At 35.7% G+C, this 288,358-nt stretch overlaps 2 pseudogenes; both read right to left on the bottom strand.

Moving 5' to 3' along the window:
* Nucleotides 1–134,886: 134,886 nt before the first annotated feature.
* On the bottom strand, nt 134,887–235,330 carry LOC112313075 (ralA-binding protein 1 pseudogene; annotated as a pseudogene).
* On the bottom strand, nt 184,853–184,925 carry LOC128780344 (U4 spliceosomal RNA; annotated as a pseudogene).
* Nucleotides 235,331–288,358: the final 53,028 nt, after the last annotated feature.

Here is a 288,358-nt window from a genome sequence, read left to right as displayed (position 1 = left end):
ACCTCTGTTTGCCAGTCTATACTCCCACTTCTGCATTTTGACTGAAGACTCTAGTAGCTAAAGTCAAATTATAGGATAATTTAGCTGGGAGGATTCTGGGACTGCTAAAGTGCCAAAAAACTGTAGGACCTAGCCAAGATACAGGCAGGATGCTGGAAAGTATATACGGCATTGGATCTGAGGATGCTAGATCAGGGACGGCAGATATAAAGTTATATAAGGGAGAGTTTCTTAATGTGGAAATAGCCCCCAATCACATAGAATTTAACAGTTTGATGACGATTCTGGGAGATGGTGTTAATGTACTACTGGGTGGCTTGTGAGGGGCTGGAAAAGGTTTGCCTTCCCTGAATAAAGAGGAATTTAGAAATACTCTGGAAAACAGTGGGGAAAAAGTAAAATGCTGACAAACGTGGACAGTTAAGTGAATATAGTACATAGATCTTTTGCTACTATGGCAACCCTGAATACAATTCATTAAGCAAGGTGTGTTAATGAGGGGTGCTCCAGCACTGTAAATGTCTGTGATAGCTATCCTCTGTAGGCCAGAAATGACTTTAAAGGGTGATACGACTTGACTGAAAAGAGGGTGATAGAATGTCAAATTAATAGAGGCCACATGGCAGAGCTTCATTGTCAGGAGGATGATGAGTGAAATTACTGAATTATGTGTCAAAGTCAGCGTGGAAGCTGGTCACCAGACCAACTATCACTATGGTGATTGTTAATGGACACAATGCTTCTGAGAAAAAGCTGTATGGGCAGTCAACAATGATGCTGCCTGATTTATAAAACAAAACAAAACAAAAGAGAATCCATGGTGGTTGAGCAGGGAGTCTAGAGAAGTAGCCCTAACAAAGACCCAGCTTTGAGTCAGTTTACAGACCAAGAATCCACAGACCAAATGGGAGACTGGGTTTCTAGCACCCCGTAATATCAAATGAAATATGTAAAGTAATTACTTCCTCAGTCTTTTCCCTTGCAGAAAAGTGATTTTCAACAAGTGTGCAGCAAGAATTTTTAAAACATGCAGTAGCTGACTCTTTAGTCAGAGGCTCTGATCTCTTTTCCCTTAGACTGTAAAAAAAAAAAAAAAAAAAAAAAACAACAGCAGCCAACACAATAGCTGTCTGGTGTGAATGAATATTTTTGGTCAGGTTAGCAAAAATATATATTTTTGGCGGGCTGCAGAACTTTAGTAATTAGCTTATGTGTGTGCCATGAGATGAAAAAGGTTGAAAATCACTGCACTAAAGAATCTATGAATATTTCCTCGGCAATCATGCTCTGGGAGAATGTGGCAGTGAGATAATTGAGGAAGATAATGAATAGATAATAAATAGACCTGGCCCAGGTTCATATCACTCTGGTTCCAGCAGGTTCTCAGATACACCTACCTGTTAGTAATTTCCCAAGTCTCCAAACATGTAATCCAGATACACATTTTTACTTGTTAGTATAATCCTCTCTATGTTCTGGTTACTACTGTATGTAACAATAACCCCAAAGTTTAGTGGCTTAAAGTAAACATTATTTTATCTCTTGTTTTGTGGTTCAGGAATTCGGGAAGAGCTTGGTTGGCTTTAGGGCTTCTCATGCTGCTGCAGTCATGCGTTCGCTAAGGCTTCAGTCATCTGGATACTCAGCCGGACTAGACAGATACCCAAGATGGCTCTCTCCTCTGGATAGTGGCTGATGCTGGCTGTTGGGAAAGAGCCCAGCTGAGGCTGTCATCCACAGCAGTGCATACAGATTCTCTATCATGCTGTTCTCTGTGGATTGGATCCTTACACGGCAGATACTTTCTCCCACGCAGTATTCCATAGGGAGCAGGTAAATAGTACATGATCTCCTCTGCCCTGGTCCGAAAGACACATAGCATCACTTTCACTGCATCCTGTTGGTCAAATCACTCACAAACTACCACTATTTAAAAGAGAGACCATTGAAGGAGTATGAAAGAATTTAGAAGCTATGTATTAAAGTTATCATACTCTCCCATTGATTCATGTGTGGTAAAAGTTATAATGGGAAAGGCCAAAGGAGGTTCCTGGAACAGTCCCTTCAATAACTGGTCAAGGTAGTAAATCAAACTCTAGAGTCACGTCCTGGAAAGAATGGCAGAGATAAGTGTCACCCTTGGAGTCTTAAAGGATACAGAAATGATAGTCTCTCTTATGTTCCTACTTAATTTATTAGTGTACTCCCTACAAAAGCCAGATGAATCCTGGTTTTACAATGAACTATCAGAAATTAAACTAAGGTGTAGACCCAGTTGCTCTATTTGTGGTGAAAGCTGAAAGATAACCAGGTTGTGATATATAGTTACAATCTGAAGAAAACTCTCTTTTTCATTCTATCAGGATGATGGATCAGAGCCAGTTGATGTTCACGTGGAATGAATAACAGTTCATATCTGTGATCCCGCTCTAGTGTGTGCTATCTCACTGTACTCAAAGGAACCAGGAGCCTATGGATGTTCTGTAGATTACCATAAGATTGGCATTGTGCTATTTAGACTTGATGAGTGAGAAGTGGCATGTTGGCAACTTTGGTAAAAATTATGTCGTCAAGAAAGCAGGAGTTTAAAAACTATGAAGATTGAGAAGATACCCATATTAGTGAAGTGTTTATGGCTCCCGTGGACTGGAATATGCCAAAATACACCATCCATAGTCAAGGACAAATTATTGCAGCTGTACCTCTCATCACTCAGGAGGAAGTGCAGCCCTGTTTGGCCTAGTGGGGTTATGGAGACGGTGTTATTCTACACTTGGGAATGCTGCTATAACTCATTTAGTTGGTGACACAGAAGCTGGCTTTGAATAAGGAGCCATGAAAGGAAGAACTTGTAGCAGGTCCAAGCTATAGTAGAATCTACAGTCCCAGAGGCTTGCGCCATATAACTTAGCAGACTGAAACAATGACCCTCAGGCCAAATCTAGCCAACTCTGTGTTTTCGTAAATAAAGTTTTGTTGGAACACAGCATGTCCATTTGTTTAGACGTCGTCTAGGACTGCTTTCAGACACTGCAATGGCAGGGTTGAGTAGAGGCAGCCCTTGCTTGGCATGGCTCCCACGTGTACGAATCTGTTACCACCTTTTAGTTACATAACACCAAACATGTGGTTCAAGTTTCACTTATCGTGGTTTATTAATTGCAATTACATAAAGCACAACATTTGCTGCTAGCACTTCAGTCCCCAAATTACTATGTAAATAACAGATGTATTTTATAATCGGTGACCAATCAGCAAATGATCCCTGAGCATGAACTATTCAGTTCACACACAGATGGAAAAGGAGGTTATTGTGTTGCCTCACTGTTTTCTGGTGATAAATTGACATGACATTTTAAAAAATGAATAATTGAAAAAAGAGACTTGGCCCGAGAAGATGAAGGTGCATCCAAGAAACAAAATGTAATAATGCTGGAAGTGAAATCTGAGTGCAGCATAAATAGAGCTAGAGAAGTAATAGCTGACCATGAAAATGTTAACACTGCTGCTACTAAAAAGACTAGACATACAGCCAGAGGAATATGATGAAGGAGAAGTTATCGATGCTGTGAGTAAAGTGGTTGTGATGAGAAAGATGAATATGTCTCAGAGGAAGTGACGCTGGCAAAATCTTCACAATAAGGAAAGTCTTGGAGATATTTCATGACATCGAAAGAGCAAAGGATAAAATGTTGGAAGCTGTTGCAAACTTACAAAAAAACGTGGCAATTCACCAAGGTACAGAAAAGATGCCCACTCCATATATTGTGTTATACATCCAGAAGAAAGCAAGCATTGTTCGAACTAGTCCTAAAGTTTTTAATCGATCTTTTTGTGTGTGTGTGTGAGATAAGTGTTAATTCACATGTATTGCCACCTCTAGAGACAGCTAAACTGGCATTCAACTGTAAGGCAAAATTAAGACTGTTTAAGGGCTGAATTTCATCTTCCTCAAATTCGTATGTTGAAGTCCTCGTCCCTAGTATGTCAGAATATAACAGTATTTGAACACAGTCCCTTTAAAAGTAAAATGAGGTCATGTGGTTGGGACATAATCCAGCATGACTGGTGTCCTTATAAGAAGAGGTGATTAGGACAACAGACACACATGGGGAAATAAGTACCTTATGAAAACATTTGGAGAATATGGCCATCTATGAGAGGGTACTCAAAAAATTATTTATAAAAAATTGTGTGTTTATTCTTACATGTTTAAACTTCAGTCAACTTTAAAGTACTCTCCATGTGATGCAACACACCTATCCAGAGACATTTTTTTTCACTGCTCAAAACAGTTTTTGAACTCATTGATTTTGATGCTTTTTAGTGCTTCTGCCATTTTTTGTTTCACCTCTTCTGCACTGGCAAAACATTTCCCTTTGAGAACTTTTCATCTGTGGAAACAAAAAAAATTCACTTGGGGTGAGATTGGATAAATAGGGAGGGTGGGGCAGGAGGGTCATACTGTTTTTGGTCAAAAACTGCTGAAAACTCAGCATGGTGTGGGAAGGTACTCTGGTAGATCACCTGCCATGAAATGCAAAAATGCATTGAACAAGTCTTCAAAAACTTCACTGGAGCTAAAGACAGCCTGTCACAACAGTGCTAGGTGGTACACTAATACAGATGTTTTTCCAGAACACTAAGGTAGGAGGGGAATCCTGTACTACAAGGGGCCCACCCTGCAGAAGATAATTCCATTTTGGGGGTCAACCCCTTGTACAAGCCAAGGAGAGAGGCTTCAAAAGAAACCAACCCTGCTGACACCTTGATCTTAGACTTTTACCCTCTATAATGGTGAGAAAATAACTTTTTTTGTTGTTTAAGCCAAAAAAAATAATAATGCAGAGAAATCCCACGTGCCCTTTATGAAATTATAGTATCTTCCAAAACTATAGTACACTATCACAACCAGGACGAAAAACTTTATACAAAGAAATAAATCATTTTTATTTCCAATGTATTCAGTGTTTGTAATCACACTCTACTAAAAATATTAGTTTTAATCTTTTCTTTACTTACCTACATATTTGCAATTGACTATTTAATGACTGGACAAAAATTTTAATGTTTATGAACAAATCATAATTTTACTCATTAATAAAAATTTCTTTGAATGCTTTGAACTTGCATAGGCAAGTTAAAAAGATAATTTTTCTGATCTTTTTTCTATCTACTGCACAAAAAAAGAATGTATTGAAGTTGTGACAGAGCCTGTATGATGCACAGAACCTAAATTATTTACTATCAGGCTCCTCACAAAAAGTTTGTCAACCCTTGGTCAATGGTGTTGGTAGGCTCCTTATATTCTGAAATACTCCTATCTGCTAGGTTTTATAATTTGACAGGATTCCCAACTTTTTGCAGAAATTCTATAGGAACAGCCCAGAAAGCCCCAGCTTGAATAATAAGCAACTACTTGAAGTTAAAGGTATTTGATGCCATAAAACGTCTACCATTAGAAAACGTTATAGCATTTCATTAAAACAGGGTGAATTCTATTGAATGGTTGAATGAATTCCATCTCTTCCTGCCCCACACACCTAATCCAGAATATGTCTGGACATATTTTGTTTTTGCTCTTTCCATCATGGGGGGTTGGGTAAGATTTGAATTGCCTGGTTCTGAGACTTCAGGACAGTTCTCAAAGACTTACTTTGTTGTTAATCTGTCCAGTTTAATTAAAGCAATTTCCATTTTACTTGTATAAATGTTCTGAGATCAAAAGGTTTATGTTTTCCTGTTTTTTCCTCTACAACTTTAACACAGACATCATTTTATAGTCTTAACATAGTATGGTACTGCAAGTAATTTTAAAAGTAGGAGAATTCACTTCTCAGAGCAGATTTTTTTATTAGCTCTTTTTGTGTTTTTAGGGATAGTTAATTTTATGCAAATTTACATTATTTTTGAATTTTAAAGAATATCACAAGTAATGACATTGTATTAAATAGTTTTTCTAGGTTTAAAAATGGAAATTAGAGTTGTGGAAGGCCAGGAGAGACTGAGTTTTGTCTCACCATCTGTGTGCTCCCTTCTGTGAATGATAATTTATTGTCATTATCAAAATCTCAGTGCTGGAAAAAGCATAGAATACAAATTCATCAGAAGAAAGTGTTATTTAGGCAACCCTTCTTGAACAATATGAATATTGAGTATGGCCTGCAAGAAAATGATGAAGATGAAGAGAAGAGATTCTGCCAAAACACTTTTCATACCCTTAAAAGCCCTACTGAGACTTTTAGTTTTATTTATTTCCACCTTGTTATGTGACTTTGGGCAAAGTACTTAACACCTTTAATCAGCAGTTTTCTCATCAGTAACACGGAGGAATGTTAGTATTTACCTCAAACGTTATCTTGAGAATAAAAAGAAATATTGCTTGTGAAATGCTTAAGACAAGGCTTGGCAAAAAGTGCTCTGGTAGTTATTATAGCCTATGAATGAGGTCTGAGTTCAGCCAGCAGTCAGTTTAAAAAGGAAAGCTAAATATAATATGATGCGATAAATATTACAGAGACCATTTGATGTAGTAAGCAGTTAGGAGCCACTTTGCCTATTGACCATAAGCTGCTTTCTGAAATAGCCAGGTGAATTACCTCTCATCTTGAGCTTTTTATCAAATCGGTGCCTGCATTTTCTAATAATGAAAAAAATGTCAGGCACAGAATAAAAGAGGAAAACTGTAGATTGGGAAGTAAAGTCGGTAAGAAAAAGTGTGATCATAGATGAAAACCAAGGGACTCGCACACTCTCTGTGTGGTATAATTTCAGGCAATGTTAGCAAAGGAGGTCCTGAAAGAAAAAATTTCTCCTTTTTTTTTAAACCAGATCACCAGTGCTTATAAATACAAGCTCTTTCCCCATCTTAGCAGAATTATCATTAGGTCAGAAATTTGACTTGCCTTGCCCTCGAGACCCTCACTGTGTCAATTGGCTAATGTCTAAAATGTAGGAGGTTGAAAAGAATGAATAACTATCAGGTACCAGGGTTTGAGATGCATCAATCAGCATAAAATAAAATAAAAAAAACAAGTATGGTGTTTAAAAATATTCTGCTTAATTAATTAATTTTTTGGCTCAAGATGAAAAAGAAAAACATCATTTTGAATAATATTTTGCTATGGGAAACATTAAAAATTAGGATTTGACTGCTTTTTTCACTTTTCAATATATTTAATTCTCTTATATCTTCTTTGTCTTCTTACATCAGTGATCACTATGTTCTCTGTAGGTTTTCTCTCCTGACCTATAGTCCCAAACTGCCTCTATGCAAGAAGCCTAGGCAATCGGAGGGCTGACCTCACTGTTTTTCTGCACTGAAGCGTTCCCATTCTGTGCTTCTTGTTGCCCAATATCAGGAAAAAAAATCTTTTAATGTTTTAATTTGATTCAATTTTTCTTGTTGTTTGCAGCAGGAGCATAAATACTTTTATTTTATCTCTATCTAAAGTGAAAATTAATAGCTATTTTTAAATGCACAAAAATGTATTTAAAATAATTGAGAACCTGTCTTATCAGAATATTATTTCTTTTTAACATTCTTTTATTGGTAACGCCATTACAGATATCCCCATCCCTTCCTGTTTTTGCCCACCTCCACCCAGACCCGCCCCACCTCCTTCCCTCTGGCCATCACTGCGCTGTGTCTGTGTCTTTGTGTATGCATAGGCGTTCTTGGCTAGTCCCTTCACCTCCTTTTATCCAGTTCCTCCTTCCTCCCTCCCCTCTTACAACTGTCAATCTGTTCCATGTATCCATGCCTCTGTTTCTGTTTTGTTTTTCAGTTAATTTTGTTCATTAGATTCCACATATAGGTAAGATCATGTGGTATTTGTCTTTTTCTGACTGGCTTATTTCACTTAGGTTAATAATCTGGTCCATCCATGCTGTCACAAAAGGTAAAATTTTCTTCATTTTCACAGTTGTGCGGTGTTCCATTGTGTAAATGTACCATGGCCACTCATCTACTGACGGGCACTTGGGCTGTTTCCAGATCTTGGCTATTGTAACTGACACTGCAATGATTATAGACATGCATGTTTTTTCAAATTAGTGTTTCAGGATTCCTAGGATATATTCCAAGAAGTGGGATCACTGGGTCAAAAGGCAGTTCCATTTTCAATTTTTTGAGAAAACTCCATACTGTTTTCCACAGTGGCTGAACCAGTCTTCATTCCCAAAGGTATACTAGGATTCCTTTTTCTTCCCATCTTCACCACCGCTTGTATCCTAGAAAAAAAACATAGGTAGTAAAATCTCAGGCATCTGCCTTAGAAATATTTTTGCCAATATATATCCTAGGGCAAGGGAAACAAAGAAAAAGTAAACAAATGGGCCTACACCAAACTAAAAAGTATGTTGATGGTTTTTACAGCAGAGGAAACCATCACAACATGAAAAGGGGGCCCACTGTATGGGAGAACATAAGGAATGAATTTCCAAAATATATAAAGGACTTATACAACTCAACACCAGGAAGATAAATGGTCCAATTAAAAATGGTCAAAGAGGACATTTCTCCAAAGAGGACATACAGATAGATGGCCAAGAGTCATATGAAAGAAATGCTCAACATCAGTTATCATCAGACAGATGCAAATTAAAACCACACTGAGATGTCACCTCATACCTTCCAGAATGGTTACCATCAATAGTTATCTTTTGATTGATGTTTTCATATCAGCCAGACTCTAGAGTCAGATATTGTTTTTAAGAAGCTCCGAATTCTTATTAATTGATGCAGAGAATGTAGAAAAAATGTGCCCCAGAAAACTCTGACAACTTTGAGTAGAGAACCATAAAAATACGTACAAAGTTGAAAAATAGGTTGGTAAACATTTTTTAAATTGCATGGATAATTTATGAGCTTGTTACTTGGCAAAGTTTTAAATCATATATTAAGAAGGACTTTCTTGAGAATAGATATTGTTAAGAAATAATGTAAGTTAGTAAAGTAAGTTGTTACAATGTTATTTTTCCTCTAGAAATCTTTACACTAAGGGAAAAAGAAAAACCCTTTTGCTCCATAAATTTTAAAATAAGTTCTCTGGAAGAATAAGGCTGAACAGGATAACTGACTTTTTTCAGGTCTGTTTTTGTAATAATATGCTTCTCACTCACTCACGTAAGAATGCTTAATCAGCTAGTTTCTCTTTTCCCTGAGTAGCCCTTACTGTGCCTCCCTCATGGAATAATCCAGTCAGAGTCTGCATTCTGCGAGTGAGGAACCATGACACGTATTTTACCCATCCTTTTTGTGCCCAGGATCGCTTGTTCATCAAGGTCTTCTTAATAAGAATAAAAAAAGCATTTAGATAATACAAAATTGTAGTACATATATTATATATGATTCAAACTCATCTCTGTTTACCTGCACTCTATTTTTAAGCAGTCATGTTTTGCATCTTTTCTCACCTTTTTAAACAAAATATGATTTAATATGTGTGATATCAGTTACTCATTTGTGAACACCAAGAGCTGTACATATTCTCACAGGAACTATGTAAAGTTCTTCACTCCTTCCCATATGTCGAAGATTGCCGAAATTTGATTTCTGGATAAAAGTTAAATTACTTCTAGATGAATGCCTGTATATCAGTTTTTTTAATCAGAGGAACTAAAAATGATATTAAAATAATATTCATTAATGCATGTGTTCAATAAAGATTTAGACTGTTTATTGTGCTTCGGAGACTATACGTCTGAGTACATAACAATAAATACACATGAATTGTAAGTACTGAGGTGTGGTTAACATTAACACACTTGTTCCTTGGATTCAATTGTTCATAATGGGTCAACTGCATGATGTTTAATTGTGATGGCAAAATTGAATTTTTAGTCAAGAACTCTTTATCGCCCTATTTATTCTCCTAATTCTAAGTATAAATTACTGAAGTGCAGTCTTAGATAGCTTTGAGAAATAAATTGAAGTAGTAACAGAATATAGTTTTATCAATATGATTTTAAAGTTTAGCAAGATTAGTCCAACTGCAGCAGAAATGAAGCCCCATTTCCATTTTCATAAAGTTCTAACTTTACTCTGGCTCCTTGGATAGTGCGTTGTGTCCTAACCTCACTCCTTCAGTAATGTTAGTGAATGAAGGTGGTTTTTACACCTAGAGGAAAAGGGAAGAGTGGGGAGAAAAATCCTTCCACAGACCCTTACAGCTGTGATCTGATTTATGGGAGCTCCCCCCAAAATATCTTGATAGAGCATTTCTCTAAGTAGCTTCACAGAATTATTTATGGTTCTGTGAGGATGCCAGATTGCCTCATTTTGAGGCAATTAAGACAGGAATTCAGGCAGCCTTTATTTGCATCTTTAGGAAAAAAGAATTCATTAGCACAAGGCCAGGGAATCACTGAGGCCGGGAGAAGCTACCTTGAATAATAATCCTGGAAGCCAGTAAAACTAGCAAGCAGAGCCGGTGGCATCTGTTAGAGCAGTCTTTATGTAGATGGGCACTGGAACAGCAGCTGAGTCTGTTAGGAAGATAACTAATATATTTTTTTATGAGGCAGACTGAAATGAGACTCCAGAGAGAGCGGCGGAAAAGACTGATCAAAGAGAGTAAAACTGGTGACAAGAAGATTGGAAAGTAGATTTCTCTGTAGAACATGTAAATCGTGGGCAAGCCTGTGCATGAAGGCAGACTAAACTCCCAAAATCCACATTTTGCCAGAAGTCAGCTTAATGAATTATCAGTATGAATACTTAAATTCTTTACTATTTTACCACATATGGAAGAAGGTCAAGGTTGACTAGAAAGAAAATATGTCTTTGTCAGGAGGTTCAAGATCACATTAGGACATATCTGCACAGAGATTTGGAATAAAGAAAGGCAAGAAAAATGCTTTCTAATATCCCACTTTGTATTTTTTAATTAGCAGTTCTTGGTCTCTGCGCTAGCAATTAACATACAGATTGACCCACTCCCACTGTTGACATGGACAACAATATTCCCATGTATAGAAATGAAGATTTATCTAATATTAGGTGAACTATCACCACTTTAATTTAAAAGTCAAGGGCCACAGGTTCCTGTAGGAATGGATGTGTTTAGAGGGAAAGGGAAACATACCATTTTTCTCATCTTGTAAAAATTTCCTCTGTTCTTGGCCTAGATACTTCTTCTTATACCCAATTCCACAAACAAACTATTCCAAAATCTGTTATGCCAGGTACTACAAATGCAAAGATATTAAAAATTTGGTCTTCCTCCAAGAACTCATGAATGAGGGAATGCAGACAGTAAGAGTTGTGTTTGATAAGTACAATGTAGGTCTTAGCTTTCTCTGCCACAGTATAGAGGTGAAATACGAGGTAATAACATCTCATGTCCTTTGCTTGCCATCAGTTAGAATACATGCCAGAAGAATCAGAATGCTAGAATTTTTCATCTATTCAGTCCTCATAGTCTGAATAAAATTACAGTAAAATTAATCCTAAAAGATGTAGTTTATTTCTATCCACATTTGGGGAAAATACAACAACTTACTGAGCTATTTCTTCTAAAGACTATAACTAGATTTAATTAGGGATATTTATCTATATCTCACCTACTGTACCAGGTTCATTTCATGCTGTTCAATTTCTATTTACATAAAATTAATCTACCACCAACAGCAAAACACTTGATTGGAGTTGTTACTTTGACTTGAATAGGATTTTAAATATAGTTTTTATGGTATTTTCATGGACCTTTAAGATTCTAATAATAAGTATATCAGTAAAGAATATGTACAATTTTAGTTTCTGTATTTTGAAACAATATAAGCTGTGTATATACATACATATATATGCATACATACATATAGATTTGTGTAGGCACAATATGTAGTACAAATATGTTTATACTGCGTATATGCACATGCACACACACACATGGATACATATTCATGTATGATAGAAAGCTGACTTTAAAAGCTAATGGAGTTATTGGCTAACTTCTATCCTTTTGATTCATTAGAAATGCATGCTTTTATACAGTTACACTGTTCCTGTGAAACTCTATAGAAAAATCATGTAAAATCTTACATGTATAATTTTTACAAATATAATGTTGACAAAACTAATGTATCTGTTAGGCTGGAGTTGCTCAAGAAACTGGACAGACACAGCGAGCTAAGGCGAGCAGGGTTAATTAGTGTGGAATAAGAGGCGAAGTGGAGCCAAGCGAGGGAGGTTGGGACTCGTTCAGTTGTTCTTAGGTCAGGGTTTTTAAGCGAAGGGTATCAGAGTTTAATTGGCTACAGCTGGTTGCTGGGTGCAGGCTCAAGTTAAAGCTGCATCCTGTTATGCAGCCTGCTAGGCCAACCCCAGACCCTAACCTTCATCTGTTTTTCCTGGGTAGGGTCTGCAGGCCACTTCCCATGATGCCTTTTTCTCACCTGGTGATTTTCATTCCTCCTAGGCCTGCCTAGGTCTGTCGGTATCCTACTATAATTGTGAGATGGCCAAGTTATTCCATATGTTTTCATCAACTTTTGCTTCATGTGTTTTGAAGTTAGGCTGATAGATGTATAAAAATTATTATACTTTGAGAGTCTTTGAGTGACTATACTTCTCAGCAACTCTTGAAGTTTATAATTCTTGAAGTCTAGTTGAGGCTGCATAACTGCCATTGGCCCATAGAATAGGGCCCAAAGTGATGTATACCTCTCCCAGATATGACCCACAAGGAAAGTCTACATGACTATTTCTGTTCTGTCTCTTTGTTCATCACAATGTCGAGGAGGAAGAGGGCCCTTGTACAAAGTTGCAGAAGATGGAAGAGGAAAAAATGGGAGGATCTTGGATGCCCGAGTCATCATGTGGAACCCTACCATTTAATATCATTTGGGCTGTGACTTAAATGAAAAATAAATATTTATTGTCTTATACCTAGTGTGATTAATCTCACATGTTTATCAATATAAATGGTTTCCCTTATCAATGTTTGCATCAATTATGACTTCCAAATATCTGGTAGTTGTAAGTCAATTTATTTAAAGGTGAGTAGAAATTTTATACTAGTTGTCACTATTTAATGAAGTTTAGTTTGTCTCAATAAATAGTTGATATAATCAAAGGATAACAATTATTTGCCTAGCATTTTAGAGTTCAGAAAACATTTTCTTCCATTTGGTCTCTTTGGGTTTTTACAACAGTGTCATGTTTCAATTATTTGTACAGATAAAGACAAAATTCAAAAAAGTTAGAAACTTAACGCAAAGTTATAGCATGTCATTTGGAATGCAGCTGGTAGAGCTAACAAATCAAACTCAGGAACTTCAGCTGCTAAATACTACAAACTTGAATTGATTTAATTGCAGAGCAACTGTATTTTCTGAAAACATATATAAAAGGTAAATCTAGCTTTGTGGATAACAAATACATTTTTGAAATAACAGTTATTCGAGAAAAATAACATTCAAATCTCATCATTCACTGTGGCTATGTTCTAAGAAGTTGCCACAAACATCGAATTAACAAACACTAAATCATTGCAAGCCTTGGCCACAATTTTGTACACATCACCTTGTTTTATGAGTGTTTTGTTTGAAGACACACATTTAATGCATATTGTTGATTCATTAACATTGAACTCACAATCAATAGCACTATCGCTCATTCCTGAACAAAGCTTATCTAACATGTATTTTTTCAATAAGGCACATCAAAGGCTTTTGTCATTTGGGAAAGTAGACAGCGCTTCACAACTCTGCTTGGGAACAATTTTAAAGAGCAACTACCCCAACAGAAAGCACAACAAACACAAAAACCAGCACATTAAACCACCACAAACCCACACTTGTTTATAGTCTAAAAGCTGATACAAAATGGCAAACTGTCTCCTTATTTGATCTTAATTGGGAAAGTGCATGTTGCTGAATCATATTTCTAACCTCTGTACATATGCATGTCTTCAAATTACTGTGAATGTATCATGAATATTGACTTGGGTTTACAGGTGAATTTTAGTCAGTGGGAAAATTGTAAGCAATTAAGAAATTTGAATTTGAATTCAGAAACTTAAATATTCTTTACATTTCTGTATTGCATGCCACCACTATTATACTTTTCTACTAGTTCTCTAGAGCTAGTTCTATAACATTCTATTAGAAAAGACAAAAACTCAAACAAACAAACAAAGAAAAAACACACCAATACTCTTTTTCTTAATGGTAGGCAATGATACACTACCACAATATTATTACTTCCCTTTTATTCTTTGACTCTCGCCCAAATAAGATCTATTTATTTCCATAAAGCTTAACATTTCTCATCTACATCAACTTCCCACTTGATTATATTTCCTTGGATAACATAGTGCTTTTTTGTAAAAACAAATTGTATTTCTATGTTTCAGATCTGAGATCTAATCCCCTCAGTATCAATACATTTTATACTTGTATACCTAGAAATATGTAATCCTAATTTGGTTTCCCCATTTTCTTACCTGAGCTGCACCGTGAAAAATAAAGTGCAATTATTTTGCTGTTAATTTTTTCCTATAACATACATGAACTGTCGCCCTTCCCTCCTCCTCCTCCTTTCTTTCCCATCAACCCCCTCCTCCTCCTCTCCACCCTCCTACTCCCTTCTTCCCCTTCCTTTCCCCTCCTTCCTCCCATTCCTCCTCCTCAAAATTTTCTGAGAATTGTGTTTTCCTCCAACTCATCATTCATAGTCTTTATACAGTCTATTACAAAACAGCACCAACAGCACTCATAACTATTTGATATTCTACAGTTTGTGTAAGTATAAACCCCCCTCCTGATTCTCTTTGGCAGAACTCTCTCATTCATTCAACCTTGCCCTTAATACCAGTGCTGGAGATGTCAAAACATTGTTTAAACTCATTTGAGTACAATGGGAAGTCAACTTTTTTCTAACATTTAAATTATTGTTGATATACAGTATTATATTCGTTTCAGATGTGCAACCTATTGATTAGACATTTATACACTTTACAAAGTGACCACCTTGGTGACCCTAGTACCCATCTGACACCACAAATAGTTATTACAATATTATTGACTGTATTCCTTATGCTCTACTTTACACCCCCATGACTATTCTGTAACTACCAATTTGTATTTCTAAATCCCTTCCCCTTTTTCAGCCATCCCTGCAACCCCTTTCCCATCTGGCAACTGTCAAAACCTTCTATCTATGAGCTGTTTTTTTCTGCTTGATTGTTTGTTTTAAGCTTTCAGTTGCTACACGTTGCTTTGTGGTTTCAAAGTGCAGTTGCTTCCTATTAGTCAAGTTTAAATTTCCCAGTGAACCGTAGACCCTTTTCTTATCTGTCCCAATTTTAAAGCATCTCTCATAGTATTGTTGTTTAGATTTATTTTTTTACAAATAGGTGCACATTTTTCTATATTTGTATTGAAATTAGCTCTTTATTTCCACTGCTCTAACAGAAAACCTCTGTGAATGTGCATCCTCTAAATTTGGAATTAACCTTGAGTTATTATCTGAGAGAGTATTTATGTAAGGGAATTGAAACATATATTTACTTTCTGTTCTAAGACACTGGACCTCCAAAAGAACCTGCTATCCTGCCACCCAGGCGTGGTAACCTAGAGCACTTTGCGCGTTACCCTCCTCAGCTACCACACCGCACAGTCATTTGATCTCGTTTCTCCAAATGGGATTTATTCTAGTAATAACTGAAGGCCTTTTAATTGATGTTTATATAAATTTTCAATCAGTTTGACCTCTTATGATTACTTCTGTAGCACAGAAAGAGATTATGAACATTGGTGAAGTTTGTTCTGTAAAACCTCTCAGGTTATTTACCAATGCTCTCGCATTTAAAACTTGCAAATTGTTCTGGCACGTGTGGGCAACTAAATACATTAGTATGTTATAGTTTTGTGTCATTAGAAGAAATAGAGGCTTTTGAAATATCATCTTGTTAATCAGTTGATCTTTTCCGCTCAATAATTAGACCTTTCAATTTACTTCGGAAATTACTGGAAATGGCATTTTCAGGTAATATAAAGTAAAATTCATTTAATGAAAAAATGACATTTGAAAATAATAGATTTTTTAATAATGAATTCAATTCTCTCACCACTCTTCATGGCTAATTCATTGCTACCCTTATTTAAAACTTTGATATTCTAACATTTAATGGTTTAAAATTGAAATAATTAGAAAGAACATGATAATGATTAATTAGAATATGAACAGCACTATGCCTAAAGCACAAATAATGAGTGATAAATGTATTTAATTCGTTAATCTTTGGAATTATATTGTTATTTGGGAATTGCAATTATTATTTTCAATAGCAATTTTGTTCATACAATGACATTTTGAAATGGAAATATAGCTCGAGACATCCAGATTTGTTCAAATATGTTAAAATCTCACTCTGCCCTTTTACACACACACACACACACACATACTTTGAATTTGAAGCTGAGAGTTTTGTTTATAAAATGAAACATTTGGGGTTACATTAAAATATGTATCTCATCTCATTTTAAAATTTATTAGACAGCAGGCTTATTCGTTTTGGGCCACTTGGTTGGCATTGGTGGGGTTACCCAATGAAAATTCTGGAATATATTTAACTAAATTAAACTTTTCTGGCTATTTACTTACCCTCTCACCAAATGACTTTAGGCTAAGGTTGAATCTCTACCAGCCACATTACATACTTATGTAGAGAGACACTTTAGTAATTTTACAATGCCTGGGGATACTAAAAAATTGGGGGTGAATTATTAGTTATTAATGATGATGATTGGGGTATTACATGTGGGTTGTGATAATTATTTGGTCATTAATTCATCTTAAAGTGTCTTAATTAGACAGATTTCTATTAGTTCCTGGCCAAAAACAAATTCCTTGGAAGAACTAACTTCATAAATTCTTCAAGCACCTCAGTTACTGCTTTACTCTCCACCTTTCTCATACGATGTCTCCATCTGCATTTAACTCTCTATCTGCAGCCAAGGTCATAACATGCCACTGAAATGATCTGTCCTAGAAAACAAAGTGAGACCCCCAAACTCTAGACAATTTGATGTGCATAGAAAAAAAAGACCATTTATAAAATTTCTATAGCACATTATGAGAGTTCATAAGAACATTTGCTAAAACCTCTTTTAAAAATATGTGCAAATATATTACAACTTGAATATAAGCTTCACAAATACCATAAGATTAATTTTAGTTTGTCTAGATATGAATCTCAAAATTAAAAGTGTTTTCTGATTGGCTAGTTAATATAGGATTTTATACCCTGTTCCATTTTTTTTTACTTTGAAACAATTATTTTATTTCTTTTCTTTTTTCTATTGTTCAAGTACAGTTGTCTCTATTTTCCCCCATCACTCTCCCCCACTCAAGCCTTCACCACCTCCTGCCCTCGATCCTACCCGCCATTGGTTTTGTACATGTGTTCTTTGTACATGTTCCTGAAAACCCTTCCCTCTTTCCCCCCATTATCCCCTCCCACCTCCCCTCTGGTTACTATCAGTTTGTTCTTAATTTCAATGTCTCAGGTTATAATTTGTGTGCTTGTTTGCTTTGTTGATTGGGTTCTACTTATGGTGAGATTATATAGTATCACAATACCTGATATAAAACTGATTACAAAACCACTGTAATCAAAACAGCCTGGTACTGGCATAAGAACAGACACATGGACCAGTGGAACAGAATAGAGGGCCCAGAAATAAACCCATGTCTCTATGGTGAATTAATATTCAACAAAGGGGGCAGAAGCATAAAATGGAGTAAAAATGGAGTAAAAATATACAACATATGGTGTTAGGAGATCTGGACAGCTGCATGCAAAGAAATGAAACTCAACCACCAACTTACACCATACACAAAAATAAACTCAAGATGGATGAAAGACTTAAATATAAGTCATGACACCATAAAAGTTCTAGAGGAGAACATAGGGAGGAAAATCTCAGATATTCCATGCAGCGATATTTTTACTGATGTGTCTTCTAGAGCAAGGGGCATAAGGGAAATAATAAACAAATGGGACTTCATCAAAATAAAACACTTTTGCATGGCTAAAGAAAACCTCAGCAAAATGAAAAGGGAACCAACCATATGGGAAAATATATTTGCAAATGATACCTCAGACAAGGGTTTTATCTACAAAATATATAAAAAACTCACATGACTCCACACCAGGAAGACAAACAACCCAATTAATAATGGGCACAGGACCCGAGCAGACACTTCTCCAAGGAGGATATATGAAGAGCCCAGAGACATATGAAAAGATGCTCAACATCACTAGCCTTTAGAAAGGTAAAAATTAAAACCACAATGAGATGCCACTTCACACTGGTCGGAATGGCTATCATAACCAAATCAACAAACAAGTGCTAGTCAGGTTGTGGAGAAAAGGGAACCCTAGTGCACTGTTGGTGGGAATGCAGACTGGTACAGGCACTGTGGAAAACAGTATGGAATTTCATCAGAAAACTAAAACTGGAACTGCCATTTGACCCAACAATTATATTGCTGGGATTATACCCTAAGAATCTTGAAACACCAATTCAAAAGAACCTGTGCACCCAATGTTCATAGCAGCACAATTTACAATAGCCAAGTGCTGGAAGCAACCTAAATGCCCATCAGTAAATGAGTGGATCAAAAACTGTGGTACATTTACACAATGGAATACTATATATCAGAAAGAAAGAAGGAGCCCCTACCCTTTGTGACAGCATGGATGGAACTAGAGAGCATTATGCTAAATGAAATAAGCCAGGCGGTGAAAGACAAATATCTTATATCCTGTTTAAGATACAGGGTATCTTAATTTTGCCTAAATTCCTTAAGGAATTAAGAAAAAAATCCTTATAGACACAGTAGACAGAGACAACTGTATGGTGATTATCAGAGAGAAAAGGGGTGGGGAGGTAGAAGAAGGTAAAGGAGGGATAAAGGTGACAGAAGAAGACTTGACTTTGGGTGATGAACACACAAAACCTTATACAGATGACACATATATAGCATTCTGCATTATCACAAATTTGAGGTGTACATACATAGTGTGAAATTTTGAAGGCATGGAATATCGGAGATAACCTACAGGGTGGGGCAAAAGTAGGTTTACATTGTTCATCTGGAAAATAACACAATAGTTAATAAATAGTAATACAAGAACAAACTGTTTCAAGTACTCACAACTGCAATCCTACTCCCCCCCCCCGTCTGTGTAACACACTGTCCATCCAGTCCAACTGTTGTAATAAACAAAGGAAGTCAGATTGACAACTTGTCAGACAGGCTTATTTCACATCTCAGCAACAAGCCCTGATTTAGAGGTCTAAAAATTAGCAGTATATCAGAGAAGTTCTGGAAAGCAAAAAGTCATCAACAATTTATATAAATATAAATGTAATCCATTAATAAAATTAATGATATCTACTGGAAAAATTGAAATTGTCTAAAATAATTCAAGAATCAAGAAAAAAATATGGATGCCATAATAACCATAGAAAAAAATGAAAATGGACTTTAAGTTTTGTACCAAAATATACATTAGCTTCCAAAGTTTATGTAGCTAAGTTTAAAAAAAAAACTTTAAGAAACAGAAAATTCCCATGTTATATAAAATCTTCCAGAAAAACAAAGGAGGCTTGTTCATTATAAGGCATGTGCAACTTGAGCTCAATGAGTCAAAACCAAATCATCACCTTTCTCTGTAGTTTATCAACAATAAGTAAAAATTCACATTGTATACTTACCCACAAACACTTGGTGTTATCACATTTATTTATTTATAAAGATTTTATTTATTTATTTTTAGACAGAGGGAAATGGAGAGAGAGAGAGGGAAGGAAACATCAATGTTTGGTTGTCTCTCATGCATCTCCTACTGGGGACCTGGCCCTTAATGAAGGCATGTGCCCTAATTGGGAATCGAACCAGAAACCCTTTGGTTTGTAGGCCAGCACTCAATCCACTGAGCCACACCAACCAAGGCTATCACATTTATTTTTTATAAAAATAATGTAAATGTTATTTAAGAAAGTAGATTAGATTTTTAGTTCACAAACATTCACCTCTTTTCAGCCTAACATCCATGAAAAAAGTAAATTCCCCACTCTGTTCATTTGGGGCAGGGCCATATGATCTGTTTTGAGCAGAATGTGAATGTAAGTGAAAGTATGTCAATCCTTAAGAAAAAATCCTGTATTTCCACTCATCTGTCCAGGAGCTTCTATTTCCTCCATGATAAGTGATGTTCCAAGTAACTACTGTAACTCAACCAAAGCCCACATTGGTACACGTGAATCAGACCGGAAATCAATGGCAGCCTTTAAGCAGAACTAACTAAGCCACCTCTTAGACACATGAAATAAATCCATATTATGTAAAATGTCCCTATTAATAAAAATATATGACAAATAATATGAATAGATATACCACAAAAGACAAAATATAACCACACATAATAAAGATGTTCCACTTTGTTAAGGAAATGCAGAAAAAAGTCAGGGAAATTGTAATGAAAATATCAAATAACACAGCATTTTTCTCTTACCAAGTTGGTGAAATTGATAGCTTGATTACATACTGTACTTGTAAGGATATGGGAAATAGAGTAATGTATACATTTGTTGGAAATATTAATTATTGCAGCCTTTTTTGGAATACAATATCTCAGTATTTGTTAACATAAAAATGCACACACATGGAGCCCAGGGTGTTCACTTCTGGGAATCTATCTTAGAAAAATGCATGGAGAGTCATGCAGAACTCTAGTCAGTAGCCGTATGGTGAGAACACAAACAGAACTTTCTGCCACTTTGTTAAACAATGTGAGAAGAAGCAAAATAACTTTCTCCCGGAAGATAAGACTTAGGACCAACTACAGTACCTTTCTTATAAAAAATTGCAGATTTCAATGTGGGTTAGACTCCCAGGTCAACATAAAAAGGGAAGAGCATTAGAGAAGAAATACATGAAGGTCAAATGAAATATTTTATTTCACTTATTCTTAATTGAGCTAGCAGATAAAAAATGACTCAAAATAATAAGCAACACTGTACTGTGTGATTATAGCTTATAGGTAAGTGATATGAATGATAGCAGTATTGTCAGGGATGGAAAAGGTAGAATAGGGAATACTCTTATAAGGTATCTGTACAGCCCACCAAGTAGTATATAATGTTATCTGAACCTGAGTAAGATGTGAGTGTATATTGCAAACTCAAGAGTAACTACTCAAAATTTTTGTAAGAAGTATAATTGATATGCCAAGAAAGGAGACAAAATGGAATAATATAAAATGCATAACTGAAAACAGACGAGGCAAAAGAGAGAAGACAAAACAAAAAGAAAAAAGAAACAAAAGAAAATGAATAGAAAACAATAACAAGATGGATATTATCCAAATATATCAAAATCACTTTAAATGTCTAAATGCATAAAGGCCAGAGATTATCATAAAGAATAAAAACCAACACCCAAGTGTATATTGTGTACAACAAACCTATTTAAAAGACAAAATAATTTGAAGACTAAAGGGATGGTGAAACATATATCATGCTAACACTAATTGAATGAAATATACTATAGTCATTTTAGACAAAGCAGCCTGCAGAACAAGGGAACTTATCAGTGGTTTCCAGACACTCAAAAGGAGAAGCGGAAGGATGAATAGGTGGGGCACAATTTTGGGGGCTGCGACACTATTCTGTGTTATACTGTAATGTGGATACACGACACCATGTATTTGTCAAAGCTCACAAAATCACACAACACAAACAGTGAACCCTAAAATAAACTATGGACCTTAATCGATAATAGTGTAATGATACTGGTTTATTAATTATCACAATGCAAGGTGTTAACCGTAAGGACATTTTATGGGGGAGGCAAAGGCATATATATGTGAGCTCTCTATACCTCAGACTGCAAACAACCCTCTTCATCTGCCCCAGTGTCTGTATATGCAATACATGAGACCCCTTTCAATTTCACAGTAAAGTTTGGGAAAATGGTTTTCTGGAACCTGCTGGACTCCCCTCCCCTAACCCAACTGATCTGCCCTGGTTGATGGGTACCTGTTTACCTTTGAAGTGAAACCCTCTGTAGGGTTCTCAGTGGTCAGTTGTGGCCCACAGGACACTGGCACTCGGAGGCAGAGCTGTGAGGGCTGCTACCTGTCACTGCATTCACCTTCCAGGTGGTCCCAGAACATCTGTGTGCTGTTCTGCTGTGATTTCTGAAAGCCTGAGACACGTTCCAGTTCTCTGTGCAGTCCCTGGAAGGTCCTGGTATGTGTTGTGGTGGTGGTGTTTTTGATAGTAAAACATGACCTGCTTTAAGGTTTGTGAAGACACTATGCAGACAGTGTTCTGCCCATGAGGAAGTCTGTGAAAGATGTAGTGAGAATATTGAACCAGTGACATAAGCCAATGACTCTGCCAGACCACATGGGGTGGAGGCCAGTCCTCCCACGTAACAAATATTGTGCTTGTTGGTACTGAATGCACACCTGAGCAGGTTACCCCTTCAGGACTTGCTTGACTCTCTGGAAAAGCATGGAAGAGCCAGTCTGCTAACCTTGCCCAGCCGGCTGATGAAAAACCCATCTCAAAAGCATCAGACATCAATGGAGAACAACAGAAGAAAATAAATGGTTTCAATGAAAAACAGTCTTTTTTTTTTTAGAAAATCCACAACTGTTCCATGAAGAAATTATGAGATGCAGGCAGAGAGACCAGGAAAAGGAGTAGAAACAGAGGCCAGAGCAGTCAAATGCACAACAGAGAGATTCAGCCATTTAATATAATTGGCTAAACACCTGCAGCAGACCATCCCTCTGCCTGATTTCCTTAGAGATCACTTAGGTCACATGAAGTGGCAGGTCAAACAAGACAGTAAAGCAGAAAATGGCAATCACCCTGTCCATTGGTCACAAGTTGATCGGAAGGGTGTCCCCAGGTAACATCACTAAGTAGCCAGACAATCGTGGGAAGAAAAGCAAATGAAGAGAGAATTTACAGCAGAGATAATCTATCTCCAAATGAAGAAACATCTTTGAAGTGTGAAAATTGAAACCTAGAAAGTAAGATTCAGCAGCCGAAACTAAACCTTCAAAATCTGCCTGAACTACAGGAAATTGAGAAAAACCGTTTGAGGAGGAAATGTGCTGCTTACAAATGGAAAAACAACTTTTCAATGTGTCCAGGTACAGGAACTCCACAAAGCAGGTTTGCAACCTGTACAGGTAGGTGGCAGAAGACATGGTCAAGGAATTAGAAAGAAGCACTTCCTTCTATAGAAAGGTGACCGACCACCTTCTAGGTGAAAGGGCTCAAGTAAATTGGAACTCCGCTATGCTGACTAAGAGAAAGCTCCATGAGTTAGGGAAAGAAAATAATCTCAACAGGCAAATACTGGCCAAGATCAAGTCCCAATTCCAGCCTTTCCCAGGTGGCCCTTTTGCTCCAAAAATGCCAGGGTATTCCCTGGGTCATCAGGCCCTTTAAGTATGTTTTAGGAGAAATTACAAATCTCATATATGCAAGTCAGTATATGCAAATGTTTTTCAAAAGGATCTCATTAATCCAAAAACTATTCATTTCTGGGGAAAGGAATGGGATTTCAGATTATTGAAATAGATTGTATCTTTTAAAAAATTTTCATATTTATGCAGTAATTGGTTTTTTCTTACAAAAATGTTTTCCATTAATTTTTTAACATTTTGGTGTTGAGAAACAGTATGTATACTACATGGTATTTTTAAAATGTATATAAAATGCTTGCCTTTTTAATCTAAAACTTCCTAATTGTTTATAAATGAATATACAAAATACTTTCAAATACTCCTTATTTATAATTTTTAAATAGTTATATCAGGAAGAAGATCAGCAGCTGTTTTTACTGAAGTACTGAGCAACTTTAATTCATGAAGTGAAGAGCAATTCTTTAACCAATGAAAATGTCAGAAGCAGTTTAGGCAGGCAAAATTTCATTCTGCCTGGATGGTTACATTACGTGTTGCTTCATTTAATTTTTGGCAAATTGATCCATTTTGCTTTAGTGAATACATTTCTAGAAATCATAGGGTATTTTATAAAAACTGAGAAGGAAATGTTTTTCTCAATAAAACTAAGCAGCATATTTTATGGGGTCTTAGAACAAGGAAAAATACATTTCAATCATTAAGCTTTGAGGGTTAAAATAGAACTCTTTACTGTTTAGTCCAACATCATTATGAATAACAGCTATCCACAAAGGCAGTCAATGGCTTTTTGTGTAATTTGTTTTTAAAATGGTTATTCATGGCTTTAGAAATTCCGAATTTCATTTATAACCTTATTTTACTTTTTAATAAATGTAATGCCATGAAACACCTCTGCAAAGACAGATAAGTTTAAGAAAAACAATACAGATTAGAGAATACCAATTACTATATTTAGTTCTGCTAATTACTGACTCTAATGTCAGATGAACAATTTTTCAAGTTTTATTGAGATACAATGACATACAAGATTATATTAGTTTAGGGTATACAACATAATGATTTGATACATGTATATATTAAGAAATGCTTCGCAAAATAAGTTCAGGTGACATCTATCACCTCTCTGGTTACATATTTTTTTTTGTAACGAGAACTTTTCAGATCTGCTCTCTTAATAACATTCAAAAATCAGTACTATATCGCTAACTACAGTCAACATGCTGTACATTACACCCCAAGAAATTATAACCGAAAGTTTATACCATCGACTTCCTTCGCCCATTTCCCTCACACTCCACCCAACTCTGACCACCACCAATTTGTTTTCCGTTTCTATGAGTTCAGATGCTGCACATCAGTGTGATCATACAGTATTCGTCTTTCTCTGTGTTCCTTATTCACGTCGTATAACGTCCCCGAAGTCCCTCCATGTTGTTCCAGATGACAATATTTCATTCTTTTTAATGGTTTAATACTATCCTACTGCGGATATGTACAGCAGTACTTTTTTAAAAAATCAATTAATTCATCAATGGGCACTTAAGCTGTTTCCATATTTTGGCTACTGCAAATAATACTGCAGGGAATGAGGTGGTGCCCATAACTCTTCAGTTTACTGCATTTTCTTTTCTTCAAATAAATACCCCAAGGTGAAATTTCTGGATCACGTGATAGTTTTATTCGTAACTTTTTGAGCAACTACCATACTGTAATGCACAGTGGCTGTACCACTTTACATTCCAACCAACAATGCACAAGGATTCCTTTTCTTCACTTCCTTGCCAACTCATTATTTTCTTAATGTTTTGTCATTTTGGTACTATCCATTCTAACAGGTGTGAGGTGATACTTTATTGTGGTTTGACTTTCATTTTCCTGATCATTAATGATGTTGAGTATCTTTTCAGGTACCTGTTGCCCATCTGTATTTCTTCTTTGGAAAAACGTCAGTTCAGATCTTCTGCCCATTTTTAGTAATTTTTTTTTGCTATTGGGTTATATGAGTTCTTTATATATTTGGGGTACTAACTTATATCAGATATTTGATTTGCACATATTTTCTACAATCAGTAGACTGCCTTTTCACTTGGATGATGTTTTCTTTTTATGTGCAGAAGTAAGTATTTAGTTTGATAGTCTCCCTTGCTTAATTTTGCTGTTGCTGGAATTCAAAAAATAATTGCCAAGACCCACGTCAAGGACCTTATTGGATATATTTTCTACTAAGAGTTTTCTGGCTTTAGTTCTTATGTTAGTCTTTAATCTATTTTGAGTTAATGAATGAGTTTGTTTGCATTTCATTTTTGTTTTTTAGATTCCATACATAAATGAAATCATATATTTGCCTTTTCTGATATATTTCTTGAGTTAGTGAATTTTACATGATCTTTTAATGTATTGTTGAATTTTGTTTGCTAAGTGTTGTTGAGGATTTTTGCGTCTATGTTCATCAAGGATATTGGCCTATAATTTTTCGTGGCATGTTTGTCTGTTTTGATATCAAGGTAGTGCTGACTTCATAAAATGAGTTTGGAAGAATTTCCTCCTCTTTTAATTTTTGGAGGAGCTTAAGAAGAATTTGTGTTCATTTTTCTTTGAAAGTTTGCTGGAATTCACCAGTGAAGCTGTCTAGCTCTGGACTTGTGCTTGTTGGGATGTTTTTGATTAGTGATTTCATCTCCTTACTAGGAATTGATCCAATCAGATTTTCTACTTCATTATGATTCAGTCTTGATAGGTTGTGTATTTCTAGGAATTTATTCATTTATTCTAGGTTGTATAATTTGTTGACATGCAGTTGTTCATGATAATCTTTTATGATCCTTTCTATTTTTTGGTACAGTTATATCATCTCTGTCATTTTTGATATTATTTATATGAGTCTTCTCTATTCTTTTCTAGGTGAGTCTAGCTAAAGGTCTGTCAGTTTTGTTTATTGTTTCAAAGAATTAGCACTTAGTTTTATTAATCTTCTGTATTGTTATTCTCTATTTCATTTAATTCTGCTCTACCTTTGTTATTTTCTTTCTTCTTCTAACTTTGGGCTTTGTTCTTCTTTTTCTAGTTCCCTGAGATGAAAAGTTAGGGTTTTCATTAGAGACTTGTCTTATTTCTTGAGGTAGACATTTATCACTATGAACTTCCCTCTTAAAACTGCTTTTGCTGCACCCCACAAATTTTACACCTTTTTACCTTCTGCGTGCATGACAAATTCTCAATGTTCTAATTATTTTTAATACATCTGTCTTTTAACTTTCATAGTACATTTTTACCTGATTTACCTACCACCATTATAAAATTCAAGTATTCTGAATTTAATTATATCTTTGTTTTTACCCATGAGATTTATGCTTTCATATGTCTTTCTGTAACTAGAGTTCTTTTGTTGCAGTTTAAAGAATTCTCTTTAACATTTCATATACGACTGGTCTAGTGGTGATGGATTCTGTCAGCCTTTGTATAGAAAAACTTTCTCCTTCAGTTGTGAATAACAGCTTTGCCACATGGAGTATTTTAGGTTTTTGCTGTTTTGTTGTTGTTTTAACTTTCCCTTCAGCATTTTGAACATAACAATGTCATTTCCTTTCAGCCTGAAAAGTTTCTGTTGAAAAGCAGCCAGAAGTCTTATGAAGGTTTCTTTTTATGTAACAAGCTATTTTTTTTTCTCTTAATGCTTTCAAGATTGTCTCCTTACCTTGAACTTTAGGGGATTTAATTAAAATATATCTTCCTGTGAGTCTCCTTAGGTTCATCTTATTGGAAACTTTCTGGGCTTTCTGAATCTGGATGTCTATTTTTTTTTTCTCCAGACAAGGGGAGTGTTCCAGTGTCCAGCTATTATTTCTTCAAATAAGCTTTCCATCTTTTTTCATCCCTCTTCTCTGTCTGGTAACCTATAATGCAAACATTGGTCTGCCTGATGGCATCCAATAAGTCCTTAAGCTATCTTAGTTCCCCATTCTTTCTTCTTTTTGACTCTCTGATTTAATGAGTTCCACTGTCCTGCCTTTGTGTTTTGTGTGTTTTGTTTTTATTTTTATTGAATTTATTGCAGTGACATTGGTTCATAAAATCATAGAGTTTTCAGGTGTATGATTCTATAATATATTATCTGTATATTGCACTGTTTTCAACGCCCAAGTCACATCTCCTCCATCACCATTTATCCCTCTTTTACCCTTTTATATCTGCCCCAACTCCCTTGCCTTCTGGTAATCATCATACTGTGTTTTATGTCTATGAGGATTTTTCCCTTTGTTTCACCTCCTCACCTTTTTGACCCAGTCCCCCAATTACCCTCTCCTCTGACAACTGTCTGTCTGTTATCTGCAGCTATGAGTCTGTTTCTTGTTTCTTTGTTAGCTATTTTGTTCATTAGATTCCACACTTAAGTGCCATGATATGGTGCTTATCTTTCTCTGACTGGCTTATCTCACTTAGCATAATGTTCTCCAGGTCCAACTGTGTTGTCACAGAAGGTAATATTTCTTTTCTTTTTATGGCCAAGTAGTATTCCATTGCGTACATGTACCGCAGTTTTTTCATCCACTCATCTACTGATACCCACTGTACTTTGATTCATTGACTCTTTGTTTCACTTATCTAATCTGCTATTGCTTTGATTGTATTTTCTACTTATTATATTTCCAGCTTTGTGATTTCTATTTAGTACTTTTATATACTTTCTATCTTTTTATTGAATTCTTACTTTGTTGCTGCATTGTTCTAACTTTAGCGAGCATCTTTCTGACAACTATCTTGAACTCTTTATCTGATAAATCACTTATCCCTGCTTTATAATTATCTGTTTCTAGAGCTTAAGCTTGTTTTATTTGAAACATATTCCTCTTTTATTCCCCTTGACTGTATTTATTTCTATGCATTAGATAAAACAACTACTTCTCTCAATCTTGATGTCGTGGTTTTGTGTAGGAGATAAATCCCACTGTGTTGTCTTGCTTTACCTCCTCGTTGTCTCTTACATTTTGTGACTGTCTTTATTTTCAGAGGCTCCCAGTGGTTGAGGGTCAGTCAAGACCTGCTTTTTTATGGGTATTTTCTCCTTTGTGTAGTGGTTACTCAGATAGTTTCTGAAACTCCTTCAGAGGGAATTTCTCCCTCTGTAGCTGTACAATGGATGTCCTTGGAAAAAGATGAGTTGAGGTGTTGCCCATGTCATCATTTTAGACAAATACTCTGTGATTAATAATGTTGTTTATGTGCATTTCTGTTCCTTCATCTCCATATAAACTTTAGTCCCTCTTCTCTTTTTCCCTCCCAGAAATATATAATAATGCTTATTATGTACTAGGTTCCAGGTGCTAGATTCTGGGAAAGGAAAAATGTAATACCAGCTCTCTGCTATTTACTTCTTAAGACTGAAACAGATGTTTTAATTGGTTGTAACAGAATACCTCAACTGACGATTATCAAAGAAGTGTGATCAAACTACTGTAAGTGGCCAGAGAAGAAAAAGACCTGGCACAGTCAAGGTAGTTTTCAATAGAAATGCACAATTTATCTGAATATGAAGAATGGGTAGTTTGCTGGGCATAATAGTGAAACAAAATGATGCTTGATGCATAGGAAAATGAATGTACAAAAGCGTGAGGTTGAGAAAGTTGATCATTGGGGGTTTGTTGAGACCAAAATAAAATAAAACTGTAGGAAGGTTAAAACAGTAGCTAACGATGAGGCTGAAGAGGTAAATAGAGCTAGGATATGAAGGGCCTTATGTACTTTACAAGCAGTTTGAACTTACCCTGGAAACAATTGAATCACTAGAATATCTTGGAAAAATCATATGAATTATTTTTTTCTCTGAAGAATTGTTATATACCAGACAACAATGTGAATGAATGCAAATGATATCAAATGCAGACAGATTTCAAAGAAACTGAGAGGTGTAAAACGAGCCCATGGAATACAGAGTTAATCACACGCCTAAAGTCTGAATACAAAGGTAATACTATATGTGGACTTTTCACAAAATGCAGAAAAACTAAAGAAAGAAAATAGACATATCTTTAATCTCACAACATAGATATTGGTAATTAACATTTTAGTGTATTTATTTTAGATTGTTTTCTCTAAACACATGTGCATTCTAAAACCAAAAATCATGACATCTATGTAGAGACCTTTATGTGATGCACCATCAATTAGTCCTTAATTAGAAAGGTAGGGATTTTTACCATTTCAAAAATGTTGCAGGCCCTTCTCCATTGAGAGATCGGCCACCTTTCCTCCCCAAGCAGATCATGTCTTGGTAACTTATTCTCATCTGTGGCAGACTGGGGGGCTTAGCGGGTAAAGCTCCCCCACACTCTTCCCTCAACTCAACTTCAGCATCCCCTCAGTCACCAACTTCTGCTGATATCATTTTCTAGATATTTCTCAAATTACCACCTGCTCTCCAACTTAACCTGCACAGCCCTGGTTTTCAGTTTTTCACACAAATTGCATGGCCTCATAATTTACCCTCTAGCAATATAAGGCTCCATAAAATCTTTGCCCAATTTTGTTAAATTTGTTTTTGGGATAATTTACAGTTCCCTGTCCTGCCCAGGTCACCCTCCAACTTCCCTGACCTCCTGACCCTTTTACGCTCCACCTAGGCACAACCCCTCCAGGAAACCACCCCTTCTCCATCCACCTGCTCCATGAGACCAGGGCATCTTGGTCATACCTCTATCACTTTACCTCTCTCTCTCTCTCTACTGTAATTACCTGACTACATGTCTCTTAGTATTTGCCTGTAAGCTTGCTAGGGACAGAAAACACACCCTTCATACACCTTCTATCTCCAGCCCTTAGAATTTTGCCTGGCACATAATGAAACTCATTTTTTTTTTTACATCTCTGCCTCCAACTACAGGTGATTTGTCTATTGTAGCCCATGTAACTCATGACTGCATAAACAGAGACACTCAATCTCTTGAGGTTAAATATCTTCTAGTCGGGTAGTCTTTGCTTAGTGATTTACTTTAGTGTTTAACTATAAATCTTATACATATATAGGTGTACATATTATTATTATTAACTAACATCACTCTTTAAATTCAATCACTTATTCATCATGTACTAATTGCTTTCTTTATGCTGAACACTGTAAGTGCCAACAATCCAAAACAAAACACCCAGTCTTTGCCTCCATGATGAAAAAAAAATGTTGCAGTAAGTGTGTTTGTGCCTAGGCACCTGTGCCTTTGCTGATTACTTAGAAGAAACCACGAGATGTACAATTTCTGAGCAAATGATAATATATATTTTAAAAATCTATTTTCTTTATATTTCTACCAGCAGCTTTTTACACAGTGACAATGAATATTTTTATTTTTCATGAGAATAAGCAAATATGATATCTTTCTATTTAATTTGAATTCCTTTGATTACTTATGAGATGAAGTAAGTTAAGTTCTTTCAGGGCTATTGTAATTTTCCTGTTCTGTCAATTTTTTCAATTGGGATATTTATAGATTTATATTTGATTTAAAAAAGCTCTAGGACTTTACTGTTTAGGCAAAGTAGAGATAACAATCAGAATTAGTTATTCAACCATAGAGAAGCTGTAGAGGCAGCTCAGAAATTCAAAATGTGTGAAAAACAGGAACACAGCTAGTCTTCAGGTAAAGAGAAATGTGTGTAAATATTTCATGAAAGACTAATAGTTATGCAAGCTTACAAAAAGGATGCAAAATGAACTTAAGGCATGAATAACTGGCTGTTTTCAGGGTTTCAGATGAATGAAGCAATGAAATCAAAAGCCTTTGTCCATGGACATAGAAAACAGGGCGGAGAATGGGTGTGAGAGCAGGGGATCAGCCAGGCAGGGGAGAGCAATGGGAGGAAATTGGGACAACTGTAATAGAACAACAATAACAAAATACAAAGACATTCCTTTGTGTTTGAGAGAAGCTGACTGCACCCAAGTGTGGAGGGCAGCTAGTTAGCAATGTTTTCTATTAAAGTGTATGTGAGAGTAAACAGCAAAATGCCAAACTGCAACACCTTAAAAAAACTGCTAATAAGTATTTGCAACCTACTAAACTCCAAAAGTGATGAAGGAAACTAGTCAAGGTAAAATTGCACAGGATTTACTCATGTTTACACTGAATATCAGTCCCTTAAAATGCAGGCAACTAGCTCCACAAAACATGAAGAGCCTTTCCTGAAATGTGCATAAACAATTTTCTGACATGTTTATGGAAAATACAATAAAATATATTCAGTTGAGCAACTGCTATCACAGTCAAGATTTAGAAAATTTCCATTACACCATAAGCTCCCCTGTTCCTCCCTTGTTCTGTCACTATGAATTAACTTAACTTTCTCTAAAATTTTATATAAGTAGAACCATAAAGGTTGTGCTTGGAAACTTTTGCTTAATACAATGTTTTTGAGATTCATCTAAGACTTCAAGCACAATTTGTTGAAAAGACTATTGTTTTCCTATTGAATTATTGGTGACTTTTTAAAAATTAAATTGATCATGTATGTATAAATCTATTTCTGAAAATTTCATTAATATAAACTTTATGTGAATGCCAGAGAGAAAGAAGGAGCTTATACCCTTTGCAATGGCATGGATGGAACTGGAGAGCATTATGCTAAGTGAAATAAGCCAAGCGGTGAGGGACAAATACCATATGATCTTACCTTTAACTGGAACATAATCAACAAAAGAAAAAGAGCAAACAAAATATAACCAGAGACATTGAAATTAAGAACAATGTAACAATAGCCAGAGGGGAATGGGGAGGGTATAGTGGGGAGAGGGGTCTATAGGAGCTACTATAAGGGACACAAGGACAAAATCAATGGGGGAGGTGGAGGTGGGAAAGGAAGGTGGGACTGGCTGGGGTGGGATGGAGGGATGGGGAGAAAATGCAGACAATTGTAACTGAATAAAAATTTTAAAAATTTTAAAAATAAAAACTTTATGTGAATGCCACTTTCTCCATTATTATAGCTTTATAAATATTGTAAATTTAGATAGCATAATCTTTCAACTCTGTTCTTTTATTTAAAAAAAATTGGACTATTTATGTTCTTTTATTTCTTTAAATATTTTAGAATCTTCTGGTCAAACTCATTGGGAAAAATATGCATTATAGGTGATGATTAGGATTTCATTGAATTTATATATAAATTTAATGAATAATCTTACTTTGTGTTTAATAAACCTATTTACACAAATTTTAAGGTCATCTTTAAATATTTAATATGTTTATATTTCACTTTTCAATTTTTACTGATTATACATAGAAATAACATTGAGTCCTCTCTAGACTACCCTACAGTCTGGAAAGTGCTTATACAAAGGTTGCCCAGATTATTGTTGGGCTCAACTCTTCTGCGTGCCTCCTCTCAGGTATGACCACGTGGGGCTGACTATGGACCAATGTCTAAGAGTGTTTTGTATTTTCTTTCAGCGTTTACTGTGCAATGGCAAGTTTAGGCCCAGTTATTGCATCACAGCCAAAACAGAATTCTTTGATATCTTTATTTAAAATATAATGTAGTTTTAGAGAAGGAAAGAGACACCTGTGCTCATTGGTCCTGGGAATTGCGGCTGTGGTAGGACGAAGCAGATACTGGCAGATCAATAGGAGTAGTGCAGTGTAAAAGGCATGTGTTTTTCATACATTTTCCTGATGAGTTAAAAACTACCAAATTCTCCAAATCAGAATATAAATAATTACCTCCCATACAATCAAACAGGTATGGAACTCCTACAGGAATTCCATCTTTCAATAGTTACAAAACCCTGAGACTGCACTAAGGATTTACAGTTCAACTTCTACTTGTACTTCCACTTGTACTTCAGCACAAGATCTAAAAGGATGTGAGTAATAAAAGGAGGGAGGAGGGCAAAGGAAGTATACCAAAGTTTATGGCTTTGCTAGACTTTTCTGTAATATTTAGCAATTAAAAAACAAAAGCAAATTTTTCAGGGACCAATGACTAATTGCAGTATAGAGAATAGTAGTGTTGCATAAGATATGCAAGGACAAAAAAACCTGTTGAGCATATTTTTTATTTGAGAAAACACAAAATAATTTCATAAGACATCTGTATGTTTAAGATAAAATTCAAGAAATCTTAGCAAAGCAGAATGACATATGACAAAATAGAGATTTTTGGTAATTAAGATAGAGAAAATGAAACATAAATTTTAAGAAATAAAATCAAGTGTAGGAGAAGAATTTGAGAGTTTTCCCAACACTAAGAAGAACTGAAAGATTATGACAAGGAATAGATGAACATTATGAAAAATGAACACAAATGATTCATGAGTAGTTTACTTAAAAATATGTGTAACATATATATGACATCAGGATAGAAATATTAATTGAACATTTGGAATGTGAGAGCGTACCTAAGGTGAAAGTAATTCCAATCTGTGAGTTTATTAATTAAAATATAGCCTGGCAAAATTCTTGAAATGCATGGATTAAGAAAATTCTTAAGGATATTCAGGTAGGAAAAAAAGTTTACTTACAAAGAACTAACATCAGGTTAACTTCAAACTTTTTCTGTATCACTAACTCCAGAAGATATTGATATATCAAAGGAGTTTTGAGGGGAAACATTACCACCAAAACTCTGTAACTGTTATGTTTGAAGGAAGAAAGAAGAAAATTTTCAGGTACACATGGCTCAACAGTGTAATCATCATGTTTTTATAAGGAGGGAAAAACCTCCACAGACATATTCTTATTTGAAATAATGCAGCAGTTAAAAGAAGGAATTCTTATATTTTATGGTAGTATAGATAGAACTGGAGACTATTATGCTAAGTGAAATAAGCCAGTCGATGAAAGAAACATACCATATGATCTCACTTATAATTGGAATCTAATGAAAAAAATAAACTAATGAATACATTAGAATGAGAGACCCAGAAACATGGAATAGACTGACAGCTATAAGCGTTGGGGTGGGGGACTGTGGGGACTGGTTGAAAGAGGGTGAAGAGATTAGACAAAGAACATAGTTATATATGCATGACCTCTGGACATGAACATCAGTGTGGGGAGGGGGACAAGGGGAGAAAAACTGAGATGACTGTAATAGCATAGACAATACAATTAAAAATGATTGAGTATGTAAATTTGATAAAGCAAATATACTAAATACCTTTAATAAATAAAACATTTTAATTTTTGTCAACAAATAAGATTTCAAGAAATTCTGTTGCAGGTTCCTAAGATTTGGGGTTATTTACCTTTACCACAATTTTAAGAACTTTTTCACCGTAGACACAAAGTAAAAGATTTAACGGGAAGTGTACAACTCAATGTTCAAATGTCTTTTGTCATCTATTAGGTGTTTACACTAGCAGAATTAAAACACTCTTCTGTGTTAATGGCTTCTTTATCCATGACATGAAAATTAAAATAGTCAACACCTTCTGTACAAGAAGTTCTAAGGATCACATGCATTAAAAGCTATATAGTGTTGAAACATTGCTTATGTTTAGGAATTGCTGTTAATATTGTGATGTAAAGAAATTCAGGAGGAGAGAAATTTGAAACAGTGAAGTTCTCTCAGGTATGAAGACATGAAAACTATTTGATTTGGGGCTGACTGGGTTGTTTTCTCAAACAAACCAACAAAATCAATCCTTACTTCCTTGTGTGGTAAGATTATCTTCCATATGTCAGCAATGCTACCCGGTTTCTTTTTAAGTAACCTACCATCCCCGAACTGCCCTTTTGCCCCTCCCCTTGGCAGTAACTTCCTCATTACAATTCTCTACAATGCAAAGACCGTGAGAAATAATTTACATGGAATGTATCATATTAGACACCAGTAACTCTGATTTTATTCAGAATACAACCCCCCTACAAATCTGTTTTGCTTTTAGACAGAGATCTAGATAACACACAGCAAAATAAAAGCTTTCTCTTAAGTAATTAAATGTTTTTGTTCAATTATCTGATTTAGCTATAAACCACTTTGAAAAGAAATTATTCTGCAATGCACACAGAAGAAATACCCCAAATGTGGCTAATAAATCAATCAATTGTTGAATAAATGTATTTTCAAAGAGAAACACTCAACTTTGTTATCCTCTCAGAACAAGATAATGCCTATTCTCATTGATTAATCAATACTAATTGCAAAATAATTATTATTCATATTTTTAAAACTGTCTTATATTACAGCAAGGCAAATATGCGCAATAAGATATTACGGTTGGGAAAAAAGAGATATTGCAAAATTAGGATGAATTAATAGTAACGTAATATAACCAAGTAAAGGAGAAGATTTCATTTTTTCCTGTACCAATTTGACGATATATACAAAAGTACACAATACGTCAGCTGAAACTTGATTATTTCAAAAATATTTTAGGAAGCATAAAAAACAGGGCTATTTTCCATTAAAATTACATTACAAAAAATAGCAGGTAATATTTACAATAGACATTTTATGCAAAATCTACCCATTCTGAGTCTCACATCAGGGGAAAGTTAAGGGTTAAAGACAAAATAAATCTTAGGGATATATGAAGCACATTTTACAAATAACAAAAATATCTATATATTTTCAAGTGGAGAAATCAAAGCATCAGTGCCTTGAATTTAGAGCAGTATATTAGTTTAAAACTGCTTTATTTCTGAAGGGATATTTTTATAATATAGTACCAGGAGACTGAAATAGTCATGACAATGTGCGTCTTAAAATTCTTTCCAAACAAAGGTACATTTGAAGGGTTACAGGTCCTACTGTGAGGAGAGGAGAGGAATGACAGAGTCATTCTAGTTTCTGCTTGTTTTTTTTTTTAACTTTGTAAATTGTTGTTCAAGTACAGTTGTCTCTGTTTTCTCCCCACCACACTCCCCCAGCCCAGCCATCCCCACTTCCCACCCTTGATCCTACCCCACTTTGGTTTTGTCCGTGTGTCCTTTATAAATGTTCCTGACAACCCTTCCCCCTTTCCCCCCATTATCCCCTCCCACCTCCCCTCTGGTTGGAAGAGTCTAATAGTCTAAACTATTAATTCCTAGAAAGCTAACATTATTATTAGTTTTATCACTGATATCTCTCACAGAATTTATTTTATATATTGGCTCAATAATCACTGGATAGATGGGCTGAAGTACATGTTTGGAGTAAGCAGATTGTGAGCGAAAACTGAGCACCTGAAAATTCTTCTCTACCTGTAAAGGGTAGAAACTTTAGTTTGTGAACAAATTTCAGATTATCTGTAAAAGTTTTTAAGGTTGGTTCTCACCTATATGATGATAGGTAAACATTTGTGGTCATTTAATTCTAGATGGAGTTATAACTGTAGCTATATATGATTTGCAGGTAACAGAGTTATTTAGTTTTGCTTTGTTTCAGAAGAAAAATTATTCTGTTGCTGAAATTTACTTAAAGCATTAAAGTTATAAAAGTTCATGAAATCCAAAGTAGCTTTATAATATGTGAAAAAGATTTCATCGGAGTTTTCATAAATGTTGAGTCTTATTTATCTATTTACTCAGTCAACAAAGTTCTTATCAACCTACCATATGCTGGGCTCTGTTCATATAAGATACAATAAAAGCAATTATTCTCTCCTCTAGGTACTCACATTTAATTTCAAGTACTTATATAGCAAAATAATTATAGGAAGCTGATACTTGCTATATTAATATTTGGGATGGAGGTATTATAACCTATGGAGAATGTATCAAATTTTGCCAAAACAGACCAGCAAAGGCTCCTGCTGCAGAGGAGACAATCTTTAAACTAAGCCCTTGACCAGAAGGAATTGGTGTTCTCCAGATAGACAACTGGAGAATAAGAAGTCCAGCCAAGAGTGGGGTTTAGGACTAATTGCTCTGTTCTTGTGGTGGAAATAGCATGATTCCTGGCAATGAATAAGAAATTTGGCTTTTCTGGAACACAAGACAAATGGGGGAAAGGAGAACAAGACTGAGCAAATGCAGACAGGAGCTCAACAGAACAGATTGTTGGAAGACTTTGGATGACATGTTTGTGAATTTTACTTGATGCTGGTACAATAAAAAGGCAATCAGTGCTTTTATGTGTGAGAATAATATGGTCATATCTCTGTTTCAGAAAGACTACACAGCACAAGTGTGACCAGATCATATGGAATAAGACAGAAGGCAGAGAGCCTTGTTGTAAAGCTCTTACAACTGTCTAGATGAGGAATGCTGAGGGCTGAATCTAGGCAGGGTAGACATAGGGTTAATTTGAACTGCTGCTGCTGTTCTCAACTGAAATCTGAATATTTTGTCCACTTGCTTCTGACCCTCAAAGTTTCTGTTGAAAAATTAACTGACAATGTTACAGGAGCTCTATTGTAGGTAACTAACTGCTTTTCTCTTGCTGCTTTTAAGATTTTATGCTTGTCTTTAACCTTTAGCATTTTAATTATTATGAATCTTGGTATGGACCCCTTCTGGTTCATCTTGTTTGGGGCTCTACACTTCCTAGACTTGTATGCATATTTCCTTCTCCACATTAGGGAAGATTTCTGTCTTTATATTTTCAAATAGGTTTTTGTTTTCCTGCTCTGTCTCTTTTCTTCTTCTTCTGACACCTCTACAATAAAAATGTCGGTACCCTTGCAATTGTCCCTGAGGCTCCTTAATTATCTTCATAATTTTTGGATTTTTTTTCTGTTTTGATTGAGGGTTTTTTTTTTCATTATATTCCAAATTGCTCATTTGATTTCTTGGCTTCACCTACTCTACTGTTGGTTCCCTGTAATATATTCTTTATTTCATTTAGTGTATTCTTCATTTCTAACTTGCTTTTTTTTTTAATGGTGTTCATATCCCTTGTTATGCTGTTGTAATTCTTACTAAGTTCCTTGTAACCAGGGTCTTGAACCCTGTATCTGGTAGTTTGCTGTCCTCTAATTTATACAGTTCTTTTTCTGGAGATGTCTCCTGCTCTTTCATTTAGGAACTGTTTACCTCCCTCCCCATTTTGGCTGCCTCCCTTGATTGTTTCTATGTATTAGGTAGATCTGCCACATCTCCTGGTCTTGGTAGAGTGCCTTATGTAGTAAGTGTCCTGTAGAGCCCAGTGACATAGCTCCTCCAGTCCCCTGCACCAGACACGACAGATGTGCCTCTTATGTGGTCTTTGTATACCCTCCTATTGTAGTTGAGCCTGGATTGCAGTTGGCACATCACTGGGAGGTATTGACCCCCAGGCTGACTGGCTGCAAGGACTGGCTGTGACTACAGTGGAGGATCAGCTGTGCAGGGACCATCCCACACAACAGGATTTCAGTGGGGCTTTGTTGCCCATTGAGTTACCCCCTTTGAGTGTGTTACATGTGGTTAGATTGTAACCCAGCATGGTCTGAAGATGTCCACCAGGTGTACTGGCTCTAGGGCCTCCCAGAAGGTTCAGACCAAAGTCATCCACCACCTGTACCCTGCCAAGGGCCACCTTTTATGAGCTACAGTGTGATCTGCAGATGCTTTTGCTTATGCTTGGCTTGGAGGTGCCTGGAAGAAGCCAAGCTGTGAACCAAAGCTGACTTCCACTTGTATCAGGATGATACCACTGAGCAAGAGATATGCAGTATGCAGAGGCCAGATGCTGCTTGTTTGAGAGATTTTAGGAAAGTCCAGAGCATAAGCCAAAAGAAATAGTTTGTATGGAAAAGCCACTGGAAATGGCTTGGGTCTTCCCAAATTTGGTGACAGCAAGGTCTCAGGGAGTCACCAGGGTGAGGTGGACATCATTAGCTAGGTTAATGGAGACCTGGATAATGCATCCACCTACTACCTTTGTGGGGTAGGGCTCAGTAAAGAAACAATTGCCTCTGCCACAAACTTCTGTCTGGGAGAAAGCTGCCATCAAGACCTCCTTCTAAAGTCAGACAGTTCACTCCTCCTTTTATGTCCCTGGCACCTTTCAAGCAAGCTCAGAGCAAGTGAGTCTCAGTAATTCTATGTGCAGTGTCTTTTAAGGGGAACAGCAGGGACTCTGGCACCTTCTATCACACTCAGCCACAATTCCTGATGGTTTTTATAGTCAAAAATTGTAGGGATTTCTCATCTCAACACTGGAACCCTGGACTGGGGATTCTTGTGTGGGACTGGGACCCTTCACTCCTCAGCTGTGATCTGTCTCCCTAGTTCTATCCGCCACATGTCAGTATGAAACCATCTGTTGTGTGTCTCCGCCCCTCCTACCAGTCTAGCTGTGGCTTCTTTTTTATCCTTAGTTATAGGACTTCTGTTCAGCTAAATTTTCCGTGGTTCTGAATGATGGTTGTTCTGTAACTTCATTGTAATTTTGATGTGGTTGTGAGAGGTTTTGAGTACTGCATTTACCAACACAGCCATCTCGACTGGCACTGCTTGCTCTTTTTTTTTCTCCTTAAATTATACCTAAAGTTTCTGATAATTTTTCTTTAAAATTTTTGTAACTCTTAATTTTTCCCATCTGCCCACCATAAATTCTAAATCTTAAATTATTTATAGTTTAGGCCTTTTATCATTTTACAAAGCACAATAAGAATTTTTATCTAAAAATGTGTTTACTTGGCTCAGTCAACTAGTTTTCACGCTGCCCCCATTGCTGGTAAAACACTATTTTTGGTATTTAGCATTATAGCCTGTCCTTAAAACTTAGAAAGAGAAAAGTCTCTCAATTTATCACTTGTTCTGATTTTAAAATTGCTATCAGTAACACTACATCCTATTAGATTCAGTGCTATCTAATGATTCATTTCCTCATTTTATAACTTGACTGCATGTCATTTTTATTAATGGAGATTCAAGGTATCCTAATTATAATAAGACAGACAGAAATCTTATTTTGCTTGAAGTGAGATTATAAAAGTGTATTAATGTATATTAATTAACACTGCTTATTGTGAAATAGTCGGTACATTCTAATGAATGCCAATGGTGGCTGATGGGCATTATAGATTCTTTTTAAGATTCTACAGAAATGGTCTAAACATTTCTGCAAAACTTGTATTTTCTAAGAATTTGTTCTTGGCTAAATATATACTTCTCTGATCAATCGACTCTATAGCCCATAGTATAGAATTTTGGTTTCAAATACACAATGTCATCTTTCTATTACTTTTTCATTATTTAATATAAATGTGATCATGGATAAGGTATATAAGAAATAGTACAAGAAAAGAAAACATGTTTTGTTCACTCTAAAGACTTAAAATAAGAAAGAAATAATGTGATATTCCACAATAAATATTCCACTGTGATTATGTAATCACAATTCAAAATAATAGTAGAAAAGGAAGGGAGAGAAGTGTACAAGTAGAACTGAGGACAGGGCTAAGGGAATTATGAAACAATATGTATTTTCTTAGACTCTGGCACCAGGATTATATTAATGATTTTTAAGCTAGTTTTGTTATTATAGTTTTTATTGGGAAATTTTATTTCTTTAGAGAAACATTTGAAAATATTTAAATAATAGGTATTTCATTAGGGTTGATATGTAGTTAGGGTCGGATATTTACAATATAAGTCCAAAGTAATGTATTTTAACTTAATTACTTTATCAATAAATATTTTGCTTCTATTACATATAGTAACCCAAATACATACCTTCTGTGTCTTAATACAGCAAATTAGGAATTATTATTTATTATTTTCCTGAGTATTTAAATATAGTTCCCGTAACTTAAGTTTAAAAGTGTATACTTTCTTTTTAGTGGATGTTTTTAAATGTTTTAATTTTTTTATAAACTGGATCTTTTAGGAAATACATATTTCCCATTGTTTTATTTTTCAATCTCTGCAACATTTCCATGTTGCTTGTGTTATTGCAAACCTAGAGTTGAATGTCTAGAAAGACACTCTGCTTAAGTAGTTTTTTCAACAAATTCTTGTTATTGCAGACATTTGTTCTTCTCAGTTAAATGTTAGTGTCATTTTACATGGTTTCTTTCACTAACACCTTTTTCCAAGATACTGTTGGAATTTGAATTGGCCTATAATTTTGTATATGTTATATAATTTTACAATTTCAAAAACTATATTTGTTAAAAAATTGTGGTATTTGTGAGCTTTAAACATATTTATCTATACAAAGTGATTACAAGTTATTCTTTAACTCCTTTTTATCTTTTGCAGTACCAGTGTTACAATAAGCTTACCTGAAGAGTACATGTGAGAGTTCCTATCCGTGCATTTCCTGAAACCTAATTTCCTACATTCTGTGAGTTCAAAGCATACAAGTATTTTTTTCAAATTTCCAAACTACTTATTTAATTATATATTTTATGAGATAAACTTTCTATTTTGAATTGGTGAATATGCTAGAATGTTTGTCAGGTGTTAACTCCTCAAACATAGAAACCTTATTAGTTTGCACAACCTCTAAACTAAGCTGAGAACTACATATTTTTTCTCATTGCTTTAGTACTTTTCCAATGTGGAGTTCTTGAGGGTTCTGAATCAATATTAGCCATGTTTCCTTGCAACAGACTTGATTCTTCTCTGAAAGAACGCTTCTCAGGGTAGGTGGGAGGGAAGATGTTTTCGGATGCCAATGAAAGACAAGATGGGATTTTTTCTGCAATTAAAAAAATGTATACACATATGCTTATTTAAAAAGAAAACAAACTGAGGTTTGTGACTTGTTCATTTGTTTGTTTTTGAAAAAAGATTTAGGGATAATAGAAGTTCTTCAGAGTAAAGGCATAATTCACCATAAAATAATATAACTGTATATATATTTCCACTTTAAAATATGTAATTAGTAAATGATTATTTTCATTTGGAACTTTCTTACAGGCATTCATCGCACCACACACAAGAGATTTAGACAAGTCAGTAAATGTAAATGAGTAGATTAGCTTAGCATAGACCACAAACCATAGTCTTTTGGAGTAAAACAGGTCTGCTTTTTGGATATAATTCTGCCATTTATATGCCTGTAACTTTGAACCACTTACCTTAAACCTGTAATTCATACTTTTCTTATCTTTAAAATGTAGTTAACAGGAGCATCTACCAAATTAAATTATTGGAGTATACAAAACAGATTTTAAGTCATTGAACAATGCCTGACAGTAAAAGCTCAAAAACAGTAATTAAAAGTGAGCTGACATAAAGTTATGTATCTTTTCTCATAAAGTTAAAATTTCAACACAGACATAAATTTGAGTATTAAGTATTCAATATAAAACTCAACTGACCACAAGATAGTTTAAGTGGAAAATGTCCAGAGAATGCTGCCTCATTCATCAAAAGTAATGTCTTCTACAACAGGAACAAAAACACCCATGCCATTAGTTAAATATCCATTTTGCAATTTAAACTTCAAGAAACATTTTAGAGGCATACAGTACTTGTTGATTTGACTTAAGATAAAGATGATTCTTTTCTCTACACCTTAATTTCTAAGAATGCCTGTTCTTGTGCTTTGGTGAGTTGAAGGAACTTTGACAGTTAAGGACAGAAGCACAAATATTTAAGACAAAAAATTTGCTGATAATTGCAAACTCTATTAAATCTTTAATTAACAGGCACTAGGAAAATGAATGAGCACATCTGAGATTTTAATGTAACTGCCATTTCAATCAGTCTGTGAACTGGGTCCAAGATTAGTCTGTCATGTGTACTGTGAAGATGTATGTTTGTGGTCTGAAACCCATGACTGTATCCCACTCTTCTTATCTCAGGAACAACCCAATTGAACTGTGCAATTAAAAGGGATCTCTCTGGACGGCTACGTGCAAAAAAATGAAACTTGACCACAAACGTACACCATACACAAAAATAAACTCAAGATGGATAAAAAACTTAAATATACGTTGTGACAACATAAAAGTCCTAGAATAGAACAGAGGCAGAAAAATTTCAGATATTCCACGCAGCAATATTTTCACTGATATGTCCCCTAGAACAAAGGATATAAAGGGAAGAATAAACAAATGGGATTATATCAAATTAAAAAGTTTCTGCACAGCTAAGGAAAATATTAACAAAATGAAAAGGGAACTAATTATATGGGAAAATATATTTGCCAATGATACCTCAGACAAGGGATGATCTCCAAATTATATAAAGTACTCACACAACTCCACTCCAGGAAGATAAAAGATCCAATTAAAAATGGGCAAAGGACCTGAACAGACCATTCTCCAAGGAGGACATACAGAGGGCCCAGAGATATATGAAAGGATGTTCAGCATCACTAGCCATCAGAGAGGTGTAAATTAAAACCACAATGAAATACCACTCCACACCAGTCAGAATGGTCATCATAAACAAATCAACAAACAAGTTCTGAGGAGGTTGTGGAGAAATGGGGCCCTAGTACATTGTTGGTGGGAAGGCAGACTGGTGCAGCCTCTGTGGAAAACAGTATGGAATTTCCTCAAAAAAACTAAAAATGGAACTGCCTTTTGACCCAGCAATTCCACTGCTGGGATTGTATACTAAGAACCCTGAAACACCAATTCAAAAGAACCTGTGCACCCCAATGTTCATAGCAGCACAATTTACAATAGCCAAGTGCTGGAAGCAGCCTAAGTGTCCATCAGTAAATGAATGAATCAAAAAACTGTGGTACATTTACATAATAGAATACTATGCAGCAGAAAGAAGGAAGGAGCTCCTACCTTTCCCAACAGCATGGATGGATCTGGAGAGCATTATGCTAAGTGAAATAAGACAGGCAGTGAGGGACAAATACCATATGATCTTACCAATATGTGAAACCTAGTCAACAAAACAAGCCAGGAAAATAGAACCAGAGACATGGAGATAAAGAACAAACTGACAGTGACCAGAGGGCATGGGGAGGGGATAATGGGGGAAAGGAGGGGAAGGGTCAAGTCAGGGAACATGTATAAAGGACCCATGGACAAAGACAGCAGGAGGAAAGATTGAAAGTAGAAGGTGGAAGATGGGTAGGGCAGGGGAGAGAAATAGGGGAAACATGGAGACAACTATAATGGAACAACCATAAAAAAATAAATGTACATTTAAAATGGTGGGGGGGCATGCAGCTATGTAAATTACAATAAAGTTTTAACCATAATCACTAGAGAAATGAAATGAAAAAGGTCAAACTACATACCCACTTTTTAAAAATATTACATTCCACAGATGTAAGATTACTTTGTCAAATTGCTATAATTGTTTCACTGTCTGTCCTTAGGTCCCTGTGGACACCCAACAGTTCACAGAATGACACTCACCTGCAGACCACACAGATTCAGAATATTTTGTCATTAAATAGTGAGTGTCACTTTCAACTGAATGATTATGGCAATGTTAATGGTGTATGAAGATTTCTCTGTAATGTGAGAAAAGCACTTCCTCATATCTGCTGATAAGTTAATTGATTTGTGGGGTTACTTTATGACAACTCCTGTACTAATTCTACAGGTAACAGAACAGTATCCAGATATTAATAGAATAGAACAACACTTAAAGATAATAAATTACTAATCATATCTATGAGCAACTCTTTAAAAAAAGTGATCTCCTAGTTTTACAGGGATAATTGTAGATCTTGAAATAAGCATTGATCATTTTATGCCATAATAGCTAAACCTAAAAAATATATATAATTTGGAATTTAACAAATACTTGTTGAGTGGCTGAATGCTTATAAATATTTTGATTCAGTCCTGGCTGGGTAGCTCAGTTAGTTGGAGCATTGTCCTGATGCACTTAGGTCCCTACTCAGGGCACATACAAGAATCAACCAGTGAATACATGAAGGGGTTTGACATAGAGTTCAGACAAGCGTTACGGCAAGATGGTATGATGTATAACATAGGGCTTAGAGTTAACAATACAGCATTGAGTACTTCAAAATTTGTTCAGGTAAGATTTCATGTTGAGTTTTCTTACCAGAGAAAAAATTAGCAAAAGGACACGAAAAACTTCTGGAAGTGATGGGCATATTTATTACCTTGATTGTGGTTATGGTATCATGAGTACATTCCTATATCCAAGCTGATCAAATTGTATACATTGAGTATGTATAGAATTCTTTGTGTATATCAAACATACCTAAATAAAACTGTACAAAAATGTATTCCTTTACTCTTGGTGGGAATACAACAACAAATTATTACTAGATAGTTAGATACGAATACAATATATTTTCAAAATTATTAAATATAACTGTAGTAAAGCCAAAAGACATTTTAAAAGTATATATAACAATCCTATATATTTCAATTGAATATTGGGTATGGGTTCTTGTCTAAGTCACTTTAGCTACTATAGCAAAACATCATAAATTGGATGGTTTATAAACAATAAATTTCTATTTCTTACAGTTCTGTCAGCTGGGAAGTCCAAGATCAAGACATCAGCAGATTCAGTCTGGTAAGGGCTCCTTCTTGTACACTATTATTTTTCCTATCACCTTATGTGTCAGAGGGAATAAAGGATCTTGTTGGGGCCTATTTTACAAGGGCACTAATCCCATTCATAAGGACTCTACCCTCTCGACATTTCACCCTCTACAAGTCCCACCTCCAAACACCATCACATTGGCAAGTAGATTTCACCCTATAGATTTTGGAAGGACATAAGCATTCAATCTATAACAGGCCTATCTTTTCCTAAAATCTTCAATCAATGAATCATCCTTTTGTATTTTTGGATGGAAAATAACAGAGGTGAAAAGGGACAACCTCACATGGTCTTCTATATAGAAATGTATTATAATAAAGTTATTACCTGCCGTGGAGTGAAATAGATTTCTCTCTCCTGTAAATAGGTTATGCATTACTTTGCTTGATGGCAAAAGAGGCAAATTGAATTTTTCTTCTAAATTTTCTTTTTCCCCTGGTAATTTTTAAATACCAGGTCATGTTCATATCTCACTGGATAAACAGTAAAATAACTACTCTTTTACCTTAAATATAGGTTTTAGAAATTTCTAATTGTTAGTACAATTAACCAGTTCAGTCTTTTATGTAAGAACAGATTTAATTTTTTAAGGGGGTGAATAAACATGAAAGTTTTGACATTGATGTGTGTATTAATCATTCTTTTTAAAAGTTTTGTATTTCCGAAGCTTTGATATTTGGGCCTTGCAAACCTTAGAGAGACTGTCTCTCCCAGAGATAGCCAGTCCCTAGAATAGTGAAAGACTAACCCACAAGATCAGCTATATATGCAGACTAACCAACCCTGACCCCATACTCCTCCCACATTCTTTATCAGACTTTCACAGGGCTCTTGCACTCTGGGCCACTATTTCCCTGCTCCTACTTACCCATAACCTGGTACCAGTTAATCAAAGAGAGCTGATACACCCCAGAGCACACTGAAAGCATCCAAACTAGCCAATTCTAAGCCTGCTTACCCTGCCTTGCCCTTTCCTTCCTGTGGAAACCAAAAAAGGCTCTTTCCCATGCTTTCCTCCTGGTCCCTCTGTGTCCTTACTGACCTTGGTGTTTCCCCTTCTGGCTCCTGCATGGTGTCACATGCCACCTCCTCTTTGAAACTGTGTGTGAAAACCTATCTTCAGTGGTAATTGTCTCCTGATCTGTTGGCCTCACATTACTAAAAAATATAAAATAAAATCTGAATTTTAAGACAATGAGTACAAAATACTTGTACTATTAAGAAAACAGATATACCTTCCCATTTCTAAGCCTGGTGTGACTTTCTATTCATACATGATAGTAAAGTGAAAAAAATTAATAGTTTCATGTCTTCTACCACCCACCAAACGACTAGGATCCCTCCTACCAGTGAGTTAGTTTATACATGCAGCAGAGTTAGAAGCAGCATGATGGAATTACCACCTCAGAGTCCCTCAATACGTAACTTTTTTCAGGGTCTTTCCTTAAGAAGTAAAGGTTGTTTCACTTTCATCCATAAGGAAACTTTGTTGAGCTGCACAGGACAAGTGAGTATGTGTTTATATATAAGGATGCTGGAATTCAACACTGTTGCTATAAAAATAACACACACAAAAACAACTCATAGACTTCACACCCGCCACAATTCTTTGACATTAAAGCAAACGTATTGTGTTTCAATTTTACTTTACTATTCTAAAAATCACTGTCTTTCCCTATCCAAGCCTACAACCTTTCCATTTTTAAAGCTGTATTTGAACCAACCATTTTCGGGTGCAGATTTCTAACAGAATGCAGGGGCAAAAGTGATTTTCTCACTTCTCAATGCCCCTTCACGTTGACTAGCAGGACAAAGTAGACAATGAAACTCAATACAGTAGACATCACAGGTTAGACTAAGGGTTATTTATTATCTTTTCGATAGGTTTAAGTTCAAGATTTGATTGACACTGGACAGTTGCTGGCACTGATGGATATAAAAAGCATCCATCAGTCATTTTAAGTACTTTTATAGTCATCATTTGTCTTTATCATTATCAACTATGCTCTGCATGGCCACCTGTTTCTGCATAGTTAGTTAAATTAAAAAACTGCATGTGGTTGAGTGGATCAATATCATTGACTTATCAAGTAATATTGATATGTCCATAATGAGTTCATAAATGTTTAAAGACTAATATGTAAGTATGAGGAAAGTAATTTCCCCTCATCAGTACTTTGACTAAATAGCACAGTAATCATCAAACAACCACCAATTGCTAGTGACTTGAAAACTGCCCCTTACTTGGACTGCTTTCATCTTAATGATTAATCAATTATTTAACCAGCTTATTTCAATTTACTCAATTTCTCTTGTTCTAATCCCCCCCTTTCCATAGGACATCAGGTTGTCTTCATGTTCCTCCAAACTGCTGCGATAGCTTTCTGTCTGGTCACTCTGCCTAAGGTCTCATCCCATTCATTATTAGGGCCTGATACATCATCCGTCAGCATGCTTCCAGAGGGGCAGGCTAACGTGGAGTGAGAAGCAACATTTTTTGTGCTAAATATTCTTCAGGGGTTGTTATTAATAAATGGGCACTGTAGCGACTTTCTAACATAGCACAAAGGACCTCTCAAATCTACTGCTTGCATACATTTTAGTCAATATGGTCGAACTTTATTAGACTGCTACGGAAATGTCAGCATCGCATACTCACATATTTTGTGTAGATCATTTTTTATTTCAAATGCCTTTTGATTAACTTATCATTGACTCACAGACCTCATAACATTCTCTATGACTTTTCGAGGCACACATAAGCATTCTCTATAGTTCCGTTGCTAACTGTGCATACCAGATTGTATTATTGTCATTTTTTCTTATAGTGGCTTATATGTTTGCCTCTCTAGTACATTTCAATGTTTTTGCATATAGGGAAAATAATTTTTCATATATATGTGTGTTAGACACCGACTCATGTGTATACTGTGTTCTTAATTTACATAACCACCCATTTTAAATAGCTGAATAAATAAAGTGAATATAGAGCCCCTAAGGATCATAATGGATGGACAATGCTGGATAAAAGTTTTCATCTCTTTAAGTCTGATAAACTGCTATCTAGATAAATGTTAAGATATTACATTTTTTAACTTCTTAGTTCTTAAAAGGCAGAAACAATGTGTTAGCAGTTGACTCCTTCAAAACACTCCCCACCCCCCCAAAAAACAACTGTTTAAGTAAAGCTATGTTCACCAGATTTAACGCAGTCAGGGAGAACTCTACTTCGAGTCTTGTAGTATGTCAGAAGGGAGGTCACGGGAAGATAGTCACAGTGTTTTCGGTCCTGAACTGGCTGCGTGACTTTAGGCTTGTCTTGCAAGGTGTGAAACTGGAATTAGCATAATGGCTTCAGATTGGTATGCGCACAGAAATGAAGGTCTTGAAGCACTTCTTTTAAAATTTTATTTCTTTCTGTATTTTTAAAAATTTATTTATTTTCATTTATTCTTAATTTTTTGTCATTCAGTGCAGTGGTCTCCATTTTACCCCCACCATTACCCTCACCCCAGCAATTTCCACTCCCCGCCCCTTGATCCCACCCTTCTTTGGTTTTGTCCATGTGTCCTTTGTATGTGTTCCTGAAAACCCCTCCTCCTTTTCTGGTTACTGTCAGTATGTTCTTAATTTCACAGTCTCTGGTTCTATTTTACTTGATTGTTTGTTTGTTTTATTGATTAGGTTCCACTTATAGGTGAGATCATATGGTATTTGTCTTCCACTATGGAAAACAGTATTGAAGCACTCCTTGATGAGGAAGTTGTTTGCCTTTAGAAGCAATTTGCTTAGCTGTTTTACAGTCTCATCTTCTAGAAGCAAGTGTTCTAGAGAAAGCACTAGGCCATTTTTGCTTAGTTCCAGTATTGCCTCACACACATACAGGAGTGTACAACATTGTTCAAGGAAAGAAATTACTTTGATTTTGATGATCAATTACTTTCTATGATTTGTATCCTTAATGTCTATCTCAGTACTTGGCACATGGAAAGATTTATATATTTTACGTGTTTAACTTGTTCTAACTTGAAGACTGGAAAGCATGGGAATTTTACCTAAATCACAACATTTTTAATGAAGGTAGGATTGGCATAAAGTAGAGGTCTAAAGTAAAAGGCCATTGTCTATAAAACCCATCAATTATTGTGTTTATCTTCCCCGTGATCCCTCCTACATCCCCCCATCTTTCTCATTTATTTTTAGCCCCCCTCTGCACCACACCCATAACTTCACCTGTCATTTGTGTGTGTGTTCTACTCAACTTATAAAGAGGCTAAGACCCAATTTAGTTGTATATTTTCAATAAAATTTAAAATGATATGCTTTCATTGTAAAATTTTCAGAAATTAAAAAAATATAATATAAAATTGCCAGAAACTTCCTTTTCACTGTTTATCTATTAATATACACATTCCTAAAGTGCATCTTGCACACATACACAGACAGGCCCTTGACTACTTGGAGCCATCGGAAATATTCTCGTGTCCATCATCATAAAAAATCTTAGAAATTTTGTAATGTTCATAGTAATTACTTAACCATTATATTGTGCATTGCTTTTACAAACACAAAACGTAATCCAATAAAATTCAAGAAAGAAATATTGTGGATTTACCCATGTGAAAGATAATGTTGTTATATCCCAAAGAGTTAACATAAATATTTCTTTCTTTTAAATATTAATAAAACAGAGACTTATCTAACAGGAAAGTCATCTACTTATATAATTGAAAGAAAAGCTAAAGAGAAGTAAATTGTTGTATAAGGTATGTGTTGTAAGAGCTCAGAGGAGGGGAAATGTACTTCTGAGGAAGGTCTATTTCAGATTTTGATTTTGAACACCTTTCATATCTTTAGCCTTGCTTCCTTCATCATTTATCTCTTATAAATTAAACCACATGGAAGGTATTTTCCTTTCTGGATGTACTTAAAAACTCTTAAATGTTACCTCTTGTCTTTGCTAGGGGACCATAAGTAGTGTTTCAGACTTAGAAGACACTTAGGGAGTTGATTTCAGGAGATAAAGAAATGCTACTCTTACCTAAAGGTTGACATGTAATTTTTTTTCCTTAATGGCTCTTCTTCAGGCTACTAGATAACTTTGATGAGTCTAACTAATAAGAATTTGTAACTGATCATTCAAATGGAGTCTGACTCATTTTCAATCTTCTGGCTGCCATGGTACCCAGTTCCGGCTCTCTTCCCATTAAATGCAGATCAGCAAAATATGTAACTTGATACCTACTACCTCAAATGTTTGTTGGCACTTACAACAATTATGTCATATGCATTAAACAGCCAGTGAGGATGGGGCTGAGTTTGCCTTTATGTGGCAAATGTTTGAAGTCGTGCATATTTTGTGTGGAAACCACTTAGTTTTATGAGACCTAGAAAATGAGACACAACAAAGATATCGTTGAATTACACAGGTTGAGAAGAGTCAAGCAAGACCCATTTACATTTTGGTTAGTAGAGCACACGCCTCTGGTTGCTTTTCCCCACCTAGGTGTACCTAGAGGTGGAATTAAATACCTTTGATGTCTGAATAACACTAACTTTTAAAAATGTATTTGGAAATGTCTGTACATAGAACAAGCAGACATAACTGAATTATATTCTAATGCCGCACATGGCATTTAGAGTGTGTCAAATTCTCTTTTGTTTAGTGACAGTAGATAAGGATAGCCAATTTTTAAACAACCGTGAGGGTTTAATTTCTTCCTTAAATATTTAACATCTGTATACCTTATAAAAATCATTGCCCTGACTGGTGTAGCTCAATGGATTGAATGTTGGCCTGTGAACCAAAGGGTCACCGGTTCAATTCCCAGTCAGGGCACATGTCTGAGTTATACGCCAGGTCCCCAGTAGGGGGCATTCAAGAGGCAACTACACATTGATGTTTCTCTCCCTCTCTTTCTCCCTCCCTTCCCTTCTGTCTAAAAATAAGTACAATATTTAAAAAATTATTTAATTTTTTCATGTGTTATTTTTATGGTCTGTGACAGGAGAGAATTACCTGCTTCATGGTGTTATTAGAAGGGCTAAATAAATAATATATTGCATGTAGTAAATGCTTAATCAATATCACAGTGATAACTGAATATTGTGATTTGGTAATCAGAATACTATTGGTGATTTTTAGAGAGAAATTCAGAGGGATGCTATTGAGAAGAAGCAGGTTTCTAGGGGTTATAGAAGAGTCTGTAGTGAGAATATGGAGAGAGCAACTATAAACCAATATTCAGGAAATTTAATATTTAAGGAAATATGTAAGATTGAATGAGTAAAAATAGATAGATAAAAACTGGTTAAAAAGGTCATTTATATATATATAAATATATGTATATATTTCATATATATGTATATATATTTCATATATATTTCATATATATTTCAAATATATATATATATATATTTCATATATGTATATATGAAATATATATATATATTTCACTATATATATATAGTGAAAAGTGATTACAAAATTTTCGACATATCTTTCCATTAGGAGGTTCAATTGATGTCCCCACCCTTGAATCTGGATTTTGACTCCTACAACCAATAGAAGGTGGTGGAAGTGAGAGTCTATAGCTCTTAAGGCTAGGTCATAAAAAGTGTTTCAGCCTCAGCATGGGTCTCTCTTTTTTTATAGAATTTACTGGGATGACATTGGTTAATAAAATTATGTAGGTTTCAGGTGTACAATTCTATAATAATCATCTGTTTATTCTACTGTGTGTTCATCACCCCAGATCAAGTCTCCTTCCATCACTCTTTATTCTCCCTTCACCTTCTTCTACCACCCCCCACCTCCCTTTCCCCCTGTTAATAACCATACTTTTGCCTGTGTCTATGAATGTTTTCTTTGTTTTTGCTTAGTCCCTTAACCTTTTTAACTCAGCCCTACAACCCCCTTCCCCTGTGACAGCTGTCAGTGTCTATGAGTCATTTTCTATTTGTTTGTTAGTTTATCTGTTCATTAGATTCCACACATGAGTGAAATCATAGAGTATTTGTATTTATCTGGCTGACTTACTCCCTTTAGTATAATGCTGTCCAGGTCCATCCATGCTATCACAAAGGGTAAGATTTCTTTCCTTTTTATGGCTAAGTAGTATTCCACTGTACAAAAAAAGCCACAGCTTTTTTTCTACTCACAAACCATTCACCTCATTCTCTCATTTTAACATCTCATTCTCTAGACGCCCATTCTCAGATCCCATCTATGGAGTGAGAAGCCTATGTCCATGTGGCGATAACAAGTGTACGTGTCACAGTCAAAAGTTTTAACTGAGCCCAGGCTTGGAGTCATGCCAGGGACCAGTTGTGGCCTCACAAAAGCTGCCAAAATGATTTTAGCCTTTAGAGTTTTGAGCTACCTTTAGGCATCAGGAATTCTTCGCTGAGGTCTAGGACATCCTTGAGAATACACAAGTCATCTGTGCCCCATCCGAATTCCTGACTCATGAAGTCCAAGAGCCAAATAAAATGGTTATTGTTTTGGCTACTAATCTGGGGTAGTACTATTTAGTAAACAGCTATAGATATCTAGAAGAAAACACTTATTAAATCATGAAGAAATGTACCATAATTTTTTGATCTCATCTTTAACTGGAACATAATCAACAAAAGAAAAAAGCAAGCAAAATATAACCAGAGACATTGAAATTAAGAACATTGTAACAATAGCCACAGGAGAGTGGGGAGGGGAGAGTGGGGAGAGGGGTCTACAGGAGCTACTATAAAGGACACAAGGACAAAATCAAGGGAGAGGGTAGAGGTGGGGGAGGGAGGTGGGACTGGCTGGGGTGGGGTGGAGGGAAGGGGAGAAAATGCAGACAATTGTAACTGAATAAAAATAAATTAATTAGTTAAAAATAATTTAAAAAATAAATAAATAAAATAAATAAATAAATAAATCATGAAGAAATGTGAGCTTTTTTGTATATCAAGAAGAAAAGAAAAGTTGTAAGAAAAAAAATGATAATTGACAAGGACAGGAAAACAACAAGTTTCTACAGTCAACCAGAATGGTGGAAAAAACTGAAAAGAAAAAAAAAGTTGTCAGTTGGGTCTCTTGAGTTCTATAGATGGCTGTCAAAATAATTCAAGACAAATCTGTGATCAGTAAGAGTAGAAAAAATTATGCAACCACTAGTACTTTTTTTTCATTTTTTATTGTTGTTCAAGTACAGTTGTCTCCATTTCCTCCCCCAACCACACTCCCCTGCCCAGGCCATGGTAATCAAAACAGCCTGGTACTGGCATAAGAACAGACTCATAGACCAATGGAACAGAAGGCCCAGCCATAAATTCAAGGTTCATGGTCACTTAACATTCGCCAAAGGGGGCAGGAGCATAAAATGGGGTAAAAATAACCTCTTCAACAAATGGTGTTGGGAGATCTGGACAGCTACATGCAAAAAAAAATGAAACTCGACCACCACCAACTCACACCATACACAAAAATAAACTCAAGATGGATAAAAGATTTAAATATAAGTCACAACAGCATAAAGTCCTAGAGGAGAACACAGGGAGGAAAATCTCAGCTATTTTGCACAGCAATATTTTCACCAACATGTTCCCTAGAGCAAGGGACATAAAAGAAAGAATAAACAAGTGGGGCTTCAGCAAGTACGTATTGAGTGCTTAGTGTTCCATGTACAAATTGCACAGACACACGGTTGTTTTTCAAATTTTGTCACCCACTTTAATATTCTTTTTTATAAAGATTTTGTGTATGGCCATACTCTCCTGAACATGCCCAATCTCGCCTATAAAGATTTTATTTATTTAGTTTTAGAGAGAGTGGGAAGGAGAAAGAGAGGGAGAGAAACATCAATGTGTGGTCGCCTCTCACACGTTCTGAGCACTGGGGACCTGACCTACAATCCAAACATGTATCTTGACTGGGAATTGAACCAGTCACCCCTTGGTTCACAGGCCAGCACTCAATCCACTGAGCCACACCAGCCAGAACTTTAATAACATTTATTGCCATGTTCTAACATTACCTTGACAAACCTTTGCACGTTTGGAAAATCTTCTCAAATAAGGCTTTTCTAATATCTTAGAATTGCTATTCAAGATATTGTTGCATTTGATTTTTGTAAAATTACAGGTAATGATGCCTGACTCATCATCCACTCATAGCTCCTTCCTCATAGACAGAATTAAATTGGATCGCTGGTGGTTTACAAAGAATATTTGAGAAATGTGGCAAAATCTTGCAGTCAACCATCTGTTCAAGGAGCTGTTTCTTTTCATAGAAAATATAAAGCATATCATCAGTTGAGATTCTTGATTTCTTGCCATAGGAGAATGAGCTGTGTCCAGCAAGATACAGACACCACTTGCTCTTCTAATACATTCTCTAAGTCAATAAACGCAGCAAGGGTAATGGAACACTTTAAAGTATCTTCTAAACACTAAACCAAACTCATTTGCCACTTTTTCTTACATGTGATTCTATAAAGACATGACTGAGGACTTGTTTGTATGGCTAATAATATAAATTAATAATTAAAACTTCTAAGTATTTCTTTCCATGGTGTTTTCTTGTAATGGATGATAACTTCACAGTTCAATAAATATCTCAAGGTGTTAGGACAAGCACAATATTCAATCTAATATGTATATATGTCAAATATGTCATCATATTTTTCTCATTTCTGATATCTTATTTCTGATATACAGAGTCCACTGTTTTCTTAACTGTAAGTATAAAAAAATTCTTTGAGGATCTTTTCTTTGACTACTTTCTTTAAAATTATTATGTTGAAAGTCTCAATTCTTTCCACAATTCTGATCAGTCTTATCTTTCTCTTAATGCCGAAAAGATTAATATAGTATAGCATTCCCAAACTTGTGTCTAGCAGTCTGTATATCAATGTGGCTTAGAGTCACATTTTGTTTATTCCCTGCAGTTACTTAATTTTATTAAGTTAGTTTCCTTATCAATAATTTAAAAATGGAGACAGTCTAAATCTGTAGCTTGTTTTAGAGAAGTGGGGTCTGCACGGGAAGGACACCCAGTGTGTTGAGGCTGAGGGGTAGCTGCCTCCTTCAGAAAGGCTTGTGCTGCCTTCCTCATGACTTCATTGCTTTGACCACAGCCTGCTACTGACGTAGTCTCAGGGACCATTTGAGTTCTCCAGCTCTGTTCTAATTGACATCTTGAGAAAGGAAGATACAAACCTGCATTTCCAGCCAGCAGTAGAGCAGCTTCATCCCAAATGTCTTGCATTGATTCTTACACATAAAACTTTCCTAGGCTGGTCTGGTGAAAACAAGGCTGGAAGCTATGTACTTTTTTTTATTATTTCATTTCTTTTTCTTGTCTCATTGGCACTGATTAATAGTAAGAACCAGTCTTCTGAGATAACAAGGCTGGAAGTTAGGTACTTTTTTCCCCCCATTTCTTTTCCCTGCCTCATTGGCACTGATTAATAGTGAGAACCGGTCTTACAGATTCAGCTTCTATAATATACTCCCTCTGCCAGCCCCTCATTACCTCTTCTCTAGGAATATTAGAGACCCTAAGTGATCTTCCCATAAGAATTAATCCTATGTATACCATTAAATTCATCTTCTAATTGTATAACTTTAATCATACCTTGCTCAGAAAACTTTCTGTAATTTTAAGTCACCTACAAATTAAAAAGAAATTCCTCAGCTTAATATTACAGGCATTCAAAACAGGGACCAATGTATTCTTTTGCAATAATAGCATTTTAGAACAGGAGTGACTTTAATGATTACCTAGTTCACTCCCTTAATATGTAGCTGAGAAAACTAGTTCTCATCCATAATTCAATATATAGTTGGCTGAGCAAAAATCAAAACTTAGCTCTCCAGAAAACGTTTCCAGGGCTACTTCTACACTCATCAACCAAAGAGCTTGTTCTAGCCAAAAGAATGGTTCCTGGCCTCTATTGCATTCATTGCTACCAACTTCTGTACCAGTGCTGCTGAGATGATCTCCAAGGTAACTTCCTCCTCAGAGGCTTTGCCCGTCACTTACCCTTACTCATAAAGCAAAATATATCCATATTTTAAAAGTACATTATAGACCATAATTTGAAGACATTCACCATATTCTCTGTTACATTTCAGCAGGCAACTTATATCTGATCTTTTTAAAGCACCTTGAAGGAAGACATTGCATTCTTGTAGCAACAAGCACAGTGTCTTAAACCTAACAGCTTGAATTGCTATTGAATCCCAGCCCAGCCTCTTTTCTCCCTCCCAACTTTACCTACGTCCAAGGATGTCTGTTATGATTTAGTAATTAGGAACTTTTTCCCCTGTGCCAGATGCTTCTCTTCCAAATGGTTCCCATAGATTTATTTCTTTCATATTTGCAAATGCCAGGGATTATACTTTCTTTTTTTAGCACATAACTAATTTTAAAACAAAGTTTCTCTTTTTACCTTTAAAATTTTAGAGCTCTGGCTGGTATAGCTCAGATGGTTGGACCATCGTCCCATGGACTGAAGGGCTGCAAATTTGATTATCAGTCAGGGCACGTACCCAGGTTGTGGGTTCCAACCCTGGTGGGGGCAAATAGGAGAGGTGGCTGGTTGATGTTTCTCTCTCACATTGATGTTTCTCTCTCTCTCTCTTTTTCTCTCCCCCCTCTCTCTAAGAACAATGAAAAAATGTCTTTGGGTGAGGATTAAATAATTAAATAAATAAATAAATAAATAAATTTTAGATGAGGATCATTAACTGCTCGTGTTGTCAGTACCCATTAGTGATTTGCAGACATTTATAAAACGTCATCACATGTTTGAAAGGCTATACCTGATATGAATTGAGATTCAGCTGCATAGCCTCTAATCTCTGAAAGTCTCCCAGGGTTGTGCTTGTGGAATATCTTTACTATTCCTCTGATACCTGCTACTACACCCTAAGAAATGATCAATTTAGTAGTTACTTAGCTTAATATCTATTACTAAGTAATTTTAATTTTACCAAACTGTTCATCATACCGGTTATAGCTCCATGCTGTGTTGTGAAATTTAATCAAATATTAATTTGAATTCGGGTCAGAACATTTCTAGTTACCTCCTCATAATTAAGCTCTCACTTCAAAAAGAATTGATAAAAAAAATGAATGTACTTATGTCTAGAATTGCCTGTCTGCTAATTCTTTGTCTTTTTGAAAAATAAAATGATTAATGCTAAATATAATAATTATCTGTTGTGTTTTTAGATAAATAGTTGAGGGGATTTTATATTTTAATTTGTGATGACTAAGATTGACACAAATTAATCCCTTTCAAACTTTAACTTATACTGTCTTCTTGATATATATACACAAACCTTATTAGATAATTTGATTTAAAATTAAAATCGTCACAACTACCCATGTACTTAACATTTAAAATACTTAACTGTGAACATGTTTTATAAATACAAGTAAACATTATAAAACATTTAAATGATTGCTTGTTTTCTTCATGGTTTCTGTATCATATTTGCATTGCTTGCCAACATGAGGCCTTTTAAAATATACTTTTTACATTCGAGAAACCTGCCTCTCCTCTCTATCAGCTCTCATAAACCTGTAAGAGGCAGGGGTTGAGAGCTGCAAGCAGTGAGCACAATGCCATGGACCTAACAAAGGCTCAAGGAATATTTTTTGAATTCTTATTGAACCCCAATCCCTACATTTCTTTTATTTCAATTTTATTTTCTTCTGAAGTTTCCTATTATGCATAAATGTCTAAATGAATAAATAATTTCTACTTAGAATAAAAGAATAAATGTACAGAATAATTGTGCAATTTTAGTTCTTAGGAATATTCAGTTCTTAGGCTAAATTAATCAAATGCATTGTAACACAAATGTTCGGTGTTCTACATGACCTTAATTGAACAGACATCAATCATGTGCTTACATGGTAGCAGCACAATGGGCTTAAGGGGTCCAAAGATGAGTAAAACATAGTCCTTGCCTTGAGGAGCTCACAATATACTGGGAAAACAGATATGCATTATGAGTTATATGTATAGCAGGCCACGGTAACGCAGTGTGGGGCTAGACTGTGTAGACCTATGTAGGCAAGGGACTATCCCGCCGACAAGATAGGTTCAGAAAGCATGAGTAGCTGTTCACTTGGAGAGGAAAAAATAGAAGAAACATTTTTCAACACAGGAAATATTGGAGATGGGGAGATCTATAAGAAGGAAAAGTAATGAGAAGTTTGGCATGACTACAATAAAAGATTGAGTGGAATTAAGAGTTGAGAGAATGACAAGTCATAAAAACATAAAGTCGTTTGAAACAAAACTTTTAGTATCAGATAGGCAACAAAGACCCACTGAGCATTTTGAACATGGGTAATGTTGATGAATGATTACATGGGTAATCATGATTCTGTGTGCTCCAGAGTCAACACAGTGTTTGCATTGGAGAGGAAGACAGATGTTGGTTAAAAGAATGCTGTAATAGTCTCATCAAGAGATGATGAGAACTCGAACCAGGGGGGATTCATAATATTTGATTTATTTGTTTTAGATTAGAAATAACAACAACTGAACATATATAAAACAACAACATATATAAAATTATTCAAATACCACTCAAATTGTTTTTATATAACAGAGATTTCTGTTTACCTATGTATAAGAACTTTTTCATATAATCATTAATATTTTCAATAGGTACTATACATCCAATAACCATATGCCAGTAAATGAGCAGAGAGTCTGAAAGACAAGTAAATGAGTCAGGTGTTACTGCAGAGAACACATCCACACCTACTTCCACGTGGAAATATTTGTTTTGATACTTCCCAGGTACACTAACAGGCACACTGAATGGCAGTCCATGTAACCCTGCTGTCTGCCAAATTGTAAGGGTGTCATGTCCAGTCTCCCTCCTTCTCACTGTGATGAGTTAATAGTGAGGTTTCTTAATTCTACAGCTCTAGTTTTCTAAAATGACCCACTGTTCATGTGCTTCTATATAAAGTGAGTGAGCTGGAGAAGTTTGAGTCCACTTTTGCTATGATCCTTCATGTTGTTCATTTAATGTAGGCATCAAAAATAACTTACTTTCCCAGTGTCTATCTGGTACTTTTGTTTAATACCAGTATCCACTCCTGGCTAATAATAACCCCAGAGAGCAAGTAAAACAATTACTGATACAGCGGACAATATGACATCGAATAACAAGTGCGAGAATGTTACACATTTTAACTATGTACATCTGCGTGAAGACTTTAATAACTTCACAAATCAAAACCAGATTTTTAGTGTGCATGGTGTCATTGACAAAGAATACATCCAGTTTTAATTTTTAATATTTAGGTAGCCAATCAATAATAATATTTCTTGCAAAGACAGTGGTAATAGATATAAGACATGTTTTCTTTGTTGGAGTTGCTTAAAATGTGGTCAAGAAACAGTGAAGGATATATATCTAAACTTTAATTTCTAATTTTATTATTTAAATATTATTATTAATAACTAACTTGATATTAACAATAATAGATTTCAATATAAAAGTATATATATTCCCAGCACTCTGGAAATTGCCCTTGGCTAAGGAGAGCTGCCTTACCCAAGGCACTCCCTTCCCAGGGGCATCCTAGATCTAATGACTGCTTGGTGTGAGACTCAGGTCTGTCTATGAAACATGGCAAAGCTCTGAAAGACTACCCAGACTTCAAGGATCCTTATGAGTCTGGCGAAGACCAGACTATATTATATTATGAGACCAGATTGTATATATAATCAAGTGATTCATTCAGCATGAGAAGGTATGACTGGGACATCTCTGACCATCAATATCTGCAGCACAGGGCCAAAATACAAGGTGAAATAATAATGAAAGAATTGCAAAAGTATTTCCAAATTAACTTACAAGTAGTAAAATCAGTGTGGCTCAGTTGGATGGGCTTCATCCCACAAAGCAAGAGATTGCCATTTCAATATCGATCAGGGCACATGCCTGGGTTGTGGGCCTAGTCCCTGGTTGGGGGCATGAGAGAGGCAACCAATCGGTGTTCCTGTCACACATCAGTGCTTCTCTCCCTCTCTTGTACCCTACCTTCTCCTCTCTCTAAAATAAGTTTATGAAATCTTTAAAAAAAGTATAAAAAAAAAAAGGAATGACTCACACAAGATAAATAAGATGAGACTGTTCCAGTTTGACTCAGAGTTGCACTCAGTGTGAAGTGCAGCAACAGATAGCTAAATATATTCATGTTAGAGAAAAAAATCGGCAGCCAGTATTATTTCTTTGGGGGGAGTAGGTGATACCGATAGAATGACCATCTGGGAGCCAAATCTCTGCATGGAGACATTTATCAGTGGAACAGAAGGACTTCAGCTCTGCAATCTGGTTACTGTATTTGTGGAAAAAGCAGCATTTAAAAACTTAGACAGCTTTTCTATTTCATGGATCTTTTTTACTTAAGAAAAATAACTCTGATCAATATGTTACTCCACAAATTTGCTGCATCCTATGTGTCCTATGTTCATCTCTGCGATGAACTGGCTTGATTAGATGTCAGCAGATTAATCTTGGAAGAAGGAAGATGTCAGGGGGTAAAATATATTACCACAGTATCATTCCTCTTCTTGCTCACACGGCACGCACTGCATTATGCCTACCTCCTTTTCTCACAATACCCACCCTGCCACAGCTACTTTCCTTCCCGACCCTTCCCCAACCAGATGGTCCTACTATTGCTTGCAAATGCTTTCAATATGTTCCTGCTCATCTTCGGGTGTGGAGGATGGTTTGTCTTGGTTTCACTTTATTCAATACATTCGGGAACTCAGGTTAACCTTCACAACTAATTTTCCATGACAAAATCAGGCATGGAAAATTAAATAAGCAAACATTGTGTGAGAAACTTTCAATAAGTTAAACTTTTAGGGTTTTAATCGAAGAAAAAGTTAAGCTTAACAGTGTATTTTTTACAGTAAATATATAGTCGCAAAGGCAATATTATATTGGTGTAAGTATAGATCAATGGAACAGAGAACAGGAACAGACCCACATAAATATTGCCAGCTGATTTTTTTTTACAAAGGTCAAAGGCAACTCAATAAAGAAGGAATAGACTTTTTTAAACAAATGATGCTGGAACAAAGCAATGTTTGTGAGCAGGGTAATGAAACAAACCTGGGTCTCTTAAGTCACCTTCATTATTCGCTTCCCATATAAGGGAATAACATATAAACCAATTAATACAGATCTGGGAATTCTTGATTATATTGTCTAGATTTAGTCTACATTGATTTGTAAGTTTCTTTCTATGTTATCTAGCTTTAGATATCTTTAAAGGTGATTCTCATCTCAGAGAGAGAGACCAGGGCTTAAGGTCAATCTTACAATGCTTGCTGTGTTCTGAATTGGCATTAACTTTAAGGAACAATTTATCTTGTGAGTTTCTAGCCAGCCAACCTAAAGGGAAGTGGGTCCGAAAGAAGAATGTGGGCAGAGTGCATGAAGGGCCATCCGTGGGAGAAAAACAAAGGTCGAGTAAATATTGTTAGTTTCAAGTAACCATGTGGAAGAATCTAACAAAAGAAAGTTTTAAATTTTTACATATTAACTTGTTTTCTTCAACGGAAATTTTAATGATGCCATGTTGTGTCACCCAAGAAAGATTTGAGGCTGTGAAACAAATTAAAACTTTATTTGAGGTATTAAATGATTTGAATCTGAGAGATGTAGATTAAAGTAGCAACTCCCAACTGTGCTCTGGAGAGAACGACGAGAACAACACAAGGCAGGGTTTATGAGGCAACCGACACGAAACTTAATTATTTCATGCAAATGCAGGGTTGCTGGCGCCGTTAACAAGGACCGGTTAGTTCTAACATGCAAATGAGGGAGGCAAAAAACTACAGCGAAGGAAGTGCGTGTCCATACAGTGCTTGTCGTTCCAGGATGTTCATGACTCAGCCTTCAGCTGGGTTGAGCGGCAGCTCAGCAACTTAACAGCAGCTCTGAGAACGGAGGCAGGAGATGTGCACAGGCTGCGCTTTCCCAGTGGCCTCCTGACTCTGTTTGAAGCGACTCCCTAAGCCATGCTTATCCCATTTTTTTCAATTATCAGTTGTTATCCAAAATCATTTAATTATTTTTGAAGCTTCTTCAACTCAAATTAAAAAGAAAAAAATGGAGATCACTAGATGTTTGGGATTTTGCTCCTCCTGTTTTATCTTAACATGTCTTAAACGAACAATTTTATGGGTGTTGAAAGTTCCCCAAAATGGCTACTCTTTAAATTATGTTTGGTAAACTTAGATAGGTTTTGAAGCAATAGAAATTAGAACCAAAATGTAAATATATTCTTTTAAAAAGCTAGGATTCAATCTGGAGGAGATACAGATTTAAAGTGAGAAGAAACCCATGAATAGACGGCAATGGCTAAGCGGATGTGTTGCTGGTGCGCTTCGCGGCCCAGGCTCACTCTCACGGTTGGCTGTCTGCAACTGCAGACCCAACAAATGTTTTAAATGGAAGATCAAAGCCAGACTTTGTCCTGCAAAGACTGCCCACTGCGTCAAGGGAGAACATTACGTTGAGAGTGTAGGTGGTGTCTCAGGGTGGGGCAGTCAGTGAATGTATCCACAGGGTTTTAGGTCTGGGCTAAAATGGCTTAAGAGGGACCTTTGTAGGCGTTGAGTTAACTCAGGTGGGAAAACACGTGATGTGATATTTCGGTATTACACTACTCGGGATTGAGAGGCTTGAACGAGCCCTAAAATGTACACTGGTGTTTGAAACCAAGTTGTTTGATCAGGTGAGCACTACATTGTCCTGAGAGAAGTTTCTGTGTGTGTGTGTGTGTGTGTGAAGGAGCATACTATTTGTCCTGATAAACTGGTTTACAGTAGTTTCCTAAACAAACAGTTAAGCCTTGTCAATACAGATGGTCTGAATTTCCAGTCTTAATAGGTAAAATTAAACTATGTAAACAAGGGGATCTCAACCCTCATATTTATTGGGAAAAAAGGCAAAGCAAAGGGAAACCATATACTTTGAAGGCCCAGTTCACAATCCAGTTATCTGCTTTCTGAGTATCTAATATTCCACAGACTCATTAATATTTTGAGGTGATATACATATATTCTTGCATTTTAATCAATATTAATATAATTATGCATTTAAAGACTCTAAGCCAGTACCTGTTATATAGAAGTTCCACATTGAAACAAATTTCTGGGACTTCCGGTCAAAACTGGCATAGGTAAACTCCTCTCTTTGTACAATCGCACCAAAATTAAAACTAAGATACAGAACAACCATCACTCAGAACCATCAGAAATCAAGGTGAATGGAAGTCTGATAACTATGGGATTAAAAACAACCTCCCCCCCCCAAAAAAAAAAGTCTCTCCAGACTGGTAGGAAGGTGGAAATGCAGAACAGGCATGGTGAATTTTTATTCACCATGTGTGGTGAATAAAAATTCTGGAGGGACATCTTGGGAGCAACGGTCCCAGCCCCACATCAGGCTTTCCAAACTAGGGTTCCAGTACCAGAGAGATAAATCCCCATAACCTCTGGCTGCAAATAACAGTGGGGATTGAATCAGTTGGAGAAACTACTGGTATCCAAAGCAGTTCCCCTTAAAGAAACCAAACATGGACTTACTCAGATACACTGCCTCTGAGCTCTTGCAACAGGGTAGCATCTTGAAAGGCACCACTGGCATACAGGGAGGAGCTGAAGTGTCTGGCAACAAGGTGAGTGCTGGGGAACAGCTTTTCCCAGACAGAAAGGCAGGGAGAGGCTGTTGTCACTGTTCTGAACCTTTTTCCAACAGATAAACAGAGCCAACAGGCTGGTGCCATATCTGAGACTCCATCAACCTGGCTAACACTGTTTGCCTCACCCTGGAGATCCCCTGAGACTCTGTCCCACCCATTTATGGGCCTGCCCAGACTGTTAACCATGAATTTTCCATATGAATGCTCGGTCTTGGCTCATGTTTCACAACTTCCAAAATCCTCTCAAACAAGCAACTGATAGGCTCAGTGAGCCCCCAGCTCCCATCCTCTGGCTAAAGCTCTAGGCCTGGCACTAGCAGCAGCTAGCCTAGATTCACAGATTTACATCGCCTAGGACTCTCCAAGGCCAGCACAAGTAGCAGCCATCTAAGACTGCTTTATATATAGCTCAGACTGGTTGGGCCCAGGAAGAAGAGAAGAGCACAGGTGGGGGCTGAACTTACCCTGAACCACCTGGGAAGCCTCAGAGCCTGTACACCCAGTGGACAGCTACAGACCACTTCGGATCATCACCACCTTGCCCCTGCATGGAGGGTGGAGTTGGGTGGTCAGTGGTCACAGCTAGCCCTGGCAGCTGGCTGGCCTGGGTAAACCCTTCCCAATGATCTGCCAACAGCAGTTGAGGCTCAACTACAAGAGGAGGGTGTACTCAGCCCACACAAAGGATGTACCTCAAGTACCAAGCTTGGGTGATGGGAAGGCTGTGCCACTGGACCCTACAGGATACCTACTACATTAAGCCACACTACCAAGACATAGAGTCAAAGCAGCTCTACCTAACACATAAAAAAATACAGAGAAGCTGCCAAAATGGGCAGACAAAAAAACATGGCCCAAATGAAAGAACAGATCAAAACTCCAGAAAAAGAACTAAATAAAATGTAGGTAAGCAATCTATCAGATGCAGAGTTTAAGACGCTGGTTATAAGAATGCTCAAGGACTTTAGTGAGGACCTCCACAGCATAAAGAAGATCCAGTCAGAAATAAAGGTGCATTAATTGAAATAAAAAACAATTTACAGGGAAACGATGGTAGAATGGGTGAAGCTGAGAATCAAATCAATGATTTGGAACATAAGGAAACAAAAAAAACACCAATCAGAAAAACAAGAAGGAAAAAGAATCCAAGAAAATAAGGGTAGTTTATAAACAGCCTCTGGAACAACTTCCAGTATTCCAACATTTGCTTCATAGGGGTGCCAGAAGGAGAAGAGAAAGAGCAAGAAATTGGAAATCTATTTGGAAAAATAATAGAAGAAAACTCCCCTGATTAGTGAAGGAAACTAGGTTACTCAGCCCACTGTGCCCGTATTTGGCACCCTGCAACTTCTGGATTTTCTCAAAACTAAAATCATCTTTGAAAGGGAAGAGATTTTAGACCGTTCATGAGATTCAAGAAAATGTGATCAGGCAGGTGATGGTGATTCTAACAAAGGATTTTGCAGAGTGTTTTGAGCAGTGGCAGAGACACTGGGAGAGTTTTTTTTCTCTGCCTTCTTGCGGTTTCTGTATAGCTCATGTATTTATTTCTTTTACATTTAGATGTCTGATCCCTTTGAGGCTTTTGTGGCTGAGGTGTTTGAAATGTGGTTCCTATTTATATTATTTATGATTTTTCAAACTGTTGATCAGTTTTCCTAACACTTTTTCTTAGTGTTTTTACTCCCTCATTGATGTGAGATATAACCTTCTTTATATTACTAAAATTTTCATACATGCTGAATTCTATTTTTCAACTTTCCTGTATTTTTCCCTTGGCCTGAATATTCATGTGTCAATTTCATACTTCTTTGTTTTTGAGGATTTAAAGTATGTTTTATTACCAGGTAGGTCTAATTTCCCCTCACTGTTGTCTTTTTTAAGGTATTCCTAGCTTTTCCTGAATGTTTGTCACATTTATACTTACTTATATATAATTTATCTACCTTCAAATATCAGTCTCTTATTGGATTTTTTTAACTTGGGGTAAATTGATATTTTTATAATGGCCTGTCATCATGTATAAAAACATATTTAAATGTACTTTTGTGTTTTTTCAAATGTTTTGAAAGATTTCATATTTTAGATTTCTCTAATATCATATTAAGTATTCAATCCTTTTTTCTATAATAGTGGAATTTTTTTTCATTACATCTTTTAACTGGCCATTCTTTGTACATATGAAAGCTACTGATTTTAATTTTTATATCTTTTACATTCTTGAATTATTTTGTCCTTATGTTAGTTTTGACATTTATTTTCTGAGTGTATCTAGTTCATCAACCCAATTGCCTGCAAATGAAAGTAATGTTCAATGGAGGTTATTATGCCTCTAATGTTTTTCTTTTTTTTTAGTTGCATTGAATGATGTATTCAACAAAATGCTAAATTAAAATGGAGTTAGTAGGCATTCTTATACTGACTAGAGGAATGGCTTTACTTAGTAGAGTATTCCTCCATTTAGTAAAATGTGGATTTGAGGGCTGAAGGTTGTGTGTGTAAGTTTTTATATTATTATTTTATTAAAATAAAGAATGGGTGTTGATCTTTTTTATCAAGATCCTTTGCAGTATAAGCTCATATAGAGACATCCCCCCCTTTTCTCTCTTTTAAATATAACTTTTTATTTCAAAATGTTTTAAGACTCACAAAATGTTGCAAAAAAGAGAATTTCTATATTTACTCCACACAGATAATATATTATGTAACTATAGTACAATGTCAAAATCAGGGATTGACAATGACATATTCCTAGTAATTCAAAGAGAGATGGTATTCAAACTTTCCCAAATTGCATGTGTACTCTTTTTGGGGAGGGATTTCACATGCTATAAAATTATACTGCATGCATAACTTTGAGTAACTATCATCACATTTGGTATATGGAAGGATTTCATCATCACTCAGACACTCCATTTTGTTATCCCTGGTTAGTTATACCTTCCTTTCAATCCTTACCTCCAAAACAATTTATCTATTCTCATTACTATAATCTTGTTTTATAAATAGAATCATGTAACATATAAACCTTTGAGTTAAGTTTTATTTCTTTCACTCAGTATGTTCTTTTGAGATCTACCCAAGTTTTTGCATGTATCAATAGTTTGTTGCTTTTTGTTGCTGAATAGTATTCACAATATGACTATACCACGATCTGTTTAATCATTAAGCTATTGAAGGACATCTAGTTTGTTTGCCTTGGGAGGTATTGCCCTGGGCACATCCCTGTGTAGATTTTAGTGTGACTATACGGTATTATTTCCCTAAGATAAACATTCAGGAATGTGTTTGCTAGATCATACAGTAAGTATATATTTAACTTTATACGAAACTTCCAAACACTTTTCCAGCATCACTGTAACATTTTATATCCCCTGTAATATATAAGATACAGAGTTGCTCTGCATTTGTAGTAGTAATCTGTATTATGTCTTTTTGTAAATTAGCCATTGGAATCTATTTATATGTGTGTGTATGCACATATATATATTTCACCTTACATTATACTTTCGTTTCTCTAATGGCTAATGATGTTGAACATTTTTATGTCTATGCTTGCTATCCACATATCTTCTATGGGTGTAGCGTCTTTCTTACTATTGAATCTGAAGAGTTCATTATATGTGCAATCTAAAGAACAATATAAATGAATAAACAAAACAGAAAGTGGCTGATAGATACAGAGTAGAGTTTGAGGGTTGAGAGGGTAGGTGTGTTGAGAGACTGGGTGAAAAGTTGAAGGGATCAAAAATACAGATTGGCAGTTACAAAATAGCCATGGGAATGTAAAGCACAAATAAGGAATATAGTCAGTAATATTGTAGTAACTATGTATGGTGCCAGTTGGGTACTAGAAATATCGGGGGGAACAATTTATAAAATATATCATCGTCTAACCTTTGTGCTGTATATCTAAAACTAATACAAAATGATACTGATTGTAAATTGTAACTGAAACAAATTTAAATATGTTTGACATTAAAAAATCAGTCCAGTCCTGGCTGGTATGGCTCGATTGGAGCATCATCCCATACACCGAAAGACTGGGGGTTCGGTTCCTGGTTGGGGCCCATATGGGAGGCAACCAATCAATGTTTCTCCCTCACATTGATGTTCTCTCTCTCTCTCTCCCCTGTCTCTCTCCCCTTTCTCTCTCTCTAAAATCAATAAACATTAAAAAAAACACTTTATTATATATTCTGAATACAAGTCTTTTAATTTTTTTCAAAAATAACAAAATGATAAAAAATTTTTGCATTTGAAAATGGGAGACACATATTAAAACTTCAAGTATTTATTAGATTAGACAATTAATTTTGAAGACTTGGACCTCTACGTATATGCCTTAGATACCTGCAGATTTCTACATAATAAACTTAGGGAGAAATTGTATTTAGAAAGGAAAGAAAAACTATTTTTAAAAGAAACTTTGAAAAAGAATGGAAGTGCTCAATAACCAGATGCTATTATTACACGTTGATGAAAAAAAGAGTGGTTATCATTGTTTTTAATTCTATGTAAAGTGTAATAGTAGTAAAATTGCAGGTTAACATTTCCTCTTGATTAGAATTTACGTTCAGCTGAAACAAAGATTACAGATGAGAAATGTGAGGATGGTCTGCTTCATACCCGGAGACCTATCACAGTCTCTACTCAGTGAGTACTGTGGCTTAGACTCGTCTCCAGCATGGGCACTGGACTACAAGAGATAGCAGTAGAAACTGGCAATCCTCTCAAAGCTTGGGCTCCACAGTCCAAGAATATCCTTTCTGCTGCTTTCTCTTGATCAACGGCAGCAAGATCCAAAGAGAAGAGAAAGTACAGCTCTTGAAGCGAGGAAAGACATTTGCTTACGAGAGTGAAGTGGCAGCCACTGTTGGAGACTATTACATAGACATTTTTCTTGTCCTAGAAAAGTGGCTATAAGTTTCCTAAGGGATGAAACCTTGCTTTTTAGTTCTTTCTAGTCTCCAAAGTTCTTGCTGTAGTATTAATAAATAATATTTGATTGCTGTTTAGTTTCTAACAGTGTTTAATTAATCTTTCCGACTGAATATTATGATGCATTCTGTCAGAAACAACATTTCAAAGGATGGCACATACCTTACTGACATGTACAGCCACCGTATTTTAATATGAATTGTATAGTTTCCACATGGAGAGATATGTGTCTTTGAAAGATAATACTGTCAACATCGAACTTATTTAACTGCTATTACAAATTTTAGTTAATTTGAAGGTACTGGAATTTCTATTTTTTACTATGTTCAGATTTTATTTTACATGAAAAGTTTAAAAGAAAACAAAGTTCAGGAAAAAATAGACAAAACCAGAATATAGACTCTTTGTTCTAATATCCATTTGAATTTAATTCCTGGAAAGGTACAAGTAGAAAAAGTTATGCCCACAAAGATAAGATCACCTACATCCATTAAAAAATAATGTCTAATAAATAATATTGTATGATAATTTTCATATACCAAAGTGTCCTAAGAAATTTTACTTCTACTGTAAGTTTATGCCATATTAACATAACTAGTGCTGGTTCAGGTTTGTTGAATTGTATAAATAATGTTCAACTGAACAAGGTTGAATGTTTTAAGTTACAGTATATGTTTTTATTTTTCTTTTTACCTTTGCATAAAGAAATATATATAAAGGTATATATGTTTGTATATAACTTTATACCTTCTGTCCTAACAAATACTGCAGTTTTAGACATAATGGATACTTAATAAAACTCAGTATTATTGATTAAATAACAATATTTATTACATTTGACTTATTAAATACAATTTTGACAAGCCAAAGCCAAATTAAATTATAATGAATATTTTAAATCCTATTTAGATGAACACATTTTTTTAATCTTTAAAAAATCAATTACTTAACCTTGGTTCCTCCTTTTTGGGGATGGGTGCTAAAATTGGCATTTCATTTGTACACTTTTTAAAGGAAGTTCATATTTAAAATCACCATATTCTATACATTTTTGTAACATCAGCAGTCCAGGAAACTAAATTACCTAATAGAAAATGTATTTAATTATAAGGAAGATAGTAGTTCAAATTATGATTTTTGATTCTGCATTTAACAATTAAAAGATAATAGATAATTTACCTTTTCTGCTTCTTAGTTTTCTCATTTTTTCCAATGAACACAATGCATTGTTTAAAGTATAAAATCAAATGGCGTGTATAAATAATACAAATTTAAATTTTTATTTTTCTTCTTTAAAGATTAATAATATTTCTTCATCTTTTTAACTACAGAACTTACAATATGACCTTATAAACATCAGAGGATTCTCAAGAGTTTAGCAATTGAGTAAAATAATGTAAATGGAAGAAAAAACTGCTTTTTTAAATGTATAGTGATGGAGGTCAATTGCATACAGACTTAAAAAGAACGACATCTGTAGAATATTTAGAAGAGTTTTCATGAGGACTTGTAATATTCTCACATTCTGTCTCTTCTAAAAGGAAGTAACTCAGTGTTATTTCTGACAAGTTGTGATTCAGCAAGTCCCATATATATTCTCTCAGATTCCATTTCTCCATTTGTCTAATTGGGTTATTAATACTTTACCTATGTAACTGCTGTGAAGGTCAAAATAAATACTACAAGTAAAAATCCATTGTAAAACATTAATTTATATTAATTAAGAAATTGATTTCAAGAGGGTGAAATTTTAGTCTGACTTGTTTGAGTAGAGAAAATTTTTTTTCTCACAGTTGAGACAATAGTAGTTAGCTAAAATTCAATCCTTACCCCTTTTACAGCAAGTAAACTTTTTCAAATTATTATCTTTTCAGATAAAGTAAATTTCCAGCACTATGCCCTCCTCAAGATATAAAAATTCATAATATGACAGAATATGCTTGGAATCTGGTTAGAAAGACTTGCTTCTAGCTTTGCTGTGGAACATATATCTTTTAAATCACTGAGATTTTGTTTGCCTTTGTCAGATTCTGTTCATCAACTTCATTTCATCTTTTGTTAGCCAAATGTAGTATTATATTTCCTGTAAGAACCAGGAGACAAAGCATCTAGGTCATCCTTTCTTATGGTAACTTTTAAAAAATATCTCCCCCATGTAAAAATTCCTCTGATAATATGATAACAGCTATGCAATGCAATGGTATTTTGGCCAGTTGTCTCAGTAGATGGGAACAGTGTGGAACCTGTGTCTCCCTGTGTGTAAGCGAGAGAGGCTCTCATTTATTGTAATAGCATAATTAGGTGATTGTTTTATTGATGCATTTTATATTTTTATTACCTTCAGAAAGTGACACTGACAGTAGCAAATGCTTGTGGCTGAAATGTATAAGCAGGTGTGAGTAGCATGTGTATCAATTTGGTCAAAAATATACTCAGCCTCACACAGTGTGCAATTCAAAAATCTTCACAGAAGTATGATTTTTCAAACACAGTGGAACTTTCTATTGTATTCAAGCTATACACTTTTCAAAATTCCATTTCCAAAAGATTATATATATATATATATATATATATATATATATATATATAAAGTAGATGACCATAAAGTCAATTATTTTTCTTCAGAAACATTGCTATAAGTAGTCCTTTTTATCAAAAATTTGTTCCTAGAGTAGTTATAAGCTAACAATGTGTCATCAGTTAAAACACCAAATGTTGGAAATATAGAATTACTTGAATATGAGGCACATAGCTCATAATCATAGTGTTTCAAAGTTTCAGGTATTCACAATCCAATCTCCTAATTTTCACATGAGGGAGTGGGAACCCAGTTTAATTATTTGCCCAATATTAACTATCTAGTTGGTATTAAATATGACTAGATTTTAAACCCTACACTCCCAGACTAATTATATTGTAATTACTTTAGACCAAACTCCATTACAAAAAATAAAAAAAAAATGAAGTTATTAACAAGTGAATAGTTTGTCTAAAGTGAGATCATGGCCGACAGCTGTTCCTTTAGATCTTGCATCTACACAGCCCCGATACTTTAGAGAAATCTCATCCACCACTAGATTATGAGACTCCTCTTGCAGGAAGTATGTACCAATTGCCAGATGTCAACAGAATGCCTCAAACATGGAAATCAACCATTTTCTTATTCCAGATTTTGTTAGACAAGGAGGTGAGGGATAAGGGTTACATGCCTATTTCTCATTGTAATGGAAATGATAAAAAGTTTGCAAAACTAACTTTGTGTTGTTTTTGTGACTCATTTATTCAACAAATATTTATGGAATACTCATATAAGACAGGACTTGTTTTAACCCTAGGATAAATAATTAGAAAAAGTCATGACTACTTATTGAATGTTACTATACTTCCAGGAAAAGGTCATCCGAAGACAGTGTATACTGAGTCCATAAGGTACTAGTTTTCAGAGATGAGTGTGGAAAGTTTCTAGTTACTGTGGATCTGCATCTTACCATATAATTCTATAACATTCAAAGAGGGAGATACAGAGGAAGGTTTTAGTTTACATGATAGTAAGAAATAGTCCTTCAGAAACAGTGGTATTCATAAATTTAATTACTCTACCAAAGACCATGAACAGATATGGAGATTATAGGTATTTTGGTGTTTAGTCTCTATGGAGGTACTTCAGTTGCTTTTCTCCATACAGTCTTTGGAGTGAAAAATTAAGGTTGTTTGGTTATTTGGTTGGTTGAAGTGGACTTTAGAGATTACATTTGAAGGTTAAAATGTTAAGTTCATACTCTAAATGCTGGGACAGTTAGCTTCTTATGATTAGAGATATCCTGGACCCAAAATGTGAACATTATGAGTACTACAGGAGACAAGGTAGGATACTAGAATTCAGAAGTCTCACTCTAGACTCACCATTTAGAAAATGTTAAAAAGAAAACCTTAATACAGATCATTGGATAGGCCATACTAATTATATGTCCAGATTTATGCTATTCAATTAAATTCACAGGCTCTCCTAACTTGGTAAAATTTGAATTTCCAGTGGTAGGAGGTTTTGACTGTAAGGTCACATTATCCAGTGAACAAGTCACTAGTTGAGTGAAAAGGTCTCTTAAGGGAAAAGAAAGTATGTGGGTTGACTACTAAGTACAGATGTGTTGAGGGTGGTATATTTTAAGAATGAATGAATGGCAACTATATCCATTGGTAAAATGTTTTCAGGCATATCTGAAAACTAAATTTCTTCATTTGGAAAATGGTAGTAATAACTATTTTCATGGAGTTGTGAGAACACAAATATAAGGCTTCTGTTTCTAAAAGCAAATATCACAATTCATGCAACAGAGTAACATTTAATACATGGTGATTATTTTCTTTCTTTTCCATCTAAAAAGCTCATATGTAATTATCTGGTTGTATGTATAAACTGAGATCCATTTTTTGCCATTTAATTCAGAAAACATCTGTGGAGTATATGAATATCTTTAATCAAGTAAGCTTACACATAAAAAGGACCTTATTTCCAAGACTGAAAGTGGTTATTAACATAAGGAAGTATCAATCATTAACACAGTCAGATAAGGAAAATTTAACTGGGACCAATCTATGGGGACTTCCTGGGTGGCCAGAGTTTTCTGATTGCTCTGAGTCTTGACAGAGCTGAAGGTGCCATTTGTTGCTAATCTGCGTTCCAAGACAGTGCTTCCAGGGAGTGCAGAATAAATATCTGACAGTAATTAACCTGTGTCTGAAAAAAGAAGTCCTTTGAATTTTGGTAAAAAATAATAGATAAATGAGTCAATTTAATAACAAGGAGTATATATATTTCTTCTGGGTTGTCTAATTTGTTAGTATATAACTGTTCATAGTGGTCTCTTATATTTCTTTGTATATCTGTGGTATCAGTTGCAACTTCTCTCTCATTTCTGTTTTTATTTATTTGAGTCTCTCTCAGAGAATTGGATAAAAGTTTCTAAATTTTATTACCTTTTCAATAAACCAGTTCTAAATTTTATTAATCATTTACATTGTCTTTTTAGTCTCTATTTATTTTGGTTCTGATCTTTATTATTTCATTTATCTTACTAACTTAAGTTGTATTTCATTTTCTTTTTCTTTCGATATAAAGTTATAGTGTTTAAGATATTTTTGTTTTTATTTATTGAAGTAGGCTTATAATACTATGAGCTCTCCTCTTAGAATAACTTTTGCTGCATCCCATGTATTTTGTTATGTTACATTTTTTAGTTTTTGTTTTTCTCTATTTTTGAATTCTTCTTTGATTTTTTTGATGGCCCAGTGACTGAGCCAGAACAATATGGTTTTAATGAAGAATTCTACCAAATACTAAAAGAAGAACAAAGTTGGAGGAATCATGCTACCTAATACGAAACTATACTATTCGGCCATAGTGATCAAAATATTACAGTACTGGGGAAAAAACAGACATATAAATCAATGGAACAGAATAGAAATCCAATAAATAAACCCACAATGTTAGAATAAATTAATATTCAACGAAGGAAGCAAGCACACACCACAGGCTAAAGATAGTTTATTCAATAAGTGGTGTTGGGAAAATTGGACAGATACATGCAGAAAAATGAAACTAGATCACTTTCTTACATCATACACAAGAATAAGTTCAAAATGGATTAAAGACTTAAATGTGGACCCAAAACAATAAAAATCATGGAAGAAAAATATAGGCAACAAAATATTGGATATTGTTCATAGCAATATTTTATCAGATATATCTCCCCAGGCAAGAGAAGCAAAAGAAAAAAAATAACAAATGGGACTACATCAAACTAAAAAAAAAATTTGCACTGCAAAGAAAACATCAACAAAATAAAAAGACAACCGATAGAATGGGAGAACATATTCACCAATACATCTGATAAGAGGTTAATATACAACATTTGTAAAGAAGTTACAAAACTCAATATCAAAAAAACAAACAACCTAATTAAAAAATGGACAAAGGATCTAAATAGACACTTCTCTAAAGAGAACATACAGATGGCCAATAGACATGTGAAAAGATACTCAAAAATCACTAATCATCAGAGAAATGAAAACTGAAACCACAATAAAATATCATCCCACACCTGTCAGAATGGCTGTCATCAGTAAGTCAACAAACAAGTGCTGGCGAGGATATAGAGAAAGGGGGACAGTTTTGTTCTCTTGGAGGGAATGCAGACTGGTGCAAGAACTGTGAAAGGCAGTATGGAGGAACCTCAATTAAAAATAGATCTACTTTTTGACCCAGTGATCTCATGTCTGGGAATATATCTGAAGAAACCCAAAACACTACTTTGAAAGAACATATCACCCTTATGTTCATTGCAATGTTATTACTATTGTGAAGATTTGAAAGTATCCCAAGTGTCCATCAGTACACGAGTGGATAAAACAACCCAGGGACATTTACACAATGGAGTAACAATGGAATACTACTCTCCTGTTAAAAAGAAGAAAATTGTACCTTTTGTGACAGTATGGATGAACCTGGAGAACATTATGCTAAGTGAAATAAGCCAGTAGAGAAAGACAAATACCGTGTGATTTCACGTACATGTGGAATCTAGTGAATGAACTGAACTAGTAAGTAAAATAGAGACAGACTCATAGAAAGAGAGCAGGATGACAGCTAAGGGTTGTGGGGGGAGGTTAGAGGGTAGAAGGATGGAGCACGAAGGAGCAAGGACTCATGGACATGAACAACAGTGTGGTGATTGTGGGTGGAAAAGGATATAAGGGGACTAAATGATAATGAAAAAATACAATAATTTTTAAAAAATCATTGATAAATGCACTTGGGGAATTCACTATTTTAAAAGAAAACTTAAAAGTAATGATTTCGATATTGAATATCATATTGTAATTTTACAACTATTAAGTTTCAATATTCACAATTAGACCTAATTCTAGTTTTTGTAAATTTATAGGACATAGTGAAAACATAGTCTTTAATTTGGAAAAGATATGAACTATTTTCAATTAAGTCAAAAACTCTTCTAAAGGGAGAGATGATCTTTAGGTTTATAAGATTTCCATTCCTATACTTTCCCAGGAAATTTTTCTTATACTAAATTTTTTGGGGAACTTTGAAGACAATTAATCTAATTATAGAAATAAAAAAGGAAAATATTGACCATAAACAATTATGAAAATAACAAGATTGAAAAATAGAGTATAAATTGTTGTAGCATTTTTAAATGACAATTCGATTTATTTATCAACATTTGAAATTTGCATACTCTGTTTTAGCAATTTCACTAGTGAAGGAATACTCACACATGTAAAAAGGGAAATTGCTACATTTTTATAACATTTAAAATTGAATATAGTTTTGCATAAATTATGAATTAATCCTATAATAAATATTGTATATGACACAAAGTTACCTGTGAGCATTTATTATAATTATAATAGTAATTACCATTTCTGAGATTTGTGTTGAATACTTTCATTTTTCCTCCAGATCTTCTCTCCACCCATCTTCATCCTGCTTGCTCTGGACTTCACAGGGTAATCCCTATGGACTACAACCACACATTTCCTACTTGACTGATGCTTCTATTTGGCGCCCACCAGTAAATAATCAGAAAACTAAATAAAATAAGGTTGGGATATTTTTAAAAATATTTATTTATTTTTAGAGAGAGGGTAAGGGAAAGAGAAAGAGAAACATCAATTTATGGTTGCCTCTCACACTCCCCCTACTGGGGACCTGGCCCAAAATCCAGTCATGTGCCCTGACTGGGAATCCAACCCGCGGTGCCTTGATTCCCAGACCAGCACTCAATCCACTGAGCCACACCAGCCAGGGCAGGTTGGAATATTTTATTACTATGACCCTCTCCATGCCAAGTCACAAGAGGTAGGATGTTTCTTTCTAATAAAAGCCCCAGGTACAGTTAGTGACCATCTCTAATTTCTAGTAACTATTCCTATTTTTCATTTCTTCAGGCCTAGAAATGGTAGGTAGAAGCTTTTTGCTTCTGTGACCCACTAGGTTCTGCACTACGTCTTAAGCCCCATTCACACCTTTGTAAGTAGTCCTTATCATTAACTCTCTTCAAAGTACCCAAGCTGAGTGAACGGTGGATTATTGTCAGTACCCTTTCTCACATTATCCTTAACTAGTTTATTTCTTTCATTGCTGGAATGGCTCTCATTTTATTTTCAGGCTTCTCCTTTTTTTCATCACAGCTTTTTGCTCGGAGAAACTAACCCCTTTCCTCAACATAATGATCAATCCTGATTACTCTTTAAGCCAGAAAAGACCGGCATTTGTGGTGCCTGTCACATACCAAACCCAATAAGCAGAGACAGGGATTGAATCTTTATAGGTGCTTTATTCAGATGGCCAGTGATCTGAGAAGACAGCAAGTTTATACCCTAATGGACCATCTTACATTTCCTTCTAAGCCAGCCTTTTTATAACAGAGAATAATGTGTGCTGAGGGGTTTTGAAATTCAGAGAAAATTAGATTTAAAAAAAATGTACTCTTCTTGCCCTGGGCAGTTAGCTGTTCCCTGGGGCAGGTGGTCATCTGTCTCCCTGAGACACAATGGCCTGAATGCATCCACTTGTTCCACAGGCAGTAATCTTTAGTAGTGCCCCAGGAGGTCAGCTGTCTCTCCCTGGAGCCAAGATGGGCCTTATCTGTAGTTTCTGAAACAATAGCTTGAACATATGCATTACTTACTAAGCTTATAACTATTTACCTCAAACTAGAATATCCAACTCTTGAGTCCCCTAGCACTCTGAGTTAAACATGGCACTTCTACTCATTGTGGCAGCAATTGTTTAGGAGCGGTTATTAGTAAATGAAGACAGGTGTAATGAAGGGCTTCTAGGAAATGTTCTCATGAACTTAAAAAAGAAAACACGGGGGAAGGGTTGTCAAAGAACATGTATAAAGGACCATGGACAAAGACAACTGGGTAGGGGGAGGAGGATTGAGTGTGGGGGGGGCAAGTAGAGCAGGGGGAGAGTTATGGGGGGAAAATGGGGACAACTATAACTGAACAACAACAACAAAAAAACACACAGGAAGGGGCAATTTTCTGGTGGGCACTGTCAAGCCAGGTTGTGCTGCCTGGAGCTGACTTGGTGGCTACACCATTGTGCGGCATAGCCCAGCAGTCAGCTAAGAAGAACTTGAGCCCTGGCTGACGTGGCTCAGTTGGTGGGGCATCATTCCGCAGACTGAAAGGTCCCGTGCCTGAGTCAAAGGTTTGGTTCTGGTCGTGGAGCGTACAGGAGGCAACTGATCATAGTTTCTCTCTCACATCGATGTTTCTCTCCCTCTCTTTCCCTCTCTCTGAAATCAAGAAAAGAAACAACAAATTTTAAACTACCAAAAAAAAAAAAAAAAGCTGAGCCTTTAAAGGATGAGAGTTGACAGATCTATCCATCATATGGTTACCTTTCCTTGTGTATCCTCTTCTTGTAACTGTCAGTATTTATCTAGATATTGGTAAAGGGAAGGGAGTGAAGAGAGTTAGATATTAGTTTAATAAACTGCGAAAGAGCCTGTTTGCTTCAACAGGAAGCTACAGCTGTTCACATTCCAGGGGATCATAGCATTGCTTTGCCAAGCAGATTAACATTTCACCCTTCCCTGTTCCAGTACTGAATTGTTGGGAGTGGGAGGCACAGAGAGAACTGTTGGACAATACAGGCCTGTCAGTCTCACTACGGAGTGTAAACCCATCCAAAGACCACAAATCCTTGAGAAGTTGATTGGTTCTTTTGAAAAAACCAACTGGTCTGTCCAAAGCCCACACTAATGTAATCCAGGGAAACAAAATGTGCCCCCCACCCTCTCTTTCTCCTTTCTTTCTTTTTTTCCAGATGACCTGCACTGTCATGGTGCGCTCAACTGTTCCCTCCATGGCCAAGTGGCCCTAGCAGCCACATGACCCACAGCCATGCAGGCTTCACACCCAGGCTCCAGGAGGGAGCCTGAATGCAGCAGCACAACAATGGACTGGAGATGAAAACACATGCTAAGCTAGCTGGATGCTTGCCTGGACTGGACATTACTATGAAGCAAAAACTCTGGACACTGGCTCCAATTGCCAAGATAAGGAAGCAGCCCAAGTGTCCACCAGTGCAAGTGAATAAAACAACTATGGGACATTCATAGGATGGAATGCTACTTGAACACAAAAAGAAGAAAATATTACCCTTTGCGAAATTGGGTGGAGCAAAGTATGGAAGGACCAGGAGAACATTATGCTAAGTGAAATAAGCCAGTAGAGAAAGACAAATACCATGTGATTTCACTTATATGTGGAATCTAATGAATAAACTGAACTAAGAAGCAAAATAGAGACAGACTCACAGAAAGAGAGCTGGCTGACAGCTGCAGGTTGGGGGGAGGGCTGGGGGTGGAGGGGTTGAGCAACAAGGAAAAAGGACTCATGAACATGGACAGCAGTGTGGGGATTGCAGGGAGGAACGGGTTATAAGGGCACTCAGTGATAATGGGAAAAAATCTTTCAGAAAAAATATAATAATAAATAAAGTAAAACATCTAGTCTAACCTAGTGACAAAGCTTCCATATTTAATTAAACTTAAATATGTTTTCAAGACAATCTGAGCTTGCCTTATGTTTATAAACCTTCATTGAAAAAGGAAAATCTTTAGGTCTTCTTCACTTTTTACTGCCTTGTTATTCTACTGCTCCTTCTCATGCTGCCCTGACTCCTTTATAAATGGAAGGGACAGAAGAGGGGAAGAAAAATCTGAATTTAATGAAAGAGTATAATGAAAGTTGACATGGGCCTTTTGTGTATTATATCAACAAATGCTCACTCAGTTTCCCAAGGGATTTTTTATATGTTTTGGTGAGTTTTCTCTAGTAAGGTATTCAGGCTAAAGCTCTTCTAAGGTCAATACCTTCTCTTTCTAATAATTATCTATTAGCACATCCACTGAATTCCTGAGTTGCTTCCCTCTATAGGAGTCGTCTCATGCTGTATGCACTTAACAAGGAACCCATTGACAATTATCCATGTCTTTCTTCCTTTAATAGGATACACATTTGGCAAATACATACCTTTGTCTCACCTCAGTGTGTGTAGTAAACCTATATCTCTCTGTAGTCCCTCTTTCTCAAGCAATTCTAATCAGATCTTAAAATCTCAAACTTCTAAGCAATCCATATTCTCAAACTCCGAAGGACAAAGGCCAGGTTCTGCAATGCTCACCTCAAATTCTGCCATATTAGCTTATCGCTTACTTTTAAGTATACAAAAGAATGGTAAGAATACATTAGGTTGGAAAATAGGAATTTCTGTAGAGGAAGGTTTGGTGTACTGTGACATGTTTCCTGTTCTGTCTTGAGCAAAGTAGATGGAACAGAACCTGCCACCTGACTGAAAACAGTCAATCCTTTAGCTTGATATACCCACATACTTTGTAAATGGCCTAATAGCTGAGTTTGGAATGTGTTGTTACATGGCACTCAGATGCCTCAGCTTTGAAACAGCTGAGACTTGAGTCCTCAGTTAAAAGTTTAAGACCCCAAATATTCTATTTTTACATTTTACCCCATGTGATGGATATATGTGTGCATAGAAAAAAGAGTCAGTGAATATCCAAAGATGTTAATAGAGATTGATTTTGGAAAAGGAAAGGATATGTGATTGAAGTATATGAAAGCAAGAGGGCATGTTTAGTATTTACAATATGTACTTCTCTTTTGTTCAGATTTTAAAAACTAGTATTCCTATAACATTTATGTACCCGAAAACAACAAACTTTAAAATATAATAGAGAGGTGAGGGCAACTGAGACTTAGAAACCAATACTATTAGAAAATCCATTAGATCATAAAATGTACAACAACAGGATTTTTTTTTTCTTACCACAGAATCCTCGGACTGAAGACATCTCACTGCATGGAGAGGTTTAATAAGTACGTACTAAATGTAGAAAAAGAAGGAAAGTTACATACATGGAGCTCCCGATTGTGGAGTCAGCATGTACCCTGTCCTAAGCCACTGGAGAGCAACTGTAAGACCAGCTGGACGAAGAAACAGGGCATACCCCAGCCCATGCCCCGAGGTACTAGAATAGGGGCGATAACCATATTTTCCACCCAACCTTATGAGAGTCATGTAAAAATGAGGCTGGCTCTCTTGAAAAGTAAAGATGAACACCTGAGCTTGTGCCATATGGCCACAGTTAATCTGTAGTTTTCTGGAAGCTTACATAGCTAATGGGGCAGATCTCTGACTAGGCACTCCTATAGTAAAAGGAAAAATCTAAATACCTAAGGCTGTGCAGGTAGATTTGACTACAGCAGTATTAACAGAAACTTTTCTAGCTCCTTTTGAAATAAATACAAAATATACCAGAAAGCATTGATCATACAAGATACTTCTATTTATGAAAGTGTCAGTGTACATAAGAATATAACCCTGCAGTAATTTTAAACCACATAAAACTAACCTACTAATTACCAAAAATGTTAAACACAATATTGATTATATTTGTGTTTGTTATCATAGCATTTAGGACATTCAGGAATATTTGCACACTATGTGATTTTACAGAAGACCAGAAAAGATTGCATGATTTCACTGCAAGCTGAGATATTTAAAATCCTTCTTCTGAAAACTTATTTGAATAATAGTCATTGTAGCAATATAGATGTTTAGACACAATGCTAAGGATTATAATTGTGATGGATTTGAGAAAACAGTTATTTCCCACTATGTGTGTCTCTTGACCATAGCCTTTACATCGCCATTTCTCTATTCTATCCTCCACAAATTTAAAGGCAGCATGAAAAGGGAGTCATGGTTTGTGTGTCCTAAAAGAGCGCAAGCACAACCAAGACTATCGAATAAAGGCAGAAGAGAACAGTCTTCATCCTTTGCTATGATTTAGTCGGGGAGGAAGGATATACCATGAGCTAAGCAGCCTCAGATTTTCACACTTGCCTTTGGAGCCCTTCATTGATCATTGCTGTGGGGTCACTGACTATGTGGGGCAGTGCTATCGAAACCAACACAGAGCAACCAAAAACCTGAAAAGTGAGGGATAGCTGTTAATTAGACAGTGCTGAATGACCTGTGTCGTGAAATCTTGGGACTGCCATACCGTGAGAAGAAATAGCCTGCGCACTAGAGACAGCAAAGGATGTCTGCAAAGAATGATTTTCAAAAGGTTGAGACTTGATTGTTGCCTCAACATTTCTTGCACAGCACAGAGGTTTATCATTCATCTACCATTGTCACAAAAATAACAAGGCATTCCAGACTTCCTACTGAGCGTTACAGATGTTTGCAAAGCATTTATATGGCTCTTAAAGGTAAATGTGTTCCACCTGACTTACATAAACACTATCAGGATGAATACATCCTTCTCAGCCATTTGTATTTTTTTCAATGTCTTTGTGCTTGCAGATATTACCTCTGAAATGTAAATGGAACTTCCTTGTTCTCTTACTGTGACACAGACTCTCAATTCTAATATTGAAACAAAATAGAATTATTGTGCAGTGCAGTCGAGGTCCCTTCTTTGATATCATATTATAAAGAATACTTTGTGTGCTAAAAATCTGACACAGAACTTTCAGAGATATAAGGAACAATGCAGACTGATTTAATGTTGACACTCCCAGACAGTTTTAATAGGATTTTTAGGAATAACGTCTTACATAACCACATAGAAACAGAGTGTTTCAATTCTAGTCTTTTATCATCAGCAGGAAACAAGAAAATAGTGCTTCCTCTGCTACAGAAAAATTTGCTGGTGATTACGCTTTTATAGTTGAGCTCCTTGGATGATTTTCTTCACTTGTAAAGAAAGTGGTAGCAACCATCTCATATTTTAACAGAAGAAGTAGAAGGAAATAGATCCATTTGCATTACATTGCATTGCACTGGGTCCTGAAAGAGCCTCCTCAATCTTCAGAGATTTTGTTTACAAAGATACTTTCTATATGCTTGGCAATAACTTTAGTGGCTTTCTGGTTTACAAGCCTTCAACAAATATGAGATCGATAATGTTCGAGGCAAACAATGATGATGCTGCTCTAGAGAAAACCTTTCCCTTCCCCCTGCCAGTGAATATTTTTAAATGGATGAAGCTCCAATTATATTATAAAGCTTAATGCTAAGAGGGATATGATTTTGCTAATTAAGTTTGAGTGGCCAAAAAAGAAGAGCAAGGTGTTGCTTTCTTGAAAAATGTAGACATCCAAGAATTTCAAAACATCCTGCAGGAAATGAAGACAGAATCGATAAAATCTAAGTTCTATGACTTCCAAAAGGTAGAAAAATTACATTATTTGAAATTCTTGTTTTCAACCAGAGTGGGATCTAGCCTAAATGTGGGAATTAAGATTGATATTACAAATACTACATTCCTTTGGTTGATAAAGAAATGCTTAACAGAAATGAACATGCACATTATTTTAATGAGGATGCGCTCAAAGTTGATAGTAATGATAGCAACAGCAATATTGACCACTATCATAAAATACTGAGGGTTTATTATGTTCCATATACTGCAAGTGATGTTTTACATACACCTCATTAATATCCAGGGCAACTGAATGAAGTATTTTTATCTTAAATTTATAGACAATTTAAAGTGACAGTTCAAAGATCACATACAGCTAGTACATGGTAAAGTTCAAATTCAAATACTAGTCCGTCTGATTCCATAGCTTCACCTGTTGGCCATTATTTTAATTGCATAATACTGAACAATACACCACCCCAAACACAGGGGTATAAAGCAACAATTCCTTACTAACATTATTGTTCATGGTTCTGGGGCTGACGGGGCAAAAGTAAGTATTTTTCTGTGGGTCGCTCGTATGACTGCACTCAGACAGTGGCTAAGGCTGGTGTTGGCACAAAAGATTTCTCAAACATAAATGCCCTGCTATTGTCCAGGGCATTTGCACATGATGTCTTCCTGCAGCTTGGGCTTTATCAGAGCAGAGCAGCAGGGTTACATTTATCAGAGTAAGTGCCTCAGAATAAGAATGTAGAGAAAGCTTTATTGTCTTTTCCAAACTAGCTTTCAAACTCAAGCAGCATCATTTCTGCAGAACTCTCTATATTATTTTTTTAAATTTTTTATTATTGTTCAGTTACAGTTGACACCATTTCCCCCATTACTCTCCCCTGTCCCACCCACCCCCTCTCATATTCAATCTTCTCTCCATTGTTTTGTCCGTTATACTTGTTCCTTGACTTGACCCTTCCTCTTTTTTACCCTGTTCTCCCATTCCTCCTCCCATCTGGTTACTGTTGGATTGTTCTTTATTTCCATATCTCTGGTTCTATTTTGTTTTGTTGATTAGGTTCCACTTATAAGTGGGATCATATGGCATTTGTCTTTCACCACCTGGCTTATTTCACCTAGCATAGTACTCTCTATTCCATCCATGCTATCAGGAAGGGTAGGAGCTCCTTCTTTCTTTCTGCTGCATAGTGTTCCATTGTGTAAAAGTGCCACAGATTTTTGACACACTCATTTACTGATGGGCACCTAGGATGTTTCCAGCACTTGGCTATTGTAAATAATGCTGCCATGGACATTGGGGTGCATTCGTTAGGTTTTTTTGAATTGGTGTTTCAGGATCCTTAGGGTATAATCCCAGAAGTGGACTTGTCAGGTCAAAAGGCAGTTGCATTTTCAGTTTTTTGAGGAAATTTCATACTGTTTTCCACAGTGGCTGTGTAACAGGGTGTAGCCAAGGGGGGGTTCCCAAACTGGGATTTTCAATGGGGTCCAGAACTCAGGGTCCACGAAATATTAAAAAATATATATATATAGGATGTCCTTACCCCAACAAGTCTGAGCTGGGGAATGGGACATATGGAGCAGGGCCATTGAGAGTTGTTTTGAATAGCAACAGTTTTGCCGATAACCTCTGAACAGTCCTTTAACATATCTATAACTTTTAACTGGTTTCATAGATATGTTAAACAACTGTAGCCCTACTTTGAGCCAGGGGAATGGGAGTGACTTCCACCCAAGATGTAACTGGGAGACAACTAACTCCCCCTGGTTACAGAGCCCGTGTAAGAGCTTGGAGAGGATTGGCTCCACACCACAGGGCCACACCTGCCCGAACTTACTATGGCAGCCCAGTAAAGCTGGAAGAATAGGGAATGCTGGCAGCTGTGGCCAATTGTGGGAGGAGTTGGAAATGGTGCTGCAGAAGAAGATTGGCGCTGGGATTTAAACTCAAGCACAGCAGCCATGCAGTGTCTTTTTGGGACCACACAGCTTGAGCAGAGAAGGACCAGGGACTTCTATTTCTTTTTCTGAGATATGGTACCCCAGACTGGGCAGAGGGGGAAGGAAGGACTGTGCGTTTGTGGGTATTCTAAAGGACTTTGGGACCTCAATGAAGACATTAAGTCATTACTCTTAAGTTTGTATAACTCTTTACATAAATAATCCCTTTCCTTTTCACCAATCTCTGGCATGGAGAGACATCTTTCCCTGGTGGCAGGCAAGATGAATGTAGTACGGGGTGGGGGACCCTCAGAGCACAAGGGTGGGCCCATTCGGTAATAATTTATCATTCACACCCCACCCCCGGTCTGTTCTGTAACAGCTGCACCAGTCTGCATTCCCACCAACAGTGCATTAGGGTTTCCTTTTCTCCACATCTTCATCAGCACCTGTTGTTTGTTGATTTGCTAATGATGGCCATTCTGACCAGTGTGAGGTGGTGTCTCATTGTGGTTTTAATTTGTATCTCTCTGATGGCTAGTGATGTTGAACATCCTTTCAGTGCCTATAGGCCCTCTGTATGTCCTCCTTGGAGAAGTATCCGGTCCTTTGCCCATTTTTTTTTTCATTGGATTGTTTGTCTTCCTGGAGTGGAGTTGTGTAAGTTCTTTCTATATTTTAGAGATTATACCCTTCTCTGAAGTATCATTAGCAAATCTGTTTTCTCATATGGTCCGTTCCCTTTTCATTTTGATGATGGTTTCTTTAGCCATGCAGAAGCTTTATAATTTGACGTAGTCCCATTAATTTATTCTTTCCTTTATATCCCTTGCTCTAGGGGACATAGTGGTAAAAATATTGCTGCTTGGGATATTTGGAAATTTCATGCCTATGTTCTCCTCTATGATGTTTGTGGTGTCATGACTTGTATTTAAGTCTTTTAACCATCTTGAAATTATTTTTGTGTGTGGTGTAAGTTTGTGGTCTAGTTTCATTTTTTTTTGCATGTACTAGTCCAGTTCTCCCACCACCATTTATTGAAAAGGCTACTTTTCCTCCATCTTATGCTCCTGCCCTCTTTGTCAAATATTAATTTACCATGCAGACATGGATATATATCTGAGATCTCTATTCTGTTCCATTGATCTATGTGTCTGTTCTTATGCCAGTACTAGACTCTTTTGATTACAGCAGCCTTGTAATTTAATTTGATATCAGGTATTGTGATCCCTCCTACTTTGTTATTCTTTCTCAAAATTCCTGAGGCTATTTGGGGTCATTTTCAGTTCCATGTACATTTCTAAAATATTTGTTCTATACCTGTGAAATATGCCATTGGTATTACAATAAGGATTGCAATGAATTTATAAGTTGCTTTGGGTAGTATGGACATTCTGATAATGTTAATTCTTCCAATCCATGGACATGGTATATGCTTCCATTTATTTTTGTCTTTCTTAATTTCTTTCTTCAGTATTCTGTGGTTTTCTATTCTTATGTGCTTTATTTTTCATTGCTATAGTAAATGGGATTTTTTCCTGTTTCTGATGTTTCATTGTTGGTGTAAAAAATGCCTTTGATTTCTGAATACTGACTTTGTATCCTGCTGTTTTGCCAAATTTACTTATTAGGTGGACTCATTTTTTTGGTGGAGTTATTGGGTTTTCTATGTACATTATCATGTCATCTGCAAACAGGGACAACTTTACTTCCTCTTTTATAATTTGGATGCCTTTTATTTCCTTTTTTTGTCTGATCACTGAGGCTAGAACTTCCAGTACTATGTTGAATAGGAGTGGTGAAAGCAGACACCCTTGTCTTGTTCTTGATCTTAGTGGGAGAGCTTTTAGTTTTTGCCTGTTGAGTATGATGTTGGCTATAGGTTTCTCATATATGGCCTTTAATATTTTGAGGTATACTCACTCTACTCCCAAGGGATGCACATGTCTTTGGGAAAAATGTTTCCAAATTGTTTTGGTTACATTTTCTTCTCCAGTGCACATAGAATATTCTCAGTGGTAGACCATATATTGGGATAGAGACCTAGCCTCAACAAATGTAAGAAGTTTGAAATCATACCAAGCATATTGTCTGACCACAATGCTTTGAAATTAGAAATCAACTGCAAAAAAGAAGTAAAAAAGCCCACAAATAAGTGGAGATTAAACAACATGCTACTAAAAAATGACTATGTCAAAGAAGAAATAAAAGGTGAGGTCAAAAGTTAATATAGAGACAAATGAGAATGATAATATGACATATTTAAATTTGGGGGATGCAACAAAAGTAAAAATAAGAGGGAGGTTTATGTCATTACAGACCTATCTCAAAAAACAAGAAAAATCTCAAGTAAACAATCTAAAATTACATCTTAAACAACTAGAAAAAAGAAAAACAAAAGCAGTCCAAAGTAAGCATTAGAAAGAAAATAATAAAAATTAGAGCAGAATCAAATGAAATAGAGAACAAAAAGACTATACCAAAAAATTAATGCAACAAGGAGCAGGTTCTTGGAAAAGATTAATAAAATTGACAAACTCCTGGCTAGACTTACTAAAGAGAGAAGAGAAAACATTCAAACATAGCAAATAAAAAATTAAAGAATAAAAGTTACCACAGACATCCCAGAAATATATAGGATCATACTAGAATAGTATGAAAGACTATATGTCACCAAATTCAATAACTTAGAAGAAAAGATAAGTTCCTAGAAATGTAAAACCTTCCTAGACTGAATCATGAGGAATTAATAAGGGTCAAATTTCATTATTTTGCATGTCAATATCCACTTTTCCCAACACTATTTGTTGAAGGGACTGTCTTTTTCTCATTGAATGTTCTTAGCCTCCTGTCAAAAGTCTCCTGGCCCTGTATGCAAAGATTTATTTCTTTGTTCTTTATTCTGTTTCATCAGTCATGTGTCTCTCTTTATACTAGCTCCACACTGTTTTAAGCACAGTAGCCTTATGGTATTTGTAGTAAGTTTAGGATATAAGAAGTGTGAGTCCTCAAGGTTTTTTTAAAAAAAATTGTTTTTAGTATTTAGGGTCCTTTGAAATTCTGTATGAATTTTAGATTTTTTTTATTTCTGCAAGAAATGTCATTAAGATTTTGATAGAAATTGTATTAAATCTGTAGATTCTATTAGGATATTTCCCTAGTTTTTCACTGTAATTCTAGCCAGTTTATCCAGAATAGAAATATAAAACTAAACTTAATATTATCATTGAAATTATTTTTTTGAAATTATTTGAAATTATTTTTAATCCCTCAACTATTAAAGCTACTGCCTTTATAATATAAAGACAATTAACTGTTTAGATTATTTTTAAATACTTTAAATATGTAAATGGTAATAATTCAAATAAGTGAAGAAAGGATAGGTTATTAATAGTGTTGAGAAAATTAGATAATGATTTGAAAAAACAATAATTTCAATCCTTAACTGACACTGTCCCCAAATATATTCCAGAAGAATTACAAAATTAAGCAGAACAATAAAGCTACACAAAAATAATATAAGAAAACATTTTTAATATTAGGTACAGAAGACCATTTAAAGAATAACGTAATAGCAAAGATTGACATACATGACAGAGTAAAAGTCAAAACTTTTGGATAAAAATGACACAAAATTGAAAGGCAAATGGAGAAATCTGTCACATATATGACAGTTACTAAAAAGTGGATGAAGCACAGACAGAAATTCTACCCCCCCAAATTCACAAAGAACCCCTGCCCCAGAAATTCACTGATAATATAGACAATTAAAAAAAACAAACAAGATAAAACAAATGATCAATGTCTGACCCAACTACAAATCAAAGCAAAGCAGCATTTATTTCCCTGCTGGTGTGGCTAATATTAAAAGGCTTGGTGACTGATACCTCATATCTGAAGTTTGTTGTTTATTTGCTTATTTGCTCTTTAGTCCATTCTTTGCTCTTTTTGTGCTTTATTTTACACTGCAGGAAAACTGACTTCTACAAGCTGCATTACCCAGACATCCACGTCAGCTGCCATTCAGCTGAGTTTTGCCAAAGGAATGGAAAAATGTCAGGTTATTTCTTCCCCCTTTTTCCTTAGAGCAGTGCCTTTGGCTAGTGGCACTGCCTCCTCGTTTCCACTTCCAGCTACCTCCAGCTTCCCGACTCTGGTAACACCTCCTCCCCCTCCCCCTTACCACCCAGAGACAACGCATCAGGAACCAGGTGCAAGCAATTAGTAAGTACATTGTGTGTGGAGGATTTTTAATCTATATTGAAACCAAATAATCTCTTTCATATATAACCGTGTGTTAGCAATTCTAAACAATGTCAGTGACATTGAAGATGCACTCTTCCCACCAAAACCGCCAGTCCGGTCCCCCTCCTTGGCTACCAATTCAGATCGAGGACTGAGAGCAGCAGCTTCCTGCTGTTATTAATCCCAGGGTTGCCTCCCTCTCTCCTATTTGCTTTCTCAGCTCTTCCATTATGTTTCACACATTTCCTGGTTAAATTTAGGGGTGCTAGTTTGAACCCTGACTGATACAGTAAGTGTACATGGAATTTGGCACATTTAATCTTTAGATGAAAATTTGGTCATATTTATCCAATTTTAAATCTGTGTTTATTTACTGTTGAGGTAAGAGGGAGAGTTACATAGGCTTGTGTTTTCTAGCTTATTTTTGTATTAGTTACTTGAGATACTTTTATAAGTAAGATATTGCATTTTCAATTTGAAAAGAAGCAGTCCTACCCTTGAAGCACATACTGCATGCTGTCAGCATGAGGGAGTGAATGTGTATCTTTGATTGTCAGGGTGTGTCTGGAGAGCAGAAATTTAAAAGACAAATTAAAAAAAAAATCTTAGTTAAAGACAAGCATGACTGGAATAAATCACAGAGAAGCAGAGAAAGGGAAATAATCAATGGTGAGGGATGGACCCGCTGCTAGGATGCAATTAATTTCCAAGAGATAGATTTAATGAACTGTAGTATTACGATACATGTTATGAAACCTGCTGTGAAGAAATAGAAAATAAGTAAGCAAGCTAGCTCTGAAGGGACATGTTCTACTTTTCTCAAAAGTTTAAGAGGTAAACAGACTTTCAGGGATCACGTTTACCCGGCTGCAGAAGCCAGTGAGGGGGAGCCATGTGCAGAGCTGTGGTGGGTAATGTGTAGCCAGATGTGTATGCCGTGCTGGGTGGTGTAAACCACTGGTTCCCAGACTACGTGGCACAGGCACCTGGGGATGGCAGATATGGCTGGAGTCCTTCACATGGCGGAGTGTGTTAGTCGTAGACGTGTTAAGTAATATGTCTGATGCATTCCTTTCATACGAAACATATTAAGGTGTTTGGAATCAGGCAGACTTGAGTTTGAATTCTCCCTCTCTTGCAATGAGGCACTAGAAACATTACTCAGGGTCTTCCAGTTTCTATTTTTTAATCCACAAAATGTAGGTAGCAATCCTTACGTCGTATACCTATTGTATGAGGTAAGCACCTCTTATAATTGCTAAATACTGTGGCTATCAGAAAACATATTTGGATGAGTGAAATGAAAATTCATTTATATGTTTCTGTATTCATCATTGGTTTGGTGCGATTGTGAAATTTCAGTCGCTGTCAAAATATGACTACTATACCCTGGTTGGTGTTGCTCAATAGATTGAGTGCAGGCTATGAACCAAAGGGTCGCCAGTTTGATTCCTAGTAAGGGCACAGTGTGGGTTACAAGTCTGGTCCCCAGTGGGGGCCATGTGAGAGACAACCACACGTTGATGTTTCTCTCCCTCTCTTTCCCTCACCCTTTCCCTCTCTCTAAAAATAAATGAATAAAATCTTTAAAAAATATATGACTACTACGTTGGGCTCCACAAAATATTTGTTATAGTTCGTATAAATGGTAAACAACTCAAATGTTAATATTATGAACACATGAAGTCTTAAAACTAAAGTTTTATTCAGGAGTTCCTATACTACAATAAATAAAATAATCATTTTAAATACAATCTTTATGAGTGGATAAAAATGCTCACAAAATAATAACAGTTTGGATATATTAAAATATCAGCAATCTGACTGAAAGATAATGTGGGACTTTTATCCAAGTTCTGTGACATAAAATTAGTTAGCTCTTTCATATGTATTATATTTTCTATAACAACTCACAAAGCACTTACTATATGCTAGGTGCTCTTCTAAGCCTCTCAAATTATATCATCCTACAAAAACTCTGTATTATTATTATTATTATTATTATTCCTATTTTACAGATGAGGAAAAGGAAGTACAGCATAGGTATTTGAAGTTCAGACTACAAAGAGGTATAAGTATTTGCTACTTAAATTCTAAACTTAAGACTAGACTAACATAGCCTTGGCCAGTTGGCACAGACAGTTGGAGCATTGTCCTATCCCGTGGACCAAAAGTTTGTGGGTTTGATTCCTGGTCAGGGCACATACCTAGGTTATGGGCTTGATCCTTATTATGAGTGTGTATGGAAGATAACCAATAGGTGTTTCTGTCTCACATCAATATTTCTCCTTTTCTCTCTCTCTCTAATGTATGTGTATGTATATGTGTGTGTGCATATATATATAATTTGGGTGAGGATTTAAAAAAGAATACACTAACATAGTACACAAGCAAAGCTATGATAGGCAATGAGTGTGTTTGAAGTGTTATATCATGATATGCTGTGCCTGTGGAAGTTGTTTTTTAGATTCTATTTATCAGAATGAGGAAGTTCTTATTAATTACTACTTTTCTAAGATATTTATGACTTTTTCAGAAAATTTTACTGCTACTATTAAATTGATTACAAGGCTTTTACTTTTAATTCTATTATGATAAATTAGATTGCTTGATTTTCAAGTTAGGTTAATATTTACATTTCTGATCATTATATATTATCCTTTATAAAATACTTTTAAAAAAATTGACTTTTTAATGCATTATTATGGATATTATGTGTATATTTATGAGGGATATTGGCAGCCTTTACATTTATTTACTTATAATTTTGGGGGGGTTGTTAATGTGGTTATTATGAAAGTCATTAGAAAATATTTCTCTACCTTTCTATCTTTTGAAGAGTTTGTGTAGAATTAGTATTATTTCTTCCTTAAATATTTGATAGAATTTGCCAGGGAAATCACCTGAGCTTAGAGTTTTTGTTTGTTTCCATGGGGAGGTTTTTAGCTTTACATTTAATTTATTTGGTAGACCTAGAGCCATTTAGGGTATCTATTACTGCTTCAGTCATTCTTGGTGGCTTGAGCCTATGCCTTTGAAGGGATTTGTTCTTTTCATATAAGTTTTTAATTTGTTGGCTTAAAGTTTCATGATATTCTCTTATAATCTTTAAGAATCTTTTAGTGATCTGTAGGATTGTTTACTGACAACCACTCCTTCATTTGTGATATTGGTGATTTGCATTCTCCGAATTTATTGGTTCAGCTAGCTGTTTATCAATTTTGTTGACTGTATTCAAAGAACTAATATTTAATCAAGTTGATTTTCTTTATTGCCTGTTTGTCTTCTACTTGGTTTGTTTCTACTCTTCTTTTTGTTATTTCCTTTCTTCTAATTGGCTTTGACTTGCTTTGCTTTCCTTTTTCTAGCCTCCTTAGGTAGGACATTGGGTTGTTGATTTTAGAACTTTATTAAAGAAACAAATTTAAAGCTACAATATTCCTTCTAAGCACTATTGTACCTCTATGCCACAATCTTTGATGTTTTTATTATTATTCATTCTGAAATATTTACTAGTCTCTTATGTATTATCATCTTTGACCAATAGATTATTTACAACTATATGGTTTATTTCCAAATAGTTGGTAGTTTCCTAAACACCTTATTGGTATATATTTCTAATGTAACACTATTTCAATCATTTAAAATTAATTAAGACAGGTAAAATATATGGTTTATTATGATGAACATACATATGCACATGTAAAAATGTATATTTATTCTATAGTCTTTGCATATGATACTTTATAAATATCAGTTAGGTCCAGTGTTTTAGACTGGTGTTTAGATGCCCTATGTCTTTATTTATTTATTTTTGAGTAATTGGTCTTTCAATTGCTGAAGGAGGGAAGCTAAATCTTCTGTGATTTAAGAGGGTTGTCTATTTCTCCCTTTAATTTGGCCAAATTTGATGCACATAGTTTGAGCCAATGTTATTAGGGTATGGGCATTTATTATCATTATATCTTTCTGATGAGTTAACCCCCTTTTGTGGTTCTGAAGTGCCCCTTTTGATTTTCAGTAATACTGTTTATCTGGAAGTCTATTTTATCTTATGTTAATGTAGCCATTAAAGTCAACTCTGAAAGATAGTGTTAAAACATTTATTTTTTTCAAATATGTGAATTTAAAGAAACTAGGAGTAAATATGCATATCAACATATTTATGATTTTTTTATTTTTAATGTTTTTCATTCATTCCTGAATATCCAAGGGTCCTCTGCTACTATTTTCCTTCAACCTAAAAATTTTCCTTTAGAATTTATATATTTATGGATGGGTCTCTTGTTGGCAATTTCCTTAATTTTAATTTAGATGAAAAATGTATTTATTTGCCTTCATTCTTGGATGATTTTTCACTGGATATATAATTTTTATTTTATCTTTATTGTTTTGTTTTTCTTTCAGTCCTTTAAAGATGTCTTCTAATCTTTATGTTTTTTGTTTAGAAGTCTGTAATGTTTTGGATTGTATTCCTGTATGTAATGTTTAATTTTGGAGGAACACTTTAAAATTTTTTGCAAGTTTCTTTATTTTAGTTTTCAGCATTTGTCTTTTATGTGCCTAGATGTGAATTTCTTCTAGTTTCTCCTGTTTGGATTTCAATAAGGTTCCTAAGTCTGTAAATTTTAGGGTTTCATCAAATTTGCCTAGTTTCCTGCCACTGTTTCTTCAAACAGCTTATCTTTCCTATTCTCTCTTCCTGCATTTTTAGAGGGGAGCCATTTTGATAATAATCTTCAGATCCTTGAAACTGTGCACATACAGCAGTCTTTTCTCTCTTTTTTTTTGATTGGATGATTCTATATGTTTACCTTCAAATTAGTTTTCTTCTTCTAATATAGCCCTTTCACTATTAAGTACAGTTGAGTGGATTTCTTATTTAGATGTGGTATTTTTCAATTTCAAATTTTACTTTAGATATTGCATTTGGTTTTAGTTTAATTTTCTACTTTTTTTCATTGTGAGCATATTTTACTTTACCTGACCGGTAGCACACTTGCATCAGCTACTTTGATCATTCCATATGCAGTTCGCCTCCAGATTCATTCCCGTTATTGCTTATTCTGGAGATTAAGTCATATGTTCTTGCTTCCTATATGCTTATAATGTCAATTTTAAATGGGACATTGTACATATTACGTTATATAGCCTATGAATTTCCCAATATTACCCCCAAAGGATGCACATGTTTATATTCCTTGGCAATTAACTTGCTTGAACTAAAATTTTAAATATATAATTATAAGCCTAGAAGAAATCATAGATAGTAAAATCTCTGACATTTCTCTTAATAATATTTTTTTTTCTGATACGTCTCTTTAGGAAAGGGAAACAAAATAAAAAATAAACAGCCCTAACTGATGTGGTTCAGTTGGTTGGGAAACGTCCGGTGAAGCAGAAGGTCAGTGTTCGATTCCTGTTTAGGGCCCACACCTGGGTTGCGGTGCTGATCCCCAGTCCGTGTGCATGCCAGAGGCAACTGATATGTGTTTCTTGCACCCATCAATGATTCTCTACCTCTCTTCCTCCTTCCCTTCCTCTCTCTCTAAGAATAAATAAATATTAAACAAATGAGACTACATCAAACTAAAATTTTTTAAATAGCAAACCATCAACAAAACAAAAGGATAGCCTGTTAAATGGGCACACATATTCACCAATGATACATCTAATATGAGATTAATATCCAAAATTTATAAAGAAATCATATTATTCGATACACACACACACACACCATAACCCAATTAAAAAATAAGCAGAAGACCGGAACAAACACATCTCCAAAAAAGAAATACAGATGGCCTATAAACATTTTAAAAGATGCTCAGTGTCATTAACTGTCAGAGAAATGCAAATTAAAACCACAACAATACATTATCTCACACCTGTCAGAATGGCTACCATCAATAAATCCACAAATGACAAGTGTTGGTGAGAATGTGGAAGAAGGGAATGAATGAATGCTCATGCACCATTGGTGGGAATGCAAGTTGATGCTGCAACCACTATTGAGAATATATGGAGTTTCCTCAAAAAAATTAAAAATGGAATTGCCTTATGGCACATTGATTCTACACCTGGGATTTATCTAAAAAACCCAAAACACTAATTTAAAAGAATATGTGCAGCCCTATATTTCTTGAAGCATTATGTACTGTAGGAAAGAGATGGAAGCAACCCAAGAGCCCAACAATAGATGTCTGTATAAAACAGCTCCAGTACATATATACAATGGAATATTACTCAGCCATAAAGAATAATGAAATCATACCATTTGCAACAACATGGATAGACTAGAGGGTATTATGCTCAGTGAAGTCAGTCAGTCAGAGAAAGACAAATACCATGTGATTTCACTTATATGTGAATCTAAAGAACAAAATAAACAAACAAAATTGAAACAGACACAGAGAGCAAACTGTTGGTTGCCAGAGGGGAAGGAGTTTGGAGGACAAGAGAAAGAGGTGGAGGGATTAAGAAGTGCAAAAGAGTCATAGAAATGTAAGGTACAACATAGGAAGTATGATTAATATAATTAATAATATTATGACTATGTATGGTACCAGTTGGGTACTGTAAATATCAGGAGGAATGCATTGTAAATTGTATGATTGTCTAACCACTATGCTATACAGCTGAAACCAATACAAAGTAATATTAAAAGTAAACTAATTGAAAATTTTATATAAATTATATATATATAATAATACAGTGACATATGGCAATGCAGATCTCTGTTCATTGCTTTTTGTCTCAGTTGAAAGTTGCTGTTAGTGTTTCCAATGAAGGTTCAAGGGTCAGCTATAAACTTGCGGTGAATCTGTACATAAACTTTTTATTCATTTTTGACTCTCCACTTTCTAGGGTTTTTCTAAAATCTGTCTCTAAAGGCTTCTATTGCTCTGACTTCCTTCCCTTGATTTCCCAAGATAGATAACAGGTTTTTTTATTTATTTTTTTCAGAATTTTACAGCTCCCATGTTGCATTCACAGTCATGATTATTGTTACCATATCAAAAATAAAAATAAGCCCTGGCAGGTGTGGCTCAGTGGATTGAGCACCAGCTTGCAAACCAAAGGGCTGCCATTTCAATTCCCAGTCAGGACACATGCCTGGGTTGTGGGTCAGGTCCCCAGTGTGGGGCTCACAAGAGGCAACCACATATTGATGTTTCTCTCCCTTCCTTTCTCCCTACCTTCCCCTCTTCCTAAAAATAAATGAATAACATCTTTTAAAAAAATAAAAGATTGGGAGACACTTCATGGCATTTTTTGGATCCAAGTTCTGACTTACTTTCAATATTTCATGTCTTTTTTTTTGTTTTTTAATTTTCTAGACCCTTAGATAGTTGTATCATGTATTTTGCTTAGAGTTCATATATTTTTATGAGGGTTGGTTCATGGTTTATATCTGATATATGTAGGAAGACCCTGTATTCACTCTATCATATTGGAAGGAGCATTCTCTCTTCTACATATTTTAACTAACATTCGTAGTGCGACAAAGCAGGGATTGTGAAAGACCAAGTAGAATAATTTAGTCGAGCATTTACCTGCTCCACTAAATCATGATTCTACATCCCTGATGATCATCAGCAATGCATGTATAAGCAATTCATTTAATTAGTCTACCAAGAAAATGATCAATTTATTCACAGGTTAAAGTATAATCTATTGATTGCACTGTCTCTTAATATTTATCATCTTATTTTTTGTGTTACTTATCTTTATGGCATAAGAATGTTTTAACTGACCAAATGATTTAACTAGTTTTTTGATTTTAAAATTATTGCTAATTTCTGGTTTATTTTAGCATTTCCAGAATTGTACTACAATGTAAAAATAAGGGGTAGATGGTATTTTGTTCCTTCTTAAAACTGACTGTAAATAGTAAGACCCATTAAAAAATTTTCAAACATGACCCCGGAACATTGTAATGTTGGCAATAATAGTGGCATTGAAGTGGTTTAGGGTGAAAAGCACTCGATTGTACTTCAGTGCATGAAAAACACCATTAATTGTAAGAGATGCCATTATTTTAAGTAACAGCAACAAAGAAGAAATACAGCTAATTTATGTATAACACAATGATTTTTAAAAAATCACTTGAAACTTGTTATTTGCACCTAATTCAAATAAACTTTTCCTCTATCTTGCCATAGATTTATTTTTAATTATATATGAATCTGCTTTGCTGCCATATTTTTCTGCTGACACATATTTTTTGCTTTTACACTAAATCACAGTGTCATTTCTTTAAAGATATTTTAAGAAGCAATTAAGCATAGCACACTCAGTACAAATAATACACATAACTCAGTTGATGTGGGAACAATGTGAACAACTATGATTAATTTCAGGCTTGCTGAGGCAATGACAACTCCATTGTGACTATCGCTGGGCCAGCTGTCATCAACGTCAAGAATCCTTGAACCAAAGGTCTCAAAATGTGAAAATCGATGTTTGTTATTGTAAACAAAATATTGCTCAATACTTTATTATTTTTTCTAGTAAGGAAAAGTAAGTACACAGGAAAGTAAGTACACAGATTAATTCAAAGAAGAACCACTTGTTTAGAGAAATATCTTTGTACAAGGTACTTTTATTTATTCACTACTTACGACATTTTGGTCTGTTGGTTTTCATATGTTAAAATAACTTGATCATTAGAAATTATTGTCATGAACTATTTTTTAAAAATAAAATATCAGATCAGAGTTTTGGCTAACTTTTCAGTCTAAGACTACATTAACGTGAGCATTATTTTATGCTGCTGTATTCCCTGCCTGCACTGCTATAGATCATGTTTTAATCTGAAGAGAGGTTTTGATGCCTTCTGAAGTAACTAAATAGGAAACGTCTAAAGCTTATCTTCTTGTGTGCCAAGGTTTATCTGTTTCATAAAAAGAAAAGAAGAATGGAAACAAAGGTCAATGTGGGGAATCCCTTTAATAATGGAAACAGTATTATAGTAATTCCCAAGGAGCCCTCTTCATTCCAAATAAGCAGTCCTTATGAACTCACACACAGGGAGCAAACACCCATTGGCCCAAATGTTTCAAAGGAAGATTTTTGCAATTTTTCAAACAACGTTTGCCCTCTGATCTGCCCTTTTTAATGACCTAATATCTCATCCCTCTTTGTTTTAAAACCTTTCCTTCACCAACTCCTTCTATTTCTGCATTAGACGGTTTTTGACGTCTATACCTTCATGTGACCCTAGTTCATGAAATGAACTAGACTTTTCTTTTCATCTGCTTAACTAAACTTCTTCACCCTTTGCAACTCAGTTAGTGAATCACCTACTGTAAGAAAAATCCCTTAATCTCATCATGTTTAATTTTAATACAAATTCTAGTTATGGTTTTGGGTTTTTAGGATTTTTTTCTTAACTTTTGATTTTTAGTAAGATAATCAAGCATATAGGTCAATATAGAGATGGAGTTTTCTAGTTTTGTATTGTTCAGCTTTGGCTTCCATAACAAAGTACCACAGATGGGGTGACTTAAACTACAGAAGTTAACTTAATATTCTCACAGTTCTGGAGGCTGGAAGTCTAAGATCATGGTACTTGTAGATTAGGTTCTTGGCAAGTGCTCTTTTCCTGGCTTGTAGATGGTCATTGTCTCTCTCTGTGCTAACTGGTAGAAAGAAAAGAGAAGAGAGAGGGAGAGGGAGAGGGAGAGGGAGAGGGAAGGTAGAGTTCTCTAGTATCTCTTCTTAAAAGGATACTAATGCTATCAACAAGGCCTCCTGACTTCATTGTACTTTCATTAATTTTTATATTGGCCCTATCTCCAGATAGAATCGCATTGGCAGTTAGGATTTCAACATAGGAATTTGAAGGGAGTTCGGGCACAAACATTCAGTCCATAACAGATTGTTAAGTAATCCCTTAAGAATTATAGAATCAAAGAGGTGAGCTGCTAATTATTTAAGTAAAATCACTCCACATGCTCTCATTTATTGTCCAATGAACTACTTCCCTCGGACTGGCAAGAGAGAGAGAGAGAGAGAGATCTACCCAAAGAAGCAAACAACCAGGCCTCTGTAAAATGGAAGCTATGTGAGACAGGCTTTCAGTTACTCTTTGGGGTATGTGTATTACAAAGGTAAAAGTAAATAACTATCCTATATAGTCTAAAAAATACAAATAACTCATTGCTCTATTGTCTGCACATAAAATACGTCACAGACTTGAGCAGTACCAGCACCTCACTCCTGAACTAGCAATGGAGTCACTACTGAGCGTGATGGTCAGTAGCTGGGCCTCTAACACAGGAAGGGAAGGTGGTTGCCCTCTGTCTCAATTCCCCTGGATCCCTACCCAACAGTCCTGTCTGATTTCAAGCATCCTTCAGCATTCTCTTAGTTTACTTACTAGGTAAATTTCTATGTCCCAGGCATTTCCCTTTTCTCCCCCGGATCCTCTCTCCACTCTGCCTATCCACACACGTGGTGTTAGACGCTGCCTGCTATAGGGAGCCCCTATCCCTTCTCTCTGCTTTCCTTTTATGTGGTCATTATACTTCCCTTTGCCTCTTCGGTTGGAGTATTTAAGTCCAACTGCCCACTAACCCAATACAACAGTTTATGTGTCTTTCACCTAAAAAAGAATTCCTTGAGGATGACTTAATTACATTTATATTTTGTAGCCTAACACAGTGCTCAACATAGTAAATTGTTGGATCGATAATACTTATCCATATATATTAAATTTTCTGCCCTCATTTTTAATTACTTTTATAGATTTAGTCCGTAACTACAAGCATTTCACTGTCTATCATTTAGAACATCTAGAATGTCCTTTACATTTTAGTAAAGGCGTGAAGAAGAGGTTTTTCCTTTGTGCCGAGGAAACAGTAAGTCAGACCTCCAGGCAATCGGAATAGCCTTTGTTTGCAGCAGCTATCTGACACAAAGTTTCCTGAAGACCTCTGGAGGTTAAGTAAGGAAACGACAGAGTTTGCTGAGGAGTGAGGAACTGTTTTTTATGTAATACAACTAGAACTTTGGCTTTGTTCTCATATTAAGGGGTAACAGAGGAAACTAAGAGGGAGCAACTGAATACTGCAGGGAGCAGGAAAGAGGAAAAACCACATACCAACAGCATGAACAGAGAGAGAGGAAAGGGAGGATTAAAAATCTGACCTGGGACATATTGTGTGGTGGCTCTTTTAAATTTGAAACAGATTATTTTATTTATTATTTCTGTTTTTCATTCACAAGTAGCCTGGATTGCTGAATTGAGAACATGCATTATGCTCATATAAATGTTTTAGTTTGATGACTATTGCTAAAAATACATTTTTTCAAAGAGGTATCAATGGGAGAAAAATATTTATATATAACAATAATTATCTCTCTAAAAGATTATAGTAACCCTTTCAAATAATAACACAGATGGAAGAAAATGATTCTCGTTATTCCTGAAAAAAGGGTTTTTTTGTCAGTGATAACCCTAGAAAACTTCTTAGATAAATAGCGCCATTAGAATTTTTTTATTTTTATTTTCTATTACAGTTGATGTGCAATATTATTTTGTATTAGTTTCAGGTGTACGGCATAGTGGTCAGACAATGAGACTTACAAAGTGGTCCCCGTAATAATGCTGGTACTCGCCTGGCACTACATAGAAATCACAATGTTATTGACTATATTCCGTACGCTGTACTTTACATCACTTCGACTATTTTCTAACTATCAGTTTGTACTTCTTAATTCCTCCACCTTTTTCACTGAGTCCCCTGGCCCTCCTCCCATCTGGTAACCCTCATTTGTTCTCTGTAACTGTGAGTCTGTTTCTGATTTGCTTGTTTATTTTGTTCTTTAGATTAGCAAAGATATGGAAGCAGCCCAAGTGCCGATCAACAGATAAATGAATAAAGAAGATGCGGTACATTTATACAATGAAATATTATTCAGCCAAAAAAAAAAGGGATAGAATCTTACCATTTGTGACAACATGGATGGACTTAGAGGGTATTATGCTGAGTGAAATAAGTCAGAGAGAGAAAGACAAATGAATTAAATTTAATGGCAGGTACAACTACAGCTCACCTGGAAATGTTCTCTAGAAAACAATAAAGGTGATTGGTATGATGTAGGTTAGTTTGAAGATAGAGACATATAACACTATAGAAATATCATTCTTTGTATTCGGTTGAGGCAGACCAAAGAGAATGATAAAATAATGCAATAAGCAGAGTCTTTTTTTACCTAGTCTCAGTACAGTGGGAGTGAGGGTGAAAGGATGGATGGTAGATCAGGTCTCAGGCCCTCAAGTACCACTATCTTGAAAACACAAAGTTTATGGATAAGAAGTCTTTCTTCTTCTCCAAGGAAAGGTATAAATCATTCATAACGGGGTCTGGAAAATTTTGCGTACAAATTGAAGAATGGGTTTGTTAATTCATAATCCCAGAGACAGCTTGTTCTTATGGAAATTTATGAATAACTTTTACAAAACAGCTTGCAGTTGAGCCATATAGTTTATTTTATTTTTTATTTTTTGCTTTGTTGCTTCCTTTTTGTCCTGCAGCTTTTCATTATTGTTTAAGAAATGCTGTAACATTCCATACGGTGCTCAGCTTTCAGGAAAGGAGGTGATTTCCTCTAGCTAAATTAACACCTGTACATCCCCCCTCCCCGATGACAGCCAGGTCCAGTAGCCTCGTGGATTGTGTTCGTTTTCCTGAAGAGACAGAGCAGGCGGCTCTTACTGAGGGATTTGTTCAGCAAAATATCTTACCACAACGCTGTGGCTTATTTCTAAGTAGAAATAAAAATATTTATCTCAAATATTCAGTATTCCTTTTGTTCCTTATGAAATAAAAGAATTCCTGATTCCAACATTACAAAAAGCTAAATTAGCAATGTAACAGCTCGGCTGCATAAAGTGTAATGTGTACCAAAATTGCCGCGTTAAAATGGAGATCTAATGATACTTTCATTAACTTGATCACTGAAATGGCAAACCCTTTCCAACATAGCAGTTTCTATAGATACCACATGCCTATGATCAAAATTGCTTTTCTGAATGTGTTTTTCTCCCCTACTTGATTGTATTTTACATTTTCCTGGCTGTAAGTTACAATTAACCATTGGAAAAATAGCACAAGACAAAATATACTCTACATCTGTTATACAGCTCAGAAAATACACAAGCTGCACAAAGCAGATTTTCCTACTGGGAAAGTACAAGTGACGGCCTGCATAGGTTCTAGAGATGTTGTCTGTTTGTTTGTTTTATTTGTTTTTTTAGTGCTACTTGGGACTTGCCAAGTATTGCTGGAGGAATTCTCCACGTACTCTAGCCCCCTACCAAACAGAGTAAATGTTCTGTCAAAGCCATTTAACTTAAGCTGGTGTAATACTTGGTACCACTGAAGATTGATTCTGGTTAATAAGTAGAACTTCATCCAAATACAAATATATTTCTCTATTGCATATTGGGTTGAAAATACGCAGCTCACTTTATGAAAGATGTCTTTGAACCTAAAGATAAGTTTTTTAAAAATCAATGGAAATTACTGATTTGTCATTTTTTCTCCATAACATTCAGAATATTGTATGTTTGTTTTGCATTTTCCCTATGTATTATAATGATAAAAGTAAATCAGAACACTAATGAAAAAATCCCACGAAATGTTGTTATTTTCCATGAGGTCAATTTTATGTTTAAAACTTTGTAGTAGTTTATTTTATTCCATCGTAGATCATTTCCTCATGAACTGTGGAGAAAACTATGGCAGAGTCAGTTTCATGATCAGTCACACTGAAGCCTAACATGAAAGGAAAACCTGTGGAACTCCTTTTATCTTTATTTCAAATTGTGATCTTTTCTTCAGAGCTTGAATTAACTTTATTTTTATAATATTGCATTAAAATATGATTCCTCCTGATTACTTAGTTTTTGAGATCTGCTTAAATTTCACACCTGAGGCAATTGTTTACCCACCTAATTTTCACTGCAGTTATAGCCTACAAAAATAATATATTGTAATTATTAAATTATATGATATGCATTAATTCTATTTGAATGATTAACAGCTTGTGACAAGTATCATGAAATTTTTCATGACTCTCGTTTGGTTTGCCTTGCACATTAGGATACTGTTAGCCATCTTAGGTTAGCGATCTTCAAATAATCAGTACTTTGTCCTCAAAGAAGTTATGAAAGTAACATTTTATGTAATACAGTAAACTACTTTCATATATATGAAATTCATTTATAACACTTTGATTAATAGCTTAAGTTCAGAATGTTTTATGCATTGACTTATACTTGAGTTGAATTTATTTTTTCAAAACTGTGACCCAAGGTACATTTCAGTCATTTACGATATCAAAAGTTTGTTCAAAAACATTTTCCATGTTCAAATGATATTTTGAAAAGCTACATAAGACATATTCCCATGGAATTCACAATCTACATGCTAACATTAAATACTCTAAATAAAGTTTTTACTACCTTTAATTATAAATAAATGCACTAGTTTAACTTTAATTCCGTTTCTCCTAAATTATTAGTTTTTAAAGATTTTATGTATTTATTTTTAGAGAGAGGGAGAGGAGGGAGAACAAGAGGGAGAGAAACATCGATGTGAAGGAGAAACACTGATCAGTTGCCTCTCATATGCACCTCGACCAGGGACTGAACCCAGGGACCAGACATGTGCCGTGACGGTGAATTGAACTGGCAAGTTTTCACTTTGCAGGGTGATGCCCAAACAACTGAGCCACACTGGTCAAGGCATCCTAAATTATTGACTCTGAAATATTTTAGTATATTTTGCTACATAAAACCTGACTACCTCTTTCAGTACTTATGTTGACTTCTCAGAACACAATTTAGAAAATACAGCTCTGAAAAATACGAACACAAATTTGCTATACAGCTGTACAACATCATAAACAGGGCTTTCACAGCCTTGATATTATTTGAATGTAAATGTTTATATATGTAGCAATACTTGACATGTACATAAGCTTATTTTATAGCTTTGAAAACTAAAGAAAATAAGGCAAATAAATAAAAGATAAAATTAAATGTTTATTATCACTAAATCACATTAATTCAACAGAAAGATCATTAATTCAATGATCTTTTGAAAAGCACAAGATTATATTTTACTTTCAAATATTAATGCCTATTAAAAATATTTATAATGTCCACCCTGGCTGGTATGGATCAATGGACTGAGTGCCAGCCTGTGAACCAAATGGTTGCTGGTTCGATTCCCAGTCAGGGCACATGCCTGGGTTGTGGGACAGGTCCCCAGTGGGGAGCACACAAGAGGCAACCACACATTGATGTTTCTCTCCCTCTCTTTCTCCTTCCCTTCCCCTCTCTAAAAATCAATAAATGAAATATTTAAAGAATATTTATAATGTCCAATATACTTTTTTAATTCTACTTTATATATTTTCCAATATCTTCAAATACCTACACTTTCCAATATTTACTCTGTATTTTACCAGACGTTTTAGTGAATTGTCCATGTTTTCCAAATCAGTTCCAAACTTTTCTTGTCTTAGTGCATGTGAATATTCCTCAAAAAAGTATTTTAGCGATTATCTGAGCTCTTCTTTAGATGCTTCACATTATAAAATTCCTTTTCTATAAAATTCTGAGTCCTTTGAAATCAATGGTTGTGTTTTATTTTTTAAATAAACCAGTAAACAGAGGTGAATTATAAAAATATATCTAATTTAATTAAAATAGTCAAATGGTAATTTTAAAGATTTGTTTGATGAATATTCTTAATTTTGAAAGAATTCTACAACCATTTTTTTTTAAACTGTTGGTTGATAAATCGCCAACTGGGAATGAGAAATTACCCTTTGGTAATAAAGTCAGTCATAGGTGAATGTGTCTGGACTTCAGTGGCAGACACACTGTGGTTCAAATCCCAGGTTCTTTTATTTCCCAGTTGTAGGAAATAGAAAAGTTATCTTGATTGCACAGGTATAAAATGGATATTTTGCCGAGCTTCTAAGAGGATTAAATAGCATAACATTTGAAAAGGACTAGTAGCTCTTGTCAATTCTTAGCTCAGTTCTCAAGAACTCAAGAATTTCCAAGTACTTGCTAGGAACAATGTACCATGTTTGGAATTAACTTTCATCAATGTAGATACTTAACATAATTCCCCCATAGCATGCACAGGACTCCAAAGAAAGTAAGCAGACAGCGTTTCATTTTTCCACCCATTTACTTGTTTCTGGATAAGATCTCACACGGTTTCTATCACTTTTCAAGTCATTTATATACATTAACAGACTTGTGGTTATTTTTAATTTCACAGGTAGTTCAGTAGGTAAAATATCCTATCTAAATCAGTAATCTATCTTTGAATTTTTGAAGTTAAGGCTCTTTCCTTTCTTCCCTCTCAGTACTACACAAATAGTAGATCTGTGGGAAAAGTGAGATCTTTCTCCCCTACTCTCCACTAACTTGCTAATCATGTTTGAGTATGTGTTGGAAAAAAAAGTAAAAGGTAAGAAATATATCTATTTTATATCTTGATCTTCAATGTATATCATTTGCTTTGAGTCTTACAATTCTCTACCACCAACATGAATTGATAATATTTCAGTTTTTCTGACAAAAAAGTGACTTCTTGGATAATACTAGGTTTTATTTTATGTACATTACCAATTTTAAGAAAAAAAACTTTGATAATCTTTTATTTCATTTGAAACAGTATTAAATGTTTATCAGTTTTAAAATTTTTAGTGGACTTTCTAAAATATATCAAATATATATCATACTCCAACTGCTGTATTTTTACCTTTATAACCTTAAGACATTCACTCAAACTATTCTACAGAACAATGTTCAGTTTCTGAACTTCTGGTTGTTCTTCTGGTATCCGGGATATCCACACATGTTGTAAGATATCTATATAGCAACCTACTTCTTGAAAATGTGATTCACGAGGCCTGTCTTATTCATCCTAATGGCAAGTGAAGGTCCAGGACACCACTTTTCTTAGAAAGAGAGAGTAATAGAAAAATTGATAAGCTGTGTTTCTCACTGCAGAATCATTTCCAGAGTCATCTTATACATTTACCGTGTTTTCTAATCAGACAGATTCTCTGACATATTAAGTCCAAGTTAGTACTCTCTAGATGAGCAAAACGTGTTTCTCTGCTCATATGTGAGAAGAATAAATGTAGGGGAATGTCAGCTGCCATTGTCTGGGACAGAAGTATGGTCTCGGAACGTTCCTGTTTAACATCCCTGTTTAATATTCAGTGGTGCACGGGAAAGCCAATGCCAGAAACTCAAGGGGCCAGCTGGCAACATAGAGAACAATTTGGCCTTGGAATTTGACCCCTTGTGAAGATGAAAGAAGGCAAGCATGAAAGATCCTTAAAAAAAGATTAAAATGTTCCAGACAAATGGAAGGTATTATTAGTTGGCTCAATTCAATTTGGGGGACAAAGTCTCTCTTGTGTTCTCAGGGCAGTACTGGGAGTACAATTAAACTGCAACAGGGACCTTTCACAGGCTTTAAGATAATTTCTAGAGAAAACAAGCCCAGTGGTTTTCTTATGCCTTTTGAAGGCATACAAGAGACATGAAATGAATAGTAGGTTCAAAAACAGCAGCTACACAGGACCAAACAAAGTCTAAACTCATAGGTCACAAATAGATTTACTTTGTATTTTAGGTAGAAGTTTACTTTTTAGAAGTATAAATGTAGAGACAGCTTTACGAGAGAAACTGCTGCCTGTGTATTATTTTTTAAGGTGTTTCCAAGACTTAAAATAGGGGATGGCACAAAAATAATTTTTGAGTCAGTCAATTTAAATTTGGCATGTATTTTATCTTAAAGTTCTCCAGTTACCAGACCTCCTTAGTAGATTACCCTTGAGATTATTTCTCTCTGCTATTATCTTAAACACGACCACAGAATGCAGAAACAAGTGAGCTGATAGTCTGGGTAACCATAATATACCCTTGCCACTGACCTCAGAATGATGTTTCTATTAATCTAAAGATATTTCTTCTCTCTGCCACTCCTGAACTTATATAGCCAAGTTCAAATCCATCTGTCTTGTCATGATACCAAAAAGGATCAATATTTTTCAGGTTTGTAGAAATACTTCCCCTGCTAAGATGATTTTTTTTTTGCTAACAATTCATGTCACACATTGCCTTTCTATTAACTTTATCTCTTAGACAATCTTTGGTTTTTGCTATAGTAGGTACTGACGCATCTCGGGAAATCTGGTTTATTATGTGTACATTGCAGACAGGACATTTTGGCTTACACTTCTACGGAAACCTCCCTACACTGGTTAGCTACAAGCATAAAGCAGAGTTCAAACTATGGGCAAAGTGCATGCCCTTTTGGGGATTCCTGACAGAAGCCACTTAGTGGAAGCCAGAGTTCTCCCATACCTGACACCTGTGCAGTTAACTGACCAATGGAGAACTCTGATCCAACCTGCCCCCTGGGTGCATGAATGATGTAGTTCTCTTGACCCTTAGTGTGGCTCCTGGCCAAGATCTTCATTCCCAAATCACTTATCTGGCTTACTGACCATATTACTTTCCTAGGACTGTGGTAATAAATTGCCACACACCTAGTGGCTTAAAACAACAGAAATTTATTTTCACAGTTTTGGAGGCCAGAAATCCAAAATCAAAGTCCTAGCAGGGCTGCACTCCCCCTGAATGTTCTAGGGGAGAATTCTCCCCTTCCTCTTCAAGCTTCTGCTGGTTATGTTTTGGGATAAACTCCCAGAACTTGGTTCTTCTCACCAACAGAGCAAAGAAGTATAGGTCAGTGAGCCTATTAATGTGCAAGCAAAGTTTATTAATGCTAAGTTCTAATGGGAAAGCAGAAGAAGCGTGGCTAGAGCAAGATTGGCCAGAGGCTAGGTGGCCAGCACTTAGGTGGGCAGAGGCCAGGTAACTAGAACTTGGGTGGCCAAAAGAGAGTGGCCAGAGGCTAGGTGTCCAGGGGCTCCCTGGCCAGAGATCCATTGGCCATGGATCCTCCCCCTTCATGTGGCAAAAAGAGACAAGGAGCCAAGAGAGTGAGTTCTTTGTTCTGAGGATTTATGTAGTCGCTGGGGTGGAGATAAAGGAGTCACATATTGATAGAAAGGTGAATGGTGCCAGCTCCCCCCAGAGAGAAGAGACTATCCAAATGTAGCTATGTATGGGGGAGCCCAAATCCTTACTAACAGGAGCCCTGTTAGCCCAAATCCTTATCTTGCTCCAGACTCTATTTGTTCATTTTTATACATGACAGGAGGCAGGCAGTTAACTAGTTGTTTTATGGGTTTTTCCTTGGGCACTGTGGTCCCCCTATCCTTCTCCCTTCCAGCCCTGGAGTCCACAGTCTCAAGGTTTACCTTTTTCTAGCTAGTAGAGATGATGCACACAGACTTTCAAGGGCTCCCCTACTCCTACACTATTACAGTTTCATGTGTTCAGAATGCCTGTCAGCCTTATCAGACCAGGCTCAGGTTTACTGGGTCAACATGTGAGCTTTTGCTTTTAGCCTCCTGTATTAAGTACTTTGTTAGCTTGCAATGATTAAGTCCCTGCCTTTATTTTCCCTCTGGCCACTCATTCCACCATAAGAGTTCCATGTGCTCCTTGGGTTGAGGTTTCATCACTGCAGTCTCTGCCTGCATCTTCACATGATCTCTTTGCCTCCTATTCGTATAAAGTCCCTTATCATTGAGTTTGGTGACCACTGTAATCTACAGTGACCCCATCTCAAGATCCTTAAGGTCATTTCAAAGACCCTTCTCCATACAGATCATATTCATAGGTTCTTGGGCGTGGACATATCTTTTTTGGGGTTACAATTCAACCAACTCCACTGATAGATTAAGGAGGACTCATATTCGGGATCATAAACCCCTCGCTTCTACAGATGTTCTGTCTGTTAACTTTTACCCACCCTACCAAAAGCCCTATTTGTGCTCTTCCTTCATAATAACCCTTGTGGAAAGTATCAATGAAGCATATATTTGAAGTTCAAATGATAGGCAATTGAAAACTAGGCCCTGCAGAAATAAAGGCCTAGAGCCTCAAAGAATAAACTTCCCTAATTCTCTTCCTTTGAGAGGAGCACAACAAAGTTTTCATTCAGATTAGGGCTGAGTAACTCCTCTTGCATAAAGAAAAAGATCAATATGAGGCAAATATTGTGATAATCAACACATTCATATATTTTTATGTCAAAAGACTATAACCTGCTAAGTGTACAGATATAAGGCTTAGTATGAACTCCTTATATTTAGATATTTTATTTTTCTATGTAACCAGAATGTGTTTATAAACTAAATAGTGGCAAAACAGGTATAAAAAAAATAATTCAAATTTTGCCACTACTGGTAATTGAAAGTGACAGATGATTGTCTTCTGAAATGAAATCACCAGTGTGAGTGTAGTTTCTTTATGCTACAGAGAGCTGTGTGTTGGGGGATATTCCACTATTTTCTCCATCCAAATGATATCTAAGCCTTTTCAAATACTGGGAAGAATTGACTTTTGTTCTTCCCTTCTTGTAAAGTCTGTCCCCTTCTCATTAGAATAATTAAAGAGATATCATTGGGTACTAATCCAATAAAATGCATGCAATTATAGACAAAAACAAATATGACTGTGAATTATAAAGTAAATTAGATAATCTCCAACACCAACCCATTAAATATTTACAAGCTTCAGGTTTGAGGAGGGGATGAGTGTGCTGGGTTTTTGGAGGTTTAAATCAGAGAGTTACAGTTTGGGAAGGTGGAGAATGGATAGTATGACTGCATCTTACATAATTTAACTCAATACAAGGGTTTTTAGGGGGGTACTTTTTACATTAAATAAGGTCTTATTTTGGTCTAAGGATTACAGACTAAAATAATTTTCTTCCTGATTGAATTTCAAGCAAATCATACACTCTGTGTTGCTTACTGCAGTGAGGAAAAACTGATAGCCATACTTTATATTATTCACTTTTTTCAACTAGCTCTCTGACATTCTGAGAGACATAAGGGACAATTTTACTGCTTCTCAACAACTGCTTATATATTGGACATAGTCTAATTTAAATACGTTGCTCCTAACTACGTCATTGATATTTAAATTAAAAAAAAAACATTGTATATGGAAATGAATACAAGAGAAAGAATTCAGTTTTATGCTTAGTCTACACATGTACAAAGTATACAGGAATATTAAGTTTCTGCAAGTATCTGGAACAGTCAAGTAATAACATTTGGGTCTCCATTGTCTAACATGTCATACTGTCATGTACTGAATTCTGTCCCCACCCTCAAATTCATATTTTGAAGTCTCACCCCCATGTGACTGTATTTGGAGATAGGGGTTTTATTGAGGTATTTACGGTTAAATGAGATCACAAGAGTGGGTCCCTCTACAGATAGAACTGGTGTCCTTATAAGAAGAGAATGAGTCACCAGAGCTCTGTCTCTCTCTACACAAGCACAGAGGAAAAGGTCGTTTGAGGAAACAGCAAGAAGGCAGCCATCCACAAGTCCGGAGTTCTCATCAGAAACTGAACCTGCTGGTGCTTTGATGATGGACTTCCGGCCTCCAGAACTGTAAGAAAATAAATGTGTGTTGTTTAAAGCACTCAGTCTGTAGTATTTGGTTATGGTAGCTTGAGCAGACTAATACACATAACCAAGTTAAATTTGCCTGCGTTATCTTAGATAATTACCATGCTTTGCCCTTCATTGTCCACTTCTACTTATAAGTATAAGGTAAAAGTATTATGGAAATGACTTCATTGTGACTTTGCTGAGACATAATTGAAGCATATCATTTTGCAGAATGTGGGAAATGGTTTTGAGTTTAATCCAGTTCTTCAAAGACAAAATTTGGCATCACAAAAACTCCCATCACTCCTGGCACTAATTAATCTCCTTCCTGAAAGCTGAAGGAGGTATGACTAGCACTGAATATTAAACCAAGTTAAAAAAAAAAAAACCTGCTCTATCTCTTAATGTTTATCTTTTTCCCCCCCAAGAATAAGATATATTTCTTCAGAAACCAAAGGAAACTTATTCTTGCCACCCTAGTTTTCTGACCAATTAGAATACAGTTGGCCCTTCAACAACATGGGTTTGAACTGCGTGGATCCACTTATATGTGGCTTTTTTCCAATAAATACATTAGAAAAATTTTTACAGATTTGCAATGAGTAGAAAAAATTTGCAGAAATGCATAGCCTAGAAATAGCAAAAAAAAAAAGATGTGTCAGGCATGCAAAACACATCTGCAGATATGAGTCCACTTTATCATTTACTATGATTAAATATACACAAACCTACTATAAAAGTTAAAATTTATGAAGATATACACATACAAATGCTGACCTTACATAGTGCCATTGGTATTCGAGAGAAATGTAAACAAGCACAAAGATGTAGTATTAAGTCATAACTGCATAAAATTAACCGTAGTACATACTGTACTACTGTAATACTTTTGTAATCACCTCCTGATACTATTGCAATGAGCTCAACTGTTAAAAGTATTTGCTTAAAACACCATGTGATGTTAATCATCTATACATGAGCAGCTCCTCTTTCCAGTAAATTGCATATCACAGTAAAAAGTGATCTTTCGCAGTTCTTGCATGTTCTTTTATCATGTTTAGTGCAATACCACAAACTTTGAATAACAACATGAGACCCATACAAAATGCCACTGGTGGTGCTAGAAGTGTTCCTGAGAAGCAAAGTCAAGTGTTAGAGGAAAGTTGAATTACTGGATATGCACCATAGGTTGAGGTCCGCAGTTGCAGTTGCCCACCGTTCAAGGTAAATTAGTCCAGTGTAAGGACCACTGTGAGAAAAATAAGATAAAAATTTTGAAGCTTTCACCTCAGCTACACCAACAGGCATAAAAACCTTGCACTTATTGGCAAAATACCTTTCTATCTCATATTGAAAATGAAACTTTAAGGTAGGTGCTAGATGGTTATAGAAAGGCCTACCTATAGATGCTAATAGGATTTTTTAAAAAGGGAAACCATTATATGACAACTTAAAGCACAAATAAGATGAAGCTGAAGAATTTAATGCCAGAAAAAAGATGGCTTGATAATTTTAGAAAGTTGTGGCTTTTAAAAAAAAGCTGTGTTAACAGGAGAAGCAGCTTCTGCAGACCACGAGGAATCAGATGAGTTCCCAGATGTCATTAAGACAATCACTGCCTGAATAGGTTTCTAATGCAGAGAAAGTGCCTATTCTGGGGGGAAAGATGCCACAAAGGACATCAATGAGTAATGAAGAGAAGTGAGCACCAGGATTTGAGGCAAGAAGAGAGGCTAACTCTACGGTCTTGTGCAAATGCAGTCAGGTTTATGATCAGGGCTGCCCTTACCTATGAAGCCGCTAACCCCCAACTTTGAGGGAAAGATGAAGACCAGTTTCCAGGCTTTGTTTGTACAAGAAGAAGGCGTGGACAAGAACGCTTTCTTTCTTTTTTTTTTTTTTTAGATTTCTTTTTCCTCTGTGTTTTCTCAGGAAGTATCTTGAGAGTAAGGAACTGCTTTTTAAAGTTCTTCTGATATTGGACAATGCTCCTGGCCATTTAGAACCCCATGAGTTTAATCCAAAGGTTCCAAATCGGCCTATTTCCCCCCAAACCCAACACCTATAATTCAGCCTTTAAATCAGGGAGTCATAAGGGACTTTTAAGGTTCATTACGTATGGTGCTCTGGGGAAAGGATTGTCAATGTTATGGGAAAGAATCCTGGTAGAGACAACATCGTGAAAGTCTGGAAGGATCACACTGTCAAGGGGTCATCGTTGTTATAGAAAAGGTTGTGAAACCCACGAAGCCTGGAAAATGAGTTCCTGCTGGAGCAAACTGTGTCCAGATGTTGTGCATGAATTTACAGGATTTACAAGAGTCAATGAAGGAAGTCAAAGAAGTAGTTATGGATATGGTAATAAAGTGTCAGAGAGGGGTTTCAAGACATGAATCTTGGAGAAATGATGAGCTAAGAGACACCACAGCAGAGGAATTAACAGAAGACAACTTGATGAGGATGAGTGCCTCTGAACCAGTGCCAGGTGGTGAGAAGAACACGTAGGGGAAGGCAGTGCCAGAGAACAAATTCATCATATTAAACAATCTGGCATAAGGGATCTGATTACTCAAGACTACTTTTTACTTACTTTACAACACAGATTCTTCTGTGGCCGGGCACTGAATCTAAGGCAAAAGACTGGTATCATATAAAGACAGTTTTTAAACAATTGAAAAGCAAAAGGTCAGACAAAAACACAATGTATGTCTGTAATATTGCACCAAGTGTGTCTGGGTCCCCTGCTCCCCTTCCTCCTCCCCCATTTCATCTGCCTCCGCCACCCCTGAGGCAGGAAGACCAACCCTTCCTCGTTCTTCTCCTCATCAACCTACTCAACATGACTGTGATGGAGATGTTTACGGTGACTCAGCTCCACTTAATGAATAGGAAAAAGCGTAATGCCATACAGGGAAGAACCTAACTTGTTGTAAATGTGTGTGAGTGTCTTTGTGTGAAAATCTAGTAACTGTACACAATGAACTGTATGAGGCCTTCCTGTGTCATCACCATCATCACTGAACTATTCATTTCGTAGAACATCGTGTGCGGGACTTGTGTGGAAGTGAATAATCTACCTTTTTGTAGGCATAAGGAGAGTTGACATTTAATAAAAAAAATTAAGAATGTGTTAATTTCTTTACCGTTTTATAACTTGGCTTACAGTGAAAATATTACCATACAGTATGTCTTTTTCTCATAATTGGAGAAAACTGTGTATTAGCCCATTATCACAGGTGACTTTTTTAAATGTAACAATGCTTGCAAGACTGTATTTTTATTCATATGACTGTGTGCCATAAAAGCTTATAATGACTTGAGGCAGGATAGTAAGAAGTGGAGAATTCCTTGCCAAACGGAATAAGGGAAACTGAGACAAAATATTTAAACAAGGCCAGATGACTCGCAGGGCTGTATCTTCCCTAACCTAAGACACGTAGGAACAAATGGTTTATACATTCAGACTGTCCCGGTCCCAGTCCCTCATTGATGATGCTCTTTGTGAATCGCATTGAAGGACACACCTGGAAAGCTAATGAATATTCTGTTAAGACCTTTCCGTTGTTATTAACATGTGAATCGTTAATGCCTGGAAATAAATATGAATTTCTGTTTGCCGTTATATTTTCATTTTCTATGTCTAGTGGTAATAATATATATAACATCCACATTGCTTTGTATGATATAAGAAATTTTTGTTGCAGGCCCTGACAGACAGAAGATTCACCTTGTAAACAGCAGATATAACCTTAAGGTGTCAATAAACACAGTCCAGTGCTGTAAATGTATTTTCTCTTCCTCATTGCCTTATGGTTAATAACATTTTTCTCTAGCTTACTTTATTGTGATATCGCTGTACAGAATACCTTTAACATAGAAAATATATGTGCTAATCAACTGTTTGTGTTATCATTAATATTTCTGGTCAACAGTCGGCAATTAGTTAAATCTGGGGGGAGACAAAAGTTATATGTGGATTTGCCACTGCACAGGGTTTGGTGTCCCTAACCTCCACATTGTTTAAGGGTCAACTGTGTTGCATTCCTTTGTCATTATCACATATTCTACAGCAAGATAATATCACAGCAGAGGATTAAAATAAAAACAACTTACGATTCCTGTGTAACAAGTGAGACACCAACGCACAACTGTAGTATATCTTGAAAACTAAAACACCTGAGTAATGTGAAACATTTTCCTCATTAGAAATGATACACACAACATCCATTCCTTACATCTTCAAAGTGAGTTTTAAAACAATACCAACATGCCTTTACTGTATTGCAAGGGGTAGAAGAAAGTATTAACGAACTCCATAATCGTTGGAGATTTAAATCAGTTGATCATCAGGTGGGTCTTTTTTCTCCATTTAGCTTACTTAGCACTTCTACTTTGTACTTTGAATTCACAAAGTGCTTATCAGCCTTATTAGTTAACCCTTGTAATGTGCCCATGAAGTAGACTGATGGCACGCATTAGTGTGACAGGCTTTGGTGTACTTCTCTGAGAGATGCCAGCAATGAAGCACGTGGAGATTAAATGATGGCTGCACAATTGCCCGTCCAGTCTGAAGAAAAAAATTCTGGCAATAATTTCCTGCTTTCTAATCCTTAGTGATAAGAATCTAATGTGTAGTCTCCTTTAAAAATGAAAGCTCTCAAATGCATTCTCTTAGGGTTCTGAAAATGTATTCATTGAGCAAGTATATTATATATTTCTTTGTCACTTCCCCATTTAAGATGGGATCATCTTAAAAGGCTATGACATAAATTGTTGTGGAAAAGATCGATTAGTTTAAAAGCTTTTTCCTTTTAACAGATCAGATAGTCATTATATTTTACCCTTTTTGCATGTGATTTTCATTGAGCCATTTTAATCATTTACTCATTTGAAAAAATTTCACCCAAACCGAAGAGGTCTACAAGTCTCTTTATCGCCTCTGGCTTGTCTTCCTTGTGCCTGGGTTTGAACTTCTGGGAACTGGGGACGACTACCTAACTCTGGAATCCACCTCTTTAGAAGGAAATTTTTTTAAGAGCTCTTAAATTCTTTTCCTGGGTCAGACACACGACCTCATTTATAATATTTTCTCTCATTTGAGAACATCATTCGGAAATATTTATGAGAAATGAAAGAAGAATATCCTTTGAACCTGAGGGTAAAGAGAAAGATGTTACAGTCAGTTCAATGGGAATAAGCCTAAATGTTTCTTTCTTTCCTTCTTTTTTGATGAATCAATCTTTTAATTTCACATATTTTCCCAGTATTCTACCCCTTTTGTTATTTTACACCTGCATGGTGCCTTTATTTGGAAATGGATAGAGAGAAAAAAGTGTCAAAATGCACCAAGTTTAGTCATAGTCACAGGCTTTTTAAAAGCAATTTTCTTAGCCTAAAAAAGGGAAGGATTTGTTAAAAAATGATTTTGAAAAACCTTGATCCCTTCTTTTGGTTGTCAAAGTTTCCCTGTTAATCAAATAATCACATCACATAAGACATCAAGATGTAAAATATGTGACTCCATAAAGCAAACATCTTCCCCTGTCCCAGATTTCCCTCTGTTCTCGCAGCAGCATCCTCGTCGTCACGTGCCTTGGCTGCAGTGGGTAAAGAAAGTGGCGAGGGGTGTTGCAAATCCATCTCTCCTACTATGAGAGCTTGTCTCCTATGTTTGAAGGTAGTTTTAAAACTTAACCCCCCAGTGCAAGTGAGCCTTGCCTCATTGGTGGATGTAACAAATCAGGGACAGTTGAATTAAAAATATTTCCTCTTGGAACTTCAAAGGACTGCTCAACCCAGTGAGTTAATGGGATATTGCAATGGCATATTACAGCATGCTGATTTCTGAATGCTTTCATACTTAAAGACAGAGTGACAGGATACTTTAAGTCATCAACGAGGAAAGATTCTTCACTCATGCCTTGAAAATGGGAATAAATGTGCAAATCTATGCAATTGTGCTTCCTTTGCCATCTATCTTGTCAAATGAAAATCGATGTGGGAGTCAAGTCAAATGTGCTTCAGCAGATTAGAAAGAAATAATGTATATATTTTTTCTCTTGAGGCACACAGAGCAACTATCACTTTCTGCTGTGCCAGTCTGTCTTGGGCTAGAGGTTCTGAAGGTTAAACTTTCAAGGTCCTGTGAACGAGAAGCTGGTACTACGCAGGGTGAAATAAACACAGAAGAAACAGCCTGTGGACAAAATAGGGAACAGTAGAATAGACTCCAGATTGTGTCTTCTTTTTTTTATTTTTATTTCTTACTTTCAAGAGATAATAATGATCACTTGAATACTTAATAGTTGTAAAGGTTGTGAAATAATTAAAAGTTGTAAAAGTATATGTAAAATATTTCCTAAAAAATTAAGTAGCCTTTTAGTTTCAGTTTTTTCTTTTTATTTTTTTAGTCTTTTATTTCATTTGCTGTTACTTGATCTCAGTCACCCTCTAGCTCCCTTGTGCTTGGATGTGTGTGGATGCGTGTGGGTGCAGGGGCTGTAAACAAGGGGTGTGGAAGGCTTGTGAAAAGGAATAGGTGAATAAAACATGAAGGATTTGAAGAATGGATTTTGGTCAGTGTCAAAAGCCAAATGTGATTCACTGTATAAACCACTCATTCATCACCATGCCTACATGTTTGCTTTCTCCACTAACACTATTATATTCCCTTTAGTACACTCCTATCACCACGATAATTTACTTAGTCTGTACAGATCCTTATTCTTTTTCAAGGACATGACATGCTTCTCTCATTTCTAAGTTCACATGTCATTTTTTTAAAGAAAGTATTGGCATATTCAAAGTAAAGGGCAGATAACTCTTAATTATGCTTTGCTTTTGTAAAACCACTTTTTAAAATTTATCAGGATGCCCTACATTGAAGACCCAAAATATTATAATCCCCCTGCCCTGTCTTTGGGACTAGCCAGCATGTCAGGTTGTCTAGGAAAATCTCATTACTGCAGGGCTCACTCTCTAAGCAACTATTAGCAGAGAGAAAGCAGGAAGACAAGTAACCCAGGTGACTGTCTGCAAATTGACACAGATTAACTTTTCTTTGTCCGGAATCCTGGTGGAACACAAAAGGGCTGTGGAAAGTCATTTTCAGATACAATGCTAAGAATAAAGCTGAAAGATGATACCTAGGAATCTATGAATTGCAACGAGTGCCACACAACTGAAAGAAACATAAGTAAAAATAATTTGCCCAAAATGATATCCCTAGAAACAGTTTTAAACAACCTTTGATGTGTTCCTGTAGCTGACAATTTATTTAATTGGGAAGGCTATTAAAGCATTTGATTGAAATGGGAAAAATTCTATCAGATTATGAAGCCACATACATAACCAAAGGTTTATCTTTTCTCCTTGTATTCAGTTGGGGACACTCTACTCGACCACAGGAACTGGATTTTATTGCGGACAGAGTGGGATTCTTCCCAGGAATCAATTCCAAATTTAAATCTAGGCCTAAGGTGTCGGGGCTTTGGCCAGACGTTTCTGAGAGGAGGGCGATTAAAATGGTTGCTACTATCATGATGAATATTTTCCCACCATTTTCACATTCCACCTTCAGGAGTCAAGATGAACAACACTTCAGGTTTATGGATTTCTGGGAAGGTAATTTTAGTCTATACTAGTCTAAAATAAGTATTGTGTGTAAAAAAACTGGGGAGAGCAGAAATTTGGTGTTGATATGCAATACTGAGCCTAATAAAATGACATTTATCTGTGGAAACATAAGGGTATATACTCTGGAATCATGACTATTTCAATTGCATTAATTTCTTGTTATTTGTGATCACTAAGGATCATTAAGAATCACTTTGGCATTTTCCTTGCAGTTAAATTTGTTGCTAAGATTTTACTTCCAGTGATATTTCAAAGCTTCAGTTTGTGATACCAACTCAGAATATCTGCATTTTGAAGGAGTAGTAGAATTGAAATGACCATTTTCTCCCAGGGAACCAAACTCTGATGTGTAACAAACACACATACCAACAGCAAAACCCACAAATGCTTAAGCTTATGAGTGATACAGGGTTCTTTATTAGTCCTATGATTTGTTCAATATTTGGCTTGTCCAGTAACTTTTAATTTCTATAGCTGTATAATCCTTACAAAGAATCCTGATCTTTCTCTTGGTAACTGACTACCCAGCATCCACTCATTAAAATGCAGATACCTACTACAACTCCTTTTGACATTTGCATTTCTACTATGTTCACTACTTAAATTTCAGTCTTTAAGTACAATTATATAAATCTATCCATGCAAGGCAGGTGACTTAACAGGTATGATTGTCTTTTGTAATTCCTCTTAGAAAAGCACTAATGGAATTTCACTGCCTTGTATAAGAAGTCTAGAAATTAAATTGGCATCAAGTAAGAGAAATTTAAATATCACAAACAACTTCCCAGAAAAATATTATTTCCATATTTCAGATGATTACACTGAGGATCAGAAAAGTTCTTTTGCTCAAGGGAACCTAACAAAGAAGGGCGGCAGGGCAGGGAGGCTATGCTGTACGTAACCACAGGCCTCACAGAGTCCTTCGGCGAGAAGTAGCCATGATGGAATTGAGTTAATTGGGCAAAGTTTTAGCATCTCTCCTCATTAAAACAAAGCAACTTCACATGGAACTTATTTAGGTTGGAATTCCAAGTAAAAAATAATTTGTCCGAAGAAAAGATGAATAGCTTAGAAAAGGTACCGCAGGACACAGAGGACCACCAACTGTCCCCGTTTGCCTAGACCCAGGTGGCCAGGACACACAGGTCTCAGTGCTAACGTGGGGGAAGTCCCAGAGAAATGAGAGTGAGTTTGGTGCCCTACTACTGACCTTTCACTAACATATCTGTTGTTGAGGCTGGAGGTTTAGCAGGTGGTAAATAGTGCATGCTGAGCACTTTAATTTATGCGGGCCGTGCCCCTGATCCACAGCAGCATGTGATCCAGCGTTACCAGGATACACACGCCTGGGCCTTGGCTTAGTGCGAACTGTGTGTGCTTCTGTGCTGACCCATCTGAGTTCTCCTGTGCTCGCCCTTGTTAAAAGCGGGCATAAATATCCATATATTATATATTGAAATTATATTGTTTTACCTTTGGTTATATCTTGAGAATTTTTGTCCCATCACGGAAACCTTAATTTTGAGCTTTAGTATGGGCTAAAATGTAGCAACTTTATTTTCACAAGTGATGTGAACGTGGGTGAGTCTCTGGCTATGCTGAAGGACACTGCCTTTGGGGCTATTGTGCTGCATATCCCACAGCCTCTGTGTTGTCACTGAGTTACATTCTTGCCATGTAGTCCTTCACCCAACTGGTATGTGCCCAAAGCTCCGAGAGATACTGGGTGTGGGGGCCTCACACAGGTAGAACATAATTGAAAGAAATGTAAAAATTGAGATATAATATGATCATTCGTCTTAACAAAGCTTATATAAGACTTTGGTGCAAGATTTGATTCTGTTTTTTTTCCCCTGCACAATAGGCAATCATCTGAGGAATGTGTGCAAAAATGTGACACTGAGTTTTCACTGATTATAAAGATCACTTCGGTATGAAGGACGCATTTCAACACTTAGGTGCTTATTGCAACGACCCAGGAAAAAGATGGTCAGTTAATGCACTGAAGAGTAGGGCTGAAGAGAGTCGTAGGTGCTCAGGGCACAACAAACAATAAGAAGCATGATTTCCCATCGTTTAACAGGTGAAGGAGACAAGCAGATGGTCATCCTGATTCAGTGCAACACGTTCAGTGCTAATGAGATTTTAAGTGACGTGATTGCAAAAGGCAGGGACCCACTCAGAAACACTCTGATATGTATGTGGATGAGCATTTGACCCCCCAAACAAAGTGGCTGTTAAGATGAGCTCAGAATCTTGAATTACCTTTTAATAAATATAAGAATGCAATACCATTAACATTGCAATAGAGTAGAAACAAGAAAGCAAACCTTATTTATCATGTCTTCAGGAGTAAAACTCGTAGGGTCTAAATCTACACTTACAAAAGGCTACTGTTATTTTCTCAATTTTTTGTAATCCTTTTACATAGTCTTTATATAAGAGAATCATTTGTTGAAAGTCCTCAGGACCTTCTAGCCAATCCAGAGATTGATGACTCTCCTCCCCCTGACATTCCTGTTCAGTTAGATAGAGGTCAGGGGGACATTTGCTCCATATTTCACCAACAAATATTAAAGATTTCAATGAAAATAGTTCTCTAATTTTAGGGAACACCACAGACCAAATCCACTCTTCACTTATAAAAACGGTGGCAATTAGTCACTTTCTCCCCCAAATACTTTATTTCCATTTAAAAAAAAAATCTCTCATTATTTATTGACTTAGTTAGTTCTAACTTCCCTCTCCAACCTTCCTGTTTACCCTCTTGATATACGGCTTGACTGGATCAAATGCAGTGGAAGGCCTCATTAATGCTGAGCAGTAAGTTTTGACAAACTCTACTTTCACACCAGGTCCACAAGAGAAATACATAATATAAGTTTTATGGTTGACTGCCTTGAGAAAATTTAGCACACCAGAAGCATAATTCATTCAAGGGAAAAAAAAATCTCTTTAGCTGAGTTATTACCGGAGTGCAGCTCTACAGCTGGAAATGAAGTTTGAAAGCTTCTGTGTACATAAGGAGCACAAATGGATTTGGGTCATCAATAATGTGACTAAGTTCAGAATTGGGCTGTTAAGGGATTTCCCTCTAACAAATAATAACAGCGTGCATTGTGCTTGTGTCTCTAAGGTGACCGAGTACTGTACTACATTACATATATTACCTCATTATAACCCTAACAGCCTATCATATGAACATTATTATCCCCTTTTACAGGTATGAAAGCTGAGGACCAGAAATGTTGAATAACTTCCACGAGAGTCACATTACTGGTAAGGGCTGGATCCAAGTCTGTTAAGTTCCATAGCTGAGGTTTTTCCTATGACTTATGAAGTTTTTACTTCTCATCCTAACTAGGCATGTGTTCTTTACTGAATGCCTGTAAACCATGTATGTGATGGTCCACATTGGCAGTGCAAGCATGAGAGAGTACTAAACGTACAGAAGATGTCATCTGATCCAAAGAAAAGCAATGGAAAGGTTTTAGTCTCAGAAACATCATGTAGTGAACATACCAATGGAGGAGTAGATGATGAAGAGGATAGGAGCCAGAGTTGATTTTGATACTAATACTAATACTACTAATACTAATACTAATACTCATACTAGCACATGATAATGCATATCCCTTGCCAAGTCATCTGTGTGCTGTTGTTTGCAAAATCTAATTGTCTCACACTAGAGTGTGAAATGTGAAGCAAAAATGTTTCTTGTCATATCTATCTATATGTAGAGAGGGCTTAGATTCTCAGTACAATATTTGCATGTATCCAATATAGTTATAAAGACAGAAAGACACTGCAGTGGCACTTTTAAAAAGAGTAATTTAAAAGTAAATGAAAAATAATGTGGGACCAATAGCAAGGAATATATTATGCCCCTTTCTCTATGGGTTTTCCTTTAACCATCTAATTCATTTGCTGCATCTGTTTTAGAACACTTTGTTGCAAGAAATAAACTCAAATATTCTTCAAGAAATAAAAAGGAAGGGATGTGTGAAGAATGAAACCTGGAAATGCAAAGATATCTGGCACTTACTTTAATACTTACCTCTCATCTTTACTGCACTCTGTAATTCTGGCTCAACTTTATCTGTAAACTTTCTCTGATATTCAGTCCACTTGGCAGGCAGAAGATGGTTATTTAATAGTCCCAAGTTTATACATCACTATGGAAACAACCTGAACAGATATTCTTAGTGCTGATTTCAATTTTCTGGGAAAGGAACACCAATGTCCTCATTTTATTCAAATCTCACCTCCTGGTCCAGACAATGTAATCAGTGACTCATAAGGTGCAGACATGGTTTGGATCCCGCCCCCACCCACCCCAAGCTGTTTAGGAATCTGAGATCAACCTAGAATCATGCTGAGCAGAAGAAAGACTTCCAATATGCTCTATATCTTCTTTTGTTGATTTATGCAACTTACAGCCTCTATGCTGTATGTTCTTGTTTCCAACTTTCTCATAAAATATGTTTGCAATAAACCTTATCTGATTACATTTCTCCATTCACAAGGGGGATCTTGACGTGGTTGATGTTATCACCTTGGCTTTCCCACTTATCTGACCAAAGGGATCACAGTGTGACCATTTAGGTCATGGCAACTGAAGTCAATTACAAACCATTAAATTAGGCACAAGGGTATTTTGCTGAAATTAGAGAATGTCTACTTTTGTCCTTTATCCTTTAGCTTATACCTGTTTTCAGTCTACATGACCCCTGCATAAGAGCCTTAATATTACCATTTAATTCTTGTTACTTTTGTTATGTTCTTTGTGCAATTATCTTGTTTGCTATTAATTGTAGAAATTAATGTTTTCTGGTTTTATACTGGAAACCTCTTAAGGATAGGGAAACATTCAAATGGTTTTGCCTAAATACTTGCCTATTTTCAAATGGAATCTCTTAATAAGTATCATTTAATGGCAACGAACATCACGGAGATGATAGGATTAAAACGAAACAATGTACTAATCAGTAAAATAATGGAAGCAATCGCTAAGAATAAAAATCCACATTCCAAGAACATCATGCCTAGCAACAAATCCACTGTCAATTGTGGTTTAAATTCCTCAGATCACTTCAAATAAAGTTGAAATATTTTGTGAATTCTCATGCCAAAGCAATGGTTTCATGATATAGTGGAGACGGTAAAATAATCTAAGGTCAAATATTGTTTATCTCTGTAGTGTCTGGTAACAGCAAAAAACTTACACTACACCTTGTAGAACAGAATTTAAACAACAGGTAAAAACCAAAGGTTGAGAAGAAGAGGCATCAGAAGAATGTTGGTCAAGTACAGAAATGCTAGCCAAGGTCTGACTTGAACCACTCATGAATTTGCGGGCTTGAGTCAAGTGAGTAGCCAGTATTGAGGAATAAAGATTCTAAGTGTGCTTCTGATTAGTAGTAAGACCTTCCAAGATCCTCAGTGTTACTATGACATAACTAACATTCATGATTCTGGAGAATATCTAGTTTTCCAAGCTTCTTCATGTAATTCTAAATCTTAATCACAGATTAGAATTAACTAGAAAGTTTTTAAAACTCTAAATATCTGAGCCTCTTCCTAAATCAATTAATTGAATTTTCTCCCAAACTCCTTACATAATTATCAAGCCCAACCAGAGTTGAGAACCCTAACCCAGAAGCACCGATATTTTTCAGTCAGCAGTTACAGCTTTAACCTTCAACTCGGATGACTTAAGGCATCATTTTTCTAGTTTCTGGAATCTAGTTTCTTGTATGATATATTTCAATCATTCATTCACTCATTAATTCATTATTATGTCAGTTAAACTAGTAGTGACTGCATTTCTTTTTAGAAGAAATATTGTGTTAGATACTGAAAACACAGTGAACAAAAATCTTAGCACCAGACTTAGTGGAGTCGATCATCTTATGGAGGAAGAATATGGCTCAAATAGTCACTAAAGTGAGATATATTTACAAAGTGTAATGCATGTTAAAAAGGAAAGTGAAAGATTTTGATGGGAATATAAGAATTTGAGATTCAGATTGGTGAAGCAGTAGGAACGATCTATGTGATATTCCTTAAGCACAGACCTAAAGGAATGCAACGAATTATTTTAAAAGGGGTAGGAGGTAAGAGGAGTCTGAGCAGAAGAATCATCTTGTACAAAACCCTTGGTTAAGAGAGAGCAGCCATACATTTAAGGAAATGAAAGAAAGCTACTATGTTGGATGCACAGAATACAGTGAAAGACTAGTAAGGTATAAGCCTGGGGAAGTAGCAAATGTCAGTTAATGCAGGCTTAATGAACTTCCTCAGAATTTAGATTTCCAATTGCTGGGGGTTTTTCTTGTTAATTGCACATTCAGGAGAACATCACTGAAAGGGTTTTAAATAGTGAAGGCCATGGTCCAATGTGCAAATTCAAAAATTATTCTGGCATGATGGCTGCTGTCTAAAGAACGATTCCAAGAGGGGCAAGTTTGCAGTACGATCAGTTATCAGTTCTCGGACAATTGCACTAGTTCAAGTATAAGATAATGATGACGCGAACCAAAGAGAGAGAGTTGAAGAACAATGGGTGAAACTGAGTTATAGCTCAGGAAAAATATTATGGTAGGGAGAAGGCAATATTATAGAATACTGTTCCTCCAACTTATTGTCTGTGGGACATGAGAAAATTATTCAAAACTTAGCTATTCAGTACCTCAATAATTCTTCTATATGGTGAGGATAATGCTATTTCTTTCTTTCTTTCTTTTTTAAAGAACTAATTGGCTTTATTAAGCAATTCATGAGTAGGCAGCATCCCATAAAACAAGTGGAAGGGTGCCCCACACTATTTCTTTCTTGTTATCTATACAGATATATAGTAGCCAACTGTTGATCTCCAAAAGACCAACAGAAAAAAAAAAAAAACATTTTGATCTAGGAAAACTTAGTACTTTAGTAGACTTAACTGAGGTAAGGGAGAACATCACCTTGATAGATATTAGTATTTTCTCAAGAGCCATAACAGAAGCAGATATTTATATCATTTTAGGGAACAGAACAAATTGAATGATTTTAAGGAGGGTTTTGCAAGTTGAGAAACTGGTTTGGATTGGACAGATTTTATGATTTCACAGCTTTGCTTTGATGGGTGAAACATGGTAAAGGACTTCTTTGATGAGTACAGTTACTCGAGTTATATGTACTATTAGAATAGACTCACAGTCTACCTTCCAGGAACAAGCAGCTAGATTTTGTTGTTGTTTTGTTATTATTGTTTAGCACTTGTATGAGGAAATTATGTCCATTCAAGAATTGTTTAACTTGTGAACAGATAGTGTTTCTGAATCCTCATAAGATATTCATATTCAGGATTTGGGAAGGAAAAATTAGAATCCATTGGGATTCTTGGGGCTCCTTGAAAACATAAGTTATTCTTATTATTCATAATATTTATTTGATTTTAATAATAAATAGTGAAATATTTTTCTGTGATAGGCTACATTAATTTTTTCAGTTTTTTTAATCTTCATCCAGGACATGCGTATTGATTTTTGTGGGAGGGGAAAGGACAGAGAAGGAGATGGAGAGAAACACTGTTGTGAGAGAGAAACATTGCTCAGTTGTCTTTTCTACGCACACTGACCAGGGACAGAACCTACAATGCAGGGATGTGCCTTAAACGGGAAGTGAACATGTGACGTTTTGGTTTGTGGTATGATGCCTCCCAACCAACCAACTGAGTCACACCAGTCAGGGCGAGAGTATTTTTTTAATATGTAATCATAAGTGCATTATTTATTACTAAAATGAACCAACACATTGGGAGAAAGCTGTATATTTTATAACATTGATCTCTATCTAATATAGAAATCACATAAAAAGGGGAATATTAAAACAAAATAAATGCCAAATAATAATAATTTTAGAAGTTAAAAACAATAAGCAAATATTTAATGTTTAAATATTGTTATTCTTAAAATAAAATTTCAGAGCACACAGGCCTTATTATTGCCTTCAAGTTTGGTGTTAGTGTACATGTTGCTTCAAGTACATTCACTTTATTTGTGACTATGAATATATTTTGTCTGCATGACCAGATTTTGATTCGCTGTTAAAATTAACATTGCTTTTCTTAATGCAGATATTAAATCAGTTTTGACTGCACATCAGAGCACCGTCCAACACCATCCACATCTGCTCCTTCTTGAGTCTCTTCTATTAAGTAGTTACAATTAGCTGTAAAGCACATATCCAAATGCAGGGAGTCTCCAGTAAATACAGTTGGGTAGTATGACAATAATTTTACACTGTTTTCCTAGCCAGGGTAATAGCACTGCACAGAATAACATTTTAAAATTACCTAATTGAGGACTTCTTTTGCTTCTAAAACTTTTTTTCTTTGAGTACTAGTGACAGAATTGATTGAAAATGTACAATGCTTTTAGACATATAAATATTTATTTTATTTATAATAATGACTTACTATTAGACAGAACCAAGAAAATACACTTACAATAGAGCAACAATGGCTACAAGCAAGACCAAGTGATTAGATCATGACCAAACCCTCTTCCCCAAAATACCCAGCCTTATCCTCAACTCTGTTGATAATGCATCCAGTTTTTGTTTGCTATGGGACATCAGTGGATTATGGTGAACTATTCTATGTCTATTGTTAGGTTTTAATTCTTACAGAAAAATTATAATACTGCAACAGTTTTCCTAATTCCTTGAATTATATTTGGAAATTAGAATTTGGAAAAACATTTAAACGTCCAGAGAAATAACAGAGGAATTTGTGCATGTAAATGCTAGTCACAGAAAAGCCACTTGACTCATACTACTATTTAAAACAGGTTTTATGATTATAATTTTTATTTCTAAAAGTTGATGAATATCAAGCACTTAAAATAGCAGCTCAAAAATAATGCTCAATAATTTTATCTGTAATTATTAGTATTGCACAGCTATTTGAATGAAGTGTTCACTTAATGAGAGAAGGGTCTGGTTGGGAAACAGAGGGGAGGGGAGAAGTACAGTTTGGGTGTTCAGTTTAAAATGTAGGGTACTCAAGAAGAGGAAGAAGGATGTGAGTCTGAGCTATAAAAAGACTAATGGGTATATATAAATATTACTGATATGTAGATAGTATTTTTTTCTCAAAAAGTTTGTTGAATTTATTTGCTTGATTAATAATGGTCCTAGCAAAAATTACTTAACCAAGAATAATAAGACAATTGTATTGAAGTACTAAATTTTAAAAATCAGTGACACCTTGATAGAAATTAGAGTTCTCGTACACACACACACACACACACACACACACCTCCAGTATTGCCAGCAAATATAAAATGAATGTAATATGACCAATAGGACAGCAAGAAGGCTTATTTATTTTTTTAATTTTTATTTACTTTTTACTTATTTTTATTTTATTGATTATGCTATTACAGCGTTCTCATTTTTTCTCTCCTTTATCCCCCTCTGTCCTGTACCCCTCTTTGATCCAGCATTCCCCTCCTGTAGTTCATGTCCATGGTCATATATATAAGTTCTATGGCTTCTCCATTTCCTATACTATTCTTAACCTCCCCTTGTCTATTTTGTGCCTACCAATTATGTTTATTCTCTGTATTTTTTCTGCATTTTCCACCTTCCGCTCCCCACTGATAACCTTCCATGTGATCTGTATTCATGTGATTCTGTTCCTATTCTAGTTGTTTGCTTAGTCCATTTTTATTTTTAGTTTCACTTGTTGATAATTTGTTGTCACTATACTGTTCGTAGTTTTGATCTTCTTCTTACATAAGTCCCTTTAAAATTTCATATAATAAGGGCTTGGTGATGATGAATTCCTTGAACTTGACCTTATCTGGGCAGCACTTTATCGGCCCTTCCAATCTAAATGATATCTTTGCTGGATAGAGTAATCTAGGTGGTAGGTGCTTGCCTTTCATGACTTGGAATACTTCTTTCCAGCCCCCTCTTGCCTGAAAGGTTTCTTTTGAAAAATCAACTGATAGTCTTATGGGAACTTCCTTGTAGACAAATCTCTCCTTTCTCTTGCTGCTTTTAAGATTCTCTCCTTCTCTTTAATCTTGGGTAATGTAATTATGATGCGTCTTGGTGTGTTTCTCTTTGTATCCAACTTCTTTGGGATTCTCTGAACTGCATGGACTTGCATGTCTATTTCCTTTGCCAGATTGTGGAAAACTTATTTCATTATTTTTCCAAATAAGTTTTCAATTTCTTGCTTTTTCTCCTCTCCTCCTGTCATCCCTATGATTTGGATGTTGGAATGTTTAAAGATGCCCTGGAGGTTCCTAAACCTCTTCTCATTTTATTGAATTCTTTTTTCTTCACTTTGTTCCAATTGAATGTTTATTTATCCATCCTGCTCCAAATTGTTGATTTGAGTCCCAGTTCGTTTCCCTTCACTGTTGGTTCCCTGTACATTTCTGTTCATTTCACTTTGCATAGCCTTCACTTCTTCCTTTTTATACAACCATAGTCAATCACATCTGTGAGCATCCTGATAACCAGTAATTTGAAGTCTGCATCTCATAGGTTGTCTGTCTCCTCATCACTTAGTTCTTTTTCTGGAGTTTTGTCCTGTTCTTTCATTTGGGCTATATTTCTTTGTCTCAGAGAAACTACTACATATAAGGTGTGAAGGTTAGGTGTTTGCCAGGGCAGGGCAACCCACTTCTCTTCGTTGTGGTGCTGTATGTTGGGGAGGGGTCAGAGAGGAACAATGCCACTTGCTTGATTCTCACCCCTCTTTCAGTCACTTCCCTCACTTCCCACAACTGGATTGTGCCTTTTCAGGTGCTGATTCCCAGGTGGGTGGGATTGTATATGTTCTAGGACCCTGTGGGCCTCTCCAATGGACTCTCCTGTGACACTGGGAGTTTCTCCTGCTGCCACAATCCCCACAGGCTTTTAGAGCTAGAGATTTTGAGCCTTTAGTTTCCCATGCTGGAACCCTGGGTTTCACAGTCTGTCTTGCTCCCCAGCTGTTCCTCCCAATGTATCCACATACGAATGTGGGATATCTCAGTCCACCAGCTGCTGCCTTGTTGTATGCCCTCTCTGCATGGCTGCCCATCTCTGCCACTCCCACCAGTCTGGGTGAATGCTTCTTTAACTCTTTGGTTGTTGGATTTCCATACGGTTGGATTTTATGGCAGTTCTGCTTTTTTGTTTTAAATTGGTTGTTATCCTTCTTTTGGTTGTGCAAGGAACAAAGTATATCTACCTCTGCCTCCATCTTGGCCTGAGGCCACTTTTACATCTTTATATTTGACATCTGACCATATTTTCAGTTACCATAATATTATCTCTTCAGATTTGAAAAAAAAATCGTATGCTCCTTTCTATAACAAAGCTTTTCTTATACAAAAATCAAATATTGGTCAAGTCACAACAGTGCAATAGGTAGAGGATAAAAAGAACACATCAAACAAGTGCTAAGGATAAATACTAATTAGGAGGAGGAGAGGACAAAGCCCTCATGGGGGGTTTGTTTCCATTACAATCACCTTGACTGTGTGTCTTCACAGCCATGAGAGCTGCCCTACCTCATAGCCATTTATTTGGGCAGAGTATGACTGAACAAAGGTACCCAAAGCCCAGTCTCCTAGACCCTAGATGATGGCAGTGGCAAAAACAAGAAAACAGGGACAACAGAGACAACAGAGATCACAGCTATCATTAAAAGGATTTTTTTTTCTATTGCTGAATCTTATCAATTTGGGAGTCTATCAGCAGAGTTACTGAGAATGTGAATAATTGGAAACATTTTTAACAACACATGTATGGCTGGTTCCAAGCCATTTTATTCCAAGCAAGCAACCTAAGTCATTCTTGTTTTTTTAGTAATTATTTTAGAGAGAGAAGCAAGGTGAAAGAGGAGAGAGAGAGAGAGAGAGAGAGAAAGATATTGATTTGCTGTTCTCCTTATTTATGCATTCATTGTATAATTCCTGTGAGTGCCCTGACTGGGTATCAAACCCACACCATTGCTGTAATGAGACAACAACTCCAACCAACTTAGCTGCTTGGCCAGGGCTGTCATTCTGTTTTAAATGGGAGAGTCACAGAGATTTCTGGTTTGAGAAACAGATCCTGCTATGACTCATTATCTTGGTAGGATTGCCTAATGTAGTAGGTGTCCTGTAGGGTCCAGTGGCACAGACTACCTATCACCCAAGCTGGGTACTCAAGGTGTGCCATTTGTGTGGGCTAAGTACACCTTCTTTTTGTAGTTGAGCCTTGATTGCTGCTGGCAGATCAATGAGAGGGATTTACCCTAGACAGTTAGTTGCAAGGACTGGCTGTGACCACTTACCACCAACTTCCACCCTCTGTGGAGTGTCAGCTGTGCAGGGGCAGGGCAGTGGTGCTCTGACGTGGTCTATAGCTGTCCAGTGGTTGCACTGGCTTTTGGGTATCCTGGGTGGTATAGGCCAAGGTCAGCCCCCACTTGTGTTCTGGCCAGGGCCACACTGTATGAGCTTTAAATCAATCTGAAATAGCTGCTATGTATGCTGAGCTTGGAGATTCCCAAGCAAAGCCAAGCTGTGAGTCTAGGCTGGCTGCTGCAAGTACTAGACCTAGGGCCACTTTACAAGAGTTATGGGGGGTGGGGCTTACTAAGGCTGGATATTGCTTGTTTGATAGGATTTAGGAAGTTGTGAAGCATGAGCTAAGACCAGCCATTCACATGGAAAACTCACTATTAACAGCAGGTGGGATGGAGTCCCAGAGGATGTCCAAGGTGGGACAAGCAGTGTTAGCCAGGTTGATGGAGTCTCAGGTATGGCACTCACCTTCTGGCTCTGTATATCTGTCAGGGGAGGGTTCGAAAAAGGGACAATGTTCTCTCCCATCTTTCTATCTGGGAGAAAGCTATCCCCCAGCTCTTGCCTTGATGCCAGACACTTTAGTTCCTCCCTGTATGCTACTGGTGCCTTTCAAGCTACTACCCCAGTGCTGGAGCTCAGAGGGAGTGAGTCTGAATAAGTCTATGGGTGGATTCTTTAGGGGGAACTGCTTTGGACTCCAAAGGTTTCCCCCACTGACTAAATTTCCACTGGTTTTTGTAGCCAGAAGTTATGGGGACTTATTTTCCTGGACCTGGAACCCTGGGCAGGGAAGTTGGTCTGGGACTGAGACTTCTTGCTCCTGAGATAATCCCTAATTTTTATCCACCACATGTGAATGTGGGACAAGCCTATTCTGAATCTCTGGCAATTCTACTAGTCTGGGTGGATGTGGTTTCTTTAGTTCCATAGTTGTCAGACTTTCATTCAACTCAATTTATGATAGTTCTGTATGATGACTATTCTATATTTTAGTTGTAATTTTGATGTTGTTTTATGCAGATGCAAGCTGTGTTTTCCTATATTGCCATCCGTACCTACTATATAGAAACAAACACAGGGAGGATACTAAAATGAGGAAACAAAGAAACATGACCCAAATTAAAGAGCAGATCAAAACTCCATGAAAAGAACTAGATAATTGGGGACCCTGGCTGGTGTGGCTTAGTGGATTTAGTGCCAGACTATGAACCAAAGGGTTGATGGTTTGATTCCCGGATGGGCACATGCTTGGGTTGAGAAGCAGGTCCCCACTGGGGTGCACTTCAGAGGCAGCCACACATTGATGTTTTCCTCATTTTTTCTCCCTCCCTCTCTCTCAAAATAAATAAATAAAATCTTTAAAAAATAAAAAAGGAACTAAACAAATGGGAGATAAGCAATCTATCAGATGCAGAGTTCAAAACATTGATTATAAGGATGTTCAAGGAACTTAGTGAGGACCTCAGCAGCATAAAAAAAATCCAGGCAGAAATGAAGAATACACTAATGGAAAGAAAGGGCAATTTACAAGGAAACAATAATACAGTGTATGAAGCTAAGAATCAAATCAGCGATTTGCAACATAAGGGAGCAAAAAACAACCAATCATAACAACAAGAAGTAAAAGGAATAAAAAAAAATGAGGATAGTGTAAGCAGCCTCTGGAACAACTTCAAGCCTTCCTATATTCCCCTCATAGGAGGAGAAGGAGAAGACAAAGAGCAAGAAATTGGAAATCTATTTGAAAACAAATCATGAAAGAAAACTTCCCAAATTTGGGGAAGGAAATAGACATGCTAGTCCAGGAAGCACAGAGGATCCTAAACAAAATGGATACAAAAGTCAAAGATAAGGAGTGAATCTTAAAAACAGCAAAAAAAAAAAAAAAAAGCAATTAGTTACCTACAGGAGAATTCCCATACGACTGTCAAATGATTTCTCAAAACTTTGCTGGTGAGAAGGGATTGACAAGAAATATTCAAAGTCATGAAAAGCAGGGACTTACAGCCAAGGTTGCTCTACCCAGCAAAGATGTCATTTAGAATCGAGGGGCTGATAAAGAGCTTCCCAGACAACTGAGTCCATCATCACCAAACCGTTATTATATGAAATGTTAAAGGGACTCATTTAAGAAAAAGAAGAAGATCAAAAGTATGCACAATAAAATGGCAATAAATACATATTTATCCACACTTGATCTAAAAATACAAACTTAGCAAACAAGAAGAGAGACAGAATCATGTATACAGAGACCGTTACGAAGGCTGCCAGATGGGAGGGAGTTGTGGGAGAATGGGTGAAGAGGTGAGGGGATTAAGAAGTACAAATAGGTAGTTATAGAATAACTATGAGGATATAAAGTATGATATAGGAAATGGAGTAGCCAAAGAACTTATACACATGACCCATGGGCATGGATGGACAATGGTGTGGGGATTGCCTGATGGAATGGGGAGTGCTGGGTGAAAGGGGGCAAAGGGAAAAAATTGGAGCAACTGTAATAGCAATCAATAACATATAATTTAAAAAGAGAAAGAAGCACATCCTTTATATGGATTCCTTATTTCAAGGTGGCTGCTATGGACCAACCCAATGAAAAACATCTGCTGATCACTGGCAGTGAGGACTGGGTGAAGCCAGAGGAGTGAAGTGGTATCTCTTCCACACAGGATCAGGCTGGCATGTGGGCTCCACAGGCAACTCTGACTGTGACCAAGAGGGCCAGTCTTGTGACTCAGGCTCAAGGATTGTGGTTTAGGACTATCAAAGGAAAGGGTGACAAGGATAGATTAAGGTAACTCCTGTAAAACCCATTCCAGCTAGTCAGGAAACATGAGGCAGATCTCCATGATATAATCTGTGCCAAATATGTAAAAAAAAGTACAAGAAAGTGTGACCAGCTAAGCAGTGACTCTGGAAGGTGAGACTGTGGAGACCCACAAGGCAGGAACCATGTTCACCTTGTTTGGTTTCTCTCCTTGAACAAGAGAAAAGATCCTGGTTCTGCCATAATAATAAAGCAAAGATGACTTTTGGTTTAAAAAAAAAGCCACTTTAGAGTTAAAAAACATTTTAAATTAACAAAGAAAATTAATTTTTTAAATAATCTGACTATCTGGAAACCTCGTTTGTCCCCTACAATCCCATGATGCATCCACTGCTTTGTCCTTCTTTGTAACTTGAGCCCGATGCAAAGTCATACGCGTAAAAGAAGGATGCACCTCTGAAAAGACATATTACAGAATGTACAGCAGAGTTGTGCACCCTGACTCTCAGGATTTCAGTAAGATACACATTTCTTGTTAGTTCTGGAAGATTCCATGACTCATGGAATGTTCAGATAAGCATCTCCTTCCTGTGTCTACTTGGGGAGAGCTTGACCTGTTCATTGCCAGCCTTTGGCTGCTCCTTAGCTGATTTGGTCTCTGAGGCACCATCTTCAGGCATCCTTATGACAGCCAGTACCTCTCAGGGTCCTCCTGTTCCTGTGTCTGTGGCTCAGGCTTGGCTCTCTGTACAAGGAGCAGATGGAGATGCATGAAAAGTTGGGTTATGGTGTCTAGCTCTTCTCGATTACTTGATTCAGATGATTGTTCTTTAGTTATAGCACTTCACTCTGCCTCTGTAAATCTTCCAAGATAATGTGAAGCTTCTCTACATCTTTACTCTCACTTGCACTTTCAAAGAGAAGCGTTCTCAGTCTCACTTTGACCATGTTGCCAAAATTCAACAATCCCAGCTCTGAGGTGTTCAATCTCTTTTTCTGAAGCAAACTCTGGGCACAGAAACGGCTTTATGGCTAGAAGCTCCTCCTGTTCTTTCAAGATATCATTCTCCTGGACAAGGAGAATATTCTTAACTTCATTATTTTCATTCATTTCTACAATATTTGGGAAACAAGCTTTTGAAAGACTGGCTATCTCTTGTGCAATCACACTCTTTTCACTTTTATCAGTTTTCTTTTAAGGGCTGCCTTCTTTGTACTTCCTATAACCTGTCTATAACCTGTTACTCCCCCCTGCAGATGTTGATGTAAGCAATTCAAAAGAAACTCCTGTTCTCTGATCTCCCCCCTGGTTCTCTTCTGGGTCTATGGTAGTGTAGGCATAGTGGTCATGTTAGATCAGTGATGAGGTTTCATCTTTTGCTTTAGTGTCATATTGCTAAAGAGCCCTTGCACACGTGTGAAAAACACAATAGGGCACCACTAATAATCTGAACGACTGGGCTGAGCATTATGGAAATGTTCTGTATATTCATTTTTGTGTCCAGGTCCTTCATGATAACATGGTCCATATGCACAACCAGTCAGGAAACCAGAACAGTTACATTTTGGCAATTGTTTCAGTAAGGACTGGAATTCCTTCACTTTCTTACTTTCTGTGCTTCTCCCACAAGCCTCTTCAAAGTGAGGCCAAAGCTCTTTGGTAAGCAGATTTTCCAGAAGGTCTGCAAATACTGCTTCAGCAAACTGGCTACAGTGTTAGGCTCATGTTCTTCCAAATTTGTAGACTGCTGTCTTGTCATAGGTTGCTTTCAGCTCATCTACCTTTGATTTTATTCCTGAAGCTCTGGAGATGCCTTCATACTTCATGCCACACTTCTCTACATAATCTACGTGTTCATGGAAAGCTGCAGGAAGTTGAATGTCATCATATGCCATGGTCCTCTCTGCTTCATCAGCCAAAGGAATTCTAAAAAATACATTTGAGATTCAGAACATCAATCTGAGGCACCTCTGGCTCCTGAGCTGGCATCTTTTTCTTCTTTTCCTTCCACTATTTAACATCAGGTGCTGTCTTTTAACGTCTTCTCTTTATGTTTTTATTCTTTGTGCTTTTCTTATTTATGCTTTTCTTTTTTGGATTTCTCTTATATTTTAAAATCTTTCTTTCCCTCCCTCCCTCCCTTCCTTCCTTCCTCCCTTCCTTCCTTCCTTCCTTCCTTCCTTCCTTCCTTCCTTCCTTCCTCCCTCCCTCCCTCCCTTCCTCCCTCCCTCCCTTCCTTCTTCCCTTCCTCCCTTCCTCCCTTCCTTTCTTCTTTATTTTTTTAAGAAAAGCCAGGTTTCTTGAAAACATGAATTCTCTTGGATCTCTTCATTTTGGAATGACTTCCAGCTTCATCTCCAGAGCTATCTGCCTGAAAGGCAATGTATCTTCAGTCCTTTTTCCCTTTTTCTTAAACTTTCCTTTTTTCTTAGCATAGTGTTTTTAATTATCAGACTCTATTATCGGGAGTCCCATGTATGCTATCATGAGGAGGTAAGAGGTGTCCCCGTTTTTGTGTATTCCAGGAAATTTAGTAGAGCTGCTCTCCTCAGAGGTGGCAGCCTGGGAAGACCAGTGTCACGTCCCTCCCTGTGGTGTTCACTGGGGCTGCTAAGTGGGGCCAGGAGCACTCGGCCATTCTGACTCTATTAGCAGACAGTGCAAAGGGCTTTCCTGTTACCTACCCATACACCTCTGTGCCAGTCCCCGTGCAACCACCTCCTCATGCTCACACTGCAGCCAGAGCCACTTTAGCTGCCTGTTTACAACGACTGGGATGGAAAAAGATGAGACCTGTAGATGGTATTTAAAGTCATGGATTAGGATAAAGTCACCTGTACAGATAGTACAATGTGAAGAGAAAAGAGAGGTTCAGGTACTGTATGGTCATCTGTCACATGTGTAGCTCCACAAGTACATTTTCGCATCTATGCTCTTTTAGCTTCCTGGAACAAAGGAGTTGCTTCTTAGTTTTCTTAATGCCAAGTTACCTGGGCTTGAAATTTTACTTGGCTTAGGTCCTAATAACCTGCCTAACTCTTACTCTTCTCTATCCTTATGCCTAAAACATTTGTCCTCACTTCTCAGCCAGGTCCTATTCCAATCTGATGGGATCCAGAAATTTGAGGTTAACTTTAAACATTGTTCCCTTTTCACACACGGTGCCTTGTTCCTGCACTAGGCAGTTCTGACCACCAGTAACAAACTGATTCCAGGCCCTATGTCCACGTGTTTTGGAAGCCCCACTTAACCTTGACTTTTCCTACTTTCCCTTTGTGTATTTCCCAGAATGCTTTATGATCACCTACCTTATTGTATCACCAATGTGATAACATTCTTTTCACACAGCAATTATTCTCGAAAGAAGACATTGAAGCATCAAGGAAAATATAAATGTATTTTGTGTTATTTTCTGTTTTAAATATTTCCCATAACTTATCTTTATTGGTCATGCAGAAATTTTATAGTGGAGCCACGAGAGTTGTATAGTAATTAAACTAATGTTTTATAATCAATTCATGGTATAATTTTGGACAAGTTACAATATCTCTATGATTTTAATTTGAAAATTAAATGTAATAATATTATCCTGGGGGCCTCCAACATATTGATAAAACAAAATGAAGCAAAATAAAAAAGTGAATATGCTTTACCAATTAAAATTGTTAAGTGAGTTAAATACTCCATTTGTAAAAGAAATTTATGAATATATTTTCAGAACCAAAATACTTTTTTCTTCTTAGTTTTTATATTTAATGGCATACATAATTACCTTTGTTTTTTGGGAAATGAAATAAATTTTTTAAGAACTCTGAGTGTTATGAATTATATGTGTTCCCCTCAAACTCATATATTGAAGCCTTAACCCCCAATGAGACTTTATTTGGAGACAGGACCTATGACACAGTACTTAAAGTTAAATGATGTCATAAGAGCGAGTGTCTGATCCAATAGGATTTGTGTCCTTTTAAGGCACTCTCTCTTTCACCACATACACACAAAAAAATAGGTCACATGATCACACAGAGAAAAAACAGCTATCTGCAAGTAAGGAAGAGAAATCTCACCCTGATGGACCTTGATCTGGGATTTGCAGCATCCCAATTTAAATGACATAAATTTCTGCCCCCAGCGGTGTGGCTCAGTTGGTTGGGTGTCATCCCGCAAAGTGAAAGGTTGCCTGTTGGAATCCCAGTCATGGCTCATGTCTGGGTTGTGTTCCCTGGTCAGGGTGCGTGGGAGAGGCAACTGATGGATATTTCTCTCTCACACTGATGTCTACTGCCCTCTCTTTCCCCCTTCCTTCCCCTCTCTCTAGAAGTAAATAAATACAATCTTTTCTGAAAGACAAATTTCTGTTGTTTAAACCATCCAACCGATACGATTTTGTTTTGTACAAGCTGATGAGACTAAGGCAGCTCAATTTGGTCAAAGCACTGAGTCATTACCACCCTTCGGTGTGCTTTTCAAATGTGGTTATATTTATCCTGTATCAGATTGGGCTTGCATTATATTTGTCATCACTGGAATATAATCGTTGAGGATAGAGCTATATCATACTCAAGTTTGTATATTCATTATAAAGTCCATTGTTTGGTATAGAAGATGCTCAGTAAACACAGCTCACAAAAACAACACAGTGTATGAGCTCTAGGTCTATTACCGAAGGAGAGTTTGCTTTGGCTTTTGTTTTATTTTGCTTTGTTTGCATCATGATGTTACGGGAGGAAATAGGTGTTTCAGTGGTGTTGCCAGGAAAAGAATTTCAGGGACACTCATGGAGGAGGAGTTATAAGCGATAGGGACAAGATTCATTAGAGTGGAAAGTGACAGCACACTCTCAGAGAGACGGGGACCAGACAAGCTGGAGGGCAACTACTGCCCTGGGGTCTTTGTTAAACTTCCTCATATTTCCTTGGGTTTGGGAAAGGCCAGGCTTTCATTCAAAGTACCCATTTTCTTTCCTGAATTTTCCCAGGTTTGTGCCCTCCCACTTTGTGCTCCTCAGTTTGGCTCCTACTGCGCATGCCTCATAGTTGTGCTCAGTCATTTGGCTTTTACTAGGAATACATTAGTGAAAGGAATTCCCTTGTTTTCTCTTCCCACATCCCCTTCCCCTGTTAGTAAGGCTGACTCCTACTCCCAACTCTGGAGGCTGACAGAAGAGCCATGTGTCCTTCCTTCCTGTCTGGTGAGTGTTTTGCTCTGGGTGGCAGGGTAATGGCAGTTACTCCCCAGGGTGGATATATAGCTGTTTTGTTTTGTTTTTTTCCCCGTACTTATCAGACTTAATTCCATGTCTGGTTCCATTCACTCCCTCCTCTTTTGTTTAGATCTAACGGCCTACTCCAGCAGTGATAATGCTGAGTCCACTTTTAAAGGATAACTTTTTGTTTGCTTATATGTTTTTATTCTTTTTGTTTTGCTGGTTTGATTACATAATTTTGCTGACAGTGGTTTAACATGAGCCACACATCATGGTGAGTTGGATTTGTTGCTATAAAAATTATATCTCAGAACATTATTCTTCACCAAGCTCTTGTCCAATAAATATTCTAGGTAATATGAAAGCACAAATTTCTGAATAAGTAACTACACCATCTTGGATACAAAGTTAAGAATCTAATTTGACAGAAGAGGAGAAGGATGAAGGGCCAATACTCAGACACACATGAATAAACCACGAAGTACCAGAATCCTGCAAAAGTATTCTAGATGCCAGAATGACAGAAGAATCAGGGACCAGTGCTGCATGAATATTACTGCCAGCAAGGAGAGCACATTAGAATATGAAAGTGGTCGTTCTCACTTTTTTAATAGGTTAGCTTCAGATATAGGTTTTTTGTTGATATTAGAAAATTTCAGTTTTAAATACAGAATTATATTATGAAAATTAGAAAAGATGCTGGTATATTTCATCTAAGCCAGGAAAAGGAAGGGAGGAAATAATTAGAGGAAGGGAGGAGAAAGGAGGAAAGAAAGGGGGGGGGGAGAAAGAAGGGGAAACAGGAAAGCTAAAAAACAGTTATTTTTTTTTACTGAAGAATCCCAGTTAATACATGTAGAACAAATTATAAAAATAGAATTACCATTAGAACTCCATAATGATATTGCAGCTGGTAAGTTCCAACAATGGCTACTAAAATTAATGGGTGAACACTTAAGCAAAAACAGGAAATTTGCAGTCTCAAATTATCTTCCCCAAAGAACTGAGTAATTACAATGGAAAAATAGTAACTTCACAGGTTGATTTTCACAGATACTCCCTTAGGGAAACTCTAAAGAGTAACATCGTCAGTGTAACATATAAACATTGTATTCTACTTAATATGATGTCCTGAGTAGGCCACTTCACCTCTGTGGAATTCCTCTACATAACCTAAAGGTAATGCAGAACCTAAACTTAAAGATGAGCTCAAATTGATGAACAGTACACAAAACAATTAACCAATATTCTCCCAAAGCATCGTTATCAGAAAGGAAGAGAAGAAATTAGTAATTATCACATATTGAAGAAAACTAAAGAGACATGAGAACTAAATGGAATCTGAATTGAATCCTGGACCAGAAAAAAAAATTTATTGGAAAAATAAAAATTGGTTCAACCTGAATATATTTTGGACTTTAGTTATAATAGTAAACCAATATGAATTTCTTTGTTAATTTCAACACATGTGCTTTGGTTTTTTAAGATGTTAAAAGGGAGAAGCTTAGTGAGAAAATAATTGTTTTCTCTTTTTACTATTCTAATTTCTATTTACTTGTGTTTCAGAAGAATATCGTTCTTCTCAGAGCAATTGTTGTAGCAAATCTCCCTTTACTCCTCATCTACTTGTTCTTACCCCATGAAACCAAAAAATCCAGAGGATCTTGTATATGTGACTCTGTGTGGTTGTAATTTGCCAAGTTAAGAGTTACTATATCAAGATCATAAAATGTTATAGCTCTAGTTCAAGCAAAAACTATAAAAAAAGAAGATATCATAGTATACATCATAGTATGCATGAAATTGCCTATTTAGAAAAAGAAATAGTAAAGTGATAATTGTTATGATGTTAAAATTTCTGAATAGAAATTGCCAAAATTTTCCAGTTGGTTTATCAATAAGGTTGCAATTTCCTTTGAGCCTGCACTATACTTCACGGTGCTTTCTGAGGATTTTATCTCTTTTATCTATTCTTGATGAAGCTGAATTTCTCAAGGAAGATTCAGTGGCTGGACAGCTAGTCTAATGCTGGTGCCCACATTCCATGAGGGGACCCGAGTTTAAGATGATCATCAAGGCCGTGAGGGAGAAGAGAAGAAGTGGAGAGGAGCTGCCAGTTCTGCCTAATTATTATAGAGAACTGTCTCTGCTCAGGCAAGGAGCCTAACCTACAGGGCTCTTGGTATCCAAGGGAGCTTAGAGACATATATCTCACACACACACACACACACACACACACACACACACACTTGCATCTTGCTAACTGTGCCTGCAAGTCACTGGCTCAAATCTAGAAATAGAGATTCAGCTACATTTCTAAACTCAGAGTACAATCCTTGAGTTGTGGTAACCTAGGAATAACCTTGGGAGGAATGTCTAGATATGAACTAAGGGACCAAATACTTGAGGAAAATAGAGTTTTGTAGATGGATCTGGGCTTTTGCTGAAGCCCCAGCACTGACTTGGTTTGCTTACTCCCTTCCAGGAACTCTATCCTAGAGCATATATAATTTGCCCTTAAAGTGGTTAAATAATTTCAGTTTCCCTTCTCTCTCTCTACATCCAAGTAATCTCTTAGTTTTGTAGCAAAAATGATACAGCAGTGGACCTTTCAGGCTTGAACACATTTTCCTGTTTTCTGAAGTCACCTTGAAAGAGAGTTGTTATTTTTTAATAATTTTGTTAATTTATAATGGTAATCTTAAGGGCTCTGTGGCTGAGATACAATGATGATGCACTTAATACATTAAGCCAGTTAATCAGCATTTCTATCTAAATATAAGAATATTATTTTAATTAATTCTCCTGAATGTATCAAGTAAGGAGGACTGGAGAAGAGATAAATGAAGTCTATAAAGATAACTACAAATTTTAAGTGGCTTAAACAAATTCTTCAATTTAAATTAATGTACTGGACTGATTGTACTTTATTGGGAAGAACTCACCTGTTGAATGGATGGATCCTTCTTTCACAATTCTTAAATGGGTCATCAGTTTTCAAACTATTTTTTCTCCAGGTGGTCCTAAAGAACATAAAAAGCAAACATGTATAATCACCTAATGGGAGATAAAAAATAAAAAAATCAGTTTTTCCTTCTTATTCCAAATGCCTTTCTCAATTATTCACGCCTACAATAATCATTGGAACTTCCATGCCAGATGTGTAATTGCTTACTTAAGGCAAAAAAAAAACCCTCAGCTGGAGCCTAATGTCACGTTCTCCCTGACTTTGATTGCAGTTGGGCTCTGTCCTAGAGCATGTTTTGTGTTGTGACAATGTTTGGCCCTGTGCCTGCTTTGTACTCCAGCTGCATGGGTCCTTAATCTTCCCTTGAAGTGCTCGTGTGCAGAAAACCTCAGCAGGACTCCAGTCCTGTTTCACTCACTGCTACTTGTTCCTGGGTGTGCCCCTGGGATTTTCTGGGTCTTGCCGTGTCGCATGAATGCTTTGAATGACTGCCTTGAGTTTCTTTTTACTTTGATTAATTTACATCTCAGTTTCTGTTGATTGGTCTATAAATTTAAATTCTTGTGTGATTTCTCTTTGTTAATAAAGGGAAATCAATTTAACTGCCACTTAACAGACATTTTTTTCTATTTTTCATGCTGTAAAGTTTTTTTCTTCTAGAAAGCATTGATTTCAACCAGTGGCCATCCTGGTAATTAATATTTGGGGTGTACTTTTGTGGAAGGAGATTTGGTATTCAAATTCCAATCCTCACCATAGATTTCAGTCCATAACTACTACATATAACTAAGGAAGTCATATTCATATTTGAAAATAATGTTGATATTCTTTGATACATAGGAATCTTAAGAATCATGTTTCAAGTAACATAAAAATGTTTTTAAACACACATGTCCAAAGAAAAAAACTGTCACTCTATTGGACAAATATTGAGAGGTCATGGGAAATCTAAGGAGAAGAAATGCAATTGGAATCTGTCACACAATTTCTTTTTCTGTCCTTCCTCCATATCTCATGCCCCTCCACAGATACTCTGGCATCTGTGTATTTAATTTGTTCGTTCTTCTCTTTCTCTAATGCCCTTATTTTCTGCTTTTGAATATAGATGGCCACCTTAAACTTCCATGGCCTCTTAACTCTTCCAGAAACATACTGTCTTAGTGCCAATCCCAAAATCTCTGCAGGAAGAATCTAATTGAGTGATCTTGGCTTCGGTGTTCACCCCTGGTCTGGTTAGCACTGGGTGTACGCCAGCCAGCTGCCTCCTCACCTAGGTGTGTAAGGACACCCTCAGAGAAGAGGACCAGATGCCCAGGTATTACTGCAGGTACTACTGCTTGCTCTGTAGCATATAGAGATAGACTCCAAGTTTTGTTGCATTGAAAGAAGTAATTTGCATGTTTGTTATGATGGTTTTACCTGTAGTTACTAAAAAGGTAACAAAGTATTTTCATGTGATTGGTTAAATTAATTCTTTGCTGATGAGATTTCCGCTCCTGCTATAGCACAATTTTCTCATTCTCTTTTTCCAAGCATTTACTGCCCTTCATTAGGCTAACAGCATTGTCAAGATTACTTTCACTACGCTTAATAGTATAGAACTAATTTTCCAATAGAATTCATGGTGATTTATGTTACATATGCGCTTCGCTAATTTAATGATTTTCAAGTTTTAGCAGGCATGACCCTCACCTGGAGGGTCCAGGTAAGGCCTGAGAATTTGGATTTCTAACAAGTTTCCAGGTAAGGCTGATACTGTTGATTCTGAAGTTTCACATTAATAACCCCTGACATAATCCATTGCTACTCCCATTACAAGAGAACATAGCTAAGGAAAGGCCTTATGTTTCACCATCAGGATCTAGGTGGGGAGAATACATTCCATCATTCCACATCTTCTATTTTATGTCCCTACTCTAAAATCCTGGGACTATTAAAGTACAAGGGACTTTTGAGATTGTCAGGTCCTAACTTTTCTGTACATGTTCATACTACATTAATGAGTTTAATCCTATGTACCGCCGCCATTATTATGTCCTTAATATCTTTGTTTTACTTACAAAAAAATTATGTCACTTTTGTAGATGGAAAAGAAACATCTTTTACCTTAAATTAAAGATAACTGTAAAAGTAAATTTAAGACATTAGTTTTTAGAAGTAATAAGTATGTCATATCAAATAGTTTAAAATGCATATGCAAAAACAAATTATTTAATCAAATAAAAATGCTTACAATTCATTCTTACCAAAGGAGGAACCATCTCAGTGCCACTTTGCTTAAGACAGAGAAAAGATTTGAAAGCATTAATTCCATTTTTTCAGTTGTGATATTTGCTTTCATTCTAAATCTAAATGCATATGTGTATGTGGTCAGAAAGGACAGAAGAAATCCAAGAACTTTCTTGAAATGGTTAGATATTAATATTTATTCCTAATGCTATGATACAAGTTATTTTGTTCCAATAACAGAGTTTCAAGTAGATCCCTCCATCGCCAGAAGTTGATCTGGATTTTGCAATGTTTGCAATGTCAAGGAAAAACCAGATTTCTTCTCCCCCACACTGCCATGCTCTTTCAGCAAAAACTTAAAAGTCATTATATTATTCATCCTTTTTTCATAATGTTCAAATATGCTTTCAGTGAGTTAGATGGTGAATTCATAGTCAGGTTCTTCTGAAAAGAATATCTTTAAAGAATAACTTAATGAATGAATAATTCACAGACTCACTCCTAAGTTACTCTATGTGTCCTGTCAATCACAGTTAAAAAAAAAAAAGAATACACCATGCACTGAGTAGCCTATATAAAATATCCTTTAAATCTCACTAAGTTTAAGAAGTTCACGGCAATATTAACATTTCCCAATTAATAATATTCTAGCACACCCCAAAATGTAGTGATTTGTGTAAAAATTCATGGGAAAGGATCTTTATATAAAAATTATAACATCATGTGAAGGGAGCTTTAAGGACCTACATGTCCAAAACTTTTATATCAAGCTCCCCATATGCCAGCAAATCATCTTAACCACGCTAACAGGAGCTACACACTCTAGAACGGCCTGCTTGCTGCATCATTCACTAGCTTCCTGATATATGGGCAGTTATTTGACCCTCCTGTGCCTAAATTTCTCTTCTGTGAAATGATTTTAATTCCAGCAGGTGCACAGTGACCCATCCTACTATGATGAGATTTCTTCAGAGACTCTTAGGAAGAATGAGACAGTAATCCCTCCACGGATCTCAGTGTTCCTCAGAAATTCTCCAGGGTCATAAAGCTGGGAGGGCTCTGAAGGGCCCTCTAGTGGAAGGAATGCTATCGTGCATTAGTTACATATTTGTAGGTCTGTTGGATTAAAAATCTAATTCTATGCCAGAGGTCCCAAACTCCCGGGCCACGGACCAGTACTGGTTCATGGCCTCTTAGGAACTGGGCACAAGAGAAGCTCGCTTAAGATCCGCCTCCTCTTCCCTTCCCCGACCCCCATCCCCTGTGGAAAAACTGGTCCCTAGTGCCAAAAAGGTCGGGGATCGCTGTTCTATGCAACACAGGGCCTTCCTGGCTTAAGATTCCTGAGACACCTCAGACCTTACCTAGAGAGTTAAAACATTAATGCTATTGTATCGGTTTTAAACCTTGTTCTGCTTCTCCAGGGTGGTTCAGCCCAACTGACCCAGCTTCCTACCAAGCCACTGGAAGAAGGCAAGGAAAGAAGCCTACCATCACTGGAAGCCAAGGATCTTTCAGTCCTCAACTTCACAGGAATTTTCTGTGTGTTAAACCATAATGCATGCAAAGGGGTTTGAACAACATAAAAGCATACAAATACTCACCTCTGATTATTCATGTTATGATCAGTGGTGTGTAAAGCACTTTGTAAAGCATCTTGTTTGTTTTCCTTAATTTTCTCAGTATTATGCAGTAAGTGCTATTATAACTGCCTTTTTAGGATGTAAAATAACAGTAATAACTGAAGCCCAGAGAGGTTAATTTTCATGCCCAGAGTCACACAGCTCAGTGGCAAACCGGGCTGTCAGACTTCACGGTAGTTTTATTTCCTAACATATGGATCCCTCACAACATTATCTGAGGAGCCCATGGGCGTGGCTCGGTGCAGTGATGCTGGCCCACTGATGCTTCTCTTACACATTGAGGTTTCTCTCTACCTCTCTTTCTTCCTCTCTTCTTCTTTCTCTGAAACAGAAAAAAAAAAGAAAAAGAAAAAACAAAAAGAAACACAGACTGTGGAGCAGCCTCATACTGCAGTTCATTCAGTAAAACTGGGGAAGTTCTGCAAATTAGTAATTTTAAAAAATGACACTGACATGAGGATGATTTGGAAGTTATTGAGAAGCAAAACATAAGTGACAGAGGAATGATCATAAAAGTTATCATCCACAACAAGTGCTTTTGGGAAAGTAGACATAACAGAAAAATAGAACAGAAACCTGGGACATTTGTAACAATTTACCTACAAGTGACATGAAACAGGAAGGTAAAAAATGGATGACTTACTGAGTCAGAGTTTAAGATGATTTAAGATAGACTCATAGGGTGTTATTAGGATAAAGACAAAGTTTAAAAATTGGGGGTGCTTCCAGGAGAGAATCAGGGTAGGCACCATAGTATACAAGTAGTGAATGTTTTGAGCAAAGACAGGGGGGAGAAATTGACTGAAGTTCTGAGTATGTTACTCTCCCTACTTCTTCAACATGACAGGTGTGTATTCAAGTGTAATTCCACTGGAGCATCATACAAGCTAAGGCAGTTAATAAATTTTATAATCAGTTGTCAAAAACTACCATCCTGTCTTCAAATCTGTAACTCCTGCTATTTGGCAATAGCTGTAGCAGCTTATAAAAATATATCAGGGAAAGAAAAAGAGGAGATGAAGACAAATTTCCTCTCCTTTGAAACGTGCCCAGGGCCACCCTGCTCATGATTACGAATCAGAAGAGGACAAATCAGTGGTGAGTATGGTTCGCCTCTGATTTCTTTCACCATCTGTTTGTCTAGTTTTCTTATTCCTATACAGAGTAACTGTCCTCTAATAAAAAAGTAATTTTCTTTAAAGAGGACATTGGGGCAGGCTATGAAAAGAATGGCGATATTTTTGCCCTTTGGTGAAATTGGTAACATATTTCTTGCAAAATCACTTTTACAACTTGATATTGTATTTACTCTGGGTGAAATTTTATTGAAAAAATTGTCTCTGATGGCTGAATATCTTCTTCATTACATAAATCACCTAAATTCTTACGTATTTCAGTAATTTGAGATTTCATGGGCCTCTGTAAACAATTCCTAAAACTTTCTGCATGTTGTGAATGGTTCTGAAGTGGACATGCAGTCAACACCACCGCTCTGGAGATGACGAGGTGGAGGGAAACAGCCGGCTTACACCCCACCCCAAGATTGCTTCTTTCTAGAGACTGCAGGATTACTGCATTCAACTTTTTTCTTTGAAAAGACACTGTTGCCATGGTTTCTCCTATCCCCAGTTACGTATCTGCACAAAAAGAAAAACAAATCACAGAAAGCACAGACAAGGAAACAAGAGACTGTGATAAAAAAAATGTGTACTCATGAAATGTGAAATACCTTCAACATACCACATTTTTCCTTCACTATTCTGTCCCTCCACCAAAACAACCAAGTCACTCAAATACTTTGAACTTTTTCCTTAATCCTCATCTGAGGATATATTTAATGATTGATTGAGAGAGAGTGAGAGAGGGGAACATGGACTTGAAAGAGAAACATCTGTCTGTTGCCTCCTTTACACACCCTGATCAGGACCAAACCCGCAACCTTGGTATATGCCCTGACTGGAACAGAACCTGCAACCCTTCAGTGTACAGAGGACTCCTCCAACCAAATGAGCTACTTTGCTAGGTTGCAAATACATTCAACTTTCCAAGGGACTCTTATGTAATTTAAATACAAATTGACTAATCTAAAAATTAAGAAACTATAGAGTATAAACAACAAAATACATTTCATATATTCTGTAACATGAGAGAAATAAAAATAAATAAATAAGCTTGTCACAGAAATTTGTCTTAAAGGAAACTAATTGGAAGATAACATGAAATGGAGACAATGTCGATGGGTTGTTGGCCTGTCTGCACCTGTGGCATTCCCATGATAATTATGTTTAATGCAATGTTTTGCAGACATAATGATTTTGAAGTACAACTTGAACATGGCTTTGAGAACTCCAAAGAAAGATTTTATATTTTGCACTAAAAATTTGCTTGAAATACTCTCATTTAGTTTAAAATCATTTCCCATAGCTCGATAGCTCTACAGTCCAGAGGCTTAGGAGCACATTTCGGAAACAGGGTTACTTGCCTCCAATTGCAGCTCTGCCAGTTACTGCTACAAACATTAAAAAGTACAGCACAGCAAACAAACAGAAATCTCATTTAAAGTGAAGTACGGCAGAAGAGAGAACTGTCAAACAAAATGTCTGGCTGACTTTTTGTTTAAAAGTCAACACTACATATAATACTAGTTTTCCATCATAAAATAATAGTAATTTAAAAGTCATGGGGTTTTAGTACATTTTGCATATATTAACTATCAAATAATTACTAGTTACTACTACTAATAGAATTATCATCTTTTAAGTTAATATTTTGTGATCAATAATCAGTCCATTGGGGATATTATTATAGAATGTCCAATATATAGGTAGATAAACTCAGTTCAAGCCTGATCTCTGAACATACTCTCTCTGAATACTCAGGCAAGTTAAATAATTTGAACTCTGGTTGTTAATAATACATATTTGTATCATAGTTAGTTTTACAAATAAATAACCTGGTTGAAGAGGTCAACATAGCTCTTGGAACACAGTAAGCTTTTTTTCCTACAACCATTTTGAATAACCAATTTTTACCAAATTCATTAAAGGTAAGGACTTTGCACCAGATCATATATTCCAAAAAAATTTGTCGAGGACCGTTTTTTGAAAAAAATGTGTTTCAAGTTTTAGATGGTAAAACATGTGCATACCTTTTCATTACATTTACTTTAGGCAAACTGTTTTGTTAGTAGTTTTGTTACCTCTCTTAAGTAAGTGGTGGCTTTTAAATTAAACATTGAAATCCTAAGTCTATGTTTGCCATTTTTTAAACATTTATGTTTTTTTAAATTTAATTTAATTTATTTTTTAAAAGATTTTATTTATTTTTAGGCAGAGGAAGGGAGGGAGAAAAAAAGGGAGAAAAACATCAATGTGTGGTTGCCTCTCATGCGCCCCCCTACTGGGGACCTGGCCTCCAACCCAGGCATGTGCTCTGATTGGGAATCAAACAGGTGACCCCTTCACACTCAATCCACTGAGCCACACTAGTCAGGGCATTTAAAATATTTTTAAAGTGCATTATTTTTTAATTCTCTTACCTGGAAAATAATGGTATTTGAAATTTCAGTGACCTCTCAGGATTTACATATGCAAACAGAAATGTTCCTCTGATAAAACCTAGGAAGAGACTAAGAATGTTGTAGGAGAAGTTTGATAGGCTTCGGAGACTTTCAGAACTTTTGAATTAAAATGTGATTTTGCTTCATTGATTTTAAAAGAGAAATAAAACAATTGAGATGATTTTGCCTGGCAGTTGTTTTATGGTCAGTGCTAGCGGACTCGTGTAATGCTCTTATATAATGTGCCATGACGCATAACTGGTCCTCTGGCTTTACTCTAGAAATATGTTCCTTAAGGTAGGGGTGATACTCAAGTAAGAAAATTCCATTCTTCCCCAAATCACAAGATTTTCTTTCCTTCTTCTTTTTTTTTTTTTTTTGGTGGTTAAAATTTATTCTTTCAAGGACCACTACCATCAATAGAGCCTGCCGTGACATTAACTACAGTAGGAGTGGACTAGGAATCAAAAAACTTGATTTTATTTCCAGTTGGAACACTAACTAGCTGTGTGACCTTAAGAAAGTTGTTTTATCTCCTGGTTTTAGTTTTTCATCTGTTAAATGAGAAAAATGAACTTAATGGATTCACAGAATTCATAAAGTGTTAGAGATGAAATGGACCATGGTCTACAAATAAAGGATTTTGTTCTACAGATGGAAGAACAGAGCCCAACAGAGATATGATGTCCAGTGTTCATTTGAATTTGTGGAAAATGAAAAATTAAATTCATGTGTTTTGATTTCAATCCAATGCTCACTTCTACAAATTGAAACCTTAGACATTTGTCTATTAGTGGGAAATCAATAATCAAATGTAATCAAATAATCAGTAGTATATAAGGATAGTTTTGTATATTTGTTAATATTTATTTGAATTACTAGGAAATTGACATTTAAAAATGTTTTGATGCAATGCAAATAAGAATATTTGTTCATGATTACTTGACAGCAAATATATAATCATTGAATTAAGTTTAGATTCTGCTAAAAGATAGACTACATTAGGAAATTTTTCCAATTATACAAAGTCACTATATAGAAGTTCCCCAAAGCAGCAGGAATTAAATCTGTATAATATCACAGAGAAATGTTTCCTGTGATGACATAGTAAATAACCTCTAAGGTTCTCATAGGATGTTATTTACTTGCTAAATTTACTTCAACTTTGGAAAACTGATTTGTCACATTTTTGTAATTCTAAGTTACTAAGAAACACTCAGAACTTGCTCAAATTAACTAAGCTAACAGGAAAGAATAAAACCAGAAGTAAATTTATTAATTTACAACTGAAAATATTTCCTAGGGGACTATGGAGTTCTGTCTTTTGGCTAGTTTATTCTCCTTGTAGGTAAAACACTAGAGTAGTCAATTTATAATCCAAAGTTTGATCCCATGAGGTTGAAATCAGATACCAGTAGTTATTTACTTACTGTAGATACTTACTGGTGTCAAGCTTCAGCCACTTATTTCCTCAATGATCATATGCTCTGCTCAGAAAATACGCTGCTTGCTCATAAATTGAATTAATCTTTCACACTCTTGTTCTTCCCCAAAGCCATATATATCATAGTTTAAGGTGAAATGTTTTCTTGGTAAATATTTGCACCAGCAGGAGTAAAAACAACATGTCAGTCAACAGTATGGGGACCAGGAGAGATAGTTCCCAAAGTCCTGAAAGAGTTGAGTACTTTAGCGGCCAGTTCTGCCAGCCCTCTCACCCATCGTTGCTGAAGTGTGGGGCAGCCTGGCATCACCTATGGCTGGGGCATGAGGGAAAAAGCTACACACAACCAATCTGGAAGTACTTTGATAATTTTAACAAATGGCTCAGCTGTCCTAGTGCATACTAACTAAAAATTTCTCCTGAATGCTGGAAATCTATTTTATTTTTTTTCTAACTTCAATAAATTATAGGTTAAACTTTTTTTTGTTTATGGTGGATGGTTAGATCATGAGTTAGCACAGCAAGTTATAGTAGTGATCTAACAGGGTGCAGCCAAGGGGGACCCAAACAGGGATTTGCAATGGGGTCCAGAACTCGGGGTCCATGAAATATTAGAAAAATATATATACATAGGCTGTCCTCACCCCCACAAATCTGAGCTGGGGGATGGGACGCATGGAGCAGGGCCATTGAGAGTTGTTTTGAATAGCAACAGTTTTGCAGATAACCTCTAGAACAGTTATTTAACATATCTATAACCTTTAACGGGTTTCATAGATATGCAGAACAGCTAAGGCCATGCTTTGAGCCAGGAGGATGGGAGTGACTTCCACCCAAGATGTAACTGGGAGACAACCAACTCCCCCTGGTTACAGAGCCTGTGTAAGAGCTTGGAGAGGATTGGCTCCACACCACAGGGCCACACCTGCCCGAACTTACTATGGCAGCCCAGTAAAGCTGGAAGAATAGGGAATGCTGGCAGCTGTGGCCGATTGTGGGAGGAGTTGGAAATGGTGCTGCAGAAGAAGATTGGCGCTGGGATTTAAACCCAGGCATGGCAGCCATCGGGAGTCTTTTTGGGGAACATGCAGCTTGGGCAGAGAAGGACCAGGGACTTCTATTTCTTTTTCTGAGATATGTTACCCGAGACTGGGCAGAGGGGGAAGGAAGGACTGTGCGTTTGTGGGTATTCTAAAGGTCTTTGGGATCTCAATGAAGACATTAAGTCATTACTCTTAAGTTTGTATAACTCTTTAAATAATCCCTTTCCTTTTCACCAATCTCTGGCATGGAGAGACATCTTTCCCTGGTGGTGGGCAAGGTGAACATAGTACTGGGTGTGGGACACCCAGAGCACAAGGGTGGGTCTATTTGGTAATAATTTATCATTCACACCCCACCCCGGGTCTGTTCTGTAACAGTTTTTTGGAGATCGTGAAGTGACTGTTACAGAAAAAAAACTGTAAAAGACCCTGCGTGGCTGCTGTGCCTGGCTTTAAATCCCAGTGCCAATCTTCCTCTGCTGCACCATTTCCAACTCCTCCCACAATCGGCCACAGCGGCCAGCATTCCCTATTCTTCCAGCTTTACTGGGCTGCCATAGTAAGTCTGGGCAGGTGTGGCCCTGTGGTGTGAGCCAATCATCTCCAAGCTCTTACACAGGCTCTGTATCCAGGGGGGAGTTAGTTGTCTCCCAGTTACATCATAGGTTGTAGTCACTCCCATCCCCCTGGCTCAAAGCATGGCCACAGCTGTTTAACATATCTATGAAACCCGTTAAAGGTTATAGATATGTTAAATGACCGTTTAGAGGTTATCTGCAAAACTGTTGCTATTCAAAACAACTCTCAATGGCCCTGCTCCTGCTCCATCCCCCAGCTCAGACTTGTGGGGGTAAGGACATCCTATGTATATATATTTTTCTAATATTTCGTGGACCCTGAGTTCTGGACCCCATTACAAATCCCCATTTGGGGGATCCCCCTTGGCTGCACCCTGATACAGTGATATGCTCCAGATTTCCAAACTGCAGCAAATGATGCCAGACTGCCAAGATTTTTGGAACTCTTCTATCTACTTTCGAAAATCTTTTTTTTTTTTTCTGTCTCTTCTTATCAGGGTTGTCACTTCTCATTTTTATCCTAACGCTTTCCTCTAGCAACACATTTTCAGGGACTGAATCTAATTTAAATCTACCCTGAGCAGGAAAACCTGTCCAATTTCTCAGATATATGTGTAAAATAATATGAATACATTCCAAGTCATGGCTCGAGGAACTATATTATAAGTAAAGGAATAAACATTTAGTCTTGGCCCTTGGGACACATATGTTGTTATTCTGAACACCTTTAGGGTTACGTCAAGGTCTTTTCATATGTTAACAATATTCCTGTTTGGCTCATAGTTACCACTGTGTAAGTGATAAGTTGGGCTTCACTTTGTTGCAGAGGTTGAAAACCAATAGCTTATTAACCAAACCTAACCAGCAGTTGTGTTTTAATTGTCCTAGAAAATAGTGGTTATGGCAATGTGTTTAAAGTTTGAGTGTCAACATTTCAAACCAGAAAATTTCAAATGTAAAGCTGAATCTCTGAGTTCTGTGTAAAACCAAAGGTCTAGCAACAATGGGTCCATATATTAACATGAAAATAATAGGTGAGAGCTAAAATGCAGCTACTTTCTGTAAATAGTGTGATGGGTTGACATATGTCTCCCCAGAAAGATTTCCTGAAATCCTGAGAACCATTAAATGTGGCCTTATTTAGAAATACAGTCATTGCAGATGTAATTAGTTAAGATGATGCCATACTGGAGCATGGGGGACCCCCAGCCCAATATGACTGATGTTCCTATAAAAAGAATGCCATGTGAAAAGATGGAGAAGCACAGAGAGAAGCAGGGCATTGATGACTGAGATGGAGATTGGAGTTAGGCAGCCACAAGCCAGAGAACTCAGGGCTGCCAGCAGCAGGAAGAGGAAAAACTGATCCCACCCCAGAGAGTCTGGAGGGAGGCTGGTCCTGCCATCGCATCAGTGTTTAGACTCCACCCTTCCAGAGCTACTAGAAAGTGTATTTCAGAAGTTTTAAGCTACCCAGATTGTGACACTTTATAATGGCAGCTGTGGGAAGCTAATACAGAGGGAATTTTCAGTATGGTTGACTAGATAATCAACCTGCCTACACACACACACTGCTTAATGTTAAATAAAGTATCTAAAAAAAAAAAAACCTTATCCACATACGGATAAAAGATAAGGCTTTGGCATGCAAGAGGAAAAAACAAAAAATGACCCCTACCCAGAAAGACCTTTGACCACCCGCCAAAGGGTGGAATAGAAGCCGTCCTTCCATGGTGAAGAAGATTACAGAGACAGAGCCATGTCTGACTCCACCAAGAGTCTAAGGGACAATATCCTGATCTAAGAAGTTAAAATCATAGGTTGATAATTTCCCTAAATCTGGGATTGCAATTGTTAAAATAATTTTTTTTTTATTTTTCGATTACAGGCTTGTAATTTAAATGCAAGTAATTACCTAGCAAGCTGAGAAAATAGTATAACAAGTAATTACAGGTTAATGACCCTTTTGGATCAATAACTAAGCCCCTCTGAAAATATCATCAACTCAGCCCTTGAAAGATTTTTATAGAGAAAACACCTCAGCACAGTGAATCTAGAGCTCTTCAAATTTAAAAATAGTGAAAAATATCAACAATAACAAGACCACCAAAAATCTCACAATACATAGTCACAATCCACCAAATATAATTTAGCTTAAAACACAAATAGCAGCATTAGGCTTTCAAGAGTTTCACATAATAAAGTATCAGACTAAATTATAGATTATGTTTAAAAAAATTTAAGAAACAATAACAATGGAAACATTCTTTGAGTTGTACATATTTATTTTACTTAACCATTTATTGAAGACCAATTATGTCAGGCATCTTCCAATTACTGGGAACAAATATTAACCACCATTACTACCCCCCTTACTGTCTTTATCAGATTTATATTCTAATTGTCAGAGACAGATGTAAAGCAAAACATTTCCATGGTGAAATATGCTATGAATAAAACAGGGAAAGTGGATTGGAAGCACAGAATAAGGGTAAAATGGAAGTTTTACGTTGGAGGTCAGGGAAAACTTTGCTGCAAGAAAAGGATACTTGAGCCCAAAGGAGGTAAGAGAGCAAGTCATCTGTAGCAAATGTGAAGGAAAACTATTCCAAGCAAAAGGAATCCAAGTGCAAATACACTGCAGCGGTAACTGTAAAAAAACGTAAGGAGCCTGTATAGTTGAGTAAGACTATATTCTACTAGGGTAGTAGAATATGAGATTCAAGAGGAATGGTAGGCTAGAAAAGTAAGAAAAACTACTTTGTCAAAAAGTATCCAAAAAGGAACAAATGAGAATTTCTGATAAAAGAAAAGCAACTGTTAAAATACAAAAATTGAAAGGATAAGTAAACAGCAAGTGAGACAAACATAGAGAGAGGATTAGGAAATGAAAGGAAGCACTGAATAAATAAATCAGAAGCCTCACTCAGAAAGGAAGAAATGAAAATACAAAAGGTAGGTTTAAAAATATTTTTAAACTATAAGATAAGAGGAAGAATTCTTATATATGTTAATAGGCATTCTAAAAGTAGAGAATATGCTGGCCATTTTTAAGTAATACTAAGTTAAAATTTTCCAGAATTTTTGAACAATATGTTTTTTCAGATCACTAAGTGCAATAAATTCTAAAGAGAATAATTAGAATTCATATCCTCACATAAATAGCATGTTCTAGTAGGCATTGGTCCTCTTTCTTACTGGCTCCATTCACTTAAGTTTACTTGCAAGCTCCCTTGAAAGTATTTGAAATGATGTAATTTGAAGGACTAGGTTAGAATTTTATCAACATAATGGTCATTAGGTGTATTAACTGTTCTCACTGAAAGGTATTTTTATCATGATATTCTTGGAAAAAAACAATGAAAGCCCTGGCTGGTGTGGCTCAGTGGATTGAGTGCTGGCCTGAGAATCATAGGGTTGCAGGTTGGATTCCCAGTCAGGGCTCATGCTTAGGTTGCGGGCAAGGTCGCCAGTAGAGGGCATGCGAGAGACAACCACACATTGATATTTCCCTCCCTCTCTTTCTCCTCCCTTCCTCTCTCTCTAAAAATAATATAAATAAAATCTTAAAAATTTCATTTTAAAGAAAAAAGCAGTGAAAACACATTGATATTTCTTTTCAACCATTTACATCTCTTCCTTCTAACCCTTTTTGACTTTGAGAAGGGACGGAGGACAGAAATAGGCAGAGAAGAGAAGCCAGGCTGTCTTCTGATACTTGGAAAGGGATGGTTGATCTCCTAGATTTTCTTTTGTTCTGTGATCTTGGAAAGGCTTATCTAAAATTTTTCTTTATTCAAGTTTGTGTGGTTGTGATATAAAAACCAGAAATGATGACTATCAGTTCCAAATTTCAACATCTGCCTAAAGTTGGATTTCTATCTTCCGTGATTTATCAAGTTACTCCTCTTTTCTTTTCGGTGCCTTTGATTAATCTTCACAGATTGCCAGAGATCATTTCTGGATGCTTAGATCTTTCTCTAACACATGCTTACCATTTATACTAAGCCACACTTTTTCTTAAGCTTAAGAAGCTTACACACTTTTTCTGTGTTTTGGATAGATGAAATTTTACATTTTGATTTCTAATACATATGACTTCTAATTTATAAAAGTATAAATTACATGAAATACTTTATTCTAATAAGTAATATTTAAAACACCCTTTTCCTGGAAATAGAGACACTACAAAATATTGTGAGTGGTAAAATAGGAGGCCTCTGGTGAGAATTTTCACATTTTTCTTACGCTGATGTATGTAGTTTAATTTAAAAAATTAAAGTACAGATATGCTTAGTAGAAAAAACAAAGCTGAAAAATAATTAGGGCTTTTTTCTTCAAAATTAAAAGGTACTTTAACATTTTAAAGCAGGTGATAAATGTCCATGGTTAGTATTGATCTAGAATGAATTCTTTAGCTGAATTTTGCTTTTCATTGACCTGATTCTAGCCATACTGCGTGTATTATAGACCTTAACATGCTGTGTCAGAAAGAGTTCAACTAGAGAAACAGAATCAATATGAGATATATATGATTAAGTGAATGAGGAAAAGGAATTTGACTCTTGGAGTTGGCAAGACAAATCTGAAATCTGCAGGGCAGGCTATAAGGAAGGGCAGGCGGGGGACCTTGGGGCAAGGGGTGACACCACCGTCCACAGCCAAACTTTTTCTTGTAGGTCTCAATGCTTCTCTTCAAGAATTTTCAACTAACATTGACTGGGGGGCAGGTAGCCAAGAACTTGTCCCGTGGAGAAGTGGAGACAGTGGGGAACAGAACCATAAGTGACCTGAGGTGCCAAACCTCTTGGCACACGTTCCATGTCCTATTGGTCTTCATTTACAAAACCCAAATTCAAAGATAAAACTTTTAATAATTTGAAGACAACAATCACAAGACAGTAACCCCCAGGCACAAAGCCCTATTCTGAGCATGAGGCCTTCTGCAGGCTACGTGGGTCACACACCCAGGAAGCCAGCCCTGGGCTGGAGTCTGTGACATCACATGTCTCACAGAGGGCAGAGCCTCCTCACGAAGAAGGAAAAGCCTTTGCTTACAAGGGGAAGCCCCTTCTTACCAAACCCGGTGCCATCACAGTTCATTAGCTCTGCAGGAAGGAAGATGGGATACTGATGACCCACATGACGATTCCTTCAGAATGGAGACAGGGCCAGGTAAGAGTTAAACCTAAGACTGGTCTTCCTTTTCCTCATTTACTTAATATGTTTACTCATTCAACCAATGAATATGTGTTTGTTAGAATTGTACAATCTACTGATCTCTCTGCTAGTTTATAGGGACTCAGTCAAAGCAATGTATGTTTTTTTGCTTAAAGAACCGCACTTTGAACATAATGCTATTTTATTCCTTACAGTTCCTGGCATATTTGGCCAAACAACCCAATGCTTACTTAAAATGAAATAAACATGGAACTTGATTAATTGAATGTGAGATTATGAAAGTAGAACTAGTGTGTAAATGAACCTTAACCTTAAAGCAAACCCTCTTTTTCTGAATTTATGTCAGCACTCCTAAAACTTACTGATTCAAGGTGTTAATTTTATTTTTCCTGTACAGAAACATTAAACTCACATTGATATGATTACCTTGTAAAGTTTCACAATAATGAAGGAGAAATACCATATATTTGACACTTAAGTTTTTAAAAATATTTTGTTAAGGAAGTATTCAAGATGTGGTTTAAAAGTCAGCTGTTTTCAAATGATCAATTAAAGTAACAATAAACAACATTCTCAATATTTTTAAAAATCATATGTCTGGTTCTACATGTAATACTAGTTAGAAATAATGCAATCGTGGGTAACAGAAAACACTAATTAGTAGCTGAAATAAACTGAGGTTTCTCTTTCTCACATAACAGAAATTGCAAAGATAGAAAGAGGCTGTCATTAGTTGAGTGGCAGAACATTTTTAGGGCACCTGTCTCTGAGTTTCCAGCCGACCTTCTTTAACGTGCTGTTTTATTCTGTTGCAGGTGTAAGTAAACATTATGCCTTGAAGGAGGTGAGAGCTCCATCAACATGAGTTCCTGTGTTTATAGTTTAAAAAATAAATATGCTTTCCTATTTTTGTGCCAGTCAATGCTAAGATCAAGAATGTATTCTCATTTCTGCGCTAAATAATGCTGGGGCTAGGCAAAAATAAGTTAACTATTTATTTCAGGAAGTACTTGTTCCTTAAAAAGCTAACTCATGGATACTGAATCTTGCTTGTCAATGCTACTTTAAGACTTTCATCTTATGGTGTTTATTAATCCAAAACTACTATGTCATATAATCTGCCTTTTCAGACTCTAAAGCCCTAAAATACCGTCCTGTAACCTTTCCCTTCTGGGACTCTAGGAATCTCTGAAAGTTGTGTTCTCTCTCCTTGTGTGGGGATCCACAGGTTTTTCTGGAAATAATTTTGTTGATTGGATACAGCAGAGCAGGAAGAAGGGCATTAGCCACATCTGTCCTATTTACCCAGAAATCCTTACAGTAGACTATCATTTAGGTATCACTGGCCAGAACTGCCTCTGACTAAAAGAAAATGTTGAGGAATAAGAAATCTACCAAGGTGTACATCCTGCAGATTTCTACGTGTTTACTCTGGAAATGAGGGTTCTTCTAGGAAGAAAGAAGGTAAGAAATAAATGGATACTGGATGAACAACTTAAACATGGATGCATTTTTTAGAACAATCTAAAAAGCTTCATTCAAAAGAACAAAGGGTAAAAATTTTACCAAAAATTGTTCAAAATGTAGGATCTTATTACAGAAAATAATGAAATAAGAATTTGAATATTCTTGTAAATGGAAGAAAAGATCTCACCTCTCTGTAGCTTAACTATAAATAGCCTAATTAAAAAAAGAAAAGATCATTGAGAACTACAATGTTTATGTTAGACACAGAAACTGTAATTTCTCTGTGGAAGATAAATGCCTAGCAAAGTAGGAGTCAGAAAACATCCGCTCCTCCTTCAGATGTTAGACGGCAGCATTTTTTAGAATCAGTGTTTTTTGTTAGGAGAGAATGTGCGTGTGTATGCATACACACAGCTGCTCCGAGAGTTCTGCACTGAATAATTTTTAAAAAGCAAATGTCACTCATTTCTTGCAATTGAGAATGATGGAGAGATTGGATCAGATCCCATTAGGGTGGAAAAGGGCATCAGCAGAAATTACTGAGTATCATGGTAAAGCTCGCTCCTCTTTCTTCACATAGTGCTCTCCCCGGCCAATCATTCTGCCGTTCCCATCTCACACACAAATGCATACTGGGGAGTTATACCAAACAAAAAATTCAAGTCTATTAGGTGGCTGAGGGCTCTGAATTGTTGAAAGGTGGGTAGCAATTCTCATGCGTGAGATTAGGGGAGACAATAAGAAATTCAACAGCAAGGAAGCCGGCAACATCTGTCTTAGCTAAGTCTCAAAGGACAGAGAAAAAGTCATATATCAATGGCACAAGTTTATTGATAAAATTTGGATACATTATAGGAAATTAAATATTTAAAGAAAGTCAAATGTACATGGTAAACCTGTGAAGTGGTATTGTGGGACCACTGTGCGGATCACTGAAGTGGACGCGTGGTCCACTCCACACGCCCCGCTGAGAAGGCGCAGGTCCCATGCAAGTGGCTGGGTTCTGCTATTCCGGAAAAGCAGCAGAGTGGGATGAGATGGAGGAAGTTACCATGCTAAAAAAAAGTCCAAAATCAAAATGTCTGTTTCCTGCCACATGCTGGTGGAAGATGGGAGCTGATGAGAGGAGGCTGGGTAGCAATGGATGCTTCGCTTACCTTCTATCATAGTTGTGTGCTGTGACACTCCAGACATTTCTCAAAAACACAGTTCCTGTAAATGATTTACCTGGTCCCATTCACAAATGGTGAACTTTATGATGTATCGCGTGCAATTGCTCCCATCAATGAGGTCTGATGATCCTCGTGTCCTCTTTGAAAAGCCTATACCATATTAATCTTCTCATTTTTCAAACTTCCCTTCTTACTCATGTGTTTTATGTAATACGTGCTTGTTTGTAAGCTTTCTAATACTAAGTCTTACTCTTTTAAGCTGTTTGTGTACTTTGTTTGAATTACCTCTAGAAGCCAACACAGCACTGAAGTTTTTGCTCAATGAAAACATATTAAATTAAACAAATTTAATAATAATTTGAAAGACATACTGAATATTTTTAAACTAAATACATTTAGAATGTTTACAAGGTGGATTAAATGTTTTCCAATGAGGAAAAAATTAACAGGAGTTGTGATTCATGGTGAAAATGGATAACATGACTATATACAAATGTTATTAGCTTATTTTTCTAAATCTTGTTTTACAGCCATTGAATCTGAAAACAAAACACATGCTTATGCATGGAAAATATGGAAAACTCATTAAATTGAAAAAATGTTTAAATTTCTTCAGATTAACACATATTAAAACTATCCAAACTTTGCTGTGAGAATAATTAATAATAATTATTATTAATAATAATAATTAATAAACTTTTATTAATCCAAGATCATTATTGCTATCTCAGTATAAGACTTAACTAAGAAAAAGATTAGCAGTTTTAATGGTATATTTGTGGAAGTAATATTGTTAAGAACAATGTATCTGCCTGTCAAATACTATATATTGAGTTGGCCAAAAAAGTTCATTTGTTTTTTCCGTGAGATGGCTCTAGTAGCATTTAGTGTCTTTAACTATATTCAAAATAAGTTTGTTAAGTTGTATTGTGACAGTTGTCATATCAGCATGCATTTAAAAAAAAACATCAAAATTGGTGAATTTTGTGCAGCCATTTTAACATTGAAGATGGAAAGAAATAAGCAACATTTTTGGCATATTATGCTTCATTATTTCAAGAAAGGTATAAACACAACTGAAACACAAAAAAGGATTTGTGCAGTGTATGAAATAGGTTCCGTGACTGATCCAACGTGTCAAAAGTAGTTTGCATAGTTTAGTGCACCCAGGATTTCTCGCTGGATAATGTTCCACAGTCGGGCAGACCAGGTGAAGTTGCTAACGATCAAATAGGGACATTCACTGAGAACAATAAATGCTATACCATGTAGAGGTAGCCGATGTACTTAAAATATCCAAGTCAATAAAGTTATTGGTGGAAACAAAAAATGTGTCTTTTATTTTACAGAAAAAACTAAATGGACTTTTTGGCCAACCCAATATAACATCTAACTTACTGTACTCAATTATTATCTTATCTTTTCTCACATTCTTAAAATGACCTTATGCTCTTTTACAGAGTATTAATAGTTGTATAATTTCCTTAAAATTCATTATAAAGACAATATTAATCTTCTTGGAAAACTCCAACTCTGTATTACTAAAAACAGAGACCAATTAAAGGCATCTAAGCTTGCCAATGTTAAAATATTAATGTACTTATTTGGCCTATTTTTCCTTCTACTGATTCTTTGTAGCATTTTAATAATAAAAATGCATATGCTTTTTACTCCTGAGCATAATTTTCCTCCTTGGCAAGTTGCCAAATCAAGCAGTTTGGGCCCTCTGAAGATGAAAGGAGGTATGGAGGTGTAAACTGTATTTAATTAAATTCTGTGGTCAAGGTGAGTAAGCGGCAGGGTCATTAATTGCTGTTCACACACCTTTCCAACACTTTTGTCAAGAGACCCCGCCAGGAAGAGGCTTGCTCCTAACTTGATAATCACCAGGGCTCATTCTTGATTCCAGACGAAACCCGGTCCACCCCCTCTACAGCTCCCTAACCAGGGCTCTACCCTGACATACCAAAGGTTATACTAGGCATTTTGGAAAGGAGCACACAGGGATTTCTTTGCATTTGGAAATAATAGCAACAGTTTGTACTCCACAAATATCCATAGAATCACAATATCAAAATGGATGTATTCACAGCTGTTTTTCTTTTTATATAAAAAGACTATATTGCCAAGAAATCCTATAGGTTTTTTTTTAGCTCCATTATATAAATAATACAAAAGAGGAAAGTAACAAGAAAAATATGTATTTGTTACCTATTGTGAGGGTTAAGAAAACAGAATGTGTTTATAACTAAGTTCATTCTTTGCTATTAAACATTTATCATTCACACATCAGTATAGGTATCTATCTTCAAACCTTATTAAACCAGAAAATGAGATAGAAAACACATTACAGTTGAGCACCATTTTAATTTACTTGTGAAAAAACTAGACTGGAAGAGAGCGGCCCTGATGTCACACCACTAACGGTAGCTCCCAGTACAACGCGGCAAGAAGCTTTCAGCACACTCATGAATAGCCCAGAGCGAGGTTTGAATTGTGATTACCAATTTAAAATCATTAATAATAAGACTTCATAAAATACAAAGAAGATAGCATGAGTACTAGATGAAAAAGAGTCCAAAACAAAAAATATACAGTGGCTAATAATAATTGTAGTTTTCAATTGGGATGATGGTCATAGTTTCTGCACATACACGAAATTCATATATGAATTTGTGGTATTGTTGTCTGAAAGTCAACCCAATGTTAGGAAGTTTGGCAGCAATTTATATATAACTTGGGGAGTATTATTTTCTTTTTATTTATTTTCTTATTAATAACATCTGAGTCAAACTGACATGCAACAAGGTTGGTAAGTAAGTGAACTATTTAATGATGTAACCAATAAGTTTAAGGGAAATATTATTTTTGTGTTGGCCTGTCTTTTGTGCATAAAGCCCTGGTTTGAGCTGGAATAACTGGTTCCTTTTCCTTTTCCTACCACCACTAATTTACTCTTTCTGAAGAATTTATTTGCACAGACACATCTCAAACAATATGAGATCAAGTGCATTTTATATCCTTTGACCCAAGGACAGAAAACTTTTGTGGGTTTAGTTTTTGAAGGGAAGATTTCTGATACCCTATTTTGCCAAAGGTCTATAAAGTAGCATTATTGAGACTGTCAGCTTCCCCGACAAGACAACTTGAAAGCAGAACTGTGTGAACTGGAGGAGGTTTGAGTTCATGCCAGGCTCAGTAAATTGCACAAATAGCAGTTTAATCTGCAGGGTTTCCAAGACAATCACAAGGGGAAGCTGAGTCAGGGTTTGGAGCAGAGAGGTCTTTCTGTTTTTTCTTTTGTTGTTGTTGATTAGTTTTGAACTTTCTGAGCTGCCTCTTCATTCCAGTTTTCACACCTTTAAACATCCTAGGTTTTCTTGGACATAATTCAGATTATATTGTCAGAGCAGAGTTTTAAGGGATATTTGCTAGTCATGTTTTACATAAAATAAAAGCAGATTTCATTTTAAAAAGAGAATCAACATTAAAAAAATCACTAACTTATGCACATTTCTCACCAAAGCTAATTATCCTCCCTGAAAAAACTCGATGTATTAAAGATGCAGTAACTATAGTTAGTTTTTTCTCAATTTCAATGTCTCTGGCTATATTTTATTTGCTTTTTTTCTTTTGTTGATTATGTTCCAGTTAAAGGTGAGATCATATGGTATTTGTCCCTCACCGCCTGGCTTATTTCACTTAGCACAATGTTCTCCAGTTCCATGCATGCTGTCACAAAGGATATAAGCTCCTTCTTTCTCTCTGTTGTGTAGAATTCCACTGTGTAAATGTACTATAGTTTTTGGATCCACTCATTTGCTGATGGGCACTTAGGTTGCTCCCAGTATTTGGCTATTGTAAATTGTGCTGCTATGAACATTGGGGTGCATAGGTTCTTTTGGATTGGTGTTTCAGGGATCTTAGGGTATAATTCCAGCAGTGGAATTGCCGGGTCAAAAGGCAGTTCCATTTTTACTACTATAAAGGACACATGGACAAAATCAAGGGGGAGGGTGGAGGTGGGGGAGGGAGGGGGGTTCACCTGGGGTGGGGTGGAGGGATGGGGAGAAAAGGCACACAACTGTAACTTGAATAACAATAAAAATTAAAATTATTAAAATAAAAGGCAGTTCCATTTTTCGTTTTCTGAGGGAATTCCATACTGTTTTCCACAGTAGCTGCACCAGTCTTCATTCCCACCAACAGTGCACTAGGGTTCCCTTTTCTCTGCATCCTCTCCAACATTTGTTTGTTGGTTTGTTTATGATGGCCATTCTCACCAGTGTGAGTTGGTATCTCATCGTGGTTTTAATTTGCATCTCTCTGATGGCTAGTGACGCTGAGCATTTTTTCATATGTCTCTGGGCCCTCTGTATGTCTTCCTTGGAGAAGTGTCTGTTCAAGTCCTTTGCCCATTTTTTAGATGGTTTTTTTGTCTTCTTGGAGTGGAGTTGTGTGAATTCTCTCTATATTTTGGAGATCAAACCCTTATCTGAGGTATCATTGGCAAGTATGTTTTCCCATATAGTTGGTTCTCTTTTCATTTAATGCTCTTTTCTTTAACCATGCAGAAGCTTTTTAATTTGATGAGGTCCCATTTGTTTATTCTTTCAGAGGGTAGAGGGGAGGGGACAATGGGGAGAAGGGTTTTCAGGAACTACTATAAAAGACACATAGACAAAACCAAGGGGGAGGGTGGAAGAAAGGGAGGGAGGTGGGTTTGGCTGGGGTAGGGTGGAGTGGTGGGGAGAAAATGGAGACAATTGTAATTGAACAACAATAAAGTAATTTATGGGAAAAAAAGTGAAACTTACCTAGGAGATGGAAGTCAGAAAGCAGATGGCTCTGTTGAATTAAATAAATTCCTGGGGGGGGGGGTGGGAAACACTTATTGATGTTTTACTAAGAGTATTTTTTTTTCAATCAGGAATTGATGCTGAACATAGCCTTTAAGACTTTTACTCAATTGAGATATTAATATTTTAATCTTTACCTCTTGCTATAATTATTTTGATCATGTCTAATACTAATTTATCCTTTCAATACACAAATAAATCCTATCTGCTTGTTGCAAAAAAAAAGATGCAGTAACTATAAATACACAGATATATTTCCTAATTTTACACAATAAATGCAAATGAATGCTGTGCAGTCAGGGGCAGTGGCCCTGTAATCAAACAAACATGGTATAAATTTCATATTCTATAATTTATTAATTGTACGACCTTGGGTAATTTGTTTATATTCTCTGATGTGTAATGTCCTCAGTAAATATTTGAAAAATTTGAGTTTACTTATACAAGTAGCTAGCTTTAAAATAGTCTACAAGAAAATAGCAAATTATTTTTTAAATAATGATAATGATATTCTAATAACATATGTAGTAAATTAATATTATTTGATCCATATACATTTCTTGTAAATAATTATCCAAGTTTAACAAAGTATTTTGCCTTTTTGGTTTCTCCCATTAACATTTTCTTTGTCTCATTCTCTTTCCCCTGAATCCCTTGTCAGGAATCACTGACATTATTCCTACCATACCCATCGCTTCACCTTTCTTCCAAAGGCTCTTTAGAAGTAGTTACCCTGAACATCTAAAATCTATTTCTTGAACTCAAATCTCTTGAACTGTCTCCCTTTTCTAAAGGGAGAAAGCAATTGAAGATTAATCCAGACTGTTTACAAGTCCAACTGAATTTTAATTTGTGGGCTTATGTAGATTAAAACCTACTATGGATACTTATACATTTTATATTTTTCCTAAAGCATGGGGAGGCCCTGGCTGGTGTGGTTCAGTGGGTTGAGTGCTGGCTTGTGAACCAAAGGGTCGCTGGTTCTATTCCCAGTCAGGGAACATGCCTGGGTTGCGGGACAGGTCCCCAGTATAGGGCATGAGAGGCAATCCCACATTGATGTTTCTCTCCCTCTCTTTCTCCCTCCCTTTCCCTCTCTCTAAAAATAAATAAAATCTTTAAAAAAAGAATGGGGAGAAAGTAAAGATAAGGACATAGAAATGTTTATTTTCAGGAGAAGGGAACAGGAATGAGGAGCCCTTAGAATTGATGATCTGTTCCATCAGTTCTAAGGAACAGAAATAGTGTTTGGTAAATGAGCTCTAGTCTCTGTTACATTAACTTTGAGCCGACATAAGGGAGCAGTCTACAGGTGCAAGCATTGAAGGGGTGTGTTGTCTGTAAAGAATTTATTTATTTTTTTTAAAGATTTTATTAAACTTTATTTTATTTTATCCTATTGACCAAAAATTTTGATTTTTTCCCATAAGACTGCTCTTGTAGTGCTTAGTTGTCTTTAACTTAATTCAAAACAATTTTGTTAGATTGTATTGTGACAGTTGTCACATCAGGATGGATTTTTTAAAAAGCTTATCAAAATTGGTGAATTTTTGTGTAGCTATTTTAATATTGAAAATGGAAGAATATAAGCAACATTTTCAGCATATTATGCTTTATTATTTCAAGAAAGATAAAAACACAATTGAAACATACACACAAAAAGATTTGTGAAATGTATGCGGAAGGTGCTGTGACTGAGCGAGTTTCAGAAGTGGTTTGTGATGTTTCATGCTGGAGATCTCTCACTGGACAATACTCCACAGGTCGGGAAGACCAGTTGAAGTTGATAGCAATCAAATCTCATTATTTGAGAACAATCAACGTTATACCCTGCAGGAGATAGCGGACATACTCAAAATATCCAAGTCAATAAAATTACTGGTAAAAATGAAAAATGTATCTTTTGGGACAACCCAATACTATGGCTCCATTGATGAGAATATGGATTTGGTGATATTGTTGGGTTTCTTTGGCGATTGTTGATTCTTTTCAGAGTTATGATACAGTAATTCAGTATGGTTCATTTAATAGAGGAAAAAGAGTACTTGATAAAGTGCTATCGGGTGACATAATTAGGGAGCACAATCTAACACACAAGGTATGTTATAAGCTGAATTGTGCCACTCCTCAAAATTCATGTGTTGAAATCCTAATACACAGTACCTCAGAACGTGACTGTTTTTAAAGATAGGGTCTTTAAAGAGGTAATTAAGGTAAATGAGACTATTAGGGTGGGCCGTAATTCAACTTTACAGGTGTCAGATCAGAGGAAAGACCATGTGAAGACACAAAATGAAGACAGCCATCTATCCCCAATGCAAGGAAAACACCTCAGAAGACACGAATCCTGACAACACTTTGATCTCAGACTTCTGGACTCCAAGACTATAAGAAAATAAATTTCTCTTTTTTAAGCCACCCAGCCTGTCAAATGGATACAGTACATAATAAATATTTTTTCATTTATGTTTTATTCACTCATCCAATACATACTAATTCAGAAGGTAACATGTGCCAGTCACTATGTCATCCAAGAATGAACAAGAATGGATCGTGCTGGCTTGAGACCAGCAAGGAGACAGCATTACTGGAGAAAAAGTGGAGGAGATGAGAACAATGAGAGAGCCAGGGCCTGGTTAAACATCTGTACGTGCGAGACGTACAAAGAGGGTATGTGCAGGAATGAAAGGATTAGGAACCCTCAGTAATTAGAGACAGCAATAGGCAAATTCGTAACTAAGTGTATGAATTAAAGTCATTTAAAGCATATATAATTTTTTATATATGTATAGTTGAGAAAGCAAAACATTGATTTTTCTGATATTCAACTCATAGTAAAACTTTAAATTTCTAATGTATATATTGCTGATAAAGTTGCATGTGATTTAATGTCATTTAAGTCATATTGTAGTGTATACATATATGTTCACAGAAGTTTTCTCTAATGAAATCCTAATGACAAAGCTGTTCTATTTTCCCTGCAGGTTTGGTTTCAGACATGTGGTTAATTGAACAGAATCCTAGATATTATTGCATGTCAGGTTTGCTCAGAGACAGATGCTTCAAACATGATTTTGCAATTTTCAAAACTACAAAATATTTTAACCTGTTTTCCTCATTCCCACTGCATAACAAATTCTTATACCTGAGGAGTTTGGTTCTAGTGAGGTGTGGGGTTAAGACAATATTTTCAGAAGGCAAAAAAAAGATGGCTGTCTTCTTGAACATCATGTTGAACATCTTTCATTCTTATCTTCTCCTGATCATTTGGTTTTTCGTGATTTTTCACATTCACTCCTCTTGGATATCCTAGTGGTAAAACCTCAAAAGTTCTGAATTTAGGACCATTAACAGGGGGTATAACAAGTGAATCCAAGTCAAGAGGCATTTTGATTAATAAATAGATTCCAATTCTGTTAGTTATAAAAAAGGAACAAATATGTGCTTATTTCAAACCCTTTTTCTTACATGCAAACAAATGGGTCAGTGAAATGTCAAGTTCTTAAGCCTCCTGCTGTTATTACAACTAAGTCTGATTGTGAGTCTTCTACCAGGTGAAGAAAAAACCATCTTTTTTCAAGTCTACTGCTGGGATTATACCCAAAGAAACTTGAAACACCAATTCAAAAGATCCTATGCATCCCAATGTTCATAGCAGCACAATTTACAATAGCCAAGTGCTGGAAGCAACCGAAGTTGGAAGTGTGGATCCCAAAACTATGGTATATTTACACAATGGAATTCTATGCAGCAGAAAGAGTGTGGGGTCCTTGTGAATCACTGGTATAAAAGAGATTCCGCTAAACTCCCTAGTTCTTCTCTGATGTAAAGACACAATAGTCTGCTACTCAGAAGAGGGCCATCACACAGTCATGACCTTGGACTTCTAGCTTCCAGATCTGTGAGAAATAAATTTCTGTCACTAATAAGCTACCCATTCTGTGTTATTTTGTTACAGTAGCCTTAATGAACTAAGACACTCTCCCATCCTACACGAAGAGATTCAAAATCCTTATACCACACCGATATACACACAGACACACACAATCACACATGCACCTGCATACAGAATTAAGTTCCTTTGATTCTGATTGGCAGAACTTACCTAACGTTTCCACCCCTGAATGATGAATTATGGTGGCCAGGAGGATTGGAAGTGTGGATGACTCTGAGAAGGAAGCAGAGAATGGATGCTGGAGAGATAGCCATATATGCCCCAGTGTAACATCTGTAGACGTTTTTCTTTTCTTCCCAAATACAAGTATGCAGATGATAGAATAATCATACTAAGGAATATAAATGCAGAGTCAGGAGAACTTGGAAAAAGGTCCAAAGCACATTTGTGTGGTCATTTATATATTTTCCATTGAGGAGCTCTGAAACCAGAGAGGGCCAAATGGTGTTTACAGTTAAGTGACATTGGTGTTTTCCATAGAATATTGAGTTATATTCAGCTTTCATTAGAACAACTGATGGCAGGAACTTGTAAGTAAGTAAGTTATAGTCATTTTGAGACTAGTGTGTTTTTTAAAAAACTAGCTTGACTTGAAAATTAACTAGGAAATTAGCATTATATTATAAAATAGTTGGTTATGTTCTTTTGATTTCTTTTTTAGAAAAGAAATTTTAATTTTGTTTAAATTTAGTTTCTGGTTCATAAAAATATACCTTTATTCTGTCCAATAAACTATTCCAACAACTTTGTTCCAATGTCCACTTTTTGGGCCCAATAATTTGCCTCATTAGTTGATTTAGAATGTATCTGTTCATGTGGTCTAGAATACAATATTCTCAAATTTTTCGTAGAAAATCCTGACTGGTGTCTGCTATTTCAATGGTCTTCTCTTATATTACAATATGAATAATTAATTATTTCAGTATTCTTCAAATACCTTAGAAAAGGCAGTAATGGTATATTGTTTATGATGATGGAAGTCACACCAAAATATGAAATAAATCATATTTGCTGGACTTGTGGTTATTTGATCGTAGTATACTTTGCTTGGAGTAGGCCTAACCGGAAGGTTTTGGAGGCAAGATTGTGATGTTAAATGGCACAGTTCAGCATTGGTGCCATGACTGAATATGTGATACTCCTAAGTATGACCTACTTTTGCTTTCCTACATAGTTTTAACTTTGATCTGATTTAACCTCTCTCAATTACTTTAAGAATTAACTGTACCTACTTGGAAAAATGAAAAATGAATGTGTCCTGACCTGATAATCATCATATGATTATTTCATTCCCAACATATAGAGCAATTAAGATAATTTAATAGTTTCTTGTTTGCTACCCACCTGCCTTGTAATTCTCAAAATGAGTCCAATATTTACAACCTAATTGGGTCACAATGTTACTAGAATTTTAAGTTACATTTCAGTTGTGTTCAAACACTGATTAAAGTGCTAGACTTGTTAACATTTAAAACCAATGTCCTGAGTTTAGCATGAAAAGCAGTAAATTTCCTTTTTTTAGCAGCAGCATTTCTTCTTTCAGTACTTACTTCCCACCCTTCTGTTATTAGGTTCTAGATTTTCTTTGAGGAACATTCCTATCTTTACTTATTTTTCAAATTTAATAGTATTGACCCTATTCTCATTTCCAAAGATAGGCATAACAGATTGGACCCAATAAGATGCAAAATGGTATTTCCTAAGAATTTTATGGAACAGAAGCTTTTCTTTTTCCCCTCTTTCATTCCAGGTAGGCAGCATAAAATAGAATGTCTCCAGCTAATGCATTTATTTTGATACATAGAAAGTACCTTGATACTGCCAGTAGATCACCCCGATAAACCCAAGAATGCAGCTAATACCAAAGAATGCTGTGGAAAGACAGCAAAACCAGGTTCTTCACAATATGGTATACCCTATTGCATTAAACCTTCCCTAAAATAAATTCTACTGAAGATGTTTCAGTCCAATGAGCCAACAGAATCTTCCTACCTAGAAACCTCCTAACTAGAGTTGTGTTTGTTTCCGGTTGTTTCTTTCCTTGAGGTAAATTTACTCAAGTAATTCATAAATTTTAACCATGATATTTCATATGATTCAGAACCCACATTTTCCCATATAATACACCCCTATCAAGATACACCAAACCCATTCTTGCAGACGTAATATTACGGTTGTTTCCAGAAAACCCCTCAAGAAGCCTACTACTTCAGAGATTTTAAAGAGTATGGAATAACTCTACTAGTGTTAAAATATCATATAAAGGAAACTATGAAGTATGAACCATTTTGTATCTGTTCTTTACTGTCATAATACTATTTTTGAGATTCATTCATGTTGTTGCAATTTGTTCCCTTTTACTGATAAGTAGTAGTATTCTATTTTATGAATGTATCATTTGTTTTCTATGCTCTTATTGATAAACATTTGGTTGTTTCCAGTCTTTGACTATTGTCAGTAAACTACCATGAGACTTTACGCACAAATCTGAGTGAGCCTATGCTTTGTAACTGTTGTCTGTAGTTCTTGCTTGCTTCTTTTTTTGTCTTTTTTTTATTTTTGGTTTGCTTTTCACTCTTTTTCTGCTCCTTGGTTTTAATTTTAGATTTTGCATGATTCCATTCTCTCTTCCTTAGAGTTTGAATTATAGGTCTTTAAAAAAATAATTGTTTTGCTACAGTTTGCATCTAATCTAAATTCCCTTTTAAATAACTCTGTACAGATTTATGAGTAGTGTTCTTAATTTGCAAGAGAGCATTCTCAATTTCTCCCTCCGATCCCCTATCACACTATTGTCATACTGCTTCAGGGCCAGTGTTCCTAATTTGTAAGAGTATTCAATTTCTCCCTCCCATCCCCTATAATATTGTTGTCATTATCTCACTTACCCATAGCTGCAATGGCTTGATACATTGTTACTATTATTTTTTGAGTAGATGATTATCTGTTAAATCAATTAAGAAAAAAAAGAAACAATTGTTTTACTCCACATATTACTTCTAAAAAGTCCAGCCATTGTTAATATAATGAGAACAGTTTGCACAACATTGATGTAATCTGGCAGCCAGGGAGATTGGACTGGAATGTGCATGGGTGAACAATGACAACTTCACTGTACTAGTCAGTGGGGGCGGTAGACACTGTTGAGTGAGTATGTGTACTGTGTGATTATTGCATTCAAAATGATTGAGAGAGTAGAGCAACAAATCTGCATCAAATTTTGCTTTAAGCTTGAACATTCCACCCTGGAAACTGTTCAGGCGATTCAGAAGGCCACAGTTATGGGCAGCTGGTGATTGGCAGCTTCATCAGGACAACATGCCCACTCATGCATCACATGTCATGCATTTTTTTGGTAAAACATCAAATCAACCAGGTGACTCAGTCTCCCTACAGCCTAGATTTAACGCCCTGCAACTTCTGGCTTTTCCCAAAACTAAAATCACTTTAGAAAGGGAAGAGATTTCAGACAGTCCATGAGATTCCGGAAAACATGATAGGGTAGCTAGTGGCAATTGGGAGAACTGTGTGAGGTCCCACAGTACCTACTTTTAAGGGGACTGAGGTGTTATTGTTCTATGTACAATGTTTCCTATATCTGGTATCTTCTTCAATGAATATCTCTCTTTTTCATATTACCTGGCTGGATACCTTCTGGACAGGCCTCATACTTTCTTTCTTTATGTAGATCCAAGCTTCTGACCTATTTCTTCCTTCTCCCTGAAGAACTTCTTTTCACGTTGTTTGCAAGGCAGGTATACTGGCAACAAATTTCCTGAGTATTTGTTTATCTGCAAGTCTATTTTTCCTTCACATTTGAAGGATCAATTTGCTGGATATAAATTTCTAGGTTGGTAAGTTGTTTTTTTTTTTCTTTTAATACTTAAAATATTTCACTCTACTCTCTTCTTGCTTGCATGGTTTCTAATGAGAAGTAGAATATAATTCTTATCTTTGTTTCTATGTAGGTAAGGAATTTTTTCCCCTGTGGTTTCTTTCATTATTTTTCTTTTTCTGAGTTTATGTAGCTTATAGATGGTATGCCTAAGTGTAGTTATTTAAGCATTTACCTTGCTTACTGTTCTGTGAGTTTCCTAGATTTGTTGTTAATTTTGGGAAATTATCATCAATATACATTAACACTAATCTGAAGAAATTATCAGTCATCACTTCCTTTTTCTCTTTCTTCTCCTTCTCCATATTGGATATTGCCATTACCCCTATGTTATACCTCTTGTATTTATCAAATAGTCTTTGGATATTCTTTTATTTTTCGTTTGTATGACTTTTTTTCTCATTTTTGTTCTATTTGTTTTTTGCTTTATGAGGATCTCAGAAATTTTCTCATCAGCTATGTGTAATCTACAAATAAGCTCATCAAAGGCATTCTTTATTTCTGTTAGTTTTTTTTTTTAATCTCTACCATTTCATTTTGATTTTTTCTTGGGATTTCCATGTCTCTACTTACATTGCCTATCTTTTCTTGCATGGTGTCTACTTGATCCATTAGAAACCACTAGCATATTAGTCATAGTTGTTTTAAATTCATCATCCCTGCTATCTCTGATTCTGAAACTTGCTCCTTTCTTCAAGTTCTGTTTGTTTGTTTTTGCCTTTTGCTATGCCTTGTAACATTTTTGATAGCTGGAAATAATATACTGAGTAAAAGGCACTGCTGTAAATAGGCCTTTATTATACATACACATATTATTACACACCATAGGTAATGCGGTGGTGAGGCACAGGGGAAGAAGAAGCATTCTACACTCCTATGATTAGGTCTCAGTCTTTTAGTGAGCCCATGCTTCTGGACTACAAGCTGCACACTTTGTAAAGTATTACTCAGGTTTTTTTCCTCCCATTTTAGCTGGGCAAGATAGCCAGGGTGGGCTGGAATTGGGTATTTCCTTTCTCCTACATGGAAGGCTAGAGTCCTCCTTCTCCATGAGTTAGGCTCTAATAATACTCCCAGAAGATTAGGTTTAGGCCAAAGTTTCCCTTAAGGGCAGGCTTGTTAACAACAGAGTGCACCAACATATTTCAACATGACTTCTTTTCCTTTCCTCTGCTGGAAGCTCAAGAGGACTTTCTTCCAATATTTACTATAGAATCTAGTCAGGCTCCTGAAGGTAAATCTCATAATAGTGTGTAGGTCTTCAAATGACTGCTTATCCCTGGAATATTTTTTTAAAGATTTTATTTATTTATTTTCAGAGAGAGGGGAAGGGAGGGCGAAAGAGAAGGAGAGAAACACTGATCCGTTTCCTCTTGTACACCCATAACTGGGGACCTGGCCCATAACCTAGACATGTGTCCTGACCAGGCATCGAACTGATGACCCTTTGCCTTCTGGGATGATGCCCAACACCCTGAGCCATGCCAGTCAGGGCATAACCCTGAAATTTTTAACTCACAAACTTGTTCACACTTATCATCCAGCAATTTGATTAGAATTTGGATTTTCCTACCCTGGCCCTGGTTTCCTCTTCACAGCAATTTTTGCATGTGAGTCTCTGCTCAGAAAGCTGCCACTCCCTGGATTTGCCTGTCTGTCTCTCCAGTCTTGAGGGCCACAGTTCCTCCCGTGCTCTCCTGTCTAATGGGTCCAAAAGGGGTTCTTGATTCTCAGCCTGTTCAGCTTTTTGCTTTGGTTGGGACAGTGTGACACCTTCCCATCTCCTTACATGCAGAACTGGAAACCAGAAATGTTAATAATCCTGTCATCGAGTATTTTTTCAGTTAACCTCTTGAGTGTGCTGTCAATCTCAGGAGGTACGAGGATCCAAGGTAAAATAAACATAATATAAAAATACTAATTTGATTTCTTATTCAGAAATGATTTTATCTGATTCTAATATAACTGGTACTGAGATTAAGATTTACAAAATGTAATAATAAACTAATTCTGTGTTTTTTGTCCATTGTTCTTCAAAATAGACTCCGAATAGCCAGTTCTTCTCTCGTACAGAATAAAAAGCTGGGTGGGCTCCATGACTTTTATAGCCACTCTTAAGATTTAAAAATAAAACCCTATTTGAAATTGCAAAATAGTCAATTCAGAAATTAAAATGGGAAGCACTGTTGCTTGAAGCCCTTATATTCGATTTAACATAGATTCTATGTCACTCTCCTCCCACCTTTAGTTCTACTGTACATGGGATGTCGCAAGTCTAAAGATGACATTTGATGAGCTGTCTCCTCTTTCTTCATAGATACTGACTCCTCATTATCCCTCTACATTTAATTCCTGGCCTTTTCATAGTTGGAGACGAAGAGGTACAGGAAAAAACAGCATAGGAAGGCTTCTACTTTTCTGATGCTGTCATGAGCTGGTTTATCTTTCTCTTAACATGTCAGAGATTCAAAGTTTAATCACACTCTTTTGGGTTGTTTTAGGATTTTTTCCATGTGAGACTTTCACCTGTATTTCAGGGGTTCTCTTTTCTGTGGTACCCTTAAAAGGGTGATGCTTTCTCTTTTTAACTTAAACTTTTTAAGTCCTTCTGCAATTCCTGCACCTCTAGCAATATCTCCAGGATTTTCCTGCTGTACCTTAATTAAACTATTTAAATTGCCCTCCTTTGGTTGAATCAAAGATAAGCCCCAATTTATTTTTTCTTGTTTGTGACTCAAATCTGGACCATGGAAACCACTTATACTTTCAACTTAATATTTTTGGACTTTAATACTTTAAAAAAATGTAGTGTTCCTCTCTGCAAGATACATATTTTCATTCAATCTTCTTTTTTCATTTAGAATTTGATGTAAGTCACACACCTATCCACTGGATACTGCCCACCCCACAGAATACATATTAAGGTCTCGTAGGAGGTTTTCTTTTTAGAATTCTCTTTCTTGAGCTAATGGCAAAAGTCAGGAATCTGTCACTCTTCCTTTTTAAGAAGGGTGAGATTCACAGAATAGCTCTATTCAATAAATTCATTTTAAAAATCCTTCTCTGACCCAATTCCTAGTCCTAATCTTTTTGCATTTATTTATTGTTGGTGGAAGGTTTAGCAGTTTTGGGGTAATTTCTTTAACATTTTGTCTCATAGTGTGACATGTCACTTTGGACTATAGTGTCTATATTTTTTTCTTGGCCCTTAAATGAAAACTTCCAGGTAACACAGTGTTACAGTTCCACTTTCCTCTTGTCATTGCCACATACTGCATTTCTCCTCATCTTCTCTTTTTTGTGGAATAAGACAATTAATTCCTTTACTTGTTTGTGTAAAGAAAATTGGGTGTATTCTTGTTATGGTTTTATTTTACCTTATAATATTGAAAATATTCTTGCAATACACAAGATTGTTTGTCACATTTTCTTCTAAACACATTTTCCCAGCTGGTATATGGTGTAATTCAAGTCTCCTTTTTACGCTTTGTAAAGTCTCAGCCAGAACATGATGATGTGTGAGGAAGAAGAATAAAGAGAGAATCGAGACATTTCCTTTCTTTTTCTTCCAGTCAGAAAGCATTTCTGGTATTCTCCAGGGTTTTTAAATCATGAGTTTTTAATATTTTAACAACTAAATTATAGGTTATTGTTTTCTATTTTCCACTTCTATGTAGTTAAATTGATAGAATTCCTTCACCTGGTTTATCACTCTATTTGTGCCACAGTTACCAACCGGGGCAGTTGCAGAGGTCTGTCTTGTTCCACAGAGAAGCAAAACCTTCCCTTGGTAGTCCGAGCACTCTGGGAAGGACACTTACAATAGAAGCTACGAGTGGACAACCAAGAGCCAGCCCTATTCAAGGGTCAGCATCTGATTTTTATCTAATTTAGTATTGTTTAAGCCTCCCCTCTTACACCTCACTCTAACAACAATAGTTTTGTTAGTTTGGTTTTATTGTCTGGATAAACTTCCCCCATTATGTTCTTGGGCTCCAGTTAGAATCCTGATTTATAGAGCACTGGGTTTTAGAGCTGAAATGTAATAACACACACATATATATAATTTATATATATTTATATATTATATGTATAACTAATTAAACATTTATCTTATAATAAAAGTAATGGATCCTGAAAGGATTGAGGTTTCATGAAGGCTAGAAAAATATCAGTTGTCCTTACTCACAGGCAAATAATATTTTTATTACACATTTTTGATTGTTTCCTTTGTTTGTGCCCACCATCTTGACTGGTCTAGATTTTTATTTCACATGGTTTTGGATTCTCAGGCCACAGTTTTCTTGTTACAGATCTCAGGTTATGTCGTTAACTGTCACCTTTTCTTTCTTGTACATTAAAATTTGTACTGAAGCCACTCTCACTACATTACCCCCTGAATGCATGTTAGTGACCTTCTATCCACTCTCTCTCTCCTTCTCTACCAGTCAGTGGAAAGCTCTGATTGCAATACCCTGTTTAGTTGACTTACCCTCTCCCATGGCTCTGCCTAGGCTCTGGTGTCCTACATACTAATTCTTGGTCTACTCGACTTCACCTGTCACTTCATTACACACACATTTTTGATTGTACACTAGACAAATCACAGGGGATTTTGTCAAGTGGTAGATTGTGTTAATGAATTATGCACAAATGTAGGCCTGCCAGATGAAATACAGAATGCTCAGTTAAATTTTCTTTTTATATAAATATGCTACAAATAATTCATTGCTTATTTGAAATTCAAATATGACTGGGCATTCTGTATATTTATTTGCTAAGTCAGGCAACCTCACAAAGATAGCACTTGTATTAACCATTTTTACCTCAATATAATCACATAGCATAATTTTCTTCATTCTCCCCTATGTTTTATTGTATCAAAATTCTGTGTAATTTTATTAGATTTAGTTCCTATGAATTTTCTCCATTCTGTTTACATGTTTACTGTTGCATAAATGACTCCAAGGGATTTGACTCTGGAAAACAAATAACCTGACTATTGAGCTGATATAATTTTTTTTTCCTAAACACTCTCCTATTGGTTTATGGCCTAGTATGCAATTAATTATTTAAGCCCTAGATATCTTATTGTTTTGAGTTTTGTCTCTGAATCACTTAGAGTCCCAGCAGAAAACAAATGGAAGAATCAAATCATTAAGTTTAATAATTTTAACTTTAATAAAACATAATTTTAATAAAAAGACTTTTAAAAGAGATTAAGCCTGGGTCATGAGACCCAAGAATTGCAAAGTCCCCAGGGACTAAGACTAACATTTGTTAGCACTCTTAGACCTGAAGAGGGCAGTGTAGCCAAGAAGCCAGTGAAAGCTATAGCGCTGGAAGAGAAGCTGTCTGAAAGGAGAAGCACTGACAGTTAAGGAAAGTATTTTTTGCTCAGACTGTGACCTGGCAGCAAGAGAGTTGAGAGAACAATTACGCTGAACTCAATCTTCTGGTCCCAGGACAACTGTGTCCCCCATTACCCAATCCCATCTGGGAAGCAGCAAGCAAGGGAGCCCAAGAGATGAAGATCACGAAGGTCAACACAAAGAGTGTAGAAAACAAATGTGAAAAATAACTGGCTCGAAAAATTCAAAGAAATATTTTCAATTTGGATATTTAAATATATTCACAAAAAACATAAGGAAAACATTTTTCCAATCTTAAATACTTAATTCTAGATGTATAATAAATAATGTTACTTTTCATGGAATAGTGAGTTCTTTAGATATTTAGTTAAGATCTGTTTCACAAATTTTTGTTCATCATTGTAGAATTAATGGTTGGGAAAAATGTTATTTTTTAAAAAATGTGTTGAATGATGATATTCAATAGTATTGCCTGAGGGGGATACAGAAATTAACAGCTTTGGATATTGTTGATGGAAGTGTAATTCTGTACAATCTTTGTGAAGAACAATTTGGTACATTGTATCAAAAAGTTTAATGTGTCTAGGCCATATTCCAAAAGTAAATGTGCAGGAATTTATTCTAAGGAAATTACCAGACAAGAATATATGGTGCAAATGATATAAACATGTATATATGAGAAAATTTATTCATGATTACAAAACTTGGAAACAAATTAATATGTTAATAGATTATTTAAATAAACAAAATTTTTAACATTTAAAAAAACCTTTTAACTATAATAAAAGATAATTTTAAATGACATATATAATTAGGAGCATGGATCTGTATCATTGCTGTAGTTTCTTTTTAAAAATAATCTATCATATTTTATAAATTTTGTTCATAGTAACAAAAGAAATTTGAAAACAAAGATTTTTTGATATGACATTTAAAGATTATGGGAACCGATAAGAGATCTCCAACTGATTACAGGGATACAAATATCTTCAATTAAGTGGACTCTTCAAAACTTATATTCATAAATAGTTTAATACCACTATAAAATGCTAATCTTAGTAATGAGCACACCATGACATCAACTTATATTAAACCACTAATGTAAACTGTTTCCAAAGCTAAAGAAGTAGATTCAGGAAATCACAAAGAAAATAAAGGGTACCGGAAAGAAAATAAGTATGTAAAAAAATTGGAAAGAGTGAGGGATCATAATTCCAAATGCATTCTATTCTATAATGTTACTGATAGAAATTCTTAAATTTCTTGTACTGCTGAATCTTAGATAAGCATCTTCTCCTGAGGCTCAATATGGTCTTCTATGTTACTATATGTACATTAACTGCAGACCAGCAGTGAAAAGGTAACACTCTATTCTCCTTCTACGTTTCCAAATTAAAATGTAGTTGTAATAATGTTTAAAAAATGGTATTGCTTTAGATCTTGGGTTTCTGCTGTAAGAATCTAGGATGCTATTTGCATTAAAATTTGGCTTCCCACTGCCTTAGCATGTTGGTACTTTAGATTCTTTTTTTAGCAAAACATTTCATTTATTTATTTATGTATTTGTGTATGTATGTATGTATATTTATGTTGTTCAAGTACAGTCATCTCCACATTCACCCCATCACTCCCATTGCCCCACACATCCCCATCTCCCACCCTTGATCCTACCCCCCTTTGGCTTTGTCAATGTGTCCTTTATACATGTTCTTTATGACCTTTCCTTTTTTCTCCCCATTATCCCTTTCACCTTTCCTCTGGTGACTGTCAGTCTGTTCTTTATTTCAATGTCTCTGGTTCTATTTTCCTCATTTTTTGTTTTGTTTATTAGGTTCCACTTATAGATGAGATCATACGGCATTGTCTTTCACCAACTGTCTTACTTCACTTAGCACAATACTCTCCAGATCCATCCATGTATCCATGTATCCAGCATGTATCCATGCTGTTTCAAAGGATAGGAGCTCCTTCTTTCTTTCTGCTGCATATTATTCCACTGTGAAAATGTACCATAGATTTTTTTATTTATTCATTTACTGATGGGCATTTAGGTTGCTTCCAACACTTGGCTATTGTAAATTGTGCTTCTAGGAACATAGGTTCTCTTGAGGTACATAGGTTCTCTTGAATTGGTTCTTCGGTATTGTGAGGCTATAATCCCAGCACTGGAATTGCTGGGTCAAAAAGCAGTTTCATTTTTAGTTTTCTGAGGAAATTCCAAACTGTTTTCCACTGTGGCTGCAATAGTCTGCATTCCCACCAACAGTGCACTAGGGTTCCCTTTTCTCTACAACCTTGCCAGCATTTGTTGTTTGTTGATTTGGTTATGATGGTCATTCTAACTGGTATGACATGGTGTCTCACTGTGGTTTTAATTTGCATCTCTCCAATGGCTATAGTGATGCTGAGCATCCTTTTATATGTCTCTGGGCCCTCTTTGGAGAAGTGTCTGTTCAGGTCCTTTGCTCATTTTTAATTGAGTTTTTTGTCTTTCTGGAGTAGAGTCATGTGAGTTCTTTATATATTTTGAAGATCAAAACTTTTTCCAAAGTATCATTTGCAAATATATTTTCCTATACAGTTGGTTCTGTTTTCATTTTGCTGTTTTCTTTAGCTGTGCAGAAGCTTTTTATTTTGATGAAGCCCCACTTCTTTATTCTTTCCTTTATGTCCCTTGCTCTAGGGGACATATCAATGAAAATATTGCTGCATGGAATATCTGAGATTTTTCTGCCTATGTTCTCCTCTAGGACTTTTATGGTGTCATGACTTATATTTAATTCCTTTATCCATCTTGAGTTTATTTTTGTATATGGTGTAAGTTCGTGGTCGAGTTTCATTTTTCTGCATGTAGCTGTCCAGATCTCCTAACGTCATTTGCTGAAGAGGTTATTTTTACCCCATTTTATGCTCTGCCATTTTTGTCAAATATTAATTGACCATAGAGACTTGGGTTTAATTCTGGGGTCTCTATTCTGTTCCATTGATCTATGTGTCTGTTCTTATGCCATACCAGACTGTTTTGATTACCATGTTCTTATAACAAAGTTTGATGTCAGTTATTGTGATCATTCCTACTTTGTTTTTCTTTCTCAAAATTGCTGCAAGCATTCAGGGTAATTTATGGTTCTATATAAATTATTGAAATATTTGTTCTATATCTCTGAAATATGTCAATGGCATTTTAATAGGGATTGAATTTAATCTATAAATTGCTTTGGGTAGCATAGACATTTTCATGATGTTAACTCTTCCAATCCATGAACACAGTGTATGCTTCCATTAATTTGTATCTTCCTTAATTTCAGTGTTGTACAATTTTCTGAGTAGAGGTCTTTTATCTCTTTGGTTAGGTTTGTTCCTAGGTACTTTATTTTTCTTGTTGCTATATTAAATGGGACTTTTCTTCTGAGTTCTGTTTCTGATATTTCATTGTTGGTGTACAAAAAAAAATGCCTTCAAATGCTGAGTATTGTCTCTGTATCCTGCTGCTTTGTGAAATTCACCTAATTGGTCCAGTAGTTTTCTAGTGGAGTCTATAGGATTTTCTATGTACACTGTCATGTCATCTGCAAACAAAGGCAGTTTTGCTTCCTTCTTTCCAATTTCTATGCCTTTTTTTTTTTTCTTGTCTGATTGCTGTGGCTAGGACTTCCAATATTATGTTGTATAGAAGTGGTAAAAGTGGACATCCTTGTCTTGTTCCCAATCTTAGTGGGAAAGCTTTTATTTTTTTCCCATTGAGTATGATGTTGGCTGTAGGTTTCTCATATATGGCCTTTGTTATATTAAGGTATGCTCCCTCTACTCCCATTCTGCTAAGTGTTTTTTTTTTTATCATAACTGGGTATGGTACCTTATCACAAGTTTTTCAGTATCTACTGCTATGATCATGTGATTTTTGTCTTTCTTTTTGTTTGTATAATGTATTATGTTTATTGATTTGCAAATATTGTACCATCCTTGCATCCCTGGGATGAATCCCACTTGGTCTTGGTGTAAGATCTTTTTATTGTATTGCTGGATGCGGTTTGACAATTTTTTGTTGAGGAATTTAGTGTCTATGTTTATCAGTGATATTGGCCTGTAGTTTTCTTTCTTTGTTGTGTCTTTATCTGGTTTGGGGATTAGGATGACACTGGCTTCATAAAAAGAATTGGGAGTCTTCCCTCTTGTTGGATTTTTTGGAATAGTCTGAGAAGGTTAGGGCGTAGCTGTTCCTTAAATGTTTTGTAAAATTCTCCTGTGAAACCAGCCAGTCCAGGGCTTTTGTGTGCTGGGAGTTTTTTGATTACTGCTTTGATTTTACCAGCTGTTATTGGTCTGTTCAGGCTTTCTGTTTCTTCTTCATTAAGTTTTGGAAGATTATATTTTTCTAGAAATCTGCCCTTTTCACCAGGTTTTCAAATTTCTTGGCATATATTTGTCCATAGTAATTTCTTAACAATCCTTTATATTTCTGTGGTATCAGTTGTAATGTCTCCTCTTTCATTTCTGCTTTTGTTTATTTGGGTCCTTTCTTTATTTTCTTGATGAGTCTGCTTAAAGGCTTGTTGATTTTATTTATCCTTTCAAAGAACCAATTCCTGGATTTATTGATCCTTCGAATTGTTCTTTTAGTCTCAACGTTGTTTAATTATGCTCTATGTCGTTTAATTCTGCTCTGATCTTAGTTATTTCCTACCTTCCACTCACTCTGGGCTTTGTTTGTTATTGTTGCTCAAGTTCATGTAGATGTAGAGTTAGGTTGCTTATTTGAAATGTTTCTATTTTTTTTAGGTTGGCCTGTATGATTATGAACTTCCGTGTCAGGACTGCCTTCACTGTGTCCCATAGGTTTTGGAATGTTGTGTGTTCATTTTCATTTGTTTCCTAAAACAACAAATTTTGTACATCTATAAAATATGATGCTGTCAAAATGATATTGATTTTATCATGGATTTGCTCTATATATTTTAATTAAAATATATAAAGTATTAGAATATAACACATGACTTCACTTATATAGTGCCTTTTCCTAAATGTCACATAAATTAATCAGAGTACATAACCTTTTACTTTTGGTTTCTGTCACTTAAAATAATGCTTTTGAGATTCATTCATATGTTTGCATATTTAAGTAATTTATTTACTTTTATTGCTGATTAATATTCCATTATATGGCTATATCATAACTTGTTTATTGTCTGAATAGTGAATGGATATTTGGGTTCTTTCCAGTTTGAGGGTATTTTTAATCAAGCTGCTGTGAATAGTCATATACAGATTTTTGTGTAGGCAAACCCCTACCTGTTTCAATAAATAGATAAGAGTAGAGTGTCTAGATCACACAATCAGCATATATGGAAATTTATTTAAAAAATACTCTTTTCAAAGTAGCTGTACCCTTTTGCATTTCCTTAAGCAATATCTGAGAGTTACAGTTTATTTCTGAAGGTTTACAAAGAGCATTGATTACTCTGATCATATATGATAGTATAATAAAACTATTTCCATTTAGATTATAAAGTACTTTTTATGGCAAAAACCTTTGGGGACTCATGTTGAGAGAAAATGCTATGAAAACCATTGATATGTATTGTTTTAATATGATAAAGTATAATAATAATAATAATACAAAGATCAACAAATGAAACAACATCAGGGCAAATTTTACATTTCAAATTAATAATTTTTGTATTAGCGATTTCTATTCACCAAACCTTAATAGTTAATGTCTAATATTCAATCCACTGCTAGCTATATAACAGAGACACTTACAGATATATCTTATTGTAGATAACAAAAAAAATAAAAAATAAAAGCTTTTCCCCTAGATCTTGTTCTCCACTCAGGATTCAATGCCTTTCTGATCGTAGGACTTCTCAGTTGTTCATTTCTATCTTTCTAGTTCTCTTTCTTTCAGTATCAGAGAACACAGCTAAACTCAATAATATTTTCTTCTTACAATTTTTCTTCTTTCCTAAACCTTGCAATTAGCAATAATCGTGCCTTGGATAAACCTCATTGGCTATAATACTGCCCCTGCACAAACCTTCTTTCCTAAACCTTTAGTATAAAATAATCTTCACTGAATTATTGGCATCTGCTTTATCTCCATTTTTAATTTCAAATTTCATTTTTTTCTTTTGTTAATTAGTCCTCACAAAAATGACTCAAAATTCTACACACTGGAAATGGAAATTTTATACTAGGGTGCTATGTGCTAAAATACACAAATATTATTCTATATTGCTGTGTCTTACCAGGATACACTTAAATTCCAAAGTGAAAAGAATAATGTAAGTTGTGCAGGATTGTTTTTGCTTTATTCGCACTACCTTATTCATTCAAAGATTTTGTTCTCCTCTGTGTTGTCTTTTCAATAAATAATTATTGACTTATTTATCTTATATTTCAATGGAAGGTATGTAGAATATAAAAAATAACTTTGTCCCAATTATTTCAGCTTCATATGGTTTCAATTCTCACTTCTGTGGCTTACTCTACTTTTTACTAGGAGTTCCTTTAAAATGTATCATGGTCCTTTCAAAGGGACTTTGAAAGGTCATTCTGCTCCTGCCTTCTTTCTCCAAGCAGAGTGTCACTCCTAGTTATTGGGGGCAATGTGCCAAAAATCTTTTGTCAGAGACAGATAAAAACCATCACATGTAACCCATTATTTGCCCTCCAATTATCGACGAAGCACTGGCTGTATAAATTACTTTGACTGAGTTAGTATACTTTTTATTAGTGCTGCTCACCTTTTCTTGCATAGAATGCATTTGGTAACCCATTGAGTAAAATCACTTATAGATGTAAATTTTTATGACTTTCTAAATGTTAATGTATGGCTTGTTAAATGTTAAAGTGGTAAATAGCTTCTAGGAGCTCATATGTACTAAATTTCATTTTGTAGCCCTCAGCATTTAAAGAAAGAATTTATATTTGTCAAGCTAAGATTTTTATAAACTTGCTGCTTTTAATATATGACCATACAAAAAAAAATAGGGCAATTAGAAGAAAATGTCAATGTCACATTAAGTGCTCACTGTCACAGAATAACAAGCATCCTTTTGCTGGCAGATTATGGAAGAAAAATGTTATAAATATAAGAATTATGAATTTCAGCTACTGCTACAAACTAAGAATATAGCGTTTTAGGTCATATTTTCCAGATCTATATTCTTCTGTATAGAGCTGTTTACAGTTCTTCACTTAAATATTTATTGTAGGTAAGTAAGTGAAGTGAATTTTTTTCTAAACTTCTCTAGCTCTTAGCACTGCTTATATTGCTCATGAGACAGAAGTGTAATTATAGAATAAAATAAATCAGAGCTCCAAGCATTTTTTAATTTCAAACTCCATGGTCATCATTGAAGGGTTGAAATCAAATTTAATTCTAGACCCTTTAAAAATATGATGGCTGTTTCCAACTATTGACATGTTCTTGAAAGCTAAGGTCTAGGCATTTGTATATTTAAAAAGTGATCTAGGTTATCCTGATATACGCCATACATTAAGAATCATTTTATCCTTAAAATGTATTATTTATAAACAGGAAAACCAACACCCAGAATTTAAAGTATTTTCTCAATGTCAAAGAACTACCAAGAACTAAAACTAAAATTAAAAGTGTGTTGGCCACCAATTTGACTCCTGAAGTAAAAGACATGTAAAGTGATCTCCAATCAAGGCTGCATTAACAGGGTAGAGGAGGGTGAGCATCAGCTTCTTGCCTATACATCGATCTTTCCAGGCAGTGATGCTAATGGATGGAACAGGCAAAATAAGACTGATGTGCAACTATTGGGTTGACCAAAAAGTCCATTTAGTTTTTTCTGTAGAATAAAAGACACACTTTTCTTTGTCACCGATAACTTTATTGATTTGGATATTTTGAGTATATTGGCTATCTCCCACTATTGGCTTCTAGTGAGTCGAGCCAGGCATGTTGCTAAACATCTTGTGATGCATACGACAGCCCCACAGCAAAGAATTATTTTACTGAAATATCAATAGCACTAAGAAACTTCTCAAACCACTTTGACATGTTCAATCTGTCACAGCACCTTCTCCACACACTACCACAAACTGGGTGGCTGAACCCAAGACTCAGGTGTTGGCTGTGTTGGGTCCTTCTGATGACTGTGAGGGAGAATCCATTCCATGCCTCTCTTGCAGCTTACGGTGGTTTGCTGAAAATTGTTGATGTTCTTTGACTTTAGACAAATGACACTGATTTGTGTCTTCCTATTTATATGACATTCTCCTTGTGTGCATGTCTGTCTGTGTCCAAATTTTCCTTTTGATAAGAACATCATTTATATTAAATCAAGGCTCACACTAATGACTTTATTTAATTGTACTAAATACTTTATTTTCACAGCCACATTCTGCGTTATGGGGTTAGGGGTTTAACATATCTTTTTGGGAAGATATAAGTAAATCCATACAGTGGTTGTACACAAAATGTGGGAGAATCAGCAGCTTAGCAGACCCAGATGCTCTCTCCTAAACACAGGCTGACCCTTTCTAGTAAGTTCAATAAAATACGTTCATGACATCACTGTTTCTCTGAGGCACTGGCCCCTAAAAACTATGCATTAGCTGTTCTCCCATAGAGAATAGAATCTTGTAGACCCTCCTCCAATTACTGCTTATTTAATTTGTACTTAAAATATAGTATCATTAACATAATGTGGAAGTCTAATTACTTGGGTAATTAGTAGTCCAAGTTGAGACTTTCAAACTTTATTTGTAAGAAAACTAAAATGGGCTTTCCTCCCCTTACTTCTGTGGTTGTTTTCTCATTAGCTCTTTCTCCATGAGGCCTTGCAGGCATCTACAGTTTGGTACAAAATTCAAATTTAACCCACTGTATTTCTGCAAGTTAATGCTTATGACTTCCTCTTTTACTACATAATCACCTAACTTTATAAATTCGTCATTTCTTCTCTCTCAACATGCATTACTGCTTTCAGTTCATTTAGAAGATTTTTTTTCCTCTTCCTTTAGAAACATTACTTTTCTTCTTGGGATTGCTTTTCTTCCAGCTCCCATCATTTGGTTCACCCAAAGAATGCAATTTTTTCACTTGATTTTACTCAACAAGAGAACTACAAAGAATTGGCTCAAAATTTGTTATCTAGATTAACTGGAAACCTACATCAGGACTTTTATTTTTAATCCTTATCTGAGGATATGTTTATTGATGAGAGAGGGAGTGGGGGGGGAGAGACAGACAGACAGACAGACAGAGATAGAGAGAGAGAGAGAGGAACATCAATCCATTGCCTCCGAACAGCACCCTGACCCGGATCCAATCTGCACCCTAGGTATATGTCCTGACAGGGGATGAACTACCAGGCCAGGGCTGCCCCAGGACTTCTGAACTTGAGACTTATTATTCGGTCATTCAGTCTTTCTTCAATGACAAAAGTTATATCCTAAGCTCTGCCAGTGACAATGTTTTTTCCCTAAATCATCTAGGAAATTTTCAGCTGATAACACAAAATTCAATTCAATTTTTAAATAACAATGAAATACATTTTTGTGCCTTACAGTAGTTCAGAACAGTGCAGCTACAAGGTATATTGATTTAGTAACTCAATCATATCATGATAATTGTTTCCATTATCTTGTTCTGTCACTCTTGAGGTTGGCTTCATCTTTGGGCTTGCAGTAAATTGGCTATGCCAGTTCAGGACACTTTATCCAGAAACTATGCCCTTCAGAAACATAAATATACCATTTTCCCTATTGTGTTAACTTGTAAAAGCAAGAAAAATATTATTAGAACCACCTAGGCAATTTTTCATCTCATTAACCAAAATTATATCTTAATTCTTTGCCTAAACTAACCTCAGTAAAGGGAATTAATACAAATATAGCTGGCTTAAGGTCAGTCAGAATTTACTCTCTAGTGTTGACAATAAAGTTGAGAATAGAGTAGGTTCTCCTTATATTCATGGCATGAAAAAGAGAACATACACATTATCAAAACCGGGATTGTTAACAAGGAAGGAGAATAAATGTTGGGTAGATTATTAGAACTGTATGTTAATCCTTCAATATAGAGAAAGATTATATGTTTTGAAACAGAATGCAGCCACCACAGGTACACAATGACCTAGCAGCTCTGAGGACCCCAGTTCCAACTCATCCTGAAGTACAGTTGCATTTCTTTTTATTCCACAATGTTTTTTATCTTGTTGTTGTTGTTTATACTTTATTGGATTCCAGGAGCATATAAATGTTTCTTTTTTTAAGGTTTGTTAAAATAGGGTTTCTGTAGCATAATAAAAATAATAGCCCTGGCTGGTGTGGCTCAGTGGATTGGGCAACAGCCTGTGAACCAAAGAGTTGCCACTGATTCCATTCCGGTCAGGGCACATGCCTGTATTATGAGCCAGGTACTCTGTAAGGGGTGCACAAGAGGCAACCACACATTGACATTTCTCTTCCTCTTTCTTTCTCCCTTCCCCTCTGTCTAAAAATACATACATAAATAGATCTTTTAAAAATAGATTTTACCATATTATAACAGTATTGAAGTGATATTTGTATTTTTTTTTACATGGCTGGAAATTGGTTTCCCAACTTCTGCAGGTAGAAGTAAGGGGTCATGCATTCTACTCATTTCACTATGCACTAATACCCATGCGTAAGGCTGAACTTGCTGGCCATTTCATCAGACTATCTTATGAAGATTTTCCTATTTCTACTGCAAAGCTAACATGTGATTTTTTATCATTTGCAAATATGATGATTGTATCTCAATACTAATTCTAATTTTCTTTTTTTTGATTATTTATGGTGTTAGAAAAAATGTTAGTATGTCATATGAGAATCAGTATCTTTGATCCAAAGGAGAACCTGACCAAATAACTAAATCATTTATTTAGTGTTTGCATTTTATTCTTAACTTATACTATGCAATCCACACTTTTACATTCAATGTTATGATGAAAGTAAGAGGATTTCTACTTTATTCTACTTTTGAAATCTTTATTGTATTTTTTATATTACCTTTTAGTCCCCTTATACCCCCTCGCCCCAACAATCACCACGCTGTTGTCCATGTCCGTGAGTCCTTTTTCATTTTTGCTCAATCCCTCTACCTGCTAACATCCTTACCCCCATTAGCTGGCATCTTGCTCTCCATCTATGAGTCTGTCCCCATTTTCTTTGCTAGTTCAGTTTGTTCCTTAGATTCCACATATGAGTGAAATTATATGGTATTTGTCTTTCTATGACTGGCTTATTTCACTTAGCGTAATGTTCTCCATGTTCATACTGTCCCAAAGGGCAAACTTTTCTTCTTTTTCTATGGCCAAATTGTATTCCATTGTGTAAACATCCCCTGTTGTTTTATCCACTCATCTATTTTTTATTATTGTTGTCCCCATTTTGCTCAATTACTCTCCCCTGCCCTACCCACCCCCACCACCCACATTCAACCATTGCCCCTCCCCCATTGTCTTTGTCCATGGGTCCTTTAAACATGTTCCCTGACAACCCTTCCCCTACTTTTCCCCTTTATCCACCTCCCCCATTCCCTCTGGTTACTGTCAGTTTGTTCTTTATTTGTATGTCTCTGGTTCTCTGGTTCTATTTTACTCATTTGTTTGTTTTGTTGATTAGGTTCCACTTATAGGTGAGACCACATGGTATTTGTCTTTCACCTTCTGGCTTATTTCACTTAGCATAACGCTCTCCAGTTCCATCCATGCTGTCACAAAGGGTAAGAATTCCTTCATTCTTTCTGCTGTGTAGTATTCCACTTATCCACTCATCTATGGATGGACACTTGGGCTGCTTCCATATCTTGGCAATTGTAAATAACTCTGCAATAAACATAGGGACACTTATATTCTTTTGCATTAGTGTTTTGAGTCCCTTTGGATTTATTTCCAGAAGTAGGATCACTGGGTCAAAAAGTAGATTCATTTCTTTAAATTTTTGAGATATCTCCGTACTGCTTTCCACAGGGGCTGCACCAGTCTGCATTCCTACCAAGAATGCAAAATGGCTCCCTTTTCTCTATGTCCTTGCCAGCATTTGTTTTTGTTGCTCTATTGATGATAAGCATTCTGACAGGTGTGAGATGGTATCTCATTGTAGTTTTAATTTATATTTCTCTGATGATTAGTGATCTTGAGTGTCTTTTCATACGTCTATTGGCCATCTGTATGTCCTCTTTGGGGAAGTATCTGTTCTGGTCTTTTGCCCATTTTTAATTGGATTGTTTATTTGTTTATTTTTTTGGTGTTGAATTTTGTAAGCACTTTGTAAATTTTTGATAGGAACCCCTTATCAGATGTATTGGCAAATACGTTCTCACATTCTGTGGGTAATCATTTTATTTTGTTCATGATTTGATGCCAATAATGAACTAATAGAAAGGGAAACCAAGAAAACAATCCTGTTCCCAACTGCCTCAAAAAGAATAAAATACCTAGGATTAAACTTAATGTAGGATGTAAAAGATCTGTACTAGGAAAATTATAGGACACTGAAGAAAGAAATAGAAAAAGATACAAATAAATGGAAGCACATACTGTGTTCATGGATAGGAAGAATTAACATCATTAAAATGTCCATACAACCCAAAGAAATCTATAGATTCAACACAATTGCTATGAAGATTCCAATGATGTATTTCACAGAACTAGAACAAATATTTCACAAATTTGTATGGAACCACAAAAGGCCCAGTAGCAACAGTGATTCTGAGAAATAGCAAAGTCAGAGGAATCACACTACCTAATATCAAACCATAATATAAGGCCATAACATTGAACCAGCATGGCACTGTCAGAAAAACAGACACATAAATCAATGGAACAGAAAAGAAAGCCCAGAAATAAGCCTACACCTTTACAGTCAATTAATATTCTACAGAGGAAACAAGTGCATACAATGGGCTAAAGATAGTTTATTCAATAAATAGTGTTGGGAAGATTGGACAGATACACACAGAAAAATAAAACTAAACCAACTTCGTACACCACACAAAATAAATTCAAAATGGATTAAGGACTTAGTATTAGACCCAAAACCATAAAAATGTTAGAAGAAAACATAGGCAGCAAAATTTTGCACACTGCTCATAGCAATTTGTTATCAGATATACCTCCTCAGCCAAGGGAAAAAATATATAAGTAAATAAATAAACAAATGGAACCACATCCACTCCTCTTATAAGTGGAATAAATTTGAACTCACAGAATGGAAATGTTATGCTGTTAATGGTCTCCTGTGGGTTTTATCTTGTGAATCTTCAGTGATTTCCTTGAGGTTTAGGTGAAGCAAATTTTGCAAATTATGCTTATAAGCATGACAGTTTTCCTATTTTCAGTGAATTTACTCTAGTTTGTATTCCATAAGGCAGAGAACCTTCTCAGATGAACAACATTTTTGGTCCTTCTGTATCTCATGAATCTCATTTATTTTTGGTCTTCATATTTATTTTTATTTTTTATTGTTCAATTACAGTTGTTCCAATTTTTCCCTGTTGCTCTCCCCTGCCCCACCCACCTCCCTGCTTCTTCAGTTAATCCCCACACTTGAATTTAATTCACACAATTGATTATAATTTTAGAGAAAATGATGGCAAATTTATTTTTAGTGCCTGGGACATATGCTTGCCCCTTCCCTTCCCACCCTCTAGCATACGAATTGCTTACCATATTCTGTAACCAATCTGCTCTGCTGGTCTTCTGTTCTGTCTTCCATCAGGGCTGCTAAACACATTCAGATTAAAACCTACCAAAACGCATGTGTAAATTGTTTAAAATAAGAAATTTTACTTTTTTGACTTTTCAATTGGAGACTTCTATTCAAGTGTTTTCACATTTAAATAAGAGAAGAAGGGCGGTTTGTAAAATTTGACGGCATAAGGATTTTAGATCAGAGTTTTTTGTTGATGATTACATTATAATGTTAAAAAATGTTGTATAAGCTTAAGAACAATAATGTTCAATGGCTGAATGAACAATACCTATTTACACTATTTACAGTAAATATGTATAGATAAATAAGCCATCTTGACTTCAAAAATAAGTCAAGGAATAAACTAACAATCAGTGAAAAAACTTTAATTAGTGGTAATGTTCATACTAAGAGGAAATTTCTGAATTAAAGGCATATGGCCAGCAACTTCTCTTACTTAGGTCAGAAGTCTGATGTGCAGCCCACTGGTTAAATCTGGTCCAACACCCATTGTTCTTATTGAAATACAGCCACACTCCATTTATTTATATACTGTCTGTGGTCACTTTCCTCCTGCAATGGCAGATTTAAGGTGCTGCTGAGACCACATGGCCGGCAAAGTCTGGAATATTTACTATCTGACTGCTTACAGAAAATGTTTAATGATCCCTGTCTTAGGTTAAATCCCTATCAGACTCAGAACAGAGTGAGACCACTGAGTTCCTACAAATGCATAATCTGAATGAGGATATGTTACTGGATGAATTGGGAGGCACACTCACAGGGATACAACAAGAAAGCACTTAGTTTGTCAGCAAAGGAGGCTGTAGATTGATTACATTATTTCCTATTTGAGCTCAATGAAATTAAATACGCCACAGTGTCCTCCACAGCCTTATTTTCTGATTGTGTTAGAGCAAGTAGTGTACGGAATGACCTGGCAAACATAAACATAGTTTATTTTCATTTAGAGATGATGCCACAAAAGCTGCAACTGTCTGAAGTTGCATTATTAACAATCTTGAGGGAGGATGTTTGTTGTTCTAATGACTATAGTATGTACAGGCAAAGTCAAATAATATCAGAATTTAAAATTAGCAGATAAATATGAAGATAGAGTATATGTCATACAAACCTGGATTTGTACAACTTGAGATAACAGAATTGACTTCCATGAAACTTTGTAGCCAAAGATAAAAGTTCAAGGGCACGGCTGAGTGGATGGATATACCAAACAATGAGAGGTAAAGAAAACTGCCATAGTTGAGTTTATGGTTTAGCCCTCAGACTGGTGACAAATAAACAAAAACACTAAACAATAACATACACATAGAAAAAATGTATAATTGCAGAGGTAGATAATGTTTTCTTAGTGAATTCAAAGACATTCTCAAGGAAAACTATCTACCTTATTAAGTCCATGCCATTCTTTCAAAAGAGAAATAATTGACACTACTTTTAAAAATTAAAATAATTTAATTTTAGTTAGACCATATATTGGATGAGGATTGTTAAATACTTAGGTTTCCATTTAGGTTAAATTTAATGGATTTAAAGTATTTAATTAATTTAAATAAAAACATCATATTTAACCATATCGCTTTTCCCAATAGAGAAAAATATTTGAATAATCCCAAATGTGCATACATGCTATCAGGGTTTCTTTAGATGGCATTAGAAGTCATACATTATTTTAGAAAGGAAGCCTTCCCCATTTGTATTTGCAATTTGCTATCATAAAACTCAATATACCCCCAGTGACTAATTTGTAAAACCGAATACACTCTCACTTTACTAATGATTTTAGTTTGCCTGGTGATGAAGACTTGCCTGACTCGACGTAAGTTTTAATTTGGCGTCAGTAGTGTAGCAGTAAGGAATTTTGTTCAGCTGCTTGTAATTGGTGTTGATATGCAGCAGTGGAGACAGGCATTTTTTTAAGTTACACTAAGTTAGAGGGTTCTTGATGTTGGTTCCACAACTCAAGAGTTTCGGGAGAAAGGCCTCTGCATTTCTCGTGGGGTTCCTTCTGAGATGCCGTCACACACATGGGTGAAGGCACTGAGGGTGAAGAGGAGATGAATACTGGTTTTACTTACTCTGTAGTTCCAGGGAGACCGGAGATCGTATTTTCCAGGAGACAATTGGAAGTACATGTCAGAAGAAATGGGGATTCATTTTTACTGAGGTGATAGTTGAAGATTAGCACTTCAAGAAGTTTGGCAGTGAATGTGAGCAGAAAAGAAGTTTGAGAGAGAAATAAGACAATGGAAATCCCTTATTGGGATAAGGAAGACTCGAACACCTTTTCAGTGGAGGGAGTTTGTTTGTGAAGAAGGGTGATCATTAAAATGACTGGCCAAGAATCCGAGGATGCAAAAAACACAGCGATCATAAGAGGAAGGGGAGAGGGAGTAGGTTTGAATAGTATGTTCCTCAAATATAACAACACAGTGTTATAGACTTGTTATTTCTGAGAAGAGCCTTAATAAAAAGATGACTTTGACACCCCCATTCACAGAATTCTATAGTCACCTATCCTCCCAATATTATTTTAAAGGTTGTAGAACCTATAGATTGAATGTGTTAAGACACACTCTTTTTTTTTTTGTTACCAACCTACATGAAAGCCGCAAGTTAACTCTATACATTTATTTTATATCTTTTACAGAAGGATTCTCAACTTCTTATATTAATATCAGAGCACATATTCCTATTAGAAAAAATTAAATGCACAAGTCCTCCAAGCTTGACCTTGAGAAGACTATGTGCATTTTATAACCTCCAGCAGATTGCATTTTTCACATACAATTAAAAAATAATCTAGAATTAAGTGCTTTGTTATTTGAGTCCAATTTCTTCAGCAAATTCCAGACAATAGTAACAGCCACCTACTGCTTAGTGCGATGGTAAACAGGTTGATTTAGAGGTGGCCATTTTATCAGCACACATAAAAGGAAAGGGGTGCATGTAAACAAGATTGGATTGCAGCTACACGCTTATTTTTCCTTTGAAAATGAAGCCAGTTGGCAGCCTTGCCAACGAACAGCACTCCGTGCTCCCTCAGTCATCTGTTTGAGTTTGGAATGTTGCATCTCGTGGTGATTGCGTATTACATCTACACACTTCAAATGAGTTTATAATGGCTATTATCATCAAAAGGAATAGGAAAACAATTAGCCATGATTAGCCTTTTTATGTGAAGAGTTGCCTCCTCATTTTGGCATTCAGTTTGCAATTATTATGAAATTAGCTATGAGTTTGAATAATTTTATTTATTTATTTTTGTATTTCAACAGTGAGAGAAAATGAGTTCCTTCACCTTATGCATTTCAATAAAAAGTAAAAAATGCCAGCAGCGTTTATTAAAATAAAAAGCCTTTCTCCCTAACTAGTATTTTTTTTAAATCAAAGAAAGAGACCAAAAGAAACCATTCTGATATTTTTTTTTATGTTTGAGTTGAAACTGAGCTAACTGGGAATAAAGAGTATTAAATTCATTATTGCACCTTATATTCTCTCCCAAATGGTTAATTATCACTATCACAAGTCATTTCCTAAGATAAATATTTCCTGGTAAAGGAACAAGGACATGACTCTGTAGACAAACATTAACAATATGGTTGACTTCATAAAAGTGATTACAATAGTGAGACATTGTGCATACATGTCTTATATTCTACATGGAGGAGGAATGTGCATTTTATCACAGAGATTCTGAAATGATATGGGGAAAAGAAAGGAAAATTGAAAATAGTGACTTTCTATTGTATATCACAGCCAGAGTCCCTCTGTTCCTTGCCAGTTGCTGGAACACTGACTGTTTGCCTGTGGGACGTATTTGAGTCCCACAGATGACAACGAGGGGTGTGATCTCAGGAGAATGCACGGGCACTGTCTGAACTTTCCAGATATTGGTTGTGCAACCAACACACATAGTTCTTAAGGAGGATTTTCAGCTCCTTGGAAAACTAGCCTTCTGCTCTGTGCTAGCCTATGTGGCTTGGAGAACTGCCAGTGTCTGTGACTGGAGTGACCTCCTAGAAGAATGGACTGCAGCTTTGGCTTTGGAGTTCTGTGGATGATTGTAAATTACAGAGGGCTAAAGAAATCCTCTTGGGATTTGTGTTTTGTTGAAAGAAGGGTAGCAGCTTCTCCCTTCCCCAAGAAAAAGAAATTGTAGCATCAAAGTTAATTTGAAAGAATTAGTCTAGTTTACAGAAAAGTAAATTGTGATTTGTGGTACATGGTGCTAAGTACAGTAAACTATGTATGAATAAAAACATTTCTTAACATTATATTATTTGTTTAGTCCAATCACTATGTCTCTAGTTTTCCATTTGCCCATTCGGTGCTATTACATTTTAAAGAATTTCAGAGGCATATTCCTTAAAATACTTAAAATAACAGCCCATTAACAATGTTTCTGTGAATATTTGTGTACAGTTTCAGAAATTTTATTTTAAATTTCCTACCTCTTTACTGGTATTTTTATTTTGTTCACACATCATCTTTTCACTATTTCACCTCTTCCTTCCATTCTTTGAGTATCTTCGAAACTGTTGTGTTATAATCTTTGTCTAAAATATTTGCCATTAGATTTTTTTCAGGAGTAGTTTCTGTGAATTTTTTTCTTCTGTGGGTTTCTTTTTTTGTATGCCTTGTAATCTTTTGTTGAAAATGAGACATTTGAATTTAATAATAGAAAAACCTGGGAATCAGATGCTTCACTTCCTTGGTGTTGGCTGTTTTTTGTTATTATTTTTGTGTTTTTGATTATCATAGGCTTCTCCATGCTGAGAATCAGCCTGATTCTTAATTTAACTGAATTAATTAAATTAATTAATTTAGTACTTCCTTAGGTCTTTTCTGAGCCTTTCTCTGGGTACCTATAGTCACTTACTAATTTTTCCTATATATTCAGCTCCTCTTGAATGTCCATGTTCCTGATGTCTGGCTCACAAAAGTAAAAAAAAAATCTTAAAAAAATGAAGGATGTAATAAATGTCACCAGCCCATTGAATCTCCTGTAAATCACTTTAGCTAGAGTGGAATGGAGGGGGGTGAAATAACATTGGCTGTCCAGCTCTTTATCTATGCTTCTGTGATCAGAAGCAGCAATTAGAGATTAGAACACAGGTCCCCAATATTTGGAGGAAAATTCCTTTTTTTCCCCACTTTTGTTCTTGAAAGTTTCTCCAGAAACATGGGCACAGTTACCTGCCTCATGGCTGGGAGTGAGGGATAGGTACCTCCTACTGTGCTAAGACCTGAAATTGATGGAAATTAATTATAATTTACTTCCCAATTACTGCCCTGGAAATTGCAATCCTTCAACACAGGCTAGAGTTGTAAAGTGGCTAATCAGATAGATTCTGCCAGTACAATTGTTGTCTAGTTGGAGAGACAGATTTTTGGTGCTTCCTACTCTGCCATCTCAGAATCCTCTCTTGTTGGGAACCGCCCTGCCTGGTTGGTTTCAGAGGCTGTAACCCTCCATGGTTAAGGCTGAGTCAGAGTTGGGACCATAAGCCACTAAGGAGACAAAGCTTATTTCCCTGGTAGGTGTGCCACCTCTGCCCACTTCACCCTGCTTGGCCCTGAGCTTGACCAGTTAGCCAATGATGTGTAAGAATCCTCAAGGGAGGATCAACCTAAGACAGGCATGGTCACGGAAGAGGCCTGCAGGGAAGGACTCGGGGGGCTGTGGAAAAAGGGGGTGATGGACCCTCGCCCCTTGGCTTTGAAATAGCCTGAGTCCTCATTCTGTCTGCAAGAAATCTCCTAATCTCTTGGCTGCCTTACTTCCCTTGCCTGACTTAAGCCTGAAGCAATAACAGAGGGCTGTGCAGTCCTGTGCTGGGAGGGGCGGGTTCCCTGGGGAATCAGGCCTAACAAAAATACATACATTCCTGTGAAACCTACTTAATTTGTATCCTCAGTTTAAAAGATATGGGTCCAGACCTGAGATGAGTCTGGTGCCTAAAGTTTTATGGCCCTCTAAATAATTGGCTGTAAGCCCTCAAAGTTCTCTGTAAATCATGTATTGTTTAACCCTTACTGGCTAACAATGATTGATGAGCTTTATCTGTATTCCTGTGTCAATGAACCTAATAAAAGCCCATGGAGAGAAAGGCTCTGAGCCCTTCTCCTTTGAGAGATAGGCAACCTTTCCTCCCCAAGCAGATCATGTCTTGGTAGTCTTATTCTTCATCCGTGGCAGACCAGGAGGCTACGTTAAAGCCCCCCGACACTCTCTCATGATTTATTTTGCATTTCCCTAATGACAAATAGCATGAAGCAAATTTTCGTATGCTTAGTAGCCATTCACATATCTTTGGCAAAATGTTTATTCAAACCTTTTGCTCACTTTTTATATAGTATATTCTTAAATCAAAAACTTTGTGTTTTATATATTCTACATACAGGTCTTTTTTAGCTATGCACTTTACAGTTTTCCCCAGTGGTATGGCTTATGTTTTCATGTTCTTATTGGTGTCTTTTCAAGCACAAGCATTTTTGATTTTGATAAACTCAAATTTGTCAATAATTTTTGTTTATTTTATGTACCATGCCTGCGTTAGAACTCCTTGCCTAAAAGTGTCAAGATTTTCTCCTCTGCACTTACCTTTGTAAATTCCTTTATAATCTTTTTAACTATTTCATTTAGGTGTATAATCTATTTTGGGGTGGTTTATAATCTATTTTTAATTAATATCTGTGTATGTTGTGAAATGTAATGGATAAAATCCTTTTGTCTGTATTTTGTTTTGTCTTGTTTTTGCACAAGGATATCCAGTTGTTTTAATCTCATTTGTTGAAAGACTACACTTTTTCAATAAATTGCTTTGGAAACTTTAAGAAAAAGTAGTTGAACAATAATGTAAAAAGTTATTTCTTTTGTTCCATTGATCTATATAACTATCTTTCCAACACTTTATCATCATTACAGTGGATTTATAGTAATTTTTGAGATCAGTAGTGTAAGTCCTCAAAATGTGCTTTTTATCAAAAAATTTTTGGGCCTTCTAACCCATTATGTTTCCAAATAAATTTTAGGATCAACCTATCAGTTTCAAAAACTGCAATTAGAATTTGATGGGAACTGCAATGTATTTATACATCAATGTGTGGGTATTTATTAATGCTTAAAAATATTGAATTAATGCTTCCAAAATATCATTGGGTAAAAAAAAATACCTCTATGCATTTTAGAGAGTCTTTAATATATCTCAGCAAGTTTTGTAGTTCAGAATATGGGTGCTTCTTTTGTCAAGTACATGCTATTTTTCAAACAATTATACATTGAAGTATTTACTAATTTGATATTTGGCTTAGATTGCTTGTAAACAGATATGCAGTTAATTTCTTTATGTTTATTCTGTATCTCGTGATGTTGCTAAATATGTTTATTAGTCGTATCAGTCTGTGTTTCATTTAGTGTTGTTTGTTTTTGTATTACTTGGAATTTTTATGTCATCAAGCAATGAAGATAGTTTTATTTACCCCTCTTCAATCTGGATGATTATAATTGTTTTTGTTTAATGAATTAGATAAAAGTTCAAGTAAAATATTCAATAGAAATGACAAAAGTGCATATATTTTGTGTCTGATTTTAGGGGGAAAGAATTCAGTTTTTATCATTAAGCATTATGAGCTATAGTTTTAGAATTTTTTAAAGATATCCTACATGAGGTTATAAATTTTCTTTATTTTCACAGTTTGGTGAGACTTTTTACCATGAATTGCTGTTGGATTTTCTTAAATACAGTATTTTTTTCTGTATCTATTGAGATAATCATGTGTTTTTAACCTTTATTCTAAAACCAGAAAGTTGACATTCATTCTGTCTGTCACTACCAGAACCAATAAGTAGAGACAAGGATTGCTCTTTATGGGCACTTTATTCAGATGTGGGCTAGCTGAGAAGACAGCAGGTTATGTAACCTCAAAAATCATCTTAACATTTCATCTCAAGCTGACCTTTTTATAAAGAGAAGAAAGGGTAAGAAAGGGGTTTGGAAAGAAAGGTTAATCATAAAATGTGCAGTCTGGTGGTGATCTTCCTAGTACTTCTTTATGTGTTAATTAACAATTCTTTTTTTCTGCTCCCTCCCTGAAACACAAGGGCTCAGATACCATCACCAACATTTGCAGTCCCCCTGGGGCACGAAGGTTCAATTGCTTGTCAACCTCCTGGGGTCAAATAGTCATGCATTCTAGTTCCTGGAATAATAACTTTCCACAGACATTAATCACTTAAGCCTATCACTATAGCGAGGGCTAAAATCTTTAACTCTTGAGTTCCTCTATCAAGCACCCCCCACCCAAGTTAGTGTGCAACTACCTTATTTCTATAAGATTAGTTTACAAACTAAAACAGATAAGATTTTTAAAATCATTTTGCTGTTGAATAAACAGTCCTTCCACATGTTAAACACTATCTTGCAGACCATTCGATGTGACTAAAAGCATAAGATACATGAGTGGTAGTGTTGCAATTCACCTAAAATAGTTTTTAGTACTGTTGACAAAAGTTGCACATATTCTAGCTGGGGCTACATTAGCATTTTTTTAATAAAACATTTCCCTGTCCTTTAGAGTTACCATAGGCCCCCTATTATCTTTCCAGAGGAGCATAAATGCCTACAAAACATGGAATAAAAGTTTGTTCAACATAGGCTCCAGTCAACTTTTTTTTTTTCCAGTTGGCCTTCTGGGGATCCTGTCTTCCAAGTCCAGGGTCAAAGGAACACAGCAAACCTGTGGGGCAGAGATCTCAAATATCAGCAAGGTCATTAATCACAGCTAAAGTCTAATATAAATGTTCATAGTTATTTACTTTCACTTCTTTATCTACATATATATCCCCCACCCCAGTCATAGCCTGAGGACCCAATTGAATCCCACTTTGAGAAGCCACCTTTATCTTGATCTGGGTAATAGCTAAAACTTGATCCCGATGGAGATGAGTTTCTTGACACAATTTGGCTATATTTTTCTTCAAGATAAGATGTGTATTCTCTATTTTCCCAGAAGCCTGAAGTATCCATGCCACATGAGTCTCTACCTGATTCCTAAAAATTGACTAAATTTCTGTGTTATTTCTGAAACAAAAGCAGATTCACTTTCACTCTGGATGCTGCTGGGTAGGCCAAAATGAAGACTTATTTCCTTCAGTAAGGCTTTCCCTACCTCCGAGGATTTCTCACTTCTAATAGGATAGTCTTCTACCAATCCTGGAAAGGTATCACCAAAGGCCAAAATTATATCCAATCTTGGATCTTTGGTGTCTGGGTAAAGCCAATTCACCAGTCCTCAGACAGGCACTGTCCTTGATACTGTTTCCCTTCTTTCTTCTGATGGGTGTCTGATGGGGTTGTTCTTCTGGTACATAATACATCTAGCTATTTTTTTTTCCCACATGGCTGTAGAAATTTAAGCACCTGTGAGCTACAATTTAATACAGATGATCTATTGACCATGGAATATGTCATTCTGATATCAATCAAAATGTCTACAATTTATTTCCCCCACTGTTAATTTTACCCAAGTTCTCACACTCTGACCTCCTTTTCCCTTGCTTAGAGCACTCATTTTTGCAGTGCCCTTTTCTCTTACAATATGATTCCCTGCCCCAGTAGGGGCTTGTCCTTCACCAAATTTGGTTCCCTGATGAGCATGGGATGGATAAACTAGTTCAGGCTCTGCTCCTTTGGCTCCCTCAGCTGAGTAAGGAGGAGGATCCTCCAGGGGCTGTCTTCCACAGCCTCAATCTCTGCTGCTTTTAACAGCCAGAAATTATAGCAAATTCTTTTTCTGGCACTGGAACAGTGGGCTAGGGGGTGTAGTATGGGGCTGGGATGCATTGCTCCTGAGATATTGCTCCCCACTTTTATTTGACACTCATGGGTGTGGGACCAGCCCATCCCATGTCTCTGCCCCTCCTTCCAGTCTTGATATAGTTTCTTCTTTAACACTGTTGAGGTCGTGGCTGATTTGAGAGATACATACAAACTCTTAAATATTGTTACATATATTGGGTACATAGGTTCAAGGTCATGACTAACTGTGTGTTTGTAAGTGACTAATGTTAAGCCATAACATTTAAGCCATCAGTTTGGTTATGACACGTGTTTCATAAGGGATATGACATTCAATAATAAATGCCAAAGTCAGTGGCATTTTTTTGTTTTGTTTTGTTTTTTGGTTTTTCATTTACCATTGAAAATGGCTGGAAAATATATATCGATTTGATAATCCAAGGGGGGTTGAAGAACTTCAGTAAATGCTACTCAAGTCACTTATCAAAATATTTTTGCAAGTGTCATGAAATTATTTGTGCCTTGAGCATGACAGTATTGTTTGTGATCACTGTATCAAATGCTTTGAAAGACCAGCTTTGAAGATTCTGATTAATTAATGTTACAGACATTTTTTGGTTCTATTTTTTAGCAGTATTCTTGTTCCATAATTTGAAAAGAAAAAATTTTATTCTTTATGTTTTTATATCTCTTTGTTTAATAATTTCTATTTTTCATTGAAAATAAATTTAAAATCATGCATTTTATTATGTAAATATAATAAATACAAATTTGCAGTGTTTTTTTTTCACACAGCACATACTAGTGATAAATTTATCTCTCAGGTACACATGACCTATTCTGTAATTTTTTTGACCATGGCCTCTGCAATGTTAATTCCATAGGCGTCAACCTTCCATTCAGCTCAATTTCTGACAGTTCTGAATGACAGTTGTTTTATAGTTTAGCTGTACTTCTGATGTGGTTGTGCAATGAGGTAAGCTTTGTTTACCTATGCCACCATCTTGAGCTTCATTCCTGGAATAAACATCTTTTTTTCATGGTGTATATTCCTTTTAATAGGTTGCTGGATTCAGTTTAATATACTTTGTTTAAGGGTTTTTACATTGAGATATTTGTCTGGTTTTTTTAGTGAGGTTTTTTTTTTTTGTCTAACATTAATATTACTATAAAAGTATTCTGGTTTCATAGAAGGAGTTGGGAAGATTTTTCTCTGTTTTCTGAAGAAATTTGTGAAGAATTAGTATCATTTATTCTTTAAATATTTAGCCAAATTCACTACAGAAGCTTTCTAAGATTGGATTTATTTTGTAGGAAGATTTCTAACTACTAATTTAATTGCTTTATTATTATAAATATATTCAGATTTTCTATTTTGTCCAAACTCAGTTTTGGTAAAGTTTGTGTTTCTGGAAATTTTTCTATTTCATCTATGTTGTCTAAGTAGTTGGAATAAAGTGATCATAACATCTCCTTCATTTTTAACTATCTGAAAAATTGTTAGTAATATCTCCTTTTTCATCATTGACTTTGATAATTTAGATCTTTTGCTTTTTTAATTTAATTATTTTATTTACACTTTATTTATTTATGCACAAATGTTTATAGCAGCTCCACTGATAATCACCCCAAACAGAAAACAACTCAGATATCCTTCATTGAGTGAAAAGATAAATATAAAATGTGATCCATTCAGGAAAAAGGAACATACTATTGATTAGCACAAAATTTTGATGACTCTCATTGGCATTACACTCAATGAAAGAAGCCAATCTTTTTTTATTTAATTTTTATTGAATTCATTGGGGTACCATTGGTTAATAAAATTATATAGGTTCAAGTGTGAAATTCTATGTAATACATCATCTGTGTTCTGTGTGTTCACCACCCAAAAGCAAGTCTCCTTCTGTCACCGTTTACCCTCCCTTTACCTTCTTCTGCCTGCACAGCAACCCCCTTCCCTCTGGTGGTCGCCATGCTGCTGTCTGTGTCTATGAGGTTTTGTTTTTGTTTCTCTTAACCCCTTCACCTTTACAACCCGGACACTCAACCCTCCCCTCTCAAAGTTGTCAGTCTGTTTTTCTGTGTCTGTGAGTCTCTTTCTATTTTATCTCATTAATACTAAGTCTAGCTCAAGACTTGTCAGTTTTATTGATCTTTTCATAAAACTAGCTTTTGGTTTAAAGGATTCTAGTACTTTATTGTTTTTCTGCTTTAGTGGTTCTGCTCTAATCTTTATCATTTTCTTTCTTCTCTTTGCTTTGGGTTTAAGTTGCTCTTCTAGTTTCTTAAAGTGGAGGCTCAGGTGACTGATTTGAGAGTTTTATGCTCTCTGACAGATGTTTAAAGGTGGAAATTTCCTTCTGAGCACTTCTTTGGCTGCTTCTTATAACTTTTGACATATTACATTTTTATATTAATTCAATTACAAATATTTCCTAATTACCATTATGTTTTTTGACTATTTGTTATTCAGCAGTGTTTTGTATGATTTCCAAATATGTGTTGACTTTCCAGGTTTGATTTTTTTTTGTCTCTAAGTTAATTTTGTTATAGGTAAAGAAATTTTTACATTACTTCAGCAATTTTAAATATATTGGGGCTGGTTTTGTGGCCTAGCATATGGTGAATTCTGGAGAATGTTGCATGTGTTCCTCAAAAGGAGCATCTGGGAGTCATTGCATAGAGTCAATTAGCTCAAGCTTTGTGACCATGTTTTTTACGTCTTCTAAATTCTTACTGATTTTCTATCTGGGTATTATGTGACCAAAGTGGGGCTCAGCTGCCCACTGCCACCAATAGGAAAATTCTAGAGGCAGAAGTTGGTGAGAAATGAAAGATGTTTTTACTCAAATGCTGTACAGTTTGGAAGAATGGGTGATTCTTGTTCCAGCCATTCATTTTCAATATTCATTCTCAGTTACTCAATCTACTAAGTCACACCAGCCAGGGCTAAAAATGTATATACACAGTTGTTAACCCACATATCAGAATTTCTGATGGTATTTATTTCTTCCTATTCATTTGAATTAAGGTTTGGTTTCATTTCTTTTCAGCATGAAGAACTTCCTTTTGTGGTTCCTATAGGCAAGTCTGTTAGCCCAAAATTTATTATTTGCTTACCAAATAATATCTTTATTTTGCTATTATCTTTATTAAAGTCAGCCCTTAATCACTTTGAAGATTTACCTTAACTCAAGGAGTTAATTCTCTTCATGTGTTCAATAATTATTATTGGTTGGGCTTTTAAGAGTTTGGCTATATGTCCAGGTGTGAATTTATTTGTATTCATTCTACTCAGGCTTGTCGAGTTTCTTGGATCATTATTAATGCTTGTTTTTTAAATCAGATTTGGGAAAGTTTTAACCATTTCCTTAATAGTATTTTTGTCTAATATTCTATTTTCTTTTTCTGAGATGCCCCTCACCTTGGTTAATAACACTTGGTGTTATCTCACATGTATCTTAATCTTGATTATGCCTTTTTTTTCATTGTTCTTCAGATAGACAGTTAATATTACATTTTCTTCACATTTTCTGAATATCTTTCTCTTTGAGTCTGCCATTGTTACCCTGTAGTATGTTTGTTCTTCATTTTTACCCAGGAGTTCCTTTAAAGTATGTATACGTCCTTACTGGGTGTCCTTATTGTCATTTATTATTCTCATAATTGTGTTTAGTTCTTTAAACATTTTAGTTCTTTGAAAATATTTACATTACGTGTTTTGTCACTTTTGTCTGCTAAAGCGGACATCTGTGACACGTATCAAATTTTTCTTGCACTTTGTCCCCTTGAGGCGAGGCTGAATTTTCATGTTTCTCTTCTTTTATGTTTGTGTTTCGCTTCGCTTTGCTAAAAAGTGAACATCTCATACGGTATAGTAATTCTGAATTGTGTAATTTTCCATAAAAATTGTTATTTTTGCTGTTTGGGTTCATTTGGTTAGTAATTTTCCTGTACCAAATCTGTGAAATCTGTCTACCATGGGTTTCGGCTCAAGAGGAAATAAATAATTCATCCTCGGTTTTATACTTCTAAGAGATAATGTTGGATAGAATGACAACAAAGTATAATTTGACTTGTTTTTGCTTAGAAAACAATTAAAATATTTATATTTTAAATATTAAAATATTTTCCAATTAAAATATTTTATATTATACCAACTCAATTTTCAGTGTGGTATAATGGCATAGATTACTTAAAACAGAACAAGTTTAAAAATTGAACCTCACTTAAAATTCAGGGAGAGTCCTTTTTCCTTGTTGTTTAAAAATTATGGAGAATAGAGTATAACCGCTACATCTCTGACTATAAAAGTTATATTTTCTTAAATTAAAAAAAAGTTGTGCAAATGCACACATACACAAATGAACATACAAAAGTATTGGGCAGCATACATCTTATAAATAAGGAAAAATAATATATATAGAAAAAACACAATATAATGCCAAGGTAAAAAAAGGCTATAACAGAGCTCAAGTACTTTTACCTATTTAAATATCTGTTCCTTAATACATTAATCGAATATAGGTGAAAGAGTTTGTAGCATTTTGTTGCCTATAGTAACACATATTTAAGATATTTAACATTATTAACATAGTTAACATTGATAGTGTATCATGGAAAAATATGTTGTTTCAATATATCTTTGCCCTCAGATTTACTCCTACCCTTCCCCACCACACTGCCAGTGGGGTGATGGCTGGGGTTGGGGGGTATAAGAGGACAAAATGGTAATGAAAAAATATACAATAAAGATTTTCCTGAAAGTTGTCTGAACCTTAAAGACTGCCTTTCCCAAGGTCATATAATGACTAGTTGCTGGTTGAACATGGCTATGGGAGGGTTTGGCAGAAATTAAAAAGTGAGAAGAAGTAAGAAGCCAAATTATTTCCTTCTCTTCCTCTGCCTGTGGTCATAAAGGTACTGTGTACGCTTTGTACACTATGTACTTGCTTAACTACTTCACAGGAGCATTTAGGAGATTTGTGATTTAATTCTGGCCAACAATCTACAGTTGCAAAGCTGAAGAAGGAAGCTTTTAAATAGGATTATGACTAATTCTAATTCTTACAGCATGCCTATGCTTAACATGCTCTACCAGCCCACACAGATGACTTACAGGAATCCTACCACCTCTGCTCAGTGGCAACGGAAAAGCTGTTCACAACTTTCATTAGTTTTGCAAAGGTTTAGAAATGACGGTACACAATAAAATAACATTGGAACATAATGCATCTCCTAGTGAAACCAGATTTCTTTCAAAGAAGGTGAATATATTAGAAAAGAAAAAAAACATAACTAATGTATTTTTAAAAGCCCATACATCCCCAATGTCTATTTAACTCTTTTAGAAATGCTATGAAATCAATGAAAACTCTTTTTCTTCTCTGCTATATTTCTGTAGTGTTAACAGTATGAAATAGCCAACTACATCCCAAAGGAACTATTAAAAACACAAGCCCTAAAGAATTATCCAAAGAATTTTTCCATCATTCACCAGTTTGAAATTGTCTTCTTTACACATGGTTAAATATTTAATGTGTTGCTGCTATATAAGTATCAGCTTTATGTTAATTATCAAATTATAGACTATCTTCCGTAATGATAGTCTAAATTCTAATTTATTTGCCCAATTAAAATTTTTCATTGCTTAGCAGTAAACTGTTGATGAGGTTGATTGTTCAATTGTACCATCATGTTATTTTATGAATCAATTTTTTATTTTGAGGTTGACAGATATCATAACTGAGGATGTGAACATCTCTAAATTGATTTTTCTTCTGCCATTAGGTGTTCAAAGGAAATCTAGAAATAGTGTAGTTTATTCAGAAGTCTGTCACAAGCTCTGTTTAATGGCGTTGTGAAGTATTGCTTCAATTCTGTTTCCAAAAGGCAATAAAGCAGAAGTTGTTTTTACAAAGCAGATAGAAAATTGATTCAGTAATGTTGGGCATTTTCCAAATGTAATGAAATATTCTCAAACTGTTACATATGTAATAACAGCTTTGATGTTTAAGTAAGCATTTCATTAAGTGGGTTGGTTTTAGTTCTAAGGCTAGGACTAACATTACTAAATAATGAAGTGGTGAGAAAAAAATGTCATAAAATTTTGTGTTAAAAACGTCACCACTTATGTGTATGTGAATCTATCAGTATAAATGATAGGCTGAAGTGTTATGCTTTGTTAATTTTTATTTCATGAATGCATAGTTTATGTATTTTTTCTTACAAAACTATAATAGTAATAATGATTTGCACATATCACTTTCACTTATCCATAAGAAGAAATTATTGTAAATCATGAGGGTTTTTCCTTAAATTTTTATACTAAATCATATTTACTTTTATTAAAATCTCACTCTTTCTCAGAATTGTTGTTAGCCTTTATTGACCTATTTCTAAATCAGATAGTGCAAAGCAAAAGATTTCTTACTTGTTAACTTTATTTCTTCCCAATTCTCTAAAATAAGTGTAACTCACATTTTTCTATCGATAGATAGGAAATCACAGATTATAATTAATGATTAAAATTCTGTTATTTAATATTTTCATCAACTATCTTCACACTGAAAGATATGATAGTTATTTTTAAACACTGATAAGACTAGATTGGTTTCTCAGAAATTGAGAGGTTACTAGCTAGGCATTTTGATATTAAACTTACTAAAGGTAGGAAACAAAAGACAGCGTTATTAGATTAGAAAAGAACATTATAAATATTTAATTATAATTGCATGGGCTTCAAGTTAAAAGATTCTTTTCTTCTAAGTCACAGTGAGAACTCTAGAATAAGTTTCTTAGAACTAACGCAGTAACATTAGAAGCACTGGCATACTGCTCAAAAGCTGCACAACTGTGTGTACTGTGGTTCAGCCGAAAATACAAGCAAACCGACAAATGTGTTACTATTAAGATTTTCTAGTGCTGAATAAGTATGAATAGTAGATTTTTTAGAAAAGTGAAGGAGTACTTCTTCCCCACCAGAAACGAACTTGCTTCTCTTTTAATGGGGATTGCAAGCACTAGACACGGAGGTTTGCCATTTTTTAAGTGCATTGCAACTTGCCAGGATAAGAAAGGAAATAGTTTTACTAAAGATGTTCTTCCTCATTTATTGTTTCCTTAGAGTACTGGCTTATTCTTTCTTTCTACTACTACTTCTTACCCTAACCTGCTCGAAAGCCAACAGGACAGGGAAAAATATGCCAGAGAAATAGATACTGTAAAAAATCAAGGTTAAAAAATGTAAGTGTGTACATTGCTTATAAAGTCTTACCTCATGCAGGATGCAAGAGAAAAGCAAATTAAGGTGAAGCAAATGAAAAAGTATCTTACCTCAAGTATGAGCTTTTCAATTTCAGTAATAAACCCAGAGAGGTGACGACCTCAGAGCCCCCCGAATGTTGGCAACCTTTTCAAAAGTTCTAACACTTATTTTGTTATTTGACTTCAATAAATATAAGCCCCCTTTCCTATTGCAATACCACTTCTACAAAAATGTTTGACATATATTAATAATTATCAAATGCAAATTAGGAAGATTTCTTAACCTATATTTTCCACATATTTATGAGTGACTTATCTGGGACTTGCTTCCAAAGCTGGGCCAGAAGGATTGCCGGAATTGAGGTCAACTACCAGCACAGGCTGAGCTTAACTTTGGATTGAACGGCAGTAGCACCCGAGAATGGAATTGTTTGTGCCTACGTGCTTGAGTGGGCGCTGTGCCGAAAGGCCTCAATTTAGGCAAATTCTGATTTGACTCTAAGCCAAGATTCTTTTCCCTGGAAGCATCCGTTTTTTTAGTCTACATATTAAAACACACTGAGAAATTTTAGCACAATTATTCACATTTCTCATAGCTATTTGAAACCTTCTTTTTGCAGTTATTTATTTTTTTGCAGAATTTCCTTCATCTTTCTCTTTCCCAGAGGGAATGTATTTACTAATCTGCATATATACATTGAAAAGATAATCTACATTATAGGGCAGAGGGTTGCGTTCAAAGAATCATGCAAGAAACTAAAAGAGTTCATAAGCTGTTTAGATAAAATAGATCAATTAGACTGGCCAAATGAATTATTTTAAAGAATATGTTCTTTCCCTGAATATAGTCTACTGTCACTAATTCAGAGCGTATTTTTTAAATTATGACTTCAAAATCTGAGGAGTCTGTCAGGCAGTAAATAATAAACAGCTTTTCTTCATTTCCATTAAAGTCAGATTAACAGCCTTTTGTCTGGCACCTACTTCATGAGAGAAGCCAAATTAGCTACGGTCGCAAGTATGAAGAAAGCAACAGTTGTGCTGGGCAACAATATGTGAATAAATAAATTATAACCAATTCTTTACAGGATGTGTCATAAAGTAAGTTAGTAACTAATGTTATGGCAGTGCTTGATCCAATAAAATTAGAAATGAGTTTAAAGGGGAGTTAAACAGGGGAAGAGGATTCTGGGAGAATGGCACAGGTGGAAACACCAGGGCAATAATTATCTAGACAATAATTACACTGGAGAACAAGAAAAAAAGTTCCTCAGAGGAGGAAATATATCAGAACTTAGTGTTGCTGCAACACAGTATTTAAAATACAAGGTTTTCAACCAAATTTATGAGCTGAGCAAAGAAAATTTTTAAAAATCTTTAAAGAGAAGGAAAAAAAGTCATTGATAGAAACATTCTTTGAGGGAGCCAGAGGTTGAATTAGATTAAAAAGAAGACACAGTTGCTTTTATGAATATTGTTCAAATAACCAAAGTAAAACATGTTTAAAGAATTAAAAGAAAATATGAGGTAATAATTCAAGAAATACATAATCTAAATAAACATTTTAGAAAATACTAAAAAAAAGGCAAATGTAAAGTATAAAGTTGAGTAACTTTATACTTTACATTCTCTTTCAATTAAAAAGAAACAAAATCACATTGCCCTGGTTGGTGTAGCTCAATGGATTGATTGCAGGCTGCAAACCAAAGGGTCACCGGTTGGATTCCCAGTCAGGGCACGTGCCTGGTTTGCAGACCAGGTCCCCAGAGGGGGCCACATAAAAGGCAAACACACATTTATATTTCTCTCCCTCTCTTTCTCCCTCCCTTCCCCTCTCTCTAAAAATAAATAAATAAAATCTTAAAAAAAAGAAAGAAGATCACATCATTATTTTAAAATCCTTGCTCAAGGATGTTTATTGATTTAAGAGAGAGAGAGAGAGAGAGACTTCAATGTGAGAGAGAAACTCAACAGGTTGCCTCCCATACACACGCTGATTGGGAATCAAACCCACAACCTAAGTATGTGCCCTGATCAGGGATTGAACCCACAACTTTTAGTGTATGGGATGACACTCCAACCAACTCAGCCACTCTGGTAGGGCTGACCATATCATTTATATTATAATAATTATATTATATTAATTATATTAATTACATCGATCATATAATATCACATTATGTTATATTATATTTATTATATTGATATTATATTTATTATATTGATATTATTTTATTATATTATATTGATACCAAACCCAGTTTCAGCTGCCTGCTTCTCAAAAGCCAATAACCAAGAGACAAAGGTTGGTGAAAGGAAAGGAGGTTTATTCAACAGCCAGCAGCCTGAGAAGATGGCTGACAAATGTCACAAAGACCACCTTATAAGGAGAGAGAAGGAAGAATAAAACAAAACAAAGAATTGGAAGGGTAAGGTTTGAGAATACTCTGTTGAGAAGACTATATACAAGTCAGCACGGTGTATTCAGATAACTTGTGAAGCTATGGTCCGGTTTGCATTATTCTGTATATTATGGTTGAAGATCAGCAAATCTCTTGGATGCGCAAAGTCTGGAGGTTGGAGTCTGCTTCTTTTGAAGTTAGTTCCTAGAACTTTTAAGCAAACCGGACATTTATCTGCAGTTATATACTAATTAATAGATTATCATCTCCAGAAACAATGTTAAAAGAATGGTGGGGTGAGTTACATTATCATTACAATTGACAAATCAAAAGCTTTTAATAAAGTTCAACATCTTTTAATGATTAAACAGAAACTCATACTTAACAATTTATAATAGCCAAGTATGAGTTTCTTTTTAATCATGAAAAGATGTTGAACTTTATTAAAAGCTTTTGATTTGTCAATTGTAATGATAATGTAACTCACCCCACCAAGTACTGGAAGCAACCTAAGTGCCCATCAGCAAACGAGTGGATCCAAAAACTATGGTATATTTACACAATGGAATTCTACGCAGCAGAAAGAAAGAAGGAGCTTATACACTTTGCAACAGCATGGATGGAACTGGAGAGCATTATGTTAAGTGAAATAAGCCAGACGGTGAGGGACAAATACCATATGATCTCACCTTTAACTGGAACATAATAAACAGGAAAAAAAAAAGGAAACAAAATATAACCAGAGACATTGAAGTTAAGAACCATCTAACAATGGACAGGGGGGAGTGGGGAGGGGACAGTGAGGAGAGGGTATTACAGGAACTACTATAAAGGACACATGGACAAAATCAAGGGGGAGGGTGGAGGTGGGGGAGGGAGGGGGATTTGGCTGGGGTGGGGTGGAGGGATGGGGAGAAAAGGCACACAACTGTAATTGAATAACAATAAAAAATTAAAAAAAGAAACTCATAAACATAAAATAGAATATGATAAACAAAAAAGAGCATTAAACAATCTCTACAGCTAATATACTTAATGATGAAAGACAATATTTTCTTTCTATAATCAAGAGTAAAGTAAGAATGTCCACTGTTACCACTCTTTTTCAACATAATACTGGAATGTTGAGCTAGTACAACAAAGCAAGAAAAGAAAGTTAAGATGAATACCAGTCAAAAAGGAAAAAATAAAACTCCATATGACTTAATTATTGATGTGGAAATCTAAGGAATATAGGAAAAGACCAGAAGAATAAGTGAGTTCATCAAGGTCACAAATATATAAGTAAACATGCAAAAGTTGGTTATATTTTTATAGTCTAATAATTAATAAATGGGCACCAATGTTTTAAAAATAGAAAATGTCTATTAGAATCTCTCAAAAAGTAAAATACGTAAGTGTGAATCTAACAAAACATGATGGGATTTGTATGCTGAAAATTAAAAAAACAATGATGGAATACATTTTGGAAAATCTAAATAAATTAGAGAGACATACTATGTTCATGAATTGAAAACTCAACATAGTACAATGTTAATTCTACTAAAAGTCATATACAGACTTTCAATACCTACCAGATTCTCAACAAGAGAGTTTTTATAATATATAGACAAGATAATTTGAAAATTTATATGGAAAAATCAAAGGCAATAAAATAACAAAAATAATTATGAAAAATAATAAAATGAGAAGTATTGGTGAAGAGATATAATGTTGTGTAGTACTGGTAGAAGAATAGACACAATTCAGTGCAACAGAATAGAGGAACCAGAAAGAGGCCCATACAAACATTCAACCAATTTTTTTAGAAAGCTGCAAAAGCAATTCATTGAAGGAAAGACAGCTTTCCAACAGAAAAAGAAAGGTCCCAGATAAATTGGACATCTATAGACTGAAAATAGAAACATCAACCTAAATCTCTCTCATACAGAAAAAAAAAACCCTCAGATGGATCCCCAACTTAAATGTAAGACAAAAAATTACAAACTTTTAGGGGGAAATGCTTACTAAAAAATCTTGGAACCCTAAAGGTAGGGAAAAAAATGATAGAAGGAAAAATAATAAATTTGACCTCATAGAAATTAAAGCTTTTGTTCTGCAAAAGTCCTTGTTAATAGGAATCATCAGAGAATTATGCAGAGTGAGGAAAGCCAATCACAAAAGATTGCATGCTGTATAATTCCATTTATAGAACATTCTTGAAATATTAAAATTACAGAAATAGAGATCAGGTTAGTGATTTCCAAGAATAAGGAGGAGGACGGGGTAAGTAGTGTGTGTGACCATTAAAGGGCTTGTGAAGGACCCCCATGCTGGTGGAATATTCTACATTTTGACGGTATGAGTGTCAGTCTCCTGGGTGTGACATTGTTCTACAATTCTGCGTTACCATAAGAGAAACATAGTGGAAGGATACACAGATTTTTTTGTGTTTCTCAAAACTTCATGTGAATCCACATGTATTTCTAAAATATTAAAATAATATTCCTAGTTTTAATTTTGAGTACAGTATATATTTGCAGCAGTAAGTCACCCATAAACCTCTTTGGGAAGCTCCATAGTTTTTAAGAATAGAAAGAGATATCAAGAACAAAATGTTTGAAAACTATTCTAGATCTGCATTACAGAGCAGCCCCCATTATAAAAACTTATAAAGTGCATAATAAATGTCTAAAATAAAAGTATAATTTATGAATTGATATATGCATACTATTCTAAAAATGGAATACATTAACAAACAATATGTTTCAGTTAAATGTTAGGAGACCCTAATGTTTGGCTGCTCAGTCTTCTATAACTTAATAGAATTTTAAGTATTTTCAGAGTCTAGTTCTATGCTTGAATGTTTAGAAAGCTTATTGTATCACTTTAACTAATGGGAAGGCAAAATAATGCAATGGTAAAACAAGAACAAAAATTAGCAACTTTTAAGAACACCTTTTCTCAATATAAAAATGTGTTAGTCCAGATAGGCTCAGTTATGCTGCGTTGGAAAGTAAGCCTAAAACTTCAGTGACCAAACCAATACAAGTGTATTTGTCACTCATACTCAGGGAAACAGACCTGCAGAGTGCATTGTCTCACAAGTAACTAGTCCAGGGTACAAAGAAGGAACGTGGAAACCTATGCATCATTTCTTGAAGTTCTGGTCCAGAAGTGACATATAACTTCTGCTCATATATCATTTGCCAAGGCAAGTCAGATGACCATGCCTAAATTTAAGAAGGCAGGAAATGTGTTCCTACCCACTGTCCTGTATAAGAAGATCAGAAATTTGATAAATCCACCAATATTTACCATATAGCTTTCCAAATAAATTAAACTAATACCATTGGATTAGTAGTAAATGAGGAGCAGAACAAAATAATTTAAATTAGCAGCAGAGATTTTTATTAGACAGCGGATGAGGTGAAAAGATCCTGCTCATTTCACAAAAGATTTAACACTGGAATGTAAGGGTCAGTAAGTACTGAAAAGTTGTATTACTGAACCCTCCCTGTATAAATGCTATTTGGCCTCCCCACTTGTAGCAGTTAAGGTTTGGAATATCCAGTGATGATAAACTGAATCTGGACAAGAGACACCAGCAAATTGTACTTCCTTCACAGAGCAGTTTTCTGGACTATAGGGAGCAGGTAACATCATGTAGGACAGAAGGTCCACATGGGGCTGGTTCTAGAGTTTGTTTCTCAAAATAAGCAGTCCAAATTCTGAAATCTGCTCAGTATCTTTGTAAAATTATACATACCCTATGCCCCACTTAGTCACAATGTATATTAAAAATCTATGAGAATTTTTACATTAAAGAACCTGTTTAATACATAAAATGTGACATATTTGAGTTTATATTAACTCATTTAACTTCTAAAACTTAAATAGGTACATAAATAATTACCTTCATTTTCTAAGCCCATTTGTTTTATAAAACCATTAAAATCTATAAACTTTACAAAGGAATTTTTTTTTTTGATGATGCTTCTTTAAACTTAAGAGAGATTCAGGGTTGTCCGAAATAAGATGGAGTTGAAATAGGCAGAATAAATATTAGTTTATGTAGAACTTGAGATAAACCAGGCTGTCCTGAGAGACTTAAAATGTATCATCTATGTATTATCTGATGGCTTAAATAAAAATATTTCTGCCCTGGCCAGTGTCGCTCAGTAGATTGAGCACCAGCCTGTGAACTGAAATGTCACTGGTTTGATTCCCAGTCAGGGCACATGCCTGAGTTGCAGGCTAGGTCCCTGGTTCGGGGTGTGCGAGAGGCAGCCAATTATTGTTTCCTTCCCTCTTTTTTTCCCTCCCTTCTCCTCTCTCTGAAAATAAATAAATACAATCTTTAAAAAAAATTTTGTATATCTCTTCTGATCTGAATTGCCCACCAATTAATCACCACATTGGATTATTCCATGGGGTGTGATCCATGGAATTAAAAAAAAAATAAAATTATTTTTTTTCCAACACTGGGAAGTGAGCTAGAACTGAGAAAGATTCTCGGGTTAATGAGTTGAGAGAATTAGGTAATTGTTGACTTCAAGAAACCATGATATTGAATGCAAGGGATGAGGAACAAAGAGTAAATGTCAGTCTCACAGGAGGCAGAACAACAGCACCCTAGAGGCAGGGAGTGGTCAGGGATCTTTGGGCCATCTCTGGAGATCAGGAACAGTACGGAAAAGAGCAAAGGTCAAGGTGTTTAAACAATGACTCTTAAACTCTGATATGATTCAGTAAATGTGTGTAGAGTGAACTTCCCACCACACTATTGATTTCAATTTTGTATGTTTGGGGTAGAGCCCTGGCTTCTGTATGTTTAGTGACCTAACAGTTCATTAAATGTTTGAATCATTGTTTTGTAACTGCCAAAATATTATCAAAAATAAGTCATAACATAAAGACTACAGAAGATAACTTTTTAAAGTTTGCTTTGCTTGTGCTGTGCTTTTAGCCAGAGAATTTTGCTTCTAGTTTAAGAGTGCTTTCCGAGAGAATTTTCTCAGTATGTTCTAGGAGCTAGCAGCAGTTTTGGATTCAAAGACTCATTTTAAGTATTTTACTTTCAATCACATTTTGGTTAAAAATAAGTATCTACATATACTAGTCTGTTCAATATCAAAAGGAGGTTTATAGCAATAATATATAACTAAAAGATTTTGACTGACAGTGCCTTGTGAGTTATATTGCAATCCCACCAGCGTCAATGAATATTCAATAGGGAAGGGAAACTAATGTTCTTGAGAAAAAATGTATAAAACCAGGAAAAAAAGCCCTATGATCTTCTAATATCACTTTAACTTTTAAATGAAAGGTATATCCAGTTCTGGAAATCTACTATTTAACTCATTATATCATGATTTTCCATTTAAGATAAATTTGAGGAATTTATATTAAGTCCTTCCAATTTAATATTAATTAATATTAATCCATATTTATATATCAATATATATTAATTCCTCAAATTTAATATTAAAATTTATTGAATATTTACATGTATTTTATGTCAGCAATAAAGCTTAAACACTTCAAATGCATATTCATTCAGAATATTATTTGAGTGCACAATAGAAATTTGTATATAGTTTAAAATTATGAAACATGAACAACATGTACACAAGAAATACAATCAGATCGCTTTAATCTTAATAATTACTAATTTCCAAATATGAGTTAAATTACTATTTCAGAATATACTTAGAAGTGCAATCAATGACAAATATATGTAAAAACTAAATCTAAATCTTGATGTTTTGCTTATTTAGGAAACATATTTTGATTTTACCATAAAGATTTTTTAATGAAAGGATTACATTCTCATGTCATGTTTACTCCAAGCCCCAGATTTTGGGAATTTGGACTTCTTTCTTTAAAGTACCATCTCCTGAGATTCTTCAGGAGGGGAAAGCAAGTATTTAGACTTGGGCTTTCTTCTGATTAATGGAAGGGCCAGCTCTCCAAAAGCACATTGTGCAACATTATAGGATTACTCAGAGCCAGATAATCAAACTCTTCATAAATAATTGTAACTCTGATTTTTGGCAGCTTTCGCTACATTCACTTGTCCACTCTGATACTCATGCAAGTGTCTCACTGCTATTAGGATCTTTAGTCTAATTTAATGTGCCCTTTTTCTTTTTTATTATATTTTATTTATAGAATTTATTGGGGTGACATTGGTTCATAAAAATGTACAGATTTCAAGTGTGCAATTCTATAATGCATCATCTGTATATTGTATTATGTGTTCAGATCTCCAAGTCAAGACTCCTTCCATCGTGATTTATCCCCCCTTTAATTTCTTCTACCTCCCCCACCCCCATCCCCTCTGATAATCACCATACTGTGGTCTGTGTCTATGAAAAAAAATAATGTGATAAGTCTGTCATACTTTTTCTACCAGGAGGTAAAACATTACAGGTGGTAGCAAGGTAAAGATGTGTATTCTATGTTGTTAGTCCTTATTTTAGAAAAATAGGATAATAGAATTACAGTTTAGATTGTATTAGCTAAGTATCATTTTAATGACTGGAAGGCATATGCAGCTGGTGCTGCTTTAGAAATAGATTATGACTTACCAGAGATATGGGGCATTTGTTTCCCTGGGACACACAATATGATTCATCAACTGGAGACAAGCCAAGAGAAAAAATTTATAACAAAAGTTAGGACTATTGTGGCATAGTATACTTAAGAAGATTCAATATGTTACTCCTTTACCTAAATCTATTTAGAGAACCACCATTGCCAGCTTAATGTAATTACAGAGTGTTTTATAATATTAACTGCTTAGTATAACTGACATAATATTCCTCCATGCCCTTCTAAACTTTAGAATCACTACACGGTCCTCTTATGTACTCAGCTCTGTTGGTGGTTGGAACTATAAGCAGCCACATGACAAATACTCCATGACAAAATACAGTTAGTCTCTCTCCTGCTCTACCTTACTGTCTAGTGCTGATTTATAAATCCATGAGTTTGGGGGGCATTCTCTGTTCACTTCTATTTCTACTCTGATGCTATACTATTGCCTGTGAGAGTGTTGCTTGGTTATTTGCACTCAGGTCCACTGTCTCTAATTGTTATATTTTGAAAGACTTTTAGTTCTGTGTTTTGTACATGCATAAGATTACTCACATACAGTCTAATCCCCTGGATCACATTCTTCTGTAGCTCTGGTCAACCTGCCTGTCTCAATATTCCTATTCATTTTCTGAGGTATTGGTAGCTGCTGCCAAAAGTCTTACACATCCTGGTAACATTTACTTACCTTCAGTTTTTGGACCATTCTTAATTCTACCATAGATGGTGTTATAGCTAAATTGTGTCTCCTAGAATCTATATATTGAGTCTATGTATTGATGTGGATCCCGGCCCGCAGAATCTGCTGCTGTGGCCACAATATATAAATACACACGGACTACAGAAATCCTGTGGAGGAAAAGGGACGGCGTGGCCACTTTCTCTAGAGGAGAGCGCCCCAACCCTTGCCTTGACAGGCTTTTATTGTGTTTCTAGGCCCCTTACATCAAAGATGGTTCATTTATTATGCATAGGTTTGTTTCTGGTGGTCATCTTTTGCAGACAAAGCAGAGGATGTTGCTGAATACATCAAAGAAGGATATTTGCAATGTAAAGGGAGAAATGGTCGAAACAGCTATGTTCCATACCTGGAAGGTCTAGCCCAGATTTGGGGAAGATAAAGATACTCAGTAAACATTTGCTGGCTCAGGGTGAGGGAGTTTTAGCAAGAACAAGTCTCATAGCAGTCTAGGTACAATGCAGGCCTGATTTCCCACTGGAGAACCTATTCATGGACTCGGTTCCTGCCTGCCAACCTCGCTCCCCACTGGCTTTTCCAAGTGGGGGCTGAGCCACATTTCCCACGCTTGGAATGGTTCCCCACATCACATAGCACTTCATCCCTCAGAATGTCACTGTATTTTCAAATGGCATCCATAAAAAGGTGATTAAAATAAAATGAAGTCATTAGTGCTCGCCCTTATTCTATGAGTGGTTATCGAAAAGGAGGTTAGGACGCAGACACGCACAGAGGCAACACCGAGTGAAGAAGACTCCATGAGAGGGAGACAGCCATCTGCAAGCCAAGGAGGGATGCCCAGAAAAAAACAACTCTGGCCACGCTTTGATCTCAAACTTATAGCCTCCAGAACTACAAGGTTGTAAATTTTTGTTGTGTGTGACACCCAGTCTATGATACTTTGTTTTGGTAGCACTAGAAAACTAACACAGATGGAGATTATATATATAATATACATACATATAATTATATATATAATATTATATAAATATATATATTAGATTGAGAATTCTCCATTAAACTTTCTCTGAAACATCAAATTTATTAAAAGGAGAAATGGTGTACATTTAAGAACAAGAAGAATAAGAGAGTTGGCAATGGCTGATAAAAAGCAATGGTAAATGTTGTAAAGCAAATTCAGGAATAGTAACGAATTTAGCTGTGCACAGGAAGTTGAAACTCTCTATGTTGCATATCAAGAAGTTAATGAGAAGCAAATACTTTGGGCTGGAGAACCTAGGGACATTTAGAAATTATGATCAGAAAAATGCAGGCTGATGGATTGTGGATGGTAAAAGGACCAGTGGAAAACCATCAGATGTGCAGTTGAAGTGCACCAGCAGCTCCCCTCTTCCACCCTGGCTGTCAGGCATGATGTGAGACAACCGCTTTTTCAAGTGAGTGACCAGTAAATGCCCAAGCGTACTAACATCAGGCACAAAGGAGAGTTAGGAGTGAAGGCTAGAAAGAGGGATATTAAGTGGAAAATCTACATTCTTGGTTAGTGAGAGTCTCAGCACTCCTTTTCACCTTGGCTCCCAGATAATTAAAATCAGACATATTCCATTCTGGCCCTTTGGCAGAACTTTGGAAATGTCAGGTACTCAATTTAAATTTTCTTCAATACAATACCCAGTCAACCTACAGGAAAAAAACACTACAGTATAAATTACACTCACAGATGGGATTTCCAAACACATTTTTACTATCTCACAGTAAAATAGAAAGAAATAGCCAATGTTCATTGGACAGTTGAGAAAAGCCTTTAATGTGAAAAATAGTAGTCAGAATTTTAGAGAAGATGCAGAGAATGGAAAAAAAAATCAAGCATTTAATATCCATGGAGGAAAAAATGTGAATCCATTAAAAAAGAGAAAACAACATTTGGATAATGAGAAAGTATTTTGAAATTTAGAAAAAGAGAGAGCCAACTTTTAAAGCTTAAGAAGTGGAAAGATAAGAGTTTGAGCCTTGGCTTGAGCCTTGGTGTGGCTCAGTGGATTGAGTGCTAGACTGCAAACCGAAGGGTCGCTGGTTCGATTCCCAACCATGGAACATGCCTGGGTTACAGGCCAGGTCCCCAGTTGGAGGTGTGATAGGCAACCACACATTGATGTTTCTGTCCCTTTCTTTATCTCTCCCTTCCCTTCTCTCTAGAAATAAATAAATAAAATCTTTAAAAAATAAAAATAAAAGAGTTTGAAAATATAATCTATAAATTATAACAAAAAGTCAAGGAGATGGAAAATAGAAAATAAATTTAGAGTATTGATCTTCAAGTGCTAACATCCAGTTAACAGTATTTCCAATTAAAAAAAATAGGCATACAAGAAAATGTTAAATAAATTTCCATACTTAAACTTCCCAGAACTGAAAGTAATAAAGGGGAATATTACCACTAAGGAACAAGATATTTATTTTAAAAACTACAAAAGAGATAAGTTTAAAAGCTTATATGATGAAAAATATTTTTAAAACTTTGAAAATAACAGTCACACTGGCCCCAGATTATAGCAATGGACTAACAGCAAGATTAGAAGTTAGGTAAAAAAGAAAGGAAACATTTGGTACAAATTTCTCAAAAATTATTAATTTTCATGGGTATACTGAAGGATATTAATAATTCTCAAGGATTATTATTTCAAATCTAGTAATTATATACCCAGGCAAACTGTTTCATAATGAAATAATATTGGAATATTATTCAACACTAAAGCGATAGAGCTTATCAAAGTGTGATGTTCCACTAAACTATAGAATTCACCACGGATGTAGCCAAAACTAGTTTTACAGTTTGTACACATTAGCCAGTTCACGTATAAGGTAAAAGGGGAGATGCTGTGAGGAGTTATAATTGGAGAAATCTCTGCTGCCATCCCTATCAACTCCTGCATCCAGGGAGAGGGATCTGCAGTGCCTGCTTTAAACTCAGTCTATTGAGGGATTCAGCTTAACTATTGCAGATATTAATATATGCCCTGTGCAGTACAAAGTCCTTCTTGTATGAAGTCCGACTCCGGCCCAGAAGGGAAAATTTAGGCAGAGAACTCAGCTGAAGTTTTACCCAACTCAGGAAAGATGTTCCAAAGCCAATTAGAAATTCTTAGACTCTTCCTTCAGGTGCTTCTTAGGGGCCATGTTGTTTTGAGAAACAAATAATCTTCTGTAATTAAAAGAGGCAGTAACAGATATCCCCCAGATAAGACATTTCCTAGGATAGTCTCTTTCTCTCAGCACACCCAAGACTTTTTAAAATATAGACAAACCATCCTGTGAGCAAAACAAAATCTGAAAATAAAGTTAATTAACAGCAGGTCTGTGCTTAAATTGCCACCCATATTTATTATTTTCCATTTTTTATTGTTGTTCAAGTACAGTTGTCTCCATTTTTACCCCACCAAACACCCACATTTATTTATTTCTTAAAATGTTTTTCATAAGATTTTAAAAAAGATTTTATTTATTCATTTTTAGAGGGGAAGAGAAGGAGAAAGAGAAGGACAGAAATATCAGTGTGTGATTGCCTCTCATGCACCCCATACTGGGGACCTGGCCTGCCACCCAGGCATGTGCCCTGACTGGGAATTGACCTGGTGACTCTTTGGTTTGCAGCCCGCACCCAATACACCAGCCAGGGCCCTCATTTAAATACATAGTATTTATTTATTCCCACTGGAGAATGAGATTTCACCACCTTGATTATCTTTCCAGGATTTGGTTGTATACCTGGAGGATCATTTTTATTACATGTTCAGCCTTGTTCATGGCTTCTTAAGTTATTCTAGAACTTCAGTTACATCCTAATAAGAATTACCCTTACCTCCTAACCTCAGGCAAAGACTTTTTTCTCTTATTCACTATTCATACTTGTTTGCTTATTTTTATCTTTACCATCTACGTCAATGTTTTCCCCTCTGCTCTCCAGAGTTCTGTTTTTGTCTTCCCCTGCAGCCTCCTGAAGCAGTCATTCCTCCAGTCCTCTTATGCTACAGAACATTCCGCTATTACAGGTACAGCAGACAAGAGAACTGAGCTCTGCCTCTTGAAAGGAATTATCTAAATCTGCATTATACCACTCTGAGCAATGAAATATTCTCTAACAGAGAGCTAATAAATGGTTAAACAATACTATTTTCTCCTGTCTACCAATTCCTTGGATACCTGGTTAGATGTAATGTGTGCCTGTTTTCATGGATTTGGTATTTTGGGATGCTCAGATGACTATAATTATATACTCCTTCCTCAACATTATGAAAGCCTGCTTCTGAAGCAGACTTCTCATGTGTGGCATACTGATTATCCTGTCACCTTAGACTACATTTTCCCTTCTACTATTCTCATTACCATTCCATCCTAAAACATTAAATGAAATTCTAAGAAAATGCAGATTTTCCGATTGCCTTTCTATAGACAAATTCTTTCCTTCTCTTTTACAGTCTTAACCAGTGGCTGGTAACTTTTTTAGTCAATGAATCATGCATATAGATGGCAAGTACTGTGTTTTATTGACTTAAATCTTCCACTCTCATTTAGCACTGTTGCTTTTAGTGATAAGTTGAAAATGAGTTGAAAACCAAAAGGAAGACCTGAGTAGAAAAGCAAAGTAGAATCTTGTTTTCATATATGTCAAATCTATAAAAAGTAAGGAAGACACATTATAAATATTTCCCAAGTAGGAAATAAGTGAGCAGCAAGCTCCATGAAACTAAACAGTAAAAGCTTTTTATATGAGTACATATATAGTGTTTAGTAAACAGAAGGAATATATGCTTTCTTTATATCCTTGCACTTTTGTTGGCAAAAAGAAATTTTATAGACACTTATATGGGTTTCTAAAATTAAATTTATTAATAAACTTAAAAAAATTAAGCAATATTTGACTTACCAAGTATTTAAACAAGTTTATATCAATACACATGAGCTTTCCTGCTTTCACCTTTAAACTATTCAACAAATGAAGAGTTAACACTGTTGTATTTTCTAATATTCCTTTACATACTCTGATGAGGCTCAAATATTTGTACTGTAAAATACAAAATTATTTAAAAACCAGTTTTTTGGTTTTGACATTAAACGTTGCAGTTAAGCAAGGAAACAACACAAATTCTGAATTCTCCACTTCTTTGGGAATCTTCTGTTTCCTTTTTATATCTTCTTTCCATTCCTAGATGATTCTTATGTATTTTTAACTACCTAGCTATATCTATTTAATGATGCAAAGACAAATTCAAACAACTATTGAAAAATCTGTAAGGAAAATGGGAAGATGCTAAAAATGGTTCTCAAAAAATGTGTAAGATTTTTTAAATAAAAAGGCTATATTGTTAAATAATACATTTTGATCTACAAAGGCCTGAACTATATTTAAAATTTTTATATTGTCACCCAAGGATAAGTTTTCAATGATTTTAGAAAGAGAGTCAAGGAGAGAGAGAGAGAAATATAGTTGTGAGAGAGAAACATCAATTGATTGCTTCCCACACACGTCCCTACTGGGGGTCAAATCTGCAACCCAGCTATGTGTCCTGATTGGGAATTGAACCTGTGACATTTCCATTTACTGGAGGACACTCCAACCTACTGAGCCACCTGGCCAGGGATATATTGATAGATTTCATACCAAGTTCAATAGTCACTAAATCATGCATTTATTAACTCAATCTATATGATCATTTATTCTATCAGGATGGAGAAAAGGCAGTTTGAAGACAGCTTCTTCCTGAAATATTTATGTTCTGTTTTCTCTGATATCCCTTTTTGATTTCTCATCAACACTGTAATTGTTCATTCATTCATTCATTTATGTTACATATATGTTAATCAGTTACTGTGTAATAGGTCCTGGATATATAATTAAGAATAAGGAAAAGCTTTTGTCCCCATGAAACTTACAGTTCAGAGAAGTATATGGACAAATAAGCAGATATTTACAGTATAAGTGACAAGGGAAAGTGAAGGGTGATACAAGAACTTCTAAGAGGTTTACATAGTCATCTTGGTTGTTTAAGAACACTTATGGGAAGAAACAGTAGGATGTGGTCATTGAGGGAGAGGAGGTGGGTTAGAGAAAAGGAAGAAGGAATATTCTAAACAGAATAAGTGGTTTAAGCAAAGATCCTGACGTGAAATAAGCAGGGAAATGGAACCTGGAAGTCTATGGGTGCTGGTAAAACTCTGGTTCTGAGCAAATGCAAATACAGAGGCAGAAAGTGGAATAAAGGACATGAGGTTGAGAAATAAGCAGGGTAAAATCAGAATGGTTCCGATAAGACATATGTAAATGTTGGAGGAAACCGACATAGACCCTACCTTTTAGAAAGGTTATTCTGCCTGTAGAATAGAGAATAAGGATGTATAAAATTGTACGGCGAGACCACTTAGTAATGACAATAGTTTAGGTGAAAAATCATTGTTTGATTTGGGGTTTGGCAGTGAGAAAGAACTGAAATGGTTGGAGTTGAGATATATTTAAGAGCTACATGACAACACTTGTGATTGAAGGGGAGAATGATAGTGATAAATGAAAATGAGGGAAATTTAAAGATACACCCAGACTTTTGGTTTGATAAATTATATGTATCTAATGGATATGTTGGTAATTAGGTGACCCTATTTAAATTAAGCTTCATAATATCCATAACAGTAAATGGATAAGAAGATAGAGTTATAGGTGTGAAATTGGCTTAAATATAGTGTTTAATGTGTAACAAAATATGATCTGAGAATTTTTTTCTTGTTGTCTCTGAGTTAAAAATTAGATCTCAGACTACATTTCAGGAAGAGATTTCCAAAAGAGTTGCTAGTTCCAAAAGAACTGAAAATAGCCGGCAGGAGGCGGTACTAGAACCTTACTTTGATGTAGATTCTGGATGAGCTGGAGAAGTCCAATGACCCTCCCTGTTGTGACCACTGCACCACACGAAGAGGTGCTTCATATGCTGCCTGTTCTTGTCTGAATATTTCTGAAGGTAGTAGTCGTGCTAAAGCATGGCAGGTGAAGAGGAAAGAGGTGCCAGGTAAGAGGATCCCCACTGCGCAGTTCCTTGTGGTCCCTTGAAGCCATGAAAGTAAAAAATCATTGATTCTTCTGGGGTTAGAATATAAAGCAGGAGCCAAGGCAGCTAATAGCAAATTCAGATGACACGCCCCTTTGAGACAGGGTTGGAGCCATGTGTTACTAAACATGATTCAACAGGGCGTGGTTGACATCAGTGTTGTTATGTATCTTGGAGTTTATATATTCAGTACACTGCACTGAAAGCAGTACAATAAGAGAGGATTGGTGGTGTCCAGATCTGAAGGCGACACCCTAACACAGAAAATGAAGTGTTTTCGGTATAAAACACAAATAGATGGGTAGACAAAGGCATTTCAGAAGGAAGAAACAACATAGTTAAAGGCATAGAGAAGTAAGAAAGCATGCAGGAGTAATTTAAACAACTTTTGAACTATTGCAAGAAGCCCAGGATATCTGGAAAGAAGGTAGCATGAAGAGGTTGGGAAAAGATCAGAAAGTTTTATTCCCTTTCTCTCCATGTTGAGTCAGCATTTTATTCACAAGGATAATCCATTAACTAATTTCAAGGATGGATTTATATAATGTTTACAAGTTGCAAAAATATCACTGGCAGTGTTAAAAAGTAAAAGCATAACAGGGAGATATTGGTCAGAGAGATAAAGGAGTCAGGGAGGTTGTTGCAATAGACAGGGTAGGAAAAATAAATAGCTGGTCTTGGATTGCAGTGGAGAACAAGAGGAGAGGACAGGAAAAACAGTCACATCACAACTACTTAAATTAAGTAGGAGCAGCAATTCTGCTCTGAAAAGACTAAAATATTTACTGTCTACGACTTACGAGAAATTATGTTAGATCGCTACTTCAAACTACAGTTTTTAGAAGCGGGGTGATAAATTATAGAGAAGAGCCTAACCCAGAAGCTACTTTTATGGTTTAGGATGGGGCCTGACCATGTTTATGAACATAGTAGAAGGGACAGTGAAGATATTGGAAAGAACAGATCACCATGGAGGAAGTTCTCAGAGAATACAGAAGGTGGAGAGTTTAGATTTGATAAAAGAAGTGACTTTTTTCCATAGATAGAGTGGGAAAGATTAAGGCTGAATTTGGGTGAAAATATGTTTATCTTGAAACAAGAGGAAAGGTCAAAACGCTCATGACCAGTGACTTTTTCTATTCTATGAAGTAAGAAGCAAAGTCATTTGCTGAGACTAAGCAGGGATGAGAAGGAGCTTGTAGGGAAATGTAGGGCCTTTGAAAAACCACTAAAAGGCATTGACAGAAAGGGAAATGTAGGTAAATAACCAATCTAACAATAGCCAGAGGGGAGTGAGAAGGGGATAGTGGGGAGAGGGGATTTCAGGAACTACTATAAAGGACATATGGACAAAATCAAGGGGGAGGTGGGAGGTGGGTATGGCTGGGGTGGGGTGGAAGGGTGGGGAGAAAATGCAGACAACTGTAACTGAACAACAATAAAAATAATAATAAAAAATAAAATAAAATAAATAACATCGCTTTCCTCATATGTCCATGTGACCAATTAGTAGTGGCAATTATTTTTTGACAGCTGTTATTTATCTTTCCACATACCTAGAAGAAGAATAATGAGCAAATAGTACTTTAGTGTTAAAATAAATATTACCTCTAAGCATCTGACTTTGAGACAGATTTCAACTTGTTATTGAATTTAAGGTATTGTACTACACTCCTTTGAGAGTGTGAAGGTGAGGTTGCATCTTTCACAGAGCTCACAGTTGATAGGTAATAGCTATATATGCATGAATAAGAAAGTCAGGAAAACCAGAGAGATGTTATAACATCAAGGTTAAATAAAGTCTTTATGGAAAAAAAGAAGAAGAAATACATAATGCTTCGCAGATGTAGAGGTAAGTTTCAACTAGGAAAAGGGGCTATTTGTACCTGAGTAATGTGCAGAAATGTTGACATGATCTTTGTTGAAGCAGTTTTTGTTTGTTTTGTCTTTTAATTATATATGTGCCCAGTGGAAACCAAACATGGGTAGAAAGTATAAAATCTTGGTTTAAGTTAAAAACATGAAAATAGACTTTTGCATAAATATATATCATCTCTTTATAGTCTAAATAAAACTTTGCTGTTAATAATTTTAACAAGGCTGTCACTAAAAGCTTAAAAATAAAATGTCTAGGGCATTTTCCACTACCCTACGATGATCTCATTTTTATGAGGTAAAAAGTACAAATTTATCTTACATAAATATATGAATCTAATCAAGGTTTTAGTGAAAGACTGACAGTCCATACCGAATCGACATGAGATTTTTACATAAAACTTTAACTTTTCCAATATTATAAACGTATGATGCCATATAGTTCAATGTATTTAACTTTTTAGTGGGCTTCTAAACCTTTTCATATTTATAGTCTAGATTATGAGCTCTTATGTATCAGTGACTCTTTTGCATCTTTATAACTCCAAATACTACCTTACATGGCTGAGTTCTAAAAATAATAGTTGCTTTCATGATGTCATTTTTCTATTCTGATTTGTATGTTTTTAATTGTAGAAAAATACATAGAATGAGACATATAAAGAGCTCTAACTTTAAGTGTCCAGCGTGGTGAGCCACTCAGTGGTGTAACTACCACACACATCTGAATACGGAAAGATACCATCACTCCCAATGTTGTCTCATGCCCCTTATCAATCCACGCTCCTCCCAGAAGTAGGAACTACTTTGACTTACATCATAATGCCCTACAAATTCACTCTGATAGAAAATATTTTCTTTATCAGTAATTTGGTAAAGCTCAAGTACTTTACACTTAGACAGGGAGTTGCAAAGACAATCGAGGTTATTTCCATGTAAATGTCCCAGCCGGACCTTCTGCACTGACTGGGTTCACCAGATAATTACTATCAGCAGCAGCCCATTTTGCGTCCTGCTGTGTGGACCAGAAATAAAAAGCCTCATTTAATGGCAACCCTTCAAAAGCATTACTCAAGAGTCATGATCATGTTCTAATTATTATGGGATATGCACTGAATCTCAAATAAAGTTAGAGAATTTGAAGGCAAAGAAAGCCTACATTTTATGCCCCTTGGTTAAAGATGATACAAATTTGAGGTTTATAGATTGATAGCAATTTAAAAAGCTTTGTTAAGGTAATAGCCTTACTCTTCTCACATTATATTGATGCTTCTGTTAAACTTCACAGAAGTTTGACAGATTAAAAAATATTGATTAATAATGGCTTTCAATCACTAATGCAAACTAGCAATGCTATTCTAACATAACTTGTCATATTTTCCAGACTTTTTAAAACCAGAAAACAAAGTCTTTACGTGTAGTGTGTGATTTAGTATTACATCCTCAGGGAGCATGCTCACTGATGGTATCTTTTACGTAAAGGATGCAGCTTCCAAAATTCTTAAGTGTAAACATCGGATTTTTCATGGCATCTCCTTCTAGATTGGGGAAGTCCAAAGAGGGAGAAGGAGAATGGACTTGGTTATGTATTAGTAATGTTTGCATAAGAAGTGGGCAAGGTGTTAAGATATTTGTACTGATGGAGCTGAATGAGAGATTCCTTCATTCAGGAAACATTTGTTCTACCTCTACTAGGAAGGACTGTGGTTATATACACACAATCTCCTCTAAGGGAATAGAATGAGAAGACCTGCCTCAATGATCATTCAGTTGAGCAGGAATGGCTATTGTTATGTTGACTGTCATCATTTTTTAAAATTTATTTGACAATCTAAGGGAAAAAGGTCAGTGTCCCTGACCAATATACAGGGTCCAGTAGAAGTAAGGCTTGCTTAAGTGTGGTTGGTAGGGTAATAATATGCATGTGATAATTTATAGTTTTATTTTGAACATTTAACCATATGATGTTTTAACATCATATGGTGTGCTTGAGTGTGATATTGTTATGTTCCATAATTACATACTTATGATTTTGTAATAAAATTTTTGTAATAAAAAGGGGCATTATTTGTGCTGGACCGTGCATTTTAAAAGTTTTTATGGCACACCAGCAACACACAGTTGAAAATAACTGAATTAGACAATCGACAACCAACAAAATAATTAAAATCAATAAATCAACCAATATAATCAACAAATCAACAAAATGAATGGTAAAATATTAAACTGTTGTGCAAGAAAATCACATGTGCTATGGATATCAAGAATTGGATGAAATATTAAACATATATTTACCACTATATATCATTTCTAGTGTCCTAAAATGTTCCTTAAATAAAATGTATTCATCTGTCAGCGAATCCGGTAAAATAACAACTCCCTAACTCAAATGCCTGGGTCCTAATTTTATTATACTCAGTCCAGACACCCATAAACATACTTCACTGGCATTCGCTTTTAATTTGTACATGCTTCCTTGCTCAAAATTTATAATACCAGTAAAGACTTAAAAAAGAATTATATCATGCAAAGTTAATCTTTACAGAACAGTTCATCATATTATACCAGTCCCTATAATTCTGCATAAATATAGTGTTTAAGTCTAGTATATGATCTCCATGTAATATTGGGTGAGAAAAATAAATTTAGTATAAAAATGTTCATGCCAGCCTAGTAAATAATAGCTCAATAGTATCTCAACACATTTAGAGAGCAGGAAGAAAAAAAGTGTAATAATATTACAAATTTTTCTTCCAAAATATATGGAATGTAGTCATAATTTAACCTTTACATTAGCTTAAGAAATATATTATAAACTATGAAACAGCAAGCTATAAACAATTTTATTTTTATTACATTGATAAATGGTAATTTATATTTTTGCTAGAATTTTTTTTGAATGAACTACGTAAATGATGCACAGGTGATTTAATCTCTTTTTAGGTGTGCCCAGCAATATAAAAATAAAATGGGAACAGCGGTTCATACTGGGACATCTTAGATGCTCACGGCTTTCTGCAGTTTTTCAGTATAACTACTTTGTTCTGGATTTTCGTTGTCTTGCTTCCTGATTTAGATGTCAGTTTCTTGACACTTCAATTATTACTGAAATATCAAGACAGCTTTAGAGTTAAGTATTAGGATGCAAGTAAAAGTATTTTAAACACCATTGATCTTAATTTTTCTGAGATGTATATATCTTCTTTATTTTTGCACTAATCTTTCATGGAAAAGTCAACAACCCTCACTGAAATATCTTACAAAGTTAACATTTCTGAACTCATGTTCTAGAAAGCAATAAATAAGACCTGACTTAAAAGTGTTTCTAAGTGAAAATGAAATTTTAATTAAAATATAAACTAACATATTTGGTATTATTCCAGTTTTAAGAAAAAAGTCCTGCCATTGTTGATATAATAAGAACAGTTTCTGTGGCATTGATGTAACCTCCAGCCAAGGAGAGTGGACTGGAGTGCCCATGAGTGAGCAATGATGACTTTACTGTACTAGTCAGTAGGGAGAATAGACCCCATTGAGTGAGTAAGTGTACTGGGTGGCTGTCACATTTGAAATGACTAAGTGAGTGAAGCAACAAATCTGCATTAAATTTTGTGTTAAGCTTGAACATTCTTCCATAAAAACTATTGTGATGATTCAGAAGGCCACAGCTATGGGCAGTGGTGACTGGCAGCTTCTCCACGACAACACACCAGCTCATGCATCACATCTCCCGCAGAGTTTCTTGGTGAAATGTCAGATCACCCAGGTGGCCAAGCCCCACTACAGCCAATATTTGGTACCCTGTGACTTCTGGCTTCTCCCAAATTTAAAATCACCTGTCAAAGGGAAGAAATTTCACTGTCAATGAAATTCAGAATATGATGGGGCAGCTAATGGCGATTGGGAGAACTGTGTGAGGTCCCAAGGTGCCTATTTTGAAGGGGTCTGAGGCATCACTGTCCTATGTACAATGTTTCTTGTGTCTCATATCTTCTTTAATAAATATCTCAATTTTTCATAGTATGTGACTGGACACTTTCTGGACAGACCTTGTACATTTACAATTACTGCAAGAGTCATACATTTTTATGTATTATTTTCTCCAAAGGTGTTACTGGAAGAATGGTTCTACTAGGAGGAAAAACTAATTAAATAAAATTGTATTAAGCTATACACTTTCTCTAACTTTAATGTAAAAATAATAATACAAATAGAGCTACTTTTAACTTTTAAAAAATATTTTATTTATTCATTTTTAGAGAGAAGGGAAGGGAAGGAGAAAGAGAGGGACAGAAACATCAATGTGTGGTAACCTCTTGAGCGCCTCCAATTGGGGACCTGGCCTGCAACCCAGGCATGTGCCCTGACTGGGAACTGAACTGGCAACCCTTTGGTGTGCAGGCTGGCACTCAATCCACTGAGCCACACCAGCCAAGGCAAAAATAGAGACATTTTAAAATGGAGTTGGAGCTGCCATTTCAGTTACTTACCTTGTACATTTTACTCCTCAAACTTTTAGAATGTAAAATTGGGAAAAAATCATCTTCCAAATGGGCCTAAAGCAGCGTTATGTTTCAAATATCAGCTTATTATGATAAGGGACTGAACATTAAAGACTTCTTTATAATTATCACTATGTTAGCTTATCTGCAACTATAGAAATTCCTTTCTTAGCTTATTAATACCCATAACAATTCCTTTCTTTTATTCATGGACTTATTTCTCTTTCCTGTTTAATAAATATTCCTTGCTTTCATATCCTAATCTAAACACTGAATTTTTGCCTGAATCAGTGCTTCCCAATTAGCTATTTTTTTGGATCTCAGATAAAAGCTTGTTGCCTCTCACTTTGTCTTTTATTTTTTCATAATAACAAATGTAACTATCAATGCTCAATCATTTGCTTCTTATTTCCTGAGTTCTATACTAACATCTTTTTTAAGATATTAACTGTTTGCAAGCTATTGAAGCCATCATTCCTTGTTAGTAAGTGACAAGTCTGGTCTCCCATAAAGTTGCAAAAATGAGAACCAGTCCCCACAGCTGGCATAATTTACTTGTGCAAAAATAATAATAGCTTCTATGACTCAACAGTATAGAACTTTTCTGAAACACCTAAATCCTTGTTTTCTGGTCAAAACAGTAAAAATTAGCAAACTCATGGACTTAATAATATAACATGAAGATATTCAACAAAAAGAGAGATAAGATACTGCTTCATAATAAACAACTAGAAATGTCCAAGAATTTCAAGATGGCCATTGCCACTATCAGTGAGATATCTGTTTACAATAACCCTAAAGGTATATCGAACAAAATGCAGACACATTAGATGGAAGGCAAGTAACAGAAAAAAAAAATTGCAAGGGGTAAAAGAAGCTCTTCTATTAAGAAGACATCATGTGGTACCAATAATGATCATATTTGTTTCCACAGCATGACTCATATATTTTTTATAAAAGTTAAGAGCTAGTAAATAGTAAGGAAAAATTATTTTCTACTTATGTTGCCAATAGCTTTTCTTGGGTAGAATAGGGAATTTATGCTCAAGACCTAAATATAATTAACACAAACAAATTTTTATAAAGTACACATGCTCAGAAAATAATGTTTTGAAAAGCTAAATTACTGCTACCAAATGCCTAAAAGAGATTAGGCCCAGAAACATAAATCACTCTTGAAATCCAAATATAATCATTATGCCAAAGAGGATGACTTGGGGGTAACATATTCTATCAATTCTAGTAGAAATATGAGTCCATGAGGGACTTCAACCTATTAAAAATTCTAGTGTGATATTTTTGATAGGGTGGTTAATAGATTGATTACCTAAAGTGTTTATTAATATTAACTTTCTGGGCCATTTTCCAATCTCACTAAACCAAGATATCTTAGCAGAAACTAGAAATCTTTATTTTTATTAAGCTCCATGGATGATAGTTATGTACAATCTAAGAGCTACAAGCTGAATGAAACTATAAAACTGTAAAAATGAGGATGCACACATTTTCCAAAATAATATTATGCTTATTTTAAATTAGAATTGTAGTAATTAGGTATATTGGCCTTAGTTCAGTTCATTTTTAACTTGCATTTCATTGAGTACATATATGATCAAATACACTGTATATTAAGGATATAGAGATGAGTAAAATACATCGTTTTGGTGAAATAACATATTGAATTGTGTGAATCAACAGACAAGTAAACCAATGATTATAAAATACGTCTAGGACTTAGCAGATGTGTGCCCTAGGTGATATGGGAGCACAGAAGATGAACTCATAACCAGCTCTGTTTGGTAGTTCAATGGGAGTAATAAAAGTAAGAAAAGTATTTCAAAATCACAGCTTTTTCAGAAACCCAAAGAAAATCTTTCACTGACAGAAAATTATAACTAGAAGTAAAAATAAAATTCTTAGTGTTGAAACATTTTTTTATATTCAATTTGTTGCCATGAAAATGGGTTCTTGTGGTGTCCTGAAGAAGACATTTCAAAGGGCACAAGTGCGAGAGAAGTTTAAGGGCAGTGGCCAGTAAAGGGCCAGCAGGCTCTGGCAGCAACTGCCACAGGACCCCTGATAATCCTCCATACATTTTCTTGGCTTGGGGGAACAAGAAGGCTGTTTTTCAAGTTGTCCAAACTTCTTTCTAATTCCTCCCAGATTGTGCTGGGCCATCCTCTATCCCACCCCTTTCCTGAGTGTTCCAGCATTTCATGCCCTCATCCAATCCCAGATTCTTTTCCCAGATTTTCTAGGTTAGACTCTACCCTTTTATGTCACTGCATGGGCTCCTACTGTGCGTGCCCCAGTGTGCCCCAAAGTTCTGCTTCTCATCTGCTTTGTACTGCACATGTGCTTACTCCCCGTGTTCCACCACTCATGCGCACAGAGAGGAATTTCCCCTGATGTTTTAACTCTCCTTCCTCTTCTTCCACAATCCTGGGTAATGACTGGTTGTCTTCTGGGTCAATTGATTCTTCTTGTCCACTCCTGTCCATTCTTGCCCACTCAGGGATTGCTCAGGCATAAAGTCCCTTCTGTGGAGACTTAGTCGTTTCCTGGGGAGCCTGTGAATGCTGTGGTTCCCTAGTGAGTGAGACTTAATGTCTGATTCACCTCCCTTGTACATTAGGCTTAATGTCTGATCCTATTTGCTTCCTTCCTTTAATACTCCTAACTAGCTAACAATGCTAGCAAATTGACTTTCTGATGACCATAAGGTCTTATTAAGATATAATAGTCAATAATTCCATGTTTTTATATTTATTCTTGTATAAGCACATAATCATTCTCTTCCACACATAATTGATTTAATGTCCAACAGATTGGTTAGTTGGTTGTTTGGCTTATGGTTGAATAATCCTGGGTAGGGCCACTCTGCTAATCAATCTTATTAAAACACATAACAGAGATATTCACCAGAGGGGCAAATACAGAGATCTTAAGCATTACCAATCTAATTTTATTTGGGGGGATAAGAGAGCCATGTATTTTTCTACCACCTCTCTCTCCGGATGTCTAACTTGAAGGTCTGCAGTGTGGAGTAGTTGCCTGATCTGTTCTGACCCCTCATGTTTGTGAGTCTTAGGCACAATCTGGCTGAGCAGTTTCAGCATCATAAACAAAGGGAATGACTAATCATTTACTGTGTCCTCTAACTGCTGGGACCTCCTGCTGGTCTTTGCCATTTCTGTTGGTTTTGAAAAGATAATACTAGGGTAGTCTCCTGACAGATTCCTGAAAGTCTATAATTCCAGTGCTAGAACGGGCCTTAAAGATTAGTAACCATTCCTTTCTTATTACAGAGAAAGAAACTGAGGTGCTTAAGGGCTCAGTGACTTTGCACAAACTCCAAGGGCTGGTTAGTTGCAGCATCTCACCCACACTAGTGTACCTGGAGTCCTTGACTAGGCATCCCCTTAAGCCATGAGGCCTCAGTCTAAGGGCAGTGTTCTCCAGTTCTCTCTAGGGCAGTCAGGATCCTAGAGCTCGACTTTAGTTGATGGTCTCTAATGCCCTAGCCCTCCGACTCTCAGAGTCTGATCAAACCAGCCATTGGGAGGTCTAATGGCAGTTGAGGAAAGAGAGACCCTAATTATTTCAAAAGACACCAAGGCCTGAGATACATCTTCCTCCTCCAGACACCTGGGGCACATTACCTCTGAGACAACTGAGGTTACATACATAAAACCAACAAACACATATGTTTATACATGAATATATTTTTAAAAAGAAGAAATGATGATTTATAAATTGAGGTTAATGAAAATTATGGCCTGTGATCCCTCAATACTGTAACACATGTTCTATAGAGCCTGCTTCAAAGCTCTGCCTGAGGCCTGGACCTAGTCTGTGGTTTAAAACAGTTTGTTACCTCTAGGTAGGGAGCATTTTAGAAATTTGAGGGAAATTTTTTTTGTTGGTACAATAATTAGGGGGCTTTTGGTGGGAAGGAGCAGCAATTCTCTAAGATCTGTAGGAAACAGAGTCTCACAATGAAAACTCATTCTGTGCTTTACCCAGATCTTCATTATGGAGCTAGGCATTCAGATAGATTAAAAAATATATTCTCTGAGTCTAGAACAAACACTGAGTTTTACAGTTTTGTCACAGTTCTGAGATACACTGAATTTCTAGGAATAAAACTACAGAGTAATCCATGGAAGATTCTTGCTTTGCTCAGAAATTGTTAAGATGTTTATTATCATTTTAGAAAACTTTGCTACTAGGCAAAGGCTGGTAGCAAACCTTTGCTCTAAGGCAAGGCTGCTTATATTTTATGAGTGGTCGGTAAAGAACACCTGCATCAGTTCAAAGTTATAGATGTTATATCCATCATAATTTTGCATAACTGTACCCACGCATAATTACTTCTAATCCTATACAAACACACTTAAAGATTTGGATATTAAAATATACATTATTTTATTCTAAATTACGTTCTTTTTTTGTTTTATTACAAGTAAAAGAGTATATTGATTTTTCAGATCACAAATCTAGGTATGTGGTCCTGTCCGTGAATTTCATTTCTACCTAGTGAAAGGGGCATAAAAATGTTCATCTTAAGGAAGAAGCATTGTATCAGACCATGGTGAGAATGATTAGTGCTCCAATCACTATACCGGCACTGGACAAAATTCTCTACCTGATCATTTGAGTGAAGTATAAGTGTGTTCCTATTACAGAGTATTATAGAGGACTCTGAAATTTTAGTTTGATTGAATTTTCCCATTCATAATAAAGTAAACTTATCTCTAAAAATACTATTTTTCTTTAAATTTGAAGATTTTGACAAAATCGTATGGGGCAATTTAAGCAATATTCTATGAAAAAAAGAACTGTAACTCTTCAAAAAACTAAGTACATCAAAACTGCTATATCTTAGTACCCTGCTATGGCCCCCGTAGCCTGGACCATTGCTTTAAGTTGCTTGAAAAATAAATAATTTTACATTTTCAGATGCCTCAGCTACTTTATAAATTAAACCCAGGGCAGGTTGAGCACAGATTATGCATAGCTCAGTAGTTTATTCATTGGACCTTCTCAGAAACCAAAGAGGGTTTGTTGAATTAGTGGAAATTTTATGGGACAGATGTATCTCATGTATTCATAAGCCATTACTTAAGTGTTAGAACTGGGACTATTGTACCATCACAGAAAAGTACTCTATTAATATAAACAGGTATGTGTTTTCCATTTTCATTTGAAGTCCTTCTTCTCAAGATATCACTTTTTTGAGGTCATTCCCAAGTTTCCCTGGCATAGATTCTCACAATGGTGAGTAAACAAACAAGTTCTTTTATCAGTTGTCAGGCTCCTTTGCTGAACAGAATTTATTATAAGTGTGTAGAAAGTAACTGAAATAAGTTCAATAAAAATACTTTAGATTTTTATCTTCCTGCAGGCTAAACTTATGATATATTTAAGTTACTCAGATTACTAAGTATACAAGTTCTGTAATGATTACCACTGCTCATGTGAATTACAAAGTGTTTGGTGAAATCAGATTAGTCCTTTGTTTGATTTTTATATATTTTAAGTAGAATTCCAAACAATAAACTCAATATTAAAGTATGCATATCACTCACATATACACTTGCATTTGTCTAAGATAGTTAAATAAAAATGGGGGTATTTTCTCTCAGCCTAATATATGAAAATAATGATGTAACTTGCCTCCTTATTTTCTTCCCACCACCCTATCACCCAAAAGAAAGTTTCCCAAATAAAAACTAAGTTTAATTGAAACATATATAATATGTAGAAGGATAAAGGTATATAATAATATGATGTGTTTCAAGTTAATAAGAATTTTATGTCCAGAAAATGGAAGTGATATACCATAAGATATGCTATCATGTTTAATTTAAAATAATTATCAAAAAAGAATATTTTGATGTCTCCTTGATTACAAAAACTACCACTGATCTAGTAGTAAAGAAGATACCCTCGTACCCATCTGCAGTAGGCGCTTAGCTGTCTTTAATACATCGCGTGTCCATTATTTGGTAAGTACTGTCAGCCCACCAGTTTTAACTGGTTAAAGTTATGACGTGAAATGTTTTCATTTTTCAGGAAGACCATTTGTGTTTTTGCTTCTGAGGTCTGATTTTGTGAAGAGACACATATTGCTATTCACACATTTTTTCTGTCAGATGGACAATAATCGCTGATAACTCTTACAGAAATAGTAGTTTACAGACAATCACTGTCAGCCTATCCAATTACAGAGAGGTGGACTCTTCTGAAATGTGTGTGCTTTCTAAGAACTCAAAATGGTCAAAGTAGATATCAGAATTATAAACATAATTACCACCCTGAGAATTTTTAAAGAAGTGTGCTATGAAAAATAGTGCCAAATGTAGACTAATTAGGCTACTTCTAGTTTTGGCCTATGGGGACACTTATGACACCCGAAAATTTAGTCCATTAGTTCTTGGTCGTTTATTTTCTTACATGTAAATTCTTTCCAACTATGACATTAATAATTATATATAGTAGGTCTATCTGAATAATTTGTTGGGAAAAATAGCTGTCTAGAAAAATGTCAATCTTAAGTCTAAAGCTTTTCATAATATAATTTTCTTTCTGATACAGTAGTCCTTTTGCAAATTTCCCTAAACTTCCATAAATTTATAATCCACATATATTTTTTCTCAGTCAGGAAAAAATGATGTTAATTTAGTAGTGACATTTTTCTGTCATTATCACTTGAGTCATCAGGCATCATCTCATTAGTAGGAAGCACTTGCCTTTGTGTCTGTAATTTATGGTGACAACAAGCCATTCCATGAGTAACTCAGCCTTCCAGGCCCTAACACATCACTGTTTCCTTCACCCGGGCCCACCGTGTTAACTGGGGGGCATTACTTCTGTCTCTTCTGTCAATTACAAACTTATCACAGGATGTTCTGAACTCATTCTTGCTATGACCGAGGACGGCATCAGCTTGGTCACCTTTTTCTGCATTCCAACCTGCATGCACACTTTATCTCAATGTCCTTTCCTATAATTCGGATAATATTTTATGCCAGTTACAGCCACAGAAGGTTAACCTGACAATCTAGTCATGTTATAGGTGGCCTTACCTGTAATATGATTGATTAAATGCTTGAGTTGATTCAATCAGACATTGAAATTATGAAAGAGGATAAAACCATTCACTTTCCATAAAATTGCACAGCTTTTAAGCCTTTAAAATTGACACACATTGAAAATTGCCCCACGTTATAGATTTTCTTTTGTGCAGGTGCCAATAGTAACCCTATGCTTAATTCTGAGGGAGAAAGTACAGTAGGTAGAAAAGGACAGCATGCATTTGGCAATCATGTTGAGTGATTTTTCAGTTCATTAAGCCTCAGAATGTGAGCTGTTCTAAATAAGACAAATGTGTTCCCTTTCTTTCAATATATAAAGCATAATTATTTCAAATTACTTACTTGGCTACTTTGTATATTTTAATATTAAAAAAGGTGAATGAATTAACATTTTGAGTTTCAATTGTTAACTGGTATTCTATCACTATTGTAGTATATGCATGTGTGTGTGTATATTGAATGTGGGTATGGGTGTGTGCGTGTGCTACTTATAGAAAAAAATCTTTTCTGCCCATAACCTCTCAAAATATAACTAAGAAAATTAGAAAAATAATGTTCATATAATTTCTTTTCCATTGTATAAACTTGATTACAAACCATTGGCAATACTATTCAGTCAACCAAATAAGTTTCATTTATAAAGGATTATATATACATATGTTAATATATTGTATATATTAACTTATATGTAATTACTACAGTCACATTATAATGGAAATACTTGTGATCCACATTAGGTAATTAAAACCAATGTTTTCATTTAAAAATTAACTGATGTCTGTACATATAACTCTTACCTTTTCCTCTTCATCAACTCAGTGTTTGAGGCTATAATGGCCAGCTCTCTTTAATTAAGTTTTTAAAAATCTTAATTTAGTCCTTGCTTTTTCTCTCTAAAAACTCTCTTCCTTGGGTAACCACATGGCTGGCTCCCTCATCTCCTTAAGTTTTCTGCTCAGTGGAGCTTTTTCTATCAACCCAGTTTAAATAAGAACCTTCCAGCCCTGGCCATATAGCTATGTTGGCTGGAGCACTGTCTTGATACCGCAGGGCTGTGGGTTCAATCCCAGGTCAGGGCACGTACAAGAGTCAACCAATGAATGCATGAGTAAGTGGAAAAGCAAACAGATGTTGCTTTTTCTCTCAAATAAATAAAAAAAAATAAGAACCTTTCATTCCTGAACTCTTCTCTGCTTTATTTTTCTCCACATCAGTGCTTATAGTCTACTTCTCCCCATTACAATATATAATCTAGGAAATCAGGGAATATTGTTTATTCTCTCATGTATCACCAGGGCCAGAATCAGTGCATGGCACATAATGAGTACTCAACAGATACTTACTAAAAGAATGAAAAATAAAACTTATGTTGTATGTCTTATAGGTAACTTTATATTTACTAACTGTTTTTTTAAAGAACATACTACATAATTAATTTTTTTCCTTTATGTTTTTGAATAGTGTTGAAGAGAAAACAGGTTATGTCCATACGTCACAACACTGCAAGACCAAGCACTCTAAAATTGCATTTATTTTCTGAATTCCTTATTGTAGATATCTCAGCCCTATCCTTCCGAGTGCTGCATGTTTTTCATGTAATCATGAGAGGATTTTCTTAAATCAATATAAAACACAGAGCAGCCTTTTTTTCAAGTCTAATCAGAAGGAGTTCCCTGAATTAACTGGTTATATGTGTTATACTCACTATTCTTTTCAACTATTTAAAAAATGATATCCCCAATCTTCTCTGAGAATGTTTCTAAGTTTTGACTAATTTTTAGGTTGGTCAAAATCTTAAGCCTCTATACACATCGATGTAAGATGTGTGAGGAGCATAAAAGCAAATAAATGAACAATGAAGCTGATCCATACCTTTTGTGTGAAAAGTCATGAAAAATGATGAACAAATGTACACTTGTACATTGACGTTGGTACTTAAAAAATAACAGTCACAGTACATTTAATTCCTCTGATTGCTAAGGGACACCTGAAACCACAGTCCACATTTTTGAAGCACAGAATTACTAGGCATTATTTTTATTGGCCAATTCTCAATTGGCTAACATATAGAAGCTCTCAGAGATGATTTATTTTAAATGTGTCTTTATGAAGAACAAATCGGATCAGACTAATCTAAATTCCCTCTGTGACAGAGTGACAGGCCCTGTGATTAAGAAGAAAGCAATAGATAAGATCTTTATTTCAGCCAGGCTTTTAATTTCATTTTATATGACATTAATTAGGGAACAGCAAAGCAGAGTTGAGTCTCTGCTATTAGAGCATGGGTGTGCAACCGCTCGGAAGGTCACTCTCAGACAGTAGTTATTAATCAGTCCACGCTGCCCTGAAAGATGGGAGTGGATACTGAGTAATGCTTCGGAATCTGTCCTAGATCCATTACTGTATCTTCATCAGTGACTGGGATGATTAAGTAGAGCTCTTACTTCTTCAGTTCATGGATAACATCAAGTTGAAAGGGGTAACTGTGCTTAGAATAAACTTGAAAATTTAAATGACCTTCTGAAGATGAGAAAGTGCCTGGTGAAGACACAAGGAAAAATATGTCTAGAAACAAATAGAAAGAAGACAATCAAACAAAAAATTCTCTAAAAACTGAAAATAAGGAGGTCCCAGACTGTTTTTAGGTAGCCATAATAGGAGAGAGGAAAAAAATTAGCCCACAAATGATAATGTTTAAATATTTGCATTCTTCACAAATTACTGCACTGAAAATAAGAATATGGAGAAGATCCTGCTTTCAGGCAGAATTTGACAACTTTTCATTCCCGTCAACTTAACTACTGATTAGGAAACCAATTGTACAAGCCCATTTTTAATTGATACCCTAAGCTAGCCACAACCTTAGATTCGTTCCTGCATCATTAGAAGGCATAGAAAAGACTGCCTGGAAGATGAAGACTTTACCTTTACTGATGCCCCTGGTCTACTTGTTTGCTGAATGGACTGTGTATTTGCATTCCTTTACCTTATTTTGCCCAAATAGCTAATCTGGGTTTCTTTTATCTATCTCTCATAGTTGTAGGACTGAAGGTCATAATCATTGTTTTTCTTTATCATTCTAGGTCCCATGGTTCATAATCAGTAGGTGAATTGCCTCATCTTGACTTAGGGGGATGAGTGCTCTGCCTACTTCCTAAATTTGACTACAATGTTGCATTGGCATTTAATAACACTGTTCCTACCGACTCCTCCATGTCTGCTTGGTTTGACCTCTAACCTAATATCAGACAGTGACTGGTCAGTTTTGACTGGTTTTCAAGGCTAGACACAATACCTAACCTTAATTTCTGGTGTAGTTTTGTCCTTTATCTCCAAAGAATTTATCACCTGGCAGCAGACATCTGATATCCCAAACACCAACAATTTTTGCCTATATACACAGAGCTGGTCTCTAGCCCCATTAATGCCCCCTATGTGAATATTTTATATTTATTTTACTTTTTAATTCTCACCTGACTATACATTTACTGATTTTTAAGGAGGGGGGGAGGAGGAGGAGAAAGGGAGACAGAGAGAGAGACATTGATGTGACAGAAAAACATTTTTGCATGGTTAAAGAAAATATCCACAGAATTAAAAAACAACTAACTGTATTGGAAAATATATTTGCCAATGATACCTTGGACATGGTTTCAATCTCCAAAATACATAAAGAACTCACATGACTCCATACCAGGAAGACAAGCGATGCAATTAAAAATGGATAAAGGACTTGAACAGACACTTTTCCAAGGAGGACATACAGAGGGCCCATAGATATATGAAAGGATGCTCAAAATCACTAGCCATCAGAGAGATGCAAATTAAAATCACAATGAGATACCACTTCACACCCATCATAATGGCCATCATTTACAAAGCAACAAACAACAAGTGCTGTTGAGGTTGTGGAGAAAAGGGAGCCCTAGTACACTGTTGGCAGAAATGCAGACTGGTGCAGCCAATGTGGAAAACAGTATGGAATTTCCTCAAAAAAAACTAAAAATAGAACTGCCTTTTTGACCTGACAAATACACTGCTGGGATTATACCCTAAGAATCCTGAAACACCAATCCAAAAAAACCTAACCTATGCACCCCAATGTCCATGACAGCATTATTTACAATAGCCAAGTGCTGGAAACACCCTAGGTACCCATTAGTAAATGAGTGGATCAAAAAACTGTGGTACATTTACATGATGGAATACTATGCAGCAGAAAAAAGAAGGAGCTCCTACCTTTCTTGACAGCATGGATGGAACTGGAGAGCATTATGCTAAGTGAAATAAGTCAGGCAGTGAAAGACAAATACCATTTGATCTCACCTACAAGTGGAGCCTAATCAACAAAACAAACAAGTGAGCAAAATAGAACTGGAGACTTGGAGATAAAAAAGAAAATGACAGTGACAAGCGAGGAGGAGGGATGAGGATAACATGTGAAAGAAGGAGAAGGAGCAAGTGAAGGATCATGTATAAAGGACTTATGGGCATGGACAACAGGGCAGTGATGGACTGTGGGAGCAGGGGGATGGGAAAAAGGCAGGAGAGAGAAATGAAGGGAAAGTGTGACAACTGTAATTGAATAACAATTAAAACATACAATAAAAAAAGAATAAAATGTAAAATGTGCTATTTTACTAGTACTTTTTACTTATAACAGTGACAGAAAGAAGTGTAAATTGATAAAAGCTTAGAAACAAAGATCTCCCAACAGTCAGAAAGAGAATTGAAAAGACATAGGCAATCATAGTGAAAGGCACCCCCAAAAAAGCACTCACAATTATAACATCATTTTCAGCATTATAGAGCTTTCCATGTTTGTAAAGATGTCATGTGAACTTTGTTACTCATTATTCTTCAGTGATGTGGGAAGGTAGGACTTGGAGACCAGTCATGTTATATGGACAGAAAAACAACAGGGAACACATAACGATGGCTTTCTTTAACACCAGTGAGTTAGCAGGTGAGCAGATATAGAAAACTAAAACCTTCGTAGGGTTAAAACAGTTTGGGATCAATTCTTACATCCTTTGGATGTGGAATTATTATTATGTAATTTGAACTTTTCTTTGGAGGAGCAAATGAAAGGCTCCATTCCAGTCAGAGCCCGTAGCATCTGTTCTGGTGGTCCTGTTAAAGAGGATAACACACTCAATAATGCATCCGAGGTACGGGTGAGTATCCCTACAAAGCAGTCTTCTATGTAGAGGTAACAGTATATAAAAAATCCAGGATATATTTTTGAGGTAGAAGTTACAATATTTCTGTTGTTAAAGAAGGTAAGTTTCATTAGCAAATATTGCTGAGATCAATAAATTCCCTGATTAGCAGCAATTCTGTTCTTTTTTGAACCCCTAGTGTACCCTATAAATCAATATTATTGGTACCTGTACCACTTTATTGCACTTGTTTTTTACATATGTAACTCCTTTAATTCAGTGCAGGCATCATACAGGATGGGGCAAAAGTAGGTTTACAGTTGTTTATATGGAAAATAATACAAAAATTAATAAATAAGAATAAATAATAAGCATTCTCATACAACCGTAAACCTACTTTTGCCTCACTCTGTAAGTTATTTAACCATCACCCAACATCTCATGAACACTAAATAAATATTGTTGATTATTTGCCAAATCTTAAAAATGCTCTGAATTAAATCTACCTATCATTATGCTTATTGTAATTGTTATGTGTCAATAAAAACAACTATTATTATGTGTCCATTATATATAATGTAATATTGGATTGTTTTTAGGATATGTCAGAGAAATATTAGCTGTTATACAAAACAAATGAAACAGCTTTTGTTTTCTTCTAGTCATTTATAATTCTAATCACAAAATTAACATGGTGGACATATATAAGCACACAATATATACATATGTGCATGTGTTAAATATTCTATAAATAGAGAGAAGATATTATATATATGCATATATATATAAATATACAGAAAGAGAGAAAGAGGCAGGGGAGAGAGAGAGAGAGAGAACATTAAAATATGCACATAAAATGGAGAAGCCTATATAACAAACTACACGAAGTCTGGCCCTTGGACTAGCTGCTGATTCTCCAGCTGTTAGTTACTGGTCTGAAATGAGATAATGACTTGATCCAAAAAGTAAATCAGGTATAGAACTAAGCAAAATAATTAGTTAAGCTGACTTTTTTCCCAGAGCTAGATGTTCTTGATAAAGACACCAGTGACTGATTTACAGGCTGACACAAGTTCTTTTTCTTGCTGTGGACCAGCATTCCAAGTAGCGTGGAGATATAAAGCTCATGCATTTAACTTGCAAACCAAAGGATCTATGGTTTACGGGAACTTTTTCACACCTTAACAATGTGGCCGTGCAGCTAATTGTCAGGGAAGGTGATTCACTGCACTGTCAATACCCCACTTATGCAGGGAGAGACCACCACAGTGCTGGGATAATAGAAAAATACTAAAGTGCAGTATTATAGAAACAGCAATAGAAAAATGAGCAAAAGAAACAACTGGGGATTTTATGTAAGTGCCCATTAATGTGACAATGGGTTTAATCTCTTAACTATCAGATAAATGTAAATAAAAAATTATGTCATGTCTTACCCATTGAATTTCCCCCAAAGTTAAACCAAAAGAAAAGATACTATTACATACCAGCAAGGATGCAGAACACCAAGAAGACTCGTGTATTACCAGTGTCTGGGAGTGGATATATGTACAACACATAAGTTCTATATTTTTTCAAGACTACTCTGTTCTACCATGATCTTACCTTTTTTGAATTTCTTTAGTGTCTAAAGTATTTAGTTGCCTTTTTTATTGTCCATTTAGTGCTCACTTATGCCGAACCATTATCTAGTCTGCCTCATATTGTCATTGTTTCCATTTCTTTCTTTACTTCCTCTCCTGCAATTTCCCAAATAGTTTGTAAAATCCTGGAGAGCAGAAAGTATAATTGGAACGTGTATTTTACAGCTCATGGTCCCTCTTAAAATCTCTCACAGTGCTTTTTGTTGAGTGTGTATGTTAAATTTGTATTTGTAAATGAGATTGAAAGATAATGATGCATTAGTCTAAATGTCCTGGAAGGAAACTGGTTAAAATCAAAGGAAGAATTTTACTATATTTGTATCCAAGGGCATATATTGCTCGGATACTCTGAGAATGAGAACCAGTGGCCCATTCACAGATTTATTTTATTCCTGGAATAAAAAGGAATGGTAAGAAAAACATTCTTGTATAGGAAGGGAAGGCTAAGGCAGAGAGTTAGATCACAGAACTAAAGAATATTAGAGCAAAAGTGGTTAGAAATAAAATTGAGGATCAATCTTTTTATCAATGAGAAATCTAAGGTCCAGGGAAATGCACGATTGCCTTATTCACAAACCCCTTGTCACTACGCACTTCACAGAGCAAACAGGATATTTTTTAAAGAACGATTAAATAAGGAATGTATAGTTTATTCATATTTGTGCACAGTTAAGATGTTAGCCTTAGAAGCATAAGAGAAAACATATAGCTTACAGGGTGTGTTTGCCCAAGATGAGGAACAAGAATCTAGAAATACAATTAATCTAAATAAACGGTATTGCTAAAAACAGCTGAACTTTACTTTTCCTCCACCAGGGGGAGCTAGTTTCATTCTAGGATAGCCAGTCACAATAGGCAGTTTGCCCACTGAGTCACTGATACAATTCTTGTGACAAATAGGTAACTAAGCGCTATTACTGGTGATGCATCCCTGCTGACATTATGATTCTGAAATACTCCTTGGTATTACTTTTACTCAGGACGTTTGTATTCTGCTGAGTGGCCAAAATGTGATTAAATTTGAGGCAAAAGTACAATGTATTGTGCCTTCCATAAAAACTTGCTCAGTTGTCAAAGTCAAAAGGAGTCAATTGGCAGGCATATTCTATTGTATTGTTACACATCATTTTGTATTGTTTGATGACAGTAAAGTTTGGGTCAATTGGAAAGTTCTTAAAGCTTACATCTTTAAGAGAGACTTGACTTCCAATATAATTTTTCTAATAGTCTTAGGAGGAGTTTTGAATTAATAATAACTTGAATATCATAGGATGATCTTGCTAAATGTTCATAGTTCTTAAATATCCCTCCCATTTTTTGAGAAATAATTCACAAACATATACCACATGAATATAAAGGAAAAATGGAAATCATTAGATGCAGCTATTCTTTAACATTTTTCTCTGTATAAAATTGTACTCATATATTGAGAGACAGGTAAAACCTGTGAACTCTATTATTTCTAATAAAATAAAATCTGGATTAGGACATAACCCATATTTTGATGTAAACTTTTTTGGAAATTTTTTACTTAGAACGATTCTCCACGACATTTTTTGTGTGAGCGTGTTGCGGGGTTACTTGCTGATGTGGACAGGGCCGTGCTAACTATAATGCAAGCCTTGGGTCTCCCCCTTTCTTATTGTGCTATTACAACGAAATAACTTACTCCTTCTGTGCATTTTATTTTTCAAATCATAAAATACTTGTAATCAAAGAGTTTGTGAGGCTAAGTCAGATAAGAAACAGCATGCTTTTTCAGATCTCCAGGTGACAGATGCTATACGAATACAAGACACAGACACCACTGTAGATTTAATAGAATATTTCTGCGATGCCTATAAATACAGCAGTGCATTTTTGGCCACTTAACTTGAACATTGGTTGACACATTTATTTCGGAAATGAGCTCTACTTCTAAGATATTATTATCTAATCAGTGTGACAGACTTGACCTTCACAAGGCAACTTTCTGATTATCCCTGCAAAGCCTAAGCTGTGCGCACTGTGTTTCTGGGTTTGTGTTAAAAATAAGCTTCTTGTTTGCAAGATATTATCTAACCTCATTTGCTGAGGGGGAAACAGACAATCAGCCCCATATTTATTCCATTTGAAAATCCCATAATACTGACTCAGACTCTGAGTCACGGATGTGCTTGAAATGGTGTTCTCGCCTTTACAGAATAGTTTGTTTCCTCTCCAGAAAACACATTACGTTGGATGTTAATGAAACTGTCTGATACAGTCCGTCGCTTTTCCGTGGGAGTGGCTATCACTATTTTAACAAATAAAGCCTTTAAAAAACCACTTTTTCAAATAAAATTATCCAAGAACGTTACAAATTTTGATGGGCTTTCAAACCTTAGAATTGACTCTAATTATATGCTTTATGTAACACACGAGACATATTGTCTCTACAACTAAAGATACTTCTAAAACCAATATTTTTTGAGATTGAAAAATGTAACTTTTATATAGGCTTTCTTATAATTTTCAAACTCTACATTTTATGGAAAGATGTGGCAGGGTAATCCTATAATAAAATTATGGAATAAAAGAACATAAGTGAATTGACCAAGCTAATTATTAGTATAACTCTATTTTCTCTAACATACTTCTTTGAATAAAATAAATGCTCTTAAATTGTCTTCTTAGTGTCTCTTTACTTCAGGTATTTAAAAAATTATTATTTAAAACACCACAGAGAGAAATTACATAGTATAACTAAAGATCTTCTTAGATAATTAGGATTAATCTTGCATTTTTGTATCCCAATCGGAAGGAAATGAATTGTTTTCAAGTGTTTATAGTTTATAATTGAATCTTTGGTATCCTAAGAAACCTGAAATATGCAATAATCTTGCAGCCTTTTTAAATCAACTATGTACACAAGAAGTCTTAGAATCATTGGTTTATGTTCACTGGTTACTACTTAAGACTCTTGAGCTGTCATTGCTGGCATTAGTAATAAGTCAGAATGTGTTCCTGGGTACAGAAATGAGAACTATTATGTCTCTTCAGGGGTCAAAGAGGGATCCAAAATTAGTTTTTCTTAGATAGCATCATAAAGTAGCACACATTATTTCTGGCTGTTTCCAGCATCATCTGGTATTAAAATGGGCAGCAGATCTTTATCTCAAGAGGACAACCTAGTGGAATTAAACACCAATCAAAATACCTTTGGTGAAGGAAAACTTACCTTAATTCAATAGTTGGGCCCAGGTATGCTACTCAGACTTACTGCCTCACTGCGCTAGGAGGAGGGCTTGCCTGTTTCTCTGTAAAGCCCACAGAATAAGGTGTGCACGCTTGGCAATGTAGAGTTAATCATTGAGTACAATTGACGCAGGCATTTTGGGGGTCTGATGACCCAAATGCCCTCAACCCAGTGTGGGTTCTTGGCTTTGTGCAGGAAAGAATTCAAATGTGAGCCAGCATAGCATTTAAAGTGAAAGAGAATTTATTAGTGAAACAGTGAGCAGAAAGAAGTCTACTCCACAGGCAGTGCAGCTGCTCCCTAGTGGGATTTACTTTTTTTTTATTGAGGCTCATTTAATCAAGGGGGAGGATACTCAAAAAGGGGGAGGAGTATTCAGGATTTTTCTGGGAAAGGGTTGGAGGGTACTCAGAAGAGCACCCACATCCACTTTGTGTCTTTGTATGGGCTTTGTGTTTCCAATCATGGTAGTTCAAGGATGTGTTGTTTACCGTGCTGATGTATAACAATGAGTGTAAAGTAAGGCTAGGGGTTGCCTTAGGATGAAATTGGTCTCCATATTGAATGGAGCTGGTCTTCTGCACATTATAAGCCACAAGTCCATTGGGGGTTGGCTTTACTATGTCCTTGGTAGCACCTGTAGCCTTTATGGGTTACAGCTGTTTCTCCACATACCTTATCTCACGATGAGACTTCAGGCTATCTTGAGTTGAGGGTCTGGATGGTTATAGCTGAGTAACTCCTTTTTCTAGAGAGGTTGACTGATTGTGGCTTTAAGTCTTTATATTGTTTTCCATTAAATATTCAGAATTGCAATTTTTATTCGGTAGAACATACTTCTTTCATTTTAGAAAACAATGTTCTTATAGTTGAAAAATTAGACGATGCTCAACTAAGCTCCTATATTTTATTTATAGAAGGGAAGAAAGGTATTCCAGGCACTGGAGTCAGACTCTTCAAATTTGAAATGTGGGCCTACTGTGTATGACATGTTTGATCTTAGCCTAGGAGTGCTTCAATCTCCCATCTGTAAAATGAGAATAAAAATAGTACTTGAAATGGGTATTGTAAGACTAAATGAGAAAACATGTATAAAGAGCTTGGAATAATGCTGGGCAATTACTAAGTGCTAAATAAATTCTAGCTGTACTTTTTACTATTATTATTACTAAAAGAAAAGTCATTTAATCTTTATTTATATCTTTCTTTTTTACTATAGGAGATAATTATAATAAATATCTGATATATTTGATTTCACACCACATAGCAGTTTAGAAAGTTTAAACAATATAATTAGATATATATTCAGAGGAGATGGAGGAAAAATGGTAGAGGCATAGTTCCAAAGAAGTAATAAGTGATAAGTGGACGTCAAAGAATAGAGAAAAAGTGTTCACGATTCACAGTCTCACATATCTGAGTCATCTGAGATTATTTAGTGTAAAGGTCATGGCACTGTTTTAATATTTCCATGGAAAAGAAAATATTAAAATAAAGTAAGTATTTTATGCTGAAGTTTCATGGATCAGTAAAAATGGCTTAAGTTACTTTCAGTGCCCTATGATAAAGACTACAAATATATCTCTAAAATATTTCAGTGAGAACTTTTTTGAAAAGCAGACTTAGTTGATGTAAGAAAATTGCCTATTTAGATATAGAGTTTCATCATAAAATCACACGTTGCATTCTGTGCTTAAGTAAACCTTGCACTCGAATCTCCTGCTTATTCAGGTTTCATACCCAATTGCAAGTACTTCCCCACCTCCAGGTATATCATTCACAGCTGGCATCTCAAGGAGGTGTCTCCGGTGTTCGTGCATATAAGCAGTTCAGTGTCCTGGACTGTCTCTGCTCCTGTCTGCTCCATCACCACTCAAGGATATCCATGCCAAGATCTTTCCTGTCTTTGAAGCCACAGGAAGGCACTTCACCAATCCCATGGATCCCACCGTTGGGCCAATTTCCAAAGGGCACAGCTGTTCTACGTACTTCCATCATCACTGTTGTCCTAATTTGTTGGAGGCACTGCCCCCTGGAGGCCATAATGAAGTAATGCCACATTAAGCCCCTTGTTCCATCGTGCTTCTCTCAATATATTTTTCAAAATTATATATAAAATTACTTAGAACTTAACATGCATTATTTATACTATAAGCATGGCCCAGCAAAGCTTAAAGAGTTTAGTGGAAAATTAATGCAATTCAATTAGCTATTACAGCCATGCACCAGTTAAGGAGGGGGATGTGTTCTGAGATGCATTCCTCCTTGTGTGAACGCCATGTAATGCACTTACACAAACCTAGGTAGTATGGCCTAATGCACACGGAGGCTATATGGTATAGCCTATTGCTTTTTAGGGCAGGAAAAATAGTTTCCCTCTATCCTTCTTTGTTATTGGCTGAAACTTACCTGTAATAAAAGATAGATTAGCAGGAGAAAAATAAATAAATAATGTGTACTCTTCCTGAATGCATGGGAGAAACCCAGGAAAGGTAATGTGCTAAAATGATGTAAGTCAGCACCTTACATACCAGCTGCAGCTGAAGACAAAAGCAGATGTTGGGGGTTACGGGAGGTCAGTTACGGGAGGTTACCAGGAAAACACACACTAAACAAGGGTGAGGTTGTTATGCGGATTGAAGTCATTCAGTCTTCTGTATTGATAAGAGTTGCTAGAGAAGGTCATTACCCTCTTTCTAGTGCAGCCAGGGAGACACTCTTACAAAAGTTTTCTCTTATAAGTGTAAATGTCTTTTACAAAGGATAGCTAACTGGTGCAGGCACTGTGAAAATAGTGTGGAATTTCCTCCAAAAATTAAAAATGGAACTGCCTTTGACCCAGTGATTCCATTGTAGGGTCTGCACTCTTAGGTACCCCGAAACACCAATTCAAGGGAATGTAAGCATCCCTAAACTCATAGCAGCATTACTGACAAGAGCCAAGAGCTGGAAACAGCCTTAGTGCCCATCAGTAGATGAGTGGATTTGAAAGACTGTGGTGCATTTAAATAAAATACTATGCAGCAGAAAGAAAGAAGGAATTCCTACTTTTTGGGACAGCATGGTTGAAACTGGAGACTGTTATGCTTATGTGAAATAAGCCAGTCAGTGAAAGAAAAATACCATATGATCTTATGTGTAAGAGGAAACTAATGAACAAAATAAAATAAGGAGCAAAATAGAACCAGAGACATGGAAACATGGAAGAGATGGACAGCAGCCAGAGTGGAGGGGCTGGGGGGAAGGGATTAGTCAAAGCATATCTATGAATGTCATATGGACAGGGACAATGGTGTGGGGATTGACTGGAAGACCTGGGGGTGGGCTGGGTGGAGGAGGGCAAAGGGGGGAAAACTGGGATTACTGTAATAGAAAAAACAATAATAAAAAGTTTTAAAAATATAAAAATTCTTTATAATACATATGCATATAGATATATGCATGTCTAACTTACATATCTATTTATAATGAAATTTTAATTTCATAAATTTTATAGCGATGAGACATTATGGGGACATGAACCTAGGAACGGAGAAAGATACTGACTGAGTAAAGACCAGGTGACTGGAACAAACACTGGATAAGCTGACCACAAAAATGTCACCTCTCCACTGGAAACTGCAAAAAATAGCTTATTTTATGTTTCTGCTAACCTTTTACCTCATGTTCAAAGAGAGACTAGAGGGAGAATTCTCATTGCACATGCGTGGTAGGCCTGGTCTTGACTGCTGTGGGATCTTCCTCAGGTGGCAGTAGTGAGTAGTTTGCCCTCTTGCCCCTCACAGAGCAGGCTGGAAGATAGATGCCAACTTCAGTTCAAGTGCTTGTCTTTTAGAAACAAGTACAAAAGATCCATAATAACTGATTTATAATCTTGCTAATGTATTTCCTTCATACTACTTATTTGCTGGCTAAACAGTAAACTTTAAGAAAGTAAACCTAAAAAAAAAAAAAAAAAAAAAAAAAAAAGTCCAACAGAAGTAGGAAGTAGCTCAACTCTGACAGAGAAGATTCCACAGGGATCTTTTTTTCAAGTTGCCAGCTTGTCCTCAGCTTATAAAAAGGACCGAAGCCAGTTTGGAGGACCTTCCTTTCCTCTGTGCTGCCTCTGTTGTGCATGAGCATAAGCTTAATAAAATTTGTCCAGAAATTTCTCTCACTGTTCCTCTTGATTTCTATCTGAGGGACCCCCGAACCCCCAATGCTGACAACGGTTATGTCCTATGGACTGTCCTCCATAAAATCTTAAAGGAAGATAGGTAAGTATATACCAGTATAAGTTTAAGTATAGATCAATATATCAATACTATAATAAAATTTTATCTATTTATAATAAAATATAACTTGGACAATTATACAGTTACGTCCTATGAACAACTTTACATAAAATCTTAGATGGATAAATAGGTTCTTCTGCATATCCTTATAAGATTTTATGTAGGAGAGTTCATTGGACATACTGTACAATTTGGTCAATTATTATAAGACAAACACCATGTAATTAATACCTAATTAAGATTTAGAACATTTTTTGCATACCACAGCCTCCTTGGTGCTCCTGTACAATGAAAACCTCCTTTATCTTGCTCACAGTGTGATGTTTTTCAAAGAGAAAGAATCATAATACTGGCTCATTGTTTTTTCAGTGTAATTTTTCTGCATCACAGGCTTTTAACGCATCCAATTATTTTAAGTCATAAAATGAGAATAATTATTTCTATTTCTCCCAGGTTCATGAATAAAGAACTAATGTGGATTTTGATGGTTTGCTGCTTTGTTTCTCATTTTTTTGTTAATTAAATTGTTGTTCTCCACATTTTTATCTCTAAACTTGCTTTCACTCAAATACTTACCTAGAATGTGGACTAACCAATTCTGCTTTCTAAAGACAGACAACTTAAACATTATGTATTCTGATGCAATTCTGGTAATATTTAAACACCTCCACATTCATGAACCCTATAAGAATGCTAAGCGCCTGGAAGGGTCTTTTCATTTCCACAGCAGTATTTGGCATACACAGACAGGTCAGGCATTATATGAAGATAATACAAATAAAGGAGCCTAGCACAAGGAAAGAACCTATTATTAATTTTTGTGTGTATGAGGCTCTCCTCATAATGAAAGAAATATGCTGCTTCCTGCAGGATTTCATAGAATCATATTACTAGAAGGAACCTAAAAAATTGTTTAATCTAATCCCTCAAGGTTAGGGAAGGTGAACTGATTTATTGTTGACCCTTGCATTCATATGTGACTTTTTCTTCTCAGGAAAATGCAACAACAAAAGACGATAAGTAGAAATTATAGACAGATAATGGGATATATATAAGTAGGTTTACAGTTCAAATTTTTGTATTAGAAAAAACTAGCACAAGCAAATGAAAAATGGGGAAAACTAAAAATACAGACTTAAACACTTATATAAGTAACGCCTTCATTTGACAATATTCATTTGCCCTTTTTGCATTAATTTTTTAAGTAAATAGAGATTTAAATTTTTTTCTTGTTCTCTACAGCCAGTGCCTTTCCTTTCTTTTCAGAAGTAACCACAACTATACAGTCCATTTAAAAATATTGTTGCATACATTTTTCTATTTTCCCACAAAATAACCACATTTCCCTGAAAATTCCCATGGTCACATCGTACACTTTAAATACCTGCAATTTTACTTGACAATTATACTTTAATAAAAACTGAAAACAAATACTTGCAAGATTTCTCTGTGTTCTGGATAAGAATATTTCTTTTATGTGTATTGCAAATATCTTTCCTTTTTAAGGTTTTAAACATATGCCAGTAGATGAAGTTAATTGCTAATTTTATTTCACTGAGGTCACAGAACATGTACTTTATTAAGAAATGCTTTATGTTTTGTTCAGTTTTTTTAATTCCCTATATTTGTTTTTATAATTTTATTCTATATAAATAGATATGTCTGTATACATGTTTACTAAGTCAAGCTTATTTTTAGTATTACCCACATTTTCTATATTCTTGATCATTTTTAAAATATTTGATCTGTCAGTATATAAGTGTATATATTTTAAATAGTTTGATTATTACATTTCTGTTATATTTACTTTGAATTTTACGAGACTATGTTGTAATTAGACACAATTATAACATTGTTTTTACAGTCTTAAAAGGCATTATACCCTTTATCCTAAGATGATGTACTTTGGTATGTCATATTAATGGGTTTCTATTTTGTCTGATAATAATATCACTAATCCAGATATTTTCTAATTAATATTTTCCAGCATAACTTTTCCCCTTTATTTCATTTTAGTGTTTCTATATTGTAAATTATAAAATAGTTATTGAAATATCTATCCTTTATTAAGGGAGTATAATTCATTAGCATTTTGGGTCATTATTTATCATTTAAATTTATTTCTATGTATACTGTTGTGCAGAGGCTGCCAAAACAAAACCATAAATTCCAGGAAACAAACCCACATCTGCAAAAATTACTCTCCCCACCGACTCAGTCTGGGGAGCATTATGCTAAGTGAATAAGCCAGGTAGTAAAAGACAAATACCATATGATCTCACTTATAAGTGGAATAAAATCAACGAAATGAATAAGCAAGCAAATTATAGCCAGAGACATTGAAATAAAGAATAAATTGACAATAACCAAAGGGTACTGGGGGGAAAAGGAAAGTATCATCAAGGAACATGTGTAAAGGACACATGGAGGAGACTTTGGCCAACATGGAAGCATAGGTAGATGCACTGTGCCTCCTCACACAATCAAAAGAAGGAAAACAACAAATTTAAAAACAAAAAACAATCAGAACTGCCAGAAAATCTAACTGCATGGAAGTGCAACAACAAAGGAGTTAAAAAAAGAAACATTCATCCAGACCTGTAGAAGGGGTAGAGACAGGCAGCTGGGATGGGAAGAACTCATAGCAAGGCAGTGGCTGGCAGAGTGGATCGTCCTACATTTGCATGCAGATATACAAGGAGGAACAACTGGGGAGTGACACAGACCATGGAATTCAGGGTTCCAATTTTGGAAAATAGAGCCTCAGAACCTCTGACTGAAAACACTTGTGGGTGTTACAACTGCAGGAGAAACTCCTAGCCTCACAGGAGAGTTCACTAGAGAGACCCACACGGTCCTAGAATGTACACAAACCCATTCACCTGAGAATCAGTACCAAAAGGGCCCAAGTTGCTTTTGGGTAGCAGAGGAAGTGACTGAAAGCCAGTGGAGAGCTGTGCAAGTGGCATTGTTCCCTCTCAGATTCCTCCTTCATATATAGCACCACAAAGCAGGGAGGTGGGTTGCCCTGCCCTGGTGAATACCTAAGGCTCCACCCCTTACTACATAACAGGTGTGACAAGACAACAAATTAGCCCAAATGAAAGAACAGAACAAAGCTCCAGAAAACAGAGAACTAAGTGAAGAAGAGATAGCCAACCTATTAGATGACAGTTCAAAACACTGGTAATCAGGATGCTCCCAGAATTGGTTGAGTATGGTTGCAAAATAGAGGAAAAAGTGAAGGCTATGAAAAGTGCAATAAAGAAAAATGCACAGGGAACCAACAGTGAAGGGAAGAACAGCAGGACTCAAATCAATGGTTTAGACCAGAAGTTAAACATTTAACCAGAACAAAATGAAGAAACAAGATTTTTAAAAAATGAAGAGAGGCTTAGGAACCTCCAGGACATCTTTAAATGTTCCAACATCCAAATTATAGGGGTGCCAGAAAGCAAAAAGGAAGAGCAAGAAATTGAAAACTTACTTGAAAATATAATGAAGGAGAACTTCCCCAACGTGGCAAAGGAAATAGACTTCCAGGAAGCTCATAGAGTCCTAAAGAAGTTGGACCCAAGGAAGCACTCACCAAGGTATATCATAGTTACATTACCCAAGATGAAAGATAAGGAGAGAATCTTAAAAGCAGCAAGACAAAAGGAGACAGTTACCTGCAAAGGAGTTCCCATAACACTGTAAGCTGATTTCTCAGAAGAAACCTTGCAGGCAAGAAGGGGCTGGAAAGAAGTATTTGAAGTCATGAAAGGCAAGGACCTACATCCAAGATTACACTATCCAGCAAAGCTATCATTTAGAATGGAAGGGCTGATACAGTGCTTCCCAGATAAGGTCAAGTTCAAGGAGCTCATCATCATCATCCCCTTATTATATGAAATGTTAAAGGGATTTATCTAAGCAAAAGAAGATAATCAAAAATATGAACAGTAAAATGACAACAAACTCACAATTACAAACAACCAAAACTAAAAAACAAACAAACAAACAAAACAAAAACAAAAACAAACTAAGCAACAAGTAGAAAAGGAACAGGATCTAGAAATGGAGATCACATGGAGGGTTATTAGTGAAGAGGTGGAGGGGGAGGGGAGAATGGGGGAAATGTACAGGGAATAAGAAGCATAAATGGTAAGTAAAAAATAGACAGGGGGAGGTTAAGAATAGTATAGGAAATAGAGAATCCAAAGAACTTATATGTATGACCCATGGACATGAACTAAGGGTGGGGGATGCAGGTGAGAGAGGGGGTGCAGGGAAGAGGGGAATTAAGGGGGAGAAATGGGACAACTGTTATAGTATAATTGATAAAATATATTTGAAAGAAAAGAAAAGGACGCATGGACAAAGCCAAAGGGGTGTAGGATTGAGTGTGGGAGGTGGGGATGGGTAGGACAGAGGGGAGAGATAATGGAGACAACTGTACTTGAACAACAATAAAAAAAGTAAAATTAAACTAAACAGAACAAATTTATTTTTATGATTTTTATGATTGCTATTAACCAAGGTTTCCTGTTTCTTCCTTCTTTTCATGGTTTCTGTGGCAGTTTTGTTATTTCTTTCCTTATTGCTTCAGAAGTCAACCAGTACATTTCTATTATTGTTGTGATTATTCTCAAATTATAAGAGGCACACATAATGCTATATTCTTCTTCTTTATTTGTCCTAATGTACTTCTGGGTCTCAGGTGCAAAGTATCAAATTGATCGTAATCCTTGGTTCAGGACACATCTGAACACAGTGCTTTTCTATTTATCTGCCTTCCGATTTGTTGTAATATAATAAGTGCTTATAAATCCACCATCCTACACAAATCCCAGAGATTGAAAATCACTTACATGGTCCTTCATAATTCCATCCCTCGATATCCTTTGAAGGTAGCACCTTGTGAATCCCATTTATTATCCTTCTGCTTTCCTTTGTATAGCTTTATCTATGCTGTATGCATTTGTAAATTGACTTCAGTTGCTTCTAACAATTTATAAAGGCATCTATCTTTGTTCTATATAATGTAAATGGAAGTACATTTTCACTTAATATTTATATTCATATTTTAACACTGCTCTAGTTGCTTAATTTTTATGGATATCTTTTTTACCAACTCTGTCAATTATGTAAATTGAAATATATTTTCACAGCTTGTAATTATTTTTTTCATTATTTTAGGGTATGTTTTGATGAAAAAATTTTAAAATTTTTATGTGAGGAAATTATTTTCTTATAATTTATATTTAATGTGCTTGCTTTTTATTTTAAAAACCTTCTCAATTTTAAAATTATAAGATAATCAAAGGGCAGTTCCATTTTTAGTTTTCTGAGGAAATTCCATACTGTTTTCCACAGTGGCAGCACCAGTCTGCATTCCCACCAACAGTGCACTAGGGTTCCCTTTTCTCCTCAACCTCTCCAATATTTGTTTGTTGATTTGTTTATGTTGGCCACTCTAACCAGTGTGAGATGGTACCTCATTGTGGTTTTAATTTGCATCTCTCTGATGGCTAGTGATGCTGAGCATCTTTTCATATGTCTCTGGGCCCTCTGTATGTCTTCCTTGGAGAAGTGATCTCACCTTTAACTGGAACACAATCAACAAAAGAAAAAAGCAAACAAAATATAACCAGAGACATTGAAATTAAGAACATTGTAACAATAGCCACAGGAGAGTGGGGAGGGGATAGTGGGGAGAGGGGTCTGTAGGAGCTACTATAAAGGACAGAAGGACAAAATCAAGGGGGAGAGTAGAGGTGAGGGAGGGAGGTGGGAATGGCTGGGGTGGGGTGGAGGGAAGGGGAGAAAATACAGACATTTGTAACTGAATAAAAATAAATAAATTAATTAAAAAATAAAATAAAATAAAATTATAAGATAATCACCTAAATTTTTTACTGAGATTTTTAATCTTTTTTTGACATATAAGACTTTAATCCATTTGGGTGTAACATTTCATTTGCTGTTAGGAAAAAAGTTCTCATTTGTCTTTTTCCATAGGGAGCTCCACAAAAGGCCTTGTTGCCAGAGAAGAGCGATTATTGGACTGGTCAGGCAGTTCCCTGGAAACCCCCACTCATAAGACCTGACTTTCTTTTTCCTTCTGTTTTTTTTCATGTTAAGAAAATCTGACTTCCAAGAAAAGGAATTTCCATATTTTGAATTAGAACACACACACAATGGAAGATTAAATTTTTTCTGGGAAAATCACATCCCATAGATGGTTAATAGTTGTATTCTCTGCCTCTACTGGCCCTTGAAGAATACTACAAATTTTCAAATGCACATAAAGTATTTTTCATGCTATATGTTATGCCATGACACTTTAAATTATAGTTTATAACCCTACACCAGTGAAGACTTGGGAACTTGACTTGATATTCATTATGAAAATTATCTATTTGTCAAATATAAAAGCAATAGCTGTTTAACATCAAAGTCCCTGAGGTGGTGATAACAGTTGGGGCAAACAAGAAGCTACTCCAAAAATTTAAAAGGCAAAACTAAGGAATTAGGCTGTAAAAGGCTCTAAAAAGCTTCATTGGGGATCTAAGAGGAAAAAGCTGAGAAGACCCTACCTAATCTCTCTCTTTCCTGGGTGACTTGAAGCTCTGCACAAGTAGGAAAAAAACAAAACCCCCAAATCCTAAAGGCAAGCTTTAATACTGTCTGCTAGAGCACTGAAGGTGTATACTGATATTTATGCATTGCACCTTGGCAAAGGCTGGGGCACATTTAAGGCATTGAAGGAAGTATCTCTCCAATCCTTTCTGAACGTGAGATGATTGAGCAAAGACTTCAGTTGCTGGATATGACAAAGTATACAGACTTTATAGAATTAGTCCAGGATTTTTGCTGATGAACAATATTAATCCATACATGCAAGAAGCTCACTGAAGTCCAACTTAGATTTACTTAAAAAATTACACACCTAGCTATATCATAATCAAACTAAAAAAAAACAGACAATTTTGAAATCAGCAAGAGAGATCTAAGCCATTATACAAGGGGTCCTCAATAAAGTCGACAACTGATTTCTCCTGTCAACTCTTTTCTGAATGTTCCTGCCAAGGAATAATGTAGGGAAAAAAAATAAAGACATTCAGATTGGAAAAAAAGAAGTAAAACTAACTCTTTTTATAGATGACATTATCTTTTATAGAGAAATTCTAATCAATTCACAAAAGGACCTACTAGAACTAATGAACTGGCTCAGAAAGTATGCAGGTTATAATAACAACATGCAAAAATCAATTGTATTTTTATACACTAGCAATAATTCATAACAAAAGAATAAAATACTTAGAATAAATTTAGCAAAAAAAAGTGCAAGACTTGTATACTGCAAACTACAAAGTATTGTTGAAAGAAATTAAGGATGGACCTTGAAAATAGTGTGCTAAGTTGAATGGCCAGTATGACAGGCTACATACTGTATAATTCCACTTACATAAATGTCCAGAATAGTCAAGTCCATGATAATCGGAAGTAGATTAATGGCTGCCAAGGCCTGATGTTGGAGAAAATGAAGAGTGATTGCTAATGGAGGTGGGGTTTCTATTTGAGGTGATGAAAAGGTTCTGAAATTATATAATGATTATAGTTGCAAAAACTCAAGAAAGTACTCTTTACTTCAAAAACACCAAAAAATGTACATAATTTTTTTTTTAAGTATTTGTAAAATAGCTAAATTGGATAGGGTAAAAGGCAGAACAAAGAAAATTAGATTTCAAATTTTATTATCAGCCTTGAGTAAATTTACTTAACAGTTTTTAAAAAGCTATATGAGGGCCCTGGCTGGTGTGGCTCAGTGGATTCAGCACCAACCTGTGGACCAAAGGTTGACAGTTCATTTCCCAGTCAGGGCACGTGCCTCGGTTGTGGTCCGGGTCCCCGAGTGGGGTGTGCTGGAGGCAACCAATCGATGTTTCTATCCCTCTCTTGCTCCCTCCTTTGCCCTCTCTCTAAAGATAAATAAATGAAATATTTAAAATAAATAAATAAATAGGTAGATTAGGAAACTAAAATGTCAATTGATATTTTGGTTTCCTTTGGATTAAGCTTAATACTTTCTGAGAATGCAACCAGTAGTAGGACATGGGGAAGCAAATGTTCTCCAAAGGAATATTTATAACTTGGTAATTTTACTACCTCCCCAGATGACTTACCCAAAGCCCTGAATCTGGGTTTCTTTGTCAATCATTATGGGGTTCTAAGACCTCCACATCCCAGTCAACACATTGTTATTCCACCAAGCAATAATACTCCATCAAGTAATAACATTCCATCAAGTCTTCCTCTCTGACAAATGCATCCTGGATTTACACAGTGACAAAGGTGTATGTGGGTCATTGGAATAGTCTGGGAAGCGTGTATCACTCGTAAGTATCTAAGGATGCGTTGATGGAAAGAACACTTTAGCAAATGATATGTTACCTAAGTTGACAGATATCAAATCTATGGATTTGTATTTTACAAAACTTATCATACCCCTTTTTCAACCCAACTGTTTTACTCCTTTGCTAGAAAATGCATTCTCAAAATAGGGGTCAATTGGCAAGGAAAACAAACAATTTGGAAAAATAACCTTGATTTATTTATGGAAATTTAGAAATATAAACTTTTATTTCAGACCCACAATACTACTATAAACTTCAAAATCCCCTTGAATTCTAGCACTTTTTTGAAGTACAGTGAAGAGTTTTAATCTCTGAAAACAAAGAGACACTAGAACAAAACAATAGCTAATAAGTTAAACAAGACTCAGAGTAGTATCTTCTCTCTGTGAAAAAGATAAAAGAATTGGTAGGTACCTCTAAGAAAATGTTTCCTCATCTATAAAGGACACATGGACAAAACCAAGGGGGGTGGGATCAGGGTTGGAAGGTGGGGATGGCTGGGTTGGGGGGAGTGGTGAGAGGAAAATGGAGACAACTGTACTTGAACAACAAGAAAAAAAGTAAAAGAAAAAAAATGTTTCCTTTGTAAATGTCACTATCCTTTGGAAATCTTAAAATATCCTTGTGACCTGTTATAATTCAACTATGAGACCAGCATTTACATTTTTAAATTATTTATTATTGCAAAAACTATATTTAAGAGTATCAGCAATAACAAAAAGGAAGAACAGTCAACCAGAATATATTCCCTGCATATGAATTATTCCAAGTTCCTCTTCATTTATTATCTAAATATCCAATATAGTTTCAATTGTTATGTTTTTAGAATTGTCATAACCATTTTGCACTTTTCATTTACTGTATCATTGGCATGAATTCATGCTGTCAGAAAGTTTTCCACTCATTTAAAAGTGGTTGTTATTTAATAAAATTAATGCACCATATTTTAACCATCTATTTTCCACATTTTTATTTTTAAAATATTGTAGGGTTTAAGTTCTGCTACGATGTGTATCTGCATATAGAATTTTAAATGATTTTCATATAATAAATTCCCTCTAAAAGTCGTCTGCTATTTTTCACAAGATAACCGTGTACTTTAATGTTTGTGAAGGGAGAAAGGGAGAAGACAGGCTGTTTAACCACAGGTAAGAGTTTCAAATGGTTTAAACCCATGCTTCTTCATTTACTAGCTGTGATACCTGAAAAGTCTTAATTTTCTCTCTGATTTTTTTTGAAGTATGCATGCTACCAACATTAAAAGATTATTTCTATACGTGCATGTAAAGTACTTGGTTCAGAGTCAGGAACATACTATTTAATAAATGATAATGAAAATGATGGTGATGTTGATGATGATGATGTCAACGGTGCTAAGAGAGAGAAAGATTCCAACATCCTTTCTAACCTTTACCTTCTTTGATGCTAGATTTCCACTCTGATACTATAATGAAAAACAGTATATTCCAGCAGCTTTGGCTTAAGGTAATACAGTAATAAGTGCATGTGTATTGTGAGGAGACAAGGTTTCAGAATAAGGAAATAAAACTACTCAAAAAGGAAGAAATATACAGTGAAAATTCCAAGTGAATTCTTTACCATATCTGCATTTACCCTGACCTTATTCTTTGCTGGCAGTGGATTTTGTTTGTTTGTAAATGCAGTGAAAGTTGATATCAGGATATTGAGTATCCCACATATACAAAATACAATAAACCCTGAACACACTCTGTCCTTAAATGATCTTGCTTTTTTCTAGCCTTGGGAACATAAGGAAAAGCGCATCTTACTCCAAATCAGCCAGTGGCAAGGTGCTGCTGAGTGATGCGTTCCCAGGCCGTCTTCCTGCGTGCCTTGGGCGTGCTCCACTCATTAGGCAGAAGCCCCATCCAGTATTTGTTTCTCCCCAGTACACTGAGCAAAAGATATGTGTAACATGCTGGCATCCATTAGGCAAAAGCTGCACATAACAAGACAAAAGTTAACAGACTAAGATATTACCTGTCAACTTAGTGTGATTATTATTTAAAAGTATCCTATACATATATTATTCAATAATAAATACTTGCAATGTTTCATCATGGGATCGTGAGGATATCCTCTTCATTACCTTTTTAATAGCATGATACAATACATATGAAACTATTTAAAGATCTGCTGGCACATTGACGGGACACTGAATGAAAGCAAGGAGATCACCAATGCATTTCTATTTCTGAATCAAGTCATCCTGTGACCCTGGGCAAAAAAAGGATTTTACTCTTTCCTTATCTATAGATTCATGGGGTAAATGAGATGGTTTCCAAGGTTTTTTTTTTAGCTTTAATATTTTAACGAATATATTCCAGTAGGTAGTATTATTCTCATTTGCTGATGAGAAAAGTGAGGTCAAAAGATTTAAGTGACTTCTTTAGGTCACACAGTGGGTAAATAATGAAAGTAAAATTGATCCCGGGCATCTCACTTAGCTGGTCTCATAGAATACAAGATGATGCTGGTAGAAGACCGATTTCACTGAAATCAAGAATAGAAAGACTTTCAAGGAAGCAAAGGTCAAACATGTTACAGAGAGACTGAATATAATGTCATGTTTTAAATTGAAAACTAGAAAGAAATTGGTGACTGCAGTGAGCAGGTTCAGTGGATTGGTGCGGATATAAGTCAGATTGAAAAGAGTTGAGAATTAAATAAAAGCTTGTACAATCACGGACGTTTTGGAAAATACGTTAGATGAGACTGACCCCGCTGAGACACATTACCTTCTACTGACGCTGGAGTATAGTCAGACCTCGGTATTTGCTGGCTTGAGAACTCGTCAAACCCTGCACCTCGCATTTTGAGGTAGCTTGCAGTTCACTGTGCACTCATCATTTTCCTCACTCGTTGGGCATTCCCGAAAGAATTACCCATCAGTACCCAGGTACCACTGTATGTACCAATTCTAATCACACAGATGTCATGGCCACCATCGTCTCCTGAAGTCATACTGACTATTGCCAATATTTTTTAAGCCTTCCCTTGACCAGAAAGTTAGATAGGGCTGCAGATCAAAGAAGATTGGTTTACTCTGTTTATCTAGAGATGATTCATGAGGGCTAGCCAATAGAAATTTCACTGAAAAATCTATAGATATAAGAAAATATATATTTTACCAGCATAACCATGCCAAGTACAGAATAAGTTATATCAGATTTTTTTACAAAATCTGTATGTTGTTACTGAAGACTCCTAGAATTGATTCTTCCTTAGAATAAAGAATGCCTCATTAGCCACTGACATATCATAATTGTCATGTACTCTATATAAATCTAGTTCTTGTTAAGGGTGTCTCCGCACTTTAAAAACCTTGTCAGTCATTCTGCCACACATTCTTATATGTAGGAAGTTCTCTCGAAAACTTCAAGATATTATTCAATTTTGGTGTTTGGACTTTGCCCTCACTAATAGATTTTAATGCTTAATAAGAAAGGATACCTTACTTGAAAAACTTTATTTAATTGTCTCTTGTATGCATTTGCCAGAAGGGAAGCAATGTTCTATAACAGTAACATGGTATTGAACTGGGATATTGGAACAGCATCTAGAATTTAGTAGCTGTTTAAACGTGGAATATTCCCATAAAGCCTTGCATAGTTAAATTTCTCTTCATTGAAATAAGGAGCTCCAAAGAAAGTCCCTAGAGACCCTTTCAGTCCTAAACTGATTTGTGTCCTTTGTAATGCTTTTCCCTCTTAACTCCTCTAGGGTAGAGACGTGGGTATTGGACTTTCCAGAAATGCATTGGGCACTACCAGGCGGTTGGCATGGGCAGAATCCTCACCTGAAAGTCATTTCCTTGGACTGGACATATGCAAGAGATAAATGCAAGCTGAACAACTTCATTAACAAGTTTTATATGTGAGAATGAAGAGAATCAGCTGTGAGCAAAAGTGCAAAACAGAACATGTCAAGGGAACGCTGACGATGTCACAGCCGTGAACATGCCTCAAAGAACAGCAGCAAAAACTCTAGCTCAGTACACTGAAAAAAAAAATAAAACATTTAGCTGAAGAAAAAATTCTGTCTTAATAGAATTCTTAAAACATACAGGCGTCAGAACTTCAGGCTACGTGAACAGCGGTAACTTTCTCAAGCCAGAGGATTATCTCTGCCTCACGAGGTAGAGACTGCTCACAGTGTCTCTGGCGTGTTCACAGAACCAGAGATTGTTGTCAAGGACACATTCCACAAACCCTTGTGGACAGAAATGGTGACAGACATTGGGGCTCCCCTATCAGGCCTCATGTATTCTGGAGCATTCGTGCAGGATGTGCTGAGTAAAACATATTCCTTCTACGTTGAATCCCTCTCTGTACCATTACTTGGGGTGGTGGGTTTCATGAGGTAATTCAATTTATAAAGTAATCTTTGCTGACAGTTATGTTTTCTTCTCCTTCCCTCTTCCTTCCAATTATATATATATATATAATATATATATATATATTATATATATATATTATATATCATTATATATATATATCATTATATATATATATTTATTTATTTATTTATTTAAAGAAAGAAACTTGCCATTGCGTTTCTGATTTCTTCAGAATACCCAAACTTCATTATACTTCTGTCAGCTTCCTAATCTTTCTCAACTGAATATTTTGCCTCTCCTACCACCTTTTAATTGTATTTAATTTGTATCTTTCTACCTTTATTCTGCGTTATCAATCAAAGAACAGAATAGAATCATCCAGACAGTACCTCACCCTGAAACAGTGATTTCAGAAACTCTGGGCTCAATAGCATCTGTAGTTTTGTAAAGTCCCCAGGTGATACTAATGTGCATCCATGTTTGAAAGCCAGGACACAGGCAGACAGTTATTAGTAATTTTTGTTTTTAATCTGGGGCGGCCAGAGCTATAATATATTTCTTTATGGATTTCTGTGCAGTCTGACGATCTCTTCATTCTGTGACTAAAATCCCGAGGACTCCCCTATTTTGATGTTTTTACTTAAAATGATAAAGTGGCTTGATGTGTCTAGTGACTTGAGATTCAAGAAGTATTTCTGGCCCAGAACTCAACCATGTGCCAAGATCTATATTAAGTGCATCTACATTCATTATCTTGTAACTATACAAATAACTCAGTCAAATAGACACTATTCTTAGTTCACCAGTAAGAACACTGAGGGTCAATATTTAAAGTTATTTGTCTGAGGTCATACTAATGAATCTTGAAATAAAAAAACAAATTTCTTGGATTTTACTCCAGTGCTCTCTTTAATTAGCATAAATTTGAAGGTCAAGATTGAAAGACGGGAGCCCATTATTCTATAAATATTGCCTTATTGCTCTGCTCAATGACCTCACTCTTCCCACAGTGAAACAGATCTATCATTTGCAGTTCACTCACACGGTTCTAGAGACTACCATTTGTGGTTTATTTCCACAGTGGGCATTGAGCTGCCCGATAATGCTGCGTAGCATCTGAAGTTTTGCTTCTGGAAGTCTTTGTCATTCAGAGAGTGGTACTGTTTATCCGAAGTGTACTTTTACCATTGCTGTTCTGTTTCTAGTGGAAGATATGTATCCTAAAGCCTCATGCCATTTTTGTTGCTTCAGAATCAAGACATTTTAAAGGCCCTTTGAAGAGAAAGTTGAAAGAGCAATTACATTCAATTCGCTATTTTGTGTGCATTTATTCTTCCAAATACTGAAGTCCATTAATGGCTGTTTCTCATATAAAAACCTACTTGCTTGCCTCCAGTTGTTTACAGTTTCCATTCAATAAATTTCAAAACTGAAAATGCAGTTAATTAGTTTTGTAGTTTCCAAGGTCTGGGATAATCTTAGTTAATAATGTTTGCAATCAGGTGATTTGGGGGGACTAGATAGCTAATTGTAACTATAGGTTGTATATTTAGCCAACAGTTGGAATATATCTAATGTCTTCTCAATATTGACTAAGGAAAATATATTAATTTAGTCTTTCTAGAACTTCTTTACACTAGTAATGCAGTTTTGGAGACTGGCCACATATGATCCCTATGATTGTTCAACTTGATTCTGCCTTTAAAATATTTAAGAAACTACTAAAACCACCTTTGGAATTTTTTGCAAGGATTTCTAGTCTTTTCTATTATGCTTGGTTTTTGTATCTGTGTGGGCTTTGCTAATTTTTTTCACAAGAATTTTTTAAAACCATTTAAAAATGTGGCTATTTAAAGTAGAAAATGTGTTAATATTTATGTGAAAAATACTATTAACAATTACCATATTGTCCAAATATCTTTTGTACATTGTATAGAAGCTACCTGGCTATACTGCTATTTTTAAATTTAAAGCAACTTCTGAAATTTCTATTCAGTTTTATTGTCTGATTATTTCTCTATCATTTGTATACTCTTTAACTTGTAAATCTCTGTATTTTCCTGATTATTTTCTATTGTGAATTGTATTCCTATTCCCCCTCCTTTACTCTTTCTAATAAATATTATCTTGGCTATTCTCATATAGTTTTCCATTCTAATGTTAAAATCATTTGGTTGAGTTCCAAATGAGGAAATCATCTTGGAAACAATCTGGAACTCCATTATATTTTAGGATAATTGGGGGAGAAAACATTTTTATTTACAGACACACAGCATGACTTTCCATTCATCAAAATCAAAATAATTTGTACACATTTCACAAATTCTGAGCAAATAAATGTGACCTAGTTTTCTTTCAAAGCCATAAAATCTTTGTTTAAAATATTTTAATATCTTATATTTTGATTATTGCTTTATATGTTCTTGCATTTTAAACTGTATTGCAAGTTAGAGATATAGAGATACAGATAGATAGAGATGAAGATATAGACATAGACAGATAGAGATATAGACATAGATATGTAGACACATAGGGTGGGACAAAGTGAGTTTAGAATTGTGAGTATGCAAAACAGAGTCTATTCTTGTGTTACTATTTATTAATGATTATATCATTTTCAATACTAGAAACAGTTATATATACATATTATATTGCATATATATGGGGTGATGATTAATTGTATGCAATTTTGTCCCTATATTACTTCTTCTTTTTATTAATATGTATTCTTTCCCTAGAGTTCAATTGCTTTTGATGTCAATATTGTTCCCTTTGATTTATTAGCTTATATTAGCTTATTTTTATCATTGAATTTTTAAATTGAGTTAATTGGGGCAAAACTGGTTAATAAAGTTATATAGGTTTCAAGTGCATAGATTGATAATATATCATCTATATATTGTATCTGTATCGTGTGCTCACCAACCCATCAAATCTCTCTTGATCACCATTATCCCCCTTTTACCGTCTTTTGCCCCTCAACCTTTTTTTCCTCTGGTAATCATCATATGTGGTCTGTGTTTATGAGGGTTTTTTTTTTTTCTCTTTTTGCTTAATCCCTTCACTTTTTTCACCCATTCCCCCAATTCCCTTCCCTACAGACAATTGTCTGTCTGTTTTCTGTATCTATGAGTCTGTTTATATTTTGTTTGTTAGTTTATTTTGTTCATTAGATTCCACATATAGGTGAATTCATATGGTACCCATCTTTCTCTGATTGGCTTATTTCACTTATCATAATACTCCACAGTTTCAAATGTGTATTCTCAAAGGGTTAGATGTTATTGGAAAATATGTTCTCCCATTCAGTGGGTTGTCTTTTCATTTTGTGATGGTTTCCTTTGCTGTGCAAACACTTTTCAGTTTGATGTAGTCCCATTTGTCTATTGTTTCTTTTATTTGCTTTGCCCAAAAAGATGCATCAAAAAATATTGCAATGAGAAATGTTCAAATTACACTGCCTATAATTCTTCTAGGATTTTTATGGCTTTGAGCCTCACTCAAGTCTTTGGTACATTTTGAGTTTATTCTTCTGTGTGGTGTAAGAAGGCAGCCTAGTTTCATTTTCTGCACATATCTGTCCAATTTTCACGCCATCACTTACTGAATAAACTATCTTTAGCCCATTGTGTGTTCTTGTCTCCTTTACCAAATATTAATTGACCATAGAGGAATGGGTTTATTCTGGGCTCTCTATTCTGCTCCACTGACCTATATGTCTGTTTTAATACCAGTACCGTGATGTTTTGATCACTATGGCCCCATATTATAGGTTAATATCAGGTAGCGTGATTCTTCCAATTTTGATCTTCTTCCTTCAGATTGCTATGGTTATTCAGAATCTTTTGTGGTTCCATATAAGTTTTTATATTATTTGTTCTAATTCTATGAGATACAAAATCAGTGTCTTGACAGGAATTGTGTTGAATCTATAGATTGCTTTGGGTAGTTTGTACATTTTAATGATGCTAATTATTCCTATTCACGCACACAGTATATCCTTCCACTTATTTATATTTCTGCAATTTCTTTTTTCAGTGTCTTACAGTCTTTTGAGTACAGGTCTTTTATATTCTTGGTTAAATTTATTCCTAGATATTTTTAATGTAATTGCAAATGGGATTATTTTCTTAGTTTCTCTTTCTGATAATTTATTATTGGTGTATAAGAATGCAACTGATATCTGGATATTTACTTTTATCCTGCTGCTCTAATGAATTTATTTAACAGTTCTAGTAGTTTTTGGTGGAGTCTTTAGGGTTCTCTATATACAGTATCATGCCATCTGCAAATATTGATAGTGTTACTTCTTCCTTTCCAATTATAATGTCTTTTTCTTTCTTTTTTCTTTTTTCTCTTTTTTGTCTGATTGCTGTGGCTAAGACTTGCAGTACTATGTTGAATAACAATTGTAAAAGCTGACATTCCTATCTTGTTCCTGATCTTAAGGGAAAGACTTGCAGCTTTTGCCCATTGAGTATGATGTTGGCTATGGATTTTACATATATGGACATTATTATGTTGAGGTATATTCCTTCTATTTCTAATTTGGTAAGGATTTTTTTTATCATAAATGGGTGTTATATTTTATCAAATACTTTTTTCTGCATCTATTAATATGATTGTGTGGTTTTATTCTTCATTTTGTTTATGTGGTATACCATGTTTATTGATTGGCAGTTATTGTACCAAACTTGCATTTTCAGAATAAATCCCACTTGATCATGGTTCATGATCTTTTTAATGTATTGCTGGATTCAGTTGGCTCATATTTTGTTGAGGATTTTAGCATCATCAAGCCTATATATTTGTTTCCCTTGTAGTGTCTTTATCTGGTTTTGGAATTAGAATAATGCTGGTCTCTTAAAATGAGCTGGGGAGTCTTCCTTCCTCTTGAAGTGTTTGGAATAGTTTTAGAGGTATAGGTGTTGGTTCTTCTTTGAATGTTTAGTAAAATTGACCTGTGAATCCAGTCACTCCAGGACTTTTCTTTTTGTTGGGAATTCTTTGATTACTGCTTCAATTTCACTAATTGTAATCTGTCTATTTAGATTATCCGATTCTTCCTAATCCAATTTTGGATGATTGTATGTTTCTAGAAATGTATCCATTTCATCCAGATTGTCCAAATTTTTGGCATATAGTTGTTCATACAATACAATCCTTTTCTTATAACCCTTTGTATTTCTTTGGTATCAGTTGTGATTTCTCCTGTTTCACTTCTGATTTTAATTATTTGGGTCCTCTTTCATTTTTTCATGATGAGTCTGATTAAAGGTTTGTCCATAAGTTTATCATTTCAAAGAATCAGCTCTTCATTTCATTGATCTTTTGTACTGTTCTTTTAAACTCTATTTTATTTATTTCTGCTCTGATCTTCATTATTTCTTTCTTCTACTCCCTCTAAGCTCTGTTTGTTGTTCTTCATTAAATTCCTTTATGTGTAAAGTCAGATTACTTATTTGAGATTTTTCTTGTTTCTTGAGATTGGCCTGAATGCAATGAACTCTAGGACTACTTTCACTTTGTCCCATAGATGTTGGGTTGCTGTGTTTTATTTTCATTTGTTTCAAGGTATCTTTTGATTTCTTCCTTAACCCACTCATTGTTTAATAACATGTTATTTATCCTCCATTTATTTGTGTGTTTTCAGTTTTTTCTTGTGATTGATTTCTAGTTTTATATCTTTGTGATCAGAATAGATGCTTGAAATGATCTTAATCTTCTTAGATTTGTTGAGACTTCTTTTGTGTCTTAACATATGGTCTATCCTAGAAAATGTCTCATGTACACTTGAAAAGAATGCACATTCTGCTTCTTTGAGATGAAATGCTTTGAAGATATCAATTAATTCCATCTGATCTAGTGTTTCATTTAAGGCAGCAATTTCCTTATTGATTTTCTGCCTGAAAGATCTACCCACTCATGTCAAGGGGGTGTTAAAATACCCAACTATTACTGTATTTCTGTCAGTCTTTCCCTTGATGTCCATCAATATTTGCTTTATGTATTTAAGTTCTCCTATGTAGGGTGCCTAATTGTTTACTAGAGTTATATCTTCTTGTTGGATCATTCCCTTTGTCATTATGTAGTGTCTTTCTTTGTCTCTTACTATAGCTTTTGTTTTGAAGTCTTTTTTTTTCATTTTGCATCAAATATCTTTTTCCATTCCTTTGCCTTTATCCTGTGTGTGTCTTTTATTCTGATGTGGATCTCTTCTAGACAGCATATATATGGATTGTGTTTTCTTTTCCATTCAACTACCCTATGTCTTTTGATTAGAGCATTTTAGCCTTTTACATTTAAAGTGATTATTGATACATACTTCTTTATGGCTATTTCATTATTTTAACTATGTTTCTGTGTTTTTCTTCTTCTCCTTCTCTCCCTACCCCTCCTCTTCCCGCTTCTTCTTACAGAAGTCCCTTTAACGTTTCTTGTAATACTGGCTCCGAGGTCATAGACTTCTTTAGCTTTTTCATGTACAGGAAGCTCTCTATTTCTCCTTCAATTTTAAATGCTAACCTTGCTGGATAAAGTGTCTTGTTTGTATGTTTTTGCTTTTCATCACTTTAAATATTTCATGTCAATCACTTCTCACCTGAAATATTTCAGTTGAGAAATCAGCTTACAGTGGTATGGAGGCTCTCTTCAAGGTAACTGTCTTTCTCTACCTACTTTTTTTTCTTTTTTTTTAATTAATTAATTTATTTTTATTCAGTTACAATTGTCTGCATTTTCTCCCCATCCCTCCACACCACCCCAGCCTTCCTACTTTTAAGATTCCCTCTTTGTCTTTAACTTTTTGCCATTTTTAATTATGTTTTTTTTTTTCGTCTTGTTTTCCAAACTACTGGTTTGACTTCTGCTTCATCCAACCTACTGTTTATTATTTCCAGTGAATTCCTCATTTCAGATACTGTGTTCTTCATTGCTGACTGCATCTTTTTTATAGTTTCTCTGTCCTTCTTCATGCTGTTGTAGTTCTCACTAAGTTCCCTGTACTTTGCAGCATCCTTTATAACCATTTTTTTGAACTCTGTATTTGATAAATGTTTTACTTCCATTTCATTTAGCTCTTTTTCTGAAAGTGTCCCCTGTTCTTTCACTTGGGGCATGTTTCTTTGTCTCCCCACTTTGGCTGCCTCTTTGTGTTTGTTCTATGTATTTCTGCATATTAGGTAGATCTGCTATGATGCTCAGTCTTGGTAGGGTGGCCTTATACAGTAGGTGTCCTGTTGGATCCAGTGCCACAGTCTCTTTGATCACATGACCTGGGTGCTCTAATAAAGTTTCTTGTGTGGGTTAAGTGGGCCCTCCTGTTTTAATTGAGCATTTATTGCTATTGGCTCATTCATTCATGGTGACAACCCTTAGACTGTCTGACTGGGAGGATCTACCGCCAGTCATGGTATTTGAGCTTCCGTGCAGGTGCCAACCACAAGAAGATTTACCTCCGTAGGATCTGGTGCCTGCCAAGATCTCCCTTTGGATATTCTACTTGTGAAGCTAAATGGATCCTGCTTTTATGGTTTCTGAAGCTTTCCTCTGGTGTGTTGGTTCTGGGTCCTCTTAGGAGAAAGTCTGGTGTAGGCCATTGCCAGACGCTGTCTGTGACTGTCCCTGGGAACCCTGTTTGGAGCTTCAAAGTGATCCAGATATTTCAGCTGCCTTTGCTGGGCCTGGGTGTGCATGGGAAGAACCAAGCTATGCACCAAGTCTGGCTTTTACCAACACTGAGTTCTGGAGCAGGTCAGTAAAAGTTTCAAGGCACCGCAAGATCCAGCTATGTCTGCCTCCATCTGTTGACTGCCTGTTAGGCTCAGTCACTGAAAGATCCTCTGCTGGTACAAGAGTTGCCTGAGGTAGGTTCTCAGTTAGTGACCAGGTAGGCAAGTGGTATTCACCAGACTGATGCAGGTAGAATATTTGTGCCACTGCTGGGTCTCAGGCCACTTAGCAAATGTCCCAGGCTGTACCAAACCTAGCTGCTACCAGCTGGGTGCTCACACACCTTTGTGGTGCAGTGAGGTCTAAGGGAGTTGTCAGGATGAGTCCAATAGAGTTTATCAGGCCCAAACAGACCAATTTTGCTGTGTGATAGGAGAAATCCTATCACAGATTTTGTCCAGAGCCTGATCTAAGCAGGGTGGGTGTGCTGGAAATTGGGAGGTTGGGAGTAGCGGATCTTCCATGATGGGGAGGTACTGGTTATATTTAGAGAAAGGTAGGGGGGAGTGGTTCCTGCCCTAGTGTCACACAACCCAGTCTGTCCCAGATTCTGCCCATCCCTCGGCAGGGCAGAGCCACCAGGAGTTGGGAGGGTGGGAGCCCGGAGAGTGAAGCTAGAAGCTTCCTGTGAGTGGAAGGCACCAGTCAGGTTTACAGGAAAGGGAGAAATGACCCCCCACCCCAAAGCCATACAACTCAGTCACTGACACAGGCCTGTATAGGCTCTATACTCTGTTGCAGGCAGCTGATTTTTCAGCTGGGAGCCAGCTTCAAAGAGTGGGGCTCCAGGGAGTTCAGATGGTGGGGCAACTGCATTCTCCCAGCATGACGTAGGGGAGTGCTCCACCCAAGAAAGATGGTGTCTGTGGTGTAGGAGCAGAATTCAGCCAAGTGATCCTGGTGGCTGTCCTTTCAGCTATCTCCCAGGAGCCACAAAACCCAGTCTCTCCTTATGCCACTCTAGTTTGTTCAGCCCTCCTTCACTGAAGCCAGGGCTGTGAACAAGATTCTGTGTGTTGGACCTTAAGGGAGGCCTGTGTCTCTATGCAGACTACTGCCTCTCCCCAGTGGATAGATGCCCCACTGATTTTCACAGCCAGATGTTATGTGGTGCCTCTTCCTGGCTCTGGTTCTCTAAACCAGGGAGCCCAACTTGGGGTCAAAACCCCATACTTCTCAGGGGAAACCCCTAGCAGTATACCCCAAGTATCTCAACCTCTGCCCATGGAAGTGAGGCCAGCCTTTTTATGTGTGTCTGCCCTTCTTACCAGTGTTGGTGTGGTTCCTTCCGTAAATCCTTGGTTATAAGACATCTCTTCAGCTAGTCTTCAGTTAGTTATTCAGACTGATTGCTTTATAAAATAGTTGCAACCCAAGTTTGTCTTGGGAGGAGGCAAATATACCTTTTACCCATTCCACTGCCATCCTGAATCCCTTACTTTTCTTTGAGAGAAATAGCTATACCTATCTTCTTAACCATTACATCCTCAGGTCCTTGTCCACTATTTGATACACAGAAGGTGTTCAATAGAGATTTTTGAACAAAAATATTGAAAATAAACACTAAATAATGGATTTAAAAATTCACTGAGAACCATGCATTTTATTAGGGATATTTAGTGCATTCAGATTTATTGTGACAATAGATGTACTTGTTCTTATTGCAATCATCTTTTTAAATGTATTTCTTTACTCTCTCCATTTTTTTCTCTCACTTGTTAAAAATTAAGTTTACTTCTGTTTTCTTGGAAATTTGGAATTTACATACATATATAACTTTTTAGTTTAATTTTTAAATTCTCTATAATTTTAAACACTAAAAATAAGATACCACCTATAAAATGGCTATTTATGTGTAGAGTAAGAAATTTGGCAAAGTTTTACCTTCTTTCTAAAATTCCATATCATAATTTTTTTGTAAAATTTATGATACACTATAACCAGACTATATTTATTATCCTGAAATGATAGATCAGGCATGAATTTTAATATTTATGTTACATTTGTCAAACAGAATGAATCTGCAAACTTTCTGTTTTTATAAATACCAGACATAATTGAAGTTTAATTGAAATTCTGTTTTCTTTACAATAGCAGATTTTTAAAAAATTCAATTTATCTTTTTACTTTGTACTTCTAATTTTGTAATTCTTATATGCTGCTTTTCATCCTTGGCTAACTTTTTCATTTCATGTATTTGTATTCTGTCTTGCCAATTAAATTAATCTGTTTCTTTGGGGGCAGCACTGAGTCCCGTAGAATGTGGCTAAATAAATTGTGGATCTAAATAGCTCTGGCCAAGATGGGTAGATATGTTTTGCTTCCTTGCACAACCAAAAGAAGGAAAACAACCAATTTTAAAACTAAAAGCAACCAGAACTTCCAGAAAATCAAACTGTATGGAAATCTGACAACCAAGGAGTTAAAGAAGAGACATTCATCCAGACTGGTAAGAGGGGCAGAGATGAGCATCAGGGGTAGAGAGGCTGCATGACAAGGGGATGGCTGGTGGACTGGGTGGTCCCACATTCCACTGAGGATATACTGGTAGGAACAACTGAGGAGCAAGACATACCAGGCAACCACAGGGTTCCAGTGCCAGAAATATAAAGCCCCAAAGCCTCTGGCTATAAAACCCATAGGGATTGCTGTAGTGGGAAAGACTGCCAGTCTCACAGGAGAGTCTATTGGAGGGGTCCACAGGGTCCTAGAATGTACACAAGCCCACCTACCTGGAAATCAGTACCTGAAGGGCCCAATTTGCTTCTGGGTTGCGGAAGAAGAGACTGAAAGCAGAGCCAAGCTGATGAAGTGGCATTGTTCCATCTCGGACCCCTCCCACACTTACAGTTCCACACTGCATTAAAGCGGATTACCTCACCCTGGTGAAAACCTAAGGCTCTGCCCCTTACAATGATGTATCAGGCTTGCCAAGACAAAGAAATATGGCACAAATGAAAGAACATATCACAACTCCAGAAAAAGAAGTAAGCAATGAGGAGATAGCCAATCTATGAGATGCAAAGTTCAAAACACTGGTAATCAGGATGCTCACAGAAATGATTGAGTTTGATTGCAAAATAAAGGGAGAAGTGAAGTGAAGGCTATACAAAGTGAAATAAACAAAAACGTACAGGGAACCAACAGTGAAGGGAAAGAAACAGGGAATCATATCAGTGATTTGGAACAGAAAGAAGAAATAAACATTCAAACCAAGCAGAATGAAGAAATAAGAATTCAAAAAAAAAATAAAATGAAGAAGAAGAAGAAGCTTATGAACCTCTGGGACAACTTTAAACATTCCAACACCAAAGTCAGAAGAGTGCCAGAAGGAGAAGAGGAAGAGCAAGAAATTGAAAACTTATTTGAAAATATAATGAAGGCAATCTTCCCCAATCTGGCAAAGGAACTAGACATGCAAGTCAGGAAGCACAGAGAGTCCTGAAGGAATTGGATCCAAGCAGAAACACACCAAGACACACCATCATTAAGTTACCCAGGATTAAAGATAAGGAGAGAATCTTAAAAGCAGCAAGAGGAAAGGAGAGAGTTAACTACAAAGGAGTTCTCCTAAGACTATCAGCTAATTTCTCAAAAGAAACCTTACCTGTAAGAAAGGGCTAGAAAGAAGCATTTAAAGTCATGAAAAGCAAAGGCCTACATCCAAGATTACTCTATCCAACAAAGCTATCATTCAGATTGGAATGGCAGATAAAGTGCTTCCCAGATAAGGTCAAGTTAAAGGAGTTCATCATCACCAAGCCCTTATTATACGAAATGTTAAAGGGACTTATTTAGAAAAAGAAGAAGATTGAAATTATGAACGGAAAAATGACAACAAATTCACAACTTTAGGTATCAACAATTGAACCTAAAAATTAAAAACAAAAACAAAATAACTAAACAACTAGAACAGGAACAGAATCACAGAAATGGAGATCACATGGAGGGTTATCAGCAGGAAAGGGGAGTGGGGAGAATGAGGGAAAAGGTACAGGGAATAAGAAGCATAAATGGTAGGTACAAAATAGACAGGGGGAGGTTAAGAATAGTATAGGAAATGGAGAAGCCAAGGTACTCATATGTACGACCCATGGACATGAACGAAGAGGGAGGATGCTGGAAGGAATGGTGGTACCTGGTGGAGGGGGATTAAGGGGAGAAAAAATGGGACAACTATAATAGTATAATCAATAGAATATACTTTAAAAATAGTGGACCATGTGGTGTCATTAAATAAATCAGTAACTTTGCAACAAGCTACCTGGAAAATTCCCATGAGTGGACACAAGTGAAGTTCCTGGCAGGGTGACAGCAATGTCAGCATGATACCATAAATGACACAGTGGGAAACCCCAGTGTTATTATCTCTAATCCTCTGGGCTGGACATTAGATTTAAACATTTTAAAATTGCAAGTGACAGAACTTAGAAATGAATCTGCAAATTGGGATAAGCAGCCAGGGAAACTTGGGTCAACTAGATCCTTGGATTAACTGGTCTAGGATTCTTTAAATTGTTCTGTAATAGATATATGATTACTTTTACAACCTGGGATAGGAGTCTGAAATTCAGGCTACTTCTTCTGTGGGGATGAGAGATAATATCATAGCAGGTTTACATAGAAATATGAATGTAATAGTCTCTTAGGTAATACAATTGCATATTGGATGGGCATTAACATACACTGTTCTCTCTGCTAGAATGGCTGTCCGTCTCTTTGCTTCCTGGCAAAAGATATTCAAGAGTCATTTCAAGTATCTCCTCCTTGGTGAAATTTTCTTTTTTTTTGCTCAACAGGATTTGAAATGTGTGTTTATCACATGCCCCACTTTGTATTACGCATATTTAATCTAGAGCACTTGGCAGGATACTTTCAATAGTTGCTTTAGATCCATTTTCCCATTAGACATAGGGCTCTGGAAAACAGGGGCTGGCGGTTTCCACTGGAGTAATCCAAGCACCAAACACTGGGTCTTTCAAATAATAAGCAGGCAGTAAATATCTGAGAGTGAAAGGATGAGAAGCAAGAAAGGAACTTAGGCCTCCTTCATTGCCTATTTATATTTTTGCTTCCTTACTGCTGACTACATCTGCTTCTCATTCAGAAACAAACTAGTCAAAAGCAAAAAGGGTTTTAGCCAGAAACTCTGTGTGTGTTTGTGTGTCTGTTTTCTAGACCAAGGACACTAATAACATTCTTTTGGATGCAAATACATTACATAGAACATTAACTCGGTAGTCTACTTTAAAAATGATCTAATTGTAGCCCTATCATTTAAGTGCGATGCTCTGAATATATATCAAAGTCTCAGTGTTGGCATCTGTGTGTGTGTGTGTGTGTATGAAACTAGATAAAAGTAGAGTGATTATGACACACTTGGCTGTGTTTGGTCATATGTCCCCTGTTCTTCCTGCTATACCTTTCAGCCCCAGGCTATGGTACAAACAAAAAAAGCTTAGAAAGCCCAAGAAACTAGTCACCATACCTGTGGTCAAATTGGCAACAATATGTAAATATATATTTCCTTTCTTTATATCCCAATATTATTCATACTTGTAAAGTTGGAGTTCAAAGAGTTCAAAGATTCTAATCCCAGCCTGATCAACAACTGGGCCTCCTCCCAACAAGGATATTCTATTTTTAGTTTCCAAAACTTAACAGCTAGTTGTTTTTTTAAGTATCTGAAGCAGAAGATCTACATCCAGCAAACACAGAAATTATATGCATGTTTTGAAGTACAGTAACTGACACTATAAATGCAGACATACAATAGAAAAGCAGCAAATTAAAACTTCGAGAGAAATTTTAGGTGAAGAGAGAGAAACAACTAAGCGATTAAAACAATAGTTTGCTTTGGCTTTTTAGAAGGTTATACAAGAGGAAAGTATGTCATGGACTACTTGTTTTAAAGATGTATATTTTTATCATTTTATTTTTATTTCAAATAAAATTCTGGGGAGTCACAATTTGTAAACGCTTACCTAGCTACATGAACAAAATATAAAAAGTATCCTATAGGGGGCACTCAAGTACTATGAATTGAAGCATCTGCTTTTTCTAGTCAGATTTTGTTTAGATGGAAAGGGGTAAACCTGTTGGCACATTTTCTTATTACCTTTTATATAAGGAACAAAACTGAGAAAAAAAACGAAAATATTCTTCGTTATGCTTCTCCTATTCCCGAATGAAAGACAAAGGGATATTAAAATGTGCGATTAAATGGCATTCTGAGCCTTATCATTCTAAAAGTATAAAGGTCTGATACTGTAGACAGCTAGCTGAGTCCTCCTGCATGTGCAAAATTCCAAATAAGGTTCCTTCTATATTATAAATTAATGCCAGAGACAATTACTATCCTCTTCTGGAGACATTCAGTTGTCTAAAGCAGTAAAAAAGCAGAGGCCTGTGTCTCATTCTCTCTGGGTTTTAAAGTTAATAATATGAGATACAATTTAAGTTACCACTAGCGAAGAGAAGTAACAAATGATGGTAATTGTTTTGGGGGTGATTGGCAGTGAGGGGAGATGAGGGAAAAACTGAAATTTACTTCAGGACTTGCGTACCAGATATTTTACCCGAATGACGTTTTGGTAGCTAGACTTGATTTTAACCAAAACTCAAATGGAAACCTGTTTGGTTTGGCTTTTTTAGTGATGGGGGAAAATGTTTCATTTTACCTTTGAAACTGTAGACTTTTAAAAGTTGTTTTTTACTTTAATATGGTCAATATCATGGCAGTTTAAAAATTAACCTCCATATGCCCTCAAGACAGTGCTATGCACCCCATTAAACACAGGAGCACTTATCTCCCCGCCGCATTTCCCATTGAAGTCCTTCACTTAGAGAGCGTGTTATACGTCTGTTCTTTTTTACACGTGGGAGCTTATTGTGTGCTTTTGATTTCAAAACAGGCAGGTATGGATGTTAAGCACTTTTCTTCCATACCTGGAGCATCACTATCACAGCTGCAAATAATGCAGTCACTTCTAGTGCCATTTGTTAAGTCTATAACTTGAAACACCTGTGTGCAGGTATGACGGAACCCTAGAGTCTGTTTGCATTATAAAGCAAGATATCAACCCTGTTTTGGATAAAAAGTAAAGATTAATATCAACAATCCTTTGACTAATCTTGTATATTTTATGAATGTGCATCAAATTATGGATATGTATGTATTTTTAAAAATAATTTCATTATAGATTTCAGGAAAGGTCTAATAAATAAAATAAAAATTGTTTCTTGTCATTTTCATTCACTTCCTTTTCGCAAGAAATAACAGGATGTTAAAATAGATTAAATTAAGATCAGCATCCACATAAAAATATAAAATGAATACTTCTTTTAAATATAAATGCATTTAATCACAAAAAGACTGAATAACCCAAAATGTTCTGGTCATCCTATTGGGTTGGCCAAAAATTCCATTTAGTTTTTTTCCATAAAATAAAAATATATATTTTTTCCTTTTCACTGATAACTTGATTGATTTGTATATTTTGAGTATGTTGGCTATCTCCCACATGGTGTAATGTTGATTGTTCTTAATTACTGTCTTGATTTGAATGTTATCAACTTCCACTGTTCTACCCAACCATGGAGCATTGTCCAGCGAGAAATCTCCAGCACGAAACACCGCAAACCACTTTTGACACATTCCATCAGTCAGAGAACATTCTCCGTACACTGCATAAATCTTTTTTATTTGTATTTTTACCTTTCTTGAAATAATAAAACATAATATGCTGAAAATGTTGCTTATTTTCTTCCATCTTTAATATTAAAATGGCTTCACAAAATTTTACCAATTTTGATAATTTTTTTAAAACATATGCTGATATGACAGCTGTTACAATACAATCTGACAAAATTGTGTCTAATGGAGATAAAGACAACTAAGCACTTCTAAAGCCACTTTTTTCCTATGGAAAAAAACAAACAAATTTTTTGGCCAACCCAAGATGTCCAAGCAGAAGAAGTTACTGTGTCCTAACCCTCTTTTTGTTGTTATTGTTATCTGTTAGGATTTGCCGAAGGATGGGAAGGCACAGTTAGTATGTTTGCAATGCAGAATGTAGAAATGGAAAGTCATAAAAGCATTTAAAGGTCTTTCAAGTATAATTTAACTTTGCTCGTAGTCATGCATAAAATCATACACTTTCACAAATCTTGATAAATACATCTAGGTCCAAATGTCACTATTATTCTTTTCACAAAAAGAGGCTTGACACAAAATAAGGGCATTCTGTTCTGGACCAGAAAGCTCCCTTTTGCCTTTGAGTTTTTATTGTGATTAAAAAGTATAATTTTTTATAATAGAAACGCTTTCAGAGGGCAAGAGACATTTCCTATGAGAGAAATAATTTTTCCTACTTTGAAAAACTAAATGACATTTTGGAAAAGTTAGTTCTGTACATTTTCTTTAAAGCTAACTTTTTTTAAAATGCAAAACTCAACACTAAGTGCCTTCCACTTACCACGCATCTACTTAGCCATTCCTGGGCGACAGGCGCTGTGCCCGCTGGAACTGTGCTTGGCCACTGAAGAGCTGTTCCCGGGGGAATTACACAAGGCACAATTTTTAAAACAACTTTGTTTTCCCTTCTTTCTTTCTTTTCATTGTTTTGCTTGTCTTTATTTTCTTTTTAAATTTACTCTATGGGGGTCATTTTTGATAAAGAAATAGAAAAAATAGATAATTGCTTTCTTATAAACCCCCCCATCCAAAGCAAAGCAATTTCCCCCTAAGTAAAAAAGAAACAAACTAAACTAAACTTGGCCAAATATATTGTAGCTTCAAAGTACATTTTACATATTAACAGCAACTAATTGTATACCAATATATGTAAAATGCTATTAATATAGTTCTGGTTCCTCATTGTTTCATCTTTCCACCAATTGCTTGTACCTATTTTGATCTTTGTCATTGTTTTATCCCATTTACTTCAATTATAGGAATGCGTTACATCCAGAAGGACCAGGGAACAGCAGATAAAAGACAGATTAAACAAGTTCAATGGGAGAAGTGAAAAGCCATTAATCAGCAGTATGACAAAGTGTCACTAGGTTTAGAGGGGAAAGCCCATGCAAAAAGATAAAGTTTTAGGGGATTAGAGATTGTGAAGTGCTAAAGACTACATAAAAAGCAAACTTCAGAAAAGTATCATTTGGATTTGAAGTAGGAAATTATTAAATAAAGTGGTTGAAACACTTGAAAGCATCCCAGAAAATATCAACAATATATAGAAATAAATGAACAAAAGTTGAACAAGACCCTCTCAATGTCCCTTTCGTCCTCTGAATCTGTGTGAACCCACAACACAACAGAACTCACTGGCTCTGATCAATCTGTCAGTTATCACTGACTTCATTTCTGACTGTTCAGAATTCTGAACATTTCTGAATTTGCTACCAAGTTCTAGATAAAAGAAGGCATAATGTGCTGCTTGACTAAATGCTGGTACCAACCTGCAAGATGTTTAAATACATGCTTTGTGATGATTTACTCTGAATCTAATTCTAACAGAAGGTTCCGGTTTCTTTATAAGGACTTATCTGTAAAGATATCTCCCAAGAAAGAGGCAGCCCTGATTTTATTCTGTGGTCTCAGCAGTGGTCTTTATGTGTCATACCTGTGGTTTACAATAAACATGGTTCCCATGAGGTCCTAGAAAGGCAGCCCATTAGCACAGAAATGACATTTGATTTAGATTGTGAGCTTTTTCAGTGCAGGCACCATATCTGTTTTCTTCACAGTTATTTGCATGGTGCTGGGTGCAGTGGGTTTTACATAATATATAGCTATTAACTGAATGAACAAATTCAACCCCCCTGGGCTCATAGCCCTCTGAGCTATGAAAAATCTAAAGGAACATCAATGAAGCTCACTACATATTACAGGAAAGAGCCAGACAACTTTATTCAAGGACTGTCTCCAATGTAAATAAAATGTGTGACCTTAGAGTAGTCACCACTCCTACCTTGAAGTTTGTTTTCTTTTTTCATCTGTGAGATGTGGTAAATTGGAACAGATGATTTGAATGTTCCTTCCACCTCCAACAACCTAAACCTTTCCAATTAAAATTAAAGAGAAGAAAGATGTTGACCAAAAGGACAGAGATCATTATTAGCAGCTAGGAAATGGATTCAGGGGCATATTCAAACAAAGTGCTCCTGGCCGTGGACCACTGACATCCCCCTGCATGGAACACTAACTCTATTCCAGCAGCTGGAGACCAGGGTGTGCAAATTACCTTAAACACAAGTATGTCAAGGTCAAAAGCATCAATAGCAACAATCATTTAATTAGCAACTGACTTGAAACTCAAGGGCTCTTTCCACACAAGTAGAGTGACAAAGATTTGATCAGTTTTGGGCATTTCTGTGTTACCACTCCCCCTCCAACACACAAACAAATTGCATTATTTATGATTGTGCCTTTTGAAGACATATCCAAAAACCAAAATAGGATTTGTCTCCTGAAACTGTATTATTATTAAGGAAGTAATTGTTGCCTGATAAGGTTGTCTAAACAATTCAAGACTCCTTTCCTTCCTTTCCTTTCTACTGTAAAAGTTTTTCAAACAAAATCAGAAAAAAATGTAGAACAATCAAATCGGCATTGAGTTTTTATTTTCTATCCTTTGAAAGTTATAATTGACTATCAGATGTGTTTTTCACTGTAATATATATACTTAAAACACTTATAGATATTGACAATAAGTTGAGATTCATATAAAAAGAAAAACTTAATATGCTTGAAAGTAATTTATTTTCCAGGTTTCATTAGATAATTCCATCACTCTTCATTTTTCTTCAGGTATACATACCTCCTAATACTTTGCAAACGGTGGGAATTAGAGTTGCACCGAAATCTCAACTAAATCCCCATATGCCTGTTGAAACAGCATGCTGTGAAATAGTTACAGCACACTTCTGAAGGAAAGAAGTTAAAAAATGTGCATTGAAATGTTGCTGCCGTTTGATAAGTAGAATGAATGTAAAGGGTTTTTTCCCCCCTTAGCAGTTTTGCTCAGAGTAACTCTGGTTCAACTTTAAAGCCCTGTTAAGGTTCCTTTCACAATTCTCAATCTCTACTCCCACCCCCTTCTTTCTCACCCCGTGTCTGCTGCTGCCTGGCAACTTTTCCGTGAGGAAAGGAAGGGTAAGAACTCCAGCAGCCCTTGGAATGATAGCCGCGGAAATTCCTAGCAACCTGATGTTCAGGCCAACTCTGCTTGGCCACTTCTCTTTCACTGACACACTGTCAGGCTTGGTGTGCTGAGACACACCCCCCGAGCCCGACAGACCTTCAGGTGTGTAGTGCATGCATTGTTACTGTCTGTGGTGAGGGGAAAAACGCAACATCACCAGGAAATAGTTAAGTTAGCAGCAAGGAAATCTGATGTTTGATCACATGTACGTAAAGTGTGGTTCTAATTGGGAAGTATGAGATTGCATATAGCTAATAATTAATATTCACGTGTTGTTTAGATTGGAAAGTAAAAATGATTGGTTCTGCTTTATTTAATTTATCTCAATGAGAGATTTCATAACATTCTATAGTTTGATGAATTAAATTTATTTAACTTGTCAATGTTAATAACTCTGTAGAATAAAGACATTGTAATAGGCCATAGGAACAGATTTGAACAGATTCTAGCTTTTCTCTCTTCACTATTAAATTGCTTTGTTAATTTTCAATTAAATCATATGATGGAAAATAGGAGTATTGCATAGAAAATTATGCTTTTGCTTTCCCTTTTATTTATAATCCATTATAACTGATGGTCATTCAAAACACAGAAATGAATTAATAAATTTTAAAACTCAAATTTTGCCTATACCTTTACCAACTTCATTGATACTCATAAAAAAAAAGACTATCTCTTGATGAACTTGTCATTTTCAATGGGTTTTTGGAAGAAGAACCACCATATAGAGTGATTTGATGTGGAACAATTTCCTCTAATTTTATTTTAACACTGTCCTTATTTCAGTTTTGGAACAAATGTATATCTATTAAGTTTAATATTGAATCTGTTTATTATGTATTATGATGGTTTTGTGGTATGAATCAAGGTCCCTATTATACTTTTTGTCTTAAAAATCTGCTTGGCCTGCGTTTGAATTCATGTTGTGTCCGTTCGCCCACTGATACACATCTAGGCATACATTCTTCCACTAAATCGCTGGGGACAGTTTTTATATTCTTTAGGTTTCTGTTAATAACATTCACATTCTTATAATACATCCTAAATTATAACTTATGGATACTATTGAGAATAACTCACAGTTGATATTAAGTATAAGTTCTCATCACACATTTGTAAGTTTCCACAATTTCTAGCGCTATTTTACACCACCATTTTCAGCCCCGTGTCATTCACTCAGGCGATTTGATTGGTAAATTACTCACAAGGAATTTTATTTTGCTTTATTATTCTGATCATAATGTGTGGACAATGCACTCTTGATTTTCTTCCATTTAGGGCAGTTAAAAAGTCAACCAGATGATCTAAATGAGATCATATGTTTTTTACTCTGCTTAATTCACTCAATAAATTTATTATTGTGTTAGGAGGCACTACATATGTAGAAGGTAGTATATTTAGAATACACATTAGAATACAGAATCAGTGGGGTATTTACTTCTCTGATCATCTTTCTTAGCTTTTCCCTTGTAAGAGTAGCCAGTAAAATGTAGGGCTGCTACATATACTTGTCAAAGTGAATGAGTCACTGATTTTCAATTACAATAGTTTAGTACCTGGTAAGAGTCTTTGCTTGGTTGTGCTATTCGTGGCTGCTTTCCTCTACCTTGCAATTTTGGAGGTGGGGGGTGGTATTCATGGTAATAATATGAAAGAAGAAGAGCCTGGATGTCCTTAGCATGGTTTGTGAGCACTCCTTCTTTTATTGCCAAGCTTAAACAGATATGGATTACCTAATGGGATCATGTCAGAAAGAAACCTACTTACTACGTTCTGAAGAAAGCATTAGTGTTTCATAGAATGCAGAGGTCTGTGGGCCGTTGAGAAATAAATATTTATCCCTTTGAACATCATTGGGAATTTACTCTTCCACTCCTCTCCCTCGTATTCTTTAACCTCTGCCACTTACCCCAAAGTCTGTGAATTTTTAGTATAAAAATCGGAAAAATCTCCTTATGTTTCCTATATGTTACATTTTGGTAAAATAATAAAAATGAGTAGGTTATATGATATATATTACAACTTAGAAGGAAAAAAGCATATCCTTTTAAATGTAGAATGAGTCATTTTTTGAGATACTAAATGATTTGATTTATAAGAGAAAATAAACTTGAAAATTGTAGATATGGAAAAATTGACATAAGAGATATTTTCTAATTATGGAGTAAATATGAAAAGGTGAATATCACGAATTCTTAGCAATGTTCCTTGGAGTCACCTCTGTGTTCTTTGAATCAGTCTAAATTCAATGGTTTCTGAGAAGCATCCAAAGATGTTTCTGGATAATTTTACTCATAAACAGCTAGCTTACAGTGCTGGCATACTGAATAAAGTGTTTGAATTATCTTCCCTTTGTTTTTCAATCTTCCTGTTGCTTAGTTTTGTTCTTTTCTTATAATTTTCCCGTACACACATCTCAGATAT

Source organism: Desmodus rotundus, chromosome 2 (genome assembly GCF_022682495.2).
Source record: "Desmodus rotundus isolate HL8 chromosome 2, HLdesRot8A.1, whole genome shotgun sequence".
Lineage (NCBI taxonomy): Eukaryota > Metazoa > Chordata > Mammalia > Chiroptera > Phyllostomidae > Desmodus > Desmodus rotundus.
This window is presented reverse-complemented; position numbering and strand designations above follow the sequence as displayed.